The sequence below is a fragment of the Hyla sarda genome, chromosome 1 (genome assembly GCF_029499605.1).
Source record: "Hyla sarda isolate aHylSar1 chromosome 1, aHylSar1.hap1, whole genome shotgun sequence".
Lineage (NCBI taxonomy): Eukaryota > Metazoa > Chordata > Amphibia > Anura > Hylidae > Hyla > Hyla sarda.
In genome coordinates this window covers 493340262-493628619 of record NC_079189.1, presented here as the reverse complement: position 1 = coordinate 493628619, position 288358 = coordinate 493340262, and the positions used below count along the sequence as shown (strand labels likewise).

At 41.1% G+C, this 288358-nt stretch overlaps 1 protein-coding gene across 6 annotated transcripts; it reads right to left on the bottom strand.

The window, feature by feature from the left end:
* Window positions 1-51223: 51223 nt before the first annotated feature.
* On the bottom strand, window positions 51224-278298 carry SEMA6A (semaphorin 6A). Of its 6 annotated transcripts, none has more exons than XM_056537400.1 (20): window positions 277925-278298; window positions 195701-195837; window positions 190172-190289; window positions 183925-183985; window positions 180090-180152; window positions 177724-177825; window positions 170856-170946; window positions 159979-160098; window positions 158760-158848; window positions 154390-154607; window positions 152693-152824; window positions 151121-151276; window positions 149732-149908; window positions 147790-147930; window positions 146073-146153; window positions 139635-139693; window positions 139300-139320; window positions 139137-139184; window positions 132402-132542; window positions 51224-55060 (listed from the first exon to the last, which is right to left on the bottom strand). In XM_056537400.1, the coding sequence occupies exons 2-20, from the start codon at window positions 195798-195800 to the stop codon at window positions 54306-54308; spliced, it is 2673 nt and encodes an 890-aa protein (XP_056393375.1). In that variant the 5' UTR covers window positions 195801-195837; window positions 277925-278298; the 3' UTR covers window positions 51224-54305. The 6 variants fall into 6 exon arrangements, with proteins under 6 accessions (XP_056393375.1, XP_056393376.1, XP_056393371.1 ...); XM_056537396.1 differs by lacking the exon at window positions 51224-55060 and adding an exon at window positions 88832-94065 and having other exon boundaries at window positions 277925-278290; XM_056537397.1 differs by lacking the exons at window positions 51224-55060; window positions 277925-278298 and adding exons at window positions 88832-94065; window positions 233697-233952.
* Between the last annotated feature and the right edge of the window lie 10060 nt (window positions 278299-288358).

Below are 288358 nucleotides of genomic sequence, written 5' to 3'. Positions count from 1 at the left end.
CTCTGTTACAGCTTTAATTTAGAAAACATTGCCTCTGTCACTTAGTTGTCTTTGAAGCTTATTTTTGTTGTTGAAACACGTTATTTTCACTCGAGAACTTCCTGTAGGTTGGAATTATCGCACTGTTTCCTTGGAGATGGCTACTTTCTCATCATAAAAAATATGATAAAAATATGGTACAACTGTTGTGTTACTAATATGCCAATTGTCCCCCATCAGCTAGGCATCTGTCAAATATTAGGCTTTTTATGTTCACACTTATTTGCTTGATTACTTTTGCCATGAGTAATAGGGATGAGCAAATAAAATCTGAGGAATCCAAATTTGTTACGAATTTCGGGAAAAATTTGATTCATAACAAATGTGAATATCGACACGATTCGATCACGCAAATCGCTTCATTAAACTCCATTTAGTGCGGTCCAGGCTCCAGGGCCTCTAAAATGGCGGATCTACATGTGAGGACATGGGGCAAGGAATCCTGGGAAGGTAGGGACAAGGGTAGGCGGGATGACCCTGAATCACATGAAGCATGCAGCCTATCAGCAGCCAGTCACCCCTGTGATGTCACAGCCCTATATAATCAGCAACCATATTGCAGCCAGTCACTTCAGCTTTTCATTGTGGAGAGAAAGATAGTGACAGACAGACAGCGCTATGTGTTGGCCAGAAAAGCATTTTTCCCAGCAGCGATTCACCTCCAAGTCACATCATCGTTCTGTTGCACAGAGGGACAGAGAGCAATGTGTTGTACAGTGTGTTGTACAGAACAGCAGCGACTCAGCTGAAGCACAAATCCTGACTAGAAACACTAATAGGGAAGGGAGTGAGATTGAGCGAGAAAGTGCAAAATCTGGGTGTAGTACACAGCAACTGTGTTTTTTTTTAAAGTGTACTGTAGCGCATTGTCCTCCCCTCATAAGTGCATGCCATGTACGTACATCTCAGTGGAGTACTATTTTGTTCCTGTTAAAGTCTCAAAGGCCTAGATACTGTGAAAGGCCAGGCAAAAATACTCACCGGCTGGTGTTGTACACACATTCTTTTTTAAGTGTACTGTAGCGCATTGTCCTCCCCTCATAAGTAAATACCACTTGTGGTCATGACTCGAAGAGCCCTAAGCAAGACCTGAGGAAACTGTATAAACACTGAACATACTTACCGACCTGGAAACTGGAGACCGACCAGAGGACCTGAGAAGGAAGAAAGCTAGCGGATGAGGTGTGCCCAAAATACCGCGAGTGTGGGTACGCCTGATAGAGGGCATACCCCGGTGTGAGAGTGTGAAAATAAGGGAGGATTAGGCGGGAGACCCCAACGCAACACACGCCCCTAGCTGTGGGAGAGGGGTGGTTATATACCCCACACCACTCCCACAAATAAAGCCAATTAGGCTTAACACTTGTGGTCATGGCTCGAAGAGCCCTAAGCAAGACCTGAGGAAACTGTACAAACACTGACCGTACTTACCGACCTGGAAACTGGAGACCGACCAGAGGACCTGAGAAGGAAGAAAGCTAGCATATGAGGTGTGTCCAAAATACCGCTAGCGTGGGTACGCCTGATAGAGGGCAAATAGTCAGAAATAGGGTACAACTCTAATTTTATTAGAATTTTTCACAAAGCCAACACTTTGAATACACATGCCATCTCGGTGGATGGATCTGGGACGTAGCAATCGAAGCAGCCTGAGTTCCAACGACCCAGCTTCTTGATGATATGCACTGGAGCATTGTGTTTTGTAGCTGCTGAGGCTGCCCCGATCCTGAACGAGTGACCTGATATGCAAGTGGGATTGCGACCCAGGATACTGACTAAAGATCGCACGTGTTTAGTGAACTGAGAGGTGGAGAGTGCTAACCCATTGACTGGTAGGAGAGGGCGACCAGGAAAAGTGGAGAGGAGTTATGTGAGAGCAGAAACCGGACACCATTGATGGAAAGTAGGGAAATAGCGTATGGTAGCTGCCCATCTGCATTTTTTGGTGGAAGACAGAGAAAGAACAAAGCCTGACCCGTGTGGTGAAAGTTGGCTCAAGAGGAGACCTTGTGACCTTTGACCGCAGTGTATGAATTCCCCTGGCCTTAAGAACCCATAGAAAGCTAAGTAGATAGCCGCTTTGATGACAGTGCTAAGTTTGAAACCAAAAGGGTGAGTGTCTAGGAGTGAGGACATGGACCGGAAGAGATCACCAGTGACTGGTGCGCAAGTGGATGGCTTGGGACGTGACAGGACGAGAATGCCTTTGAGTGCAGCCTTGATAGGGTGAGTGGATAGTAGGGAAAGTGAGTCGGGATGTGAGAGGGACCTGTGGTGTTGTAGGCCTGCTAAGTGCAACTTAATGGTGTTATAGGAGAGGTGCAGAGAAGAGTGGCAGAAACCAACATAAGCTAGAGAGGTGTGCACCGAAATTGTGGCAGGAAGACCCTGTTTTTGCATGAAAGAGGAAAAAGAGGCTAGAGCTGCGTCACAGGCCTAATTAAGGAGTTGGCCACCGAGATGAAGTCGGCTAGTCCATCTGCAGGTACTGTATTGAGGGAACCGGGACCCCGACGTCGTCTGCCTCTGGGTGCGCCTGAAAGAACAGGTTCATGTTACCTCGTGATAAAGCATCTGCTGCTATGTTCTTTTTGCCTTCAATGTGCACAAAACAGAAGTGGAAGTTGTACTGGAGAGCAAGCAAGACAAACCTTCTTACAAACCGCATAATGTGCGGAGACCTGGAACGCCCTTTGTTTAAGATGTTCATGTTGTCGCACCTGAAGCAGACAGTGGAGTTGACCCAGGAACTGCCCCAAACAGCAGCGGCTGCCACTATCGGGTAGATCTCAAATAAGTAAATAGCTTTTCAGTGTTGTGTATCCAGCGTTGGTGATACAGTGTCAATATACGGTATGGCAGCCGTTAGTGGTACAGTGTTGCAAACTGTATCAAGAAATAAAGTCCGGTGCAGAGCACCACTCACCACCCTTTTACTCGCTGGTATCGCTGTCGGCACTGGAGAAGCTTGTTTGGTGATGCAGTGTGGGAGTATCAGTAGATTCAGGAGACAGAGACCGATACTGCCGGAGGTCTGATACTCCCACACTGCATCACCGAACAAGCTTCTCCAGTGCCGACAGTGATACCAGCGAGTAAAAGGGTGGTGAGTGGTGCTCTGCACCGGACTTTATTTCTTGATACAGTTTGCAACACTGTACCACTAACGGCTGCCATACCGTATATTGACACTGTATCACCAACACTGGATACACAACACTGAAAAGCTATTTACTGAGACTGTTTAAATACAGGATAATCCGTTGTCAGCATAGCATATCCAGCTATTGGATTCGCTCTATTTTACTTTCAAGAGACATTTGACCAACCGAGCAGTGAAAGCACATTTACAGTACCTCTTAATTTCATTATTATACTAAAATATAGATGCAAGTTTTTATTTGTATTTTTATTTTATTTTAAATACATTTTTAATATACTGTTTTATTATAATTCAATATTACGCTGTGTCTGTGTCCCATGCAAGGGTGCTGCATGGACATTTGATACCAGTGACCACCACATACTTCCTGATAAATATATTTAATTGATATCTGGATCACCTTCTATTCTTTACTATACTTTCACATATACCTTGAGGACTGGTATCTAGTTGTTTTATCAACTATATTTTTTCAGCATTTTTCTGCATTTGTGAGACCTTTGGGTGAAGGTAACACCAGTTTACCTCAGGTATATGTTCTCACTGAGTGAGCTACACTATCTTTTATAGTAGATCTCAAATAAGGCCGAGGTTTTGTGGAAGTCAGGGATTAGTAATATGTCTTGAGGCCAGGGACTAGCCAACCAGTGTGTACCATGGAGGGCAGCAAAACCGACAGCTGATGCGTCGGATACCACTGTGGGGGACATTTCCATGACTGAAGGAACAAAGAACGAGATCCCGTTCCAGTTCCCCAGGAAATTATCCCACATGGCTAAGTCTGACATAGTCTCACTGTCAATACGTATGACATGCCTCTGACTTGAAACGGAAGGGAGTAAATCCAGTAAATCCAGTCTTGATATAAAAGATCTGCCTTGCAGTATGATCCGCATTGCAAAGGCCATCATGCCTAAGAGGCTTTGGGGCTCAACCCTAGATACTGTGTGACACTTTGAAAATTTTCGGATGACCTCGCGGACCCTTACCAGTTTCTCCTGGGGAAGGCTGGCTTGCATTTTCTCAGTGTCTAGAACAATGCCTAAAAAGGTGAGTTGAGTTGACGGGCCTTCGGTTTTATGGGGTGAAATTGGGACCCTGACTTCCTCGAACAGAGACAGCAAGGACCTGAGATTGGAGGGGCTACGACCAGGGTGTTCTAGCAACAGGAAATCATCTACATAGTGAATGGTGTAGTGACAGTTTGAAATGTGCTGTAAGGCCCAATGGAGGGCCGTGGCTAACTGGTCAAAAAGCCGGGGGCGGATTTTTGCTTCCAAGGTGAATTTAGTGGTAAAGTAATATTTGCCTGCCCATTTCACCCCGTGCCACTGCCATAGGTCTTGCCTAATGGGGAAAAGCTTAAAAGCGTTGGTGACGTCCGCTTTGGAAAGCCACGTACGCTTGCCTAGCTGAAGTATGGCCTGTATGGCTTGATCGATGGTAGAATATTTCATGGTGAATTGATCAGAGGGGATCAGCGCATTGATGCTGGGGATGTTAGAAGAGTAAGGTGCGGAGAGGTCGTAGATCAGCCTTTTTTTTATTTGAAAATTTTCCAGTGGCTAGCCCCAGCGGACTAACCCTCCAACTAAGAAAGGGGGGTACTTCGAAGGGGCCGATCATGAAGCCTTTCATAAGTTCGGCCTGTAGCAACTCTGACACAACCGTGGGTTCAGCGAGAGCTGACTGCCGGTTGAGGCATTCGTGAGTGCTTTGAGGTAAGGCGACCAGCCCTGTGTGAAACCCCTCACGGAAACCATCCACTAGCCACCTGACCCAGCAAGGGTCAGGGTGACTGGCTAGGATGCGGGCAAGGACGCCATCTCGCACCACGCCTAGTCACGCTTGGGTACCCTTTTGAGAACAGATTGAGCTGGGGTGAGCTCGGTAACAGAGGAAACATATAAGGAGAAGCCTGCAATTACTGTACATACACGTGGATAGATTAAAGTTATTGCATATCTGGGTTTTGCCCAGATATCTGACCGGCCTGCCCAGCCTGTCCAGAGAGGGAGAGTTTCTCTGGCTGGGGGCAATGGAGGTGTTATGGCTCCTGCTGGTGTTGGGTTCAGCCTGGTCCTTGCTCTGGGGGCACCAGTTGGTGAGTTGTGTGTGGTGACCCCGCACCAGGTGCAGGAGGGGGCTTTCAGACCCGCAAAATTTTCACAGTAAAGCTCCGTGTCACCGGCTCCCCAATTGGTGACATAATTGAATTGAGCGAACGAAGCACCCGCTTTTGCCGCGAACGACTTGTGGTACTCAAAAAAAGTGGACCCGCCATATTTGTTTGCCATCTGGGCTATTTTATGGAGGTACAAGTCAAGTTCCTCCCTGTGGCTGGGATTGACTGAACATAGGGTGTCTCTGAAGAGCCCGAAGGATATGACAAATTCGTTGATGGACAATTTCCTGTTGAGCCTGGCATCTTTACTCTTGAAAGTAAGAGCTAGCTCGCTACAGGCAACAGTTTTGGTGTCATTCATGTCAGTGGTGGCTATTAACAAGAGGGCCAGGTTGACATCCTTCCCCTCCAGAATGTCTTTTTTAATTGCTGCAGGGATGAAGTGAGTGGGTGTGATATTAGGAGGAGGCTGAGACATACCTGTAGGCGGATATGTGAGGCAGAAGCCACAGGAATTGCCGGGACTGGGACTATGTCCGTGACCCTGGATAGTTCCATGTCCTCCAGTCTAGCCTGGAACCCGGATACAGACGTAAGGACCTCACTCCTCATGGTGTGGAGTTGAGATAATGAAGTACTGGACGCTTGTTCCAGCGCTGCTTCCTGACCTGCCAGGGGGGCCCGGTCTGCGTTTAGCAGATTGAACAACTCCCCCTTCCTGGTCGAGGCCGGAAAAGGGGTGCCCCTCCTTCTGTGTTCCTGCATCAGCCTGGGGACCATCCAGAATGGTAGGAGGGCATGCTGCCCCGGTCAGAAGCTCTGGCTGGGGTTTCAGGGACGGAGAGGACATTCTCAATGTCTGACGGTTGTGACATGCCGAGTCGAAACCTGTCTGGGCCAGGAATGGGTGCCGGTAAAACAAAGAATGACTGGTGAGAACAGTATTGGTACCAGAGCAGCCCTAGCTGATGGATTTGAACACTGACCTGCTGTATCCCGAGTTGTAGAAAGGACAGGGAGCCTGAATTGGTGCGACCCGACTCTCAGCTAAGGGATACATAGGGAGATGGACGAAATGAGCGGGAATGAATGGCAGCTGAGTGCCTGACATGATGTATGCATGGCGTAGTGAGACTAAGAGTAAGCTGTTGCGCTGAAGAAGAGTCAGAACAGCGTAAGCAGGGGCCCCCACTGAAGAACGTGTCAGTTAAACGGTTGACCCACTGCTTATGTGTGTCGAGTCGTGTTGCGCTGAAGCAGAGTCAGGAACAACAGACTCCGCCAGGGCCCCGACTGAAGTGAGTCAGACCTGAAGCAACCTGGTGGGTCAGAGGACGCACGAGGCTCTGAAGTCTTGTCAGTAGCAGTGTCAATGTGTGAGTGAAGTGACAGTGATGATCTGAACAAGAGTAGGGAAATATCATGGATCAGTGAGTACATGTGTGAAAAGCGTACATCTGTATATGCGGGTTTACATTTTTTTTTTTCCTATACCTTGAGCTGAAAGCTGAAAGGGGGAACCACTTGTGGGGATAGAAACCACGGAACCAAGAGCCACTACCTGAAGAATAAACACAGGTGCATTACTGAGCCGTCACTTTAACCCCTTAAGGACCACGGGTTTTTCCGTTTAAACACTTAAATTTTTTCCTCTTCACCTTTTAAAAATGATAACCCTTTAAATTTTGCACCTAAAAATCCATATGATGGCTTATTTTTTTCGCCACTTTGCAGGGACATCAGTCATTTTACCCAAAAATCTACGGCGAAACGAGGAAAAAAAATCATTGTGTGATGAAATTGAAGAAAAAATGCCATTTTGTAACTTTTGGGGGCTTCCGTTTCTACGCAGTACATTTTTCGGTAAAAAATGACACCTTCTCTTTATTCTGTAGGTCCATACGGTTAAAATGAAAGCCTACTTACCGTATTTATCGGCGTATACCGTATTTATCTGCGCTGCTTCAGGCCTCCGGTGTGCGTCCCCTGCGTCGTTGCTATGCGCTGCATGGCGCCGCGCATGACGTCAGTGCGCCGCGGCGTGCAGTGCATAGCAACGACGCAGGGGGCGCACACCGGAGGCCTGAAGCAGCGCGGACCCGACCCCGGCCATAGGTAATTATGCAACCGGGGATGGGGGGAGGCAACGGGGCAGCAGCGCCGGCAATGGGTGCCGCTGCCCCTTCTTTCCCCCCTGGCTGTCAGCGCCGCTTCTCTCCCCCTGGCTATCGGCGCCGGCACCGATAGTCAGGGGGACAGAACGGGCAGCGGTGCCGATAGCCAGGGGGAGAGAAGGGCCGGCAGCAGGGCTCTAGACCCCAGGGCAGGCAGGGGGAGAGAAGCCGGCAGCGACGGCCTCTTTCCCCCTGCCTTTCCTGGGGGTGTATCGGGGTATACACGCGCACACATGCACCCTCATTTTACCATGGATATTTGGGTAAAAAACTTTTTTTACCCAAATATCCTTGGTAAAATGAGGGTGCGTGTTATAGGCCGGTGCGTGGTATACCCCGATAAATACGGTGTATAGGTCTGATTTTGTCATACTTCTGGAAAAAATCATAACTACATGCAGGAAAATGTATATGTTTAAAATTGTCATCTTCTGACCCCTATAACTTTTTTATTTTTCTGCATATGGTGCGGTATGAGGGCTAATCTTTTGCGACGTGATCTGAAGTTTTTATCGGTACCATTTTTGTATTGATCGGACTTTATCGCTTTTTATAAATTTTTTCATGATATAAAAAGTGACCAAAAATACGCTATTTTGGACTTTGGAATTTTTTTGCGCATACGCCATTGACCGTGTGGTTTAATTAATTATATATTTTTATAGTTCGGACATTTACGCACGCGGCGATACCACATATGTTTATTTCTATTATGTTTCTATACTATTTATATGGAATTTGGGAAAAGGGGTTAATGTGTGTGTGTGTTAACCTTTTTTTTAGCTTGTTTTTTTTTTTTTTTTTTACACTTTTAGTTGCCTTAGGGGACTTTTAGGAGGAATCATTAGATTCCTCATACAGATCACTATGGTTGTATAGAACCATAGTGATCTGTGTGCTTTGCGCTCAAATGATAAAGCCTGGTCCTTCCAGGCTGTATCATTCAGAAAGCCTGAGCCAGCACAGGAGGAGAGTAAGCCCTCAGGCTACCTCGGTAGTGGATCTCCCCCCCGCGATTGCGCTGCGGGGGGGCGATCCACCCCACTGGACCACCAGGGACTGAATACAGGCACCTTTAGACGCCGCTGTCAACTTTGACAGCGGCGATCTAAAGGGTTAATAGCCACCCGTGGCGATCGGACCCCAGCGGGCCCCAGTTAATGCCGGCCCCCAGTGGCAGCAATCAGCTGGGGGCCGGCCGGTATGACGCAGGCTCGAGTCAGGAGCCCGCGCCATACCCGGTTAAGGGCCATTGGAGGTGTATACACGTCCATGATCCTTAAGAAGTTAAGGAGACTGGCATGTACCTAACCCGTAGAGCATGGTTTAGGAGACAAGGAGACCGACCCCTGCACCCCCTCCCCCGAAGGCCCCTGATGGCCATGGCAACCCCCCACCTAGCGCAATCAACCTTTGCGACCCCTCCCCTGCCCCTAAACCCAGGTCCCACCCCTACCTAATTGTTCCCATGGAAGTATGAACAGAATGTATAATGTGCCCAGAGAAGTACCCCCTTCTTTATTGACCCCCTCTTTTATTATTAGTATTTTTTTTTCATATTTCTTTTTTTTGGCCTGACATGTGCTGCCGGGCCCCCCGACTCCCCCATCCTCCGCTCTTTGCAGGAGTGGGGAGAGCCGGTGGGAGGGCTGGGGAGACGGACCCAGGGCGGCACCGGTGCCGCACGCCCTGATACAAAGGAGTGGCAGAGGCCTAAATTCATCAGGCAGAGGTTGCAGCAGACTAGGGGCGAGTGGCAGCAGGAGTCACAGTGAGAGGCCTGAGCTCCCGGTATCAGCTAGCGGTCGTGTCTCGACCAGCAACCCATCTGCCGTCATCGATTGGTTAACAAGGTCATCCACTTCATCACAAGTGACATCTGAAACCTCCAGGCAACAGTCGGTGGGTTCCTCAGTGTCCTCCCATTGCCTCTGTCTTATGCTGTTCCTTCCCCCACAGAAGTATCTTATGCTGTGGGTTCAGCTCCACTATTTATTGAGGACGATCTAGAGGACAGTCAGCTCCTGCTGCCCAGTCAAGAAGTGGAGGAGACATCCACCGCTTCCTATACTAGGCAGGCAAGTAGTGATGAGGAGAGTGGTATGGGAGGTGGTGTTGCGAGCCTTCAGGCTCCTGAAGCAGACACTGTTGAGGAACCTGAGGAGGACATCAGTGACACAACTCGATGATGATGAAGCCGATAGCACTTGGGAGCTGATTGCAGAATGGGCTTCATCATCATCAGGAGAAGAGGGTTGCAGGTTGCCCGTGAGGCAGTAGCTGAGCCAGCATGGTGGTAGTAGTGGAAAGTCTGAAGCCAAAAGTGTCGGGGGTAGACCACCTGCTTTGCGGAAGCCTACCTTCCCAGGAGGTAGTGGAACAGGGGTTCCAGGAGTGGCCTGGGAGAACTGTGGCTCCAGTGTGGTGGTCCAGCCTGTTGCATCACCCAGTGGCACCCCGCTCTCTGTTTCAGCCAGCCAAGGCTACACCACCTCAGCCGAAGGGAGCTGTCTGTCATACCCATCTTCTGTCACTCCAGATGCTCCTGCTCCTCCTACTTTGAGTCAGTCATTCTGCCAGCAATCCATCGGCGAAGCCATGTCCAAGAGAAAACAGTATGCACCCACTCATCCAATGGTGTAGAAGCTGAATGTGCTCCTGTCCAAGTTGCTGGTTCTGCAGTCCCTCCCTTTTCAAGTGGTGGATTCTGCACCTTTCAGAGAGCTGATGGCTTTTGCCAAGCCGAGGTGGAGAGTCCCAAGCCGTCATTTCTTTGCAAAGAAGGCAGTGCCAGCCCTGCACAATTTTGTGGAACAGAAGGTGTTCCAGTCCTTTAGCCTGTCGGTGTGTACCAAAGTGCACCCACTGGGTGGATGTAGTCCCTGCATTGCCACAACAGCAACTTAGACAGGTCACTCTGCTTCTGCCTCCACGCTCTCAGGCTGTTGGTCCTGTGACAGTGTGCGACTCCGCCTACTAATCCTCCACCGTGTCCTCAGCTTCCACTGCATGGACAAGTCTCAGTGCCCCTCCAGCATACCATGTGTGCAGGGCACGGCGGTGTCACACTGTTCTTCACATGGATTGCCTTGTTGAACTGAATCAAATGGGAGGAACTGCTAAGAGTCATTCATAAACAAATTGAATCATGGCTTACGCCATGAAAACTGAAAATGTGAACCATGATGACTGACAATGGAAAGAACAGCTTGTCTGCTCTGCGCCAAAGAAGCCTGAGCCATGCGCCCTGCATGGCACATGTGTTTAATCTGGTTGTCAAGCAGTTCCTGAAGTGTTCACCCCATCTGCAAGACATCCTAACAATGAGAAGGAAACTTTGCATGCACTTCAGCCACTTTTACACCACAAAGCACACCATTTTGAGCTGTAGCATCAGAACGGCATCCCCCAACATAGTCTGATTTACGATATTTCCACATGTTGGAATTCCACCGTCCATATGTTGGACCGCCTATACAAACAGAGAAGAGCCATCACCAATTTTTTTGATGATCCAAGCAGATAGGGGGACTCCCCTGTGTAACTTGAATGTCAACCAGCGCAGCTCATACGTGACACCTGCCGTTTTCTCAGGCCCATTGAGGAAGCCACATTATTAGTCAGCCACCAGGAAAACAGGATGAACGGCATCATTCCACTGCTTCATCTACTACCACACATGTAGGAAACGATGGCAGGTCAAGGCACTGGAGACGTGGCACATCAGCAGTGGAATGACTTCTGGCTCTTCCACTTATTGGACCCTCGCTACCGGCACAAAATGGGGGCCTTTTTCGCAGCCACTGAAAGGGAGGACAGGCTGACCTACTAAAGAGATATCCTACGTAGTCAGTTGGCCGATGCCTATCTGCACCATCGTCCATCCTCTCGCAGGTCTGACTCGGGAGGCCCTCTGCGCTCACCTTCCACTGTCATGAGTTTGCCCTGGAAAAGCTGTCCTGCCCTGCCAGTAGTGTGCCATCAGAGCGGGTGTTTTTTTTTGTGGCAGGGGCCATAGTAACCCCAAGGAGAACTCGTCTGTCGACCAAAAATTTGGAGAGACTGACCTTTGTGAAGATTACTCAAACATGGATCAGCCAGGATTTCCACCCACCAATGCCTGATGAATCAGAGTAGATTGACCATGGTGCCATACCAATACTTCACAAATATGGATAGGGCAAAACATGTTTAAGGTGCTGCACCCCAGTTACAGACATTCCTCCGCATCAGACCACAAGTAAGTATTGAGGATATGCATTAGCTAAAACTTAACTTTTCTTAGGATAAAATATATGTACTGAAATTTTTTTTTTATCAAACGAAAGGAAAGGTGTGCAAAAAAAAAATGCCATGTGCACCACCAAATATTGATGTAATAAAACAATCTCTAAAAGGTGGAAGGGAACAACGTATGGTCTATTGTAACCGGTGGGTGTAAAAACTTCCCTGTGAGGCCCTACTCTTGCATTATTAATTCCCTTCTTGACAAGTGTTACTCGCCCTAAAATGGGCGGCCCCACACAGGAACCTCTCCCTATTTTCCCCTACAAACATTGCTATTTCCCCGTGTTTTTAGGTGGAAATAGAGAGAGGTCCTGTGTGGGGCTGCCCTTTTTAGGGGGAGTAACACTTGCCAAGAAGGGAATTAATAGGCTCGAGAGTAGGGCCTTACAGGTGAAGTTTCTACCCCCACCGGTTACAATAGACCATTGTTCCCTTCCACCTTTTAGAGGTCTTTGCATCACATCAATACTTGGTGGTGTAGGTTAGTGTTGAGCGGCATAGGCCATATTCGAATATGTGGAAATGTGCATATGTGAAAATGTATGACCTTTATAGCAAGTATACCAGTGTAACTTGATAGAAGCAGTAGAAGTACAAGTCATACAAGTATCATCTATCAACATGGTTCACAGCCAATTTGTGAGGAAGGAAGAAAGAATTATCTTCAGTGTAAGTATTTTTGCATTACTTTTGTAGTTGTATCTTGTGAATTAATTTTTATATATATTTGCGCATGAGAAAAACTTGCAAAACTACAACTCCCAGCATGCCCAGACAGCAAACAGCTGTCTGGGCATGCTGGGAGTTGTAGTTTTTCAACATCTGGATGGCCACAGTTTGGAGACCACTGTGGTCTCTAAACTATAGGCCTCCAGCTGTTGCAAAACTGCAAATCCCAGCATGCCCAAACAGCAAACAGCTGTCCCGGCATGCTGGGAGTGGTAGTTGCGTACCTCCAGCTGTTGCATAACTACATCTCCCAGTACATGCTGGGAGTTGTAGTTTTGCAACAGCTGGAGGCACACTGGTTGGAAAAAACTGAGTCAGGTAACAGAACCTAACTGAAGGTTTTCCAACCAGTGTGCCTCCAGCTGTTCCAAAACTATAACTCCCAGAATGCACTGACAGACCATACATGCTGGGAGTTGTAGTTTTGCAACAGCTGTAGGCACATTGGTGGGAAACTACTGAGTTAGGAAACAAACTCTAGCTCATTGATTCCAACTTGTGTGCCTCCAGCTGTTGAAAAACTACAACTTTCAGCATGCACTGGTTGCCTGGGCATGCTGGGAATTGTAGTTGTGCAACATCTGGACGGCTACAGTTTGGAGACCACTGTCTAGTCGACCACGGTCTTAGGTCCGGTTGCAAAAGCGCATACGGGGCAAAAATGAGCGAACGTTTTACTCTGGTCGGCTCATTAAAATGAATTACCATACAGCGCATATGGCTGGGATACGGGAGCGCACGGTTTTAGCTCCCCCCAGCCATATGCGCTCCCATATGGGTAAAAACGTGGTGTGAACCCACCCATAGCGAAGGGGTGGGATACTTTCCTATTGGTTGCTGGGTATGTTGCTAATCTCCGACAACTGTATTTGCATCATTCTCATTGGCCCACAAGCTAAAAGAAGGGAGGGGTTTGCATAAGCGAATATTCGCCTGGTGGTCTCACACAGTAGTATAAGAGCCTTCTATACACCACACAAGCTGGAAGCAGAGAGGGATGATCACTGTGATGTGTAATGTGAAAAAAAAAAGCTAATATTCGTAATTTCGAATATACAGTGCTATATTCGCGAATATTTGCAAATTCACGAATATGTGATATTCGCGAATAAAATTCGAATTGCAAATATTCGCGAGCAACACTAGTGTAGATGGCACATCGTGTTTTTTGCACACCTTTCCTTTTGTTTGATTTAAAAAAAATTGCGTCCATATATTTTATCCTAAGCATATTATTAAAAGTTAAGTTTTATGTAATGCATATCCTCAATACTTACTTGTGCACACTAACACTTTTACAAAAGAGACCGTTTTCTTCTGCCTACCTGCCTCAGCTACTATTCTGATCCTGCCACCTGCCTGCTGCCACACATCTGATGTCAAGTTCTCCTTTTTTACCCACCTACATCACCGGGTACTGATAGTTTTTTCGTGACATTCGACTTTATGTTAGTGGTAAATTTTCGCCGATACTTGCTTCATATCTTGGTGAAAAATTCCAAAATGTGATGAAAAAAATGAAAATTTTTAACTTTTAAGCTCTCTGCTTATAAGGAAAATGGACATTCCAAATAAATTATGTATTGATTTACATATACGACATGTCTGCTTTACGATTGCATCATAAAGTTGACATGTTCTTACTTTTTTACTTTTGGAAGACATCAGAGGGCTTCAAAGTTTTTCAGCAATTTTCCAACTTTTCACAACATTTTCCAAATCGCAATTTTTCAGGGACCAGTTCAGTTTTGAAGTGAATTTGAAGGGCCTTCATATTAGAAATACCCCACAAATGACCCCATTATAAAAACTGCACCCTCAAAGTATTCAAAATGACCTTCAGTAAGTATGTTTACCCTTTAGTTGTTTCTAAGGAATAGCAGCAAAGTGAAGGGGAAAATTCAAAATCTTCATTTTTTACACTCTAATGTTCTTGTAGACCCAGTTTTTGAATTTTTACAAGTGGTAAAAGGAGAAAAATCCTCTTAAAATTATGAATCCAATTTCTCTCGAGTAAGAAAATACCTCATATGTGTATGTCAAGTGTTCGGGAGTGCAGTAGAGGGCTCAGAAGGGAAGGAGCGACAATGGGATTTTGGAGAGTGAGTTTTTCTGAAATGGTTTTTGGGGTGCCTGTCACATTTAGGAAGCCCCTATGGTGCCAGAACAGCAGTAAACCCCCACATGGCACACCATTTTGGAAACTACACCCCTCAAGGCACGGAACAAGGGGTCCAGTGAGCCTTAACACCCCACAGGTGTTTGACGACTTTTCGTTAAAGTCGGATGTGTAAATGAAAAAAAAAATGTTTTCACTAAAGTGCAGATTTTTTCCCAAATTTACCATTTTTACAAAGGGTAATGGGAGAAAAGGCCCCCCAAAATGTGTAACCCCTTCTCTTCTGAGTATGGAAATACCCCATGTTAGGACGTAAAATGCTCTGCGGGTGAACTGCAATGCTCAGAAGAGGAGTCACATTTGGCTTTTGGAAAGCAAATTATTCATTTTCACGGACCACTGTTCCAAAATTCAGACACCTGTGGGGTGTAAATGCTCACTGCACCTCTTATTACATTACATGGGGGGTTTAGTTTCCAAAATGGGGTCACATGTGGGGGGGGGTCAATTGTTCTGGCACTATGGGGGCTTTGTAAACACACGTGGCCTTCAATTCTCGACAAAGCCCAATGTCGCTCCTTCTCTTCTGAGCATTGTAGTTCGCCCGCAAAGCACTTTACATACACATATGGGGTATTCCCTTACTCCGAAGAAATGGGGTTACAAATTTTAGAGGTCTTTTTTCCTATTTTCGCTTGTGAAAATGAAAAATTTAGGATAACACCAGCATTTTAGTGAAAAAAAAAAAAGTTTTTTCTTCATTTTCCCATCCAAATGTAACGAAAATTCATCAAACATCTGTGTTAAGGCTCACTATACCCCTTGTTGCGTTCCTTGAGGGGTGTAGTTTCCACAATGGGGTCACATGTGGGAAATAATTTTTTAGCGTTTATGTCAGAACCGCTGTAAAATCAGCCCCCCCTGTGCAAATCACCAATTTAGGAATCAAATGCCCCCGCAGAGCATTTTATGCCCACATATGGGGTGTTTCCGAACTCAGGAGAAATTGCATTACAAATTTTGGGGGTCTTTTTTTCCTTTTACCGCTTGTGAAAATAAAAAGTATGGGGCAACACCAGCATGTTAGTGTAACATTTAAAAAAAATAATTTACACTGACAGGTTGGTGTAGCCCCCAACTTTTCCTTTTCATAAGGGGTAAAAGGAAAAAAAGCCCCCCAAAATGTGTAGTGCAATTTCTCCCAAGTACGGAAATACCCCATATGTGGCCCTAAACTGTTTCCTTGAAATACGACAGGGCTCCGAAGTGAGAGAGCGCCATGCGCATTTGACAACTAAATTAGGGATTGCATAGCGGTGGACATAGGGGTATTCTATGGCACTGATTCCCAAACAGGGTGCCTCCAGCTGTTGCTAAACTCCCAGCATGCCTGGGCAGTTAGTGGCTGTCCAGAAATGCTGGGAGTTGTTGTTTTGCAACAGCTGGAGGCTCCGTTTTGGAAACACTGCCGTACGATACGTTTTTCCTTTTTATCGGGGGGGGGGGGCATGTAACGGGGTGTATATGTAGTGTTTTACCCTTTATTTTGTGTTAGTGTAGTGTTTTTAGGGTACATTCACAAGGGAGGAGGTTTACAGTGAGTTTCCCGCTAGGAGTCTGCACTGCGCATACTTGAAGCTCATACTTGAAGAAGGAAACTCACTGTAAACTCACCCGTGTGAATGTACCATGTACATTCACATGGGGGGGGACAAACCTCCAGCTGTTTCAAAACTACAACTCCCAGCATGTACTGACAGACCGTGCATGCTGGGAGTTGTAGTTTTGCAACAGCTGGAGGCACACTGGTTGGATAACCTTCAGTTAGGTTCTGTTACCTAACTCAGTATTTTCCAACCAGTGTGCCTCCTGCTGTTGCAAAACTACAACTCCCAGCATGTACTGATCGCCGAAGGGCATGCTGGGAGATGTAGTTATGCAACAGCTGGAGGTACACAGCTACAACTCCCAGCATGCCGAGACAGCTGTTTGCTGTTTGGGCATGCTGGGATTTGCAGTTTTGCAACATCTGGAGGGCTACAGTTTAGAGATCATTGCACAGTGATCTCCAAACTGTAGCCCTCCAGCTGTTGCAAAACTTCAAATCCCAGCATGCCCACACAGCAAACAGCTGTCTGGGCATGCTGGAAGTTGTAGTTTTGCAACATCTGGAGAGCTACAGTCTAGAGACCAATGTATAGAGATCTCAAACTGTAGACCTCCAGCTGTTGCTAGGCAACTCACCGGCTTCCATAGGATCCTCTTCCGCCCGCCGATCCCCGCCCACTGCCGCCACCGATGGGTAAATGGACCTTTGGCGCTGGTTCTCTGTCGGTTTCCCCGTTCTGCCCTGCCTATTGTGGGTGGGCCGATTGGGGAAACTGAAAGTTAACCCCCCCACCCCTGATCTGCTATTGGTCGTCGCTTCTTGACGACCAGTAGCAGGGATAGGAGGGGTTGCACCCCTGCCACCTCACTCCTATCCCTTCAGGGGGATCATGGATGTCTTGGACAACCCCGATCCCCCTTATTTTCCGGGTCACTATAGACCCGTATGACCGAGGATCAGCACAAATCGCCAGTGTGAATTCACCGGCGATTTGCGGCAATTGCAGACATGGGGGGACTGATGGCCCCCTGGGCATTTGCACGGGGTGCCTTCTGATCAATATAAGCAGTCAACCTGGTCCGGTCCCCACCCGGCACGCGGCGGGGACCAAAATTCGCATGTGAGTCCAGGTATGCCCTTGGTCCTTAAGTACCAGCGACCAAGGGCGTATCCATACGCCCGTGGTCCTTAAGGGGTTAAAATTTGAAAATGTATCTTTAAATCTTAGGGATTCTGAGGCCCTATAGTCTCATCATGCTGCTGGGACATTACCTAAAAAATGTTATGGTAGCACCAGCTACCAAAAATCTTCAATTAAAATTAGAAAATGTATATTTTAATATTTATAATTGTGAAGCCCTATGGTTTCCTCATGCTGCTGCCACCAACAGGCTGTGTCATTCTGCCACCATATGGTCTCATTATACTGTTGGAACCTTAAATTAAACTTAAAAAATGTTCATGTATCTAAATTCTTCAATTTAAGTTTTACAAAATATCTTTTAGCTTTTCTATTGTGAGGCCCTATGGTTTCGTTGGGCTGCTGCCACCTCTATGCTCATTGTGCCGCCATGTGACTCCTTGTTAGATTGGGTTTTGTGGTCATACAATATTAGTTCAAAGTAAACACCGGGACTTTAAACTTGGGAATCTAATATAAATCTTAAATGAAAAAAAAATTGATTACATTTTTCAACACTGAGGCCCTATGGTCATCAACGTCATATATTCTAATAGATGTATCTATGTTTATATGTAAAATGTTCATTTAGGAGCACCCCTCCCCCTGATGCTATGTTGCTCCTTCTTGTCTCACCCCTCCCATTGTGTGGAGTCTCTGAACAAAGAAGCCCGCCAAACTTTTCAGGAAAGGCATAGTAAGGGGGGTGGGAACTTATGCTAATTACAGAGGTGATATATCCAAGGGAACCGTATAATAAAGTTCAGAAGTACTTTACCACTTACCATGTGTGTGTCTGTGTGAATTACTTACGGTGCATGCACGAGATTTAATCAAAGACATTATCAAATTTGGATGGGAGTAGGATACTTAACAGGCTATCTGATTAAATCCATATCAATATTACCTGTGGAATTACCACAAGAATACAATGAAACAGCTTGGAGCCATAACAATGAACCATAACTGATTAAATGAAACATTTGCACTTTCACAGTCAGGGGGGAACTGAGAGGCAGGGGATTGAACAGGTGGTATCTCGCCTGGCAGAGGACCATCAGCTGAATGCTCACCAGTATGGATACTCAAAAAATAATAAATTAAAATTAAATAAAATAAAAATAACATAAAATATCTCTTTAGTCTTTTCAATTTTGACACCATATGGTCTCCCTGCTGCCACATCCATACTCTCTGCGGCAGTGATTCTAATAGTGATGCCATGTCATACTGAATAACAGTATTATTTTACTAACACAGCACACTTCTTATGTGTATTAGGACAAGGCAAAAAGTTCTACACCCCTGTTGAGGCTATATGGTCTCCTCATGCTTCCACCACCTCCACGCTTTGTCATTCAGCCACTATATGGTCTCCTCATACTGATGTCCCCTCCAGGCTCTGTCATTGTGCTGCTCTGCGACAGTGATTCTAATAGCGACGCCTCTGATCTGCATGTCATACTGAATAACAGTATTATTTCACTAACCCAGCACACACCCTATGCATGTTACAGCAAGGCAATGTGTTCTACACCCCTATTGAGGCTCTTTGTAGGCCAGAAATAGCCGTTTTTGATAGCGATTCACTGCAAATCAATTCGGACCGAACCAAATTTTTGGGGGAAATTTGGCGAATCGGCCATATGGAATTTTTCAAAATTCACTTATCTCTAATGAGTAACCTTCTGTTGTTATTTTTTATTCTGTCAATATTTATTTTTGATAAATAGCATGTTGTGCTCATTCTTATCATCAAAAGATGAAAAATAATATGATTTAAGACTGAGCAACAATATTAGTAAAAAAATATTTCTACATACATACAAAAAGAATACTAAAAAGAGCAATGTAGCCCACAAGCCCAATATTAAAAATGTGGACGGAAGCCATATAGATACATATATTGTAAAACATACACTATATGGATGAAAGTATTTGGACACCAACACATGACACCTTTTAGGACATCTTATTCTTTAAAGCGGTCTCAAACTGTGGCCCTCTTGTTACGCCGAGCGCTCCAGGTCCCTGCTCCTCCCCAGAGCGCTCGTGGCGTTCTCCTCTCTGCAGCGCCCCGGTCAGACCCGCTGACCGGGAGCGCTGCACTGACACTGCTGGCGGGGATGCGATCCACATAGCGGGACGCGCCCGCTCGCGGGTCGCATCCCAATCTACTTACCTGTCCCGTTCCCCGGCTGTCACATCCTGGCGCACGCGGCTCCGCTCTCTAGGGTGCGCGCGCGCCAGCTCTCTAACATTTAAAGGGCCAGTGCACCACTAATTGGTGCCTGGCCCAGTCAGTGTAATTAGCTCCCATCTGCTCCATGCCTATAATACCTCACTTCCCCTTCCCAGCATTGCCAGATCTTGTTGCCTCAGTGCCAGTGAAAGCATTTTCTGTGTTTGCCTTATCAGTGTTACCAGACCTTCTGCCGTTGCCCTTGACTACGTACCTTGCCGCCTGCCCTGACCTTCTGCCACGTCTGACCTCGCCTCTGTCTAGTCCTCCTGTCCCACGCCACTCTCAGCAGTCAGTGAGGTTGAGCCGTTACCGGTGGACATGACCTGGTTGCTACTGCTGCAGCAAGACCATCCGCTTTGCGGCAGGCTCTGGTGAATACCAGTAGCAACTTAGATCCGGTCCACCGGTACGGTCCACGCCAATCCCTCTCTGACACAGAGGATACACCTCCAGCCTGCCAAATCCTAACACCTCTGGATGTTGCAAAACTTCAACTCCCAGCAGGCTTGGACAGCCGTTGGTTGTCTGGGCATGCTGGGAGTTGAAGTTTTGCAACATCTGGAGGGCCACAGTTGGAGAATAATATTATCAATCAATAGACATTAATATGGCATTGGCCACCTTTTATTCATAACAGCTTTCGGGATTCTGGGAGTGTGTCTCTTTTTAAGTGTGTGTAGATATGTCTTCCCGTTCATTAACCCCTTGGGGACGGAGCCCATTATGACCCTAAGGACGGGAGCATTTTTTGCAAATCTGACCACTGTGACTTTAAGCATTAATAACTCTGGAATGCTTTTACTTATAAATTTGATTCCGAGATTGTTTTTTCGTGACATATTCTACTTTATGTTAGTAGTAAATTTTTGGCGATACTTGCATCCTTTCTTGGTGAAAAATTTGAAAATTTCATGAAAAATTTGAAAATTTTGCATTTTTCTAACTTTGAAGCTCTCTGCTTATAAGGAATATGGATATTCCAAATAAATTATATATTGATTCACATATACAATATGTCTACTTTATGTTTGCATCATAAAATTGATGAGTTTTTACTTTTGGAAGACACCAGAGGGCTTCAAAGTTCAGCAACAATTTTCCAATTTTTCGCAAAATTTTCAAAATCGGAATTTTTCAGGGACCAGTTCAGGTTTGAAGTGGATTTGAAGGGTCTTCTGGTTAGAAATACCTGATAAATGACCCCATTATAAAAACTGCACCCCTCAAAGTATTCAAAATGACATTCAGTAAGTGTGTTAACCCTTTAGGTGTTTCACAGGAATAGCAGCAAAGTGAAGGAGAAAATTCAAAATCTTCATTTTTTACACTGGCATGTTCTTGTAGACCCAGTTTTTGAATTTTTACAAGGGGTAAAAGGAAAAAAATCCTCTCAAAATTTGTAACCCAATTTCTCTCGAGTAAGAAAATACCTCATATGTGTATGTCAAGTGTTCGGCGGGCGCAGTAGAGGACTCAGAAGGGAAGGAGCGACAATGGGATTTAGGAGAGTGAGTTTTTCTGAAATGGTTTTTGGGGGCATGTCCCATTTAGGAAGCCCCTATGGTGCCAGGACAGCAAAAAAAAAAAACATCGCACACTATTATGGAAACAACACCCCTAACAAGGGGTACGGTGAGCCTTAACACCCCACAGGTGTTTGACAACTTTTTGTTAAAAGCGGATGTGTAAATGAAAAAAAAAAAATTTTCCACTAAAATGCTGGTTTTTCCCCAAATTTAACTTTTTTACAAAGGGTAATAGGAGAAAATGCCCCCCAAAATTTGTAACCCCATTTCTTCTGAGTATGGAAATACCCCATGTTTGGACGTCAAGTGCACTGCGAGCGAACTACAATGATCAGAAGAGGAGGAGCGCCATTGAGCTTTTAGAGAGATAATTTGTTTGGAATGGAAGTCGGGGGCCATGTGCATTTACAAAGCCCCCCGTGGTGCCAGAACAGTGGACCCCCCACATGTGACCCCATTTTGGAAACTACACCCCTCACGGAATGTAATAAGGGGTACAGTGAGCATTTATACCCCACAGGGGTCTGACAGATCTTTGTAACAGTGGGCTGTGCAAACAAAAAAAATTAATTTTTCATTTTCACGTACCACTGTCCCAAAAATCTGTCAGACCCCTGTGGGGCGTAAATGCTCACTGTACCCCTTATTACATTCCGTGAGGGGTGTAGTTTCCAAAATGGGGTCACATGTGGGTATTTATTTTTTAGCATTTATGTCAGAACCGCTGTAAAATCAGCCACCCCTGTGCAAATCACCAATTTCGGCCTCAAATGTACATAGTGCGCTCTCACTCCTGAGCCTTGTTATGCGCCCCCAGAGCATTTTACGCCCACATATGGGGTATCTCCGTACTCAGGAGAAATTGCGTTACAAATTTTGGGGGTCTTTTTTTCCTTTTACCTCTTGTGAAAATAAAAAGTAAAGGGCAACACCAGCATGTTAGTGTAAAAATGTTTTTCTTTTTACACTAACAGGCTGGTGTAGACCCCAACTTTTCCTTTTCATAAGGGGTAAAAGGAGAAAAAGCCCCCCAAAATTTGTAGTGCAATTTCTCCCGAGTACGGCGATACCCCATATGTGGCCCTAAACTGTTTCCTTGAAATACGACAGGGCTCCAAAGTGAGAGAGCGCCATGCGCATTTGAGGACTAATTTAGGGATTGCATAGGGGTAGACATAGGGGTATTCTACGCCAGTGATTCCCAAACAGGGTGCCTCCAGCTGTTGCTAAACTCCCAGCATGCCTGGACAATCAGTGGCTGTCAGGAAATGCTGGGAGTTGTTGTTTTGCAACAGCTGGAGGCTCCGTTTTGGAAACACTGCCGTACAATACGTTTTTCATTTTTATTGGGGGGGGACAGTGTAAGGGGGTGTTTATGTAGTGTTTTACTCTTTATTAGGTGGTAGTGTAGTGTAGTGTAGTGTTTTTAGGGTACATTCACACTGGCGGGTTACGGTGAGTTTCCCGCTAGGAATTTGCGCTGCAGCGAAAAATTTGCCGCAGCTCATACTTGAAGCAGGAAACTTGCTGTAAACCCGCCCGTGTGAATGTACCCTGTACGTTCACATGGGGGGGGGGGCAAACCTCCAGCTGTTTCAAAACTACAACTCCCAGCATGCACGGTCTGTCAGTACATGCTGGGAGTTGTAGTTTTGCAACAGCTGGAGGCACACTGGTTGGAAAACCTTCAGTTAGGTTCTGTTAACTAACTCAGTATTTTCCAACCAGTGAGCCTCCAGCTGTTGCAAAACTACAACTCCCAGCATGCACGGTCTGTCAGTACATGCTGGGAGTTGTAGTTTTGCAACAGCTGGAGGCACACTGGTTGGAAAACCTTCAGTTAGGTTCTGTTACCAACTCAGTATTTTCCAACCAATGAGCCTCCAGCTGTTGCAAAACTACAACTCCCAGCATGCACGGTCTGTCAGTACATGCTGGGAGTTGTAGTTTTGAAACAGCTGGAGGCACACTGGTTGGAAAATACTGAGTTGGGTTCTGTTACCTAACTCAGTATTTTCCAACCAGTGTGCCTCCAGCTGTTGCAAAACTACAATTCCCAGCATGTCTGATCACAGAAGGGCATGCTGGGAGATGTAGTTATGCAACAGCTGGAGGTACGCAACTACAACTCCCAGCATGCCGAGACAGCTGTTTTCTGTGTGGGCATGCTGGAATTTGTAGTTTTGCAACATCTGGAGTGCTACAATTTAGAGACCACTGAACAGTGATCTCCAAACTGTGGACCTCCAGATGTTGCAAAACTACAACTCCCAGCATGCCCAGACAGCAAGCAGCTGTGTGGGCATGCTAGGAGTTGTAGTTTTGCAAGATCTAGAGGGCAGTATAGAGATCACTGTGCAGTGGTCTCTAAACTGCAGACCTCCAGCTGTTGCAAAACTACAAATTCCAGCATGCCCACAAAGCAAACAGCTGTCTGGGCATGCTGGGAGTTGTAGTTTTGCAACATCTGGAGGGCTACAGTCTAGAGACCACTATAGTGGTCTCAGACTGTAGCCCTCTAGATGTTGCTAGGCAACTACTCACCGGCTTCCGTCGCATCCGGGAGCCGTCCTCTTCTGCCGCATGCCGCCGCAGATCTCCGTCGCCGCCCGCAGATCGCCGTCGCTCCGCAGCCTCCGGAGGGGTAAGTGATCTCCGGCGCCGCTCCTCTTCGTTTTCCCCGTTCTGCCCCGCCTATTGTGGGAGGGCAGGACGGGGAAAACTAAAGTAAACCCCTCCGCCCCAGATCTGCTATTGGTGGTCGCGTCTAGACCACCAATAGCAGAGATAGGAGGGGTGGCAACTCTGCCACCTCACTCCAATCGCTTTAGGGGGATCGTGGGTGTCTTAGACACCCGCGATCCCCCTTCTATTCCGGGTGACCGGGTCACCATAGACCCGTAATGACCCGGAATCGGCGCAAATCGCAAGTGTGAATTCACTTGCGATTTGCGCCGATCGCCGACATGGGGGGGTCTAATGACCCCCCTGGGCATTTGCACGGGGTGCCTGCTGATAGATGATAGATGTATGGATACGCCCTTCGTCCTTAAGTACCAGGACGCAAGGGCGTATGCATACGCCCTTTGTCCCCAACAGGTTAAGAAAAGCTTTTGTGAGGCTGGACACTTATGAATGGGGTTCTGACTTGCGATTTTATAGCTCATCCCAACAGTGTTTGATGGGTTTGAGGTCAGGGCTTTGTGCAGTACAGTCAAGACCTCATGGACCTTGCTTTGTGCACTGGGGCAAAGTCATGCTGAAACACGAAAGGACCGAACCCAGACTGTTTTCACAAAGTTACAAGCATACAATTGTCTATAATGTCATTGTATGCTTAAGCATTAAGTTTTCCATTCACTGGATCCTAAGTCAAACCCTACAAACAACCACCAACTTTACAGTTGGCACCACTCTGGAGTCCACTGTTGGCATGCTTTACATCATTCCAACTAAAGCATTGACATTCTGCTTGATTATGCTAGGTTTGCAAGTAGTCACTATGCCATGGAAGCTTATGCCATGGGGCAAAGTTGTTGTGTGGATTTTAACCCCTTAAGGACTCAGCCCATTTGGGCCTTTAAGGACTCAGACAATTTTATTTTTATGTTTTCGTTTTTTCCTCCTCGCCTTCAAAAAATCATAACTCTTTTATATTTTCATCCACAGACTAGTTTGAGGGCTTTTTTTGTGCGAGACCAGTTGTCCGTTGTAATGCCATCACTCACTTTACCATAAAATCTATGGTACAATCAAAAAAATACTATGTGGGGAAATTAAAAAGAAAACCGCAATTTTGCTAATTTTGGAAGGTTTCGTTTTCACGCCGTACAATTTACGGTATAAATGACATGTGTTCTGTATTCTTTGGGTCAATACAATTAAAATGATACCCATGATACCCAAATAAGTAGGTTTAAAATCCCCCTATTTTGAAGACCTATAACTTTTTCATTTTTCCGTATAAGCGACAGTATGAGGGCACCGTGATCTGTACTTCTTATTGATACCATATTTGCTTATATAAAACTTTGAATACATTTTTTATCCATTTTTTGTAATAAAATGTTATTAAAAAAAGTAGCTATTTTGGACTTTTTTTTTTTTTACATTCACCGTATAATATCATTAACATTTTATTTTAATAGTTCGGATATTTACACATGCGGCGATACCAAATATGTATATAAAATATTTTTTTTACACTTTTTGGGGGTGAAATAGGGAAAATGGGACAATTTACTTTTATATTGGGGGAGGGGGTTTTTCACATTTTTTTTTTTTTAACTTTTTTTACTTTTAGGGGACAATTTATAGCAATGCATAGGACATAGCACTGATCAGTATTATCGCTCGATCGCAGAACAGAGCAGAAGACCCGTGGAAGGCAGTGGAGGCAGGTGAGGGGACCTCCGTCTGCCGTTCTGTGAGATCGGATCGCCGCAGCAGCACTGCGGACGATTCGATCATTCATTTTAGTGACCGCGATGCTGCAGATGCCGTGATCTGTATTGATCATGGCATCTGAGGGGTTAATGGTGGACATCCGCGCGATTGAGGATGTCCTCCCTTACCGGCGGGTCCCTGGCTCCTATCAGCAGCCAGGACCTGCCGCGCATGACCCGAGCATCGCTCCGATGCTCGCGGTTATTTATAGGACGTAAATGTATGTCCTGGTGCGTTATGTATCAGCTCACCAGGAGGTACATTTACGTCTGGTGTAGTTAAGGGGTTTAGCACCAGGGTGCCAGGGCGTACCCATATGCCCTGGGTCCTTAAGGGGTTAACCAAATGTTAGACACAAGTTTTAAAGAAATAAACTCACATATAGGACTACATTGAATTACAATATTATTCATAGTCTCTTTCCTATGCATACTAGAATTTGTGTTTAGGTTTTGAGTTGGCCAATGTGTAAAATCACCATATCTACATTTTTCCATGAACTAAGAATTACATGGCATATATCACCATGTGTAGCCTTGAACACTAGGGAAATAAGTGCTATACGTAGAGCTGAGCACCACTCACATGCTCCAGAGGGAAATACATGAACCTAAATATATCATTTTGTTATCATAAAAATTGAAGTCTGGAAACCAACTGCAGGCAAAGCGTGCAACACTTTCTGTTAGCTGTGAATTCAATCTATATCAGCTCGAAGCGTTGAGTTAGCCTCCAGTCTTAGAATACGGATAAGCCAGATGATACATTGTATATACTTAAATGAAAATGAAGACATTTTATAGCTTGAACTATTCTATGCTATGAAAGTTTATTATGTAACATTTACTATATAAACAATTACATGGATTCTGTGTATTACCATCTGTATTAAGAGAAAACTTAATACAGCAACATTGAAGGGCTCTTTTAAAATCTTTTATCAGAATGCCAAAGGATGGCACATTATTATGGTATGTTATGGCCCCATCCAGCTTAAAGAAGTCTTCTGGACAGAAATGATTGATGGCCAATACATACAGTTGAAGTAACTACAGTGCTGGGCCTGACTTTAAACACTAACAAATATATCATTACTGAGCTGATGAAAGAAAATGCATTTGCAGCACGCAAATGAGCTGCACATCGGCTATTGCTGCAAGTGTTCACTCCTGCCATCTACTATACCAGAATAACACTGCCCTAACAGTAAATAATTGTGTGCCTGTTAAAGGGAACATATCCTCACTTTTAGAGATGAGCGAATCGAAGCTGACAAACCAAATTCATTACGAAATTCAGGAACTATTTGATTCGCAACGAATGTGAATATCGCCACGATTCTATCGCGCAAATCCCTTCATTAAACTCCATTTACTGGGTGCTGGCTCCAAGGCATCTAAAATGGCATGTCCACATGTCAGTACATGGGGCAAGGAACGCTGGGAAGGCAGGAAAGCAAGACGGGAAGGGAAGTAGGCCGTATGACCCTGAATTGCATGCAGGATACAGCCTATCAGTAGCCAGTCACCCCTGTAATGTCACAGCCCTATATAATTGGCAGCCATATTGCTGCCAGCCACTTAATTCATTACACTGCAGAGAGATAGGACAGACAGCCTGTGTGTGTGTTACAGCAGAGAAAAGTGCATTCCAGAACCGTATAACATCCTCCACTATTAGGATGATCTGACAAAGGACAGTCAGCAGCTACTGCCCAACCAAGAAGTGAAGGAGGCATCCGCTGCTTCCTCCGCTAGGCAGAAAAGTAGTGATGAGGAGAGTGACGTGGGAGGCGGTGTTGCCAGGGTTCAGGGTCCCGAAGCAGACACTTTTGGGGAACCTGAGGAGGACATCAGTGACGTGCAGACACTTGTTGATGATCTTAAAGCCGATCGCAATTGTGAGCCGGGTGCAGAAGGGGCTTCATCATCATGAGGAGAAGAGGGTTGCAAGTTGCCCGTGAGGCAGCAGCTGAGCCAGCAAGGCGGTAGCATAGTTGGCAGCAAGCATAGTGGCAGAAGTGTAAACTCTGGAGCCAAACATGCCAGGGGGGAGACCACCTGCTTTGCGGCAGCCTACCTTCCCGGGAGGTAGTGGAAAAAGGGTTCCTAGAGACGGCGGCAGTAGCAGTCAATTAGTGCGGACTGTTGGTGGGAGAATCAGCTACTCGGTGGTGTGGCAGTTTTCCATCAAGCATCCGGAGGAGGTTCACATAGCCACATGCAAGATATGTTGGCAGAAGGTGAAGCGTGGCCAAGGATCCCAATGTTGGCACAACGGCCCTGCGTCAACATATGCTTCGCCCCCATAAAGCGGCCTGGGAGAACCATGGCTCCGATGTAGTGGTCCAGCCTGCTGCATCACCCAATGGCATGCCGCTCCCTCTTTCAGCCAGCCAATTCTCCACCACCTCAGCCGACAAGAGCTGTGTGTCATACCCTCCTTCCAGATGCTCCTGCTCTTCCTACTTTTAGTCAGCTATTCTGCCAACAACCCATCGGCGAAGCCATGTCCAAGAGACAACAGTATGCGCCCACTCATCCAACGGTGCAGAAGCTGAATGTGCTCCTGTCTAAGTTGGTGGTGCTGCAGTCCTTCCCTTTTCAAGAGGTGGACTCTGCACCTTTCAGAGAACTGATGGCTTGTGCCGAGCCGAGGTGGAGAGTGCCAAGCCGTCATTTCTTTGCGAAGAAGACAGTACCAGCCCTGCACAATTTTGTGGAAGAGAAGGTGGTCCAGTCCCTGAGCCTGTCTGTGTGTACCAAAGTGCACGGCAGCGCCAACGGCTGGAGCTGTAACTACTGTCAGGGACAATACATGTCCTTTATGGCTCACTGGGTGAATGTGGTTCCTGCACATCCACAACCTCAACTTGGACAGGTCACGCCGTTTCCTCCTCCATGCTCTCAGCCTGTTGATCCTGTGACAGTGTGCAACTCCGCCTCCTCAGCCTCCACTGCCCAGACAAGACTCAGTGGCCCTCCAGCATACCATGTGTGCAGGGCACGGCGGTGTCACGCTGTTCTTCACATGGTTTGCCTTGGCAAAAAGAGTCACACAGGGGAGGAACTGCAAAAAGTCATTCATAAAGAAATCGGAGCATGGCTTACTCCACGAAAACTGGAAATGGGAACCATGGTGACTGATAAGGGGAAGAACATCATAAATGCGCTGCGACTGGGAAGGCTGAGCTATGCGCCCTGCATGGCACACGTATTCAATCTGGTTGTGAAGCAGTTCCTGAAGTGTTCCCCCCATTTGCAAGACATCCTAACAATGGGAAGGAAACTTTGCATGCACTTCAGCCACTCGTACACTGCAAAGCACACCCTCCTTGAGCTACAGCGTCAGAACGGTATCCCACAACATAGTCTGATTTGTGACGTTGGACCGTCTGTAAGAACAGAGAAAAGCTATCACCGATTTCATGATGATCCAAGCAGATAGGGGAACTCCCCTGTGTAACTTCAATGTGAACCAGAGACAGCTCATACGTGACACCTGCCATTTGCTCAGGCCCTTTGGAGGAAGCCACATTATTAGTAAGTCGCCAAGATTACGGGATGAACGACATCATTCCACTGCTTAATTTCTTACAACACATGTTGGAAACGATGGCTGGTCAGTGCACTGGAGACGTGGTGCCTACATCTCATGGCCACATGAGCCCTGTGGGGGTTGAACTGGAGGAGGAGGGGGAGCGGCACAATGGAGCACAGTTTAGGTTTTGCCAAATGGGCGTTTTTTTCTAGTAATCTGACAGGAGAGGAGGAGCAGGAGCAGCCAGAGGAGCTAGAGGGTTATGAGGAAGGCGAGACAGAGGACCCAGACACACCGTGGCAGTATGGAGAGGACATGGAGGCAGGGAGTCTCTCCGAGTCACTTGCACAAATGGCACGATGCATGCTCACCTGCTTGTGTAGTAACAGACGAATTGCCACTGTGGTATCCCGGTACCGTATTGCATACCGTACCTTGTATGGTGGTCCCCAAAGTCAGAGTAACTATGCTCAGGTAGGGTCCCCGAGGTGGGACAGCCCCTAGTCGCCTCTCCTCTATGCTAATTTTGTAATGTTTATACATGTATATATTTAATAATAATGTATATTTAATATAATGTATAGTATGCTTACCTTGCTAGAGTCGCGGGGCCTTCGGTCATGTGACCATGTTAAATCCTCTATGGTATTGTTAGGATTTGGCAGGCTGGATGTGGATCCTCTGTGTCAGCGAGGGATTGGCGTGGACCGTACCGGTGGACCGGTTCTAAGCTGCTACTGGTATTCACCAGAGCCCGCCGCAAAACGGGATGGTTTTGCTGCGGCGGTAGCAACCAGGTCGTATCCACCGGTAACGGCTCAACCTCGCTGACTGCTGAGAAGGCGTGGGACAGAAGGACTAGACAGAGGCGAGGTCAGACGTAGCAGAAGGTCAGGGCAGGCGGCAAGGTTCGTGGTCAATGGTAAAGGCAGAAGGTCTGGAAACACTGGTATGGCAGTCACAGGAAACGCTTTCTCTAGGCACAAGGGCAACAAGATCCGGCAAAGCAGGGAAGGGGAAGTGAGGTTATAAAGGCGTGGAGCAGGTGGAAGCTAATACACTGATTGGGCCAGGCACCAATAGTGGTGCACTGGCCCTTTAAATCTTAGAGAGCTGGCGCACACCCTAGAGAGCGGAGCCACGCATGCCAGGACGTGACAGCCGGGGACCGGGACAAGTAAGTGGATTGGGATGCGATCCCGCTATGCGAATTGCATCCCCGTCGGCAGTGTCAGTGCAGCGCTCCCGGTCGGCGGGTCTGATCGGGGCGCTGCAGAGAGGAGAACGCCGTGAGCGCTCCGGGGAGGAGCAGGGACCCGGAGCGCTCGGCGTAACAGGTATGTTGGAGGACCTTTGGAGGTCCTTGGGTCACATCTTACCCATAATGCTATGTAAAGGTGATTGACAGCAGTATTGGACCAATTAGCTCTAGTCCAGCCCCTGCCCATATAAGGGAGCTGTAGCCAATTATTGCTCTTTTGGGTTGCTGCTCTAGTGGATGCCGGACTAGCAGGACGGATCTGCGCAACTTTCAAAGACACGCTAGGCCTGAAAACCTACCGGCCTCAGCCTAAACTAAACCATGAGTTCTAAACTAATCCCCGCTAAAGCTAACGTGACTACTACACCACAACTAAATCCCCTAAATCCAGTGAAACAGAGCATATCAGTTTAAAGACTCAAAACTGCTTAAGGTCCCAACCTTTGTCAATCTCCTAGAGAATTTGCCTTTGTAGAGACTGTTCCTGTTGTGAAGTTGCATAAAATCTTCAGTAAAAATTCCAACTGTTTTCAGTAAACTCTCCGGTTGTGGACATTCCATTATTCTATACCTCCCTATTGCTCTTGGGAAGGGTGGCGGTAGGACAAGCATTACAGAGGAGCCCTCACCCTGGTGTCACAAATAGCAAGGGTTAATCAGACACCCTTTAGTCACTGCACAGCTACACTCCCTACACCCAACTCCCCCAGGCTATCACACCATCATTTTGCTGCGGGATGACTTCTGGATCTTCACCTTATTGGACCCTCACTAGAGGCGCAAAATAGGAGCCTTTTTTACACCCACAGAGGGAGGACAAAATGACCTACTACAGAGGCATCCTATGTAGTCAGTTGGCCGATGCCTGTCTGTGCCATCGTCCATCCTCTTGCAGGTCTGAATCGGGGGGCCCCCTGCGTTCACCTTCCACTGCCATGGCTGCTGGGGAAGGGTGGGGTGGCAGAAGCAGTTCCAGCTCCATCAGCAGCAGCCTGAGTCTACAGTCGCTGATGAGTAGCTTTCTTCACCTGCATAGTGAAGCAACTCATCAGCAGCAGGTAGACCTGGAGCAGGACCTGAACCAGCAGGTGGTGGCATACCTTGACACGCCCAGGCCAACACACCTTGAATCGCACCTTGGTCGGAACACTGGGGCAGTAAACAGGCATACAGCCTCAAGCCATACACTTTATATGGCTGGAGGCTGTATGTCTGTGGGGGAACTGCAGAGGCGGTGTGAGGCCCTTCCATTAGGCCACCGCCTAAGGCCTCGCACTGGTGGGGGCCTCGCTCTGGCCCCCACCCATTCATTGGTGGTGATCGGCAGCAGGAGTAAGGAGGAAGAAGAACTGGGGGAGTAGATGGCCTCTGTGTAAGGTAACTAGGAATGGGGGGCATATAGTGGCACTGCCTACATTGTCAGTGCTTTTTGGCTGCCCGTCCTGGCACATAGATTGTAAGAATCACAGCATTACTTATCTTGTTAAGCTGCACATGCTCTACAAGCGCCGTCCTGCTGTCAGGTCCTAAAGGAGGGGAAATGATCCTCAGAGCACAGCAGCCTGCTGGCGTCAAACATGAGAGCAAAGTAGGAGGACAACTCTCTGTGCCCCCTCCTCCATATGACTTCATCCTGAGGTCAGAGGTCTTGACTCCTGACCCCCAGCACTGGAAGCCATATGAGGCATTTATAGTTAGGGCATGTGCATTTATGGTTAGTGTATGTACATTTATAGTTAGGGTATGTGCATTTATAGTTGGGGTATGTGCATTTATAGTTAGGGTATGTGCATTTATAGTTAGGGTATGTGCATTTATAGTTAGGGTATGTGCATTTATTGTTAGTGTATGTGCATTTATAGTTAGGGTGTGTGCATTTATAGTTGGGGTGTGTGCATTTATAGTTGGGGTGTGTGCATTTATAGTTGGGGTGTGTGCATTTATAGTTGGGGTGTGTGCATTTATAGTTAGTGTATGGGCATTTATAGTTAGGGTGTGTGCATTTATAGTTGGGGTGTGTGCATTTATAGTTGGGGTGTGTGCATTTATAGTTGGGGTGTGTGCATTTATAGTTAGGGTGTGTGCACTTATAGTTGGGGTGTGTGCACTTATAGTTGGGGTGTGTGCATTTATAGTTAGTGTGTGTGCATTTATAGTTGGGGTGTGTGCATTTATAGTTGGGGTGTGTGCATTTATAGTTGGCGTGTGTGCATTTATAGTTGGGGTGTGTGCATTTATAATTAGGGTGTGTGCATTTATAGTTAGGGTGTGTGCATTTATAGTTAGGGTGTGTGCATTTATAGTTAGGGTATGTGCATTTATAGTTAGGGTATGTGCATTTATAGTTAGGGTATGTGCATTTATAGTTAGGGTATGTGCATTTATAGTTAGGGTTTGTGCATTTATAGTTAGTGAATGTGCATTTATAGTTAGGGTGTGTGCATTTATAGTTAGGGTATGTGCATTTATAGTTAGGGTATGTGCATTTATAGTTGGGGTGTGTGCATTTATAGTTGGGGTGTGTGCATTTATAGTTGGGGTGTGTGCACTTATAGTTGGGGTGTGTGCACTTATAGCTGGGGTATGTGCATTTATAGTTAGTGTATGTGCATTTATAGTTGGGGTGTGTGCATTTATAGTTGGGGTGTGTGCATTTATAGTTGGGGTGTGTGCATTTATAGTTAGAGTATGTGCATTTATAGTTAGAGTATGTGCATTTATAGTTAGGGTATGTGCATTTATAGTTAGGGTATGTGCATTTATAGTTGGGGTATGTGCATGTATAGTTAGTGTATGGGCATTTATAGTTGGGGTATGTGCATTTATAGTTAGGGTATGTGCATTTATAGTTAGTGTATGTACATTTATAGTTAGGGTATGTGCATTTATAGTTAAGGTATGTGCATTTATAGTTAGGGTATGTGCATTTATAGTTGGGGTATGTGCATTTATAGTTAGTGTATGTGCATTTATAGTTAGGGTATGTGCATTTATAGTTAGTGTATGTGCATTTATAGTTAGGGTATGTGCATTTATAGTTAGGGTATGTGCATTTATAGTTAGGGTATGGGCATTTATAGTTGGGGTATGTGCATTTATAGTTAGGGTATGTGCATTTATAGTTGGGGTATGTGCATTTATAGTTAGGGTATGTGCATTTATAGTTAGGGTATGGGCATTTATAGTTGGGGTATGTGCATTTATAGTTGGGGTATGCGCATTTATAGTTGGGGTATGGGCATTTATAGTTGGGGTATGCGCATTTATAGTTGGGGTATGTGCATTTATAGTTGGGGTATGCGCATTTATAGTTAGGGTATGGGCATTTATAGTTGTGGTATGTGCATTTATAGTTAGGGTATGTGCATTTATAGTTAGTGTATGTACACTTGTGTATAGCTGTGTGTGTATCTATATACATATGGATGGAGGTGTGTATGTATTTGTCTTTTTAGGCATTCATGGTACTGTAATTGCCAGGCTGGGTTTACACTTGCATTGAGGCCTCCATCACTGCATAGAGGGCTATTTTGTCAAGTAATATTCCAGGCACCTTGCCAGAAACCTGCAGAGCCTGTGTAGACTTGGGGGTCACCATTATATGGACCAGTGTTTTCCAACCAGGGTGCCTCAAGCTGTTGCAAAACTACAACTTGCTGTCCGGGCATGCTGGGAGTTGTAGTTTTGCAACAGCTGGAGGCACCCTGCTTGGGAAACACTAATATGGGATCTACATGCGGGATATTGGTCTGTATTTAGTATTATCCTGTCACTATATAGTGGTAATTGGAGTGGTCATAGTGTGGCTCAAATATTTGTAATAGTGGTGATATTGGTGATCCTAATCTGTACAGTGGTTATTGTTATTTTTTTTTTTTTTTTTTTTTTACTGATGTAGTAATATGTCATCCTGATATAGAGGTGTTAATTTGCTAGTAAATCCTTGAGAAAATCCCTCTGCATCCTCCCTGGTGAATGAAGATACATACACTGTGTGTATCACTGTTGTCTTACATTCACCTTGGGGGTGGGGCGGGGGACTGCTGACCACCCATGCATCACCATAACAGTTCATCAGCAAGGGCCTTTTTTTGTTTTTTAGGGATTGTGATGCCCATGTGTCTACTCATGCTGCTGCCAACTCCAGGCTGTACCTTTAAATACTATATGTCACTATATGGTCTCCTCATGCTGCCAACACCTCCACGCTGTGTCATTCAGCCACTATATGTCTCCTCATGCTTCTACCTCATCCAAGCTGTGTCATTCAGCCACTATATGGGTCTCCTCATGCTGCCAACACCTCCACGCTGTGTCAGCCAGCCACTATATGGTCTCCTCATGCTGCCAACACTGATGCCTCATACTAATGCCACCTTCAGGCTCTGTCATTTTGCCGATCTTTGGCAGTGATTCTAAAAGTGGTGCCTGTAATCTGCATGTTATACTGAATAACAGTATTATTTAACTGTCCCAGCACACTCCATATGCGTGTTAGAACACAGCAAAGTGTTCTACACCCCTATTTAGGCTCTCTGTAAGCCAGAAATAGCTGTTTTTAATATAGATTTGCCACAAATAAATTTGAATCGAACCTAATTTTTTCGAAAAATTTGGCGAATCGGCCAAATCGAATATTTCAAAAGTTCGCTCATCTCTAATCACTTTTATGCTGCCCAAACCAAAAGTCATGAGAGTGGACCTGATGGCTTCTCCCCACTGAGTGTTGCCGTGATATATTGGGGGTTCAGGCAGCATGGAAGGGATGACAAGTTCTTTTTGAAGTTGCTATAGATATTGCTTTACAGCACAGCACCTACAAAATTCAATAAGAAACCCTTCATTCTCGGTATACTTACATGCAGAGAATATATTAGTAAAAAGAAGTGTTAGGTTCACTTTCTTAGCTTGCTGATGTCTTAGATTCTGTGCAGTGAACCATGAAGCCAGACTTGAGTATCCTGAAAGGCTACATTAGGCATATTACAGGGCTCTGATATATTCTCTTCAGCATTTTAAAATCCTTACTACAATATTTTCCATTAAAGCATTATGCTCTTTTTTCCCCCATTTACTTATTCACCTGCATACTTTGCCTCCAGGCGTCTCATGTTAAAATTAGATAAGCTTTTATAGTAACTTTCAGAAATTCATTTTCCAACAAGAAGAGTACTTTTAGCAGAAAAAATAAAATAAAAATAACCATACTTGTGAAACAGGAAATAATTGAAATCCTTGTCATGTCAAAGCGCTGGGGTACAGTGCAGACTTATTCTCTACTGTACAAGGCAAGGTTAAACCCTTACACTGAAAAGCACAGTAAGCACAATAGTGGTAACTTCATCCTTCCCATATAACATACAGTATCAAGGAGACTATATTTTTTAAACAGAAGAATGACCAGAGGTTACATTGTAAGTCATGTATTTTTCATGAAACTTTGTTATGTTATGCATTTTATTATGTTATCCATCATTGATTACTTGAAGTGTTACCAAGGTTAGCACTGAAGCATTGAATTATTTTATTACCCTATTTCTAGCCAGTGTTCTTTAGTTATTTCATGAAAAACAGCATTAAATCAGTTATCTCAGTAAGATACTACTTGTCCAAACACTTTAAGAGCATTTGAACAAAAGAAGGGGAGGACACATACTCAGGAGCCAGGAGTCTATGACCCTTATTGGAGAAACACTAACAAACTAAGCTTCTCACATTGGCACTTTTCCATGCCTTAACTGGATGGCCAATAATTTGACTTTCCAAATATATTACAAATTTTATAGCTGACAGCGCCTTCACCTGGAAGGAATCAGACATTTGCCCGGAGTTTCAGAATCCAGACAAACAGTTCCTATCTAAAAGTGGTCCTCTTTGTGAGACAGTAACAAAAGCCCTTATTAGGATTGTACACCTGTAGACATAGGCCTTTCTAGTTGGACAGTGCTCATAAATCTTAAAAGGAATTATAGGTTCATAGGATTTAAATATATAAGGCACACATAAATATTACCCTTGAATTGGATTGGAAATATATTTTTTTTATTATTTCCAGAATACTCAGGTAAGGTCCAAAGTCAAAGCAATGGTGAAAAGTCTAGTGTGCCAGAAAAGGAGTGAACTGGTGTCATCTTTAGATTATAGACAATGGGAAACCATGACAGCAGTGCCCGACCGATGGGCTGCATTTACTTATAATGCATTCTGTTGTGGTAATTGTGGTAAAAAAATAATTCTGCATGCTATACTTTCCTTCCTGTCAAATCTGACAGAACTACTGGAGGAATCTCTGAACGAAGCTTCTGGTAGTGGGAACACAGCCTTATATAAATGTCCTTTCAAATTGTGATCAACATGTAATAACAGTTTTATGTAAAACAATAATATACATTGTGGTCGTTGCTACATGACTGATATGCGTAAAACCCTAGTACTAACCTAACAACCAACTGTAACCAATAACCTATCAACCTCAACTAAGCAGTCTGAAGTGTGCCATAACTGCGGCGTAAAGAATATGCCTGGAAAAGAGGGCATACCCTGTGGTAAGTGTAATGAAATGAAAAGAAGGGGGGGCGGGTGGGAGCGAAGAACCCACGGCGTCATTGGAGGGGGGAGAGCCGTGGGTTCTTATGGTCATCCCGCTCCTCCCACAATTACAGGCCAGCTGCGCAGGCCTTACCATTTGTGGTCGTTGCTACATGACTGATATGCGTAAAACCCTAGTACTAACCTAACAACCAACTGTAACCAATAACCTATCAAGCTCAACTAAGCAGTCTGAAGTGTGCCATAACTGCGGCGTAAAGAATATGCCTGGAAAAGAGGGCAAAACCCGGATTTAAACAAACATTTGTTTATTCCAGATTACAACACAAGAGACTGGAATGCGCTAGCCATTTCTTTGCGAGGGTTAGGGATATACTGCATGTAGCATCCGGATTTCCAACGTCCTAATTTCATGATTACGTGGGCTGGGACCCCGTGCTTAGAAGCGGCTGTAGCTGCGCCAATACGGAAGGAGTGACCGGATAATGAAGTCGGGTCTCCTCCCAGCGACCTGACCAAAATGCGTAAATGTTTGATGAATTGAGAAGTAGTTAGCGGGTTGGATCTGAAACGGAGTAAAGGGTCGTCAGCTGATAGGTTAACACAGGCATTCAACAATTCACGGAGGACTGTGACAGGACACCATTTGTGCACGGTGGGGAAAACCGGACAATCACAGTTTGACCCGGAGACCAGGTCTTGGTCTGACTGAGGGACAGCTCGAAATGATCAGAGACATGTGACAGCTGACTGACCTTAAGAAAGGGCGCGTTAACGCTCCGAGCAGTACACTCACCCGGTCTGAGAAACCCATAATAGGCAAGGTACATGGCCGCTTTTAATGTGAGGCTATCACGAATACCCAATGGTGCGGAGTCTAACAAGTCGGACAACTGCCTGAACATGTTGCCTGTGATTGGTTGTCTGACTGGGCTGCGAGGGACTTCCTTCTTAAGGATGCCCTTCAGAGCAGACTTCACCAAGCGAGAAGAGAGTATAGAGTAACTACGGGTATTGGTCAAGGATAAATGGTGTTGGATACCGGCTAGATAACTCTTAATAGTATTGTGGGATAAATGCAGTGTGGTATGGCAAAACCCGACATATGCTAATAGGAAGGGAACTGAAATCTAGTCGCCCTCGGCGTGCTTGGATCTGAATTTGGAGAATGAGCTCCACGCCGTACCATAAATTTTTCGGGTATTTGCGGACAAGGAATCACTGACCAAACGTTTGGCTATCCGAAGGAGCTCGTTCAGTTCATGACTAGTGAATGGAATGGGGGAACTTGCGCCCCTATGGAATCGGCTTCTGGCATCACCTGAAAGAAATGTGACAGGTTGTTCCTAGATAAGGCATCTGCTGCAATATTCTGGACTCCTTCAATGTGAGCACATGTGAAAGTAAATGTATGTTGTAGGGACAGCCAAACTAACCGTCTAGCCAAGCTCATTTATCTATAACATAGCTGACCATCTAACACCAGGACAGAGAGAGAGTATCCCAAGACGTGTCGGATGAGAATTGTATACGTGACTGGACCTAGACAAGTTTGTGCCCGGTGACAAGTGCGAAACGTTATACAAGTACCTTAACAACCTAGAACACCCTGAAGAGCATCTTTAGGAACGAGACTACACAGAGAAAGGAGTGTACCGACAACGCAAGCAATCACAACCTGAAAACGTGTCAGGTTCATGAGGTGATTACTTGGAGAACAATGTACGACACTTAAACCAGGACAGAGGGAAAGTATCCGAAGACGTGTCGGACGAGAATCGTATGCGTAACCGGGTCTAGACGAGTATGCGCCCGGTGACAAGTGCGAAACGTTATACGAGTACCATATCAACCTATAACACCATGAAGTACATTTTTGGGACATGACTACACAGAGAAAGGAGCGCATCGACAACGCAAGCAATCACAACCTGAAAGCGTGTCAGGTTCATGAGGTGATTACTTGGACAACAATAAATAACTCTTTAAACCAGGAGAGAGGGAAAGTATCCGAAGACGTGTCGGACGAGAATTGTATGCGTAATTGAGTCTAGATAAGTGTGTGCCCAGTGGTAAGTGCGAAAGTTTATACGAGTACCATGACAACCCAAAACATCGTGAATTTCGTTTTTTGAGAACGTGACTATATCGTAAAAGAGGTGCACCGACAACACAAGTAAACACAACCTGAAGACCTGTCAGGTTCATGAGGTGATTACTTGGATAATAAAACAAATCTTATCACCTATGTGTGGTGTTATTGCTGTTCTGAAGGCGTGTCAGTAACAACCGTGCAACGTACCCCCTGCAGGCGTGGCAGGCATGATGGGTATACATCACCTATGTGTGGCGTTATTGCTGTTCTGACGGCGTGTCAGTAACAACCGTGCAACGTACCCCCTGCAGGCGTGGCAGGCATGATGGGTATACATCACCTATGTGTGGTGTTATTGCTGTTCTGAAGGCGTGTCAGTCATAACAATTATGCGACGTACCCTTTCTGCAACATGACAGGCTTAACAGGTAAATACCACCTATGCGTAATGTCAGTGTCATTCAGAAGGCATGTCAGTACCAACGATAATGAAACATACCCCGTCTGCAACGGTTTACTGGGTAAGCCCCGCCTGTGCGTCGTGTAATTGTGGTTCTGAATATGTGTCAGCAGCGACAACTGCTATGTATCACCCTGCCTATATAAAGATGCGTGCAGAACGACTACGTGTGAAACTGTCGTGAACCGCTATGCATGGCTGTACCACCAACTTGATGAACCTATACTCGGGCCAACCATATACGCGTATAGACCACCAGTGAACGCCTGAAGCTAACCACGACCGATGGCAGAGAATATGCCGGCAAGTAGTAACTATTATGACCACATACCTGCGTACGGGGCCACACCCCATGTGCTGTATGAGCATGTGCGCTGCACAACACTGCGGGCGTACGAACTTCACAAATAGCGCAAGTGCATGTACAGAACACATGCCACAAGTGCACACGCAGCCTGATTCCCGCGTGCACCCGAGTAATATAACCCTACAAACATGCGTGATACAAGTCCTGCGAGCGGGTGTGCAGCACAATCCTTATGAGTGCATATTCAGTAGTAATCCTACGAGCGTGGGGCCATGTAATACTATAAACGTGCGTACAGTGTGACTCGTATGAGCGTGTACAAAGTATGATTCCTATGAGTGTGTACAACATGACTCCTACAAGAGCGTGTGTAGTATGAACCCTGCAAGCGAGTACAAGCGTGTATACCACGTAAACCTACGAGCAAGTGTACAGTATGGATGCTACATTGGTATGCACCGCATGAACTTTATGAATTATGCGAGCGAGTGTACCGTATAAATGCTACCGGCGAATGTACTGCATAATCCTAACGCGTGTAAAGTAAGAATCCAACAAGCGTGTGTACAGGATATCCTACCAGTGTGTACTGTGTACGGCATGAATCTTATAAGTGTGTACGCAGCATAATGCTACAAGTATGTACAAGCGTGAGTGCAGTATGAATGCTACAAGCAAGCGTACAGCATGAATCCTAAGGGTGAATGTACAATACAATCCTACAAACGAGTGTACAGTATGAAACCTATAGGCAAGTAAACGGCATAAACTCTACAAGTGTTTACTGTATGAATCTTACAAGCGTGTGTGCAGTATAAACCTTACAAAGGGGGTGTACAGAATGACCCTAAAAGCGTGTGTACGGTATAAAACTACAAGCGCGTAGAGAACGAATGAACCCTATAAGCGTGTGTGGCGTAAAAATGTGTCCGGCATGAATCCTACCAACGTGCATGGGTGCCAGGATGTGTACAGCATGAATCCTACGGCATGATTCCTATAAGTGAGAATCGCAGCTCCACAACAGCTGGAGGCACACCGCCCGGAAACACAGAAATATAAATATAAAATAAATGAAAATAAAACTGTGAGGAAGTTAGTTAAGAGACAAAGGTTGGAAGTGAGCGCAGCTGTTGGTGTAGCGTGCCTCAGACTGACCAGATTGGCAGCTGTGGGGGTGAAGCATAAGCCCACAGGGTGGGGCGGAGCGGTGAGTCCGATTGAGTGTAAAGGTGTGCGAGTCTCAATATACTGGAGACACATATAGATCCTCCCAGCGGCACAGAACTACAAAATGTGATAATGATATATATGTGCAGGAGGCTGTTCACATAGAGCGGTAATGATATGCATGTGCAAGAAGCCTATCACATAGTGCGGTAATGATATGCATGTGCAGGAGACTGTTCACATTGTGCAGTAATCATATACATGTGCAAGAAGCCTAACACATAGTGCGGTAATGATATGCATGTGCAGGAGACTGTTCACATAATGCAGTAATCATATACATGCGCAGCAAGCCGTTCACATAGTGCGGTAATGATATGCATGTGCAGGAGACTGTTCACATAGTGCAGTAATGATATGCATGTGCAAGAAGCCTATCACATAGACTGTTCACATAATGCAGTAATCATATACATGTGCAAGAAGCCTAACATATAGTGCGGTAATGATATGCATGTGCAGGAGACTGTTCACATAATGCAGTAATCATATACATGCGCAGCAAGCCGTTCACATAGTGCGGTAATGATATGCATGTGCAGGAGGCTGTTCACATAGTACGGTAATGATATGCATGTGCAGGAGACTGTTCACATAGTACGGTAATGATATACATGTGCAGGAGACTGTTCACATAGTACGGTAATGATATATATGTGCAGGAGACTGTTCACATAGTGCAGTAATGATATACATGTGCAAGAAGCCTAACACATAGTGCGGTAATGATATGCATGTGCAGGAGACTGTTCACACAGTGCGGTAATCATATACATGCGCAGCAAGCCGTTCACATAGTGCGGTAATGATATGCATGTGCAAGAAGCCGAATGCCGATATGTAATACAATAACCTGGGGCCGGACTGACCAAGGGTTTCCCTGAACTCCGGCTTACCTCCGGAGTCCGGGAACAGCCAGCGTTACCCCCACTCAGCCACGGCCACTTACCACCACCATGCCGGCTGAAGCGACCTTCCAGTCAGCTGACTCGTGCAGTCAGCTGACCGGTGGGAACGTTACTCCACCTCCTGCCGACATCACGTGACAAACCCTCAACCGAAGAACCCACGGCGTCATTGGAGGGGGGAGAGCCGTGGGTTCTTATGGTCATCCCGCTCCTCCCACAATTACAGGCCAGCTGCGCAGGCCTTACCATTTATCTTGTGGCTTGCACCTAAAATCCACCAGTTATCGCTTTCATGATTACAGTCAATACATAGAAGTACAGTGGGGCAAAAAAGTATTTAGTCAGCCACCAATTGTGCTAGTTCTCCCACTTAAAAAGATGAGAGAGGCCTGTAATTTTTATCACAGGTATACCTCAACTATGAGAGACATAATGAGAAAAAAAAATCCATAAAATCACATTGTCTGATTTTTAAAGAATTTATTTGCAAATTATGGTGGAAAATAAGCATTTGGTCAATAACAAAAGTTCATCTCAATACTTTGTTATATACCCTTTGTTGGCAATGACAGAGGTCAAACGTTTTCACAAGGTTTTCACATACTGTTGCTGGTATTTTGGCCCATTCCTCCATGCAGATCTCCTCTAGAGCAGTGATGTTTTGGGGCTGTCGCTGGACAAGACAGACTTTTAACTCCCGCCAAAGATTTTCTATGGGGTTGAGATCCTGAGTCTGGCTAGGCCACTCTAGGACCTTGAAATACTTCTTACAAAGCCACTCTTTTGTTGCCTGGGCAGTGTGTTTGGGATCATTGCCATGCTGAAAGACCTATCCACGTTTCATCTTCAATGCCCATGATGATGGAAGGAGGTTTTCTCTCAAAATCTCACAATACATGGCCCCATTCATTCTTTCCTTTACATGCATCAGTCGTCCTGGTTCCTTAGCAAAAAAAACAGCCCCAAAGCTTGATGTTTCCACCCCCATGCTTCACAGTAGGTATGGTGTTCTTTGGATGCAACTCAGCAATCTTTCTCCTCCAAACACGGCAAGTTGAGTTTTTACCAAAAAGTTCTACTTTGGTTTCATCTGACCATATGATATTCTCCCAATACTCTACTGGATCATCCAAATGCTCTCTAGCAAACTTCAGATGGGCCCAGACATGTACTGGCTTAAGCAGGGGGACATGTCTGGCACTGCATGATTTGAGTCCCTGGCGGTGTAGTGTGTTACTGATGGTAGCCTTTGTTATTTTGGTCCCAGCTCTCTGCTGGTCATTCACTAGGTCCCATGTGGTTTTGGGATTTTTGCTCACTGTTCTTATGATCATTTTGACACCACGGAGTGAAATCTTGCGTGGAGCCCCAGATCGAGGGAGATTATCACTGGTCTTATATGTCTTCCAAATTCTAATAATTGCTCCCATAGTTGATTTCTTCACACCAAGCTCCTTGCCTATTACAGATTCAGTCTTCCCAGCGTAGTGCAGGTCTACAATTTTGTTTCTGGTGTCTTTCGACAGCTCCTTGGTCTTGGCCATAGTGGAGTTTGGAGTGTGACTGTTTGAGGTTGTGGATAGGTGTCTTTTTTATTGATAACAAGATCAAACAGGTGCCATTAATAAAGGTAACAAGTGGAGGACAGAGGAGACTCTTAACACCTTAACGACCATGGACGTGTTTACACGTCCAGGGGGGATGCACATTCCAGCACCAGCACGAGTATACACATCCATGGTTCTCATGAGTGCTGCCCAGTGCACCCACGAGATTGTGGCAGGGACTAAGCTGTAACACACAGACGGGACCCTGCCGTACTGTTGGGGCTGAAGTAATCTTCGGTCCCGGCAGTTTAACCCTTACAGCCGCGGCCGGAAGTGACCACGGGCTATAAGTGCTTTGACAGAGGGAGGGAGCTCCCTTGGTCTTCCCTGCAGCATCCCGCAGCACGATCGCGGGGTGCTGTGAGTAATCCCTGGCGGGCGGGGGCCTGCTGCACTGCCAGGACCGACAAAAACTTTGGCCCTGGCAGTTTAACCCTTACAGCCGCGGCAACCGCGAGCTGTAAGGAGTTCTCTCCTGTAGCACCCCGCAACAATCGCGGGGTGCTGCTGGTTACCTGGGCAGTAAGGTCCTTTACAAGGACACCCAGATCTGCCCTGGTTATTGCCTGTCAGGACATGCCAGAGGCGCATCCTGATATGCTGCCTGCCAGTGTAAAACTGGCAAACAGCATATAACTGCAATGCTTTGGAATACTAAGTATTCCAAAGCATTAAAAAAAAGTGTAAAAAAAAATATTAAATAAATAAAAGTTAAAAAAATGTTTAAAAAAAGTGTAAAAAAATACATTTATGAAATAAATATAATGAAAAATAAAAATACATAATGTGTAGGATCACACGGCGCACATCTGCAGCATATTACATGCTGCGGATGCCCACCAGCAGTCACAATAATGAGCTCCCTGCTGCGGCTGTGTAGCTTTGTGTGTCCACTCATGGCGGCGGATTTCCCGCCGGCAGTCATGAGCGGACACATTGAGCTACCCAGCAGCAGCAGTGATCTCGCCCTTGTGACTGCCGGGGGGCATCCATGGTGTGAAATAAGCCGGGGATGTGCTCTATGTGACCCTACACTGCGTCCTGTTCATACTGCGTTTCAGCAGTATGTTACAGCCACGTGTCACTGCTAGCCGACCAGGGACTGATCAGAGTGGTCCCTGATCCAGCCAATACACTTGTATGGGTGCGGTATTGTTCTGACAGCTCCAATCCTTGGCAGGCATGGGGTGGCGGTCTATAATTCCTATAATGATGCCCTGAAAGCCAAAGGGGGCCCCTCTCCTTCTTGGCCCTACCAGGCGGTCAGGCAACCAGATATGGCCTAAGAAGGGGTACTGCCCAGCCTGGGACAAACAGCGTGATAAAATATGAGTGCATTTCCTCCATTTCAAAAGCGACTTACCAAAATGATGCCCCACAAATGAAGAATTTGTGGGGAAAAAAAGCTAAATTTCTATTTTTTTCCACTGACTTTGAAATAATTCTAGCCACACAATAAGGGCTCAATGTACTTACTTTTGCCCGAGGTGAAAACTTTAGGAGGCGTAGTTTCGAAAATGGGGTCACTTCTGGGGGTGCAGTATTGTTCTGACATCTTGAATGCTTTGCAAGATGAAGTGCGGCCTATAATTTGTATAATGATATCTTGAAAGCCAAATGGTGCTCCTCTTGTTTGGGTCCCACCATGTGGCCATTCAACCAAATATGGCATAAGCGGGGGTATTACCGAACACAGGACAAACAGCGCAATAAAATATGGGGTGCATTTTCTACTTTTCAGGTGCAATGTACAAAAAATATGTCCCACAAATGATGCATTTGTAAAAAAAAAATGAAAATTTTTATTTTTCCACTGACTTTGTAACCATTCCAGCCACACAAAAAGGACTCAAAGTACCCACTTTTGGTCTAGGTGAATACTTTAGGGGGTGTAGTTTCCAAAATGGGGTCACTTGTGGGGGTTCTGTAACGTTTTGGCAGCTAAAACCCTTTGCAGGCATGAAGTGTGGCCTATAATCCATCCGGCCTAAAATGATGCCATGAAAGCCTAATGGCGCTCCTCTCCTTCTGGGTCCTACCACGCAGCCAAGGAACCAAATATGGCCTAAGCGGGGGTATTTCCAAACATGGGCCGAGCAGCTCAATAAAATATAGGGTGCATTTCTTTCAATATCAGAAGCTATGTACAAAAAATATGTCCCACAAATAATGCATTTGTGAAAAAAAAAGATAACTTAAAATTTTTAACACTAACTTTGTAATAATTCCTGCCAAAAAACAATGGTGTTAAAATACTCACTGTACCCCCTAGCGAATACCTTCAGGGGTCTAATTTTGTGACCAAAAAACTGTCAGAATTATATTAACATTGGCAAAACGTTACCAGAGTTATTCTCTAATGAAGTCAGACATCCCTGATTTAAAAAAAAAAAACAGGCCTGGTCTTTCAGGGGGGGTACATGTTTACTTGTGTTGTTCCTTGAGGGGTTAAAGAAGAAGTTACAGGTCTGTGAGAGACAGAAATCTTGCTTGTTTGTAGGTGACCAAATACTTATTTTCCCCCATAATTTGCAAATAAATTCTTTAAAAATCAGACAATGTGTTTTTATGGATTTTTTTTTCTCATCATGTCTCTTATAGTTGAGGTATACCTATGATGAAAATTACAGGCCTCTCATTTTTTTTAAGTGGGAGAACTTGTACAATTTGTGGCTGACTAAATACTTTTTTGCCCCACTGTATTATATCTGCAGTATGTAGAGAATATTCCATTTGGTATCATGTGCACACTAGTTTAACCTTTTCTTTTTTTTTTTTTTTAACCATCAATGTGATTTTAATTTTCTTTTCTTAATTTTAGCCATATAGTTGAAAAAATATATATTTCCCGTTTACATTATAGTTCACTTTTCTGGTAGTCCTATACTAGTACCTTAAAGAAAAACTGTCGCCCTGATCACCCACACTAAACCCAATACCCAAGGTTATAGTGTGGTTTCCTGGGAGTGCAAAGAGGGTCACTTACCAAATTCCATCCAGTGGCTCCTGTGATATTGCCCAACGAAAATCCCATTCTCAATTCGGTTACCTGCACATAGAAGGCAGGGCCCCGATAGCTGTCCGCCCCCTGAAACAATCTGCCTCTATTAGTATATTCAAATTCTGCACTGCACTGAGACAGGAGCGCAAGTGCAGTTAGTTTACAAACAGCAACAAAAAACGTGGTCTCAAATGGCTGGAGGTGCTCAACCCCAAATGCAGTTGTACATATATACTGGGGGAGCAGATCCTGCCCTTGTAGTCCATTGCTAGGGGCGATCCCCAGCATAAAAATGCATACAATGGAGGATGCCTGCAGCGGACTACAAGTGCCACAATAGAATCCTACACCAGATAAACGGTGTGGATGTGTAACAATTAGAATAATACAATACAGAAATTTAGGTTCACTACTGTGGTAGATGTATACAATGACATTGGCTAATCCCTCAACACTGATGTTAAAATTGAGACATTCGCCAGTGTATCCTTATATAAAGGACACACCAGAGCCCGCACACCAACGCCAAGGTTTCTCAGATGGCACGGGACCTAACGCTAAACTACCTGTGCGTATAAAGCAAAAACCAGGGGACAGTGGGCAATTACAGCAGCACTAGGTCGACATGCAGCCTACTCCCAGTTCCCTCCAGCGTGACTGGGCACACATACAATGGGAGGAGGGAGAGAGGCTATAAGCCCCACCCAAGTTGGCTGATATAGGTGCATGGCCTCACAGGTGCAACCCTAATGCTGTCTGGAAAATGTTTAAGGTGCATTAACATATGGAGTATGCACAACTGCATTTGGGGTTGAGCACCTCCAGCCATTTGAGACCACGTTTTTTGTTGTTGTTTAAAAATTTATACTTGGAGGTGTGTAAACTCCATATGTTAATGCACCTTGAACATTTTCCAGGCAGCATTAGGGTTGCACCTGTGAGGCCATGCACCTATATCAGCCAACTTGGGTGGGGCTTGTAGCCTCTCTCCCTCCTCCCATTGTATGTGTGCCCAGTCACGCTGGAGGGAACTGGGAGTAGGCTGCATGTCGACCTAGTGCTGCTGTAATTGCCCACTGGCCCCTGGTTTTTGCTTTATACGCACAGGTAGGTTAGCGTTAGGTCCCGTGCCATCTGAGAAACCTTGGCGTTGGTGTGCGGGCTCTGGTGTGTCCTTTATATAAGGATACACTGGCGAATGTCTCAATTTTAACATCAATGTTGAGGGATTAGCCAATGTCATTGTATACATCTACCACAGTAGTGCACCTAAATTTCTGTATTGCATTATTCTAATTGTTACACATCCACAACGTTTATCTGGTGTAGGATTCTATTGTGGCACTTGTAGTCAGCTGCAGGCATCCTCCATTGTATGCATTTTTATGCTGGGGATCGCCCCTAGCAACGGACTACAAGGGCAGGATCTGCTCCCCCAGTATATATGCACAACTACATTTGGGGTTGAGCACCTCCAGCCATTTGAGACCACGTTTTTTGTTGTTGTTTAAAAATTTAAACTTGGAGGTGTGTAAACTCTATATGTTAAAGGTCCTTGAACATTTTCCAGGCAGCATTAGGGTTGCACCTGTGAGGCCATGTACCTATATCAGCCAACTTGGGTGGGGCTTGTAGCCTCTCTCCCTCCTCCCATTGTATGTGTGCCCAGTCACGCTGGAGGGAACTGGGAGTAGGCTGCATGTCGACCTAGTGCTGCTGTAATTGCCCACTGGCCCCTGGTTTTTGCTTTATACGCACAGGTAGGTTAGCGTTAGGTCCCGTGCCATCTGAGAAACCTTGGCGTTGGTGTGCGGGCTCTGGTGTGTCCTTTATATAAGGATACACTGGCGAATGTCTCAATTTTAACATCAGTGTTGAGGTATTAGCCAATGTCATTGTATACATCTACCACAGTAGTGCACCTAAATTTCTGTTGTAGTTTACAAATAGCTCTCATGTCCTAGGGACATATGTGGCATGTCACGTGAGCGCTGCGCTCTGAGGAGACTCTCTGGCACAGTAGCAGAGCGCTCTGGCGAGAAGAGCTCTCGTGTTACTAGGACGTGAGAGCTGTTTGTAAACTAAATGCGTTGTGCATCTGCCTCAGAGCGCAGCGCAGAATTTGAATATACTAACAAAGGGAGATTGTTTCAGGAGGCCGATAGAAGCAGGGAGTGCACAGCTATCGGGGCCCTGCCTCCTGTACGCAGGTAACCGAACTGAGCACGGGACTGTCGTCTGATAATATCACAGGAGCCACTGGATGGAATTTGGAAAGTGACCCCTCTTTGAACTCCTGGTCACCCACACTATAACCCTGTGTATTGGGTTTAGTGTGGGTGAACAAAGTGACAGTTTTCCTTTAAGATAGTTATTTGTGATAAACATAGTCTACAAATAACATTGATTTATTACTTCTCTATTTTAGAGAAATTGGGCCATTTATGGTGTAATGGAAATAAATGGCGGGTGTGGTCTTTTTGATGGAGTTATTTTATGCATATTTCAAATTTTTTTGTAATAAATTAATTAACATAGGAAAAAAGGTGAAAAGCAAAAACAAATGATGGTGGAACTTTATTAGCTTCCTACTACCAATATTAAAGTGATCACAAACAGTCACATGATTACTAGGACCAATAAACGCAGCAACACTGTGTACGAGAAACAGAGAAGACAGAAGTGGTGAAAACCGCTTCTGTATTCTCCACAGATCTCTTGATATACATTATAGGAAGTAGGCAAGACAGTAAAGGCAGTGGGATGGAAACCTTGAGTCTTGGCATGTGTGTAAATATTACTTTAAAGGGGTTATTCAGGAAAAAATAAAAAAAGAGCTAATTCATTTCTTTCAAAAACTGCTCCCTGTTTATTTCCATGTCGGCTGTGGTTCTGCAGCTCAGTTCCATTGAAGTGAATGAAGCCAAGTTGTAGGATCACACACAACCTGGGTAGAGACATGGAGCTGTTTTTGAAAGAAATTAGCTGTTTTTCTATTCCTGGGTGACCCGTTTAAGAGGTGCCACCAAATAGACAACTTCATGGCAACCATAGTACATATACCGTAGATGAGAACCTAAAGAATTTTAAGGGGAGATACAATCAAAATGATATCAAAATGATTTTTTATGATGTCACTGCATTTCATGGTGTATAAAGGTAGTTCAGTGGTTAGCACTGTTGCCCTGTAGAAATGGAGCGTAGATACACATCTGTGTTCTTGCTGATCAGAAGACTACAATAGGGAACATTTGTTTAATATTTTTTTCCAGAGCTTTATAAAGAGGACAAAAGATTTCAGGCAGAACCATACAAGTGACACTACTCTTCTCACAACAAGTGCCCTACTGTTCCAGACTGTAAATATCGACCAGCTTGTAATTGTTCTACACAGAATGGTGTCATGCCATCAAGCACCCAAGAGATATGTGTATAAAGGTTTATTCAACAAATAATACAAACAAGTGGGAAAAAAAACATATTAGATATCTATCTAGGATAGCTTTGAAAATCTAATATCTACACATAAAAATAAAAAGGTTTCAGAAAAAAGGCACAGGCATAGCTTCAAATACATAAAATAGCTACAAAAATACATTTTTTTACTTTTAAATTATTCCTATGGCATATTACATTATAAACTTGCTACACAGTTACACATACATAATACAGAATACTGTATATAAGTTAGCTTTACTACAATGGCTTTTATGAACAGACATTTATCATATCTGTTATTTTCCATTCATGTACCGACCAATCACCTGTTTCTAACATTATTAACATTACCTTTAACCCATACATAGAATTACATGATGCCTACAAAAGAATGGCATCAGTTATCCAAAATGTTTCAAAAATCAAATTCATGAAAGACATTGGTCATTATTATGATATACATTTAGAAAAAGTCACTATTAGAGATGAGCAAACTGAACTTAACTTAATTTGGTAAAAGTTTGGTTTGTCATAAACTCGAAACTCTGACAGTTTGTTTTGGATTAACCTGCTAAAACAGCAGAAGTCACATGGCAACTTGCAAACAGCTCTTCCAGCCAATCAGTAGGCAGTATTGGGTGATGCCAGACCCACTATAAAAGCCTATGAACATAGCTTGCCTATGAACATAGCTTCAGCAGCCATTTTAGAGATAGTAGGCGGTTAGGTGAAGATCTCTGTGAGGGACAGTGATCACTGTACAACAGAGACAGGAGGACAACTACACAAACAAAATAATTGTAGCTAAGTTTACATTCACATGTAACTAATCCACTGTGGATTTTATTGCTACCCATTGACTTCAATGCGGATTAGTTGTATGTGAACGTACCATAAAGAAGCACTGCAGGCAGCATTCTGCATCTATTCTGTCTGTAGAAAACATGTTTTCTTTTTTAGCAATAAAAGAACGCAGTGCACAGAGGCTTTTGTGTAACTTTTATCAAATTGAAGCAAATCCTAGTGCTACTCCCCAAAATAATTTTTTTTTTGTAAAAAAGTAATTACCTGTTGCTACTCCCAAAAAAGGATAATTTTTTGACCGCTCAAAAAAGCCCATCGCTTTTTCCGGTACATTTGGATGCATCTGCCACCACAAAGGATACTTTATGGACCTTTTTTATAAAAAAAAAAAAATCTGCTAGTGCAATATAGTTTTAAACAAGCTTTTAGTTACCACTAAGTACCATTCCTTTAGTCATAGCCATACATGTTGCCATAACTTTGACAGTAACTTTCCCTTAAAAACAGCTCAACAAACGTACAAACGGTAGATACACTCCTAGGTGACGTAACAGTGTTCTACGGGGCTTTTAGACAGTGTTATACATGAGTTTTAGGGCTATTGGTAAAGTTTTGGTTCGGACTGAACTAGATCGCCCTTAAGCAAACTTTTTGACAAAGTTCAGCAAACTGCCAAGCCAAACTATTTAAAATGTTGCTCATCTGTAGTCTCTATGGTCACTAAGAAAACTGATAAACAAGTTTCTGTGATAGATAGATGTATGAAGGATCTAGGTCCCAATGCTAAATTGGTACCAAGCCCTCTGCCTCTCCCAAATGTCACATGGTGTTGATAGTAGTGCTGTCCTTATCTGTGGCAGGAGGGCACCCTCATACACTAGAGCCCAGGTATATTTAACCATTGAAGTCCCTACTGCATGAGACAAAAATCATGACATTTTTTAAAATACTTAAGCAAATAATGTAATAAAATACAAAATACATATAAACAGAAAAAACAGCATGTTAATAGAGTCCATACCTGTATTGCTTATTGTTGTTCTTTTTCTTTTCTTTTTTAACTACATATACTTCAATGGCATAGCTATGTAAACCATAATACTCTGTATAATTAAACAATAATAATAGCAAAACATAGAGGAGGTTTATAGGCATTACAACCAAGAGGAGGTTTATAGGCATATAGGCATAAAAGGGAATTGCATTCTACTGAATATAGATTCCTAATACTTTCATGAACAAAATAATTTCTGCTGCAAGTCACTGCAATCTGACAGAAAGGAATTATCATCTATCCCCATCAATGGCAGTATATGACTTTTCAATGAGAGCTCACTGTAGAAATTGTCTGCCTGCCTGCCTTTCAGCTTGCAGCAAAAGCCACCAGTAATAGTAGTGTGTTAGTCAATGATGGGCCATCCTTAGGATAAGCTATCAATATTAGATCAATGGGGTAATTTTCATAGTGGCTGTGCCAGGTACTACAGTTGTGCCCAGTAATTTTCATAGTGGCTGTGCTAGGTACTGCAGTTGTGCCCAGTAATGTTTACAGTGGCTGTGCTAGGTACTGAAATTGTGCCCAGTAATTTTCATAGTGGGTGTGCAGGGTACTACAGTTGTGTCCAGTAATTTTCATATTGGCTGTGCGTGATACTGCAGTTGTCCCCAGTTATTTCCATAGTGGCTGTGCTAGGTACTGCAGTTGTGCCCAATAAATTTCAAAGTGGCTGTGCGTGATACTGCAGTTGTGCCCAGTATTTTTCATAGTGGCTGTTCTAAGTACTGCAGTTGTGCCCAGCAATTTATATAATGGCTTTGCTAGATACTGCAGTTATACCCAGTATTTTTCATAGGGGCTGTGCTAGGGACTGCAGTTGTGCCCTTTCTTTTACACAGGACACAGCTGTGGTACCTAGAACAGCAAATATAAAATGTAAAACCACTGGCTGCCACAGCCTTTTACAACAGCTAACTGACAGGGGGTGTGAAGAGTTGGAACCTTACTTCACTAATAAAGACGCCTCTATTGAGAATAGGTCAACTTTTAATTCCCAGATAACCCCTTTAAGTCAAGGAATCTCCAAATCAGTGATGCCCTTAAAAGAAAAAATACAAATCCAGCATCTAAGGATTATTTTACTGACAGAAAAGACATAGCAGAATTGAACACTTATAGTACATAGCATAGTACAAGAAGACTGCACTGAAGGGATTTTACTTCAACTCTCCTGCTACTACTTTACAACTTGTCTGGGGGACCGGTTTATGGAGCTTTATTTATCGTCATGGCAATATAATAGCCTTGTCCCTAAATGACGTTAACAATATGTATCTGTTGTATTACTTCCCCCACACTATTTAGATTGTAAGCTCCGTTGGGCAAGAAGTCCTTTTGTCTTCATGAATTCATTTACATGACATGTCATTTTAACAAGTTGTTGGTGCTTTATAAAGAAATATTATAATGAATAAGTAAAGATAAGTGTCATTTCTAGTATGTCTCTATGGGTATATCTCAGCACTAATGGTATATTGAATGATACAAAAGTGCAATAACTGCAGCAAAAAAACATGTTTTTACTTCCTGTATTTGTAGTGGTTTTCCCATATGTTTTTGTCTTTTTAGTTTTTGATGTGTTTTTAGTATTTGTACATGGGGATATTGTTATTTATGTATTATATTCAAAACTATGTCTATAATTACAGAAAAACTTCAACAACAAAGTTACAAAATGCACATATATACCATTGCCGGCATTGCAGTGGTGTAATGGTGCAGTTTATTTATTTTTTTGCACTAACATGCAAAAGATGTTTACTAATGGAATGCAGAAGCCCAATGTATATCAAATATATATGTTGCTGCCCAACATGCAGCTTGTTTCTTTCTGGAATCTAACATAGGGACTGTAGTAGAGCTATATTTTAGTAACTGAATGAAGCTCCAGGGGCCATGTTTGTTAATGTACCTAAAAGTCCTTGGCCAGTTTTATACAAAATACATGAAAACTGTACTATTTTACCATGTGCTCTGGCAAACTACTGGATATAATTTACAACTGCTAAGGCATTTTTTGTAGGAATGTATTCAAATATTAAAACCCTTGTTGTATACTGCTGTGAATTTAAATTCAATATCTAGTAGAAAAATAGAGATATTTGAATATCTGCCTAAGACACTTAACACAAATGCATAGTGATTTAGAAAAATAGTTTGTGAAAAAATGCAATATTAATAAAAACATTAAAAAAACATACAATGTTTCTATTATAAAAATAGAATACCCTTAAAATTAGAAAAGATACTTCTACATAATGGAACTGTGCAAACTAGAAGAAGCCAAAGGAGACAGAAATCTCTTTGTTCATAATAAGAATACAATGATATGTTTTACAGTATATAGCAACCTAATGTCACCACTGGTACCACCTGCACACAATGATTTTGTGGCAAAGCTAGTCACTATTTTTTTCCATGCCCTAGTGCAGCAGATGGATCTAAAGGTTTAAGAGAACGGCTAGGCCTGTGTATTCTACCTCCATGAATTCGAGTATTGCTCTTAGGTTGACTTGGGCCTACAGTAACATGCTCATTCTTCAGAGATGAAGAGGTCTCAGTGGCGCCACCACCACAAGTCCTGCTAACGTAGGTTGCTTCTTTAGATGCACTTAACAGTTGTATCCCCTGTTGCATAACACTCACGAACATCTGTGCAGACTGCTGGTGATGTTGAGACATTAATAGTAGGTTTGAAGCAATTTTTTCCAAAATTGCGTTCTGTTGCACAATGAGTTCAGAACTGGACTTCTCTGACGCCATAATCTGCTTGAGGGATTTGCTAATATCCTTCACATGACCATTAAGAACATTCAACTTCCTGGACATTGTTTTGCGGAACTGGCTCTGCTCTGAGTATATAAGTGCTGTGTGCTCACTGATATCATTCCTTATTGCTGGTGGTACTTGATCACTGTTGAATGGAGCCATCATTGGCAGCTCATTGAACGTCTCATCGGATACGGCCTTCTGAAGGTTTGTGCTGCTACGTTGCTCTTCTTTCGCAGGTTGTATATCTTGTAACATGAAGTATTCTTTTTTGGTTTCAAAATGACTTGAAAGCGGAGCCATATAAATTTCCCCCTTCTCTTCTTCTTCCGTGTCACTGAATTCTGACTTGTCGTGAAGAACTTCAGTCAACGCCATGCTGGTTGATATTTCTAAATAAAAGGTGAAAGTAGTTATATTTCAACATTATAAGTTTCTCAAAACTTACTATAAAGTAATACTGTGTTATATGTTAAATTGTCTGACAGCATTTTTAACTTTAATTTCATATTTACAACATAAAGAACATCAAAGAAATATTAACCCTAAAATATGAATTATTTTCTGTGAAGAATAGGGGATAAGATGTCTGATTACTGGGGTCCTGCCGCTAGGACCCCGCAATCTACATGCAGCACAGCCGTCACACCCCCTCCCATAGACATGAATGGAGGGGGTGTTACGTGATGTCACAAGTGGGCATGGCCATGACATCACATCTTGGTTTCAGGAACAGCACAGAATGCTGAGTGCTGCACGGAGATGATGGGGGTCTCTGTGGCAAACCCCTGCATCTTATCCCCTATCCTTTGGACTACCCCTTTAACTGAACTTGTCAAATTAATCCTATGTTCTTAAAATGCGTCTGTCGCCTAAATTACCCTTGCTAAACTGTCGACATAGTTTAGCAAGGACCAATGTTCCCATTCAAGACATGTCTTCGTATGTGGATGTGGTAGCTTTATTCAGCATAAAAACGTTTTTTAGATGGTCCACAAATGCTATGCCCAGGGCCGCAAGCCTCTCTCATTTGAAATCACACCAGCTCCTACCGTTTATTAATATATAGAGCTCTCTTCCCATAGACAGCCCTGTGTAAATTGTCCATGCATTGCCTGAGAGTGCCATCAGACTAAACGTGCATGTGCCACAATACCCATTGATGGCACATGCTCAGGCAATCTACACAGGGTCACTGCTAGTAGAAGATCCCTGTGTGTCAATCTACAGGAGGAGTGGGTGTAACATCAGAAGAGAAAGGTGTTAAAACCCTGGGACATAGTAGACCCTGGGGCATGCCTCTCTGGCACACAGGGATCATTTATATGTGGATCATTGACCAGATTTGAGATGTGTAAGCGGAGCTGTGATTGTTTTAAATACAGGGCCATTTTTTATACATTTTATCAATTGGGTCATATTTTAGAATGATTTTATCCCTATGTAACATGCAAACTCCTATTTTTCATATAAAAAATAAAACTCTTTTGTAAAGTTTGCAATAAGATGAAAAAAATTTCAAGATTTGAAAATTCCACCTTTCTCGATATGAATTGGTAATACAATCCTCTTAAAAGGTTTGTGTATAAAAAAAATGCATAAGAGTGTTGGATGAAAAGCTCTGCAAATATGATATCAAGTGAACCGAAACACTGAGAAAACAGCATATCAGTACAAGGGCAAGAATGAAGCTTCATAAGATCCAAATACCATCTACAGAAATCCTTCATCAAATTGTATAATCTTGAGAGGAAAGTAGAATATTGATTTTTGTCACCTCTTAAAATAAACAATTGAATTTCTATTATGATAGGGGGAAAATGTGTTGCTGCTTTCTCTTAGGTAACATGTAACCAAACATAAAACCAGATTATTTTGTTATCATTTGCTTCAAAGTCTTGACAAGCAAGCGGTCAAGTGTTGATTTGTTACAAGCAAGAATCATCTCTTTTATGAACCAAGCGGAATGTATCATGTTCTGTGCAGAATTAAGGTTACAAGTGTTATCTCTCTGCCATTATCTCGCTATTCATTGCAATTCTATAAACATTCTTAACGCTGGAAGTTTGGGAAACAGCGTGAATCATAGAAAAAAAGAAAAATACAAGCACATACTTTAATCAATTGCTAAAGCACCCACTGAAGAATAGGAACGGACTGATAATATAAACTTGGCCAAAATCCAATCTCCCTGGGCTATTCCGAGTTGGGAAAATCAAGATATATTCTTGGCAGTGACAGAAAATGTAGGAATAGGCCGATAACTACCATAATACAATCCCACGGCCAGAGTCCAACAGGGTGATAAAAATTTAAGTGCCAGTGTTTATCTCTTCTAGAGTAGTCTTTTTTTTCCCCCCGGTAATGACTATACATTCAGATATTTTATGGCGGAAATGTTGATAGTTCTCCGTATACATATTTTCTATTATGCTCAAGGGCAATGACTCTCGATGCAGCTGGTAATAGATATTTTAGTTGTAATTGTTTTATTAGATCGCATAAAACGCCAAGCAAACTTTTTTTTTCACAGCTGTTGAACTTCCAACTGCAGCCGGAATGGGGAATCAGAACTCCCAGCTAATTCAATTAACCGTTCTGTTAAATAAAGTAAAACTTTATCATGAAATACTAAACAGATGGGTCGCTGATTTCTTCTCCAGCCCCAGAGCTCGACTATGTTGCTTTCAGGCCAAGGAGTTGATGTGGATGATTTGACATTACATTGATTTTTATATTTTCCAATTTCTCTGTTATTACCCTTCTGGATATGTTGACAGTCTACTCGGAGTAATGGGTATAAACAAACAAGAGATTGGTTGACAGAACAAAAGCCATGACCTGGATATTGATGGAATGTAATTAAATGCAGATGTGCTCCCCTGTCATACTTCACATTGCTGGCAGATTACGGCTTTTTCTGTGCAAAGTGGGAAGAAGCTGGTATTTATTATTAGAAAACATAGTGCGTACTTCATTAGGTTGTGATAGAGTCATCACTGATGTCTGAGGTTAGATTGGATCTGTTTTTAGATGCATCCTAAGTGCCAGAGCAGGTGGAAAGCTTGTGATCAACGTACCTCGGTGTCAAGCAGCTAGTAGAACATTTTTCACACTTACTTCACTCATTTGCCTTTTTTTATTTTCAGAATTTGTTAGGAAAATGTTTATATATTATATATATATATATTCTTTTTTTTTCCCGTTTCGGGGGCATTACAGAAAATAAGAGGTGTGGGGTGAGAAGAATACATCTTATAAAAAGGATCATCCTTCTGACAGCTATATTTAGTCGAGGACAGATGAGCACGCATTTGTGGAGTTTAGGATTTTGGGAAGATTTCAAGCAGCACCTCGGGCTATTCTTGAGCTTGCCAAAACAGATTATATTGATGGAAGTACAAGGTCACTTAAAATAATTTAATGTTCGCAGTTCTGGGAAAATGGTCTACAAGTAGTCAAAATCCTTATATTTTCCATTCTTCTTTCCCATGGCTATAGAGTGAAACAGACTGTTTTTAGCCTTCTATATTGATATATGCTATCAGACTAATAGACTGTTTCAATACTCTATCATTTACTTTCTATCTAGTTTCTTTCAATAATATATTGACTGTATCCATATTTACGAATGAGCTGTTGTTGACTAGGTAAATAAATCTATTCAGTAGAGGACATAAGCATGACCACACTGTATTTAGGATATAGTACAATTTGGCTTTAAAGCTCTTATCTTTGCTACTGCTATATCTTCACTTTATTTTAATATTTATACTATTTTTACAGTTGGTAGCATGTCCATAGAAGAGGCATATAGAGAGCTATGTATAGATTTATCAAGCCTGCTGCCTCTGTAAGTGTTATTGATTAAAAGGGGTATTCCAGGATTTTTTTTTATTTGACTGTGCTACAGGGGTTGTAAAGTTAGTGTTGTTCCTAATATACAGGGTGGGCCTTTTATATGGATACACCTTAAAGGGGTATTCCGCCCCTATACATCTTATCCCCTATCCAAAGGATAGGGGATGAGATGTCAGATCGCCGTGGTCCCGCTGCTGGGGACCCCTGGGATCCCCGCTGCAGCACCGCGCTATCATTACAGCACAGAGCGAGTTCGCTCTGTGTGTAATGACGGGTGATATGGGGGACGGAGCAGCGTGACGTCATGGCGTTGCCCCTCGTGACATCACGGCCCGTACCCTTAATGCAAGTCTATGGGAGGGGGCGTGTCGACCGCCACGCCCCCTCCCATAGACTTGTATTGAAAGGGACGGGCCATGACATCACGAGGGGCAGAGCCGTGACGTAACGATGCTCCGGCCCCTGTACCGCCCATCATTACGTGTAGAGCGAACTCGCTCTGTGATGTAATGATAGCGCGGTGCCGCAGCGGGGATCCCAGGGGTCCCCAGCAGGGGGACCGCGGCGATCTGACATCTTATCCCCTATTCTTTGGATAGGGGATAAGATGTCTAGGGGCGGAATACCCCTTAAATAAAATGGGAATGGTTGGTGATATTAACTTCCTGTTTGTGGCACATTAGTATATGTGAGGGGGGAAACTTTTCAAGATGGGTGGTGACCATGGCGGCCATTTTGAAGTCGGCCATTTTGAATCCAACTTTTCTTTTTCAATAGGAAGAGGGTCAAGTTTCAATAGGAAGAGGGTGATGCGACACAAACTTATTGGGAATTTCACAAGAAAAACAATGATGTGCTTGGTTTTAACGTAACTTTATTTTTTCATGAGTTATTTACAAGTTTCTGACTACTTATAAAATGTGTTCAATGTGCTGCCCATTGTGTTGGATTGTCAATGCAACCCTCTTCTCCCACTCTTCACACACTGATAGCAACACCGCAGAAGAAATGATAGCACAGGCTTCCAGTATCCGCAGTTTCAGGTGCTGCAGAATGGGCAAAACAAAAATTGGAACAGGACCCTCAGTTTAAGCAGAAGATTTTATTCAGTAATGAGGCAAACTATTATGTGAATGGTGAAGTTAAACAAAACCACCGCTATTGGTCTGACACTAACCCACATTGGATAGATCCCTCCAAGACTGTTGGAACACAAATATTGATGGTATGGAGTGGCATATGGGGTACAAAGATAGTGGAGCCAATCTTCATCAATGGAAGCTTGAAGGCCACTGGATATGTGAAATTGCTACATGATGATGTGTTTCCCTCTTTATGCACTGAAGTTGGCACGTTCCCCGAGTTTTTCCAGCAAGATGGTGCACCACCACATTATGGGTGTCAGGTCCGAGCATTCCTAGATGAACAGTTTCCTGGAAAGTGGATTGGTCGTCTTGGGCCAGTTGAATGGCCCCCAAGGTCTCCTGATCTGACCCCCTTAGACTTTTATCTTTGGGGTCATCTGAAGGCAATTGTCTATGCTGTGAAGATACGAGATGTGCAGCACCTGAAACTACGGATACTGGAAGCCTGTGCTAACATTTCTCCAGTGGTGGTGCTATCAGTGTGTGAAGAGTGGGAGAAGAGGGTTGCATTGACAATCCAACACAATGGGCAGCACATTGAACACATTTTATAAGTGGTCAGAAACTTGTAAATAACTCATGAAAGAATAAAGTTATGTTAAAACCCAAGCACATCATTGTTTTTCTTGTGAAATTCCCAATAAGTTTGATGTGTCACATGACCCTCTTCCTATTGAAAAAACAAAAGTTGGATTCAAAATGGCCGACTTCAAAATGGCCACCATGGTCACCACCCATCTTGAAAAGTCCCCCCCCCCCCCACCATATACTTATGTGCCACAAACAGAAAGTTCATATCACCAACCATTCCCATTTTATTAAGGTGTATCCATATAAATGGCCCACCCTGTAGTGCCTGTACCTGTGTGTGATGGTTTTCTCACAATTCTTCTGTGATTTTCACTCCAATATTTATTTTTAACAGCATAAAAAATCACTGTTGTCTCAGATTTTTTCCAGGTTGCAATGCGGCCGAGACCTGACTCACTAGTCAGCTGATGACAGGGAGCCTGTCTGCTTCAATGGGTGGAAGGATCACTTGGTGGGAGAGAGATCAATCTGCACCAGTGCAACAGCTGTAGGCACCCTGATTGAAAACCACAGGTCTTTTGAATGGATGCAGCTCATTTATGTTTCAATGGGTGGGGTGGCTGATGTGTGGGAGGGAGGTAAATGGAATTGTGGGATTTGTAGTCAAATAAAGAAAAGTCAAACAGGAAATACCAGTTCAAAAAAGCTAGCCACGGTGTTATGGTAATCTCACAACATAGCCATTTAGCCCCAAGACAAGCACAGATCCTTCCTAAGCATGTTCATTACTACCTGCCAGGTACATACTAAAATCCCCTTATAGTGGATAACTCCTTTAAAGGTTAAGGCCCCACAAAAGGTTGCGCCCTTTCTTGCAAAGAAAAAATTACCGGACATGCTAATTTGCATAGTTTATAATATATGTGTAACATCACAGGATACACATATGGGGGAGGGGGGGGAGAAATCAGCTGTGATTATGCATGAGAGCTAGTGAAGGCAGCAGCATCCTGAAACACAGACCTCACATCCAGCATGTATTACTGGGAAAGACAGGCATATCTTAGAAGGGTGGTAAACTAGGAACAGGTTGCAAACTGCATACATTTGACAAAGGCACATATAGCCCACATAGGCCCAGATTTACTAAAACTAGACTAGACAGTGTAAATACAGTCTACTTATGTACCTTTAATATCTACATGGTTTTCTTGAGTGTGTTAACCCAACACAGCAATGTGTTGTGTTGGGATATCCTAATGCACCAGGAATTTTAACACAGTGATCAAGATGAGGCTGGTTACATCAGTATCTTTCTTGATCACCCCATTCACATGGATGTGTATGTCCAAAGAGTGTAAAACATGTAAACGGTCCCTTATCATGCACGATGAGTGAATATAAAAACACAATTTTCTCACAACCTTGAGTGCTGCTTCATATTTGAGTGTATATATGAATTTGGAGTAAATAGGGGAGATTTATCAAAAACTGTGCAAAGGAAAGGGAGACCAGTTGCCCTTAGCTACCAAACAGATCACTTTTTTAATTATTAAAAAGACCTCTGAAAAATGAAAGAAGCAATCTGATTAGTTGCAATGAGAAACTAGTCAACTATTCCTTTGCACAGGTTTTGATAAAGCTCAATGTCTCATAAAATGTCATCGATTGTAATAAGTCCTGTTTAATACTTGGGAACTCCTTTATCCTTTATGGCCAAGGACTGTGTCAAATGTGTATGTTGGAGGATGTTAAAGGGGTACTCTGGTGGAAAACAATTTCTTTTTAAATCAACTGGTGCCAAAAAGTTAAACAGATTTCTAAGTTACTTTTATTTAAAAATCTTAACCCTTACAGTACTTATCCTAATCCTTCCAGTTCTTTTCTGCCTTACCACAGTGCTCTCTGCTGACACCTCTGTCAGCAGAGGTCACCTTCAGATAGGAGATACGTTATATTGCACTACAGTGGTTGCTGGAAAAAGGCATGGAATATAAAATGGATCAGGTAATTAAGAAGATTCATATTTAGCCACCACCAAATACAAATTTCAGTGGACAAGATCACAGACAATCCTAGTTGGCTGAGCTTATGTGTAAACCAGGCCTTGATGGCTGGCTATATATACATCCTGATGTAGGCCAATGTCAGGAGTTTCTGCAAGGCAGTGCCTAGAAGGTAAGAAAATTGGGACATCCCAAGAGACTGAGCACTTATCATTAAAAAGTCTGGTCTGAGGTCCTTTAGTTAAAGAGTCTAGCCTAAGGTCTAAAATAGCCCTTAAAATGATCAGACCCCTTATATGGGATCTGAGATCTTAGGGGTCTGAATTAATTTAAGGGTTTCGTCTGGGGTAACATATCAGGGCTTAAAGGGGTACTCCGGTGCCAAACATCTTATCCTGTAGATAGGGGATAAGAGTCTAATTGCAGGGAAGTCAGACCACTTGGACTCCCCATGATCTCCTGCCTCGCACCCCAGCTCTCTCCTTGCATGAAATTACCTCCTCTCCATGCACAGATTTCTGTTGACCACAGCACAAAGCGGTCAGACTCCCCCCCCCCCCCCCCCCCCGCGATCAGACACTTATGCCCTATCTTGTCAAATAATGTCAATATCATGTCCCAACGTATGTTTCTGTCCCACAGTATTATAAACCATCAACCGGGACGTCATCAGGGGAATAAACAGACTATATGAACAAGAATACCTGTGGGTTTATAAAGATATCACGAAAAACACTCAAGTTAAGGACTCACTTGGTCCAATGATCATGTTTTATGCAATGACGTCAAGTATCCAGAGCTATTAACACATTCACTGCATATTTATAAATGCATGACTTAGACCGATATTAGGTCTGCATATTAGGCATCAGTTATAAGAATAATATATATAACCCCTGGTTCACACTATAGAACGCGATTCAGGAGCGTTTCCACATATATAGGGGATGCTCATTAGCGTTCAGTGTGTAGGGGAAAGAACATGTCGCCTGGATCATAGTTTTCTAATAGACCTGCAGTGGCAGGTCAGCGGGTCCCGTTCACACATGTGGCGCCACTGCGGGACCCGCTGACCTGCCACTGCAGGTCTATTAGAAAACTATGATCCAGGCAACATGTTCTTTCCCCTACACACTGAACGCTAATGAGCATCCCCTATATATGTGGAAACGCTCCTGAATCGCGTTCTATAGTGTGAACCAGGGGTTATATATATTATTCTTATAACTGATGCCTAATATGCAGACCTAATATCGGTCTAAGTCATGCATTTATAAATATGCAGTGAATGTGTTAATAGATCTGGATACTTGACCTCATTGCATAAAACATGATCATTGGACCAAGAGAGTCCTTAACTTGAGTGTTTTTCGTGATATCTATATATACCCATAGGCATTCTTGTTCATATAGTCTGTTTGTTCCCCTGAGGACGTCCCCGGTTGATGGTTTATAATACTGTGGGACAGAAACGTACGTTGGGAAATGATATTGACATTATTTGGGTATATCTGAATTTATATGAATATTATATTATATCTGAACCCGTTGGATTTATCGAGTTGTATACGGGACTATTTCGTCCTGAGCTATACTATACTGCATGACTGATATATGTGACAGCAAATGGCCGCTTTGGTCTAGTTGCAACAACATTTAAAAGCATTTAAATAGCACCTTATTGTTTGGGTATTCACATTTATTATATGGTGTTTTTTTAATACATACCAATAAAATTTTGTTTTAGGCACTTCCCCCCCTTTTTTGGTCTAAGAGCAGACTTGGCAATCTAGTTGTATTTTTTTTTTATGCAACTAAGTGGGAAAGTATGTCCTTGTCTTTACTTTTACTTGTAGCTGGTCAATGTTCATACCTGGGCCGGAACATTCAATGGTTTGCTTTGAGGCCCAGTCTTTTCTAGTTACGCCCCTGAATGCAAAAGACAGATTGTATTTTTTAATACTAAAGTAAATGGAAGGCCATAGCAGAGAATGCTAAGGACCCATTTACACAGGACAATTATTGGCCACACAGGCCTATATCACCTGGTCATCCCATGTATTAGTGGATGTGCGGCCAACGGCTTATTGCAAGAAAGAGCCACACTAATAATTGAAACTCATTTACAGATGGGCTCGGGCCATCTTAGGGAACGTCTATGATGACAGTTCTTTCCACCATACATTTTTAAAACTCTGTTGCTGACATTTTCCCATTACACTTGTGGTCACTATTTCCATTAATATGGTCACCTTATTTATCTGCTTTTCTGCTTGAAGTAAAACAAGTTAATACCATTGTCTGATCCTACATAGATTAACCCCTTAAGGACCAGGCCATTTTACACCTTAGGACCAGAGCGTTTTTTGCACATCTGACCACTGTCACTTTAAACATTAATAACTCTGGAATGCTTTTAGTTATCAATCTGATTCCGAGACTGTTTTTTCGTGACATATTCTACTTTAACATAGTGGTAAAATTTTGTGGTAACTTGCATCCTTTCTTGGTGAAAAATCCCAAAATTTGATGAAAAATTTGAAAATTTAGCATTTTTCTAACTTTGAAGCTCTCTGCTTGTAAGGAAAATGGATATTCAAAATATTTTTTTATTTTATTCCCATTTCCAATATGTCTACTTTATGTTTGCATCATAAAATTGACGTGTTTTTACTTTTGGAAGACACCAGAGGGCTTCAAAGTTCAGCAGCAATTTTCCAATTTTTCACAAAATTTTGAACCTCGCTTTTTTTCAGAGACCAGTTCAGGTTTGAAGTGGATTTGAAGGGTCTTCCCATTAGAAATACCCCACAAATGACCCCATTATAAAAACTACACCCCCCAAAGTATTCAAAATGACATTCAGTAAGTGTTTTAACCCTTTAGGTGTTTCACAGGAATAGCAGCAAAGTGAAGGAGAAAATTCACAATCTTTATTTTTTACACTCACATGTTCTTGTAAACCCAATTTTTGAATTTTTACAAGGGGTAAAAGGAGAAAATGTATACTTATATTTGTAGCCCAATTTCTCTCGAGTAAGCACATACCTCATATGTCTATGTAAATTGTTCGGCGGGCGCAGTAGAGGGCTCAGAAGCGAAGGAGCGACAAGGGGATTTTGGAGAGTACGTTTTTCAGAAATGGTTTTTGGGGGGCATGTTGCATTTAGGAAGCCCCTATGGTGCCAGAACAGCAAAAATAACCCACATGGCATACCATTTTGGAAACTAGACCCCTTGGGGAACGTAACAAGGAATAAAGTGAGCCTTAATACCCCACAGGTGTTTCACGACTTTTGCATATGTAAAAAAAATATTTTTTTTTTCCACTAAAATGTGTGTTTCCCCCCAAATTTCACATTTTTGCAAGGGTTAATAGCAGAAAATACCCCCCAAAATTTGTAACCCCATCTCTTCTGAGTATGGAGGTACCCCATAAGTTGGCATGAAGTGCATTACGGGCGAACTACAATGCTCCGAAGAGAAGGAGTGATATTTGACTTTTTGAGAGCAAATTTTGCTCAGGGGGCATGTCGCATTTAGGAAGCCCCTATGGTGCCAGAACAGCAAAAAAAAAACACATGGCATACCATTTTGGAAACTAGACCCCTTGAGGAACGTAACAAGGAATAAAGTGAGCCTTAATACCCCACACGGGTTTCACAACTTTTGCATATGTAAAAAAATATATATTTTTTTTTCACTAAAATATGTGTTTCCCCCCAAATTTCAAATTTTTGCAAGGGTTAATAGCAGAAAATACCCCCCAAAATTTGTAACCCCATCTCTTCTGAGTATGGAGGTACCCCATAAGTGGACCTGAAGTGCACTACGTGCGAACTACAATGCTCAGAAGAGGAGGAGCACCATTGAGCTTTTGGAAAGAGAATTCGTTTGGAATGGTAGTCAGGGGCCATGTGCATTTACAAAGCCCCCCATGGTGCCAGAACAGTGGACCCCCCCCCACATGTGACCCCATTTTGGAAACTACACCCCTCACAGAATTTAATAAGTGGTGCAGTGAGCATTTACACCCCACTGGCGTTTGACAGATCTTTGGGACAGTGGGCTGTGCAAATGGAAAATTACATTTTTCATTTTCACGGATCACTGTTCCAAAAATCTGTCAGACACCTGTGGGGCGTAAATGCTCACTGCACCCCTTATTACATTACATGAGGGGTGTAGTTTCCAAAATGGGGTCACATATGGGGGGGTCCATTGTTCTGGTACCATGGGGGCTTTGTAAACACAAGTGGCCTTCAATTCCGGACAAATTTTCTCTTCAAAATCCCAATGGCGCTCCTTCTCTTCTGAGCATTGTAGTGCACCCATACAGCACTTTACATCCACATATGGGGTATGCTCTTACTCAGAAGAAATTGGGTTACAAATTTTGGGGGGCTTTTTTTTATTTTCCCTTGTGAAAATGAAAAATTTAGGGTGACACCAGCATTTTAGTGAAAAAAAAATTTTTTTTTTCACTTTCCCATCCAACTTTAATGAAAATTTGTGGGGTGTTCAGGCTCACTATACCCCTTGTTACGTTCCGTGAGGGGTGTCGTTTCCAAAATGGGGTCACATGTCTGTATTTATTGTTTTGTGTTTATGTCAAAACCACTGTAAAATCAGCCACCCCTGTGCAAATCACCAATTTAGGCCTCAAATGTACATGGTGCGCTCTCACTCCTGAGCCTTGTTGTGCGTCCGCAGAGCATTTTACGCCCACATATGTGGTATCTCCGTACTCAGGAGAAATTGCGTTACAAATTTTGGTGGTCTTTTTTTCCTTTTACCTCCCGTGAAAATAAAAAGTAAAGGACAACACCAGCATGTTAGTGTAAAAAAAAATTTTTTTTTTACACTAACAGGCTGGTGTAGACCCCAACTTTTCTTTTTCATAAGGGGTAAAAGGAAAAAAAGCCCCCAAAATTAGTAACGCAATTTCTCCCGAGTACGGCGATACCACATATGTGGCACTAAACTGTTTCCTTGAAATACGACAGGGCTCCGAAGTGAGAGAGCGCCATGCGCATTTGAGGACTAAATTAGGGATTGCACAGGGGTGGACATAGGGGTATTCTACGCCAGTGATTCCCAAACAGGGTGCCTCCAGCTGTTGCTAAACTCCCAGCATGCCTGGACAGTCAGTGGCTGTCCGGAAATGCTGGGAGTTGTTGTTTTGCAACAGCTGGAGGCTCTGTTTTGGAAACACTGCCATACAATACGTTTTTTATTTTTTATTAGGGGGACAGTGTAAGAGGGTGTATATGTTGTGTTTTACTCTTTATTATGTGTAGTGTAGTGTTTTTAGGGTACATTCACACTGGCGGGCGTTTACAGTGAATTTACGGCTAGGAGTTTGCGCTGCGGTGAAAAATTTGCCACAGCCCAAACTTGAAGCAGAAAACTTACTGTAAACCCGCCAGTGTGAATGTACCCTGTACGTTCACATGGGGGGGGGGGGGGGGGGCAAACCTCCAGCTGTTTCAAAACTACAACTCCCAGCATGTACTGACAGACCGTGCATGCTGGGAGTTGTACTTTTGCAACAGCTGGAGGTACACTGGTTGGAAAACCTTCAGTTAGGTTCTGTTACCTAACTCAGTATTTTCCAACCAGTGTGCCTCCAGCTGTTGCAAAACTTCAACTCCCAGCATGTACTGATCGCCGAAAGGCATGCTGGGAGATGTAGTTATGCAACAGCTGGAGGGATCGCAACTACAACTCCCAGCATGCAGAGACAGCTGTTTGCTGTTTAGGCTTGCTGGGAGTTGCAGTTTTGCAACATCTGTAGAGCTATAGTTTAGAGACCACTGCATAGTGGTCTCCAAACTGTGGACCTCCAGATGTTGCAAAACTACAACTCCCAGCATGCCCAGACAGCAAACTGCTGTCTGGGCATGCTGGGAGTTGTAGTTTTGCAAGATCTGGAGGTGCACAGTATAGAGATCACTTTGCAGTGGTCTCAGACTGTAGACCTCCAGCTGTTGCAAAACTGCAACTCCCAGCAATCCTAAACAGCTCTCTGGGCATGCTGGGAGTTGTAGTTTTGCCACATCTGGAGGGTTACAGTTTAGAGACCACTATAGTGGTCTCAGACTGTAGCCCTCCAGATGTTGCTAAGTAACTCACCGGCTTCTGTTGGATCCAGGGAGCTGCGTCGCGGTCCTCTTCTTCCGCCGATCGTCGCCCGCTGCCGCCGCTGATCGTCGCCGCTGCCGTCGCCGATGGGTAAGTGGATCTTCGGCGCCGGTCCCTGTCGGTTTCCCCGTTCTGCCCCGCCTATTGTGGGAGGGCAGGACGGGGAAACCGAAAGTAAACCCCTCCGCCCCCGATCTGCTATTGGTGGTCGCGTCTAGACCACCAATAGCAGAGATAGGAGGGGTGGCAACCCTGCCACCTCACTCCTATCGCTACAGGGGGATCGTGGGTGTCTAGGACACGCGCGATCCCCCTTCTATTCCGGGTCACCGGGTCACCATAGACCCGTATGACCCGGAATCGGCGCAAATCGCAAGTGTGAATTCACTTGCGATTTGCGCCGATCGCCGACATGGGGGGGTCTAATGACCACCGTGGGCATTTGCGCGGGGTGCCTGCTGATAGATATCAGCAGTCACCCCGGCGCGATCCCCGCCCGGCGCGCGGCGGGGACCGAAATTCCCACGGGCGTACAGGTACGCCCTTGGTCCTTAAGTACCAGGGAGCAAAGGCGTACCTGTACGCCCTTGGTCCTTAAGGGGTTAAACATCAAGTCAATGATATGTGTATATATTTTTTTCTAAAATTAGTGAGTCTGGCTGCTTTATTTATTATGTGGTTTATGGGAAAAGATTCAAAGCCAGATAATAATCAGAGCTTCAAGGTTCATGTTTTATTTAGTCATTTCTTTGTATCAGTGAAATAAATATTGCAAACAATTCTACAATTCAGCCAGTGAAAGTCATTCAGACTTCGGCAGGAAGAAGTTATTGGGCACCGGGAAACCATAGTGTAAAAATAATGACACACTGGAAGCGGAAAAGTAGAACATTGTGCTGATACTGTTGTCAGGAAAGTTCTTGGTGGGAAATCACAGTTCTGTGTTACTTGGCTCCTGTTTTACAGAATGTATTCTATACATATTAGACCCTGGACTGGTTTGTAGTAAATTATTAACAATTAGAAAAAGATTCCGACATTATTTCAGAACATGTAGTGTTGCTGTTTTTAGACCACTGTGTCACTGCAAGGCTAAGTTTCCACTTGGTTTTTTTTTCTGGCAGTTTTTGGATATCTGCCACTGCAGTTTTTGAGCCAAAGCCAGAAGTGTATTCAAAAGGAATAGGACATATAAAGAAAGGAATTATACTTATCCTCCCTTATGGATCCACTTCTGACTTTGAGTCAAAAACTGCAGACTCAGTGTTCCAAAAACTGCCAGAAAAAAAAAACAAGTGGAAACCTAGCCTTAAAATAACCAACACTCTTCTGTTTCTAACAATATGTATGTTTCCCTTTCTGGGGGTAGCAAAACTAGTAATAGATGTACTATGGGAGATAATCAACGCACTTAGCATAATTTTTTGCACCATTTTTCACCAAATTTGGTTAAAAAGTAGCACATGCTGTTATATCACATTTTGAAATAGATTTAATATAAATTTTGCATTGTAAAATGCACCATGCTCCCCAATCTTAAAAAGGGGCATAGCTTATGTTTGTGTGAATACTTCACCATATTTTGAAAGCTTGCTACTTTGACGCACAAAGGTTTATTCCCCAGTACCAAATTACAACAGAGGGCTTCTGATATGTCCAAGGTTAAGAATTGAAAAGACACTCTACCTTCTTCAAAGGATAGGGGGTAAGTGGCTGATTACGTGGGTGAGACTGCTGAGACGCCCCACAGTTTATTTTCCATGCGTACGGAGCGGCGGTTGCCACGTAACCTCCATGCATCTCTATGGGAGAGCCGGATATAAACGAGCTGATTTGCTCATGTATCTCTGGCTCTTCTATGGAGATTCAAGGAGGGTGTATGTGGAGTAGGTAGGTTAAAGGGGTACTCTGTCCATAGACATATTGCCCCCTATCCTAAGGATAGGGGATAAGATGTCTGATCGTGGGAGTCCCGCCGCTGGGAACTCCCACAATCTCTCCTGCAGCACCCCGTGTCATCTGCTGCACAGAGTGAACTTTGCTCTGTGCCTGATGATGGGCGATACAAGGGCCGGAGTATTGTGATGTCACAGCCACGCCCCCTCATGACATCATGTCCTGCCCCCTCAATTCAAGTCTATGGGAGAGGGTGTGATGGCAGCCAAAGTTTGTTCCATGCAGCAGATGACACGGGGTGCTGCATAGGGTATAAGGTGTCTGTGGGAGGAGTACCCCTTTAATTTGGGTTACTTCACTTGACTGCTCCATGTTGCTGCACGTCTCGGCTAAATGGGTGAAGTCTGACCTGTTTGGTGCCAAACAAGTAACTTGTTTTACACATGATTTGGTTGCTGCTCAGTAATTGCACCTGATTTTTTAAACAATGCGTGCCAAATTTGAAAATTTTACTTACGTTACTTACTTTCGAATACTCACTGGAGCCCACTAATATTTGCCAGTTTGTAATGATCTTGTTTACTGATTTTAGAGATGTGACTTATGTGTGAATATTCTTAATTTGTCAAACTTAATGGATATTCACTGTAGCACGACTCCGGGGCTGTGAGGTAGCGGGAGTCTGATGTATTCCTTAGAGCAGGCTTTTGATGCCCATTGCTTTATTGACAACTTTTTTTTTATGTATTACTGTGTATAAGAAGAATTGTGTTGTTCAGTCACCAATGGGTGGTCATGGGGAGCCTGCATCTCATTATTACATTGGACTGCTGCCGCACAGCCGGCATCAAACGTCTGCAATGAATAACCTGTACGTTCTATAACATTGAAACATTGACACTTCCACAATTAGCCTGTACTATAAACTAGAGAGGACAGCAAAATTGGTCTGTCTTGTACCTTTTAAATCATGTATGGTGTATAAACTAAGACCACAGCTGTATAGGGCTTCCCATACATACCTGTGTTGCATAACAAATGGCTTATATAACTAAGACTATAGTCAAATCTGGAGACAGATGCTGGATGACATCAAATATTCTTAAAGAGACAGATCATTTTTGGAATGGAAAGCTTACAAAATCTAAAATGGGATTTCTACTCTTTGTGAAAATATAAGAGACTGTAAGGAATTGTCACAGTTAATTACTATGGAACAGAAGAGACAGATCAAAGTACATTAAGATACATATTTAATTCATCCATTATGCTACAGAAAATCCACACAAGAGTGATTGGATCTGATGGCAAGCACATTCTAAGTGCTCTTAGTTCTAGTAAAGTATCAGCTGCTGTCTCCCTCGGTACCACTTGAGGTTGGAATTTGTTAAAAACTAGAACACCATCTTACGTGTCTGTTTCAATGATCTAGGAGACAAATATATTAAAGACAAGAGGCAATACTTAAGGAGATTTCAAAGATAAATTTTATGTAAACATTTTAGTTGTGTGGAAATGTTACGAAAAAAATAACAGGGAAAAGGAAAAACAAAGTTATCCATACATATCCAACCAAGATCAGTGTAGTAGACACATTGTTGTTTTTAGCTTGTTTACAATACTATTAAAGGGGTACTCTACTTCCCCAGTGTTCGAAATGCTGGGTGCAGGCTGCAGGGGTCATGATGTCATAGCCACTTCCCCTAGTGACATCACACACCCTCAATGCAAGTCTATGGGAGGGGGCGTGGCAGATGCCACGCCCCTCCCATAGACTTGCATTGATGGGGCGTGATGTCATAAGGGGGCGTAGCCATGACGACACGACCCCCGCAGCCAGCGTTCGGAACAAAATGTTCCGAATGCTGGTGCAGTAGAGTACCCCTTTAATAGTACTGTTAACAAGCTAAAAACAACAATGTCTCTACTACACTGATCTTGGTTGGATATGTGTGGATAACTTTGTTTTCCCTTTCCCCTGTTATTTTTTTGTAACATTTCCACGCAACTAAAATGTTTGCACTAAGTTTATCTGTGAGTCACATGTGCGGGCCCTTTCACACAGCAAAATATTCCATTCTGTGTCGATAGGCGTGACAAATCAGTCTGCGCTAGGACTGTTCAGAAATGTGCCATCTCTATAGACGCCAATGCATTTTTAAGAGGATTCTACTAAAATAATGAACATGTTCATTCTTCCTGCAGAGTCTGGAATTTGAATTTCCATGTCAGAGTTTTGGTAGGGGTTTAACCACTGGTACACTTACCCATCAGGAGAATGGTGGAAACATTTTCCCAAATTAATAAAGCACTCCATCATACTCTATGCGGCTACAGAAAACTAAGCTTGGCAACATTTAGAAGCTCCATAGAAAATGAATGGAGGTTCTGATCAAATATGAGTAGTTGGTTCCCACCATTCCCATTGGTTGGACTCCACCGATCTACTTGTCATCCCCTCTCCTGGGCAAAATCATGGGCAAAATTACAAATAGTTTCAATAGTTAAAAGTCCAAAAACCTTTGAGGAGGTGAGCAAAGATCCTTTCAGCTCTAGCTACAGTACAACTGAGGGAAATAGGGCAGCAAAGGGAGTTTGTGAGAAAGAGGGTAAGGGATATAGAGGCAAGTTTGAGTGCTGAGGGACTGAACAGCACTCTCTAAGTGAACCATGAACCATAAGAGGGAGGTCATGAGTGGAAGGTGGGCCATGAAAGGGGGCCACGAGTGTCATTTTATCTTGAGTCCATGCCCCGATGGTTCAGAGCAACCTAGGTGGCACAAGGGGGCCTACATAATATAGGTGGGTGGTTATAATGTAAGGCTGCTTGATGTATACATGCTGCACTCTCTGAAATGCTAGTTACCTTTATTAATTTCTTCAATGCTATTGTATCTTCTACAGCTTAAACACATGTTGGATTGCTTGCCTTAGATATTACATTTTTTTCCCTGTGGTAAATAAATTTGAGGAGTTGCAAGCCCCATCCTAATGGTTTACTCATATTACCCTTATGTTGTGCCTTTAATAAATGCAGCACAATAAACCACGCTGTGGGTATTATATAATTTATTACTTCATTTGGTTTGGGAAATGGCATAGACAAGGATTCTGCTTCATTTTTATGCCTGATGTTTTCAGTAGAGCCAACGCATTTTACTGGAATTTTAATGTTAAATTTGTTGGCCATTGTACTTTTCTAAAATTAAAAAAGTTCTAGATTTTAATCTAAAAACAGGCAGTTAATAGACCCAACTTCTATGAAATTGGTTAAAAAAAACAATAGGTTAAAAATACAAATAAACTTCATATCTATTTTCCTAATACATTGAAAGGAAATTAAACATCCTTGGCTCATAATCAAGAAAACAAACTTGTCAAGCAGATACCTAAGTGTCTCCTATGGAAATTGAGCAATACTAAAATGGGTGAAAATAGATAGGAAATTTATAGAATTGAGAATCATCCTCCTTATTACTTTATTCTCAGTTACAAAAAATACATAAATACGCATGGTTTCCTAACGCAATGGTGCACACATGAGAAAATTGGTATGATCAAATCTCAGCAAATATCAAGATTAGCAGTATAAGATCAGTTATGCATATTTTCCTATACTGTAATATACAAATGTGTAAGTACACACCAGGGCACGGAGCTTTACAAGTGCTGATCTGTCCTGTCCACAGGTCATTGAAATGGCAACCATTGCCTAGTTATACTTTGAGATACTAACATACACATTGCAAAATTTCATATTGATATATTACTAAATGTTACCACATAAACAGGTAAAAAAGGTTTCATAGCATTTTACTGAGCTTCATAAGTGATTCAGTCAAATGAAGCCACTGTAACAAGCAACAATAAACATTTCAACATACCCTTCATTTGACTGTCAAATATGATGTGTTAAAAGACACCTGTCACTGCTATGGCTGTATATACACCTCTTTCTAATATACTTTAACTAAACCTATAATATGTTCACCAACATATATTGTTAGAAGACACAGAAGATGTGTATACATTTATTTAATATAACTGGATTATAATAAATAGGGATTAGCGAATCAAATCTGACTAATCCGTATTCGTTACGAATTTTAGGAAAAATTTGATTTGCAACGAATGGGAATATCACCGCGATTTGATCGCGCAAATCACTTCATTAAACTCCATTTAGTGTGGTCCAGGCTCCAGGGCATCTAAAATAGCGGATCCACATGTGAGGACATGGGGCAAGGAATCCTGGAAAGGCGGGAACAAGGGTAGGCGGGATGACCCTGAATCACATGCAACTTATCAGCAGCCAGTCACCCCTGTGATGTCACAGCCCTATACAATGCACAGAAAAGCATTTTTATAGCAGTGATTCACCTCCCAGTCACTACAGCGTTCTATTACAGAGAGGGAAAGAGAGCAGTGTGTTGCACAGTGTGTTGCACAGAACAACAGCGATTCACCTCAAGCTCAAATCCTGCCTAGGAGCTGATAGGGAAGGGAATGAGAATGAGAGAGAAAGTGCAATTTTGGGTGAAGTACACAGTGAATGTGTGCTGCAGCACTAGTGTGTACTGCTGGTATTGTACACAAATACTGTTTTAAGTGTACTGGAGCGCATTGTCCTCCCCTCATAAGTAAATACAACATACATACATCTAAGTGGTGTACCATTTTGTTCCTGTTAAAGTCTTAAGGGACTAAATACTGCGAAAGGCCAGGCAAGTGGCAGCAGGAGTCGCAGAGAGAGGCCTGAGCTCCCGGTATCAGCTGGCAGTTGTGTCTCGACCAGCGACCCATCTGCTGTAATCTATTGGTTAACATGGTCATCCACAAGTGACATCTGACACTCCCAGTCAACAGTCGGTGGATTCCTCAGACACAACCCTCAGTTGGCATGGCCCGGGAGCAATCCCTGTCCTCCCATTGCCTGTGTCCTATGCTGTTCCCTTCCCCACAGAAGTATCTTATGCTGTGGGTTCAGCTGCACTATTTAGGGAGGACGATCTAGAGGACAGTCAGCAGCTACTGCCCAGCCAAGAAGTGGAGGAGACATCCACCGTTTCCTCCGCTAGGCAGGAAAGTTCTGAGTGGCGTGGGAGGTGGTTGTGAGCATTGAGAAACCTGAGGAGGACATCCGTGATGTGCAGACAAAACTCTATGATGATGAAGCCGATCGCACTTGGGAGCTGGGTGCAGAAGGGGCTTCATCATCATCAGGAGAAGAGGGTTGTAGGTTGCCTGTGAGGCAGCAGTTGAGCCAGCAAGGTGGAAGCATGGTTGGAAGTCAGCATGGTGGCAGAAGTGTGAAGTCTGGAGCCAAACGTGCCCGGGGTAGACCACCTGCTCTGCAGCAGCCTACCTTCCCGGGATGTAGTGAAACAGGGGTTCCTGGAGTTGGCAACAGCAGCAGTCAATCAGTGCGGACTGTTGGCTGAAAATCAGCTACTCGGCGGTGTGGCAGTTTTTCATCAAGCATCTGGAGGAGGTGAACATGGCCACATGCAAGATGTATCGGAAGAAGGTGAAGCATGGCCAGGGTCCCAATGTTGGCACCACGCCCCTGCGTAAACATATGCAGCGGCACCATAAAGCGGCCAGGGAGAACAGTTTTTCCGATGTGGTAGTCCAGCCTGCTGCATGACCCAGTGGCACGCCGCCTCCCCCCCCCCCCTTCAGCCAGCCAAGGCTCCACCACCTCAGCCAAAGGGAGCTGTATGTCATACCCACCTTCTGTCGCTCCAGATGCTCCTGCTCCTCCTATTTCGAGTCAGTCATTCTGCCAGCTACTGCCCTTGGCGAAGCCATGTCCAAGAGACAACAATATGTGCCAACTCATCCAACGACGCAGAAGCTGAATGTGCTCCTGTCCAAGTTGCTGGTGCTGCAGTCCCTCACTTTTCAAGTGGTGGACTCTGCACCTTTCAGAGAACATGATGGCTTGTGCTGAGCCGAGGTGGAGAGTCCCAATTCGTCATTTCTTTGCGAAGAAGGCATTACCAGCCATGCACAATTTTGTGGAACATAAGTAGGGCCAGTCCTTGAGCATGTTGGTGTGTACCAAAGTGAATGGCAGCACTGTGGTGTGGATCTGTAACTATGGTCAGGGACAGTACATGTCCTTTATGGCCCACTGGGTGAATGTGGTTTCTGCACAGCCACAACAGCAACTTGAACAGGTCACGCCGCTTCCAGCTCCATGTTCTCAGGCCATATGTCCTGTGACAGTGTGCGACTTCGCCTCCTCATCCTCCACATTGTCCTCAGCCTCCACTGTACGGCCAAGTCTCAGTGCCCCTCCTGCATACTATGTGTGCAGGGCACGACAGTGTCACACTGTTCTTCACATGGTTTGCCCTGGCGAACAGAATCACACAGGGGAGGAACTGCTAAAAGTCATTCATGAAGAAATTGAATCATGGCTTACTAAACGAAAACTGGAAATGGGAACCATGGTGACCGTCAACGGGAAGAACATCTTGTCTATGCTGCAACAAGGAAGCCTGAGACATGCGCCCTGCAAGGCACGTGTTCAATCTAGTTGTCAAGAGGTTTTTGAAGTTTTCCCCCTATATGCAAGAGATCCTAACAATGGGAAGGGAACTTTGCATGTACTTCAGCCACCGCAAAGCACATACTCCTTGAGCTGCAGCATCAGAACAGCATTTGCGATGTTTCCACACATTTTAAATCCACCCTCCATATGTTGCACCAACTATACAAACAGAGAAAAGCCATCACCGATTTCTTGATGATCTAAGCGGATAGGGGGACTCCCCTGTGTAACTTCAATATCAACCTGTGGCAGCTCATACGTAACACCTGCCGCTTTCTCAGGCCTTTTGAGGAAGCCACATTATTAGTCAGTCGCCAGGATTATGGGATGAACAAAATCCTCTCACTGCTTCATCTATTACAACACGTGTTGGAAACAATGGCTGGTCACGGCACTGGAAACATGGCGCCTACATCTCACGGCCACATGAGCCCTGTGGGGGCTGAACTTGAGGAGGAGGGGCACAGTGTAGCACAGTTTAGGGTTCACGATATGGGCGGTTTTTCTAGTCATCTGACAGGAAAGGAGTAGCAGCTAGAAGAGCTAGAGGGTTATGTGGAAGGCGAGACAGAGAACCTAGACACACCGTGGCAGTATGCAATGGAGATGGAGGCAGGGAGTCCCTCCGAGTCACAAAGCATGCTTACTTGCTTGTGTAGTTACCGCTGAATTGTCACCATTCGGCAGCAGGATGACTTCTGGCTCTCTACCTTATTGGACCCTCGCTACCGGCACAAAATGGGGCCCTTTTTTACACCTACTGAGAGGGAGGAAAAACTGATCTACTAAAGAGACATTCTACAACAGTCAGTTGGCAGATGCCTATCTGCGCCATCGTCCATCCTCTTGCAGGTCTGACTCAGGGGGCCCTCTGCGCTCACCTTCCACTGTCATGGCTGCTGGGGAGGGGTGGGGTGGCAGGAGCAGTACCAGCTCCATCAGCAGCAGCCTGAGTCTACAGTCGCTGATGAGTAGCTTTCTTCACCCGTATAGTGAAGCAACTCATCAGCAGCAGGTAGACCTGGAGCAGGACCTGAACCAGCAGGTGGTGGCATACCTTGACATGACCATGCCAACACACCTTGAAGATCCGCTGGACTTCTGGGCAGCCAAACTAGCAGAGTTTGCCTTGGAAAAGCTGTCCTGCTCGGCCAGTAGTGTGTCATCAGAGCGGGTGTTTAGCGCGGCGGGCGCCATATTAGCCTCAAGGAGAATTCGTCTGTCAACATAAAAAATGTGGAGAGATTGACCTTTGTGAAGATGAATCAGGCACTGATCAGCCAGGATTTCCACCCACCAATGCCTGATGCATCAGAGTAGATTGACCATGGTGAGTAGAGATGAGCGAACTTACAGTAAATTCGATTTGTCACGAACTTCTCGGCTCGGCAGTTGATGACTTATCCTGCGTAAATTTGTTCAGCCTTCAGGTGCTCCGGTGGGCTGGAAAAGGTGGATACATTCCTAGGAAAGAGTCTCCTAGGACTGTATCCACCTTTTCCAGCCCACGGGAGCACCTGAAAGCTGAACTAATTTATGCAGGAAAAGTAATCAACTGCCGAGCCGAGAAGTTCGTGACAAATCGAATTTACTGTAAGTTCGCTCATCTCTAATGGTGACACACCAACACTTCACAAATATGGATAGTGCTAAACATATTTAAGGTGCTGCTCCCCATTTACAGACATTTCTCCACATCAGACCACAAGTAAGTATTGAGGATATGCATTACGTAAAACGTAACTTTTAATAATATTCTTAGGATAAAATATATGTACCCCAATTTTTTTTTAAATCAAACTAAAGGAAAGGTGTGCAAAAAAAAAACATGTGCCACCTACACCACCAAGTATTGATGTGATGCAAGGACCTCTAAAAAGGTGGAAGGGAACAACATATGGTCCATTGTAACCGGTGGGGGTAAAAACTTCCCCTGTAAGGCCCTACTCTCGCATCATTAATTCCCTTCTTGGTAAGTGTTGCTCGCCCTAAAAAGGGCAGCCCCACACAGGAACCTCTCAATATTTCCCCCTACAAACACTGCCATTTCCCAGGGTTTTTAGGTGGAAATAAAGAGGTTCCTGTGTGGGGCTGCCCTTTTTAGGGTGAGTAACAAATGCCAAGAAGGGAATTAATAGGGAGAGAGTAGGGCCTTACAGGGGAAGTTTTTACCCCCACCTGCTACAATGTACAATAAGTTGTTCCCTTCCACCTTTTCGAGGAAAGTGTTAAGCGTCTTAAAAAGGGCAGCCCCACACAGGAACAAATTCCTATTTCCACCTAAAAACCCTGGGAAATGGCAGTGTTTGTAGGTGGAAATAGGGAGAGGTTCCAGTGTGGGGCTGCCCTTTTTAGGGCGAGTAGCACTTGCCAAGAAGGGAATTATTAATGCGAGAGTAGGGCCTTACAGGGGAAGTTTTTACCCCCACCCTTTACAATGGACCGTACGTTGGTCCCTTCCACCTTTTAGAGGTCTTTGCATCACATCAATATTTGGAGTTGGTGTAGATGGCACATGGTGGTTTTTGCACACCGTTCCTTTTGTTTGATTTAAAAAAACATTTTGGGTCCATATATTTTATCCTAAGCATATTATTAAAAGTTAAGTTTTATGTAATGCATATCCTCAATACTTACTTGTGCTCACTAACACTTTTATAAAAGAGACCATTTTCTTCTGCCTACCTGCCTCAACTACTATTCTGATCCTGCCACCAACCCGATACCACACATCTGATGCCAAGTTCTCCTTTTTTCACCCACCTTCGTCACTGGGTACTGGTATTGCCACCCACCGCACCACTCTGTTGCTGGGTCACTTTCAGCACTCCTGATGGTACTGCCACCATATGTTCTCCTCATGCTGATGCCACCTCCAGGCTGTGTCATTCAGCCACTATATGGTCTTCCCATGCTGCTGCCAACCCCAGGCTGTGTCAATCAGCAACTATATGGTCTCCTCATGATGCAGCCACCTCCACGCTGTATCATTCAGCCACTATTTGGTCTCCCCATGCTTCCGCAACACCCAGGCTGTGTCATGAAGCCACTATATGTTCTCCCCATGCTGCCTCAAACTGCAGACTGTGTCATTCAGCCACTATATGCTGCCGCCAACTCCAGGCTGTGTCATTCAGCCACTATGTGGTCTCCTCATGCTGCCTCCACCTCCACGCTGTGTCATTCAGCTACTATATGCTGCCACCAACTCCACACTGTGTCATTAAGCCCCCTTTATGACCCCATAAACTGATGCCACCTTCAGGCTCTGTCATTGTGCAGGTCTGTGACAGTGATACTAATATCGACGCCTCTGATCTGCATGTCATACTGAATAACAGTATTATTTCACTAACCCAGCACACACTCTATGCATGTTACAGCAAGGCAAAGTGCTCTACACCCCTATTGAGGCTCTCTGTAGGCCAGAAATAGCAGTTTTTAAAAGAGATTCACCGCGCATAAATTCGGACCGGAAAAATTTTGGGGGGAAATTCGGCAAATCGGCCAAATCAAATTTTTCTAAAATTCACTCATCTCTAATAATAGACCCTAGGAGCAGGCTTTAACTCTCAGAACGCAGTACTATGTTGTCTGAAAGAATAGTCTGTTTTATGAGCTCATTAGGAAAAATAAACCCATAGATATAAATTCACCATGTCAGTATTCTGGTACAAATTATCTGTATCATTGCTAGCATATAATAACTGTTCGGTCTTCTTTACATAGATTCCATTTACAGTGTAAGTCTCTACAGGTCAATGCAAAAATGCCAGAGGAAAACTCATCATGACAATCCCAAAGTTTTTGATTGGAACACTTGTGTGTCTGGTGGCATTTGTGATTCTGGATGTTTTCCTGTGCCACATGCACAGTCTTTCTGTCTGGCTATGGGATTCAGACTTGAGCACCACTTCAGTGTCAGCTGTGACTGGCTGAGACAGAAAACAACTGCTCAGACACAAGAGATATATGTGTAAACTAAATGACAGGTATTTAAAGTAGCACCAAATGCTATTAAAATAAACAACTGACCGATATTTTCAAAGTGGACCTCCCATGATAACATAACCTAAGTACAAAACCAATTCTGTGGATGTAACATATAATTATAAAAGAAAAAAAATAGAGAGAGAGAGAAAGAGAGAGAGAGAGAACGAGAGAAAGAAAGAGAGAAATCAACAATGTAACAATTTGTTGTTCAGGGTATGTTGTCTGATGCCATAATACTATGTACCTTTATAGCCAAGTTGTAATACTGTGTATAATACTGTGCACATCTAGGTTACAAAAAAAATAAACATACCTAGTATTTGTGAGAGCGTCTCCTCAACCTTCCTGCTCAGTGGCTCTATTGCTCACAGCTAGGGATAAGTGTATCGAATCTGATGAATCAGAATTCATTACAAATTTCAGGGAAAAATCGATTAGTAACGAATGCGAATATCGCCGCGATTCAATTGCGCAAATTGCTTCATTAAACTCCATTTAGTGCGGTCCAGGCTCCAGGGGCCGGGCATCTAAAATGGTGGATCCACATGTGAAGACATGGGGCAAGGAATCCTGAGAAGGCGGGAAAAAGGGTCAGCAGGATGACCCTGAATCACATGCAGCCTATCAGCAGCCAGCCACCCCTGTGATGTCACAGCCCTATATAAATCGGCAGCCATCTTGCAGCCACTCACATCAGCTTTCTATTGCAGAGAGAGAGGGACAGAGAGCAGTGTGTGTTGCACAGAAAAGCTTCTTTTACAGCAGTGATTCACCTCAAGCCCAAATCCAGCATAGAAGCACAGATAGGGAAGGGAGAGAGGTTGAGAGAGAAAGTGCAATTGTGGGTGTATTATAGCAGTGATTCACCTCAAGCCCAAATCCAGGCTAGAAGCACTGATAGGTAAGGGAGTGAGATTGAGAGAGAAAGTGCAATTTTGGGTGTAGTACACAGCAACGGTGAGCTGCAACACTGATGTGTACAACAACTGAAAAGCTAATAGTAGCCAGCCAGTTAGGGTGAGCAGAGCACTGAAAGCATATTGTCCTCTTAAATGTAACCGGTGTGTACATCTAAGTGGTGTAACATTTTGTTCCTGTTAAAGTCTTAAGGGCCTAGTTACTGTGAAAGGCCAGCCAAAAGTACACACCTGCTGGTGTTGTAGACAAATACTGTTTTAAGCGTAGTGGAGCGTATTGTACTCCCCTCATATATGCATTATACAGTATGTCAGGCAGAGAAGTGCCAGAACGTGCACAGAGGAGTGGCAGAGGCCTAAATTATTCAGGCAGAGGTTGCAGCAGACAAGGGGCGAGTGGCAGCAGGAGTCACAGAGTCGGGTCTCGACCAGTAACCCATCTGCCATCATCGATTGGTTAACACGATCATCCTCTTAATCACAAGAGACATCTGATACCCCCAGTCAACAGTCGGTGGGTTCCTCAGACACAACCCTCAGTTGGCATGGTCGGGGATCAGACCCTGTCCTACCTCTGTCCTATTCTGTTCCCTCCCCCACAGAAGTAGGGTGTGGGTTCAGCTCCACTATTTAGTGAGGACGATCTACTAGGGGACAGTCAGCAGCTACTGCCCAGGAGAGTAGTGGAGGACACATCCGCCGCTTCCTCCGCTAGGCGGGCAAGTAGCGAATGGCGTGGGAGGTGGTTGCAAGCATTGAGGCTCCTGAAGCAGACACTGTTGAGGAACCTAAGGAGGACATCAGTGATGTGCAGACACAACTCGATGATGATGAAGCCGATCACACTTGGGAGTAGGGCACAGAAGGGGCTTCATCATCATCATCATCAGGAGAAGAGGGTTGCAGGTTGCCCGTGAGTCAGCAGCTGAGCCAGAAAGGTGGTAGCATGGTTGGAAATCAGCATGGTGGCAGAAGTGGAAAGTCTGGAGCCAAAACTACCTGGGGTAGACCACCTGCTTCGTGGCAGCCTACCTTCCCGGGAGGTAGTGGAACAGGGGTTCCTGGATTCGACGTCAGTAGCAGTCAATCAGTGCGCACTGTTGGTGGGAAAATCAGCTACTCGGCACTGTGGCAGTTTTTCATCAAGTATCCGGAGAAGGTTAACATGGCCACAGGCAAGATGTGGTGGCAGAAGGTGAAGCGTGGCCAGGGTCCCAATGTTGGCACCATGGCCCTGCATTATTAAATGCAGCGTAACCATAAAGTGGCCTAGGAGAACCGTGGCTCCGATGTGATGGTCCAGCCTGCTGCATCACCCAGTGGCACGCCGCTCCCTGTTTCAGCCAGCCAAGGCTCCACCACCTCAGCTGAAGGGAGCTGTGTGTCATACACATCTTCTGTCACTTCAGATGCTCAAGCTCTTCCTACTTTGAGTCAGACCTTCCGTCAGCAATCCATCAGCGAAGCTATGTCCAAGAGACAACAGTATGCACCCACTCATCCAATGGTACAGTAGCTGAATGTGCTCCTGTCCAAGTTACTGGTGCTACAGTCCATCCCTTTTCAAGTGGTGGACTTTGCACCTTTCAGAGAATTGGTGGCTTGTGCCGAGCCGAGATGGAGAGTCCCAAACCGTCATTTCTTTGCGAAGAAGGCATTACCAACCCTGCACAATTTTGTGAAACAGAAGGTGGGCCAGTCCTTGGGCCTGTCATTGTGTACCAAGGTGCATGGCATTGCCAACGTGTGGAGCTGTAACTACGGTCAGGGACAATACAGGTCCTTTACGGCCCACTGGGTGAATGTGGTTCCTGCACAGCCACAACAGCAACTTGGACAGGTCAGGCTGCTTCTGCCTCCACGCTCTCAGGCCGTCGGTCCTGTGACAGTGTGTGACTCTGCCTCCTCCTCCACCGTGTCCTCAGCCTCCACTGCACGGACAAGTTTCAGTGCCCCTACTGCATACCATGTGTGTAGGGCATGGCGGTGTCATGCTGTTCTTGACATGGTTTGCCTTGGCGAACGGAGTCACACAGGGGAGGAACTGCTAAAAGTCATTCATTAAGAAATGGAATCATGGCTTGCTCCATGAAAACTGGAAATGAGAACCATGGTGACCGACATCGGGAAGAACATCTTCGAGGAAGCCTGAGCCATGCGCCCTGCATGGCACACGTGCTCAACCTGGTTTACAAGCGGTTCCTGAAGTGTTCCCCCATCTGCAAGACATCCTAACAATGGGAAGGAAACTTTGCATGCACTTCAGCCACTGCTACACCACAAAGCACACCCGCCATGAGCTGCAGCATCAGAACGGTATCCCCCCACAGTCTGATTTGCAACTTTTCCACACGTTGAAATTCCACCCTCCATTTGTTGGACCAACTATATGAACAGAGAAAAGCCATCACCGATTACTTGATGATCCAAAGGGGTAGGGGGACTCCTCTGTGTAACTTCAATGTCAACCAGTGACAACTCATACGTGACACGTGCCATTTGCTTAGGCCATTTGAGGAAACCACCTTATTAGTTAGTCGCCAGGATTTCGGGATGAAAAATTTCATTTCACTGCTTTCACTGGAAATGATGGCTGGTCAGGGGAATGGAGACGTGCCGCCTACATCTCACGGCCACATGAGCCCTGTGGTGACTGAACTGGAGGAGGAGGGGGAGGGGCACAGTGAAGCACAGTTTAGGTTCTGTGAGATGGGCGTTTTTTTTTTTTCATCTGACAGGAGAGGAAGAGCAGGAACAACCAGAGGATCTAGAGGGTTCCATGTAGAGAGTAGAGATGGAGGCAGGGAGTCCCTCTGAGTCACTTGCACAAATGGCACGATGCATGCTCACTTGCTTGCGTAGTGACTGCCGAATTGTCACCATTCAGCAGGGGATGACTTCTGGCTCTCCACTTTATTGGACCCTCACTACTGGCACAAAATGGGGGCTTTTTCTGCACCCACTGAGAGGGAGGACAAACTGACCTACTACAGAGACATCCTATGTAGTCAGTTTGCCGATGCCTATCTGCGCCATTGCTGCTGGGGAGGGGTGGGGTGGAAGGAGCAGTACCAGCTCCATCAGCAGCAGCCTGGTCTATTCGCTGATGAGTACCTTTCTTCAACCGCATAGTGAAGCAACTCAGCAGCAGTAGGTAGACCTGGAGCAGGACCTGAACCAGCAGGTGGTGGCATACCTTGACATGACCATGCCAACACACCTTGAAGATCTGCTGGACTTCTGGGCAGCCAAACTTGATTTGTGGCCGCAACTAACAGAGTTTGCCCTGGAAAAGCTGTCCTGCCAGGCCAGTAGTGTGCCATCAGAACGGGTGGTTAGTGCGGCGGGGGCCATAGTCACCCCAAGGAAATCTCGTCTGTCCGTGAAAAATATGGAGGGACTGACCTTTGTTAAGATGAATCAGGCATGGATCGGCCAGGATTTACACCCACCAATGCCTGATGCATCAGAGTAGATTGACCATGGTGCCACACCAACAGTTTACAAATATGGATAGTGTTAAATCTATTTATGGTGCTGCTCCCCTGTTACAAACATTCCTCCACATCAGACCACAAGTAAGTATTGAGGATATGCATTAGCTAAAACGTAACTTTTTTTAGGATAGAATATATATTTTTTTATATCTAAGAAAAGGAAAAGTGTGCAAAAAACACCCTGTGCCATCTACCCCACCAAGTATTAATGTGATGGAAAGACCTATAAAAGGTGGAAGGGAACAACATATGGTCCATTGTAACCTGTGGGGGTAAAAACTTCCCCTGTAAGGCCCTACTCTCGCATTATTAATTCCCTTCTTGGCAAGTGTTACTTGCATTAAAAAGGGCGGCCCCACACAGGAACCTCTCCCTATTTCCCCCTACAAACACTGCCATTTGCCAGGGTTTTTAGGTGGCAATAGAGAATTTCCTGTGTGGGGCCACCCTTTTTAGGGTGAGTAACTGGCCAAGAAGGGAATTAATAGGGTCAGAGTAGGGCCTTACAGGGGAATGTTTTACCCCCACCTGCTACAATGGACAATACGTTGTTCCCTTCCACCTTTTCAAGGAAAGTGTTATTAGTCTTAAAAAGGGCGGCCCCACACAGGAACCAATCCCTATTTCCACCTAAAAAACCTGGGAAATGGCAGTGTTTGTAGGTGGAAACAGGGAGAGGTTCCTGTGTGGGACCTCCTTTTTTAGGGCGAGTAGCCCTTGCCAAGAAGGGAATTAATTTTGAGAGAGTAGGGCCTTACAGGGGAAGTTTTTATCCCCACCGTTACAATGGACATACGTTGTTCCCTTCCACCTTTTAGAGGTCGTTGCATCACATCAATACTTCGTGGTATAGGTGGCATATGGTGTTTTTTTTCATACCTTTCCTTTTGTTTGATTTAAAAAAAAATTTGGGTACATATATTTTATCCTCAGAATATTAAAAGTTAAAGGGGTACTCCACCCCTAGACAGCTTATCCCCTATCTAAAGGATAGGGGATAACATGACTGAGTGGCGGGACCCCCGGGATCTCGGCTGCAGCACGCCTCTGTCATAACTGCACAGAGCAAACTCGCTCAGTGCGTAATGGCGGCAGTACAGGGCCCGGAGCAAAGTGATGTCATGGCTCCGCCCCTCATAATACCACGGCCCGCCCCCTCAATACAAGTCTATGGGATGGGGTGTGGGGACATGAGGGGCGGAGCCATGATGTCACAATGCTCTGGCCCGTGTAACGCCTTCATTACGCACAGAGCGAGTTTGCTCTGTGCAGTAATGACAGCGGGGTGCTGCAGCTGAGATCACGGGGGTCCCCAGCAGCGAGACCCCCGCGATCAGAAATCTTATACCCTATCCTTTGGATAGGGGATAAGATGTCTAGGGGCGGAGTACCCCTTTAAGTTTTAGGTAATGGATATCCTCAATACTTACTTGTGCACACTAACACTTTTACAAAAGAGACTGTCTTCTTCTGCCTACCTGCCTCAGCTACTATTTTGATCCTGCCACTGGCCTGATGCCACACATCTGATGCCAAGTTCTCCTTTTTTCACCCTCCGTCACCGATACTGGTATTGCCACCCACCGCCCCACTATGTCACCGGGTCACTTTCTGAACTCCTGATTCTGCTGCCAGCTCCAGGCTGTCTCATTCTGCCACCATATGTTCTCCTCATGCTGCTGCCAGCTCCAGGCTGCCTCATACTGATACCATATGTTCTCCTCATGCTGCTGCCAGCTCCAGGCTATCTCATGCTACCACCAAATGTTCTCATCATGCTGCTGCCACCTCTAGGCTGTCTCATTCAGCCACTATATGGTCTCCTCATGCTTCCGCCAACTCCAGGCTGCGCCATTCAGCCACTATATGGTCTCCCCATGCTGCTGCCAACTCAAGGCTGTCATTCAGCCACTATATGGTATCCTCATGCTTCCGCCAATTCCAGGCAGTGTCATTCAGCCACTATATGGTCTCCTCATACTGATGCCACCTCCAGGCCCTGTCATTGTGCCACTCTGCGACAGTGATTCTAATAGCGACACCTCTAATCTGCATGTCATAGTGACTGACAGTATTATTTCACTAAACCAGCACACACCCTATGAGCGTTACAGCAAGGCAAAGTGTTCTACACCCCCTATTGAGGTTCTCTGTAGGTCAAAAATAGCCGTTTTTTAATATTCGCCGCAAATAAAATCGGACTGAATCAAATTTTTGGGGAAAATTTGTCCGAATCAAATTTTTTAAAAATTTGCTCATCTCTATTCACAGCTCATCCAACTATGGTGCCCTGGCAGTTCGTTCTCTCTCAGACCCAATGGATCCACACAACCATGGTCTTTCTGCAGCATCCCTTCCAAGCTACATGCTGTGTCCCTTAAGCGGTCACAACCTTAGAACAAGAAAAACTGCATGTATCAGCATTGCTCACTTGTCAGCACCATTCCCCTTTTCAGCACATCAACACTGAGGTGGGAAATCCACCTGTTTCTTTTGACTTCAGGTCTCCAGCTCTTACATGAAGGTATGAATGTATTGCCTCGCACCTATATCTTCACCATAGGTCAAACCTCTTCTAGAGTCTAGCAGCATCATGTAGAAGAGAGGAATCTCCTCATTGCTATGCTAAAAAAAAACTGCCAACAAAAAAACTAAAGAATAACAAAACTGAAAAAAATTAGGGAAACCGAGATAGATAGATATAGAGCGAGCGAGTGTGTGTCCAAGATACAGTGAAACCTATCCCAAAGGCAAACTCTTTGAGAAGACCACGCACCCAGACCAGATTTTCTGTGGCAGATTTTCAGTTCCACAGTTAATAAGCAATCTTTAAGAAGACCACTGCCCTTGAACACTTTTTGTGCAATTTTGGGTGATTTCACTGTATGTTAAATTTTCCCTTGTCTGTTAGACATCTTCTAATTTGCTGCCACAGTGAACAACCTTCATTTACTAATTGACGTAGATTTTTTCCTTTTGTTGAATTAAAACAAATGTCGATTGCTCCCATATATTGGACTACAAATTCATCAGTCAACAGAACAGGAAAACAATGCCATAAAAGCATTAGAGATTGTGTAAAAACTGAGAGTGATGAAATTAAATGAATAGTGTGGCAAATGAACAAATGCACCACTTTTTTTAGTTATCTAATTTACCTCAATGGTAACATTGAGATTGTGATTGATGTTTTTTTTTTCCAGGACCACACGTTCAGAAAGAAGAAGCTTTTCGTTCCTGGATAAAGAAAATTATGATGTAAATTTATGACCCATTGGTTTGGATCCTACAGAAATAAAGGCTCATTGAGGATCATCATGATCCTTGTAATTTTTTTAAAATAATGAGGTTATGAAAAACCATAAATCAACCTAAGATGGACCTTTAATGCATTTTAAGGAGCTATCACCGAATAAGGTGAACTACAGATAAATGATAAAACTAAGCCAATTTCCTTTCTCTTCTGATAATCTACCATCTCTTACATATTCATCTAAATATTTTTAAGAAAAGTAATTTAACAGACTACACATAAAACACAACTGAATTTAGAACAGTCTTTTTTATTACCTTATGTAATAAAGTTTTTTTTTTTTTTTTTTCGTTTTTGTACAACATTACATTAATTTGTGTATCAGATGTTAAGGGATATGAAAATGGAGAAAAAATTTGGTGACATCACAATATCTTACAACAATACACAATTAGAAGCCTGAATTTGTTCACTCTCTCAGTGTATAGCAAGGGTGGATAGCAAAGGCACACATAGGTTTATGCGAAACAGAATAAAACCTGATTGAAATAAATACAGCAAGAAATAAAAAATAGCCACTTGTGTAAAAACTGTATGTTCAAATGTTTCCATCAGTGTAAACTTTACTTACTATAAGTACTCTAAAAAAAGTAGTTTCATCTTACATTTTTTTTTGGTAAATTCCATTATTTTGTGGTAAACAAAATAATTCAATTTAAGTATAAATTTTTGTTTACATGTACTTTTTCTTGCCTCTACAAACATACATGTAAATCTACAATTTCCTTTTAGTATACTTTTAGTGATCCTTAGCCTTAAATGCACTGTGGGCTAGATTATTTCTACAAATAGACAGGAAAATCATGTCAGTCCTCTAGACATTAAGGGGGTCACCCTTAAACACTATGTTGTTTTTAAAGCCCAACATTTTGTGCCGATAGATTGCCAGGAATTTTTTAAAAGAAATGTGAGTAAAATTTTCTGCTCCAAATCCTTTTCAAGACATAGTGAAAGGGGACTGGTCATCACTTTTATGCTGCCTGAACCAGGAGTCAAAGGGGCGGTACCTAATGACTTCTTTGTGCACCAGCAGCCTTGATTGATCGATTCCTCCCTGTTTGGGTATAGGGAGAGATCTGTCAAACAAGGCCAGTGGGGCAGGTAGAAGCCGGCAGGGACCAATATGATGACATGTTCAGACAGAATAAAAGTGACCCTTAAGGCTAGGTTCACACTGCGGAATCTCCAGGCAGAAAATTTCCACATGGAGATTCCGAGTGCTGCCAGTGCCGACTGAATCAGACACTGCAGCCTCCAATAGAATGCAATGTGTTTCCGCCAGTATTTCCGCCTGAAGAATGACCAAAGCCATTCTTCAAGCGGAAATTTCCAAGTGGATTTTTCGTTGACAAATTCCGCTTCACAAATTCCGAAGTGTGAATTTGTGAATGGAAAACCATTCACTACACTATACATTTTAGTAAGCAGAATTTCTGCCTGCAATTTCAAAGCAGAATAGCAGTCGGAAATTCCGTAGTGTGAACCTTGCCTTAAATTATAAAAATTCTGTCACCGGAGAAACATAGGAGCGGATTTCCTATGATTTATATATTGAACTATGCAGTGTATGTTGTAATCAGTAAGTACACAGTATACTTTTAATATTAAAGATCACCCTAGTGATGACTGTTTGATAATTTGTCTTGTAGCCTTTTTCATGATTTCGTAAGGGATCTTTACAACACTCTACAGGGAAATGAACATCTACTTTTCTTTATTTAACTATTCTTCGAGCAATGTATAACGTCTTCAACATGTACGGCTAACCTATCATATATACAAAAAGTATTATCACATTCTGATTCTTTAATAATTCATAAGAAACTATGATGTTATCCATTTATTACAGTAATCGTTACCTTTTTCTACATTATCACATTAATTTGGCTCTTCCGTGCTCATTATATGTCTTCCCTAATGCGCGTAACATGCAAAAAGATGAACCCCCTCCTAGTATAGCTGGGTAGATGAATTGCCTAGGAACAGAAATCTCTCTCTGACACACCGAGAATCATCAGTAACATTTTCCAGTAGTTAAACAGAAAAAAAAAAAAAAAGAAAATTAAATAATGTGCTGAAAACAATGGTAAATGCAAACAGAGTCAACATGATGAAGATAAAAGGGTTGAAAACCTCAGGAAACAAAGTAAACAAAAGTCAGTCAATAGATAGAAAATGGAATGATATGCTACCACCCTTGTTATACACAATGTTCTAAACCATCTTGATTTCCTAAAAAAAATAAAAAAAAATGGAGAAAAAAAAATCACACCCTAATGGGTCTTAAAAATAAAAATCTATAAAAACTAGTATAAAGGCCAACACAAAATAATGTTCTCTCAGGTTTACAAGAAAACAAACAAAAAAAAAACACAAGGTCTCAAAAGCATGATTATGTTAAATATACCCATACACTAAGCAAAGGGGGAAAAAATTCACCTATTGAGATTTTTTCCACATAACGTCCTTCAGGTTTTCTTTATTTTAGCAGTATTCAATTACAGCAGGAGCCAGCCCGCATTAAACTAACTTAATTTCAGACTGTACATATATACTGTGAGTGTGGTTAGGACGGTTCTTACGGAAGGCCGCTAGTCACATTCCGCATTACATCCAGTGTGCACACCAGACATGAAGACAGTACATTAGTTGATGCATATTCTCACCATACTGAAATGATATGAGTGTGTAGAAGGGAGAAGATAGGAAAGGAAAATGCCACCCACAATAGTGGACATACTGTCTGCATGACACAAGGGCGGACCAAGGACAAAATTGGCACATCTAGAATGATCACATAAAATTACCGGGTGCAGTGTTTGAGGGATGATTGAGTTTTGTATCACCGCTACATTCTTCTCCAAACTACCATGTTATAACCTCCAAAATTCCCAAAAGACACTGCAAGCACTGGTCAGGAAATGGGGGGTATGGGTAAATAAATATCTGCAACTATGTCAGGAGAAGGTTTAGGAACTATAACGCACAAGTACACAAAACTCAGGGTGTAAGGCACAAATTTACATGTGGAAGAGAAGGTTATTCACAGATAGAGTCTTCCCATAAACAACCTGTGAGATCAGTCTTTGTATGGTTTAAAAGCTGGCAGATTACTCTCGTTCACACCATTGGTGAATTTTAGTTGTTGACTTACATGCAACATGAAATAGGATGGCGCACCACAAAATAGTGCCTTCACAGAAACTGTCACTACTGACAAGGCAATGTTGACAGCAATGGTATATGCAGAGAAGTGCAAGATAAGTCACAAGGAGGAGTTTACAGTTCATACTTGAAGTCAAATTAAAATGAGATCCTGGCTTGTTAGAAAAAATAAAATAAAAAACAATAAAAAAAAAATAAAAATAAATCAAAGGCCCAGCCAGTGATTTCTTCCAATGAATGAAAAATAAATATTCCCCTTTTAATCCTGTCCAATCTGGTTGGTTCTGCAACATACTCAAGCAGTAAGTCACAAACCCCTTCCCAGATCTGCAAGAGTTAGTTTTTTTGTTTGTTTGATTATTATTATTATTATTTTATTTTTTTTAAGAATGGTGATGAAAAAGAAGGAATGAAAAATGGAGAGTAAAATATAATCCAAACACAAATGCCAGCTCAAAATTATTTCCTCTGACAGTTTATTGAAAAAAATAATAATAAAATAACTCAACTACTCCAGTTAGCAGTATCATGTTAAATAAGATCATAAGTTCATTGTCATTTATTTCTTTATTTTTGTCCACAAAGCTGCTCAGAAGGTGATTTGCAGGACAGTCATTTCCTTAGGAAAGACAAAATGAACAATAAATAATTGAAGTTACTATTGTTAACTGGTCACATGTTATTCAATAAAGAGAAAAGTAGCAGAGATCGAGAGTAGCCATGCCCAGTTCGTCGTCCATCTGCTATTCAAGCGGCTGTAACACTGATGGGCATTTCACAGTATCTGTCTGTAGTAAACGTCCGCCAATATTAAGTATGAGATCATCTGAAGTCATGCGTCGAGTTCTCCTTGTTGTCTGTTACTCTTCTACTCTCCACCTTGGAGTCCAGGAGGAATTTCAGGAGGTAACGTTCAACATTCAACTTTGTGCTTTTGGCTCATGAGATGTGATGTTCTGGGGTAATGTTAATAACAGTGAAAACTGTTTAGATTGTGTGCAAGTCCTGCAGTTGCAAACATAAACCATACATCACAGAATTTCATAAGAAAATATCTCACTTTCCTTTCCAAAGAGTCTTTAGGTTAACAATAGCCTTCTTGGAAACTGAAGTTTATCAATGAAGTTTGCAGTACACTGGCTCAAAATGGCAAATTCTTTTCAGCTGGTATCCCAACTTTCAGCTCCAATTATGTACATGCATCATTGGGCATAATAGATGATGAAAATGTAGGTTTCGGTGGTACATCTGGCTTTAAGGAGGGAGTACGTTTCACTCCTGACCTGGGCAGTGAGTTATAGGCATTGATACTAGGCTGCCTAGTAAGAGTCACTGTCTGCCCTTGAGCAGCATTGAAATGTATAGAGTCTACTCTTTGTGGAGCAGGAGGAGGGTTATCCCCTCTACCAAAACTCTGATGTCTGGAGAGATGAGAAGAATTTGATGAATTAGTATTGTTTCTTTTGAGGGTTGATGACTGGTGAGTTCTTGTAAGTGAGTTTGTAGGATAGTTTCTCTTGTATTCCACACTGTATGCTGAAGCATGCATGTCAATGCGCTTGCCCATTCCATTTTGTGACATTGAAGAACTTGGAGGACCTAAGGAAGCCTCCCTCTGTGGTACTTTTGGAGGTATGCTATCTAAACTGTCCACCAAGCTGACACTATGATTAGGACTTTTACCGGCGAGATGTTCTTTAATTGTTTTGTACTCTAGAGTGGAGTTCTGGTTTTCGATAGAGATCTGTGCCACTTCCGTAAGTTTTGGCTGGTCTACATAATCATGTTGGTAGCCTTGCTGTGTTATTGGCAGTACTACTACACTTGGAATGTGGCTGGGTGATGCACGAAGAGGCAAATCAGTGGGTATAACAGGTGATGGCATAGGTGGTATGTCTTTTGTACAGGCATTGATTATGTTTTGGTTTCTTTCCCAGTCTCTGCTACCCCTGCTAGGCTTTCTCTTCTGTTGCAAAGTTGGTGTAGACTCTGGAGTTGGCAATGCTGCCAAATCGAGGTGATGTTGTTCAGCTTTTATTAACATCTTAGCGGTTGTACTTGGTGTGGCAAGTTTTCCATTATGCATTAATGGTGTAAGGATAGCCTCTGGCTTAGGCTCTTTGCCCTGACCATCACCGAAGAGTCCACTTAGCTTGGTAACACTTGCCATTGATCCTCTACGTGAGTGACTTAGGTCTTTGTCTTTCCTCTGGACCACATCCACATCTCTCCTGCGATGGTCACAGATACAGTATACAATAATTCCAGAGAACACAGCACCCATGACAAAAGCTAGAATAACAGCGATTGCCAAGAGTGTGACAGGAACAAGTTGATCATGACCTTTCAGATAACTTTCTCGAATGATTCCTAGAAAAAATACAGAAAAAGGGTGAACTTAGTAAAATATGTTCATAGCATTGACCATTTATTATTTTGTTTTGCAAAGTGCTTACAATACAACTAATCAATACATGTTTAATCATTTCTAATCTAAAACAATATGACAAATGTGTCAATATAATCTTAATCCTACAATATTGTCACAACTCGTTTTAAATATAAGTCAACAATGATAAGGCCCATATTTAATTCACAATTCAACCTCTATTGGTAATCATGATAAATACTGTGCAACTACACATATGTATTCCGATCATCTAGACAGCAAAGAAAATTAATGTGTCATATTGTCATGTTTCATTAACTAACAAAAAAATAACATATACTATTCCAAGTGTCATAACATTGACCTGGGGAGAATTTCATGTAGCAAATTTAATCCTGACAGCATTGTAATTAATGTAATGAATTATGTGCAGTATACACACTGTCATAGATTGTCAAAATTATCATTTATGTCACAACTAGTGCACAGTTTATAGTGGGGTACATCTAAATGAATTATTTTGTACATGAATCAACAAAGCACTAATTGTAAGAAATAGCTGTATTGTTATTGTATATATCGTATAAATGTATAGCACGTATAAACTATAAACACCACTGACAAGCTATTACTTATAAAACTTTGATTTAATATACATAAAAGGGAACCTGTCACAGTCCTATGTGTGGGCATCATGTTGTAAAGCAAAAGTAGTTGAGCAGATTGAAATATAAGGTTTGTGGGACAATATTAAGTATAATTTGTATTGGTTGGACTTGATGGACGTATGTCTTTTTTCAACCATACTAACTATGTAACTATGTATAATATTGATCAAAATTCCAGCTCATTCTGGGCTTAGGGGTCCAGAGGGTGGTTCCACTTCCTACAAGAAGAAAGATGTCAATCACCAATAAGACAGCTCTCTGGATTCCTAAGCCTAGAAAGGAGTCTAAGAGACAGTCTTATCAATCGTTGACAGCTAAAAAAAAAATTCAGAGCAATATAGGAATGACTGTTGGACCACCCACTGGACTCCTAAGCATAGAAAGAGCAGAATATAAAATAAAATAAAAGTTCTACTGAATCTTTTTTTACAAAGTTATATAGCAACCTGCTCAGCTCCTCCTGCTCTAAAACTTGATGCCTGCAGATCAGACACCATCTTAAATGTGACAGGCTCCCAAAATAAATATCATAATGATTACTAAGCAACACTGGAAATAAAACTAAGGTCATGCACTTTTCCCTTCATATACACACCTCATTTGTATATTTCATTGGGTTATGTTAAATGTAATATTATGAAGAATAGCGAATGCTTGTATTACAATGTAAACCTGTATTTGTTGGGGTAAAATTATTGATATTTACTGTATTTTTATGACAATTTGTTATTATGGACTGCTGACAGCTGTCTGAATATCACAATGATATTTGCAGCTTTATACTTGCCAGTATAGGAGCATAGTTAAGATATATACAGTAACAAAAAAATGTAACAAATTACAAACTATACTATATTAGTAGAACAAATAATAATAATAATAATAATATTGCATGATGGGAATTACATGTGAAAATGAAGTATGAAAAAAGTGAGTATTTTGTGTATTATGGTGTTTCCTGGAACATTAGAATTTGTTGTTCAATTACCATTTCAGGGGCTTGGGTTACACAAATGGATAAAGTTGATGTTCTGGCAATTTGTAGCTAGAACAATGAATGTATATGTAGTTATATAAAGCTAGAATAATAAAAGGGAACCATTTGTTGCATGCAACTAGCATTGCAATGAAGCTCCACAGAATGGAAAACTTGTTGCATATTAGGTAATGATCAGGTCTGATGGACCCAAACAGTATGGATAAAATAAGACATTACCACTACCATCCAACATTCATGGTTGGATCATGACAATGGTCATGGCATACTGCAAGCCCAGACTAACATCGTGCATGTGGGTCTCCTGTGTGTCAAGCTTTTGCACAAGACTAAGATACTTGTCAGTAAAAGGCCATATCCAATGAAAAACAGATCTAGACATTTGGTTGATATCGAACTTTTGAGGTTGTCATTTACTTATTTCAGTGGAAGTTCTAATTGCCTAGTGTCTAAATAAAATATGAATTTTGGAATAGACTAAGCGGCTCCTGGGGCCTAACATATTGTGTTCATTAAGATCTAGATCAGGATTTTTGTTTCTCAATTGAAGAGGTCGACATTTTTGATGATCTTGTGGATGTATAGATCAAAAACTAAAATATTTGAACATCCTAGTTAAAATGGAAATGTATGTTTTCAATTGGAGTTGCCTTGATTATGATAAAAAAAAAATTATAGTTTAAAGAGGACCTGTAGATAAGTTTCATTGTACCTAAACAATGAGGAATCTGGGAGGACCCCAGTTGGTTCTCCCCAGTCCATCAGAGAGAGATCTATTAATGAAGGCTGGTGGGGTAGGGAGAAGCTACCAGTGACCACCCCAATGACTCTTGGTTAGGCAGAATGAAAGTGACAGGTTCCCTTTAAATATATATTACATATATTAAATTCTTCTAATTGTTATAGATAGATAGACCACCAATCATGAAAGATAATGACAAGAGCTGACAGTAAATCTATTCATGAGACACTAGATCTGGTAAAATATCTGCATAGTGAATAACCTATCATATCTTAATTTAGGTTACGGTACAGTATTTTATAGTAAAATATGTACATAAAACCTAAAGTACAAGTTTATTCATTAAAAAGTTACTTATGCCATTCACAAACATTGTTAATTTAATCCATTCAAATGATTGACCTTATAACCCAATGCACCTCCCCATAAGTTATAGACCCCTTTTGTTAGATCTTTATTGGTGTTCTCAGACCAACACAATCCTTAAAGCTCACAAATAAATATTTTCAATCATCAAAGACCTATGTTAACTTTAGGACTTTCTGTGTTTGTGAATGATATTAGTATTGGCTTTATATGAACAACTTGTAACCTAGATTTACAGAATTTACAATTGCTTAGATTCAAAAGATAGAAAATCATAAAAAACAAAAATAAAACATTTACAATAAAATAATTTTTTTTGCAGTACCCACCTAATGTTTCTGTGTTAGCGTTATTTGTGTGTACGGCCGTATCATCAGTCCCCCTTTTCTCTATGGAAAGTAGTAATGGAACAATGGAGCCACAAGAGTCTACAAGTCATATCCTGTAGACTCCTTTCACATTTGCGCTTAGAGCAATGCAAACGAACTGCATTTTTTAAAGAAACGGTTCACGCGGATGATACAAGCGAAAAAGTTTCACACCGTTGAAAATGTGCCAGTTAAAAAGAACACTTTTGACGGTAAAACGCACTGATGTATAAAAGGGAGCTGATGCCTTTAATGCACCAATTCGATTTAATTATGGAAAATCAAGGATGATAAAGTTGTAGCTAGTGATAGTTATAAAGATAGGAAAAAAGTAACAAAAAAGGAATGGAAGATTGAAAAAGTTGGGGAAACTAGAGAGGTTAAAACATGTACTTTCATTCAAGAGCAGTCGATCATTTTGAAATGTAAAACTAAGACACCCAAAAACACAAAATTCTAATTTTTATCATATAAAAAAGGAAAATAAAAAATATTTCCTTGTGATTTGGGAAAACATCTGAGCAGAGTGGGACGTGGTTTAAAATGTTTGAATTCTAAAAGTAATTGTAAAGTAATTATGCGATACATAGATAGGTTGATAGAAACTTGCCAATTTCTATTATTATTATTATTATTATTGCCCAAAAAAAAAAACAAGTAGAGAGAATTCTAAAAAGTATTTGTTAATCCAGATGCTCCAGGGAGTTCATTTGCTGAAGGATACAAAAACAAAAGCAAAAAAAAAAATTGCTGTATGTACAATTCAGGCCTAGCTTCTAAGGATATATGCAGCATAAAACTTTTATGTCTCCCTGTGCCCGGGCTGCAAAAAACAAATAAAACAAACCTTAACTCACCTTCGGGCGGGCTCCTTACATGACAGTGCACTCAGCCTATCACCGGATGAGGCAGGACATCGCTGTGGTCGGCAATACTCTGACCGCAGCGTGACATTTCAAGCCTAAGAAGCATAGAGCCCAGCATCAGCAGAGGAACGGGCCATCAAAACCGGAGCAACGGGGAAACGTAGGAAGGAGAGTTAATGCTTGTTTTATTTGTTTTCGCAGTCCAGGCACAGGGGTACATAAACCTTTTATGCTGCATATCTCCTTTAATGTCAGCGCAGTGCATTACATCAATCACCACTGCTGTTTTTTTGTCACAGATGAAGAACACAGCTGGTGAGTAAATAAAAAAAATTATCTAAATCTTATGCAATTTAAGGGTGTGCAGAGTTTGCAATTCGCAAGGAAGGCCTAAAAAACATTCCTCTGGCCCATAAACAACACCGATGGGTCCTAGACCTTCATGTTATCCTTATCAACCGTATAGTACTATACACATTCATGTAATATCTGTAATTAGTTTATTAGTCTTGTTATAATTCCTCTTTGCTTTACAACCTACTGTTAACCCCAGTAAGTAGAAACAAGACATCTATGCCATACTAATAATGCTTTGCTCTGAGCTAAGATATGAAAAAATCACAGCAAATGTGCCAGCTGAAAAAGAAATAATATATTCATTCAACCCAGAGAACAAAGAAAAACCCAAACACTTATACTGATTTGTGAATCTACTACTACTCTTAACCTATGACATGGTTTGCTGCTCCTTTGGACACCAGGTGAGGGCGGCTCCATGTTACTATTTTAGGACATAGTGTGTACTGTACAGGACCCTGAAGAAGCGCCTGTCCTCTACATAAACAGTGATTTACAGCTCCCAGCAGATCTTTCTTACTTTTATATGTAATGAATTGCTTTATCTGTATTAGTTATCTACTTATTTTTCTTTAATCCTGACTTTTTCCTATTTTTGGATGACATTTTGGTGGCTTCAGAACCCATTACCAGGTTTCCATAGCGTTATGGTTTCAACATACAATGGTCATCCTGGCACCAATTAATATTGTAACTTGAGGGACCACTGTATATGCTGTATTATTCATATTTCATGCAGAGAGCTGTGATTGGCTGGAACCATCTGGCCAATCACAGCTCTATGTGGTAAATATGAATAAGTGATGTGAATTCTATTCATACCACTGGCCGGCCAGAGTATAGTGCAGAGATGCGAGCGCAGGAGAAAGCCACTCCATCTCTGCAATAGAAAGGACGATCACAGCGGATGACAGGAGCGATACCCAGGGCAATCTGTCTATTAGTACAGGTATTACAGCTCCCACCATGACAGTCTGTTCCATGCTGGGAGTAGTAGTACTACGTACAAAATGTAAAAAATAGAGAGGAAAAAAAAGTGAAAAACACATACACAAACACACACACACACTTTATTAAACACAATATTAAAATACATTACTAATAAAATAAATATATTTTTACATTTAAATGGCCCCTTCTTTTTTTATTATTGTCGGCTACATATTTAGGTACATGCCCACCCACATAAATTGATCCCTGTTTAAAAATTAACATTTTTTTTTGTCTTTCAATTTTCAGGAGCAGGCAGGGACCAGAAAATTCAGCGCTCAATACTAAAAATGAGGAGTGCATTTCATAATTTTTTTTATTTTCACTTTACTTTTTTAGCCCCATTTATTTTATTAATTAATTTCAGGCATTTAGATGTGCTGCCATGCATAATTGCGGGGGGTCAGAGATGAGCCGAGGACAGGGACATCAGTAATATGTATAATACAGTAGGCATACCAAAAATCCATAAATTCACAGATAAATACAATGAAATTGTCCTTCACAATTACATTAAATACATACATACATTATTGTCCCGGCCATCAGCCACCGCAAATTACTATTTGAAGTATCATTGATTTCTGATTTGTGTTGCTCACGAATATTCGCAATTCGAATATTCGTCGCGAATATCGCATATTCGCGAATTCGGGAATATTACGAATTTCGCGATTAAAGTTCGCTATTATGAATATTTGTCTTTTTTTCAAACTGTTTTAAAAACTGAGCACATTGTCGGGATCTCCTTCGACTCATAAATGCAAAGCTTGTATCATTTCATTAAAGACCCAGTGATGAGACTGTGAGGCGAAAGGTTTATGCATGCGAATATTCGTGGAAATTCCACCCTAGTTATGCCTGTGAGCCAATGAGAGTTCTGCAAGCACAGTTGTCAGAGCTTAGCAACGTCCCTAGCAACGTCCCTAGCATGATGTTATAGCGCGCATGCGCAGACGAGCGAAGTTTCGCTATTAATTTTGCATTCGCAATAGCGAAATTTCACAATTCAAAAAAACTTCACAAATATAATGAATGTTTGAATTTTCCGAATATGGGACGAATATTCGTCCTCATATTCGCGAAATATCGCAAATTCGAATATGGCATATGCCGCTCATTACTATTTCTGATAGAAGACCTCTATAAATATATGGATTTTTGGTAAATTAAGGAAATTCAGCCTTTTTTTTGGCCACTCTATTATACATATTACTGATGTCCCTGTCCTTGGCTCATCTCTGACCACCACAATTATTCATGGCAGCACACCGTAATGCCCAAAAGAATTAAATAAATGGGGCTAAAAAAAGTCAATTGAAAAAAATAAATATGATTATGAACAAAAACTAGAAAAGAAAATATGAAATGCACTCCTCATTCATGTTTCATAGTGAGTGCTGAATTTGCTGGTCCCTGTCTGCTCCCGAAAATTGAAAGACAAAAAAACAAAACAAAAAACATTAATGTTAATTTTTAAACAGGGTTCTATTTATGTGTACAGGCAGGGACCTAAAAATGTAGCTGACAATAATAAAAATGTAGAAAGGGGCCATTTCAATGTAAAAATAATATATTTTTTATAATTAATTCTTTTTTTTATTAGTAATGTATTTTAATATTGTGTTTAATAAAGAATGTGTGTGTTTCACTTTTTTCTCTATTTTTTTTATTTTTTAGGTAGTAATACTACTCCCAGCATGGAACAGATTGGAACTGATCGCCCTGGGTGTCACTCCTGACACCCGATCCGATTGTCCTATCTATTGCAGAGATGGAGTGGCTTTCTCCTGCGCTCGCATCACTGCACTATACTCCGGCCGGCCAGTGATGTGAATAGAATTCACATCACTTATTCATATTTCCCACAGAGAGATGTGATTGGCCAGCCAATTACAGCTCTCTGCTGGAAATATGAATAATAGGTATAAATACGGCATATACTCATACTACAGTGGGACCAGAGAAGAGGGGCCGGCCGCCCACATCTATACATTATACAGGACGATCGCATTGGGTGTCAGAAATGACACCAACTGTGATCATTCTATTAATGAAGGTACTACAGTTCCCAGCATGGAGCAGAGTGTGCTCCATGTTGGGAGCATTAGTACCTGCAGTTAAGGAGAGATCACAGCAGGGGTCACTTCTGACACCCACTGCAATCGTCCTATCTATTGCAGAGATGCGAGTGCAGGAGAAAGCCGCTCACATCTATACATTATACAGGACTATTGCAGGGGAGTCGCTAATGAAGAAATTTGTTATTTCGAATAAAGTCGAAGTTCGGATTATGTCCAAATCAAATTTTTCATGAAATTCGGAATGAATTTGACTTCGTCCAATTCGATTCGCTCATCTCTAGTGATTAAACATGTGGCACATAAATATTAAAAGTTAAAATGAAGTGGGAAAAAGAACTGGGGGGGGGGTTGAAAAATGAAGATTGGTGGGAAATATTTAGAAATATAGATACATCATCTATCAGCACAAATCACAAAATATCACAAGTTAACCTGATACATAGACTTTGTTATACCCCAGATGGGCTGTTTAAAATGGGGAAAAGAGTTCACTAAAATTGTCCCCGTTGCAAGATGGAGAGAGCAGATCTTATACACATGATTTGGGGGTGTAAAGAAGTGCAAACACTATGGGAAAAGGGTTATAGAAAAATTGAAGAGAATTTTGGTGTTAAACTAAAGTGCAATATGGCCACTGGCATTTTGGGACTGGAAGTAGGGGAAGAGAAAAATCTAATAGTGGTTTGCGCCAAAAGCCCCACATGTTATCGAATGGATCAATTTAGTAGAAAAAGTTAAAAAGTATGAAGCTATATACTATTTAGGAAAAAAAAAGAAGTATTGCTCTCAATAAAGAATGGGATAACTGGAAGATATAGGATACTTGGAATACAGGCAACAGGCTGGCGGAGGTGGGCGTTGGGGGTGGACTGGATTGTGGATATCAAAGTATGAATCATTGTATCAAAAAGTTTGTATTTTTCATGTTAATTTTGTAAAAGTTCAATTTAAAAAAATCTTAATCCTTCAAGTACTTATCAGCTGCCGAATACTGATTTTTTTTAACCAACTGGTGCCAAAAAGTTAACCATTTGTAAATGACTTCTATTTAAATGTCTTAATCCTTCCAGTATTATCATCTGCTGTATACTACAGTGGAAGTTCTTTTCTTTTTCAACTTCTTTTCTGTCTGAGCACAGTGCTCTCTGCTGACACCTCTGTCCATGTCAGGAACTGTACAGAGCAGGAGAGGTATGCTATGGGGATTTGCTCCTGCTCTGGACAGTTTATGATATGGACAGATGTGTCAGCAGAGAGCACTGTGGTCAGACAGAAAATACATTAAAAAAGAAAAGAAAAGCAATTTACAAATCTGTTTAACTTTCTGGCACCAGCTGATTAAAAAAAAAATTGTTTTCCATCGGAGTACCCCTTTAAGGACTGTATGACTGGATACTTCCTGTATTACCATTGTGTAGATACTCTTCACAATGGTAATCTTTCTGCAAAACAAATATTAAATGCTGATTGGCTGACAGACGAATTGTGTGTAGTAGTAGTAACATACTTCATAAGGTTGAAAAGAGTCCATCAAGTTCAACCTATAACCCTAATGAGTCCCTACTGAGTTAATCCAGAGGAAGGCAAAAAACCCTCATACTAGAGGTTAAAATTCCTTCCCGACTCCAATATGGCATAAGAATAAATCCCTGGATCACCGTTCTGTCCCTATAAATCTAGTATCCATAACCAGCGGTTATTATTCTCCAAAAATGCATCCAGACCCCTTTTAAACTCTTTTACAGAGTTCACTATGACCACCTCCTCAGGCAGAGAATTCGTTGGGTATAATACATTTTGACCAAAAAGTTAAATTAGTAGTGGCCCCAATAAAATGTACTTTGTATTAGATGAATGTGCATATTGCCCTTTGGGTGCCCTAGTTACAATGGAAAACTATACATTAAAAAGATTTACCACAGAAATTTCTTTTGGCCTAAACTTTGGGCATATTTTATAAAAAAAATAAAAAATGTAATCATTGTAAAACCAATACATACATAAATAAACAATGGAACCCACAAACATCGTACTCGTGTGGACCCAAAACATATGTACAGCCCATCCCGATAATCTACTACATGAATATCAAGACAAAATGAGGAGCCCATTTTACCACTTTTTTAATTTGTGAAATTAGATTAAAGAAATATAAATGAATGTAAAACAAAGAATACTGTAAAACATATGTGCCATAACAAAATAAACCATTTTGTTGGTTTAGTGTAAAGGTACTTGATATCGTGCTTTATTGGCACAATAATTTTTTGGCCTTATACCATTAGCATCTTGCCTGAACCAATATTTAGCACTTGCATTGCGCTATGGTTTAACATAAACTGTACTGTTAAAATGATAAAGTATAAAAAAGAAAAACAAAATTGTAAGAAAAGGAAAACATGAAAAATTGTGGTAGTTCTCACAAAGAAACTGCTAAGAAATTAGAGGCCTTGATGCAGTCTAGAAGTGAAGGCTCTTCAAACACTCTATATAACACAATGATTAAATCTTTAGCTCATTTTAGAGACTGAAAATACTTAGATATAAATGCCATGGTATCAGATGAATATAAACCGTACATAACACATTGAAGGGAGGAGAACCCAGCCACCACTTTACTGAATTTACTGCTAAACCGCAGCATTGTACTGTAAAATTTCACTGCCCTGTGTTAATGATCTGAGGTTAAGTAGATATACATGCAGGAGAGGTTATTCAGGCTTCTAAGGATGCAGTGTTACATTCAAACACTTGGTAAGAAACTAGCTGACTTTATACCTTGTTTAACACTCTATGAGCCAAAGCATTCAGTCAAAAATGTGCTGAGCTAGCTAAAGCCCTAACAAAATCCATGCACTTCAGACCTGCTCACCGTGCACGGCTCAAATTCTAAACCTTGCGTGTGCATGTACACGGATATACCTCATAGCTGTGTGTGTGTGTGGTTTTTTTTATTTTTTGGGGGGGCGGGGGGTTTGGGGAGACTGTAAAAAAGCTCCAACATTATTAGAATTCTGAGCAAGAATTTATCATCTCCCTGATGCGAATGCTGAAAAACCCAGCAGTTCAGTGAAAGAATGCAGAAAACAGGTCAACTCCCTCATAGAAGCATTAATCATTAACAACAGGGGATGTCTACTTGGCGCTAACACAATGTTCTCATTGCACAAAGCCAAACCTTTCTAGCTATATAGATGGAACATTCTATATGAAAAAGAGATTGATAGGTGAACTAAGGATTGATCCTACATAAAGGAACTGCGTGTAATAGACCTAATCCGATGATACCAATATATTTTAGTGCACTTTACCAATGTATACTTTCAGAACTATTACGGTACCCATAGTTTGTATGCCCTGTACACATAAAAACTGCAATTTTGTGAACTGTACTGTAAGGAATTAGTCACAGTCTGATACTGAACTCTTAACATTGGTTATCAGAGCAGATTTAAGATAAATAGACAGGCAAGACTCAACCTGGTACGGGTTACAAGGGACAGTATGGAATTATGTAGGAATCAATATTAACAAAGGTGAAACGGACCTGTGAGTTACACCGATCATCTTGCAACATGGGATGGAGATAGGGATACAATCAGACCCCCGTATTCTAAAATTCTGCTGATGGGTGTGGTGTGCCATAAACCAGCATTAGGATAGGGTCCCCCTTCTTCTTATGAAGGCCCCTATCTTAGCCACTTTAGTTTAATTTTGGCATGCTAAGGCTTGATGACCAGAAACCTATCTATATTACTGTCAAAGAAGCCTAGACCACTAGAGGAACAAAAATGTGTACTGAAGCTACTGGAAAATGATCTTTGGTTTTCAACTTTATTACTGAAGAACTATAAAACATTTCCAAAATTATAATCCTCCTTACCCAGTGAATGGATTTTCTTCCAAGGCCTCACAGAAGCATCACCACTGCCTACAAATGGCACTTATAGATGCTGAGTGATAGGAGACAGTAGCTACTGGAAATTGCTATAAGCAGCATTCACAGGAGGTATCACCAATAATGATAACCTAGTCAGCCCGATAAATCAAGATAAATCTCGCTACCTTGTATTCACATTGCCAAATTTTCATTCATTATAATCATTTAGGAATAAGTGAATGGTGACAAATGAGTCTTAAAAGTTTTTTTTAGCAAAGGTAATAATTTATAATACATTTGAAGAGGAGGAGGGTGTGGCTTTAAAATAAAAATAAGACTGTATACTCACCTGCCTCAATCCCCTGCAGTTTGCATTCAGACAACTGCTGTCAGTTTCACTTGTGCAGGAAATTACTGTTCATCCAATTACTGGGCTGAGCGGATATTTCATGCACGAATGAAATGTCACCATAAGCAAAAAAGAAGCTGACAGCAGCAGTGATTGGGAGACGGAGGTATGACAGCTGCAGGGGATAGAGGGCACGTGAGTATGCAGCTTTTTTTATTTATGTTCTTTTAAGCCCCAACTCACCCCCAGCCCTCACGCACTGCATCATATATTAATTATTTTGCTCGGAAAACACCTTTTAAAGCAAAATCTATGACCCCTACTTAAATCTATGACCCCCTACTAAAGAAAAACTTTTCTGGATCCACTTCTGGCTTTTAAAGGGGTTATCCACCATAAGGTGATTTTAGTACGTACCTGCCAGACAGTAATGGACATGCTAAGAGGATCTGTGCTTTTCTTGGGGCTAAATGGCTATGTTGTGAGATTACCATAACACTGTGGCTATGCAATTTGTGAACTGGTAATTCCTGTTTGAGTTTTCTTTTTTGCCTCAAAAATCCCATAATTCCATTTCCCTCCCTCCCACACATCAGCCACCCCACCCATTGAAACATAAATGAGCTGCATCCATTCAATAGACCTGCCGTTTACAATCAGGGTGCCTACACCTGTTGCATTAGTTGCAGATTGATCTCTCTCCCACCAAGTGATCGCTCCATCCATTGAAGTAGACAGGCTCCCTGTCATCAGCTGACTAGTGAGTCAGGTCTCGGCCCCATTGCAAGCTGGGGAAAAATCTGAGACAACAGTCATTTTGTATGCTGGTAAAAATAAATATTGAGGTGAAAATCACATAAGAATTGTGAGAAATCCGTCACACACAGGTACAGACACTATATTATGAACTACACTAACTTTACAGCCCCTGTAGCATAGTCAAATAAAAAAAAATCCTGGAATACCCCTTTAACTAAAAAAACAAAACAAACAAAGAACTACATCACAAGCAGCAGTAGCATTTTCCAAAAAATGTGTGTATACTGCTACTTGAATTTTGGAGTCTCGAGGACCTCAAGAGATCCATCGGGAGATGCTAAACATGGATCTTGGCATCTCACTTGCAAATGCTGCCAATAGCTGACACTAAACTGACAGACAGATAAGAGGCACTCATGGTTCACCATGGTTCTCTGTGAGGAAATTACAAAAAAAAAAGTAATAACTCTCCGCAGAACACACAAATTGCATAAATGTAAATTTATAACTGCCAAATGACAGTACAATTTGTCTAGGAAAAAAAAGAAAAGTATAATTTACTTGGGTCTGAATAGTAAAGAGATATTATTCCCAGTGAAATCCATTTAGTGATCAAATGAGAAAATGGAAAAGGCCAAAAGGGTATGGTGATGAAAGTGTGGATCATCAGGTCTGTCTTTGTTTCAGTTAAAGGGGTACAACCGTGCTGACAACTTATCCCCTATCTTAAGGATAGGGGATAAGTTGCCTGATCATGCGGGGTCCCAACACTGGGGACCCCCGCGATCTCACACGCAGCACCCCGCTCTCATCAGGCCCCGGAGCGAACATCCGCTCCGGGTCTGATGACGGGGCCGGTGATCGTGACGTCACAGCTCCGCCCCCATGTGACATCACGCTCTGCCCCTCAATTCAAGTCTATGGCAGGGGGCGAGACAGCTGTCTCGGCCCCTGCCATAGACTTATATTGAGGGGACGGAGCGTAACGTCACGATACTCCGGCCCCTTGATCTGCAGTCATCAGACCCGGAGCGATGGGACCTGATGAGAGCGGGGTGCTGCATGCGAGATCACGGGGGTTCCCAGCGGCGGGACGATCAGGCAACTTATCCCCTATCCTTTAGATAGGGGATAAGTTGTCAGCACAGTAGTACCCCTTTAAGGAACTTTTAAAATATATTCACAGAATATTTGTTGCAGAAATTTCTGAACCTTGAAAATCTGTACCATAAATGTGAATGGGATCTAGTAGGCCATGTTCACACAACAGAATTTCCGAGCGGAAGTGGCGAAAAAATTCTGCTAGAAAATTGCATCCTGCTGCATCATGCACATAGTGGAATTTCCGCAGCGGAAACACAAAAACATGTCAATTTTTTCAGTGAAATCCTCTAAGAAATGTTCCGCCTTCTATGGAGATGGCACATTTCTGAGAAGTTCTAGCCACAGGCACGTTCTTACAGTGCCCGCTACCTGCAGAACATCTTCTTGTGTTTTCCGGGCAGACATTCTGCAAATATTCTGCTGTGTAAAAATAGCCTTAAAGTGGAAAACAAATGTTTCAAAACAACTGATGTAAGAAAGTTAAACAGATTTGTAAATTATTTTCTATTTAAAATTCGGAACCCTTCCAGTACTTAGCTGCTGTATACTACAGAGGAAGTTGTGAAGTTCTTTCTAGCCTGATCACATGATCACACTGCTCTCTGCTGACACCTCTGTACATGTCAGGAACTGTCCAGAGTAGAAGTAAATTCCCATAGCAAATCTCTCCTGCCCTGGACAGTATATGAGTATAGTGTAGCATACAGCAGATGATAAGTACTGGAAGGATTAAGATTTTTAAATAGAAGTTATTTACAAACCTGTTTTACTTTCTGGCATCAATTAATTTCCACTGGAGTACCCCTTTAATGTAGTCTTTGCACAGATTTCTGCTATTCCTATTTAGATAAATTGAACAGTGACAGAATTTTCTGTAACAAGCCTCCAATGTTGGAATCTTCCCTTACAGGACAGAAACACCATGTGAAGTATAACATGCTCTTAACAAGCAATAAGGAAAGCTTTTCACATTGGCATATTACGTAAAACCATAATTCCACAGAGCCAAACTGCTTTATTTGGAAGAATGACCCTATTGGAACCATACTCGAATTTCCAACACTTGTGGCTTCAACCTGTTCTGCTAATCGCTGGGCACAGTTAGTTAAATGCAAGACCAATTGGAACCATCTGAAAAAGTATTTAATGAAGCCATCTTCACTTTAGTGCTTAGACAGTAATGCAGAACAGATGGCATTGTATGAAACTTAAACATTGGCAAATGGACGCGGAATGCCATAAATTAAAGACAAGATTTTTTCGTGAAGCTTCTAATTAGTTGCAAACTTCCAATAATGGAGCGTGTTGCAGCCAGCAAGTTTTGCATGCGGTGGGTGTTAAAGCTATTTTGAGCTTTTAATCTTCAGGCAAAGCTTAACGCGGATGAATGTGATTCAGCCCACTTGCCTTCTTCCTACCACCTCTAGATATCATTTGCCTGTTGTGCCAATTAGAATCTGCACATCAGAGATATTTCAGTGAAATTGCGTTCAATTGCTTCCCGTTTCTATATTCTTCATTCATAAGACTCTCTGCTATTGTTAGCTCGGAGATGCCTGTTGTATTTTGATAGCCAAGCCGTCTTTATACCAGACTCATAATAAAGTTACAGGAAACATGTGGAGAATTAGCAAATATAGTCCCAGATGTATGTAGCCCGAGTCTTTGCCGAGATCTCTGATGAAATATGCATTAAGCTGGCTTCACACAAAGAATTTTTGTGGAAAGCGACATATTTTCTTTTTGCAAGATGTTAAATTTAAAGAGTAACTCTGATGATCATCCAGTGGCAGGATATCTGTTTATATCTCCTGGCAACTTCATAGCCTGAGACTATAGTGATCAGTATACGGATTTGATGGAAGTTCCATAGACTTGCATGTTTCTTCAGGCCTGATCGTTCCCGCAAAGTACTCGGGAGATATACTACAACATAGATATTCGGAAACCTCATCAGAGTTATGCTTTAAAGGGGTACTCCAGAGCTTAGACATCTTATCCTCTATCCAAAGGATAGGGGATAAGATGCCTGATCGCGGGGGTCCCGCTGCTCGGGACCCCCCGTGATCTTGCACGCCGCACCCCATTAAAATCAGTCCCCAGAGCGTGTTCGCTCCGGGTCTGATTACTGTCGAGTGTTGTGACGTCACGGCTCCACCCCTCAATGCAAACCTATGGGAGGGGGCGTGACAGCTATCACGCCCCCTCCCATAGGTTTGCATTGAGGGGCAGAGCCGTGACGTCACATGGGGCGGAGCAGTGATGTCACCATGCTCCGTCCCCGTGTAGTATATCACCAGCGGCGGGACCCCCGTGATCAGGCATCTTATCCCCTATCCTTTGGATAGGGGTTAAGAAGTTTAAGCGCCGGAGTACCCCTTTAAAATCTATATCGAAACACAAAATGTGTTACATACAAAGCACTTGGCTGTGTACCATTTTTGCAGTGTATTTTGAGTCAATGTTTTTTTTTTTTTTTTCAACATGGTCTGGGTATGGAGGATTTACACACACACACACACACACAACGATAATTATTATATATATATTACACACACACACAACGATTATTATTATATATATATTACACACACACATATATATATATATATATATATATATATATATATATATAAATATATATATATATTTTTTTACTCACTGCAGCTTTTTATCCAGTGGCGTGAATCCAACATGAATAATAACTATAAGACCGTCATTTTTATCTTCAATTCCTATATAATCTACTTGTGGCTAGGGCTCTAAATAAACACTGAATGAAAAATGCAGCGATCATCCATAAAAATGCTGTGATTATGAGACACAGACCAAAGTGTTTTATTATTATAAAATATCAGGCCACAGTGTTTTTGCGTATAAAAAAAGCAGAAAATCACCACAGAAAATGCCATGACAAACCTGCTGTTGTTTTCTTTTAACAAAATACTGTGTGTGAAAACAACCTTTAAAGAGGTTATCCTGGAATAGAAAAAGAGTTATTTTCTTCTAAAAACAGCACCACCCCTGTCTTTAGGGTGTGGTAATGAAACTTGGTTCCAATCACTTCAGTGGAACTGAGTTGCAATACCACAAACAACCTAAAGACAGCAGTGGTGCCGTTTTGGGAAGAAATCAGCTCTGTTTTTTCTAATCCTGGATAACCCCTTTAAGTGCAGCTGTCACTAGGAATTACCCCCTAAAACTATGCTCAGTATGGTTAAGCTCTTTAGTTGTGTAATACAGCCATTTCTTTGGCTTCTTAATCGTTGCCTTTATGGTGCTAAAACACCTTTGTCTGATGGGCATGGTCAGGAGCCTGCAATGCCTCTGGGCTGCTAATCCTATCCCATTTACTTTAGCGCTTTGTCAACTGTGTTACTGACATACAGGTTCTCCTTACATGCTGAGGAGGCATCAGGAACTAGCGTTCTCTGACACTCGCCATGCACTGTAGAAGAAATTGATGGTGTTACTTCTGTCTTTTGGCTGTATCTGGTTGTATAGTTTATCCCGGGCTCAAGTCCTGCAGGAACGCATGGGAACGGAGTTCCTTCACTTTTTCCATGGCAGGAACCCTTGGGGGCATATATCATTGTCTTTAGAGCTGTTTTTGTGTGTAGATTTGTCTCCATTTAGGCGAAGTGCTGCACCTAAGGCTATTTTTTGCACCTTTTCAATTTATACTTTTTTTTTTTTTTTTTAAATAGCGTACAGACCATCTGTAAAGGGTCAGTCTTGTGCAGTGGTAATGAATTTATCAACTGCGACTTTTGCAAAAAAGTCGCAAAACCTATCAAAAAGTCACAATTCTACACCAAGCATGCATCAAAAAAAAATAAAAAATAAAAGAACTAAAAAATGAACTGAATCACACACTTCTTAGTAAATGCCCCCCACTGTTCCCATTAACAGGAGTCCTGCAGGACCAGCCCTTAAGTGGAAAACTTGTGTGAGTTCCCACACTTTTTTTTCCCAGGACTTGACCCCCTAGTTAATTCCTATCCAATGAGACTACACTGCAATACAGGACACAGGGCATGGATTCCATTTAATCCTTTAGAGTGGTGTTTTCAAAACAGAATGTCTCTAGCTGTTGCAAAACTACAACTCTCAGCATGCCTGGACAGCCTTCGGCTATCCAGGCATGATGGGAGTTGTAGTTTTGCAATTACTGTGATCCCCTACTAATGTTTCCCTTTAAATCTTTAATCTTAAAACATGTGCCTTTGTAGTACTGAAGCATAGTATACTCCCTACAACTCATGTTAGTACAAAAATAAGCAATGTGGGGGAGATTTATCACAATCTCTGTTAAGGAAAAGTGGTGCCCAAAGCAACCAATTGGATTTATTCTTTCATTTTTCCTTTCATAAAAAAATGAAAAATTCAATCTTATTGTTGCTTTGGGCATCTGCACCACTCTTCCTCTAAACAGGTTTTGACCTCACCCTGTGTTCTTATTCAGGTGCTCCTACTTTCACCTAGACAGATCCAGCACACTAAAGGTTTAGATGAGGCTTCCTTCTAGCTTGGTCTACCAGACAGCAAGACAAATGAATCCGAGCAGAGTCCTCTGTGGATATATCTAAAAAATGCTAATGCATCTTGAAAGATACTAAAATCGTTGCTTGACAAGCCAGATATAGGTTTAGTGAATGCAGATGTGTAACAAAGGCATAAAGCAGATTAATGAAGAAAAATGGGACAAAAATCAGACTATAACAGGTCCAAGGTGCATAGTTGTCTAATATCTTAATGGTAAGAGTATGAAATTGGAACATTTCATTTTGTGTGTGCTGTAGATTATTTATCATACAGAACAATGTAACACTTTATGTTTCTTTCTTATATTAAAGTATTTTAAATAAATGCAATGTTAAATTTAGATTAAAGAAGAATTGTCTGGAACCAGGGCCGGCCTTAAGTGTTCAGGCGCCCTGTGCGAGCTAACCTTGTGGCACCCCCCTCCCCTATTACCCCATAAACATACACAAAGAGGAAAAAAATCTTTGTAACAAATATTTTTTTGTAATTTTTAATCATTCCCCTGCCCCCTTAATCAGTCCCATGTCCCCCTTAATCAGATGCAGTATAGTTCCCCCACATTAGGTGCAGTATAGCTCCCCACAGTAGGTGCAGTATAGTTCCCCACATTAGGTGCAGTATAGTTCCCCACATTAGGTGCAGTATAGTTCCCCCACATTAGGTGCTGTATAGTTTCCCCACATTAGGTGCAGTATAGTTCCCCCACATTAGGTGCAGTATAGCTCCCCACATTAGGTGCAGTATAGCTCCCCACATTAGGTGCAGTATAGTTCCCCACATTAGGTGCAGTATAGTTCCCCCACATTAGGTGCCATATAGTTCCCCACATTAGGTGCAGTATAGCTCCCCACATTAGGTGCAGTATAGTTCCCCACATTAGGTGCAGTATAGTTCCCAACATTAGGTGCAGTATAGCTCCCCACATTAGGTGCAGTATAGTTCCCCACATTAGGTGCAGTATAGTTCCCCACATTAGGTGCAGTATCGTTTTCCACATTAGGTGCAGTATAGTTCCCCACATTAGGTGCAGTATAGCTCCCCACATTAGGTGCAGTATAGCCCCACATTAGGAAGAAGCAGGTTCCCCACATTAGGTGCAGTATAGCTCCCCACATTAGGTTCAGTATAGCTCCCCACATTAGGTGCAGTATAGCCCCACATTAGGAAGAAGCAGGTTCCCCACATTAGGTGCAGTATAGCTCCCCACATTAGGTGCAGTATAGCCCCACATTAGGAAGAAGCAGTTTCCCCACATTAGGTAGCAGCAGGTTCCTGACATCCTGTGCGGGTCTGCGGAGGTACGTCACATGTGCGACGTCCCTCTTCAGACTCGGGCCGCCAGCGAACCGGAGACGCGGAGGAGGTCGGGGTAAGTGAAGCCTTCCGGTGTAATGAAGAAAACTGTGCCCTGAAGCGTAATGTGACCCTCCGCATAGGGACACAGTTGAGGGAGGGTAGTGGGAATGTAATGAGAGGGAGCGGCATGCAAAGCTTAAAACTTTGTCCCTGTGTGGAGGGTCACATTCCGCTACAGGGCACAGTTATCTTCATTACACCGGCATTTAGCACTGTTTGCACGAAGCAGGGCTAAATCCCGTGCGTCGGGAATACAAGTTATATATACTTGGTGCGAGCTGTGCGGCCGCCCGGCGCCCCTGTTGCTATGGCGCCCTGTGCGGCCGCACAGCTCGCACACCCCTAAGGCTGGCCCTGTCTGGAACACAAAGTCTTCTACTGTAGCTGTGTTGAGGTGGCCATGTATGTGCTCTTCCCTGCTTTGAATAGATAATACAGTAACATACAAAAGACACTTCTGATTTTTCTGAATCCTCATTTTGTTTTATCCAAAAGAGGACAAATGGAAACATGGCTACATTCCGCACAAACTGTGGATGGGACCCATTCATGAGATCACTGGAGGATCTATTAATCGTACTTTTATGAAATAGCTAAATGACATTTCCTTAAAGAAATGTGTAGTTCAACCATATGTACTCTGTGATGGAGTCCTACATTCAACAAAACAAAACAACAAAAACAACACCCTATATAATACGGTAAACACTTACACTAAGCATCAGTGGCTGCCATGGGATACGACTAGTTCATGCATTTAGCAGTTTACGTTAAAGGGAGCCTATCATTACTCTCATGCTGCTTGAACAACAAGACATTGGGGTTTATTTACTAAGAGTGGAGTGTAGGTTTCTTTGTGGGTTTTGATTTCCGACTGGTATTTTCTCAAGGTATTTACTAAGTTTCCCTACATTTTGCACTTTTCCCTACGTTTTGCTTTTTTTACAACTGTTCTGATCGGTCGGGTTTTCCTTAGCTCAAATCCACCACATTTTCTGTGGAAACCATGGTAAATATGTTGGGATTTTTCAAAACTTTCAGGACCACGCCCCTTTTGTCGGGACCACACCCACTTTGTCCCGTGGCCATGTCTCCTTTTCGGGTTTTTCTTGTAAAATGGAGGGTTTTGTTTTTTGGGGTCGCAAATTGTGTCGCAAAGGGACGTGCGACACAATTTGGGTGCAAAACCCGACTAAAAAAAGAGTCGGGATCACGTTAGCACATAAACCACATTGAGTCCCTGGCATCTTCTCCCTGCCCCACCAGCCTTGGTTGATTGATCTCTCCCTACACCCAAACAGGGAGAGAAGAATCTTTCAGTGACCGCCCAGAGGACTTGTGGTTCAGGCAGCCAAAAAGTGATGGAACAAGGATGATTGGCCCAAGAATGGTGTGAACCACGCTTTACTTATAGGTAAAGTATCCCTTATGCATAAAATGTAAGCATAAAAATATATTTTTATCAATCTTTTTGTGCATACCTTTTAGAGATGAGTGAACTTACAGTGATTCGATTCGTCATGAACTTCGCGGCTCGGCAATTGCTGACTTTAGCCTGAATAAATTTGTTCAGCTTTCATGTGCTCCGGTGGACTGGAAAAGGTAGATACAGTCCTAGGAGACTCACCTGAAAGCTGAACTAATTTATGCAGGCTTAAGTCAGCCACTGCCGAGCCGAGAAGTTTGTGACGAATTGAATCACTGTAACTTCGCACATCTCTAGTACCTTTGCACTACATACATTTTTTTCAGTATAGAATATTTTAGTCTGCTCTACGCTGTCCAGCATAAAATAAAAATAAAAAAATTTGACTTTGCAATAATTTATTATTATTATTAACCCCTTAAGGACTCAGCCCATTTTGGCCTTAAGGACTCAGACAATTTAATTTTTACGTTTTCATTTTTTCCTCCTCGCCTTCTAAAAATCATAACTCTTTTATATTTTCATCCACAGACTAGTATGAGGGCTTGTTTTTTGCGCGACCAGTTGTCCTTTGTAATGACATCACTCATTATATCATAAAATGTATGGCGCAACCAAAAAACACTATTTTTGTGGGGAAATTAAAACGAAAAACGCAATTTTGCTAATTTTGGAAGGTTTCGTTTTCACGCCGTACAATTTATGGTAAAAATGACGTGTGTTCTTTATTCTGAGGGTCAATACGATTAAAATGATACCCATTATTATATACTTTTATATTATTGTTGCGCTTAAAAAAAATCACAAACTTTTTAACCAAATTAGTACGTTTATAATCCCTTTATTTTGATGACCTATAACTTTTTTATTTTTCCGTATAAGCGGCGGTATGGGGGCTCATTTTTTGCGCCATGATCTGTACTTTTTTTTGATACCACATTTGCATATAAAAAACTTTTAATACATTTTTTATAATTTTTTTTTAATAAAATGCATTAAAAAAGTAGGAATTTTGGACTTAAAATTTTTTTCGTTCACGCCGTTCACCGTACGGGATCATTAACATTTTATTTTAATAGTTCGGACATTTACGCACGCGGCGATACCAAATATGTCTATAAAAAATGTTTTTTACGCTTTTTGGGGGTAAAATAGGAAAAAACGGACGTTTTACTTTTTTATTGGGGGAGGGGATTTTTCACTTTTTTTTTACTTTTACTTTTACATTTTTTTACATTTTTTTTTTTACACTTGAATAGTCCCCATAGGGGACTATTCATAGCAATACCATGATTGCTAATACTGATCTGTTCTATGTATAGGACATAGAACAGATCAGTATTATCGGTCATCTCCTGCTCTGGTCTGCTCGATCACAGACCAGAGCAGGAGACGCCGGGAGCCGCACGGAGGAAGGTGAGGGGACCTCCGTGCGCCGTTATGAATGATCGGATCCCCGCAGCAGCGCTGCGGGCGATCCGATCGTTCATTTTAATCGCGAACTGCCGCAGATGCCGGGATCTGTATTGATCCCGGCACCTGAGGGGTTAATGGCGGACGCCCGCGAGATCGCGGGCGTCGGCCATTGCCGGCGGGATCAGCCGCGCATGACACGGGCATCGCTCCGATGCCCGCGGTTATGCTTAGGACGTAAATGTACGTCCTGGTGCGTTAAGTACCACCTCACCAGGACGTACATTTACGTCCTGCGTCCTTAAGGGGTTAAAGGGGTACTCCGGTGGAATTTTTTTTTTTTTTTTTTTTTTTTTATGAACTGTTTCCAAAAAGTTAAACAGATTTATAAATTACTTCTATTAAAAATTCTTAATCCTTCCAGTACTTATTAGAGGCTGTATACTACAGAGGAAATTCTTTTCTTTTTGTATTTCTTTTTTGTCATGACCACAGTGCTCTCTTCTGACACCTCTGTCCATTTTAGGGACTGTCCAGAGCAGCATATGTTTGCTATGGGGATTTTCTCCTGCTCTGGACAGTTCCTGACATGGACAGAGGTGACAGCAGAGAGCACTGTGGTCCTGACAGAAAATAAAGCCAAAAAGAAAAGAATTTCCTCTGTAGTATACAGCTGCTAATAAGTACTGGAAGGATTAAGATTTTTTTAATAGAAGTAATTTACAAATCTGGCATCAGTTGATAAAAAATAAATAAATAAATAAATGTTTTCCACTGGAGTACTCCTTTAATAATAAACAATATTAATTATATTGTATAATAATATAAATAATACTAATCATATTAAAAGTGTATTCGTAATATACATTTATTTGAATCAGTTTTTAAAAACTGTTTAACACATTTTCTTAATTAGAATTTTCTTAAATTTTTTTTTTATATAAAACATATAAATTAAATGGAATCTGTAATCAGTTTCACCTGCACTAACCTGTCCGTACAAACAGGTAGTGCAGGTGACACTGATGACAATGATACTTACCTGATCCTGTTCTGTGCTGCGGTTCACCCCCTATCTTCTTCAGTATCTTCTGTTCCGGGGCCTACTTGGAGTATGGGCGGAGTTTGTGATGTCATCGCTCCTGCTTATCTGCTGGGTCCCGATGGTAGCAAACAGCAGCGGTGACGTCAGGATGCTCTGCCCATGCACCAAGTCGGCCCTGGAATGGAAGATACTGAAGATGATAGCAGGAGAACTAGAATACAAGATCAGGTAAGTATTGTTGTCATCAGGATCATCTGCACTACCTGTCTGTACCGACAGGTTAGTGCAGATGAAACTGATAACAGATTTCCTTTAAACATAAAAAAACCATAATACTATACCCAGTGAGAATGTTTCCTAATGTCACGTTGTGCTTTTACTAGCTTGCCAAAAATATACTGACCAGTTGCCATCTCTATCAGAGACAGCTGTGAATCGCAAGAGGAGTAATAATGACAGATCTTTGGCTTACCAGACAAGGAGAGACTTACAATATAAACAAGGCAACCCCAGAATGTGCTGACAGCAAAGCTTTCTTCAACACAAGTCCCTTAAAATATTATCTTGTCCATTAGAGACCAATGTAACAATAGAAATAGGTAATACCACCTCTATTTCAGATGAAATGCGCACTATGCAGAATGAGGGCACTCGCTCGTGTTAGAGAGTCCACAACAAGTTTTCTGCAAACAGCTTCTTATCAAACCCATCCGATCTCACAAGAGCTCTTGGACTGAATTCTCTCTGCTGATGTTGCAAACTGCTCTGTTTTGCATCTGGGAACTATAATAATATGGGCATATGCTAAGCACGTAACCCTTTTGGGGATAATGGATACAGTGTCCTTGTAGGAAAGTAGATCACAAAACTGCATACCTTTATAGATTAAAAGACTATCTGCCGAATTGGCATTGACAAGGAAACACTGTTTCTCAGCACATAATAAACTTTACCATCACAATACGGGCAAAACATGACAATAGTGACATTGTAATTTATCAAAGTGTAAAGCTTTCTGGGAAACAAAAAGTATATAAGTCTTTACACAGAACGCTAATGGAAAAACAAAAAGGTCTCATGTTAACTGAATATAGAGCTGGAGACTTTCCTGGTCACTGGTATCCGATTCAGGTTGGAGAGACATCTGCTTCCTGAAATATTTATCGGTATTATCACAGGTGCCTTGGCCGGGCATTTTATTGACAGATGAATGGGACACTGCAGCTGACTATGAGCATGTGTGAACGGCACCATTTGGCAGCCATTGTATTTTACTAACAATAACAATGGATTAAAACTTACCATATGGATGTTTGAAACATATTTCTAATAGAAAACATACACTTTACCTTTGAAGGGTCAATTCTAGACGTTAAGAAGGCCCTAAAGCTTTACCAAAATGTATCTATGGATAAGGACACAGTAGTGTGACCATTGGCTGTGCAGGTCTACATTGTCTATAAAATTGGTGTGCCCCTTTCATTGGGGTCTGCCGCAGTTGTTTCAGTTGCTAACTGTATATGGGATGCACATGGACATAATCTAATTTCTTCTATGTTACATATTTTATTTGTGGTGTTATTGGGGAAGAGGCCTTTTTCAGAGGCCTTTTTAAAAATTTAAGAAGCGATCTGATTGATTGCTATGGGCAACTGGTCAACTTTTCCTCTGTTCAAGTTTTGATAAATCTCCCCCATTGTCTTTGTGAACTGCCAAGGTGGAAATATCAAGTTACCCTGAAGATGTCACTACCAGAGTGAAATTATAATTTTTCTAGTTATATTCTTAAAGGGGTAATTATGTGTTGTGTCTTAAAGTTTACATCAAATTGAAATGTAATTTTAGAATGTGGCCGCCCACTGCCTGCAATATGGGGCAAAGCTTCCTGCTTTGTATCTATAGCAGACGTTTTTAGTCAGCGTGAGAACCAGCCCTGAAGAATGGCATTATGCTTCGACTCGCACTGGAGACAGCTGCTATGTAGACAGAGCGAGAACGGTGCCTGGTTCTGGCACCAAATTCAAAATACATGTAAATTTGAAAAATGTATACAGCATGGTTGTCAATTTTTAATTAGAAGAACACTTTAAAGAGAACTTGTCATGTTGAAAATGCAGCTCAGTCTGTAGGCAGCATGATATAGAGTAGGAAGGGCTGGGCAGATTGATAGACATTTTTGTGGGAAAAGATTCAGTAGAACTGATCATTTATTTGTCCCAACTTGTGCCAATTCTGGGCTTAGGAGTCCAGTGGGCGGTCCTTCCCTGTACAAATGTACATACAAGGATACCTGTCAATCATTGATTAGGACCACCCACTGGTATCCTAGCTCTAGAAGGATAAGAGGATTAGAATAATAAATTACAAGTTAAACTGAATGTTTTTCCATAGGGGTAGGGTCACACACGCCTCATTTTCTTTGGCTCATTTTGCTACCTATTGAATTCAATGGGTAGGAAAATAAACACAGCAGCAAATATGCAGCAAAATATGCCACATGTCATCCTACCCTAAATTTATATATCAGTCTGCTCAGCTCCTCCTGCTCTATAGTGTTGAGCGCGAATATTCGAAATGCTAATTTTTACCGCAAATATTGGCACTTCGCAATTCCATGAATATTTAGAATATTGTGATATATTCGTAATGGCGAACATTCTTGTTTTCTTTTTTTGTGAATATACAAATATTCGCATATTCACAAACATGTAAATATGCAAATATTCACAAATATGCACATATTAGCTAATATCGGCACTTCCAGTCAGAGGACACTGATCCCTCCTTTCTTTTTAGGTGAGATATAATCGCGTATGCAAATTTCATTACGAGTTTTCGCATGGAAAAAAAAAAGAACGAACATAGCGAATATGTGAATTTCACAAACATAGGATGAATATTCATCCATATATTCGCAAAATATTGCAAATTGGAATATGGCCCCTGCCACTCATCACTACTGCTCTATAACATGATATTCGCACATTGACACTCGTTTTCAATTGACATCCAAAAGGTCTTATTTGTTCATCACGGAGTCTAAATATTTTTGAAATGCTAAGACCTGTTTCTAAAAGATTGTTAATACATAAATTGAGGTAAATTAAATATCATCTGTGTGAACATGCCAATGTATTAATCTTATATATAACCAGCAAGGAAAATGGAACAAGTCAAAGCAACATAAAAATACACGAAATGTAAAATTAGGTGAGCTAAATATCTACATGTGAGGCTTCTCAGCACTACTGACTGTCAAGGATACAAACTAACAGATACATGTGAATTCCCTTTGAATTTTATTCTTTTTGGGTTGTCTGGTTTGGGAACTAAATTTTCCCTATTCAAGCCCCATCTATTAGGTTGAACATAGAGCAGCTGTATAGAGTATCCCAATGTTTTTGAGGATCCACATATGTGCTTTATATAGTCATTCTATAGATTTCAAAAGAAATAGATATAATGTAATGCTTGTATCTGTATATATTCTAATTTCATTTCCACCAGACAGGTGTTACAGATATATCGAGCAATTGTTGCCTAGTGCCCATAAAGACTACAGATAAGTACTGGGTCCAAGTAGTGTAAAAGTCAATGTAATTGTATATATGTTCGATCTTAAAATTATATCTAGATGTTAAAGGTGTTTTTGTACCCTTTTTCCAACATATATGTTTTTTCAGCCACGTATGGTTATGTATGTTGAATACATATATTCTATTTACCAATATCTCGACAAATATGCATACAGTATGTGTACGTGCATTAAACTGTTAAGAAACACATTGCAGTCTCCCTACCCTCCAGGATGGAAGTGTCAACTGAGCTAGAAAATATGCAAATGTACAAATTAGCATTTTCACATGTTATATCACAGTGCAAAAGCTAATTTATGTAAATACAGCACAACTCTGATATGCCAATTTATCAGTGCTGCACCTTCATGTTTACCCCTGATAAATATTCTTGGGCAAACATTGACTTAAACATGTGTCATTTTATATTGTGTAATGCTAATGTATGAATCGAAATTAGACGTCCTATTTTATTAGGGAAGCCAAGCACTTCAGAAGCAGGAGAGCGATTCTGTGTGTCACAACATTAGATGCATTAACTGTGTTGTCAACACAAAGAGCAGTTCATTCTTCCTACAGAACTGCTTACCCACCAAAAATAATGGGTTTGGGCTCATGTACTTACTGCTGTAGACATGAAATGCCTGAACAAAGATGTCAGCTTTAGTGCAGAGACTAGTGTGATGCGCATAGTTTCAGATCCTGCAGAGTAGAGTCTTATGGGTTTTGGAATATAGATATATCAGTATTCAATCATTTCCTTCAATTAAAGGAAACCTGTCATCACCATGCCAGACCATGGACAGTCGTGGTGGTCCCTGGTGTCCTCTCCCCACCTCACCAACCTTGATTGATAGAACTATCCCTATACCCAAATAGGGAGTGATGTATCAATCAAGGGCAGAGGAAAGCCACCAGGGACCACCCAGATGACTCGGAGCCCTGTTGCCAACCGGTTTTATAGCTATGATTACTCTGAAATGCTGCAGCATTTAACAATAAATCATACATCACTGTAATAAGGGAACCGGTCCCTGTTTCATGCCGCACATACTAGGTACAATGTGCAAACGAAGACAGGTTCCCTTTATCAAGCAGTTCCAGTAGACTACACAATAATTGGATCACAAGGTGGCACCATTCTGGTAATATTTAGGAGTAATAAAAATGTTACTGGAAATACAAACTGTAAAGTGACTTGTATTTATTCTAATTGATCCAAATGCACACAGTAGGTTATACCAAATGCACACAGCAGGTTATACCAAATGCACACAGCATTGGTTTATTCATCTCTTAGTGAACAAAGACAATTCCCTCAGCTATTATCGAGGGTGGAGGCTCTGTGTGGGCACTCACCCGGCAGCAGGTTATTTACTATTGTAATATTACATGGTGTCCTTTTTGTCGGGTTGTGCGCCAGAAATTCTGTCTGCGCCAGAATTTGCACCAGAATTGAAAAAAAAAAAAATTATAATAACAGACAAAGAAAACTAAGAAAACCCTACAAAGGGGCGTGTTCCTGACATTTTAACAAAAACCCAACATATTTACTAAGGTTTCTACAGAAAATGTGGTGGATTTAAGCTGAGGAAAACCAGACAAATCAAAACATGTGAAAAAAAAGCAAAATGTAGGGAAAGTGGAAAATGTAGGGAAACCCTAGTAAATAAAGTGGAAAATAAATTGTAGGGAATTAAAACCCACAAAAAAAAAATACACTCCACTTTTAGTAAATAAAGACCAATGTGTGTAGAGTGATGGTATATGGATAATTGTATTCCAGCTGGGAATGCAAAACCATAATTGTCAACTATCAACCCAAAACAACTCAATGCCTGTCTGACTACTCACATTTTTTACTTGATTCATTTCACTTATGATAACAAATAAAGGATTTTATTTTATTTATTGGGTGGGGGCACACACGAGTGTGACTGATGCTCCTAAGGACAGTTATTATGACTACCCGCCCATAAGGGCAGACACTGTGTTCACTTGAGGTCAGTCTCTTCTTGCATTCTTGACATCCAATACACTACAACTAATGATTTTGCCCCATCAACATTGTAAGGCTTGTAGTTTTCTTGAAGTGATGTAGCATTAGCACACATTAAGCATTAATCCGCCCTCACCATCCCTATAGATAAGATGTCATGAGGGCAAGCAGACTGGGAGAATGAAGTTTTAGAAAACAATGAATTAGTAATTGATGCCCTATCCTAAGATCAGTGGAGGTCCAACTCCCTGCAATCCTGTCGATCAGCTGTTTAAAAGGGGTACTCCTGGAAAACTTTTTTTTTAATTAAAAAGTTAAACAGATTTGTAAATTACTTCTATTAAAAAATCTTACTCCTTCCAGTACTTATTAGCTGCTGAATATGACAGAGGAAATTATTTTCTTTTTGGAACACAGTGCTCTCCGCTGACATCACAAGCACAGTGCTCTCTGCTGACATCTCTCTCCATTTTAGGAACTGTCCAGAGCAGCATATGTTTGCTATGGGGATTTTCTCCTACTCTGGACAGTTCCTAAAATGGACAGAGATGTCAGCAGAGAGCACTGTGCTCGTGATTCAGTAGAGAGCTCTGTGTTCCAAAAGAAAATAATTTCCTCTGTAGTATTCAGCAGCTAATAAGTACTGGAAGGATTAAGATTTTTTCATCTTTAATTTTTAATGCTTTCTGGCACCAGTTGATTAAAAAAAAAAAAGTTTTCCACCGGAGTACCCCTTTAAAGAGGCAGTGGCACTTGCGCAAGTGCTGCAGCACCTTCAGCAAGATAGTTCATAACTGCAACCATTCTACTATTTGTAGCAGCAGTGCTAAGTATTGCAGCATTGTCCCCTTCGCTTGAATAAGACAAGGCTGCAATACCTTGCAGTGCTGCTACAAAAAGGGCAAATTTTTGGAAATATCAGCTGCCATCCAGCTAATGTGCACCCTGAAGAGGCTGCAGCACTTACATGAGCATTAGGTGAGGTAGTTAGTCACCTAATGAGTCGGACCTCTTCCAATCTAAAATTAAGGGCCTATTCTAAGGATAGGACAACATTTAAAGGCTGGTTAACCCCTTAAATATTCTGTACCCTATGCTGATTTCAACATAAAAAATAAATAAAGCTCAAAAGTTTTGTTTTTTTTAAAGTTTTTTTTTAAAGCGCAGGTGCTATATATCACTTATATGCAGTGACCATCACATGCTGCGACCACCAAAATAAAAATTGTCCAAAATATCATAAAGATACTCTGTGTTGGCAGTCAGATCCCTTCCTTTCATCTCCACTGACACAAGTTGTGTGTGAAGAATAGAAAAGCCATTAGACTAACATTACTTGTCATCTCATCCCACTTGTTTACTCTAAGCTCTGACCTCTGTGTTCAGTAAGGAAAAGTCAGCTCCAGTAAACATCAATATAACCAACTTAGCCTAATGAAAGACAACTCCAGACAGAAAGCCCCAAGGAGACGGCAGCATTCAATCACTATTTTTACCACTCTAATGAACACATCTAGGGGTGGAATCTCAAAAGTTTAAACTCTGAATTTGAACTAGGGCAGAAAACCCATAAGCTCCATGAAAAATAGTCCATTACATCCATTAGCCTCAATGGAAAAAGAACACATAGTGGAAATGGAGCATGTCTTGAAAACTAACACCATGATGCATTTAGGCCGGGAATGGATAGGACTGTTCGTAAAATCTTAAGCCATTAGTGCCCTGTAATTCTATTATGGTTGAATTTTGCAATATGACCTAGGGGGGAGTATAATTCTCAAAGTTAAATGTTCTATTTAAAATCTTTATCCACATGTAATTCCAATGTACTAACCACTGAAGTTTAAGGAATATAAATGTATAATAATAAAAATATGTTGGCCTAATAAAAATGTTTGGATATATTCCTGCATACATTCTGTAAAAAGGTATTTTTCAAAGCCAATTTTTTTTGTGTTTCATTTTTTTTTATTCATTTTACATTACACTAGTAAAACCAACTTTTCTGTTCACTTAGGCAGCCCTCCAGACAGAGTTTTCCAATACATCTGCAGAGCATTATTCCTTATCATGTCATTGGACAGGAACAAATTTCCTTTTCTCAAGAACATTTCCATTTCCTCAGCAAGTGATCTCAGAACATTCATGATGTCTGTAAAGTGACTGACATCTACATATTTATAGGTTAATGTTGCTTATATGCAGTCTTGGCTCGGGATGTGATTCGTTTTAGCAAGTTTTGGACACTGTCATTTGCTTGACAAGGTGTTGACAGGTCGGTCTCTTGCATAAAGTCTTACAAAAAGAGTCAGGGTTGTCCGTAGAAACCAACAGGTCACACATTTCAAAACATGAGAAATGGAATGTGATTGCTATGGAGGACTATGGCAATATTTAGCCAAGAAAGTCAGTGATTTACAATAACAAAAATAAACACATGTAAAACTAACACTGTAGTAGACCAATGATGTTCACGTGGCAGCTGACTACATATATGGGAGTTATTTTGTTTTTACTTCTTTCTAAATTGTTCTTGACTAGCTGAACTATCTTTAGGTGAGTCATGTTCCACAGCACTCGGACATCGCTGCAGTAGGCCACGTTACAGATTTTTGGATTCTCCTTGGTAGAAAATAAACTTGCAGCTTTATGTTGTATAGTGTCAGAATGGAAGCTCCCAGTCCACCCAACCCTATAACATAAATTAAAGCCGCTCATACACCTTCAATAGCTGTCAGTCAACAACTATCTCTACCGTTTGCCTTGGCTGACTGTTATGGGGTACTGAATGGGAAAAGTTCTGGTAGTGTCTTGTTTTCCCACCCAAAAAATAAAGTGTCAGCCAGTTAAAATACAACATGTCTAACCATTTTTTCTCCTCAGATCATCTGTTGGAGTAGAATCAGGATTCTCCTGTATACCTAAGACCAGTGGTCTCCAACCCAATCTTCAAGGCCCATCAACATTCAGTTTTTTTTCCCAGTTGGAATAGAAGAGGGAAAAAATTTACAACCTGGACTGTTGTTGGGCTTTGAGGACTGGGTTAGGGATCTCTACTTAAGACATTCAGCCAGTCCAGATGAAATTAGTAGGGAATAATGTGCACCGGGGCCTTTAGTTACCAATACATGCAATAATATGCAGGCACTTAGCAAACAATATATACAATAACAGCAGCCTTTCCTTATCTCTTACTCTCGTTGCTTTTGATGTTTAACCAAATAATTCATAAGAAACCTAGATCTGTATCAACCAATTTTACAGGAAAAATGTGTTAGTTTGCATATCATACAATATGAAAGATAAATTTAAAAAATCTAATGTATAGATTCCCACAAAGGGTGGTTGCATATATTCAAAAGGGTTCTAGGCAACCTTTAAGCAGACCAAAGGGTTAAGTCCCATTTTCACTCGAGATATCATTAATCATAAGTTGTCAACTGTGAACAGGAATGTAAAGGTTCTACACGGAATCATTTTCCATGACAAGATATTAGAGAAGCAGGGCGACAAAAAGCAAAGTGTTAGCATTAACCTGGGGTTGACATGTAGGTTTTAATAAGGCAATTGTCCTATTACTTGAGACAAGGAAAGAAAAGAATGCCCCTCCAGCGGCTCACAACTGCCGCTAATTTATCAAGCTCATTAAATAAGCTGGGAACGGTCCAGACATCGGGATAAAACGGGAAGTTGGCAGCATTTACCTATAAGTTATAAACATCTCGAGAAAGGTGCAAAGAGAAAAGAAACCAAGACGAAGACCAACAGGAAAGGTCATGGGAAATACAGCTTAATGAATGAAGAAAAGGAGTTCATTTTCTCCTCACTGCATTTAAGAGCAGCTTCTGACACCTACAGGTTTGGTTAATATATCTATTACACATACACAAGCAGTATGTCAATACCAATAGGATAAAGCCTTGGAATAGGACACAGAGAGACTGGTTGTTTAATATTACTCTACTTAAAAAGACATTAACATCTTTAGATAAAATACACTCCATCATTCTCAGCTCATAGATGTAAAACGTTCTTCTTTTGCTTTAACATTCTCTTCCCGTGGATGTTTATGAGGATAATAAAGCTGGAGCTGGCCAGAGCTGTAAAGACGTGACCACAATTCAACAAATATTCCGATAAACATTTCTGATGGTTCTTCTTGTAGTAAATATTGTTCCTGTCAATTGCCTCAATGACAGTTGCTACAACCAGTAAGAACATTTTGAAGCAGACTATTTTGAACCTATTGTTTCTGCTCTAATAAAGGCAAAAAATAATCCTTAAAGGGGTACTCTGGTGCTAAGACATGTTATCCCATATCCAAAGGATAGGGGATAAGATGCCTGATCGCGGGGGTCCCTCCTCTGGGAACCCCCGTGATCTTGCACGCAGCACCCCACTAAAATCAGTCCCCGGAGCATGTTTGCTCCGGGTCTGATTATTGTCGATCACAGGGCCGGAGCATTGTGATGTCACAGCTGTCACGCCCCCTCCCACATGCTTGCATTGAGGGGGCAGAGCTGTGATGTGACAATGCTCCGGCCCCATGATCGACAGTAATCGGACCCAGAGCGAACATGCTCCGGAGACTGATTTTAGCGGGGTGCTGCGTGCAAGATCACGGGGGTCCTCAGCGGCGGGACCCCCGCGATCAGGCATCTTATCCCCTATCCTTTTGATAGGGGATAACATGTCTTAGTGCCGGAGTACCCCTTAAAATTATCCAAAAATTGTGTGTGAGGCATTTCTATGGTTGGCTTTACAGATCAACCCTTGTGCTTCCAAACATTTTCTTGGCTATAGTCCTTTTTTCTGGATCTATCATGGCATGTCATAGAGACAGAACAGACTGTGAGTTGTAGTATTGCCACAGCTAGAGGCGATCTGGTTGGGAAACACTTGACATTTAGTTCTTCACTTTCTACTGCAGTGGTCTCCAACTCCGTCATTAAGAACCACCAGCTTTCTGAGTTTTTTAATTTCCTCTATTGTAATAGAACAGCGAAAATTTTAATACTGGACTGTGTGCGGACTGGGCTGGGAACCTCTATATTAGAGAAATCTTTTCTATTAAGAATTGATGGTTTTCAGCCCTTACTGTACATCCCAAACATTATCCAGTTGTTAATTTTAATGAAACAATAGAGTTACAAGAAACAGATTGAGGTTATAAATGTTCAATAGCTGTCTCTTAAAGGGGTACTCCGGTGGGAAAAAAAATGTTTAAGCCCTTAACGACCACAAGGTTAAACTCCTGAACATGCTTCAAACCGGCAGGTCCCGGTTGCTATCAGGAGCCAGGACCCACGGCTAATACGGGACATCGCCGATCAGGCTGATGTCCGGTATTAACCCTTTAGATGCCACGATCAAAGTTGACCGCGGCATCTAAAACAGGAGAAAAGCGTTGAAGGTTAGCTCAGTGGGCTGTTCTGGACTGCCGCAGTGAAATCTAAGCATCCTGAACAGCTGAGAGGACAGCGGGAGGGTGCTTACCTCGTCTCGCGCCGTCCGATCGTCATTTTGCTGCTCCGTGCCTGAGATCCAGGCTGGAACATTAGAGCACCATTAAAACACTGATCAATGCAATGCTATGGCTTTGTATTGATCAGTGTGTCCAATCAAGATATCGCATGTTATAGTCCCCTATGGGGGCTATAACATTGCAAAAAAAAATAGTTTGAATCACCCCCCCCCCCTTTACCCATAAAAATAGACCTATGTGGAATCGCCACATGTGTAAATGTCCAAACTATGAAAATATAATGTTAATTAAACTGCACAGTTAATGGCGTACATGTAAAAAAAATTCCAAAATTCCAAAAGTCCAAAATTGCGTATTTTTAGTCACTTTGTATACCCTAAAAAAATTTTACTGTATAAAAGGCAATCAAAAAGACCCATCAAAACGAAAATGGTACCGATAATAACTTGGTATCGCTAAAAATGAACCCTCATATATCCCTGAATACACATACTAATTTTGGTGCATGTAGTTTTTTTTTTAAGTAGTAAAATAAAATAAAACCTATATAAATTAGGTATCCTTGTAACTGTATGGAGCTACAGAAAAAATATATGGGGTCATTTTTAACGAAAAGTGTACTGCATAGAATTGGAAGCCCCCAAAATTTACAAAGTGGCGTTTTTTTGTTTTGTTCAATTTTGCCCCACAAATATTTATTTTCTGGTTTTGCCGTAAATGTTGACGTGAAATGATTGATGTCATTATAAAGTACAATTTGTGGCGCAAAAAATAAGCCCTCTTACGGGTCTGTAGGTGCAAAATTGAAAGTGTTATGATTTTTAGAAGGTGATGAGAAAAAAACGAAAATGCAAAAACTGAAAAAGCCTTCATCCTTAAGGGGTTAAATCAACTGGTGCCAGAAAGTTAAACAGATTTATAAATTACTTCTATTAAAAAATCTTTACCCTTCCAGCAGCACCATGTGGATATTCTTTTCTTTTTGAATATTTTTTTTGTCTTGTCCACAGTGCTCTCTGCTGATACCTGATGCCCATATCAGGAACTGTCCAGAGCAGGAGAAAATCTCCATAGTAAACCTATGCTGCTCTGGACAATTCTTGACACGGACAGAGGTGTCAGCAGAGAGCACTGTGGACAAGACAAAAAAATAAATTAAAAAGGAAAAGAATTTCCTCTGTAGCGTACAGCTGCTAAAAAGTACTTGAAGGGCAAAGATTTTTTAACAGAGGTAATTTACAAATCTGTTTAGCTTTCTGGCACCAGTTCAGGATGGTTGAACACTTGTGTTTTCAATGGAGAAAGAAGCGGAAAGACACTGTCTAACGCTCTAGTAACAGATTATTTCTTCAAGAACAAATGGGTCGAAATTCAACATGCTACATCCTTCTCTCTCCTAACATCATCTGTCAGGGGAGAGTCAGGGGGGCCCCATATGCATTAGACAGTTAGCTGGTTGGTGGGGTTGGCCAACGTTTGCCTAAAGTGTAGCTGCAGCTCTTTAAGTACTGGTCCAGCTGGTGAAGGAGAGGTTCACACAGTCTCACAGCTATTTTCCCTCATATCATCCATCGGGAGAGAAAGTTTTATGCAACAGACTTTTAGCACCAAGAAGTAACTTTAACAAATAGTTGCTAGGAATGCATAGAGATAATTTTAGATGTTAATGTCACTTTAAGGGAAGGAACCAAGGAGGGAGGCCAAGTACAATGGTAGCAGGAGGAGGGAGAAGGGTTAGTGTAGAAAGTGATTTTAGTTAAACTTGCATATGTGAGAAACACACAAAAGTCTATGGAAAATAAAAAAACACTGCACAGAAATAAAACATACACTGGAGTTGTAACAATCACAATGGCTCCTGTTTGTTTTGAAGAGAAGAAAAGAACAGCACATTTACTTAACCTGCTAAAAGCAGGAAGGCAAGCTGTCAAGCAGCAAGTAAGCTGCACATATGTACATTATATACTTATAGATAGAGAGAATTATTTTTCCCTTTCATTTTACATGCATGGAAATGCATTCTGTATGGGCAACTCCAGAGTATATTTAGCTAATTAAGCAGTGGTGTACAAATGTCACATCCCAATGAGTCAAGCAATTTCAAGGGCCACCTAGCACATCCTAATCCTCCAGGTACCTGAGCTTGCACATATGTTGAACATATGGATGTGACATCATCAAACCACTAGTGTCGTTGCAAACCAAGCAGCAAGTGAATTAAGAATTAGTACATAGAAGAAATTCACTGTCAGCGTGAAAAAAAATAAATGAAAGAAAACACCTCCCAAAGGAATTACACTTAATAACACCACATAGCACTTTGCAAAACAAAAAGAAGTACAAACAAAAACTGTAGTTGACAAAATCAAAATCATCAGCAAAAAAGTGAAAATACAACAAAAAAAATTAAAAACAAAACATCAAGCATTTAACTGGATTTTGTGTAGAGAGCGGCTACTCATTGTCTTCCTGTTTAAGGTTGATGCTGTTTAATATCACTCGGGGATCAGTGCACAGACAGACAAGGAGTATTAAGCACACAAATGTGATAATGATAAAACACCCATGCGTAACCTCTGCCACCATTGTGTAAGTTCTCTTGTTCTTTACATGTTGACGTGTGGGATGCTTTCAGCTTAGTCAATATGATATACACAATACCATGGATGGAAGCACAACTCCCAATAGAGATTAAATACCCAAAATGAAGAATTGAATCATTATGTAATATTAGCACATAGATTACAGATACATGCGCAAAGGAATTGGCTCATTGACTCTTCTCTACATAAGCTTTTATCCAGACAGAAAACAATGACAAGAAAACCAACAGATTCTTAGCATGTCCCTGGGTTGCTTTTCTATTTGCAGTACAAGTTTTCTGGTTCAGCACCTCGTTCATTAATCATGTATTTCTTTAACACCCATGAGAAGCAGTGGAGCACAATGTGATATCTATTATTTGCTGTAATGACAGGAGAGAAGCATCAAGATAATGTTAAAATTAGTTCTTTGGATGATGCGGATGCGATAATGGGCCGCTTCACTGTGCCATTTCTTCATGAATAGGTCAGAAATCATAAAGAGGATCTGTTCCAAATGTTCTATCCTTTCACAGAAGACGACTGAATTACTCAATGCATAAGGCATTCCGCTTTCCTTCATGGGTTAATAATCTAAGGGCATTACTTTAATCAGTAAAGAAACTACATTAACCATTAGGTTCTGCTGTGTAGTCAATGACTGAGCACACCACCAGTTAGGGGTTGTTTCTTTGAGGTTACATGTCAACAGTTTTCATATTGCAGTCATTTCCTTACCATAATAAAGAACACCTCCCTTTTATCCTACCAAGTGCCCATTATAAGGTAATGTGCGTAGACAATAGGTCAGACATGCAGATGGCTTCAAAACAAATGCTCACAAACGGCAAAGAAATGGTAGCCATTATCTCCTTAAACTATCTCCTTTGATAGATTATAGAAAAGAGGGTGTATTAAATTAGTGTATGGTCACAAAACTATTTAGGTTTAATATTGTTAACATCGCAGGCAAATTGCTTCCAGATTTCCAGTCTGATATGGCTGTGTAGTGGAAGAGGTAAATATAAAACAATGGGAGTAGAAACAGTTCTTGGGACTTTTTTTGGACACCTACTATTGGTTACTTTCTGGTGATATTCAATTTTATAAAACATACCCTGGTAAACTCTACATAACGTATATTCACAAAAAAGTACAAAAAATAAAAAATTTTAAGAAACATTTAATTACAAAACAATTATTAACATATATTCATATGCATGTCAACTAATTTGAGGAACACCTGATTTGTCCATCATATTGACTAATCCAGCTGAAAGCATCCACACCATGTAAATCACCTCCCTCCCCGATTGACTTCTCATTATACAAAAAAAGGTTTTTATTTTCCAAGGCCTTACCCTTTTTGTCCGGGTGATTATGGAAAGAGTCAGCCACATGGGGGTCTGTGTTTTCAGAGGAGTCATAGGTGTCCTTCCAGTCCATTACAGTACCCCTATCGTAACTCTCGTGCCCTCTTGAGTGGGAGGTTGTACTGGGATCTAAGGAATTTGAGCGTTCAATTTTATCAGACATTGTTAGCAATAGATTTTCACATAAGTGTATGACTGATGCTTTAGAACAATGCCTACATGAAACAAACATATTTTCATTATTCTGTTGTTGTTTTATAAAGGGATTGATAAACCCATCATCACAAAAGGTTAATAGTCTTACACAAAACAGTAGCTTTTATTATCTATATATTGTACATGGCATAAACTTTATGAACCTTAATAAAGAAGAGATAGTGTCACAGTGACATTCACCATGTCATTGAGTTTACTTGTTGAACATTTCACGTTGATCAACTTTCTGTTCATTTACTTTTAAATATATCTTGTTCTGGGAAAGCTCGATGACAACTCTGACTAGGAAAGCATCTACCAACTTTTCCAGGAATTATATCTACAGCAGTGTGTGTGTGTGTGTGTATATATATATATATATATATATATATATATATATATATATCTTTCTCTCTCTCTCTCTCTCTCTCTCTCTCTCTCTCTCTCTCTCTCTCTCTCTCTCTCTATATATATATATATATATAACATATTTATGACTTTTAAACATCCTGCTGACTGCCCAGAAGTCACAGGCAATCTCTGAAGCCCCAATTAGAGATGAGCAAACTTACAGTAAATTCAATTCGTCACGAACTTCTCGGCTCGGCAGTTGATAACTTATCCTGCGTAAATGAGTTCAGCCTTCAGGTGCTCCGGTGGGCTGGAAAAGGTGGATACATTCCTAGGAAAGAGTCTCCTAGGACTGTATCCACCTTTTCCAGCCCACCGGAGCACCTGAAAGTTGAACTAATTTATGCAGGCAAAGTCATCAATTGCCGAGCCGAGAAGTTTGTGACAAATCGAATTTACTGTAAGTTCGCTCATCTCTAGCCCCAATGTAAGGCAATCATGTGATGTACCGGATGTCCATAGATGTCCATAGACTTGCATGGGACTTCAAGAGGACGGGGTATGAGGTTAGCATATGAGGATGGGATATTAAGGTGGCATATAAGGATAGGATATGAGGTCAGGGAATAAGGTCGGGACATGATATGAGGATAAAAGCATCATTGTTGCTTTTTCTCTCCCACAGATTTTAGGTAGGAAGACCAGGCAACACTAGCTACTCAGCTAGTGAGTCATAAATAACATATTCACCTATTTACATAGTATTATAAGAGTAAGGTTTGGCCATTGCAGTGGTCTTCAAACTGCAAAACTTCCAGTTCCAGCATGTCAGGACAGCCAATGGCTGGGAATTGTAATTTTGCAACATGAGGAGGTCCATAGCTTGGAGATTACTAGCCTTCTGTATCATTCAAGACTCTAGGAAACTGTAATAACAGTCTGCTAGATGCCATATTATTGACATCTAGCTTTTAGATGTAACAAAGAATTAGCCCAATTTATTATTTATTCAAAACTTTGCAAAAATGTATTTTATTTTACCGAAATTATCAGTCTTTTTGCTGAGGCCATATTTCCAGTTTTCGCTCCCTGAATTATACTGTATAGTGGTTTCACAGCAACTCTGTTGTTTTGTGTTAAACATTATTATTATTAAGATTTCTCATAAGGATTGTTGCTGTATGGGATGAATAATGTGTTTTTGCATCTATTAAACAAAAAGTGACAGCAGCAGTCTGGCCATATTTCGTGATTTAAATCATCGATGTATCATGTTAATTGGATCTTAGGAAATGGACGAAAAGGGTTTGGAGCTGTAAATACTTCATATGTTTTATGGTTTTAGTACAGCCTGTGAAATATTCTTGTTCAATGTCAACATTTGTACATTGCACAGCAATTCAGTAAAGCTTTTGTAATTTGAATATCAAGTTTGTAGCATTTCTAGTACATTTTACAATTACCCTAACATAAGCGATGTAAAGAAATAGCATATTCATGCTTAACAAAAGGGCCATTTGTGAATTTTATGGATTGTTAAGAGCACTTAGCTTTGGGTAGAGGATTATGTATGGAAAAAGAGTATTTGTTTCGAAAATAAACCACTTCAGGTGTCAGTGAATATAGAATTTGCAGCAGTGTGGGTTCATTGTGGTTAGTAAAGGGCAAGATTTAAAGGATGAAAGGTATATCATATTGTTTTGTATGACTAGTTTTTCTACAGATCCTTTTTTATTTTGGATGTGTTCAATTATTTGAAGAATTCCAGACAAAAAATATTTTCTGTCATAGTTGCCTGCCAGAAGATAAGTGGAGTCTGTAACCATGGATCATCAATTTCTGGATCAAAGAGTCTTCAACATCTTATAGAGCCTAGGTTTTTAGACTGCTATACATCTACCATATGGGATAAATACCACAGACCATATCTCCAGAGGATACTTATGATGTTCTCATGTTGCTCTTCTAATATGTAGCACAGAGTGTGATTTTGAGGTAATGTATTTCAAGAAAGGGTACTTACTCAAGCTGGCTAAATACATTAGATTTAGTAGTATTGCCCTAGTTGTATCTTTAGGTACGTATTGCCCTATTTGTGTCTTTAGGCAGTAGTGCATGGGTTGTATTTTAATGCAGTATTGCTTGGGTTGTTAAATAATCTATTTACTAGGAAATATTATTCTATGCTTACAATATTTCAATGGTTTAACAATTTTCATTCAAGTCCTTAGAAATCATCACTTAGAAATGACAAGCTTTCTACTTGGTTTCCCTTAAGCCATACATATAATTATTATTTGCTTTATCTTCATTATAGTATTTGAACTGAAGAAAATGCAGCATGCCATGTGCATCTTCCTTGGCAAAACAGTTTAAAATAAATGAATAAATCAATATATTGAGCAAACAATGCTACTGGTGTTTGCTTTGACTATTGTGCTTTCAAACATCTGTCAGTAATGTTCCATGTAGAGTCAATAAAATGGAAATCTTGCTACAATTAAACAATACATGTCTAAGACAAACACTACACTGTCTGACCCACTTGTAGTATAGTCTTTGCAGGTAACAAAGGGACACCCTTCTTTTTTAACAACAAAGAGCGCTTGTCACGAAACTGAACACAGAGTAAACAGTACCGCTTGAATCGGAGAAGAAAAACAATGGTGCTCAGTATAATACTGACTATGTGTTTGGTCATTTAAGGACAACACAAGAAAAGTAGCACCATCTTCTCCATGTTCTACTTTTGTTGTAAATTGTATAGAAACCACAATAATCCCTTGATATAATCAGTTGTTTATTATTAATGATTTATTTTTAATTCTGTAATTTGCTTATAAAACATCACTAAATGTGATAAAGTAAGGAAGAATTGTTCAAAGGGAATTATTTACCTTTCTATTGTTGCACTAACAAGGGGTTTCTTTCTTACAGTAAGAGATTAATTTAATAGAAGTAATACTTTCTCAGTTATAATTTCCTTGAGCTAATGGTTGATATCAGCCCCATAATAAATCAATGCCATAAATGAAAGATTAGGCTATTATGATAATTACATGAAATCATAATCTTTATCATGATTAGATTGATCATCCGAATTGCATCTAACTACACCTGTCTAGAATGATTAGTTGAGGAGAAGATATAATGAAATAATCTTAGATGGAATTACTTAAAGGGTACCTATAACTAAAAGATCTACCTACCCCCTGTGGACCCTTATTTAGGAACACATCTCTTCTCCATTTTTGGTTGATAGCTATAAGGAAGAATTATCAATACTGATAACTGTAAGGGAGATGTAGTGAACCTCCTCACAATGAGTAATAAGACTGGTGCTATAGGGAAATGAGAGCAATGTTTTTTTTGGAATACAGTACAATGTACATAAAATGCAACAACAAAGCCATTAAGAAAGTAATGTGATATAGGTAATTTCCTATTTAACTAGTTTTGTATGCATGTGTGTTAGTAGGAATTGAGTACATAAGCGTTCTATAGAATTTTATTTTAGTTTAATTCAGATTTTTTTTTTTGTGATATGGTTTTGGATTTTGGTGTGCAGACAGGCATATCTGACTGTTCAGTCCTGTGTTGTAAAAATACTTACCTGGTTCCCACTTCTGTCTGTGGACAGACAGGACCAGTGTTTTCTTATTCAGCTTCTAGTGACATGTGGCCATGTAGTAATCACTAGAGCACTGCAGGGTTTCCCTCTGCCTAAATCTACTGCCCACTAAATGGTCCTGTCATTTTGACAACAGACCCTGCTCATCTACAGTAAGCACTACAGTTCTTACAAGGAGGTAAGGGGTGATGCTATGCAGGATATGCCTCTGGTTCAGTACATAGTTTCCATGGTGCCTGTTAGTGTTTATCACATAGCCCATGGAAGTAATTGGAGATGGTCCAGGGAATGTAAGGCTGAATCTTAATTGGTGTTGAATCTAAAACAATTTTGATGGCCCATTTGAGGCAAATCCACCTAAAACAAATCTTGAGGTTTTCTCATCTGTAGTCTTATAACATATATTATTATAATTTAAAGGATGTATAAACATGCATGAACATCCTTGTAATGATATTGCTAAGCACAACTTGTATGTGTCTGGTTGTGTTCATTCTGTTCTACCACATGTAAGCTAAAACAAAATCTGGACTGTGTGATAAGCTGAAAATATGGATAACAAAAGGATTAAATTGCAAGTATAGGGCATAGATGGATATTCTCTCCTGTAGACTTTTTATAGGATTGTTGACTAGAGGCGTGCTGTACATGAAAGTATAGCAATAATTGTGTGCCTGATCTAAGAGTCCTTTACAATGTGTTTTAAATTGAAAAGAAAATAATGTATGCACTGTATATTTACTTGACATCTCTCCAGCTGTTAACTACACAAACCAGTAAGCACTGTCAAATTCTTATAATGGTAGCTTTCAAGGCTTGTTGGAAAGTGTTTATCAACAAGAGCTTGAAAGACGTATCTTAGATCAACAGTTGTGTTTAAGACTTAGAGCCTACACAATAATTATTATTTTGCTCTTTAATACAACTGAATAGTTACAGAAAGTCCTTAACATAAAATGGAAATGTAGTATGTAATTTAAAACAATTATTGAATTGGTTTACACCAGCTTTGTCGTATTTCTAAGATTTCGAATGTAGAAATTCCATCACTTAAAATGATCATCTTCAGTGCCCACCAACCCAATGTACAGTATTATAGAAAAACATTATTATAATAAAGGTGTCTTTGGAAAGTCATTAATGCAATATTGCTAGGATACACCATCAATGTCTGATCAGTAGGAGAGCGACAGCCCCATGCCACTTTGTCTCCTATCGGATTTGCTTGGCTTTCTCCTAGGTATATGACATCAATGTTTTACCAAGACAACCCTTTGTAATACTATGCATCTTATAGGCAGTGACATGTAAGCTTGTATGTTTCCAAAACATCAATGACTGGAACAAAACTGGTGGATCAATATTAACTTGAGGAACATCAACTATTCTATATGTACTCGTAGACTAAGAATAAGAATTTAATAAGAATAAATGTTCTACGCGTTATTTATTAGCAACTACAGAAATCATGTATGTTAGATGGAGAGATTGAAAGGATGGGTAGCACTAAAGGGAAAATGGAATGTTTAGTTTAAATAATAATGGTCCAATTCACCAAAATTGCCTCTTATTCAATATAAAGTCTTAGAAGAACGGAATTAAGTATGATCCCTTATTACTAATAGACTAGTAAATGTACACTGGTGGGAAAAGGGAAAACAAGACCTAGGCTAATGTTTGTTCTGCCTTTAAGAAATACAAGCTAGTAACTCAAACCACATTGTATTTAATTAGAGACTTTAAGTGAATATGTCTTTACATGCCAAAATAAACCCATCAGAAACAATAGGGAACTGTCTGAGAAGTACTGAAAGTTCCGTATAAATTTAGATATGCCATTTAACCACCTACATGCACAGTGGGAAGAAATATCATTTTTATTGTTAATTTGTATGAAAATACTGTCAGGGAAGAAATTTGGAAGGTCATTAGCAAGGCATTATCAGATTAAAGGAATGGAATATATTATTAATATAAAATCAATTTATTAGCCTTGTATATGGCAATTGATATCAGACTTCCACAACTGTTCCTGCTTTCACTTAAAATAAATATTTTTCCCTTGCCTGCAATGTTTCAAGTTTCATATCTTATATCCCCTTATCAGTGAAATATGAGTCTTCTACTGGGAGATAAGTAAATATTAATACACTTGCTACACGACAGTAATAGCTTAGGAGGTGCTAATGAAATTTCAGCCTTAAAGATCTTTGAAGGAGGAATACTCTCAATCTGGTCTATGGTATATTGATAATTTAGAATATCTATTTTCTGGTCAATTGAACATTTAGTCAGGAGTTTAGAATTTTCCATTATTTTTATTTGTTTCTTCTAAAAAAAAATATGGGGACATATTTTCATCTTCTATAAATAATAACCATAATACAACTGCAAGAACTGTATTTCTAAGGAGGTTTCGTCTTCTAAAAAAGCAATTTTGGTCAACTCCAAACCACAGATAGGAATGTACAAAAGTTCTAAAAGGAATAATACTGCTATGACTAAAGCTGCTTTAAGAATGGTTTACAAAACATGTATAAACTGACCATACACTGTGTAATATATTTCCTGATCTGGAGGAGCAGTTGAAAATTCTATGGAAAAATAGTGGAGGGTGAAATTTGTGACTGGTTCAGCTGCAAGAATTTTTTTTTTTTAAATAATAAAAACTAATTAAAAGCATTATTTAAATATCCATTTTTTTCTTACCATTTAATGCCACAAAAGAATCTGAAAAAGAAAAAGAAAGAAAATGTTACTTCTGCTACTTCTATACAATGTATAGTCTATGAAATCTAACACCTTCCTTATAGTCCACCTATTACTGTGACTTTTACCGCATCGGCTCAACACTATAAATACCCTCTCCATTTCCCCTTCTGCAAACATAGAGGTTCCTTTTCATGTTGGAGTCACAATGCTAGAATTCTTTCAGCTTGTTAATGCAAAGTGTCTTTGCTATTATTGTTGCAGGTAATGTTGACTCTGGGAATTTAGAAGGCTTATTTCACCCAAAGTAAACACAGGGTTGATTCTTTGCTTACTTTGGCAGTCGCCTAGGCCGTCTGTATTGCCATGCTCTACGTCTTGCTCAAATGACACTCTGTAAAGAAGGGGAAAAAAATAAAAGAAATACAAGATTAGGAACCCCCGCACATAGGCTACATACAGCTGGTGTTAAAACATCAAAGCTTCATGCGCACAGTTTGGATAAAAAAAACACAAGTTGAAAAAAAAGCAAAAGTATCAAGATGCATTGAGACACGGTGACCTTGACTGTATTCCATTGAAAATAAATGTAAGACACACTCCAGGCTATTATTTATGTGGCATCTGTTCTATTTGTCAAGTACAAAATAACCTAAGTTTGATGTCCTGCAAGAGAAGCATATTTTTGCCTGTTCTGTCATTTTTGAGTCTCAAAAGTAAACAAAGCCATTAAAGTTGGTTAACATGACAATTCTACAAGCATGCAGCCCAGTAGTGAGTAGATGTATAGTCCACGGTCTCTACACACCATGCAAATCAAGTTCTTGTTTGGAACACATCTCAAATGTCTATTTTAATGGGAAAATCATGTTGGCCATAATTTTATACTTAACTACCTACAATACTATTTTAAATGGTTACGCCATTCCCAGACATCATTCTTATCCCCTATCCAAAGGATAGAAGATAAAATGTCTGATCCTGGGGGTCCTGGCGATGGGACCCCCCCCAGTCTCTGTGCAGCACCCAGCATTCCAAACAGTATGTATAGAAAGCTGGGTTCCCTCGGCGGAAGACATGACATCATGACACGCCCCCTCAATTGTTGCCAGGTGTGTGTGACAGAGAGGAGTGGTCTACGACCCAGGGGCTTAAAGGGGTACTCCACTGGAAAACATTTTTTTTTTTTTAATCAACTGATGCCAGAAAGTTAAACAGATTCGTAAATTACTTCTATTTAAAAATCTTAATCCTTCCAGTACTTATCAGCTGCTGTATTCTCCACATGAAGTTCTTTTCTTTTTGAATTTCCTTTCTGTCTTACCACAGTGCTCTCGCTGACACCTCTGTCCATGTCAGGAACTGTCCAGAGCAGGATAGGTTTGCTATGGGAATTTGCTCCTACTCTGGACAGTTCCTAAAATGGACAGAGGTGTCAGCAGAGAACACTGTGGTCAGAAAGAAAGGAAATTCAAAAAGAAAAGTACTTTCTGCGGAGTATACACTACAACTACTACAACTTTGACCCTTTCTACATGGACAGTGTATGTGGTCAGTTAGAAAGCAACTAATAGTTGCTTTCTTTTATATATATATATATATATATATATACACATATATATATATATATATATATATATATATATATACACACACACACATATATATATATATATATATATATATATATTTTTTTTTTTTTTATTATTTATTTATTTTTAATTGAAATTACCCTTTTAAGTACCGTACATTACAAATAATACAATCCAACATTCCAACCTACACCTAATGGGTAGGTTGGAATGTTGGATTGTATTATTTGTAATGTACTTAAAGGAAAATTTCAATAAAATATATATAGAAAAAAAAGAAAAAAAAGAAAGTAACTATTAGTTCAGCACAGAAAACTGAAATGTGTTCATCCCGTAAATGTGGTCCATGCGTATTATAAGAGGGATGAGGTAATTTAGCTGCCATCTAAACAACTTTTGATGGTAACTTTGTTACACACTTTTCCTTTACGTTAACTATAGTTCACAGTTTGGTTTTATAGAGCTATGGCTTGGTTTTATATCCTTTTTAAACTAAAATTTTACTAGGTCTTATTGTTGGCTTGAACCCAATTCATCACAGGTCTGGTAATTAAAGATTACAGACTGCTATAAATATCATTGCTGGATTATACTCCTTCACCGACCGGGATCAGTATTCAATATTGTGCATTCTCTGCACTAAATATACAAATGAGGTTGTATAGAAACAAAAACACCAAATAACAAAACCTCAATTCCTATAAGTAACAGGCTAAAACTTAAACTTTATTATGTAAGGTAAAATAATAATGCAAACATTACAAAAATCACCTCCAAAAAACTATGTGCACACTACCATAACCACAGTTATGTAGTAGTAGTGGTTGTTTGGTGGGAGGGGAAACGCTGATAGAGATGTAACTGTAGAGCTGATAATACCCCTGAGATGTTGTTGCTTCAAAAATTAAGAAATGTATGGAAGCAGTAAAATGGGGGGAAGTGCACTCTAGTTCTAAACCTTCCTTCCCAGCTGTCCTTGCCTTTTGAGGGACCCACCTCCTTAACAGGGTGGCCTCTACCATGAAGATGTTCCCTCTCCTGATATAAAGTAAGGGAGAAAACAAACAAAAAGGGTGGAGATACACAGAGAGCTTATAGATAGTGTCACTTAGTCCCACAGTCACAACACCACTGAGGAAGTTGCAGACGGGCAACCGAATGCATGGGGTTCAGGGGGGCACCTGCATGTTTATCCTCCATCTGTAGTCCCTAGCCCTCCTCTCTCAGTCTGAATAAGGTTGTATGTATGATTATTGTTGTTTTCATAGGCTTAACATCATTGGTATTTGTGAGCTGAGTTAGGATTTATCTATGGCTTTGCACTTTATATCCACTGTAATCTTGATTAGGGCTATGAGATTGCATTGATTACTATTGACTGTGCAGGTGTCCCGGGAGTGGTTTCCCCCTCTTTGTTAGGAGGTCCCCCCTGTTGTGTAGTGGCCTTTGGGTCTTTTAAATGGTTTTAAATGTTTTTGTCTGCTTTAAATCATGTGTTACTAAACAATACAACCGTCTTTTACTGTATTTGAACAGTGGGTGTGCGCTTTTTTGATATATGATCTTTTCTTCTGTGGTCTAGTTGTGTGCTCTGTTTATTATGGTCAGATATTTTGGTCACACGTTCCAATGCGTTTCCCCCGTCCAATCAATCGTGGGTTCATCAGGGAACAAACAGACCAATAAATGCAAAATCATGTCTTATCTACGTGACCATACAAAACCGATAAACATAATTAAAATGATGTTTAAAAAATTTTAAAACATAGGGCTAAACTGCCTAAATGGTATCTCTTATACCCAGTGTATATGATAATACCCAGAACAGTCAAAACTGTATAAGTAGCACTAATGGAATAATACAACGACAACCAGTATCTCAAAAGCCATATCTCAAAGCAAAGGGTATAATGAGATTCATATACGTAGATAAGTATGTGGTTTTCGTATGTATGATGGCACTACTGTTAAATCATCCCCAAGTACCACAACTATGCATAAAACAGAACAATATAGTAAATGCACACAGATAAAAACCTTGGTTACTGCAAAGACAACAAAAAGGTCCAGGTGTGTAATGGCACACACATTGGATATACAGTACTTATCAGAAACACCAATCCACACCAGCGATCAGTAGAGGGTCCCCAAGTATCCCATAGTCCTGATGGTAGACTGATGAAAGGGAGCAGCGCTGACACTGTGCCACCAGTGTGACAGGACTAAGTGACATTATCTATAAGCTCTCTGTGTATCTCCACCCTTTTTATTGTTTTCTCCCCTCACTTTTTATCTAGAGAGGGAACATCATCTTGGTGGTTGAGGCCACCCTGTTAAGGAGGTGGGTCCCTCAAAAGGCAGGGACAGCTGGGAAGGGAGGCTTAGTACTAGAGTACACTTTCCCCCCATTTCACTGCTTCCATACATTTGTTAATCTTTGAAGCAACAACATCTCAGGGGTATTATCAGCTCTACAGTTACATCTCTATCAGCATTTCCCCTCCCAGGAAACAACCACTACTACCACCATCATTTACAAATGTCCCTGTCCCATCACCTAGTGGCTCATGTCTTTTATCAATTATTGTGGTTATTAGAGATGAGAGAATTTTAGAAAAATTTGATTTGGCTGATTCGCCGAATTAAAAAAATAAAAATCGATTTGATCCGAATAAATTCTTGGCAAAATTTTATTAGTAATATATTTTAAGAATGTGTTTAATAAAGTGTGTGTGTTTCACTTTTTTTCTAATTTTTTTAAAACATTTTTTAGGTAGTACTACTACTCCCAGCATGGAACAGACTGTTCCATGATGGGAGTAGTAGTACCTGTGCTAATAGCCAGATCGCCCGGGTGTCACTCCTGAAACCTGATGTGATAGTCCTGTATAATGTACTAAATAATATGGTCCCCTGCACTGCCGTATACAGTATATACACATGATTGGCCAGATGGTTCCAGTCAATCACAGCTCTCTGCGGGAAATATGAATAATAGGTATTTATACGGTATATACTCATACTACAGTGGGACCAGAGAAAAGCGTCCGGCAGCTTGCATCTGTACAGGATGATCGCATCGGGTGTCAGAAGTGACACTCACTGCGATCTGTCTATTAATGCAGGTACTACAGCTCCCAGCATGGAGCAGAGTGTGCTTCATGTTGGGAGCAGTAGTACCTGCGGCGGTCGTCCTATCTATTGCAGAGATGTGAGCGCAGGAGAAAGCCGCTTGCATCTATACATTATACAGGATGATCGCAGGGGTGTTGCTAATGAAGAAATTTGTTATTTAGAATCAAGTCGAAGTTCGGATTCAGTCCGAATCAAAATTTTTATGAAATTCGGAACAAATTCGACTTCGTCAGATTCGATTCGCTCATCGCTAGTGGTTATGGTAGTGTGCACACAGTTGTTTGTAGGTGACTTTTTGTAATTTTTGCATTATTATTTTACCTTACATAATAAAGGTTAAGTTTTAGCCCATTATTGATAGGAATTAAGGTTTTGTTATTCGGTGATTTTGTTTCTGGATTATTTATAGCAATAACAATTCTGTTACGACCTCAGACATAGTGTCATCGGAAATGTAGATCGGGAGACAACGATTGATGTAAGTAGTGACTATCTCTGTACAGCATTGCAGAACATATAATAAACATGAAATAAGTTTCATAAAGCAATGTTGTTTTATTGTTAATTAAAAAAAAGTTTCTCTATTTTATGAGTGGTATTTATATAATTAGATATGTAACCTAGTAACACAAAGTGGGTCCAAAAATCCCTCCCATTTTTAACAAGATGTCTTAAATCTTATTTTTATGAATTCTCATTCTTAACACCATTAAAAGGATAAGGCTTGAGTGTTGTAAAAAAAAAAAAATGCTATAGCGGTTAGGACAGAACAGCATGTGTCACCCAAACAACTCCTTACACAATAATCATATTGTGTCTATGCAGTAAGCTTCATCCTGTCAACTGTGGCTTGGAATGCCGCTCAGATTTCCTTATATTTTTAGAAAGTTACTCCATACGTTAGTCAGATGTGAGCTCTTTAACCAGAAGCTTTTGCCTCTAATTCAGCTTTGTTAATGAAAACAATATGGAACTTACATATTGTGGCTAAAGTGGCTTCTTATTTTTGTTTCCAGTAAACAAACTCGACTTGTATGCAACATTTCTTGTGATGGAGGTTGTGACTTACTACAACTATAAGCATCCAAATAAACCAAGCCCAAAATAAGGATTTACCTATGGAAGTCATTAAGCTTTCAGCAGCTTATGATGTAATAGACTGCAGTTATTAGAAGTATTCACATCTGCTTTCAATTTACGATGTTCTTACCATACTTTCTTAGATAAATCTAACACCACAGCATCTACGGCCTCTTGAAGTGCACATCAACATGTTATGCTAACCATTCATATTACCAAACTGGTAATACCAACAATATCTACTCTTAATGGAATAACTAAATGTGATCACACAGATGTTAAAATGCTGCCTGCCAATGACTATGACCTGTGGTGATCATGGTCAATGGTCAGCTTAGTTGAGCAGACCCCAGAGGATCCAGACATTTGGAAAATTTGAGAGCGTGTGTGGCCAAATGAATCAATCACACCATTCTCTGGAGGATAAGTTTTAATGGCAACAATATAGGGGAGGTATTGAATCATCTCCAATAACAACCAGACCCTCTACTGTGTCAGACACTAAACAAGATCCTTTACTGTAAATCCCCCATTGAGCCCAACAAAGCCCCTGTGTTGATATAGATATGCAAAAAGGAATTAAAATTGTTTTCTTTGCTTTAATTTTCAATTGCATATTCTTGCAGGGGCTTTGAGCAGCTCCATGAATTGAAAAGTCCTATTATATTTTTTCATAATTACAGCTAGCTGGCATGGAGGCACCTGCACGCCAAGGACAACTTAGTCTTGTTACAGAATTTGCACTGCTAAAATTCTTAGGCAAATCCTTATTTTGCGGAATGGAAACATTGTGTCATTGTGTCAGGCTGGCTGTACATTACACATTCTGTTTTTTTTTTCTTAATTATAATTACCACTGTTTCACAGCAGTCAGACCTACAAGACAAAGTCAATTGCTTATCCAATTAAAACATTCGCTGACATAATCTCCGGAATAGTTATATCTTGTGATTTGTGTCAACTTACTTAGTACCAGGTGACAGCTGTGAACATGTTCCCGCATCTCGCAACCAAACACAGTATGGGTCTCTGGAAGCAATACAAGTCCTAAGGGATAAAGAGAAAAGAATGAGGATTTCAACTCAGTTTAACCCAAACAATGACAAAAAGAAAACTTTGTCTACTCCAGGACCTTCAGCAAAATAATGTACAATACCTGGCAAAAATTATGGAATCACCACACTTTATAGCAAATACACAAACTCCACCTTAGACACAAAACAAGAGCTGGCTTAGTGAAACATACAGCAAACAAAGTAAGTCATTTTTTGTTAACAGCATTTGTTTTTCCTGATTAAGTATGGAATCACTCAGGAAAAAATGCTCAAGAGAAAAAAATTGCCTTAACAAGTCTTAAAAATTAAAATGAGTCTGCAGTTATAGGGAAATGCTTACAGACAAGACCAAATGAAAGACATGGCCCCAACAAGAAAGTCAATTACAACAATAAGAAATAATTATAAAATGTCTTCATAATGGTAATCCAATGCAGAGTGTGACAAAAGATAATAGTTGTTCCCAGTCAGTGCAAGTATAAACAAAATGGTACGACCAGGAAAAGAATCAAACAGGTAGACTAAGAAAGACGTTAAAGGGGTATTCCAGGCAAAAACATTTTATCCCCTATCCAAAGGATAGGGGATAAGATGTTTGATCGCGGGGGGCCCGCTGCTGAGACCCCCTGCGATCTCCATGCAGCACCCGCATTCTATGAGCGTGCTGAATCTCCAGTTTCGGAAACCTCCAGGTTTCCGGGACTGGGGACGTGACGTCACACCACGCACCCTCCATTCATGTCTATGGGAGGGGGCGTGACGGCCGTCACGCCCCCTCTCATAGACATGAATGGAGGGGACTTGGCGTGACGTCACATCCCACGTCCCGGAGGTTTCCGAAACTGGAGATTCAGCCCCCGCATAATATGTGGGTGCTGCAGGGAGATCGCGGGGGGTCTCAGCAGCGGGCCTCCCGCGATCAAACATCTTATTCCCTTTCCTTTGGATAGGTGATACATTTTTTTTGCCTGGAATACCCCTTTAAAGGGTCAGGATAGAAAACTAAAAGCATACAGGTAGCCCAAGAAAGACGTCAAAGTTTCAGAAGGATAGAAAACTAGTAAAAAAAAATAGCCAGAAAAGAAGCCAGAAAAATAGAAAGTGCACAAAAGAAATGGTTTAGAACATGAATAGAGAGGTACATTTATTTAGTAATACTGTGTAATTCTTAGGGATTTACAAATAGAAAATCCAAATAAAATATAGCAGTAACACCTAGAAGAAAACAAAATTATAGTTTGTTAAAAGAGAAAAGTCATGGTGCACAGATGTGATTTGCTGGAGCAGTAACATGGATATACTGTACTGGCACGTTATCTCTGAAGCCAAGTATATAAAGCCAAGTGAGAAGGAATGGTGTGGCATCACTCGCGCAGCAGGGGATCTATCATGTAAGTAATGCTTCTTATCTTATCTTTTGCCATTTTCTCAGTTTTATTTTGAAAAAAATGTATTTGTTCGAGGTATGTTTCACAAAACCAGACTGTTCGGCAAATAAACATTGATTTGTGTCCTATCTGGGATTTCTGTATTTGCTATGAATTATAGAAAGGGGAAAGAACATCGTGTGGTTATTCCATGTTTACTAGAGTTGTAAATTCTCCCATATGCATGAAAGAAACACATACTTTTTACACTTCATATGACGGTCACATCTTGCAAGAGGCACCCAGATGACACAGGTAGAAAATGAAACATATAGGACATTGTTCTGCTTGTCAAGCTGCATTCCAATAATCCTCTTGTCCTCGGTTCCTTCATAGTTACACCTATAAAGAGACAGGAGTAGATTAGTTGTGTTAGAGTTGTGTATTTTTGTAATAAATAAATATATATTAATTTTTTTTAATTTATTTACTTATTTTTTATTTAAATGGATACTCCGGTGAAAAACTTTATTTATTTATTTATTTTAAATGAACTGGTGCCAGAAAGTTCAACAGATTTGTAAATTACTTCTATTAAAAACATCTTAATCTTTCCAGTACTTATTGGCTGCTGAATACTACAGAGGAAATTCTTTTCTTTTTGGAACACAGAGCTCTCTGCTGACATCACAAGCACAGTGCTCTCTGCTGACATCTCTGTCCATTTAAAAAATTGTCCAGAGTAGGAGAAAATCCCCATAGCAAACATATGCTGCTCTGGACAGTTCCTAAAATGGACAGCGATGTCAGCAGAGAGCTCTATGTTCAAAAAAGAAAATAATTTCCTCTGTAGAATTCCTAATAAGCTAATAAGTACTGGAAGGATTAAGATTGTTTAATAGAAGTAATTTACAAATCTGTTTAACTCTCATACAAAGAATAGAGTCTGGAGATGTTTAGTGTGTCCGTGTCCATGGGGCTTGCTGTAAAGCATCTCTCTAAATGTTGTTAAAAACAGATCAGGCAAGATAACTGCCCCCATAATAATATACTATAAAAAAAAACATTAAAAACAAAGCCTACACAAACTTTAAGCTTGGTGTAGAAGCTGGCCATGTGCAAGATTTTGCCAATCAGAGGTTAAGTGTTACACAATTTTTGCAGCATGTTAAAAAAAAAAATCACCATTTTTAGGGGGGGTTACCATAAAATATATTTACAGTATATTCATAGGGTACACTGTAAAAGTCCAATACATAGATCTATAAGGAGAACAAAGACAGATTATTTTACTACCCAAGGGCCCTAACAGAAGTGGCAAACTGTCTTAGATCAGTGTGTCCCAACCAGGGTATGCAGGAAGCTGTACTTTTGCAACAGCTGGAGGCACCCTGGTTGTAAAACATTAGCTTAGAGAAATGGATGCAACTTGGACAAAAAGCACCTGTCTAAAATCCCTCAACTTTAATGACTTGTTCAATGAACTGGACAGAAATGTAATATATGTTTAGTATAAATAATACAATTTGGCAATATTTTTTTATGTTCTAAAAGATGGCATTAAAAATTAGATAAAAAAGGTTGCTACAAACACATATCAAGTATAAACATTTTATTCTTGGGATATCCAAGGAAGCAATAAGATTCACACATCACCCACATATCATGTATTAAGAGGCGGCTGTTGAAAGGTTTTCTCCCACATGATAGGGATAACAGATGAATTGCCTACATTCCTACACCACATGCAGAACATAGGGTATAGCAGCACCGAAATAAGCTTGCATGCTCATATATATATATATATATATATATATATATATATATATATATATTGCCCTTAGATATCAATGACTGTGACTTACAGATATAGGATAGATACAGCTATTAGGACTAACACCAAAAAGGGAACCAGTATATACTCGCCAACACCATAATATATATATATATATATATATATATATATATATATATATATATATATATATATATATATATATATACACACACACGAAAATCTTTATTGAAAACATTTTCACTAAAGTCTTCTCTATTAGGATTGAAACCTCTATAGGTTTTCACCCTATAGACAATATAAACATGCATTTGCATCAGTTTTTTCCTTTCTAACAGCGCTCCACTATCATAGTGCAAATAAGTAAAACATATATAAAAGAAAACAAAGAATGAGAAGAATACATACTTTTCTGGATTGTACACGTTCATCTCCTCCAAGAATAGAGAGTCGCTAAGGAAGCCACTATACCCAGTCCTTGCTAAAAACTTGAGTACAACCCCTCTCTCTGATCCCAGAAACACCACTGTGTGATTTTGGTACGGCCCCGCTGCAGAGTCAACTGCAATTTTTGTCAGACGATACCTGGAAAATATTGTTAGAAATGTCATGATTAGCAGGGATACTGTTTATTTATTTATGTATTTCTTATACTAGAACTTCAAAAACAATGTTCCTAAACTAGTAGAATTGAAGTTTAAAGGGGTACTCCAGTGGAAAACTTGTTTTTTAAATTAACTGGTGCCAGAAAGTTAAACAGATTTGTAAATCTTCTATTAAAAAAATCTTAATCCTTCCAGTACTTATTAGCTGCTGAATACTACATAAGAAATTATTTTCTTTTTGGAACACAGAGCTCTCTGCTGACATCATGACCACAGTGCTCTCTGTTGACATGTCTGTCCTTTTTAGGAACTGTCCAGAGCAGCATATGTTTGCTATTGGAATTTTCTCCTACTCTGGACAGTTCTTAAAATGGACATATATGTCAGCAGAGAGCACTGTGGTCATGATGTCAGCAGAGAGCACTGTGTTCCACAAAGAAAATAATTTCCTCTGTAGTTTTCAGCAGCTAATAAGTACTGGAAGGATTAAGATTTTTTTAATGGAAGTAATTTACAAATCTTTTTAACTTTCTTCCACCAGTTGATAAAAAAAAAAAAAAAAAAAAAGGTTTCCACCGGAGTACCCCTTTAAAATACCTGTTAATTCCTACGAACGTAGCAGAGCTGAATTGTAAACCATTTGTTCTCCTCATCTCAATCCCTGAGTGAAAATAAATCAAGGTCCCTTTCTATGCGAGTGTTAAACTATTTTAGAGCATTGTATATGTAAACCCATGGATACACATCCCGGCCATGGTGTCACTGTTTTTTTGTGCAGCTGTTTCACGAGTCTTGAAGGATTTATAGGAAACAGTGAATTAATTAAAATAATCTGGAAATCTCATCAAGAGACAGAGGGTAATGGCACAACAAGTAAATTGGCCAATATGCTAGTGTGATATTGAACGTTTCCTCCCCACCACCATCAAATCTCATGAGGCAAACTAATAACCAAGGACCTCCTGATCTCTATCTTCACCGACATCTGGTTTTAGCACAGCTGAAATGACATTTCATATCTTAAAAGCAGCCCTGGGACGATTGTGGCATCTGCCCTGAGATCTCATCACTTTATGTTGGAGAAACGCCAAGAACAGCAGATATGTTTACAGACCTTCAAAGTACCTGAAACGCATTTCCTAACATTAGTACATACACTGTGCTTTAGTGAAAGACACCAGAAACTGCTTACCTAACCATAGTCCGCAGGAACAATGGCTTGTTTACTATAGAGGGAACTGCCTCATCCATAAGGGGATGCGTTTTAATGAAATTAAGAGTGTCATCTGGCAGGTCGTTGGACGTGGCATATCTTTCTGTTGTCGCAGAGCCAGCACAGCAGCCTGGCCTGGAATAGGAAATGGAAAAAATAGGACACAAAGCACAAAATAAAGTATCACACAAACTCTGGTTTCCCGAGTCCGACCTCAACGAGTTGTTTACTAAACAAAGCAAATTACGCCTTAACCAAACGGAGCCGAAAGCTTCCATAAACAAGGCTGTAATTAAATCTGCTGGCTTCAAGGCCCATATAAAACGAAGAGAAGCAATTATTCTCTCCAGGTGACATATACTAATGTGGTCAAGTACTGACAGATCGCTTATTATCATATATTCCACAAACAGCCAATTAGACTTTAATTAGAAGAAAATGTCAAAAGAGACATTTTTATTGTTTTGTTTTATGGTTAAAGTAACAAACAATGTCTCCGCCTTTTTTAAAATAAAAGATACAGAACTTTTGATGGCCAAATTCTGCATTTCATATATTTCTCATTATTTATCCCCATTTTGTAGCAAACTTTGGCTAAACACCAACTAGTATGATGAACAGTGTTTAATGACTTTCCTATGTTATAATCATTTTCAGAATTTGAGACATGTAATTAAAGTGTAAAGTAAACCTATACTTTATTTTTCAGAAAGCTACACAAGCATCAATAGATGTCTTCCTTTGTAGCAGGGCATACCATGCAAGTAAAAGTAATTTGATAAAAATGTTCCTAGACTACAAAAAATTAAAGGGCCCATTCAGTTTGGGCAGTCACTTTAGTAAGACAGAGCCACTAAATGTCCCTACTATATAGCTTCACATGTCACTTATTTAACCGAGTATTGCGACATTGTATTTAGTCTATCACCCCCAAATAAATAACTTACTAATATAGTGTTATCACTACTGTCTTCAGCATGTTTTTGCATTTCACCCCTGACAGTTGTTTAGTCCTTTCATTGTCAGGGAGGTGTTGTCTCCAGCTCCCTGACTCCTCCCTCTCCCCCAAGACAATGCATAATCCTCTGCTGTCTCTGCTGTCTTGGCTGGATCTTATTTCAGAGCTCTTGCTGTTTGGGCAGTTCTTTAAAATATTTAAGGGCTTATCTGGCCCCACAAAATACTTGGATACCCACTTACCCTGACATTGAGTTGCCCAATACTAGCTGAACAGCACTTCTGCTTTTGTCTCAACGAGCAAGAAGTGCCCCTCAGCAAATTGCTGACCAAGGTGGGGCAGGTGAATATAAGTTTGTTACTTTTTTTTTTACCAGCCGGAGCCTATGGACAAACTTTTGTGGGGCCAGACAACCGCTTTAGGACCAGCCCACTAAAGATGGTATGAACTCGCATTGGTATTGGTGCCCTGTAGGGCTGACAATTTAACTTCTTAACAAAGACACATAGAACTATATCATAAAGCAACATTGTAAACTGCTTTTCTTTATCCAATAAGTAGAAAATACCAATAAAGGAATTGAGAGGCTTTACCTGGGCTTAGGAACACGTTCATCGGGAACTGGGGTCCAAGTGGAATCTGGTGACTTCTGCTCCTTGAATCTCCCAGTAAACACGCTGGCAATGTCAGCCATGTCGTAAGCGCAGACAGCAGATCCTGGGATGCTGCAATGTGACATTTCCCAGAATTTGTTACTCATTTCACAGTTATGCATACAATTTGTGCCTGAAACACATAGTACATAGAGGCCTTACTGTCATGGGAAGCTTAGCTCTGAACTCATGACCCTTATCTATTAACAACTGAGGGCAATCCCATGCAAAATAGACAAATGCAGCGCCAGCCGAGTTCCTGTTAGCAGTCTTTTTTTCTCTTAATGGTGTCTAAAAAAAGACCTAATTACAGGGAACTTAGAAAGAAAGACATCTCCTGAGAAAACATCTCTACCATGGGGTTTGCACAGCAGGTAATGGGCTGCTAGAATTATGGCCTATTATTTTGACGTCTTGGCCTGTAGACATTATCAACACATTTCTAGCATTAATTCACAAAAAAATCCTACTGTGCCACTGAAACCAATCAAGTCCTGCAGTGAATGCTCCCTAATACTAAAGCGTCCAATTAAGACTTGATCACAATGACATCATTGAGCATTTGTGTTTCCCAAGACTTCGGCTGAAAAAAATATAGGCCAGTGTATAGGCCATCTTTTTCAGAGAGAATGATACTTTTAAAAAGACTTCAATAGCTGTTGTACGCAACAGCTTGAAAACTACAGTTTGCATCAATAACTTGTCTCTGATTACACCATGAAGCATGTTGTGCCTCTGTGACACTACAAACTGTTTGTTACTGCTGTTTGTATGTATGCATTTGTAATTATTCTTTAGTGCTTCAGACTTTTTACTTCCTCACCTTTGCTTACGGTAGGTCAAGGGCAACATACTGGATCCCTTTTGTGGAGTTCCCTATTCAGTAAACAAGGCTGCAAAGAGAGGCAGACGCTCTACAATAGTGGATCATGGAAATCTCCATTAGCATATTTAATATTGACGTTTTGGATAGAACCAGGGGGAAAGGACCAACAGTGGGCTTAAATGAGTTTTCTTATGTCATTAAGTTATCCCCTATCCACAGGATAGAGGATAACAAGCAAATCAATGGAGGTACGACCACTGTCACCCCTGGACGATCTCAATAATGGGGATATAACTGTCCCCAGAATAAATGGGGTGGACTGCCTCTGTGGGGCCACCACTCCTTTCTCTTTGGCACCAAACATTTTCAAGCTCAGCGCTAAAAAAATGTTTGCAGCCCCAGAGACAATGAATATAGCATGGTCTGCAAAGGCACGGTCTAAATCATTCTGAGGACAATTATGTTTTTGTTCTTGGAATCGGGGAGGCTTCCAGTTGGTGGGATCCTACCAATGTGCTTGTTATACACAGGCAGGAAGAAACATATCACTCAGGCTGCACATGCAGAACCAAGTTGCCAAGACCTGTCCCATTACTTTCTAGCCAGGGCCAAGTAGCATTTTTAAACTATGACTGCTTTTAAACGCCAGAGTGCACTAGAGTAAATTATAGTGTCCTGACATTGTGGTGCCCGCAACCTGATGACATGTTCCATTTAAATATTGCTGCCCTTGTTCTTCTTTAACCATAATCTTAAAAAAACAGCCATTATGGAGGAAAAATTCAGAAGCTTAAAACAGCAGGCATTTTACCTGTTGTACGGTGTTGAGAATGTAGCAAGCACAACGTCGCGGCCATTAATATGGATGACATCAGTAACAGCTTGCAGTATGTTGAAGTAGAAATGGGAATCACCAGGAACAGAGCAATTCAATCGAGCTTTAAGGAATGAAGTCCACTGTTTCTCGAGCACCCTCTGAGATCCTCCCATGTCATTCTTGCAGACCTGGGCAACTCTTGGAAACACCACCTACAGAGCAAAATAATATTTCAGCAACAGTGTCAGAAAATGCCAGGACGGGTAATAGGATACAACAGCTATATAATCCTCTGGAGAAAAAAATAGCCACCAAAGGGAAAATTCAGTACTAGAACCATGTGTTGTAAAAGATAAGAATGTGCCATTTAAAGCAGTGCAATAAATCCCCTAAAAGATCAGATGTCTGCAATATATAAATTAATTTCTAGAAAGACTGCTTAGCTTTCCATTTCCACAGACAAAAGCACATTCTGCTTGTACAGAGCAGATTACTCAGAAAGCCGAATGCTTCTCCAAATCTCTACCCTCTAGAATGTTTAGATCTTCGGTGGCTTTTTTTTTCTCCATAACCCCAACAAATCTTTCTTCTTAGGCATTCAGCCTCTGCTGCCTCATTCTGTTTTAATAAGCGGAGTCTCTCAATGACATTTCAATCACTGAAGTCATCCGAATAGTATTATGTTTTGGTTTAATTAAAGATTATGCAGAATTAGCATTTGCGCTTATGAATTTAGAAGCTTGTTTTACTAATCGTTTCAAGCACTACATATTCCCCACAATGTGTGTCAGATGATCTATACAAATGTGCTGGTGTAGCGGTCTTCACTCTTTACATACTAACCCAACAAAAGCTGACTCAAGGCAATCTCTATTTTGACATTTTGGTTTTCTGTTTCATTTTTTGTTGTTGACTATTTGCATTGTTTGAGATCCTGGCTTAAAACATATAAGTTTAAAGAGGTACTCCGCCCTTAGACATCTTATCCCCTATACAAAGGTTAGGGGATCAGATGTCTGATGATGGGGGTCCCGTGATCTCCCTGCTGCACCCGATATTCGTTTAGAGCGGCGAGTGCAGTGCTGGAGGCTCATGACGTCACGACTACGCCCCTCAATGAAAGTCTATGGGAGGGGGCGTCACGCACGTCATGAGCCTCCGGCCCCGCATCGCCAGTCATTCAAAGTTCGCTTCGTGCACCGGATGACTGGGGTGCCGCAGCCTAGATCTCTTTGGATAGGTGATAAGATGTCTGGGGGCGGAGTAATCCTTTAAGTATGTTCACAGGGGAAATTTACTTAATTATATTATTATGGTTTGGTTTCACACAGGAGAGACTTATAATTGTTTAACTACTTCCCTTGCAGGAAAAAAGGATAGCTTGATGCCCCTTTACGTGAGAGCCCTATTAAAAAGGATGAGTATCGGCTGAATAGGCCAATAGTACCATATTAACTAGGCCCATTGATCACCTGACGATCATGTAAACACTTCCCTGTTTGTTGGTTGATCACACTGTTTTGGCAGGACAAAAAATCCTTGTTCATCTGCTGCACATCGCCCTGTGTGATAGGGGATGTGCCAGCAACCAATGATGAAAGTGAAGGTGCTGAACAAACTTTCCAGTGATTGTTCATGTGGCCCTGCCTGCATAATAGTTGAGCTTGTAAAAGCTCATTAAACAAATGGCAATCTAAAAGATTGGTGCTCGTATAGGTAGCCGTGCCGGCCTGTCTAAAGGAGCCCAAAGTCAGCATTGCAATCCCTGTAGATAGTGAGACCGCTATACAATTTCATATCACCTACAAGTACAGAAAGTAAGTACAAGGTGGACCTTCTGACTGTTGGGGACTTATACATCTTAAGTTAAACATTTAATTTCCATCAATACATTCTCAATTCTATGTTTTTTTGTAACGAGATTGACACAAATGAATAAACATTTGATAAACAAAGAATACAAATATTTTGACATTTTAAATATAATAATAAATAATAATAATAGCAATAATAACAACAACATGGTTTACATGTTTCTAAGCTTTCTTGAATAACTAGTGCAAAATATGAACTAATACTGCTGAGAACGGTAGTTCCGTACACAGTACCAACTTCAACAAGAGGGTCATAACTCTCATGGTAAGAGGCTCTAGGCTCTTCACCCTGCTGGGGGGTTGATGTGTTCTGGTCATACTATAAACTTAACTAACTGGAAAATGAATGCATGCACTGAAGCGACACACTTCTGATTTTGACACATCCATACGGCTTTAAACAAAAAGACAGTCTCCAGAACTTAAGACTAGAAAGTCATCCCAGATATCACATTTGCATCTGACATCATACCCTAAAAAAGCAAGTTTATTTTATGACTTTTTTTTTTTTTTTTTTTTAACGTCTGACTTTCAGTTTATTTCCAGCCCCTTCTTTGTTTGATGTCAGCACATGCTGAAAAGAAATACAGGCTGATATCTTAATGCACTGTAGACTGGAAATGTGAAATGACAAGAGATCAAATTCTCCTGCTCCTGCTGGTCAGTGTTCCTTAGTTATATAGTCTCGTCCCAAACAGCTCTTAAATAGAAATAACTCTGAATTTTCTTCGACTGTCTGCTGTATAATACCGAGCCCATCAAAATTATTTTATTGTAAATTTATTTTAAATTTTAAAGAGCATTTAAACTATAGCAGAATGTCAGCTAGTCAGCAGGTTATAATCTTCATTTGTACATTGTATAAAACGTATAATGGACAAGCAGAGGAGCACCACTAGCAGAACTCTGGGCATTTCCCGGTTACTAAAAAACTCAAACTGAAAAGCTTTTTTACTTGAATTTTGCATATCATCAGTGCTGTAGTTAAAGGGGTACTCTGTCACCCCAGCATTCGGAACATTTTGTTCTGAACGTTTGGAGCGAGCAGCGGGGGTCGTGATGCCATGGTCATGCCCCTCATGATGTCATACCATGCCCCCTCAATGCAAGTCTATGAGAGGGGGCGTGGTGGCTGCCACGCCCCTCACATAAACTTGCATTGAGGGGGCGTGGTATGACATTACGAGGGGCATGGCCATGATGTCACGACCCCCACCGCTGCCACCCAGCATTCTACATGAACACTGGGTGCTGCACAGAGATCGTGGAGTTCCCAGCTGCAGGACCGCCACGATCAGACATCTTTTCATTTAGCCTTTGGATAGGGGATAAGATGTCTAGGGGCAGAGTACCCCTTTAATACAGGTGGACTGTAACCACATATCCCAGTAGATGTAAGTAACCAGCCAAAGGAGATTTACATTGAAGTCAATTTGTAAAAAAGGATTACTATCGGTCAGTTCCTTGTGAAACTGGTCAGTGGACATTGTTAATACTAGTGTTCACAGAGACTTTCAGGAATAAAACTATATTGAGTAGATACATTTCTGGATTCCAGAGCCAAATCCCATTAAATAAAGCTGGAGTCAGTCTTTCTTCAGGCTGAAATGGCTAATAAAATAAACAATTGGACCCCTCATCTATAGCAGCGCTGTACAATCGATTGGTTACCTGTCCCCATTGGGGGCAGACCTCAGCACTGCAGGCTAATGGTGCTAACCACTTACCAAAGATGGTAAGCTCTTGTGAAAAGGGACCTCACTCCTAATATTTAAATTGTTCATTTGTCTGTTATAGTGTTATGTCCAAATTCATCTGTATACATGTTGGCGCTGTATAAAATTTGTGATTATTATTAGATTGAGTTCACCTGAAAATGTTGATATTATAGGCTTTAGGACTAGTTTATGGTATAAATTTCTCTGTTATACTAAAGATTTCTCTATTTATATAGTCTTCAAAATGTAAAAAAAAAATTATATATATGTATATAAGGAAACACTGTGAGATCTATGTAAGTAGCGTATCATGACCTCAATTCACATAAGAAATATTAAACTACTTCAGGTACTGTAAGGTCTGGATATCACAGGGTTAGCTAAATGATACAGATTTGATTTATAAATTATTCGATTAAGTCGCTGTCTTGAAAGTTAAAAAGATCCAGTGTAAATCGCCCTCTATATTACCATAATGGAATTTCTATACCACATGTAGATGCTATTATTTGCAAAGAACTGTAGTTTACCCACATATCTGTTCCTAGCCCTGCCGTACTCCAATACATGGGGCTGTATCTCCCTCAAGCAGTAATATCCTACATAAGAGAACTGCACTTGAAAGACATTATAAAGTTACAAGATCTGCAATGCAATCTTCCCAAAAGGTGGCCTTGTCATGGTGATTAATGGTTCTCATTGCAAGGCCTCTTATTGCTGGGATGACTTAAGAGCAGTTGCACAGGTAATTTACGTCCATTTCTTGCCCTACCTTTCCCATGCTGTTGTATTCCACTGCAATTTCGCGATAGAAAAAGTATATAAGGTCCCCATAATCTACAGCGTGTACGAAGTATGGCTCTGCAAACAGAAGAGGAGGATATAAGATGGGGAATGTAGATCACAAAATGTCATATTCAAAAATGGTCAGAAAGAATAAAAGTTAACTACCCAGGGCTTGAACTTATTGTTGGGAAAAGGATAACATGAGTAAAAACATGGCATTGGTTGAAAGATTATATCTGTATAGTAACATTGTACAATATGGTAACAGATACTATGTGCCCCTAACAAATGAAAGGAAGTACACTGTCTGTACAATTTTTGGGTTTTTTTTATGGCAAGAATACAATTGTATTTTAAGGCCCCCCATACACATTTATGGAAGTCGGACAAAGCTGCCTTTATGTGTGATGCCAGCTGGCCATCTAATGCAGGCATAGGCAACCTTCAGTACTGCAGATTTTGGCAGTGAGGGAATCTTGGGAGATGTGGTCCAAAACATTTGCACTGCCGAAGGTTGCCTATTACTTAATGTGTATGGAGACCTTCCTAGTCTTCGCCAACAGATTATCTGATTATCTTAGGCATGTTGTATATAAACTGCCCATCCCTTTTGGTTTTGAAGAAATAAACCTCTGCCAGAGCTGTCTACCAGCAGCTTACCCCTCCTATGTTCGGCCATGCCAAACATTTATGTGTTTGTTAATATCAGGTAAGATAGCTGGTTGGCTGATAGCTATTGAAGGTATATGGGCACTTTTAGTGTCTGCATTAAGCCCATAATACCTGGACCTCATGTGGTTCTACTAAAAAGAATGTAAAGCACTATAAAGTTTAATGATAATCCAATTTCAATTTAGTAGAAGTGTGAGGGTCCACATGTTGCAGCCATTACACAAAAACAGTCATATTATGCCAGGGTGGAACCAACCCTATAAAGATTCCAAGTGTCCTACAAAATCGGTTTAATTATTCTGAGTTCTATTTTATGCAAATGTATTATGGTAGGAAGAAATGCTCTTTACAGTTACCCAGAGATTGGCCACATTAAATGTAGGATTCCCTCAGACTGCAAACTATTGCATTGTTACATGTCAGTAGATTAGCATTTTGCAGTTTGTTGCTATAGGGCATCCAGAATTTTGAGTGGAAGTTTGATTTCAATTTTTCCATATTTCACAACTTACTAGTATGTAAAGCTTATTTACCTTTCAGCCATTTGGAATCATATTTGACTGTCCGCAAAGTCGGGCTGTCTCCCAGACTCCGATATATGACAGCGTCAATTGCAAGGAAGTCGGTCACCGTCGCAGAATAAAGTTTACCATCTTGAAAAGAAAAGATGAATTTAAATAGTTATGCCATAGACTGAATTATCTGATATAACAATTATCCATCTTATTATAGTAAAATGACAAATAAATCAATAGACAAATTATCTGTTGATAAAGGTTGTTTTTTTGTGTAGAGTTTAGAGTGTACGTTTATATACAGTAATTGTAAATACATTTTCAAATGATCTTGTATATCTATATATTGGTTCTACAGCGATTCATATAAATGGTGAAACTATACATGGAAATGTGTATGAAATGCTTAGAAACATTGAAAGGCTGCCAAGAACATGACCCAAAGATGCTACTATGAAAGTAAGGTCCTCCTTATAAAATAGAATAATACAGTTCTCTTGGTTATATGTTACTGTGTAACTGATGACATGATTTTAAGGGTATTTAATCATTTTGTGTTTGTGTGCTGTATATGTTTACTGACTACATTAGACACATTGGGGAAGATTTATCAAAGGATTTAGACTGGTTTTTCCTGTCTAAATTTGTCGCACACAAAGTCGCAGTCTAAATATGTGCGACTTTTCTGCGACTTTTGCTGTACAGGATTTTTAGAACATGATGCATGCAAGTCTATTTTAGCCGGAAATGCATTGGAAAATGCATTGGTGCTGAATTTATCAAGTGCGACTTTTGTGCGACAAGTCGCATCTGCCCAAAGTACGCTGAAATGTCAGACCATGTTGGAGCAGGTCTAAATGCAGTTTAAGCTGTAGACCCTGAAGTCTGAGCACAGAATTTATCAAGGGCTGTGAGACCTTTGATAAATTAGGAACACAATAGACAGGAGACTACCACATACGCTGGTCTATAAGCATACCCAGAAGAGACTAGATTAGTAAATGTCCCCCATTGATTTAGGGTCCTATTAGATGGTTTCACATGTGCTGTAAATGACCATCTTGTATATTGCTGCTTGTTTACTGAGCCTATTACAAAGCTAGACCATTGTGCCGATTCTTTACTGTCACCATTTGTCGGCCCCACATCCCCTATTCCATGGGAAAATGTGTGAGACTTTCAGCATATCCCTGGCCCTTGCTCAGCAGCTCCTATGGTTTGTCTATATTTTTTCATTGAGAGGACCAATTCCCATAAAAAAAAAATGCAATTTTACGTTGTCATCTCTAAAAGGTTTCACTGTAGGAGAAGTTGGTTTGTCAAATGAACCATAATAGCTGGCAAACCACAAACCATTGTAAGCGTTTTTTCAATAGATTTGTGTTTTTGCCAACTTGCCCATCTCTGATCCTGGGTAGGCTTAGGTCAAAAGTGGACACCATGCAACCAGGAATGAATACCGCCAAGTGGGCCATACACCTCTAGAAAGTGCAGGTGCCAGACATCCTTGTGCTTTGCAGGATATCTTTTTATACAGTGTTTGCTGAGAACCAGACATTACTGAGCAACTCATTGGACTTCAACAGTGACTGCCAACTGTATGTATACAGTCTTTCCAAGCCAAGAAGGTTCTGTTACGGAAATGGAAAAGCCTCGAACACAATTCCAGGTATGAACTGTGGTGTGAAGGTATCCAGAGGACTATGACCAACATCTCCCAACCAGTTTTTTCCTCTAATATCACTAATAACTGGTGCAGACTCAATGTTATAGTGTCTCCTCTGAGCTCAAATACATTACAATGAATACTCAAAAGTCATCTGTACTGAGCTAATGGACTAAATCCTCATATTAGCCAGGCTCCAATTTAAATTATACATGCTCATGAGTGCACATAAAGTTTTACATTACGTTTGCTTGTTTATGGAAGATTATAGGGTTGAAGTATTAGGAAAAAATGTATAGCTTCTCGTAGAACTAATGAGTGCTAGGCTTCCTATGGATTTGTGTCTATTGGATGATTGTTTCCAGAGGAGTACAGGATAAAGCAGATCCCTGTTCAAGCTGGCAATAATCAGAATACACCCCGACAAGCGTAATATTCCAGATTTCCACTGCTAATTTCAATTTAAAGCCAAGTATTATGTTTCATTTCACTCATACATGTCTTATGCTTTTTATATTACATAAAGTAGTTTTATAGGACTCAGTGGTGGGAGGCGGATGAAGTAAACAAAGACAAATAAGGTCCGCATATTTCTGTTTGGTTACTGCTGCTTAGTATGCTGAAGCTTACTCTATCTGACACAGCAATTGCTATGTTCCAAAAAAAGCAGAAAAAAAATACAAGGGAACAGTTTCGGAAAGTTTAATGTAATCACAAATCCGTTCCCGCTAACTGCTAATTCTTTGCATGTGAGGTTTGATATAAATCACCGGCTCCCGATCCTGCTGTCATAGCTCTAGGTAAAGCCGTTTAGAACGTGCCTTAAGTTAAAGAAGTCGATTTTTATAATAGGTCCATATTTTTTGAGTTTTAGCTAGAAGAATGGAATGTAGATGTGAAATCAATGCTGAGTTATTAACAGGATTTCTAGATGAATGTTCAATGATTATAGCAATATGTTGTATTTCTCTCATTTGCAAAATACTTTAGTAGTGGGGATAAAGCAATACACCCATATTTGTTCTTCAGTCTGAATGTAACCTTAGGGTGGCAAAGCAACATTGGGGGGAGATTTATCAAAACTTGTGCAGAGTAAAAGTTGGCCAGTTGCCTATAGGAACCAATCAGATTGCTTCTTTCATTTTTCAGAGGCCTTGGTAAAAATAAAAGAAGCAATCTGATTGGTTGCTATTGGCAACTGGTAAACTTTTCCTATGCACAGGTTTTGATAAATCTCCCCCTATTACTTTGCAATATTTACTGTTTTGTGCCTATTACGGACAAAAACGTGCACATAAAATATGTCCGTAAATTCTTTCGTTTTTTGGGCGATCTGTTTCCACTTTGCATTTGGTAATATATTACCTTAATTAACACCTTCTCATTTCAGCATTTTTATTTTAGTCTGGTCTTTTACTCTCCATGTAGTCCAGACAAATTTTCTCATACATTTACCATTCTTCAATATACTGTATTTAATTTGGATTTCTGGTTCTTATATTGTAAAGTGTACCTGTCGTCAACTAAAACTTTTGATATATTTGTAATATACATTGATTAAAAACGGTGTATATTTTTGGGTGAAAAAATGCTGTCTCTGCAGCTATTGTCTGTGTGTCTCTATGATGAGTCTAAATACAGGAAGTGAGGGTAGGACAAGCAGGGCTCTGTGCAGGCTCTTGACTTGTCAATCATCCTTATGTGTGAACCAGGAGCATGTTATAAAGCCTCAGTGCACACTGCCCTGCTTTTTTTTTTTTTTTTTACTGCACAGAGCCCTGCTTGTCCTCAGTGCACAGAGCCCTGCTTGTCCTCAGTGCACAGAGCCCTGCTTGTCCTCAGTGCACAGAGCCCTGCTTGTCCTCAGTGCACAGAGCCCTGCTTGTCCTCACTGCACAGAGCCCTGCTTGTCCTCACTGCACAGAGCCCTGCTTGTCCACCCACACTTCCTGTATTTGGACTCCTCAGAGACACACAGGCAATAGCTTCAGGGATAAATATATACATATTTTTTAACCAATGTATATTACAAATATATATAATGGTATTATCTACATTATATAAAAAGTTTTTGTTGACGACCAGTACACATTAATGATCTGAAAATCTCAAAATTGTCTACCATGTTAAAATGTATTTATTCAAAGGTACTTTTATTTAAATATATTGTCACGATGCCGGCTGGCAGGTAGTGGACCCTCTGTGCCAGAGAGGGATTGGCGTGGACCGTGCTAGTGGACCGGTTCTAAGCCACTACTGGTTTTCACCAGAGCCCGCCGCAAAGCGGGATGGTCTTGCTGCGGCGGTAGTGACCAGGTCGTATCCACTAGCAACGGCTCACCTCTCTGGCTGCTGAAGATAGGCGCGGTACAAGGGAGTAGGCAGAAGCAAGGTCGGACGTAGCAGAAGGTCGGGGCAGGCAGCAAGGATCGTAGTCAGGGGCAACGGCAGAAGGTCTGGAAACACAGGCAAGGAACACACAAGGAACGCTTTCACTGGCACTAAGGCAACAAGATCCGGCAAGGGAGTGCAAGGGAAGTGAGGTAATATAGGGAAGTGCACAGGTGAAAACCCTAATTGGAACCACTGCGCCAATCAGCGGCGCAGTGGCCCTTTAAATCGCAGAGACCCGGCGCGCGCGCGCCCTAGGGAGCGGGGCCGCGCGCGCCGGGACAGAACAGACGGGGAGCGAGTCAGGTAGGGGAGCCGGGGTGCGCATCGCGAGCGGGCGCTACCCGCATCGCGAATCGCATCCCGGCTGGCAGCAGGATCGCAGCGCCCCGGGTCAGAGGACGTGACCGGAGCGCTGCAGCGGAGGGAGTGAAGCGAGCGCTCCGGGGAGGAGCGGGGACCCGGAGCGCTCGGCGTAACAGTACCCCCCCCCTTGGGTCTCCCCCTCTTCTTGGAGCCTGAGAACCTGAGGAGCAGACTTTTGTCAAGGATGTTGTCCTCAGGTTCCCAGGATCTCTCTTCAGGACCACAACCCTCCCAGTCTACTAAAAAAAAATTTTTCCCTCTGACCTTTTTGGCAGCCAAAATTTCCTTGACCGAGAAGACGTCCGAGGAGCCGGAAACAGGAGTGGGAGGAACAGATTTGGGAGAAAAACGGTTGAGGATGAGTGGTTTGAGAAGAGAGACGTGAAAGGCATTAGGGATACGAAGAGAAGGAGGAAGAAGAAGTTTATAAGAGACAGGATTAATTTGACACAAAATTTTGAAAGGACCAAGATAGCGTGGTCCCAACTTGTAGCTAGGGACACGGAAGCGGACATATTTAGCGGAGAGCCATACCTTGTCTCCAGGGGAAAAAACGGGGGGAGCTCTTCTTTTCTTATCCGCGAACCTCTTCATGCGTGAAGAAGCCTGTAAGAGAGAATTTTGGGTCTCTCTCCATATAATGGAAAGGTCACGAGAAATTTCATCCACAGCGGGCAGACCAGAGGGCAAGGGGGTAGGGAGGGGGGGAAGAGGGTGACGGCCGTACACCACGAAAAATGGGGATTTGGAGGAAGATTCAGAGACCCTGAAGTTATACGAAAATTCGGCCCATGGAAGGAGATCTGCCCAGTCATCCTGGCGGGAGGAAACAAAATGTCGCAAATAATCACCCAGGATCTGGTTAATTCTTTCTACTTGTCCATTGGACTGGGGATGATATGCAGAGGAAAAATTTAATTTAATCTTGAGTTGTTTACAGAGAGCCCTCCAGAATTTAGACACGAATTGGACCCCTCTATCCGAGACAATCTGCGTAGGCAACCCGTGAAGACGAAAAATGTGTACAAAAAATTGTTTAGCCAACTGAGGCGCAGAAGGAAGACCAGGAAGAGGGATGAAATGTGCCATTTTGGAGAATCGATCAACGACCACCCAAATAACGGTGTTGCCACGGGAAGGGGGTAAATCAGTAATAAAATCCATACCAATCAGAGACCAAGGCTGTTCGGGGACAGGCAGAGGATGAAGAAAACCAGCGGGCTTCTGGCGAGGAGTCTTATCCCGGGCACAGATAGTGCAGGCTCGCACAAAGTCCCCAACATCCGTCTCCAGAGTCGGCCACCAATAGAAGCGGGAGATGAGTTGCACAGATTTCTTGATGCCCGCATGACCTGCGAGATGGGAGGAGTGACCCCATTTGAGGATTCCGAGGCGTTGGCGTGGAGAAACAAAGGTCTTTCCTGGAGGAGTCTGCCTGATGGAGGCAGGAGAAGTGGAGATCAGGCAGTCAGGTGGAATGATGTGTTGCGGAGGGAGATCAACTTCTGAGGCATCCGAGGAACGAGAGAGAGCATCGGCCCTAATGTTCTTATCGGCAGGACGAAAGTGAATCTCAAAATTAAATCGGGCAAAGAACAGAGACCACCGGGCCTGGCGAGGATTCAGCCGTTGGGCCGACTGGAGGTAGGAGAGGTTCTTGTGGTCGGTGTAGATAATAACAGGAAATCTTGATCCCTCCAGCAGATGCCTCCATTCCTCAAGTGCTAATTTAATGGCTAGAAGCTCTCGATCCCCGATGGAGTAGTTCCTCTCCGCTGGAGAGAAGGTCCTAGAGAAAAAACCACAAGTGACAGCATGCCCGGAAGGATTTTTTTGTAGAAGAACAGCTCCAGCTCCTACTGAGGAGGCATCAACCTCCAATAGGAAGGGTTTGGAAGGGTCAGGTCTGGAGAGCACGGGAGCCGAAGAAAAGGCAGACTTGAGTCGTTTAAAGGAGTCTTCTGCTTGAGGAGGCCAGGACTTGGGATCAGCATTTTTCTTGGTTAAAGCCACGATAGGAGCCACAATGGTAGAAAAATGTGGAATAAATTGCCTGTAATAATTGGCGAACCCCAAAAAGCGTTGGATAGCACGGAGTCCGGAGGGGCGTGGCCACTTTAAGACGGCAGAGAGTTTGTCTGGATCCATCTGTAGTCCCTGGCCAGAGACCAAATATCCTAGAAAAGGAAGAGATTGGCATTCAAACAGACATTTCTCAATTTTGGCATAGAGTTGGTTGTCACGAAGTCTCTGAAGAACCATACGGACATGCTGGCGGTGTTCTTCTAGATTGGCAGAAAAAATTAGGATATCGTCCAGATATACCACAACACAGGAGTATAACAGATCACGAAAAATTTCATTGACAAAGTCTTGGAAGACGGCAGGGGCATTGCACAGTCCAAAGGGCATGACCAGATACTCAAAGTGTCCATCTCTGGTGTTAAATGCCGTTTTCCACTCGTCCCCCTCTCTGATGCGGATGAGGTTATAGGCGCCTCTTAAGTCCAATTTAGTGAAGATGTGGGCACCTTGGAGGCGATCAAAGAGTTCAGAGATGAGGGGTAAGGGGTAGCGGTTCTTAACCGTGATTTTATTAAGACCGCGGTAGTCAATGCAAGGACGTAGGGAGCCATCTTTTTTGGACACAAAGAAAAATCCGGCTCCGGCAGGAGAGGAGGATTTACGGATAAAGCCCTTTTTTAGATTCTCCTGGACGTATTCGGACATGGCAAGAGTCTCTGGGGCAGAGAGAGGATAAATTCTGCCCCGGGGTGGAGTAGTACCCGGGAGGAGGTCGATAGGGCAATCATAAGGCCTGTGAGGAGGTAGAGTCTCAGCTTGTTTTTTGCAGAAAACATCCGCGAAGTCCATATAGGCCTTAGGGAGACCGGTTACTGGAGGAACCACAGAGTTACGGCAAGGGTTACTGGGAACCGGTTTTAGACAGTTCTTGGAACAAGAGGACCCCCAACTCTTGATCTCCCCAGTGGACCAATCCAGGGTTGGGGAATGAAGTTGAAGCCAGGGAAGTCCAAGGAGAATCTCCGAGGTGCAATTGGGGAGGACCAAAAGTTCAATCCTCTCATGATGAGATCCGATGCTCATAAGAAGGGGCTCCGTGCGGAAACGTATGGTACAGTCCAATCTTTCATTATTTACACAATTGATGTAGAGGGGTCTGGCGAGACTGGTCACTGGGATGTTGAACCTGTTGACGAGAGAGGCCAAAATAAAATTTCCTGCAGATCCAGAGTCCAAGAAGGCCACTGTAGAGAAGGAGAAGGCAGAGGCAGACATCCGCACAGGCACAGTAAGACGTGGAGAAGCAGAGTAGACATCAAGGACTGTCTCACCTTTGTGCGGAGTCAGCGTACGTCTTTCCAGGCGGGGAGGACGGATAGGACAATCCCTCAGGAAGTGTTCGGTACTAGCACAGTACAGGCAGAGGTTCTCCATACGGCGTCGTGTCCTCTCTTGAGGTGTCAGGCGAGACCGGTCGACCTGCATAGCCTCCACGGCGGGAGGCACAGGAACAGATTGCAGGGGACCAGAGGAGAGAGGAGCCGAGGAGACGAAACGCCTCGTGCGAACAGAGTCCATATCTTGGCGGAGTTCCTGACGCCTTTCAGAAAAACGCATGTCAATGCGAGTGGCTAGGTGAATAAGTTCATGTAGATTAGCAGGAATTTCTCGTGCGGCCAGAACATCTTTAATGTTGCTGGATAGGCCTTTTTTGAAGGTCGCGCAGAGGGCCTCATTATTCCAGGACAATTCTGAAGCAAGTGTACGGAATTGTACGGCATACTCGCCAACGGAAGAATTACCCTGGACCAGGTTCAACAGGGCAGTCTCAGCAGAAGAGGCTCGGGCAGGTTCCTCAAAGACACTTCGGATTTCCGAGAAGAAGGAGTGTACAGAGGCAGTGACGGGGTCATTGCGGTCCCAGAGCGGTGTGGCCCATGACAGGGCTTTTCCGGACAGAAGACTGACTACGAAAGCCACCTTAGACCTTTCAGTGGGAAACAGGTCCGACATCATCTCCAGATGCAGGGAACATTGGGAAAGAAAGCCACGGCAAAACTTAGAGTCCCCATCAAATTTATCCGGCAAGGATAAGCGTATCCCAGGAGCGGCCACTCGCTGCGGAGGAGGTGCAGGAGCTGGCGGAGGAGATGACTGCTGAAGCTGTGGTAGCAACTGTTGTAGCATAACGGTCAGTTGAGACAGCTGTTGGCCTTGTTGCGCTATCTGTTGTGACTGCTGGGCGACCACCGTGGTGAGGTCAGCGACAACTGGCAGAGGAACTTCAGCGGGATCCATGGCCGGATCTACTGTCACGATGCCGGCTGGCAGGTAGTGGACCCTCTGTGCCAGAGAGGGATTGGCGTGGACCGTGCTAGTGGACCGGTTCTAAGCCACTACTGGTTTTCACCAGAGCCCGCCGCAAAGCGGGATGGTCTTGCTGCGGCGGTAGTGACCAGGTCGTATCCACTAGCAACGGCTCACCTCTCTGGCTGCTGAAGATAGGCGCGGTACAAGGGAGTAGGCAGAAGCAAGGTCGGACGTAGCAGAAGGTCGGGGCAGGCAGCAAGGATCGTAGTCAGGGGCAACGGCAGAAGGTCTGGAAACACAGGCAAGGAACACACAAGGAACGCTTTCACTGGCACTAAGGCAACAAGATCCGGCAAGGGAGTGCAAGGGAAGTGAGGTAATATAGGGAAGTGCACAGGTGAAAACCCTAATTGGAACCACTGCGCCAATCAGCGGCGCAGTGGCCCTTTAAATCGCAGAGACCCGGCGCGCGCGCGCCCTAGGGAGCGGGGCCGCGCGCGCCGGGACAGAACAGACGGGGAGCGAGTCAGGTAGGGGAGCCGGGGTGCGCATCGCGAGCGGGCGCTACCCGCATCGCGAATCGCATCCCGGCTGGCAGCAGGATCGCAGCGCCCCGGGTCAGAGGACGTGACCGGAGCGCTGCAGCGGAGGGAGTGAAGCGAGCGCTCCGGGGAGGAGCGGGGACCCGGAGCGCTCGGCGTAACATATATACTTCATATAGACTCTACTAACAAAATCACTAAAATATTGCAGATGCATTAAATTAAGTTTTTATGTATGTTTGTTTACATGGTGATTTTGGACTATGCTAAACACTAGCAGAGTCATGGGAAATTATCCTTCTTTACTCTATCATTATCCCCTCTTTATTATTGTTCTTTTTCATTCATCATTTCATTGTATATGAAGTAATGAGAAACAGCTCATGACTTGGCTCTCCTCTACACTAGCCAGGGATATGTGTCCAACATACAATTGATTGATACCTCTGAGGCATATTTCAGTGGTGGTCGAGTATTATACAATACACATGCTAATAGAAAGAGGCATAAAATGGCATCTAAATCACCATAAAAAATATAAAGTTTCCACAAGGCCACTTGGGGTTAGTATTGAAACATCCACTGTATATAATATATAATGTGATAGACCGCCCTGGGGTCCAATGCAGTGATGAGTTCTTTCTATTTTACCAGCAATAAAATTTAATTCAGACACATCCATCTTGGCTTTGGAAAATAGATTTGTTTTATGTCTCAGTCGCTGGACTGAAATGAACAACATTGTAAGTGTGAGGTCATATGCTGAAAGTAGACCTACAAGAAAAATGGCCTCAGAAGCAGAAATAAAGAAGAAAATAGGTATTTGCTTGGAAATTTTTTTTTTAATTCGGACTCCTCTTTTATGCATTTATTTAAACAACCAAATGTTCATAAGGTTCATTGGTGGAATGGCCTTCTGCTTTAGAAGTGTAGGGTATTGTATTCCTTTATAGAATGTCTACTCATACTTTATTAGTCAGAAAGCCAATAAAATACCTGACCTTGAGATTTAGAATAGAAATTATGCATTGACCTTTCTGATCTTTCAAAGTAATATTTCCAATCACTCCTGACATTTCATTTAAACAATGAAGGTTTTATACTGTACATTCACAAAATTGCACTTCAAGGTCTAATAGAAATTCCACCCAAATGGCACAGATGTATGTCAGTAAGACAGGACAAAATTTCAATAGGCTCCACTAAAAATGTAAAGTACAACATAAAGCTGAAAATTGAGTTTAGCATTCATTAAAAATAAGGCAGTTGATTACCTCCTTACTTTTATTCTCCTCTTCTAATATACAACTTGGCAGATGTAACATATGTTGGAAAGCAATAATGAGTTACGGGAGGTAATATGTAAGTAAACAGTTGTTAATGACTATATCAAAATTCTACACAACCTCTCCTCACTTGCTGCATGCTGAGATATACTCTGCTGTGACACATGCCCCCAAAGGCTTCAAGCACATTCGGCAACCATAGTTTCTTCAAACTTTATAGTTATGTATACCACACACTGCGTAAACCAACTAACTATGAACAAACAATTTTAGATAAAAGTAATAAAAGTTACAAAAAGACAGTCATACCTGCAAAGAGAGCAACGTTGGCATGCTTGGCATCATATGGGCATCTGGCCATACCACTTATTTCTTCATCTAAAAACTCAAGTGTGTCCATCTGATGGATAAAATGATAAGAAGATATTATAAGACTAGAAGACATCAGTTTTGAAAGAATAAGATATTAAAACTGATAAACTTAATAATGTCCGAGCTAGAGAGACCATTCTACCAGTTGAACCCTGACATTTAAAGGGGTTATACCAAGATTTACTTTCTAAAAGTCTTAAAATGCAAGCATAAAAATATCCTTTTTAAGAATCCCTTGAATCAATCTTCTTCCCCTGCTGGCAGTATAGCCCTTTCTTATTTCCCCTGCAGGAGGAGTCTTCTCAGCTACAGTGCCATGCTACTGCAGGAATTCCGGTCCTCCATTGGCCAAAGAAAAGCTATTTCTAAAACTGGTTGTGAAGGAAGTGTCCTTCAGCACTTCTCTCACTTAGCTTACCAAGTGGATGTGAGCATTGCTTAACAGTTTGAAAGCCAGGTAGAGCTATATTATGTAAGTAAATGTCATAAATGTTCATTGAATCATTTTTATCAGCAGCATATAAATGACTCACATTGTTCACTTTTTACAATCTATACAACAAATATGATATTTAATGGTGGGAAAACCCTTTTAAATCCACCTAGATATTTTCTGCTACAAAATGACTATATGTGTTAGGGTACATAAGGGAGATTTTGCCTATAAAAACAGAATGACGCAGTTACTAACAAATCACCCTCACCCTGGGCAGTTATAAAATCACCTAACACGCTATAGTTGTATATTCGCCAATTGGAGTTCTCTCTTAAATGTTAGCGGATATTTTATCCCTTTATGGGATTTCTCTTGAACTGTGTCTGATTATGTGGTCTGCGGTGACTGGCACACTCTCAACATGTAAAGACATAATAAAGTCCCCTCTGTTCAGAAGAACAAACTTGGACTTTTACCAGCAAGAGTTTAAACTGTGATGGAGGCTTGTCAACGAGCCGGGCTGGTGATGTCATCGGGGTAATCCAATAAGCCCAAGAGCATTCATTAGGGGGTTTTACAAGTGTTATAGGCTTATTTTAGTCAAATTGCAAAAATGTTTTAAATTTTAAACCACAATAATAGTGATCTGAAAAGGTGTGATTTTTTTTCTATTAAAGGAGATAGAAAAACATATCCCCTATCCCAGCAGTCAGACCCCTGTGATCTCGCGCACGACGCCTCAGCTTTCCTTCTAAATGGAGCGTGTCGACCACCGCATGATGCAGAGGCTAACAGATCCCCTCCATTCAGCTTTATGGAGAGCAAGAGATTCTTGAGTGCAGCACTCCGGCTCTCCCATAGAGCTGCACGGAGGGGCATGTTGGCAACAACTTCGTGTGGTCGTCGACATGTCCCATTCAGGAGGAAAGTAAGGGTGCTGGGTGAGAGATCGCAGGGGTCCCGGCAGTCAGAGCCCCATGAGCTAATGCTTATTCCCTATCCTTTGCATAGGGGGAAAAGTTTTAGATTGCAGTGGGTCAAACCGCTGGGACCCCTTGCCATCTGATACTTATCTCCTATCCTTGGAATAGGGGAATAAGTTTTGATATCCCAGAGTACTCCTTTAACTCTTTTCCACTTTTTGGACACAGCTCATTGTAGAATGCTAGTTCTTGGTAGCATCACAACAACACCAAAGTTACTAGAGATAGAAAAGAATACAGTGGTAAAAATTACAGGAACTACATCATCCTCAGCTATTTTGGAAATTTGAATATCATCTATAGCACCAAAATATTCAAAGGATTGGTGTATTCGACATAAATCAGAAAAATGCTTACGCTTCTTGAGGACAACCTTGCTTGCTATACCGGCAGAAATTAACTTTTTTTTTTACTCATATGGTACAAAGCTTTCATCATTCAGCTGATGACCTGTCATCATTTGTTTCCTGTCATGAATCTCCGCTGTCCGGTCTTTCAGAAAGCAATTACTTTTCTAGGCAGCACAATTAGACTGGGGTTTGGAAGTGTCAGTACGGAGAAAATAAGCAGAGCTTCTACTAGATGGGAGGACTGCGATATCCGATGCCCATCTGCATTTTCACTTTCCAGCCCAAGAAGGGGCCCTGTCTGCTGTTCTTGAGTCAAAAGGTTGTTGAGTGCCATCTGCAAAGCTAGTAGAGCAGACAGGAAGAACACAGGTGCTCATGTTAACTTGTGTGAGTTCCCCTTGCACACACCACTTGTGTTTGGAATGACATGGGCAGCAGGTGAAGAAATCAGCAGGGGCAATAGATTATTGTAAGGAAACATCTGTACCAGACAATGAGATGGATGGCTTGTATTCCGGAAATTATCTTGCCGAAAAAAATCAAAACCAGTAGAACAGGAGCGCCTTCTCTGGATTTGTTATATGGCATTAATTGTAACGAAGGAGAAGGGAGCGGTGACAAGGGGAGTTAGAGTAGTCACTACTTGGCACGGCGATTGGAAAGCCAGCTGCATTCTGCTCCCTGCTACAAGCAGAGAATGGTGGAGGAGTCGAAGAAAATATGATTTTTTTCTAACATAGCACAGATAAACAAAGCACTGTAAAAGACTGAAGCACACACTGTATCTGTTTGTAAAATAACTAATCTATTCATTGCAGAAACAGGTGGCCATGCTTATTTTTGCTCTTCATAACAAATGACAATGTCAAACATGCAAATCAAATACTAGCCAAAAAAAAATCTCAACAAAATAATATTTGATTGATTTAAAGAAATGTTCAGAGAACACTGTTTATATGGGTTTGTAATAGAGTTACTTTATGAAGATTGAACCATTAGTCAATTTTAAACTTCGGATATGATCACATTAGAAAAGGGCTCTACATCTGTTGTGTACATTGGTATACTGGCAGGTAGGTTTGCCAATGTATTACATGGCAGGCCTATTTGCTTAAATAGACTGAACATAGTCTTCTAGTGATTATGTTTGGTCCATTTTCAGAGCACATACTTATTTTGGTCAAGAATACTGTGTAGTGCAACATAAAAATATACATTTGGAAACAGAACAAATATAGTCAATAGTAGCTTATGTTTGATCTAGAGCACTTTTTTCATGGGAATGTAGCTTGGGCACCCCTCTTCATTGATGGTCACATGAGCAGGTCATTCAATATGGTTACATGATGTGCCATGTTACTTACAAAAACCTCTTCAACACAAGACCACAAGGAGGCATGTGTAGAATCATTCTTGCAAATTGTAAGGCTGCTTTCACACTATACTTTGGCTCAGTTAAAAGATCAGCTATAAACTTCCGATAGAAAAACCTTAAAAATGGCCATTAAATGAGCGTAACAAAATTCCATTCATGTCTATGGGATTTTCTGAATATCCGTCATCACCCATTAGGCCTCTTAACACTAATGAATGCTCCGTTTTAAAGCTCCATTATAATGACCCGTTAACAAAACCATTAAAAACGGCCATTAAACGGCCATTACAAAATCCCATTATAGTGTATGGGATTTTTACATTACCTGTTTTAACCCATCATAGCCCGTTATTAATAACGGACGTTATTTTGTGATGGGAGAGGTAACGGGAGAAACGTCCGTTATTAATAACAGGCTATGATGGGTTAAACAGCCGTTTAACGTGTCATTATAACGGATCTTTAAAACGGAGCATTCAATAGTGTGAAAGTGGCCTTAGTGTTGAACAGTTATTGGCTGAAAGTATTGCATGTGCCAAATTTATAATTATTTACAATATTTTCTTCTTGCTGAATCAGTCACAATGGGATTTTACAGTGCACACTTATCTCACTTTGTGTTTGGGGTAGATCACAGTCTGGTATTGTGTATATGTTCTGTTTTATGTGAACATAACTTCATGATCACAAGAAAAAGCCAACACTGTTGGATGTTTGTGACCGTGAAATCGCTGGCACATGATGGAGCTTGCACGCATGTCATTTCATGTGCCCCCAGAGGGTGACATTAGCGGTGATAAGACATGGGGAAATTGGATAACCATAGCGTTTATAATATCTATAAAGCCCTCTCCTTAAAATGCATAGTGTGTCACATACACTTGACATAGACATTATTACAAGCAATTCTACATTTCTCCTGACTGCTTCTCTTACAATTCACATTCCACATAGAGTAAAGAAATTAGATTTGCTTTAATTAACTTGTATTTCTGGTACTTCTAATAAAGCAATTAAAACCAGCAAAACCCTCATAGCTAAAAGCAATAAAAAGCTCCGATTATCATTTTAAGATGTTCATTCAAACAGTGATAAGAAATCATTTTGATAGGTCTTCATGGCGCTGAAGAAGCTACAGAAATTCTCAGAGAGGTAGGAAACAATGAGATGCCGACCCCCACAGCTATGGATCATTATCAGTGAAGCAGACAGCCCCCCAAGCGCCAGTTTATTTTTTAAGGCCTGCAGTAGCCGAAGACAGATAAGAGGAGAGATAGGAAATTCCAGAACATACAGGTGTCCTTCCCCAGCAGCCTTTTCAGCAGGAGAAACAGTGCAGCTGATAAGCCTGTTACTTTGCTGAGAGATATCATACAGAAGCTGGTCATTTCTGGATAGGATTGCTACTTTTTGCAGCAAAAGATACAAGGAGAAATTTAATAAATGGATAATTTTACCACAGATGCAATACTAGCCATAGAGAGAAGACAATTTTCCCTTGTCAAGCTTATGTCTATGGGTTCATGTATTCCCCTCAGGTGAAGCCATGTGTGTCTGTCACTCATTTATTTTCTTCGGTGGTCTGTTTGGCCATAATTTATTACCGTATATACTCGAGTATAAGCCGACCCGAATATAAGCCGAGGCCCCTAATTTCACCCCAAAATCCCAGGAAAAGTTATTGACTCGAGTATAAGCCTAGGGTGGGAAATACATCATCCCCCCCTGTCATCATCCAGACCCTCATCATCATCACCCTGTCATAATCCCCTTGTCATCATCCCACACCCCCCCTTCATCATCCCCTTATCATCCCCTTGTCATCATCCCACACCCCCCCTTCATCATCCCCTTGTCATCATCCCCTTGTCATCATCCCACACCCCCCCTTCATCATCCCCTTGTCATCATCCCACACCCCCCCCCTTCATCATGCCCTTGTCATCATCCCCTTGTCATCATCCCACACCCCCCCCCCTTCATCATCCCCTTGTCATCATCCCCTTGTCATCATCCTCTTGTCATCATCCTCTTGTGAACTATCCGCCCTCAGTGGTCTTCAACCTGCGGACCTCCAGAGGTTTCAAAACTACAACTCCCAGCAAGCCCGGGCAGCCATCGGCTGTCCGGGCTTGCTGGGAGTTGTAGTTTTGAAACCTCTGGAGGTCCGCAGGTTGAAGACCACTGCGGCCTTCGACATCATCCAGCCCCCTCTCACCCCCTTTAGTTCTGTACTCACCTCCGCTCGGCGCTGGTCCGGTGCTGCAGGACTGTCCGGTGAGGAGGTTGTCCGGTGGGAAAGTGTTCCCGGGCTGCCATCTTCACCAGGGGCGCCTCTTCTCTGCGCTTCGGGCCCAGAATAGAGGCGTTGCCTTGACGATGACGCAGAAGGACGTTGGTAATGAACGTACCTCTGCGTTGTCGTCAAGGCAACGTGACTATTCTGGGGCCGGGCCCGAAGCGCTTAGAAGAGGCCTCCCCGGTGAAGATAGCAGCCCGGGAACACTTTCCCACCGGACAACCTCCTCACCGGACAGTCCTGCAGCACCGGACCAGCGCCGAGCGGAGGCGAGTATTGTACAGAACTAAAGGGGGTGAGAGGGGGCTGGATGATGTCGAAGGCCGCAGTGGTCTTCAACCTGCGGACCTCCAGAGGTTTCAAAACTACAACTCCCAGCAAGCCCGGACAGCCGATGGCTTCCCGGGCTTGCTGGGAGTTGTAGTTTTGAAACCTCTGGAGGTCCGCAGGTTGAAGACCACTGCGGGTGGAGAGTTCACTCGAGTATAAGCCGAGGGGGGTGTTTTCAGCACGAAAAATCGTGCTGAAAAACTCGGCTTATACTCGAGTATATACAGTACTATTTTAATAAAGCAGTTTATAAAACTGATAACGAAGGAGATTTATCAAGCTCCGTAGCAGATTTTTTACTTGCGCACGTACAACTTTTTGATTTTTGCTTATTCCAAAGCACATTTCTGAAATCTGCTCACGTAGTAATTTTTATTTTTACTTTGCAGTGGTCATGTATTTATCAAATGCGATAACCGCTATTTATGAAGAAAAAAAGTTGCATCTCCATCTAAAAGTGGCATATGTATTCCAGGTCCAACCTGGCTTACTGAAAGTGCTTATGTCTGCAGAAAAGGAAACTAACACCCACTTTAACAACTGTTCTTGTTCTGCATCATGAAACAAAGCTACTACATTATTGTTAATGTTAATTATAGAAAAAATTTATTATATAACTAATAACTATAAATTTTAAGGTTGAAAATACTCACTGCACACCTTGTTAATTTTAGGACACGTTGGCGTACCCACTCAATTTGAAAAGAATGATAAATCTCCTTCAATATGTCTAACAAGCTTGAAACGTGACAGCCCAATAACCACCAGGCCTATCAATTTTAAAATGGATTTAATAGATGTTTGTTGCTGAATTTAACCACAGTTTAAAGATTTTTCAGGTTGCCCTGTCCAAGATAACATCTATGCACTGCCATGTTAATGCAATCACGGTTAAGCTGTCTCTAAACCTTTGTTACGTAGCTCCTATTTTACATCCAACATTAAAATTGCTACCATCACATACATTGTGTAACACTGTATATCCATGTTTAACATTTAGAGGCGTAAAAAAAAAAAATTATTTGGACTTACCCTGTAATTTCTACAGGCAGGATTAAAAGCATTAGTTCCGCACACAAATAATGTTTCCTCGTCCTTTTTTAGTAAAACCTTTATAAAATTATGACATTCATCCTGTAGATAAAGGATTGAGATGTTAAACAACAGTATTAAGCCAAATGATTTATCACATGTATTCACTCTGTTATAATACCACTAAATCTACTCTAATAGGATTCTTTGCCTCCATAACACTAAGTGCACTCCCATCCTCACGAGTCCATAAACTTAGTCTACACAGACAGAACTACATAAGACTAGGCATTACTAAACCTTTATGAATATATAAAATATTGTATTGTTAATCTAAAGTGAAACATGTCAGAAAATAGTGCCAGTTGTAAGGAGGTAGCCTGTCCCAGTATTATGCTGCTCTTGGGCTAGGCAGCATTAAATCCTGACAGTCTTTAATAGCCAATCCTACTGGGATCCTATAAGCACATAGTAAAAAAAAAAAAAAGTCTGGGATTGTGTTCCCTCTTCCCTATGTTTGATCTGATAAGCAAAGGAAGACCGTCTGCTCACTCACTGGTGTTCTCCTATGAGAGTGTACTGGGAACTCAAGTAGAAATAGGTACAGGAAAAGAAGAAGTCCAGCTCTTAACCAGAGATCCCATATCTTTTATTCAGGATCAAATAAAACAGTACAGCGTAGTTGTTCTTGTATTATGACGTCTTCTGTACTGTTTTAAAGTACAGCTTTAAAGGAAAACTGTCACATGTTTTCTCCTGCACTAACCACAGGTACTGATGGATAGTGCGGGAGACGCTGATTCCCATGATCCCTACCTTGGCCGGATCCGTCCGGCCGTTCGCCCGCAATCTTATTTCCAATATCTGGAAATGTGGCTGTAACTGGCATGGGCGGGGTTTCTGTAGCTTAACTGGCACTGACATCAGCGCCGCCCATCCGCAGCACTGCCCGCTTATGAATATTCATCCCTCCAGCTCTCCCTCTCTTCGCCGCTCCTAACTGGACTTCACTGCGCATGTCAGGAAGTGGCGCATGCGTAGTGAATACCAGTTAGGAGTGGTGAAGAGAGGGAGAGCTGGAGGGAGGGGGGATGAATATTCATAAGCAGGTGGCACTGCCCCCACCATGCCAGTTACAGCCACATTTCCAGATATAATAAAACTAAGATTGCGGGCGAACGGCCAGACGGATCCGGCCAAGGTAGGGATCATAGGAATCGGTGTTTCCTGCACTATCCAGCAGTACCTGTGGTTAGTGCGGGAGTGAACATGTGACAGTTTTCCTTTACAGAGGACCTGTGGTCAACCCTTTGAAATTTAAGATTTTACAATCTTTAAATAGCATAGGGTGTCCTGATCAAACTTCTTTTTACAGTTTATTAATACGCCCTTCTGTTCCTGAGATATAAGGGTTTATAATTTGTCTAAAAATTCAGAGAATCTGTCAGATGGGCGGGACTAAATTTTGATAAAGGGAATGAATATCAGAGGATGGGAGAGATTTTACAGTCAGGGGGTGTGTATTTTGTACATTAAAGGGTGTGTATGTCTAATACACACCCCTTAATGCATAATCCCACCATCACCTAATAGCCAATCCTATTATTAAAACTAAGTCCTGCCCATCTGACTGATTCCCTAAATTGTCAAACTAACTATAAAACCACTCATACAGGGAATAGAAAGGAGTATCAATAAACTATAAAAAGATTAATACAAATACTTTGACTGAGTATTGGACTTCTTTTGTACATATTTAATCTGCTCTATTAGGAGTGTAGATTCAGTAGAACTAATAATTTATTCATTTTAATCCAAGCTCATTCTGGGTTTATGAGTCCAGCGGGTGGTCCTGCTCAGTGATTGACAGCCTTGCCTGTATTTATGTGTAGATTAAAAAATAACTGTCAATCACTAATAGAACCTCCTACTTGACTCCTAAGCCCAAAATATACAAGGTGAATAAATTTATTATTTATACTAAATCAATTCTGACAAAACTATATATCAATCTGCTCAGCTCCTCCTGCTCTATAACATTAAGATGGCAGATTGGACTACATCTTGTGACTGGTTCAATTCATAAATTTTTGTTTATTTAACAAAATGGTATCAATAGGAAATAATCGTCACATTTATCTACATGGCTAACACCCTTCCTAGACTCTAGTAAAGAATTCATTTTAACACGACATTTTTACAGTAAACAACTGGCTATTCTGCAAATGAAAGTCCCAGACTTAATTGAAACAGCAATTACCACCAGAGCGGTGTGTGCCGTGATCCATAGCACATTACAGGCGGCGACCACACATTACAGTGTAAAGGGTAACCCTTGGTGTGTGAGAGAAATAGAAACTGCCTACCTTATGCTTCCCTTTCATTCTGCAGGTGTCTACATCCGGCTGCTTAGATTTCCATGTCAGTTTCTGCAAAGATCAGGAAAAGAAATCAATTAGATCCCCTAAGGTGGCGATGTCTTTGATTTTTAATGTCAGGGTTGAAGTGAGGAAACAAGCGGCAGGATAGAAGTTTAGGTGTTGCATCTGTCTCCCTTATGATTAATTGTCATCTATGTAAAGTAGCTTAGAATGTGTTGTTGGAAATGTCCAAAGTGTCTTGTCTGACAGGTGCGTAGACACTGGGCTTGTCCTAAGGGACTTCTTTATTCTTATAAACACAAACCTCATCTTGTTCTATTCTTCCTTGTTTTACTAGGCTATGACACAATTACTGCTCAAGAAAAGGGTGTCCGTTTTAACACACTTTTGCAGATTCAAGATCTACACACGTCAGCACCGAAAAAAGAGGCCAAGAAGAACTGATGTATATCAAGGGGAAGGATTATTGAAGTTCTGCAGTTCACCAAAGGTATAACAATATGCAAATGATGCATACAGCTCGTAGAGGCCGTATAGAAGTCCCTGGATAGAGTTTCATGCCATCAGCATAATAAAATTGATAGAAGCATAAAGTTGAAAAAAAAAAGAGATGCTCAGCATTCTAAAAGCAGAATCCAAGTGCTTTGATGTAGGCTCTGGCAGTAAAGCAAGGAGTACAGCACCTATGCATATTCAAGAGATTTTAAAGGCTTCATAGTTGGCAACAAAACATGCAGTTAAGTACTGTATCTCCGGTGACAACAGAGAAGAAGTGGGTCACTTCATATGTGCACATCAGCACTTCAAAAACAATATGTAGCACACTATATTAGAGACCAGCAGGGTGTACACCAAGTGCTCTTGCTTCTGTCTGAAATTGATACTAACACATGTAACACTATGCTTGAAACAGAGAAGCCAGTATATATTATTGGAAGAGTTGTCTATATAATGGATAGTCTATATAGATAAAAAAAATACAAAAAGAAAGATAAAAAATACAATTGTGCACAAGACGCAATGCATGATTTGAGTGATATATTTTTTCCTTAGACTGGAGTTATGTAAGTGTAAGATACCAATAAAATTTACAGTGAATATGGTGCCATAGGAAAATACAGTGAATACGATACCATAGGGAAATACAGTGGATATAGTGTCATAGGGAAATAGAGTGAGTACAGGATAAAGTGTAGTAGGGATATACAGTGAATACAGTGCTTTAGGGAAATAGAGTAAATACAGTCCATTAGGGAAATAGTGGATAGAGTGCCATAGAGAAATATGGTGGATATAGTGCTATAGGTGAATACAGCGATTACACTGCCTTAGAGAAACACTATGAATGCAATGCCAGATGGAATTACAGTGATTACAGTGCCATGGTGAGGCACTGCTCCATAATATGGCACTGCAGGGACTGAGCATGGCACCATACAGGTTTTGTGCATGTGGCTTTGCTGTGGGCATGAGCCCCAGTGTGCTGTATGGCTGCTACATGGTAAGGTCATTAGTTGGGAATCTGAACCATAGCGTGATAGAACAGAACCAGAAAAGAAGTCCAGGCTAAGTGGAATAGTCTATGAAAGGGGTTAGTTAAATGCAATCGCTATAGGTGATGACATTTATTGATATTTTACATACAGTATAGACTCTTGCACATGGTTTGGCAGCATCCACTTAGCCAGTCTTCCTCTAGTTTTACAGTTCCAAGGAAAATGTCCCATATAAAAGCTTTTGTAGCATGACAGACCATACCAGGTAGAATCACATTGTGTCAGACTGTGGAACAAAAGCCTTATGCAAAGAATGGAAATATTTTCCAGCCCATCCTATGCAAATAATGGTAAAATGTACTCTACTAAAAACTTAGTATTGTCTTAAAACAGAATTAGGAAATATGTGGTGTGCTTGCCTTCTGGATCACGTACTGTCCTCTTTGTTTGGCTCAAAACACATTTTGACTAATCTATGCAACAATTAAACATATATTTCATATTAATTCATATTATTAATTTGATGATATGTCCTGCTTGGCTAAGCAGACATAGTTCTGTTATCCACTGTGTATATATATATATATATATATATATATATATATATATATATATACACACACACACACATACATACACACACACACACACACACACACACACACACACACACACACACACAAAAAAAGGGGGGAGAGAGCCGGCACTGTAAAGAAGACTTTAAGTCCTGGGTGGGTGCTCAGCCTCAACGGGTTCAGACTCCATCAACATAGTCCAAACAAAGAAGCGCCACTCCAAAATACAAGAAATTAGTGGCTTTATTCACCCATCGAGTAAATGCGACATTTCAGCCTCACCATGAGGCTTGAGAAAGGCCTCATGGTGAGGCTGAAACGTTGCATTTACTTGAATAAATAAATATATATATATATATATATACACACACACACACACACACACACACACACACTAGTGAGCAAGAAGAGCCACTTTTGAGGTTATTTCTGTCTCTGGGGACCCGGCACCTTTACACACATAACCCACTCATTGGTCATCTTGTAATGCTTTGTTCCCCCAGTAGAGGCAGTGCAGAGGAACTGAACATACACTGCCAGGCCCCCACATATTACAGCTGACCAATGGGGCCACCCATTGATCAGTTTACTTTGTCAGCGTTTTTTTCATCAGTGTTTTATTAATATTCTATGGACTCTTGTAGCAAAAGGATGTAATAACATTTTTTTTTACAAAAAAACATGACTGCTGTAAAACCATGAAAAATTGATTAATCCTGGGAAGTTAAAGTGCATCCTTGCACTCCTTCCCCATACGTTCTGGCTTTAAAGTGTTAGATATGAACCAGTAGACGAAGAGCCAATAGACATAACTTGACATTCTCCAATATGTGTCTCTGCATATACATTATTATTATCTGAATAACTAAAGTTGAAGGCAAATGAGTGAATAAAAGCTTAGCGCTTTCAATCACTTATTAACAGCAAGACAAAACACTGCTAAAATGGCTGTTTGTGTTTTAAACAAATGTTAAAGCATAATGCATCCGCATAACTCAGCTGGATGAAAGCCATTTGATGGATAATCCTGCAGGGATTCTGAGACATTTCCATAAAGAGAACATACAGCACAGGATAAAACCCTTCTCCACAAATGCATGTATTAAAAATATTATGGGGTTTTTCTATATTCAAAGGTGCTTTGTCATCCCAGAGTTTGATGGGTACAGACAGAATGAAAAGGCATCCTATGGGGAGTGAAATACTAAATATTAAATGACATGTCTTAGTTTAGAAACTATACATAAAGTCCCTTAAACCTTGCTGCAATTTGTTGCACATGGTGAAATGTAGAATTTAAAACCAGAAGCGAATTCGATATTACCCAAGTCCCTCTTGGTTTGTAAGTAGTAATCCATATAAAGGCATGTAATGTCATTTACTAATTGACTTATTGTTTAAAATGTTCAGCATTGTTGCCATTTTGTACTTTAAATATACATTTTAGTATTATTATACTTTTATGTTATGTTTACATAATGAAAGTCTTTGGAAAAAGTGCATACACTGTTTAAAAAAGTGGGCTTAATTTAATTGTTGAACTGTTAAAGGGGTTATCCAAAAACAGTTCCACGTCTGTCCACAGGTTGGGTGTGGTATTACAACTTGGCTCCATTCACTTCAATGGAACTGAGCTGGAGAACTATACACACCCTGGAGACTGATGGGGAGCGGTTTTTGAAAGAAATTAGCTCTGTTCTTCTATTCCTGGATCACCCCTTTAAAAACACATAAACACATAATACTCACTTTACTGAAATAAATTTCTTCTGAGTGCGATGTGTCCAGGTCTATTGTGTATATGTGGTCCCTGAAAATAAAAAAACATTTTTAAATATGATATATATTCATCACAGATCCACGAGAAACAGATAGGCTCATAAGCTTAAACACAAGGCTTGAATGCCCTTAATACCACCTGAGAATCGGACAGAACGATATAAGATGCTAAAATATGGACATTTGTTGGACCACAACCCCACAGATGAGAAATGGGGGTTATCAAACATACTTTTCCATGATTGAAGAGAATTCTATAATGAAGAGCTGCTGATCACCAACAACTTCCTATACTTGAGGCTGCAAGCACACCTCAATGTTGGGGTTTTGCTTAAAGGGGTATAGGGAATAAGATGTCTGATCGCGGGAGTCCTGCTGCTGGGGACCCCTGCAATCTCGGCTGCAGCAACCCAGACATCCGGTGCACCGAGCGAACTTCGCCACTCCTTGCCGGATGACTGGCGATGTGGAGCGGAGGCTTGTGACATCATGGTCACACCCCGCTCGTGACGCCATGGTCAAGCCCCCTCAATGCAAGTCTATGGGAGGGGGCATGATATCCGTCATGCCCCCTCCAATAGACTTGCATTGAGGGGGCGTGGCCGTGACATTGCTAGCGGGGTATGGCCATGATGTCACGAGCCTCCAGTGCTGCACCCGATGCTCTAAACAAATGTCAGGCACAGCAGGGAGATCGTGGGGGTCCCCAGCGGCGGGACCCCTGCTATGAGACATCTTATCCCCTATTCTTTGGAGACTAAAGCTGGCCATACAAATCAAATAATGGTCAGCCAAAAGGATACAGTCATCATTTGTAAATTACATACAATCATTTGCGATGGCCAACAGCAGTCTTATATCTGCCCAAAGTGTGATGTGCCATGATAGATTTTTTCTGTGTTTAACATGATCAACCAAAATCAGCCGATTATTTAACACTGTGCACAAGCTCACTGACGGCAGTGATCTGGAAGTTTACTCCAGCATGTTTTTGACATGATTGGTTTAATTAACACATACACACCAAAACATAAAAAAAAAAATAAATACATTAAATAATAAAAAAAAAAAAAAAAAAAAATACATAAAGTGCTTTGTATAAAATTTGTTTATGAGGCATGATATTAAAGGCACATATGTTAGGGCTAGCAAATCTACAAGTATACGATGGTGCTGCTTACTTTACCAAGTATGTGCATAGTGCATGAAGAAAATTTGGTTTCAGAACATATTAAAAAATATTTTCTAAGTCCTAGCACCGGATAAGATTATTAGAATTTAGGTAACATTGTGTAACATTCTCAGAGTGGTGATGTAGCCCTAGATCTGATAAAACATTTGCCCGCACATGTCCTCTTGTATCTGGAATGGTCATTAGCAGATGGAGTGTTTGATCTTAGCCTGAACAAATAATGACTCGGAACATTATTTTTTTCATCTTTCACTTAGTAATGTTGATTTAATAAGGCAGTGATATGACCCCATTGAGATCAATGAGAAGAGGTGGGCGATGGTCGTACATGCAGGCCAGGCAACTTCAAGCTAATTGATTTCAAATACAAGAGAAAACTTATTTCTCTAACAAGTGAGCCCTTCAGTACAATACTCCACAGTTTGAGATTGTTCCTGTAGTAACTTTTTCTGTATGGCTGCGGAAGAAATGACAGAACTGGCTTTAAACAGGTTAATAGGGAGCATCTGGGAGCAGACTGGTAAACCATTTACATTTTCAACCACGTGCCAAAATAACTAGAAATGAGTTGAGGATTTCCAACAACTACTTAACGCTTGTGGCTAAATTCTTTTGTAATTAGGTTCTGTTGTCTGCCAAATGTTGCAATATGGAGTGTTCTGGATTTGCTAAAGAAAAGAACTTCTGTTTGCTTCCTAGGAGCTGGACGCTGCACTTTATCATGCAGTTCACTTTAATGGCTAAACCACAGTCTGGGTCATTAAAGGAATAACATTAGCTTTCAGCTTAATTTGCTGTGCCCATTCTGTTCTTCTACAGAGCAATGCTGCACCACAACAGACCAAATAATCAGGCTGATGGTATTTTAGCTAAACGCTACAAAGTGAGCATTAAGCGCACACCCCCCATGTTGTCTGGGATGTGCCTTTCCAGTGTTAATTTACGGTTTTCATTTTTGTTCTTACATTGTGCTTGACTGAACCACATTAGAAAGCAGTCACAAAGCAGCAATATAGGTCTAGTCACTTGGAGACCTAAAAATTGCCAAGGAATCCTCATTAATATGGCTGCATTGAGAAGACCTGAAAACCTTTCTGCTTGGTTTGCTCTCTCACATATTGCTAAGTCCAGTCCATGACATAAGCAGTCCCGTCTCAATGAAACCTAATAACAGTATAATTGCACTTCCCACCTCTGTTTGCTTACACAGTGAGAAGCTTCCATTCCCTATGCAACCCAACTGGTTTACTAAATAGAGGCTTTTCCGTTCTAGACAAAAAGACTTTGTTTTGCCCAAACACGAAGTTCCATAAATCGTATATAATAAACCAGCTTTTCATTCCGCTGTTAAGCACAAACAGAAACAAAAATTCTCGTTCTCATACATCTGGTCCGCATTGCCAGATTTTGTTACCATGACATAGACTTGTTCAGGAAGACAATTTTGTGGTGCTACTGGCTGTTTGTGACCCATGACCACCCATATAATGTATGTCTACAGGAGTTGTGCTGCAACAGCTGCCGAATGAACAACCCTGTGGATTCCTGAAGGGTGTGAATCTTTTGACATGTGCTCCTGTGCACAGTGGGAAACTTTCAGGCTAACTAACTAAATGGACAGATGTGTCAGCAGAGAGCACTGTGGTCAGACAGAAAGGAAATTCAAAAAGAAAAGAACTGCCTGTGGAGCATATAGCAAGTGATAAGTACTGGAAGCATTAAGATTTTTTTATAGAAGTAATTTACCAATCTGATTAACTTTCTAGCACCAGTTGATAAAAAAAAAAAAATGTTTCCCAGGGGAGTACCCCTTTAAGCATATAGATATATAGATATATATATATATATATATATATATATATATATATATATATATATATATATATTACAATACAGCACATTCATTTATGACCCCATTTCAATTTTGGCGATAACCGCAGACTGTCTGAAGTGTAGGACCCCTCTTGTAAGTGTAAGAGGGACTTGTACCTCATATTGTTGTACAGTCAGAGCTATCTCTGGCCATCTTTATAACCCGTGGACTGGGTTCACACTATGGAATTTCCGAGTGGAATTACACTGCTTGGAAATTCCGGTACAGAAAAGTCCCATTGCTGTTTCCAAGGTGGAATTTTACCTGGCGGACCTATCCACAGCTGAAACTTCTGCGGCGAACGTATTCATCCCAAGGAATGCGGCATTCATTGAATACATTGTCCTCCATGGGACTGGCAATATCCGCGCGATCCTAGCGTCGACTGATTCAGGCGGCACCGTCTGCCCTCTGACTCTCTATCCAGACAGTAATACTCATATTATGCTACTGTGAGGAGGAGGGGAGAAGAGGGCTTAGGACTTTTCTCTGGATCTGGGTTTACTTAGCGTTAATAAGCTTTACCTTGCTTGGGGCAAAGCTTCACTGCGCTATACAAAGCGGAAAAAAAATATATCATCTTCAATGGCAGCTATGGGGTTGGTGGCATTATCCGGTCCCTTTTGTTATATTTTTTGTATACTTAGTTCTAGAGCCATGATGGCAACCCCTCTGTATGCCACTGAGGAGAACGGTAATGAAATCATCAGTAAATTACTAAACACCTAGAGAGATACAGTGGAACAGTATTAACTTTCTTTTCCATGCTCCGAGCTACATTGAAGACATGGATTTTCGCATTATTATTTTATCTCTCGCTAGAGTGCAGATTGTACTTTTTGTTCATAGAGAAGTCAATGAATGCATATGCATGATTGACGTGAACATTTCAGCTGGTAAATAATCATCTATAAATTACATTCAAAGACCGGTAATTAGAACAAACTCATATCTCTGTATTTATTCCAGTCTGCTAACACAAGGCGTGCAAATCTTATCGCCTCTATTGTCTGCTATGGTAATTACCCAGGTTCATTTTAACCGGTTCTGTATTAGACAATAGAAGTGGCAAGAGCGCCAAGATGAAACCGTACACTACGATAATGAGAAGAATATCCCGCCAGTCAAAGGTCTAAGGCTCGCCGTAATTAAAAGGAGACAGGTACTTCAGCGTAGATGCCACAGTGATGAGGATGATCTGTGTATTGCTCACTTACACCTTGGGATGGAAAATAAAAGAAATTGGGTCAAAAGCGGGAGCTTTGCGACAGCCAATCAAAAGGGATCTCCATGTCTACTAGGCCTGCAATGGTATTATGAGGGACCAGAAGCTGTATAAGGTCTTTCAGCTCCTATCCACTCATTCGGGACTCATGTTTGACCGGTGGTCTCAAACAGTGGCCCTCCCCATGTTGTAAAATTTCAACTCCCAGCATGCCCGGACAGCCAACGGCATCATTTGAGACAAACAATAGTCATTCTGTTAGGGCCAGATGAGATTTTTTAGGAACCAACTCTAGTGAGTGACTATAATAGGTAGCAGGAAAGTGTGTGTTTTCTTTTTCTTTAGGCCATGTTCACACGGCAGAATTTCCATGCTGGATTCCGCATTGGAATCTGGCACGGAGATTCCGCTGCAGCAGAGTCCTGTTAAATACAACGAGATTCTGCTGCACTGTGCACAAAGCGGAATTTCTGTACCAGATGTTTTCATTTTCCATGTCTGCACAACCAATGAACACTTTCATTCTTTATGCCGAGTCCGAACGGAATGCATAGCAGTTTATGAGATGGCGCATTCCGGTACGGTTCTAGTGCCACCATATAATGCCAGGGCCCACAGTTTCCAGAATGTGAACATAGCAGTTGTGTGAACATAGCCTTACAGATAAAACTTTTTGGCAGAGACACAGCATGGCCATTGTATCAATATTTATTTTTGACCCCTTAGGCCGGGTTCATATCAGCATTTTTCATTTGTATTACTCGGTTTCGTTGAAGAATTTGAGAAACTGAAGTGAACGGATTCCATTCATTTCAGTGGGTGATTTTTTCCCCTCCACTATCCTGCATTAACTATCCTCAGTTTTCATCAGTTTCAAATAATTTCTGTTATTTTAATGCAACAAAATGTATGAATAAAAAAAAAAATACCCGGCCATGCATTAATTTCTTTTTTCTCCGACAGAAATAGCAGACATTCTAACGTACTTTATTAAATGAATATCAAAGTCTATGGTGACGGAAGTAATCTCCATAATTTTAACATCCGATATTGCTACTGAGCATGCTCAGAAAAACTAAATAAACAAGGTAAAAAAAAACATGTTAGTGATGAACGGATGTTTTAACGCATAATAATGGATGTTAATGGTCCGATTTTTAATATTTAATTTTAACAAATATATATATATATATATATATATATATATATATATATATATATTGTAAATTACTTCTATTAAAAAATCTTAATCCTTCCTGTACCTATTAGCTGCTGAATACTACAGCGGAAATTATTTTCTTTTTGAAACACAGAACTGTCTGCTGACATCATGAGCACAGTGCTCTCTGCTGACATCTCTGTCCATTTTAGGAACTGTCCAGAACAGCATATGTTTGCTATGGGGGTTTACTTTTACCCTGGACAGTTCCTAAAATGGACAGAGATGTCAGCAGAGAGCACTGTGCTCATGATGTCAGCAGACAGCTCTGTGTTTCAAACGGAAAATAATTTCCACTGTAGTATTCAGCAGCTAATAAGTACAGGAAGGATTAAGCATTAAGCATTTTTTAATAGAAGTAATTTACAAATCTGTTTAATTTTCTGGCACCAGTTGATTTAAAAAAAAAAAAGTTTTTCACCAGAATCCCCCTTTAACATCAGTTTCAGATCCATTGCGAATGACCTCCGTTATGTAAGAATAATTATAGATTTGCCCAACACTAATGTGAACATAGCCTTACACTTTAAATATGATTTTAAGGCCTATTGCTGAAGGGCTACTTTGTAATAAGCTAGCTACTAAATGCATTTGAACGTTGGTGTTTATTGACTAGTATTCTATTGCATAGGACGATGAACCGATGTTAGAAGGTGTAGTATTTAAACGTAAAATGTGGCCAAAATATTCAACAACAGGTTTACTAACCTAGCAGCTATGTACAGCGTCCGATTCATTATCATGATCTGTTGTATGTCCATTTTGTGCCTCTGTGTGTTGTTTCTTCCTGGTTTGTGCCCCACAAATACCGGATACTGTTTTGTATCTGTGAAAAAAATATATATTATATATATATACATATACACACACACGTTGCTAAAAAACCTTGTAAAAGACAATGCAGAAGAAAAAAAAACTTCTTTCTTTAAAATGTTCTTGTACAGACTACAAAGGTCACGTGGTGTGCCCTTCCATAACACCGAACAAACCATTTTTCACGGTGATGTCCTTTGCGGCGCTAACAATTGAAAGGTGACACATTGGAAATTCAAGAAACTCAACTCAACAATACATTAAAAGGTTACAGCTCTCAAGTAGTAATTCACACTGGATTTCACAAAAATTTAAGGAGCTTACAGGTTTGATGGATCAGCTTTCTTGAACATCCCCCAACCGCCTAGCCCCCCTGATCACCCGCAACTAATAATTTGATGAATTACATATACTGAAAGATGGCATTTTAGGAACTCTATGTGCCTCTTATACTCATAATAGGAAAATTATATTATTAGAAATTATTTATACGTAGAGGTAAGGGATTTTCTTTACACTTTTATACACTTACACTTTAATATATATATTTATTAATTTAAGCATTTTCTAATACTGGTATATAATTGTTATTTATTTATCAGAATTTATATATATATATATATATATATATATATATATATATATATATATCATACAAATTTTTTTTTTTTTTTAGACAACTCCAATTTGTTTCTCCCGACCTCCAGTATGCCAGCACAAATGGTTTCTGAGTATTTTTAATAAAGGATTTCCTAATATACTATATTTTATATAGGTAGAGTATTCAGTTCTTTCTTCATTTTGTAGATACCATCTGTGGTTTTGGGTACTGATATATTAAGGAGATGCATAGAAGATTGACCTCTTCTAGAACTGATAAAGGTCATCTGTACATATGGCGTATAGCTCTATAACTGGTTCTCACCAGTATCAAAAACCTAGACATATTCAATTATTAAAAGGGTACTCCGGAGGAAAAAAATATCAAATCAACTGATGCAAGAAAGGTTTACAGATTTGTAAATTTCTTCTATTTAACCCCTTCCAGTACTTATTGCTGCTGTATACTACAAAGGAAGTACTGTAGTTCTTACCAGTCTGATCGCTGTGCTCTCTGCCGACACCTCTGTCCATGTCAGGAACTGGAGCAAATCCCCACAGCAAACCTCTACTGCTCCCGATAGTTCCTGACACGGACAGAGGTGTCAGAAGAGAGCACTGTAGTCAGACTGGAAAGTCTACATAACTTCCTCTAGTTCATATAGCAGCTGATAAGTACTGAAATGCCATATATTTTTAAATAAAGGTAATGTAAGTTTAATGTTTTCCCTCTAGAGTACCCCTTTAATAATGGAATATGTCTAGTTTTTTTTTATTCTGACCCCAGTCCTGTGAAAACCCTGTATAGATATTTTGACCCCTAATGTACAGATGACCTACAGACCTATAAGATGCCAGCCTTTGCTCTAGTGTACAGGAGTTCCCCTTTAAAATAATCCTTTATACATGACACAAACCTTAGTGGATATCTAACTAAAATAACATGTTTGCTCTTTGAATGTCAGTTTTGTTGAGTTTTTTTTTTTTTTAAGTTTATTTGTAGATAGATTAGCATTTAGCATTATCATATAAAATAAAAAATAAATTTTCTTCGGTCTTTACAGCAGTATGCTACCATTTTTTATCATAATGATGCTTATAAGTCATAATCGACTTAAATTACTTTATTTTTTTATCAATTAACATCTAATTCATGAAGCTATTTGCCAACCCTTTCTCTCTTAAGTACCATGTCTAATGACATAATGGGCCTCATTTACTAAGTGTCGTGTTTTTACTAGTGGGAAATGTTGTTTCTGACTTGTAGGATTCCAACTTATTTACTATGGGGATCACAGATTGACAAGTCATGAACAATTTCTGACCAGCTATTTCTAGGTGGAAATTTCCAGCCATTTATTCACAGGATTTTCTGTGAATTAATTTGTGAAACCACACCTATATATTTTTGAATTATTATTATTAATAAATAAATAATATATTAATAAGTAAATGAGAACAATTGCCTTAATTAGGGTTTCCAAAATAATTTGGGACAAAACAAGTAGAGAACACCTGCTTCATTCTATCCTTTAAAGTTACAAATTTGGACATCACCTATGACTTGTTTTAACATGTAAAGTCTCATTAGAAGCCAACAAGAGAGCTACACTGAGCATGTGCCAAAACTTGTGCATTTTTTATTTTGCTTTCAGAATTTCCTAAACATTTAGTACGTTATGTAATTTTTTTTCCCAGTCCCAGTAATTTTAATACATGTAATTCAATTTGTGTTTCTTAAAATCCCAATAATAGTTTAGTAGATGCATGAGAATGAGTTGGTAAATATCATAAGACGTCTTTTGGATTTCGCGCAGACTTAAATGATGCAGAGAAGTCATCTGCATACAAATCCGGGTTAAGCCAGTCGGAAGCGCACTTTTCAGTAACACTAAATCTATTCTGCAGGCAGATAATGCTCCAAAGTAGAGGACTGGTCATGTTCTTAAGAACCTACAGCTCTTAAGAAGGTTAGTTGAGGAGATTAACAGTAGATACGCCAAGAGTTTATCCGCTGTACAGACATAAGACTTTGGCTGGAGTCTGCAACTTAAAAGACTTTTCCAAGAAAGTTTCAAGCCTACCACAGGCATTATCTTAAATGAAATGGATAGAACACTATTTTCTTTGTTAGATAGATATATGCATACAGTAATATCATGGGAAGTGAGAGGTTCACCTTCAGACTCGAAAGAAACAGAACTGTGTCGGCAGGAATTCCTTTATATATAATAATTATTCCCTTAACACAGTGTTTTCTAAACAGTGTGCCTCCAGCTGCTGCAAAACTACAACTTCCAGCATGCCTGGACAGCCAACGAGTTGTAGTTTTGCAACAGCTGGAGGCACAATGTTTGGAAAACACCGCCTTGCCACATATTATTTTACCAGACAAATAGAGTAGAATTATGAAAGCTTCAATGATCTCGGTCTTAGTGCTGATATCAGGGGACCTTGACTTGCATTTCTTCCCCACCTTGAGGTCAGGTTCACGCTGCAAAAATCTCCAAACTCAATTTTCCCCGAAGATCATGTGGGCGGCGCTGGGGCTGGGTGGACTGTATTGCCGTCCCCACAGGCGACAATGCATTTCTGAGCAGAGCCGCTGAAGGATCCGCTCAGAAATGCATCGCCATCTACAGGGACGGCAATGCAATCCGCACAGTTGTGGCGCCGCCCATGGGTTCTCCGGCGGAGATTCTGTTTGGAGATTCCACAGTGTGAACCCGACCTTAGTGTTGGACCTGCTTACCATCTAATGTGTATGGGGACCTCCCAACTTTCCCCCAAAATATGGTGCCAGGGATGAGAAGGATTAGGCATGCATGTTTGACTGTACACAAACTAATGATTGGCAGACAGCTATTAAAGATGTATGGCCACCTTAAAGGGGAATTCCAGTACTGAAAAATGTATCCCCTTTCGACAGGATAGGGAATAAGTGTCTGATCGCTGGGGGTCTGACTGCTGGGACCCCTCACAATCTCCTGCACAGCGCCCCGGTTCTCCCCATGTACAGAACAGCCACCGATCTGTGCATGGAGCTGTGTCAACTACCGCACAAAGCACTGGTCAACAAGCCCCCTTCATGCATCTCTATGGGAAGCCCCCCAAGATCAGGCATTTATCCCTTATCCTGTGGAGAGAGGATACGTTGTTAAGTACCAGAGTTCCTCTTTAAGCCAGCCCTAATCTGTCAGCAAAGATGAAGAAGGGGCATGCTTAGCTAGTGAACTAAGGCTGGGTTCACACTATGTTTTGGCTATACGGGAACCAGATCGGGCTGGGGGGGGGGGGGGGGGAGTGAAAACTGGGCACATGCACTCCTATACATGCCTTACATTGCACGGTGCAACTATAACACGTCATCGAATGGTGCATGACACAGTTTTTTCCTTTCAGGTACAAGAGATCTTTGGAATTATTTTAAGGCTCTGTACAACTCAGAGGTTGAGATCTAATACTATATATTAGCATAGGTATTTTACTGGTTAACCTACTCTACATTAAGTTGAAGTGTAATTTCTATACTAAATGCCAACTGTGGATACTGAGTCATCAATTTACAAATCATAGGTTAGGAACCTTTTTAAATATTTCCTCCTAATAAAGTAATTGTTTAAATAGTTATGTAGAACATTTTATACAAGTGCAGTTAAAAGTGTCAATTTATTCAAGAGCCACTTACACGTTTATAGAAATATACCCTTTCAAAACTTCCTTTTTTTATTTGACATTAAAAGAAAGGCCATAATATAACTGATGGAAGTACCTGATACAGCCTTAAATGTCCCAGGAGTGGAGATAATACTGGCTGATGAATCATGCACTACATTATCTTCTATAAAATTATATTATACGTGTTTAAAAATATTTTCATAATGCCAGATTTCTTCATTGCCTCCAATGATTTCACTATGACTATAGTAGGTTACAATTTACACAGTAAAGGTAGAGTCACGCGTGCCGTATTTTGCTGTTTATTTGCTATTTTGCTACCTATTGAAGTCAATGGGTAGGAAAATATGCAGCACCAAATATGCAGTAAAATACGTCACGTGTGACCCTACCCTTAAGCTTGTATTATGATATAAAGATGTCCTTATTATAAAATTCAGGGGTCTAGACAGAAGAGTTGAGGATCTATCATGGCACATGCTCAAGGCATTGGGTGATGGGCGCCAACGAGCTGCTAACTTTGGCTATTGTATTTACATTCTGCTAGGGTTGAGAACTGAATTTATTCGTGAAGAAAACTAAAGATAAAATGCTGGTAACCTACTATAATTCTGAGCATATTTATCCATAATGCCTGTAGATTCAGTGGTTGGACATTTGCTTATTTGCTTTGAAACTTGAGAGAACACTCCTCCAGCCAAATGAATGTGTCTACAAAATATAGGTGATGATTGAAAGCCATTTATAAGACTAAAGATGGCTATACACTTTAGATAACTGTTGACATACAGCTATCTCCCCTGACCCTACCATAAAGATGTATGCAAGGTTCACTTGAGCATGCAGTTGTTTTTTAATGGGAAGAGTGGAGGTAAGCTGCTGCCAGACACCACTGCCTCTGGCTTATATTCCTTGAGATCAAAAGGATCAGGCATGTTGAAATCCATCTGTCTCTCCTCAAACAACATCTATTGGTAGAGAGTTAGAAGGCCCTAAAACACATTAGCTGCTTGGCCAGAACTGGTAAAATCGGCAGATTCGGCCAACAATAATCTGTATGGCTCTAGATTCAGTATAACGCTTCTGATTCCACATTGGAATCTATTAGTCATTGTGATAACAGTTGAACAAGGGTCTTTTACTTACAGTTGCCATGCGAAATACTGATTGGCTCAGAATCTTCTGGGAATCCAGCCCCAGCTACTTGCAGTACTGTGAAATATAGCAGCAAAGCTTCTGACCTCATAGTAGTTTAGCTCAAAGACTTTACTTTTCACTTCACCCTGTAAGACCGAAAGAAATAAAATATTAAATCTTATGACAAATTTTTTTTTTTTTTTGGGGGGGGGGGGGGGGGGGCTGAACAAGCAGAAACGATGTTTGACGTGTTACAGAATTAATTGCTTACATTAAATAAGGGCAAATGAATAATACATGTATTTTCACTTTATGTAAAGATAATACAAAAACTCATTTCTGATTCTCTTTCAACTATTTAATGCTGCAGGAAACAGCTCTATTAGATATCCACTAAACAGATGAACATATTAATATTAAAGCGATGGGAAATAAACCCGGTCCTAGGACATCCAAAACAAGTGATTAGAGAAGAAGTAAAGTCTCACCATGGTACAAATATATATATATATATATATATATATATATATATATATATATATATATATATATTTATTTATATTTATTAAGGTCTGTAAATATAAAAGCTTACAATCAAAATAGTAATAGCCTCTGAGCAACCAAAGGAAGGTAAAAAACCATTCAGGTCATTGTTTGCATCAAGATCATCATTCTAGTCTTCTAGTGTTCATTGGATCTTCCTGACACTTTCAAGCAGGGGATTATTTGGTTATACAATGAGATAGTTGCTGAGTCTGTCATGAATCACTTAACATTTAGTGCGCTTAACATTAATAGATCTATAAACTACTCTTTACACCACAAATATGCTGTTCTGATCTTTTCACGACTGTTCTACATGAGGTTCCCGAACATCATGATGAAATTTTCATTATTACAACTTGCAGCCTTCAAGCTGACAGTGACCAAACACCACTATATCACATCCAAGTATGTAACAAATAGACCCGCTCGTGTGTCACCTACTGTGAATCAGACATGTTGGATATGATGATAGTTATTCACCCTCATAGTCATCTGCCAACTACACTAACACAACCTTATTTAACCAGCAATTCCTTATTGAAGAGCCGAGGTACGTGCTCTCAAATGATCCAAGTGCAAATAAAAAGTGCAAGTGTTCACACAAAAAAAGATGGGTTGGGCTTCTCTGCCGGAGCAGGACAGGCACGGGGTATGGCGGGGAGGTGAAGAATCTAATAGCCTAGACCGGCAGGAGGGACACCCAGAAGGGTAAACACACCCTGACCAAATCCTAGTGGACAAACACAAAAAGTGGACACAGTGACATAAAAAATAAATAAGTAAGTGAATGTGTGCAGTGTAATACTGCCCGGATTATTTAACAAGCAATTCATTCAAGTTCTCAATATGCTACTGAGCGGTCTCCAATACCCACTGTGGAAAGCAGCCAAAGATTCACACCCCATTAAGATGGTGGTGAATGCTCCCTTGACAATCCGCAGACTGCAACAATGTTCATAGACATTACTACTCTTAAAGTGATGTGAACCTCAAGCTCTAAGCTACAGCCCCTTGCAGGACTGTATTCTTAATCCTACTCCTACCCACTCCTGTTGGATTTCTTACAATTACAATTTGCTCCCACAAGGTGTGTGTTCCACTCCCACCCGCTCCCAGTGGTTTTCTAACTATTACCGTCCACTTTCACAAGGTGTGTGTTCCACTTACGCCTGTTCCCACAACACGTGTGTCCAATCCCGCCCACACATTGAGAAATATCCCCCTGTGCAATTTAATTACCCACCATGCCATTTGATTACCTCCCATGGTATTTCATCCCCCCCCTTGCGCTATTTTATCCCCCACTTGTGCTATATTACCAGTCCTCTGTGGCATTTTAGAGGTTTGCAGGACTGCACTGGATTTTGCCAGACCCGCCGTATGCTCTGTGACCGCCCGCTCTCGTCTGGTTAATACTAAAACTGCCCTTTCTGGCAAGTTTTATATCAGGTCCTGCAGGACCCGCAGGATCCCAAACCCACTGCAGTCCTCTACTCTAAACCTTTTTGAAACTGAGCAGCAGTGGCCACCTAGTTGACAGCCAAGGCCTTCAATAGCATAATGGGTGCAAAGAAAAAAAAAAAGTGGGGCGAATGGGTGGAAAAAAAAAAAAAAAAAGAGAAAAGAAAAGAAAATAGGGTACCTCCATTTATGGAGCAGCAGCTCTACATGGATGATGATGGCAACATTATTATTATTATTATTATTAATAATTTATTTACTTTTTAAAGAGGCCAGAAGTTCTTCATGAAGACCATGTGAGATGTCTCATTACCTCTATGGTCATTGAGGCATCTTACATTGGAGAATAGGGTACTAACAAATAGTCTTTAACCCCTTAAGGACTCAGCCCATTTTGGCCTTAAGGACTCAGACAATTTAATTTTTACGTTTTCATTTTTTCCTCCTCGCCTTCTAAAAATCATAACTATTTTATATTTTCATCCACAGACTAGTATTAGGGCTTGTTTTTTGTGCGACCAGTTGTCCTTTGTAATGATATAACTCATTATATCATAAAATGTATGGCGCAACCAAAAAACACTTTTTGTGGGGAAATTAAAACGAAAAACGCAATTTTGCTAGTTTTGGAAGGTTTTGTTTTCACGCCGTACAATTTATGGTAAAAATGACATGTGTTCTTTATTCTGAGGGTCAATACGATTAAAATGATACCCATTATTATATACTTTTATATTATTGTTGCGCTTAAAAAAAATCACAAACTTTTTAACCAAATTAGTACGTTTATAATCCCTTTATTTTGATGACCTCTAACTTTTTTATTTTTCCGTATAAGTGGCGGTATGGGGGCTCATTTTTTGCGCCATGATCTGTACTTTTTTTTGATACCACATTTGCATATAAAAAACTTTTAATACATTTTTTATAATTTTTTTTTTATAAAATGTATTAAAAAAGTAGGAATTTGGGACTTTTTTTATTTTTTTTCGTTCACGCCGTTCACTGTATGGGATCATTAACATTTTATTTTAATAGTTCAGACATTTACGCATGCGGCGATACCAAATATGTCTATAAAAAAATGTTTTTTACTCTTTTTGGGGGTAAAATAGGAAAAAACGGACGTTTTACTTTTTTATTGGGGGAGGGGATTTTTCACTTTTTTTTTACTTTTACTTTTACATTTTTTTACATTTTTTTTTACACTTGAATAGTCCCCATAGGGGACTATTCATAGCAATACCATGATTGCTAATACTGATCTGTTCTATGTATAGGACATAGAACAGATCAGTATTATCGGTCATCTCCTGCTCTGGTCTGCTCGATCACAGACCAGAGCAGGAGATGCCGGGAGCCGGACGGAGGCAGGAGAGGGGACCTCCGTGCGGCGTTCTGAATGATCGGATCCCCGCAGAAGCGCTGCGGGCGATCCGATCGTTCATTTAAATCACGAACTACCGCAGATGCCGGGATCTGTATTGATCCCGGCACCTGAGGGGTTAATGGCGGACGCCCGCGACGCCGGCGGGTCCCTGGCTGCGATCAGCAGCCGGGATCAGCCGCGCATGACACGGGCATCGCTCCGATGCCCGCGGTAATGCTTAGGACGTAAATGTACATCCTGGTGCGTTAAGTACCACCTCACCAGGACGTACATTTACGTCCTGCGTCCTTAAGGGGTTAAAGGGGTATTCCAGAAAAAAACTTTTTTTTTTTATTATATCAACTGGCTCCAGAAAGTTATACAGATTTGTAAATTACTTCTAATAAAAAATCTTAATCCTTTCAATAATCATCAGCTGCTGAAGTTGAGTTGTTGTTTTCTGTCTGGCAACAGTGCTCTCTGTTGACATCTCTGCTTGTCTTGGGAACTGCACAGAGTAGAAGAGGATTGCTATGGAGATTTGCTTTTAAACTGGGCGGTTCCCGAGAAACGTGTCATCAGAGAGCACTTAGACAGAAAACAACAACTCAACTTCAGCAGCTTATAAGTACTGAAAGGATTAAGATTTTTTTTATAAAAGTAATTTACAAATCTGTTTTAACTTTCTGGAGCCAGTTGAGATATATATATATATATATATATATATATATATATATATATATATATATATATAGTCCACAGAAATCAATGGCGCAGCACTCCAACAAAGTTCCAATCAACAAGTGAATTTATTCAAAGCATGTCTCCAGTAGCAACGTTTCAGCTCTACACTAGAGCTTTTTTCAAGCATAGTGACAATCAATACTTCAGGAGTATATATACCCAAAACAGGTGACCTCATTTATCAAACAATAAATTAACTAATACAGTGCAAAAAGATGAAAAATCACAATACAAAATTACAATATTGACCCAAAACAGTGCATAGATAAGAGTACCGATAGGTACAGGCATAGTGAATATATTAAAATCATTAAGATGTACATAAAAAGGCTTGAAAATTAATGGATCGGGCCTTGGACGCTGGGCACCCGTGGTAGTATTATTGGATGTGCTGCATTTTCTTCATTTATATATATATATATATATATATATATATATATATATATATATATATATATTTTTTTTTTTTTATGGGCACTGTCATGAAATAAAAAAAATTGATATGTTGTAGTACTTAAGTACTACAACATATCTCTAATATAGTTTAATTAAAAAAAGTGAATGCATTCGGCAGTGACATCACTACAGAATTTCGTCTCATTTGAGCCTGGCAAATGAGTCGAAATTCCAGTCACTGCGGTGCTCGCTACCGCCTGTCAATCAAACAGGCGAGAGCGAGCACAGTGAAATCCAGGGCTGCGCATTGGCTCCCTGGACTCACACACTGGCTGCCTCCCTGCTGCATATTCTCTCTGCTGCAGGGAGGCACGTGGCGATATTGGTCGGGGGCTGGGTGTCTTCCAACACAGGGTGCCTCCAGTTGTTTCACCACTACAACTCCCAGCATGCCCTGACAGCAAATAGATGTCAGGGCATGCTGGGAGTTGTAGTGGTGAAACAGCTGGAGGCACCCTGTCAGGAGAACTAAGGGCGGAAGTTGGCCCCCAGCAGGCATCAGTGACGTGGTGCCTGCTGGGGAAGTCTGCCTGGTAGTGAGCACACTACCAGGCAGACAAAATGCCATTTTTAAGATAATAAAAAAAAAATAAAGGCAGGGAGGGGGTTAGGGATAGATGGGCAAAAGGCAGGGACAGAAGAAAAAAAAAAAAAAAAAGAGGATGGTGGGAGCTACCCTTTAAAGTTTTTTCCTGGATAACCCCATTATCTTGTCTCTCATTGAGCAGTTTACATCTTTAGAACTGTTCTGTATCACAACATACATGGTCTATGGATGTCATTCACATCCGGGCATGCTGGAAATTGTAGTTTTTCAAAAGGTGGAGGCACACTGGTTGGAAAACATTGCTTTAGTCAGTTTTTGATATGTGGCAGTTTTTTTTCCGTTACAATACAGGGTGTTTCTATATACATTGGAAACAATATATGCTTCAAAGTGACAGTAGTTGAATTACCACATAAATAAGCTTATTCTTTACTGCTTTGAACCACTGGATCTATAGTTAAGAACATATTTGGCAGAAGTTTGGCCTTTTCTCCTTTCTGTTAATTCTTCTTTTGCCAAGGAAAGGGTAATCTTTTAAGCTCAGTAAAACATGGCCTGGGGGGGACTTCAAAGAAGGCCAACGTAATTAACTGTAGATTTCCATCAACCCTCTTTGACCGGACTCATACCAATGACCTGCTGTTCAATCACGTATTAGGTAGGGGGGCAACAAAAACAATAGGAACACCAGAAAGGTATGCACAGCTGAAGGGTATCTTTTAAGAGGTCTTTTTCTTTAATGCTAGTGAAATGTTAAATGCAATGTCTCTATTTGTGTACTGCATTAATCTAAACAGCCAACAGAGCCGTCCCCCGAGGGCTCCGCTTACTCTTGTATGTCAATACACTAATGCTATCAACAAGTTAAGAGCAGACATATTGGGGACCAGACAGCCTTACTGACACCAGCACACACAGATCTTTTTGTTCTAAATCCTAGGCGGCATACATTCGCTCGTTTCATTGTCTCATGTAGTGGATAGGGCATAGTCAGCTTGCACTGTTTTCTTTTATCAATTTTCCCTATACTCATACTATTATTAAAGAGGTACTCCGGTGGAAAACTTTTTTTTTTTTTTAATGAACTGGTGCCAGAAAGTTAAACAGATTTGTAAATTACTTCAATTAAAAAATCTTAATCCTTTCAGTACTTTTTAGCAGCTGTTTGCTACAGGGGAAAATCTTAATTTTTTGAATTTCGTCCAACACTTTTTTGTGTTGTCCATAGTGCTCTCTGCTGACACCTGATGCCCGTATCAGGAACTGTCCAAAGCCGGAGAACATCCCCATAGCAAACTTATGCTACTCTGGACAGTTCCTGACACGGACAGAGGTGTCAGCAGAAAGAACTGTGGACAACACAAAAAATTAATTCTAAAAGTAAATAATTTCCTCTGTAGCATACAGCTGCTATAAAAGTACTAAAAGGATTAAGATTTTTTTATAGAAGTAATATACAAATCTGTTTAACTTTCTGGCACCAGTTCATTAAAAAAAAAAAAGTTTTCCACCAGAGTACCCCTTTAAGATCAGGACTAGTATGGTTAGGACTCTCTTTAAACATATCACTAGCTCCTAGTATAAAGAGATATCCTGCTGGGGAATGTACACACTGGGGAAGGACTGGAGCAGAATTGAAGAGGAAAAATTTCGGTCAGGAAAATCTTGATTTTTGCCATTCTCTCCCTCCTGTAGAATTCCTGCAGAATTTCTGCATAAAATTTTGCCTGAAGAATGAGCATGTTCAATTGTGCAGAAATTCCTCAGTGTAGGCAGGGCAGCAGAAAGTCATTTGAAGTCCTTTGGGACTTTCATTTAGGGATAAATTAGAGCAGAATAGCCGAGTAAATTCCTCTTCAGTTCCTCAGTGTGAACATACCCTAAAGGTAATGTAGCAACAGTCATAAGATCAATGTCAGCTAAAGGGTGTTTACTGCTCATGTTCAATCATCATATAGACCATCTATAGACAGACAATTGGGCCAAAAAGTTCATCTGCTGGTTAGAATTTTCTTTTAAAGGGGTATTCCAGGCAAAAACTTTTTTTTATATATCAACTGGCTCCTGAAAGTTAAACAGATTTGTAAATTACTTCTATTAAAAAATCAATCCTTCCAATAGTTATTAGCTTCTGAAGTTTTCTGTCTAACTGCTCAATTATGATGTCACGTCCCGGGAGCTGTGCATGATGGGAGAATATCCCCATAGGAGCTGCACAGCTCCCGGGACGTGAGTCATCAGAAAGCAGTTGGACAGAAAACAGCAACTCAACTTCAGAAGCTAATAACTATTTGAAGGGTTAAGATTTTTTAATAGAAGTAATTTACAAATCTGTTTAACTTTCCGGAGCCAGTTGATATATATATATAAAAAAAAAAGTTTTGGCCTGGAATACCCCTTTAACATTTAAGTTTATGCCAATGTATGGCCAAGACATTAAAAAAAGTGCACTCAAAGGGAGGGTTTCATTTTTTTCTCTCTTTTTGTTGCCCCAAAATGTTTCATGACGTTTCATTGATCAGAACAATGTGGTTTTGTCGGGCCAGTTGCAAAAAATTGCTAACAAAGCTGCTAAAAGGGCTTTTCCATTAAAAAATTATTCCCTTTTCACAGGATAGGGGTTATCAATTGTTGGACCTCTGATCACACATATGGAGGAAAACTGTACCTAGATTGAAAGGAGTGCTGGTCATGCATGCTACACTTCATTCATCCCTATTTTTCCCCCTGATCGGACCCCCACAGATACGTTCTTTTTATCCTTTATTCATTCATCCCCTTTGGTTAGACCCCCACAGATTAGTTTTTTTTTATCCTTTATTCATTCATCCCTTTTGGTTGGACGCTCACATATGAGTTTGTTATCCTCTATCCTTTCACCCCCTCGGTTGGACCCCCACCAATAAGTTTATCATCCTCTATCCTGTAGATAAGGATAAGGGAAAACCCATCTACTGATCTTGTTTCCATACAATTGTAATACTAGTCCATACCCTGTCTACAGCTAACATTTGGTAAACCTCTTAGTAACTGCCCATACATGTTATTACAGTGATCAGTAAGGAGCCTTAGGCTAGGTTGACTTTTTTTATGTTGGTAGCCTAGGCACCTGGCAAGGGTCCATAACGAACCAAACTAAGAATTTGTCAATATTTTTCTCACATGGTGTATGCTTTAAAAAAAAAAATTTAAATAAAAAGCGAAAATGGCAGTATTTAGTTAATTTACTCCCCTACCCCCCCCCCCCCCCAAAAAAAAATAGCCATCAAAAAGTGTATACATTTTGTTTTCTATAAAAAGTGTTTCTATTGTGCCAAACAACTTGAAAAAAAGTCAATATAAATGTAGTATTGCTGTAATCATACTGACCAAGAGAATACATTTGTAGTGCGTTTTTTTCCGCCTGGTGAATATCTAAAATTTAAAGCACACACACACAAAAAAAAGACAAAATCACATTAACCCCATATTGACTAGGTCCTAAGGCTGTGTTCACATGTCCAGGTTTTGAAATTAATAAATAGAAAGCCAGGAATGAATTTTAAAAAAGGGGATGAATCAATTATCCCTTTATACATGTCCTCCATTTCTGATCTGGTCCTGGCTTTGGTTACAAAAATATCTTGTATGAAGTCTAAGGGGTTGATGTAATTTATGGACAAATGATTTATTTTTTTATTATTTATTGCTTTATTATTTCCTAACTACAAACCCCCACCAGTTAATTGCTTGCCAAATTGCTAGTGCTAGAAAGTATAGAATAAAAAAAAAAAAAAAAACTGAAAAAACACATATATCAGTAAGCAGGCTGCATCTTGGCTTCCTAACAGAGACAGGAACCTTAATAAATGCAGCTCTAATGAGTTGCTGCCACTTTGGGCCGAGAAGACAAACAGCCCACACTGAAATTGAAAGTGGCTCAAGGCGATCGATTCTGGTTGTAACCTTTACTGTAAACAGTCTCTGGGGATCCCATGAGCCACCTGTTCAGTGATATTTGCATTGATATACAGCAGAAATAGAAATGAGAAAGAGTCTTCCAGTTTTTGATAAAGCATTTGTTCCTCTCCGCTTCTCGTGTTTTCTTTCAGAGATGTTTTTCAACAAAAAAAAGGGGGAAGTAGAGTCGGGTGAAAATCCCAAGGACTTATAACTCATGCACAGCAATGAGAAAACCTGCTTATTCTAGGATGACACACATAACAAGAAATAAAACCCTTGTGTGAGGTTGCAAAGCCCTTTGTTACTGTTGCAAACACTGAATTTCTAAGTGTGACCCTGCTCACCTTTAACACCTTAGAAGCACGTCATTGGAACCATTTTAGAAGATGTTCTTCCATACTTCAAACACTTCCCATTCTGAATTGCAATACAAAAGATAAAGGGACGCTACATGTAATAGAGAACCAAGCTTACCTCAAACACGAACATGGTATACAGTGTCACCTGACAATAAGAATAGAGACTATTTACTATGGTTACACTGATGTTGGTGACGTGTGGAATCGGATGAGATCTTTTTCGATGTGGGACAGAATTCTGACAATAATATAAGATCTGCTTGAATTTTGTTTTGTCTATACCCACCTACTCTATGGTTTGGCTAAAAGAATATAGTATTTTTTTGAAATAATTCATTTGCATACCCTTTTCTCATGGAGCATTGCCTTTACCAAGAATGTGTCACTATGAAAATGCTTTCTAACTATCTAAATGGTATCATGTTATAAAGAAGAAAGAGCTGATCAAATTGATATAAATTATTGTGAGAAAAGGTTTAGGATAATTTGCTTACAATCTCTGCTCTCTCTATACTTAGAAGTCCAGTGGAAAGTGTCACTCCATGAAAGGACCGCCCATCGGACTCCTTATAATGGAGAGATCAGAAATTTGAATCAATAAATGACAAATACATATTTTTTTTTATAACAAAGATATTTATTAATCTGCTTCGCATGTCCTGCTCTATATCATTATGCCAAGAGACAACTAGCATTTTCCGGGAGACAGGTTCCCTTTTTTTAAAGCAAGACACCATACATCACTTGGAGCTCTTCATTAAGAACCAGCTCTTCTATCCGGTAGTGGTATCTAAAACCTAAATAGCTAATCTATTTAAAGAGGGAAGATTTAAAGGGGAACTCCTCTACATAAGTCCTGATCCCCTTTCCACAGGCTCCCGTGGATAGGGGATACATTTCTAATCGCAGGAGGGGGGGTGTCCAGTCGAACCCCCCAATCCTCTGCACGGCACCCCAACTCTCCCCATGCACACAGCAACCTCCACTCCATACACAGATTACTCTCAACCGTGGCACAAAGTGGTGGTCAATACGCCCCTCCATTTATCTCTAACTGGAGATACAGCGCTTGGGTATCCTCAGCTTACCTGTAGAGAAACATGAAGGGGGAGTGTCAGCCACTGCTTCTTGCCATGGTTGATAGTAATCTGTGAAGGGAGCAGAGGTCACTCCATGCATTTGAAGAGCTGGAGGCACCATCGGTTGGACACCCTGCGATCAGACAGACACTTATCCCCTATTCATTCCCTATCAGGTGATGGGTGGGATTATACAATCAAGGGGTGTGAATATTGTGCACTGAGGAACATTTATGTCTAATACATACCCCCTGATTATATAATCCCTCCCATCATCTGTTATTGCTCCCCTTAATAAAGTTAAGTTCACATCCATCTGACTGTATAATCCCACCCATCAATAATAAAATTAAGTCCACTCCCATCTGACTAATTCCCTGATTTGTCAGACAAATTATAAACCAACATATCTCAATTATAAACCCACATATATCAAGAAACTGTAAAAAGGTGTTTGACCAGGGCACCCTAAGCTATGTAATAATGCAATCTCATTTTGGGGGGTTGGCCATAGGTCCTCCTTAACCCCCATTACCCATCAGCTGTACCACCAACAGTAATAGAAATAAAGATTAGAAGAGGAAACGTTGCAGGGTTTATAATTTCGCAACATTCTTCCTGTGTGTTGTCCTTCTATGTGAATTATTCTTCACTTTTTGTTCCTTATTAACAATTGTTGAGAAAACATAAATTCACCCCGGGAGCGAGACATTAATTCACGACTAAAAATCGAAGTCGAAGTGTTGGGGTAAACATTGCATATGTTTGTGTGTGTATCTGTGCATTTTTTACTGACATTTACGCCCTCAACCAGGCAATTGTGTTGGAAATTTCTTCTAAAAATAGTGGAACTAAAACAACATGTTATAATGAAACCAACATGAGCGTGAAGAAGAATCTGGGAAATTCATAGACTACAGCTCGTATTTCATCTCTTATCTGTAATATAGCGCATGCCATAAAAAACAACACAAGCCAGCCCGAGCAAATCTGCATAACACCACTTGTATATACTATGTTGACAGAGTTCAGATCTGCTTTACAGCTTTACAGATTATAGTAAGGAATTGCCCCTGGACGTCTGTTTTCTCTCAAGGTACTGCAAACCAAAACATGTAATGTTCTGCAAAGTTTTACATTAACCTGCATCGGTCCATTAAAGGGGTACTCCGGTGGAAAACAATTTTTTTCTAATCAACTGGTGGCAGAAAGTTGAACAGATTTGTAATTACTTCTATGTAAAAAAATCTTAATCCTTCCTGTACTTATCAGCTGCAGTATGCGCCAGAGGAAGTTGTACAGTTATTTTCTATCTGACCTCAGTGCTCTCTGCTGCCACCTCTGTCCGTGTCAGGAACTGTCAAGAGTAAAAGAGGTTTGCTACAGGGATTTGTTCCTACTCTGGACAGTTCCTGATATGGACAGAGGTGGCAGCAGAGAGCACTGTGGTCAGACAGAAAAGAACTATACAACTTCCTCTGGAGCATACGGCAGCTGGTAAGTACAGGAAGGGTTAGGATTTTTACATAGAAGTAATTTACAAATCTGTTTAACTTCCTGTAGAGCACACATCAGCTGATAAGTACCGGAAGGATTAAGATTTTTATATAGAAGTAATTTACAAATCTCTTGGCACCAGTTGATTTAAAAAAAAATGGTCTATCCTTTAAAATAATAAATAAAAAAAAGAAAACAAAAAACACTCCAAGATGACTCACTTTTTTTTTTTTTTTGAATTGTGGAACTTTTTAAACACTAGGGCAGCACCCAGATGTTATTTATTTGGTTGAGCCCCCCACATTTTTTCTAGTTTGGACTGACATAAAAAGAATAAAAGGCTAGCATGGGATTATGTATTGAGCTAAAGCAATGGTTTCCAAAGTGTGGATCTCAAGCTGTTGCAAAACTACAACTCCCAACATGCCCGGGCATGTTGGGAGTTGTAGTTTTGCAACAGCGGGAAGTTCACAATTTGTAGACCACTAAACTAACGGTTTCAGTTGGTCATGTGGATAGGATTCAAATTGCTTACCCTTGTAAAGGAGTCAAATCTGACATAATATTATAATCATTATTATATTATTAGAATATTATAGTATGGCTAGTGATAATTCCCTGAAGGCTACCATACACAATCAAAAATTGGCTGAGCCTGGCTGACTGATAGGTCTCCCGAATCTCTCCTGATATCATTTGTTTGATTTTAAATATTCAACTTTTTTTGCTTTTTTTTGGGAGATAAGCCACTGCCAGATGTCTGGCAGTGGCTTACCTCCCTTTTCTTATTCACAACAAACAAATGTATACATGGAAGGTTCATGTATACACGGAATTGAGTGATAAAAGACAGCAGCTATGGGAGGTGTATAGGCCCCTTTTTTTAATTTTTTTTTAATTTCAGGTGGTCCAAATAGAAGCTTCATCCTAAGGGTTCATTCCAGCTATGCATTTTACAGGCAGAATTTCTGATGCAGCAGCCTCCCATTGTTTTCAATGAGATTCTACTGTACCATTCACACTATGGAATTTTTCGCAATGTTTCCGCCGCAGAAATTCAGATACCTGACTCCCCTGAAAGAACAAACATGTTCACTCTTTTGTTGGAATCTGCACAGAAATGCATTGCCGTCTATGGAGACGGCGCATTTTCGAACGGTCCTAGAGCCGACTGATTCAGTGTTAGGAACCCAAAACATTGCACCAAAAAGTCCTTAAAATATAGAATATGAAAAGTAAATCATTCCATTTTATTAGGTCACAGATTTTCTGAACAATTGTGTAGAGATGAACATCTTCCACTATACCTGAATATTCAGGAGTCTTTGTCTTTCTAAGGGTATGTTCACATTGCGGAATGTCTGTGCGGAATTCCTCCGGAATATTCCACATGGACATTCTGCTACAGCAGAGTTGCATTGATTTCAATGGGATTCTGCTTCACTGTGCACACTGTGGAATTTCCGTGGCAAGGAAATTCTGCCAAGGAAATTCCAATGCCGGTATCCACATACATGTCTATTCTTCCTGTGGATATCAGAAATGCATCGCCACCATCCTAGCACCTGCCGGAAATCATATGCGGACATTCCGCACATTTTTCAACCATGTGAACATACCCCGATACTCATGTGACACCGGTAGCAAATAAACATGCAAAGGTCACAATAGAGAAGACAACTGAATAAATAATTTAATACTTAATACAACATCCTTAAGAAGATTTTATCAATCAAAATATTTAGTTAAACATTCCAATATAATGTTCCTTTAATGCAGAGCAGCCATAGAGTGGGTGATAATAACTATGTGACCTGCCAGTCCTCCCATTACTGCATACATAATAAATGTGCCAAGCTGCATAGGGCTCGAAATATTGCCTGAGGGAAGGGGAACAAGCAGATGAAAGTGACCTACATTACTGCCATTTACAATACTATGAGAAGAAATATAATATTAAAACTTTGGCCGGCATTTATCATCGTAGTTGTAAGTGAAGATTTTTCTACACTTTTTTTGTGTGCTGGTAATGTGTAGGAGAACCAGATTTATTAAATAGTCACATTTGATAAATTTTGTGCAGGTCACATTTTCTGAAATCTCTCTCTTCACATACACCAAAAATCTAAGCTAAGCCTGGGCCGGTGTACTTTTAGAGACTTTTCAGTGGCTTTGAGCATTTTTTGCGCCTTTTCACAAAAAGGCGCAGTTTGTAAAACCCTTCCATATAATGGCCAAAATTTATCATTGTCTTTAAACAGTTTTTTGTGTAAAAAAAAGGCCCAATCAGGGTTTATTTGCGCCTTTTGGTTAACACATTTCTGCTGATTTTGAGTTACAATCCACTGATTTTGGCAATACACATGATATATACTTTATGAAAAGGTGCAAAAAAGGCACAAAGCCGCTGAAAAGTCTCTAAAACTACACCAGCCCAGAGGTAGCTTAGCTTTTTGGTGTATGTGAAGAGAGAAATTTCAGAAAATGTGACCTGCACAAAATTTAATCAAATGCTCTGCTATCATTTAATAAATCTGGTGCTCTTACACATTACCAGCACACAAAAAAAGTGTAGAAAAATGCTTCACTTACAACTACAATGATAAATGCTTCACTTACACCTACAATGATAAATGCTTCACTTACACCTACAATGATAAATGTATCATTTTTTATAACAAATGTTTTATTAATTTTTAAACAGGTGTCAATTTGTGTGGGCGGGCAGGGCACTAAAAATATAGTGTGTGTGTTTGTAGTGTGTGTGTTTCACTTTCTTTATTTTATTTTTTACATTTTTAAAAGGTAGTACTACTCCCAGCATGGAACATACTGTTCCATGATGGGAGTAGTAGTACCTGTACTAATTGACAGATTGCCGGGGTTCGTTGCGATCCTCCTGTATAATGTATAGACGCGGCCGGCTGCTCTTCTATGGTCCCCTGCACTGCCGTATGTATATATATATATATATATATATATATATATATATACACACATACAAACACACCTATTCATATTTCCAGTAGAGAGCTGTGATTGGCCAGATGGTTCCAGCCAATCACAACTCTCTGTGATATATATGAATACGTGTATTTATACGTCAGTGAAGGGGACCATAGAAGAGCGCCGGCCACATCTATACATTATACAAGATGATCACAACGGGTGTAAGGAGTGACATCTGCTGTGATCTTTCCTTAACGGCAGGTACTACTACTCCCAACACGGAGCACACTCTGCTCCATGCTGGGAGCTGTAGTACCTGCATTAATAGACAGATCGCAACAGGTGTCAGAAGTTACACTCGCTGCGATATGTCTATTAATGCAGGTACTACAGCTCCCAGCATGGAGAAGAGTGTGCTCCATGTTGGGAGTAGTAGTACCTGAGGGAAAGAACAGATCACAGTGGGTATCACTACTGACACCCAATGTGATCATCCTGTCTATTGCAGAGATGGAGCAGCTTTCTCCTGCGCTCGCATCTCTGCACTATACTCCGGCCAGCCACTCACTCATTCATATTTCCCTCAGAGCGGTGATTGGCTGCAACCATCCGACCAATCACCACTCTGGGTGGAAAATATGAATGAGTGATGTTCTATTCACATCACTGGCTGGAGTATAGTGCAGATATGCGAGTGCTGTATAGAGCCGCATCTCTACTATATTATGGACGATCGTATCGGGTGTCAGACTGATACCCGGGGCCATATGTCTATTAGTACAGGTTCTACTATTCCCATCATGGAACAGTCTGTTCCATGCTGGGAGTAGTAGTACTACCTAAAAAATTTCAAAAAATAGAGAAAAAAGTGAAACACACACACACACACACACACTTTATTAAATGGTCCCTTGCTTCTAAATTAAAAACAAATTTTGTTTTAACAAAAATAAAATTAGTTTTTCACAATTTCGTAGGCATGTACAATTTGTTTTGCTACGATTTCGGATTCATTCGGATGTAAATATTTTGTACATTCGGATCAATCTGAATGTATGAAATATGAACAATTCGGACAAAAACGAATTACGTCCGAAACAAATTGCACAAGCCTAATTGCAACTCAATATCAGCAGAAATGTGTAAACCAAAAGGCGCACATAAACCCTGCATGCACCTTTTTTGAACCTTTTGTATACATACAAAACTGTCTAAAGACAATGATAAGTGTCGGCATTTGTATCCAATTTTAGAAAAGTTATCCATTGTCCAAGAAGTATCCACTGTTAATGCGGGTTCCATTATTTTATAAGGCAATTCTCTCCTCCATTGACAGACTACGTACATGGAACCTTAACAAAAAACAAGAAAGTTGACATTTCGGATATATATTCCATCTCCAACTTTTTTTTGCCTCTGATAAGGGCTCTGTCTCACAGTGTTCTCTTCTGGAATTCTATTATGTTTAAAAATGCATTTACGCATTTTTAATACATAATTTTAGGGCTTTTAGTGGTATTTTATAGGTGTTTGTTATTTCATACTCTACGCTTTTTGACAACATTTTCTATACAGCGGCCTATGGGCAAAAAAGGCTCCTAAAAACACACCCAGAGCATTCTAAAAAAAAAAAAAATTTTATAAATATATATATATATATATATATATATATATATATATATATCAAAAAGAAAAAAAAATATAAAAAAATTTAAAGTAGCTCAACCAAAAAAACTTGTAGTAAGTGTCTTTTATATTACTTTTTAGCACTGTTTTCGAACCAAAACAACAACCTGCCTTCATGCTAAGAGCCATATGTTAGGGAACACTGAACTAAAGCAGTTTATTCCAACCAGTGTGCCTCCAGTTGTTGCAAAACTACAACTTCCAGCATGCCCGGACAGCCTTTGGCTGTCTGGGCATGCTGGAAGTTGTAGTTTTGCAACATCTGGAGGCAAACTGGTTGGGAAACACTGATCTACAGACTTTAACGTAACATCTGGCCACAATAATAAGGCAACAAAAATGGCGTTAAAACACCATGAAAAATGCAACAAAAACCAGTCTAAATAAATGGTTTTAGATAATCTGAAAGATCACGATTATCTTGTTCCTTACTGTCAAATTAATCATCCTCAACACGTTACCAAGTACAAACAGCACATGGTATAATCTGGACCATGCACTGTAAAGCCTGAAATAATAAAAGACACAATAAAGAATTATTTATACGAACGGGCCGCCACAGACCAAACTAAAGATAACCATAAAATCACGCAGCTGTATAAACCAAATACCTCATTCTTAATGTGGCAATCATTTATGGCTCAGCGCTCGTGCTCACTACAAATATTATTCCTTTTCTTGAAAAAAAAACAAAAAAAAAAACTTGATATGGCACTGTACTTAGAAGTGAAATGTATTCTTTATTGTACCTATTTTATCCGAGTTTTATGAAAGTGTTCTTAAACTTTCCTTTAAAACCCATAGTCTAGGACAGTGGTCTCAACTGAGGTCAGCAAACTGCTAAATGTGATGGTACAGGTGGAGGCATTAAAGAGGTACTCCGGTGGAAAACCTTTTATTTTATTTTTTTTTAAATCCACTGGTGCCAGAAAGTTGAACAGATTTGTAAACTACTTCTATAAAAAAAAAATCTTTACCCTTCCAGTACTTTTTAGCAGCTGTATGCTACAGAGGAAATTCTTTTCTTTTTGAATTTCTTTTTTGTTTTGTCCACAGTGCTCTCTGCTGACACCTGATGCCTGTATCATGAACTGTCCAGAGCAGGAGAAAATCCCCATTGCAAACCTATGCTGCTCTGGACAGTTCCTGACATGGACAGAAGTGTCAGCAGAGAGGACTGTGGACAAGACAAAAAAGAAATTCAAAAAGAAAATATTTTCCTTTGTAGCATAAAGCTGCTAAAAAGTACTGGAAGGGTAAAGATTTTTTTTAAATAAAAGTCATTTACAAATCTGTTTAACTTTCTGGCACCAGTTGATGTAACTGGAGTACCCCTTTAAACAACCTGTACAGAATCTACCAAATCACCAGTCTAGGCTCCAGTTCAGACAGATGAAACTGCAATACATCCACAGGTGGTGCTCACTTCTAAGTGAGAAGAAGACAGAAAATATATTCTTAGCACTCACCAATACTATGCAGGTTAGTGGTAAAAAGGATGCATTTTGCCACTCTGGCCTTCCTCAGCTAGTCACTAGCTGAGGAAGGCCAGAGCTCCAAAACACTTCCTTTGTACCATATGATGCCTTGTGAATATAGACACAAACTTGCATATGATGTGGACCTCCAGATGTTGCCAAAACTACAACTCCCACCATGTCCAGATAGCATTGGGTATCTGAGCATGCTGGAAGTTGTAGTTTTGCAACACATTGAGGTCCACAGTTTGGAGACCACTGGCCAAGGAGATTGCCAAAGATTTTCTATTTATCTCACCCAAAGGGAAGAGTTCCTGTCTGTCATGTGTGAAGCTCTAATCTGTTTCGGAGAATACACTATGTGCAAAAAGGCATATCAGGGCAGGATTTAGCATTTCGCCACTCTAGTCACTAGCTGAGGAAGGCCAGAGCTCCAAAACACGTCCTGATGCCATGATGCCTTGTGAATATAGACATATATATATGACTTGATGAGTGCTGGGAATATAAGGGGAGATTTATCAAAACCTGTCCAGAGGAAAATTTGCCAAGTTGCCCATAGCAACCAATCTGTTCGCTTCTTTCATTTTTAACAACGACTCTGCAAAATGAAAGAAGCAATCTGGTTGCTATGGGTAACTTTTCCTTTGCACAGGTTTTGATAAATCTCCTCCATAATTTCTGTCTCCAAACTGTAGACCTCCAGATGTTGCAAAACTACAACTTCCACCATATCCGGACAGCATTAGCTATCTGAGCATGCTGGGAGTTGTAGTTCTGCTATGTCTTGAGGTCCACAGTTTGGAGACCATTGAGGTAGGACCATAGCCAAAATATTGTCTTTTGTATCCTACCCATAGGGAAGACTTCCTGCCAGTCAGGAGTGAAGATCTAAGCTGTTTCGGAGAATACCCTACTTGCAAAAAGGCATCTCAGGGCAGGATTAGGAACAGATAAGCACAACTTTCTTTAGTCTGTTTGTAGCTTTAACACATTAAATAAAGGTTGTTAAATAGAACTAGGCTAAAAGAGACCAATGCAGAAAAAGGCGACCAACATAAACGAGAGAATCGCTCCCTAATGATCTACACCAAAGTGATCTATTCATTTTTGTCTACATACAGAACTTCATCTCACAAACGTTCCTACATTCACTACATAATATGTACATTAGGATATGTTTGTCAATATCAGGTTGGAGATGTTTACCAACAAAGCATTGTAATTAATTTTGTAAAAAGAAATAATAATTAAAAAAAAAAAAAAAAAAAAGAGTGGTTTGATAAGTAAAATTTTGCAAGGTTCCTTTTTTCCCTGATGTTTATGAAAAAAAAAATCATAAATTTTAGGAACTTTTATACACACTTTTTTTAGGGTGTTTTCATCCTCATAAATATCTGTTGTTTGCAAATCACATAACAGCATTTGCTGTAGCTACAAAACGACTTAAAAACTTTTTTGTTTTTAATAAAAAATGGTTGTTTTTAGAAGGCTGAAAATACGGACCAAAAACTACATGTACACACAGCCTAAAGCCGAATAAAAGCCTTATTATTTAGGTTATTTTGGTCAATAATGGCTGCCATTACTCTAATGCTCACAATTATATGCTCTATTTTCCGTATAGATCTGTAATTCTCATTAGGCAGAATAATAAGAATGTATACTGCTATAGGACTCACCGTGATAGTAAAGTGCAGTAATGCATGGAATTGTAGATACCGTATATACTCGAGTATAAGCTGACCCGAATATAAGCCGAGGCCCCTAATTTCACCCCAAAAACCCAGGAAAGGTTATTGACTCGACTATAAGCCTATGGTGGGAAATACATCATCCCCCCCATGTCATCATCCCCCTGTCATCATCCAGACCCCCGTCATCATCACCCTGGCATCATCCCTCCCTGTCATCATCCAGACCACTGTTATCATTCCCCCCCTTCATCATCACTGCCTGTCAATCCCTTCATCAGTGGTCTTCAACCTGCGGACCTCCAGATGTTGCAAAACTACAACTCCCAACATGCCTGGACAGCCATCAGCTGTTCGGGCACACTGGGAGTTGTAGTTTTGCAACATCTGGGAGGTCCGCAGGTTGAAGACCACTGCGGCCTTCATCATCATGCAGACCCCCCTTTAAGTTTTCTACTCCCCTCGGTGGGAAGGAAGGGTGAGCTGGTCCGGGCCATCTATGCTGCAGGGACCGTCCAGTGGGGAGGGTTAGTCGTTCCGGGCTGTCCATTTTCACCGGGAGGCCCTTTTCTCCGCTCCGGGTCAACACCGGACTAGTGACGTTGCCTTGACGACGACACACAGGGACGTTGATGCGCAGTTACGTCTGCTGCGTACGGACGTCCCTGTGCGTCGTCGTCAAGGCAACGTCACTAGGCCGGAGCCGGCCTGGAGCGGAGTAGAGGGCCTCCCGGTGAAAATGGACAGCCCGGAAAAACTAACCCTCCCCACCGGACGGTCCCTGCAGCATAGGTGGCCCGGACCAGCTCACCCTTCCTTCCCCCCGAGTGGAGGTGAGTACAAAACTTAAAGGGGGGTCTGGATGATGATGAAGGCCGCAGTGGTCTTCAACCTGTGGACCTCCAGATGTTTCAAAACTACAACTCCCAGCATGCCCGGACAGCCGATGGCAACAATTTTGGCCGGACAGCCGATGGTAACAATTTCATGTTACCATATATACTCGAGTATAAGCCAAGTTTTTCAGCACGATTTTTTGCGCTGAAAATGCCTCCCTCGGCTGTCCAGGTATGCTGGGAGTTGTAGTTTTGAAACATCTGGAGGTCCGCAGGTTGAAGACCACTGAGAAGGGATTGACAGGCGGAGAGTTCACTCGAGTATAAGCCGAGGGGGGCGTTTTCAGCGCGAAAAATCGTGCTGATAAACTCGGCTTATACTCTAGTATATAAGGTAACATGAAATTGTGAATAATAAAATCAATATATTTGTATACAACCTTATAATCTCTGGATTCCTCCTGGAATGGTTCTGTTACCCAGTTTCCTAAAGTTAATTTTCAATCAAGCAACATTCTGAAACCATTCCAGTATGAAATCATATCCAAGGATCACAAATGGTAAGTTCTATATGCTGAGCGCAGACAGGAGCTGAGCAGAAGGGCTATGTAAATCTTCAACTTTACCTCCATTGTTCTGTCACCAAAGGTCACTATCTTCCTTCTTTCAAATTTCTATGTATCTACTATGTGACATTATGCAAGTCTCCTATGAAAATGGCTCATTAATTGAATCAGCGATATCAAGCTCCGCAAACTGAATTATTTCCATAGCAACAATGGATGGCTGGCTGAGAAGCTTGTGTCTGTTTCACTGTAATTGTTACAAGTAAAAACAAAAAGGTTCCTTCTGGGATCAAAAAAATAACATACCTTTGATATAAAGTGTTGATTAACCACAACACTATGGCCATGCTTTACGCTTAACTCTATAACCAGTTTCATGCAAGTGTATATTAGGCACATCGCTTTGCCCATATCATGATAGCAAATCTTGGAAATAACACCATTGGGATCTAGGATGCTGTCACTTCATGTCATTAGGCCTCTGGCCAGTTTAGGACACGTGACTGTAATAGGGGAAGAGAACTTGGCCTATGTTATGCTCATGTGGCACTGGACCTGAAACCGAGTAAGTGCCTTTTTACATGGGGTGATCCTCATTGACCAAATAGGCTGATAGTTGCCCTGTGTAAATAGGACCATCGATTTGCCAATAAACAAGCAAATTCTATACACATGGAGGACTGGTTTTAGCGCCTTCCCTTACATTGCATAGAACCCAAATGAATGGACACCTGATCCACACAGTGCCTGGAAACCAGTATATTCAACCTCTTCAGTGCTACCATGCCAAGCAACAACAGCAAATGTTATCAAGCGAAAAGAGTATAGCGGAGCACTCACCAGGTCAGTAAAAGGCTTCTTTATTGATCATATCGACCAGTCGGGATATATGCAGGGGAGGATGGAAAAGATGCCGGGGTACACAAGATGGCGACGGACCGTTACAATGGTCCGTCGCCGTCTTGTGTACCTCCGCATCTTTTACATCCTTCTCTGCATGTATCCTGACTGGTCGATATGATCAATAAAGAAGCCTTTTACTGACCTGGTGAGTGCTCCGCTATCCTCTTTTCGCTTGAAAACAAGCAAATTCTGTTTTGCCACCCCATTGTGGGTTTTGACAGGTATTAAAATTGTTGTTTGTTGGCCAGGTGGGTATCAACAGAAATACTAAGGACAGATCAAAGGATTGTATCAATTGGGGTCTATGTGTTTGGTCTCTAACTTATCAGGAGAGCGAGCAGAGAGAAGTGGACTTCTGCATGCTTCTCTCCCCTCTCTGTGTCTATGAGAACTAGATGGACCCCATAGACTTACATTATGAGTCTGTCCAGGTCACGTGACACAGACAGAAGAAAACACGCATACCTAACCGATCAAAACGCTTAAAATGTCTCTACAACACTATCCAAACTTTTTTTGACAGTACACATTTAAGCTGATGTGTAGAGTAGAGCTTTGTTCTAAACAAACATTATAGGGAAATAATATGAATTTTATTGTAGATTTATATTAATTTATCATAGATTTATTTCCCAGGTGTCAAGATCTGCAAGATACCCCATGGTTAATATTAAACGTGCATAGTAATTAGCGGGAAATTATATTCTGAAGTATTATTTACCGAGAGAGTAGTGGATGCATGGAATAGCCTTCCTGCAGAAGTGCTCGCTGCAAATACAGTGAAGGAGTTTAAACATGCATGGGATAAGCATAAGGCTATCCTTCATATAAGATAGGGCCAGGGACTATTCATAGTATTTAGGATATTGAGAAGATTAGATGGGCCAAATGGTTTTTATCTGCCGACACATTCTATGCTTCTATATTGGATTTTATAGGATTCTACTTCTAAAAAACTGCATGAAAGAACTACATCAAAACACATGTAAAACAACCTTCATCCTGGAAACACACATGGGGGGGAGATTTATCAAAACCTGTCCAGAGGAAAACTTGCCCAGTTGCCCATAGCAACCAATCAGATCACTTCTTTCATTTTGCAGAGGCCTTGTTAAAAATGAAAGAAGCGAGCTGATTGGTTGCTATGGGCAACTGGGCAACTTTTCCTCTGGACAGGTTTTGATAAATCTCCCCCATGGAGTTTTTCATGCAGTCTAAGGTACAGTTTTCGAGACATAAGTCGATCCAGCAGGAAGAAGAAGTATATTATCCATTCCTGCCGATGTAATTCCTGGCTTTGGCTAAAAAAAAATGCATCAAAAGCTCTAGAAAATTGCACATAAACTGTTTAATGTGATTCTGTATCAAGTAAAGTACAACATATCAATACACCAAGATCCAATAAATAGCAGTTTATGTTTCAATCTACCTGGCTGTGCTTCACTGCAGAAGACCTGAAAGCCTGGAGGTGCCACCAAATCCGGGGCTGTGTGTAGCAATGATACTCTCTACAGCACTAACCCCACAGAACAGCTCCCATGAATCATCACTAATCCTTTTTCATAAAAAAAGATTTGATATGCCTAATCCAGCAAATGCAGGTAGACCGCATGGATGGAGTCATAGAAGCTGAGGAATCGGGTTTGTAAAATAAATAAACAAATACACATACACATCATTCAGCAAAAGCTGGAACAATCCTTTCAGTAAAACCTGTCCCACAGACTCTTCACAACTCTACATCCTGTTTATAAGGAAACACAAAGAACATCAATCTTTAGAAGAACTGAGGAAGCTGCCGGCTTTCAAAATATATATCATACCAAGCCCAGGGCTATGCTAAAAACTTTGTTTTAGGTGACAGTGGAAAAAGTGAGAATTTATTACTGGAAACCATTCATATGGACTCGCCCTTTGGCAAAATAGAGGCAGATGTGTGAGAGGAACCAATGCTTAGCATTTCAATTGAAAAGAATACAATGAAAACAATGCTTTATGTCTCAATGTCACCACTCTTTCCTCCATTGAAATGAATATTTCCATGGTCCACACATTTTTTAGAATAATCTATGATACAATAATTGTTCCTTTCTGTGCACTGTCCGGTTGGCAAAGCAGCACAGGAAGTGTATGCAGGGAAGGGGTGGGGGGGTATTTATCATTCACTGCACCAGAGAAGCAAAATTGCAAAATTTTTGCACAATTTTCATTTATTTTTTTGCAAAGTGGTAGTTTCGCAACTTTTTTCTACAAAGAAGGAGATTGTGCATAAAAAAGGTGCAATTTTGCCACCGTGCTGGTACAGTGAATGTCATCTTCAGACATTATTTATAGATATCCAAGGAAAGCAGCACACCATATACCACAAGTTGTGATGAACTCGGAATGCACACTACATCAGGGTCCCGATCCCAAATCCTCCACAATGCAGAAAACGAATAGGCAGTAACACTCCCATTAGTGAAAAAAATGTCTTTTATTCACACAAATGTGCAAGGCAAAATTTCAGCTGGCTCCCACAGCCATTTTCAAGCCTTGTCTATTCATTTTCAGACATTATATATGTTAGTTTTAGTATCCTATGTCATCAAGCGTGGAGCTGTGGAGACAACACCACCGTGAAAAAATTAAAGGACTACACAACTTCCCATCAAGTGTAATTCAAGCAAAAAGACGCTGAAGCCAGTACATTTGGTGATAACATTATATTAGAAGGATAAATATCTTTGAGTAATAGATTTATTTAAATACAATTTTCTGATACTGGAAAATTGATATAAGCTACAAATGTCGGCAATGGATTACACAAGAGATTTAAGCCGTACATTGTCAAAGCCCTATTCAGGTCCATGGAGCTGCGGCTATTGCTTAAAAATGGAAGCCAATATAGATTAAAGGGGTATTCCAGGCAAAAACTTTTTATATATATCAACTGGCTCCGGAAAGTTAAACAGATTTGTAAATTACTTCTATTAAAAAATCTTAATCCTTCCAATAGTTATTAGCTTCTGAAGTTTTCTGTCTAACTGCTCAATGATGATGTCACGTCCCGGGAGCTGTGCATGATGGGAGAATATCCCTTGCATGATGGGAGAATATCCCCATAGGAGCTGGACAGCTCCCGGGACGTGAGTCATCAGAAAGCAGTTAGACAGAAAACAGCAACTCAACTTCAGAAGCTGATAACTATTGGAAGGATTAAGATTCTTTAACAGAAGTAATTTACAAATCTGTTTAACTTTCCAGAGCCAGTTGATATATAAAAAAAAGTTTTAGCCTGGAATACCCCTTTAAGATAACTTTATGTTCCCTTACACAACACTATACCTGGTCTAGGTATTCTTCTCTTTGCTATTATATGATTCTCTCATTGTCCAAACTTGTTTATTGAATGTTGAACTTTTCTTACTTTTCTTCCATCTCATTTGCCCCTTGATCTGCACTGAATCTCACTTTATTACTATAATTTTATTGTCCCCAGGTTCTTCCCTTTTATTTATTTTCTAAAACCTTCGCTTTATCATTATCATGGCGAAGCTTCCACAGGTCGTCCTCTACAATATCTAGCAATATGTAATTTATCTGTACCAGCAGACATTTAAACACTGCTTCATTGCAAAGGAAATGAGGAACCAGAATGCCATGCTTGATAGACTTATTTAATAATAGTGTGCTTGCCTCCCACACTGTATGAACCCTATGTGTAATTACAGGTCTGTGCACATCATGGTTTCTAATGAAGCCCATGCTGTGTCAGGGAAGTCAGCACACCACTGCAATAAGGTCTACATAGCCATTTTCCCCTGATTAGTTTCCTGTAGCGTATGCTATGGCATTCATTTAGATACTTGGATCATACACGTAACAGCACATTTTATTCTTCTAATGCATTGATAAGTCGAAAAACAGTAGGAGGTCTTCTAGAGCATATCTGCCATATTACCCAAGCATTTCATTGCTTAGTATCAAATATCTGCCACATGAGGGTATACACGGCTAATCACTGCTATTGACACAATGTTTAATGACTGTTTGGATATCACAGGTAAATTAAAATTCTCCCTAAAGCTATTGTGCAATTTCTGGATTTCGCTTGATTCCCAAGTTTATGGCCACAGATGGTACCTAATCCTGACCATGTACATCTCATTTTTATGCCTTTAACACCTATATTTGTTATAAAATACCTCTTTTTATTTGCTCACAGTGTTAGAAATCCTCTCAGGGGAAGGGGGCGTGTCCCTCCTTCTGGTGGATGGAGGTGATTGGTGTGTCTGCTCATGCAGCCTTGTCCATGAATCAAGGACAAGCCTGATGCTGCTACAGGACTGATTAGTGTCCCAGTATGTATGGGGACCCCTAGTGGTGTGATTTTTGGGACCGTTTATTAAATCTAACAAATACTTTAAAAAACCATATTACAAAAGGTCTAACATTTTTATCAGTAAAAACATATCAAAAGTTTTTGTACCAAGCAGTGCCCATTTAAACTTACATTAGGCACAAAAATCCAGTGTCTGCTCATGCAGCCTTGTCCATGAATCAAGGACAAGCCTGATGCTGCTACAGGACTGATTAGTGTCCCAGTATGTATGGGGACCCCTAGTGGTGTGATTTTTGGGACCGTTTATTAAATCTAACAAATACTTTAAAAAACCATATTACAAAAGGTCTAACATTTTTATCAGTAAAAACATATCAAAAGTTTTTGTACCAAGCAGTGCCCATTTAAACTTACATTAGGCACAAAAATCCAGTGTCTGCTCATGCAGCCTTGTCCATGAATCAAGGACAAGCCTGATGCTGCTACAGGACTGATTAGTGTCCCAGTATGTATGGGGACCCCTAGTGGTGTGATTTTTGGGACCGTTTTTTAAATCTAACAAATACTTTAAAAAACCATATTACAAAAGGTCTAACATTTTTATCAGTAAAAACATATCAAAAGTTTTTGTACCAAGCAGTGCCCATTTAAACTTACATTAGGCACAAAAATCCAGTTACATAAGCATAGCTTCAGTTACAGAATCCCACTGAATATCATATGGACAACTAACCTTTACAGGTACCCAAAACATTACCTGACTTGTAGAATCCAGTAGAGGCAAGGCTAGGTTTAAATCACATTTTTTTCATCCTTTGTTATTTAAATTATTTTACAGAAAGATCAACTGTCAGTTTTTAATCTGTTGTATCACTTTGCATCAGCTTGAATTCCTTTTAAAACGGATACTTTTTTCTATTTTTTTCTTTTTTTCCTTTTTTAAAGATGTAAAGTAATTTTCAAGTTTTATTAAGTAATAACGGATGCCAAATAGGATGATGGATTAGGGTTCCTATTGCATTGTATGAAGAACTGATCCACCAGGTTTCTGTTTTCTGACAGGATGAAAAAAATAAAAAAAATAAAATAAAAAACACACACACACAGGCCCTCATTTACTATTGTAAACCCGACATGTTTTGTTGGGTTGTGCGCCACATTCTGGCGCATTGCGCCAGATTTTGCGCCAGAATTGAAAAAAACAGACTCTCGCTCCATTTTGCTAAGAAAACCCGAAAAGGGGGCGTGGCCGCTGGGAAAATGGCGTGTTCCCGACATTTTCACAAAAAACCAACATATTTACTGAGGTTTCCACATAAATGAGGTGTATTTGAGCTGAGGAAAACCCGACAGATCAGAGGATGTGTAAAAAAAGCAAAGTGTAGGGAAATTGTAGGGAAACCTTAGTAAATACCATGGAAAAAAAATGTTGTAGGGAATTAAAACCCTACACTTTACCCTACAAGAACCCTAAAAGAAACCTACACTCCACTCTTAGTAAATCAGGGCCACAGTCTCCATTTGGCTAGAAATAGGGATAATGGTAGAAACTTGGCAAATGGACACAGACACTTTTAACCATGGTGAACCTCTTTATAGCCAAATGGATCAGTCGTGAAAAGAAACCAAAAGCAAGTGGATGTTTCTGTAAGATAACCAAACATGATGTGAATAGGCTCTAAGGCTATGTTCACATCTGCATTGAAGGCTCTGTGTTTTTTTTTTTTTTTTCTCTCATTGGAGCAGAAGAATATAAAAAAATGGTAGTGGTAGAACCCTTCACGATGGACACCAACAGAGCCCAATAGATTCTGTTATTTACTGAACTTTATCAGACCGAAAAATACTGCTTGCTTTATATTTTGTCCAGTATTTTAAACAGAATCTGTGACAGAGGCCACCAATAGAGAACAACATTAGTCAGTGTAAAGTGTAACAGAATAGAGACAGCATAAGTTATTGAAGGAAATTGTTTATGAAACCCTTTTCAAAGTGGGGGGAAAAAAACACAAAAAGACGCAAATGTCAATAGACCCAATGAACAAAAGAGAGCGACTTCCTGACTAGCAGAGGCGTTTCTGGGTCCTTACAAAACATTCTATCAATCAAGGTGATTATTGTCTAAACATTGGCATAAATAAAGGAGTGCCAGCCTAGACGTTTTCACTGCTTTGATTCTCATTTTCATGTATCCAGTCAAACCAGTTAATTCTAATTAGGCCTAATTATTAGTCTCCTGACAGCTGCTTCCAACAATAGCACACCTGTTGTTATCGGGAATAGGAATGAAATAACAAATCTTGGTATAACAATGTCTTATATCATGTCCCACTGGATTTACATGAGGCATACACTACATTCTCGTTTGTACATTTGTACATTTGTGTTTTTTTGTTTTTTTTTATGCTGTAGGGGGAAAGCATCTGTGAATGCATTATGGAGGCCATTTATCACAGTAGTGCCACGCGATGAAGCAGAAAATGTCTGCATTTTCTGTCGCCATGTCTGAATCGAGACATTATGCTTGGACAATGTGCCAAGTGGTACATTTGATATAAGAGAATTAATGTATTCCATTAGTTGGAAAATTTACAGGGCACAAGGTCATTTGTTATTGTGGCATTAAAGGGGTACTCCGCTGCTCAGAGTTTGAAACAAACTGTTCCGAATGCTGGAGACGGTGCCAGGAGTAAGTGATGTAATAGCCGGGCCCCTTAATACGTCACGTCCCGCCCCCTCAATGCAAGTCTATGGGAGGGGGTGTGACAGCCGTCACGCCCCCTCCCATAGACTTGCATTGAGGGGGCGGGATGTGATATCAGAGGGGGTGGAGCTATGACATCACAAGCTCCCGCCTCCAGCATTCGGAACAGTTTGTTCCAAATGCTGAGCAACGAAGTACCCCTTTAACCTGACTGCAATGAATCCCCATTGTTGGGTAGTAAAGCAGTGAATGACCACCGGATAACTGACAAAATCTAATCAGGTCTGTTTGACCCCGGCCTAAGCATAAAGATGTCAAACCAACCGCTAACCGACTGTGTACAATACATTCTAGTGTTCCTATCATATAGCCATGCATATTTACCTGAACCTACAGTACTATGAAAAGGAACTGCATGCACATTTTTCTAGTATGTCTAGCATAAGTATATAAGTTTTTTTTTTTTTTTTTGCTAACTAGGCATGTTTTACCTTTCAAAATTTCTTGTTTAGTTAGATTGTGACATACATTATTATTTAGGTATTTAGTTATGTGCTGTCACCATATTTTGCCATATGGTACAGAGCTGGTCGGCACTCCCATTGGTCCCTACCATTATTAGTGCCCATTATCGAAATTCCAGATTAACCTATCGGTATGCTTTTTGAGTGTGGGCGGAAACTGGTGAACCTGGAGGAAACAAACCCAAACCAGAAAAGAACATGTAAATTCCATGCAGGGGTTGACTTAGGTGATATTCAACCCCTAGACTCCAGTCCTGCAAGGCAATAGTTCTATTTATTATGCTGCTCATCTCGAGAAACATGGGGTTTAAGGGGTATTCTGGTTTCTTTAAAATAAATAAATACATAAATCAATGTTCTACTTGCTAGGGCCAAATAATAAATTACACTGTTCTTACCTCCCCTGCTACAGGGCTGGGTTTCTATTCCACCTTAACCCCTCTGTTTACTTCCCCTAATAATATGTTCCCGATGTTCTGAACAGACTGCAACCTTGGTAATTGGGTGCAGTGTATTTAGAACATTATCAGGAAAGCTCCTTTTTTAAACAAATTAGGAATACTTCTTTAAGAATTCCAAAAAGGCTCTCTGATCTTCTCTTATGACTCTGCCTAGGTGACGGCCCCTGTAATGTAAGCCATAAAAGAAACTTTCTCTTTTTAAAAAACAACAAAAGATGATAACTCTTGTATTATACATGGAAATAGGCTTTAAATAACTGGGATGCACAAACGTTACTGATAATGTGAACAAATGAAAAGCTAACAAAACCACGATGGGATATTTCCCCTTCAAGTGAGACTCTTCTATGTAACTACCAGGATATGCAAACTCAACTTTTACAAGTGCTTTCATGTCCCAGACTGATGCCAATAACAATCCAATCCACAGACAACAAAGTGGATGATTAAGGGGAAAAATCACCGGCTAAAAATAAAGGAGACTTAATTGTCTCTGAGAAAGCCTAGCATTTACTGTGAACTTCAGTATTTGTCTGTACGTACAATGGTATGGCTCATGTCATCCAAAATTTAGCTGCTTTTATTCTCGCACCCATGTAACGTCATCGTCTATTAAAGTAAATTATCAGGAAGCAGCAGCTTGTGCATCATGATGCATTAAATTGCTTAAAAATACTTTGACATAATGTATAATAATATATGTGACTTACTAATAATTGTACTAATCATTGTACAGTATGTATAATTACTACACCTTACACTGGTCAAAAAGATTTCAAAAACTGATCACCACTTACAATGTTATGTAGAAAGTCTATGGTGTTGGGTTAGTCCTTTAAAGTAGTACTCCGCCCCTAGATATTTTATCCCCTATCCAAAGGGGATTGTGGGGGTCCCACCGCTGGGGACCACCATGGCACCCCAGACATCCGAGGCACGGAGCAAACTTGGCTCCGTGCCGGATGACTGGCGTAATGCGGTAGACATCATGGCATGACATTGTGACATCATGGCAATGCCCCCTTATGGCCGTCACACCCCCTCCCATAGACTTACAATAAGGGGCTTGGCCGTGACATCATGAGCCTCCAGTGCTGCACCCGATGCTCTAAAGAAATGCCTGGTGCAGCAGGGAGATTGCGGAGGTCCCCAGCGGTGGTACCCCTGCAATCAGACATCTTATTCCCTATCCATTGAATAAGGGATATGATGTCTAGGGGCGGAGTACCCCTTTAAGTACTTTATTGCATGTACAGATTACAACATTTCAGCCATTTGCAAGCATTGCAGTAATTTATAGTCAAATAGGACGCTTTGAGGCTGAAATGTTAGTAAAGTCAAGCACAGGCCCCTAAGGTAAACGAGTGGAGAATTCAGAGACTTATATATTTTCATTTTTGGGGGAACAGTTGACGGAACTATGAAACTCAATGCTACGGTTTCATAACTAACTATATAATCTCTCCAAACTGTTTACTGGCAGCGAACAATTGGTAAATAATACACAGTCGAAGCAGTGATTTACTATATCAGACTTCTTAGGAAAATGACTATACTGAGGTTTTAACAGGATATATAGAAGTTCAGGGAAATCTTGTCTCCTGTGTTCCCAGCAAACTTCATAAACAGAAAACAGATCAGCAGACGGTCATTTTGTTTGGAATTAGCAGTGCATTGGGTAAAGGGGTGACTCCTTGGGACAAGCAAATCACAGCTGTGTTTTCCTACATACACAACTATTTTAGTAAAATAATAGAAGAAGAGGAAGAGATTTTTTCCATGTATAATATGTTTATAAAGATCCCATTGGAAAATCATTAGCACTCAGGATATCCCCAAGACACTTAAGATAAACACTGCAGAGGCCGTCAAACTGTTCACATGACCTGAATAAAGTAGTATGCAAAAAGCAGAAATATTAAACCCATAAATTACATTAATACCCCTACAAAGTTAGAAAATTATATATATAAAAAAAAATACTAATTATGCGCTAAAATCACTTTACCAAGACCAAAAAAAAAAAAAAAAACCATAAAGGAATACTGAAGCCCAATACATTGCTAGTTCAAGCGACTTCTAAAACACTAAATCAAGACTTCATCTGATGCATTAGACATTCCGCACAGTGATGGGTGTGTGCTGTATTTGCTCTTCCTTGGGTAATAGGTCCAATGAAAAACACTCATTCGTTTTATAAAGGTTAAAAAAAACAAAGCGAAAGAAACTTTGATGGTTGCACATTTTCCGGTGTAATAAGGGATGTGCGGATAATGAATGATGGAAATAAAGGTAAGCACAAAGCTTCAGTGATGATTCGTGTGGTCTTACTTACATGATATTTGAGCTCTGTAATAGGAACACTAGAGTTGAGCGAACTAACAGTAAACTGACTGGTAGCGAACCTCGTGGTCTGCTTAAATTAGTTCAGCTTTCCAAGGGCTCCAATTGCCTGGAAATTGTCTTAGGTCCTCTAGGATTGTAGCCACCTTTTCCAGGCAACTGGAGCCCTTGGAAAGCTGAACTAACTTATGTAGACTAAAGTAATCAAGAGCCGAGCTGCGAGGTTCCCTACGAGCCAATTTACTGTAAGTTCGCTCAACTCTAAGGAACACCCTAAGAGAGTCCCAAAACCCAGCACAGTAATGGTTCCCTCAATGTTTGAAATGCCCCTCAGAAAATCCTCTGGTAGTCCCCACTGGCCTATGTGGTCCATGTGGGCAATCCTCTTTTAAAGCGGTCAGCAGTATGGGTGGACCTACTGGATGATGTAAAGGTGCTTCAACTAAGTAAAGAGTCTGAATACTTATGTCAGTGCCATATTTTACTATTCAGTAAAATAGACTAAGGGGGAGATGTATCAAAACTTGTGTAGAGGAAGAGTACTGCAGTTGCCCATAGCAACCAGACAGACAAGCCATTGGTAGTGGGTCCTCATAATCATTTAGGGTCTATTCCCACGTACAGTATCCTGCGCAGATTTGATGCACAGGATTTGTAACTGCCGATTAGAAGCTGTGCATTTAGTTTACACTGAAATCTGCAGCAGAAAATCCTGTGCATAAAATCTGCGCAGGATACTGTACGTGTGAACACACCCTTATACTGGAAGGATCCAAGGTTGTACATTGTCCTATTGTCAGTTGTTAAGTACTAGTTTTCTTCAATATTCAGTGAGGAATGATGTATAAATTATCATGATCTAGATATAGAGACACACTAGCAGCTACTATTATGGCTGAGGAAAAAGTCATCACTATATTTCCTTTTAAAACAAGATATCATTTATTGGAGACAATCAGACCAGAGATACATCCTAGATATTGTGAACAGTCCAAGTTCCTTCCATGTATGCCCTTAAGTCACCAGCCATCATCCAAGGTCAGCAGTGCTATGTGGAGAACTGGATTGACACTTAAAAGTAAAGCCCTGGAAATTAGCTTAATGAAAGGGAACACTGGGTCTCCTCTTGCTTTATGCCGGGTATTCTCAAATAACCACTCAGCTAATGAGTGCAGACAGCGGCATGACAGCGCCCGTCTTCCTGCACCTTCCTAGTGCGAGAGACACAGCTTACAACACTATATAGTCAGAGATATTTCTGCACAAGTAAATGTACCAAAAAATGAAGCAGATTTACTAATGTAATTACCTAAAAAGGTTCAGCAGTCTGTACACTATTCCCCATCATGCAAGCTCCTTGTTGGGGGGATTACATTGCCTCGTAAATTGCTCAGTTGTACGAGAAGATGATCCTAGATTCTATGCATTTTTTTTAATATGGCTTTCTATTTTTTTTTCACTGTAGATTAGTGGTCTCCAAATGGTGCAGAAACTACAACTCTCAGCATGCCTCTTCAACTACCCTAAATACATGATATTTGGGTCATGAAATAGGAACACTTTAAAAAAAAGAGTCCTAAAACCCAGCACATTACTTGTCCCTGTGTATCACCAACTAGCCCACGTGGTACAGTAAAAGATATTACTATTCTATTATTGTAGATCAGTGGTCTCCAAACTGTGGCCAAATTACAGCTCTCAGCATGCCCAGGCATGTTGGGAGTTGTTGTTTTGCCACAGCTGGAGGGCCACTGTTTTTGAAGACCACTGATATAAATCATCAATACTTACAAAATACTGTAAATCTGAATGACTGTACAACAATGCTGTGTGAACAAACCCCGTAGAGGTGACACATACAGTGGCCACGGTTTCTATAAAGAATTGTAAACGTTATGTTGCCTCCATATTCCCCCATTAGCCATGATTCTGAAATGTATATATGTATGCTTCTGTATAACATCACAGCAGGCTATGGACGCCATATTGGAAAGCCATATGGTTGTCATATATGGGTTCCATACAGAAACCTATAAAGTATTTTTATTCCAATAATTTATGCTCCAGAGCTGTTGTTCCATGTGTCACATTGATCTATGTCTTACATGAATGGTTAAGGAACTATATAGTTAAAAGCAAGTTTCATCAGAAGAAAAACATGACTGTGTAGGTAGCACGAGATCAAAACAAAATAAACAGAAGCTAATGGCTCAGATGAATCCACGGCAGGTTGCACCTACATTGGTTCACTCAGGTCCCAGCTGGCAAGGCTCCTTTAAATAGACTGCACAACTCCCCTCATTAAAGTCAGCTGTATGGCTCGACGCCACCGGTTCTCAGACGACTTAATCACACATTGCCCTACTATAGCAAAATAACCCACTTTAAGTGTCACTTGGGAGCGGGTGTGTCAGCGAAGAGGCTTTTCTACTTGTTATCAGCATTTTATGGCATGATAAGCAATATATAAGACCCAATGAATGAATGACTATATGCACGTGTTTAGGTGAATTTTACACACTTGGAAAAACTATCAAATTTATTAAGTAAAAAAAATCCCTCCGCTGTGAGACCACCAACTTTGAAACATAGGGAAAATGTTTGTAGTAAATGCATGGAATAGTGTTCCTGCAGAAGTAATTGCTGCAAATACATTGAAGGAGTTTAAAGGGGTATTCAGACAGAAAACCTCTTCTCCCCTATCCAAAGGATAGCGAATAAGATGTCTGATCGCTGGCGACTTCAACGATCTCCGCAGCAGCGGCATCCGGAACACGGAAGCTTGGAGCTTCAGTTATTAGGGACGTCACACCATGCTCCCTCCATTCATGTCTATGGGAGGGGGCATGACAACTAGTATGTAGCCATCACACCTCCTTCCATAGACATGAATTGAGTGGGCGTGGCGGTTGCAGTCACTCATCTGGCACGGAGCGGAGGGCAGGCCAGATGAGCCAAATGATTCTTATCTGCTGACATATTCTGTTTCTGAGAATAACACATATGTAATAGCAACATCTACATACAACCATATTTTTATAGTGAATCTGCCACATTGAAAATGCAGTCTTCATGTTATAGAGCAGGGGGAGCTGAGTAGATTGATATATAGGTTTTATAGGAAACATTTCAGGAGAACTTGTCATTTCTTCACATAAATTTCTACTTATTCTGGGCTAATGAGTCATGTAGGCGGTCCTACTAAGTAATTAAATGGGGAGATTCATCAATATTTGTGCAGAGGAAAATGTGACCAGTTGCCCATAGCAACCAATCAGATTGCTTCTTTCATTTTTGAAAAAGTCTCTGAAAAATGAATGAAGCAAACTGAGTGGCTGTTACGGGCAGCTGGTCAACTTTCCTCAGCGCAGGTCTTGATGAGTCTCCCCAGGTTTGTATAAGGTTGCATATCGGGAAAGCTGCCAATCACTGAGTAGGACTGCCCACATGACTACTTAGCCCAGAATGAGCAGACAATTACCTTTTAAAGAAGATGTCCAGCAAAAAAAAAAAAAAAAATGATAAACATTTTTCCACTGGACATCTTTAATAAATAAACAAACATTTTGTGTGATCTAATTGTGTAATGTAATATTTATTAATAAGGAAGCCATTTAAATACTGAATTTTGGAATACCATCTTTTTGGATTATGGGTTCCCTTGGTATTGCTGCTGTGATTACAAGATCAGCCATTATCTACTCTGGTGCAGAAAAAATAAAGCAATACGTCCATTGTATCCGGTGGATACCCCGTGGTGGTCCACAGCTGACAGCAGATCTGGGTGCGGCTCTTGGACTCAAATAACAGAGCAGGATTTGCAGCGAGGGACCTGTGCACCTCTATTATTAGCTCAACCTGCCTTAGTAGGGCGTATATCAATGGGTTGTCTGCTTTTATGAGAGCATCGCTTCTCCAGTCCACTGACACAAATGTGTTTGACAGCGTATAGTTTTATATATAGAAGCAAAGCTCCATTTGTGTTAGAAGCAGTCTGTTTTTGCAGGTGTCTCTGGCCCCAGTTAAGCTTGAATTATCCAAACAGACAAGTCCACACTGGGAGCCGAGCTGCTGTGGTTACACTATCTTCTATCTGGACAAAAGACATGTGAATATAAGTAGCCATATGCTGACAGGTGTTTATATAGTGAAAGTTAGATCCAAGCTGATGGCTTTTATTACATCCGAGGCTTCATATATTACGGGTTAGAAAGCACAGTAATGAGTCAATCTCTGAGGCTTCCAGTACAATTAACTAGGGATTTTTGTTACAAACCACCAGTGTGACAGTCTAGGCGTTCTCATTTATAGAAGTATAAAAATTGCATCCAATTCCTTGGTGATAGGTTGTAAACTAGGTCACAATACAGAACGCCTTAAAATAACATCATTTACATTACTACCATAAGGCACATAACAAGCACAACATAATAGATAAAATGCGTAATAATATAAACAAAGGTAGAAAGCCAATTAGTTATTTTCACTAGCAAATGCCACTAATGTCAGATCAGCAGGGTTTTAACCACCATGATGATCACTAGAATAAAGTGACGGTTGTTTGACTACTGTGAGTCCTGGCAGCAGTACTAGCAAAGTGCCCTGCCTTGTCTTCTCTGTTGGCTGTGCTTTAGTTACCTGGAAAAACCACATGGCCGGGACAATAAACTCAATGGCTGATCTGCGGCCATCCAGAAAAAGGAAAGCAAAGCCAACACTTGAGGAAGCACCATGGTGCTTTCCCAGTGACCAGTGGGGGTTACAATGGTTGGTAGCTTTTTATAATGATAAAAATCACTTTCTTTAGTAAAATCATTTAGTTGAAGATATGGATAAATGACTTTGTATCCAAATGCAGTAAAAGAAAAAGAAGTCTGAACGGGAGTATCTAGTCTAAAATCACCATACATGTGATCACCAAGAGGGATATATATGTGGGGGGAGATTTATCAAAACTTGTCCAAAGGAAAAGTTGCCCATAGCAACCAATCAGCTCCCTTCTTTCATTTTTAACAAGATCTCTGCAAAATGAAAGAAGCAAGCTGACTGGTTGCTATGGGCAACTGGTCCTTTGTACAGGTTTAGATAATTCTCCCCCCATGGTGTTTTTTGAAAATTGCTCAAGTGCTTCTTTACCTTGTCGAACACTAAAAGGGTCTGTCCCATCAACAACATGCCCCCTATAAGAGGATAGGAGATAAGTGTATCATGCGGTATGGGGCTATACCTGCTGAGAAAAATGGTCACAAGTCTCCTGTCACAAAGAATTAGCAATAATACATGCACACTGATGCTCTATTCACGGTCTATGGACGTGCCAAAGATAGAGGAGTAGAGTGCTTGGCTTTTTCTGGCAGTCTCAGAGTGGTGAATTAAAAAACAAAATGTATCACCTGCAAAGAACATGCAACCAATAAACACCAATAATCTAAGGTGTGAACCCAGCTTAAATAGTCATAGTTAACTCAAGAAAAAATTATAGCCTTAAAAGTATATAGGATATGTTTTACAGAACGAGAGTAGGAAGGGATTGTCACCTGCAGATCTTGGCAATGTATTATGCAGGCTGATAGGAAGTGGAGATTAACATCATAATCATTACCAGAACCTGGAAGGAAGTGACTTTTTCTGACAATGAATTGAATCATTGGCATGAAACCTTAAATAAAGATAAGTTACTGCCTTCCTGTCATAATGGATTATGGTGGGAGTTTCACCACTTATCAGGAGCTCTTCAATCCAGAACTCTGCCAGCTGGAGGACTTCATAGTGGGTGGCAGAAGTCTACTTTGCCAGCTTTGTGAAACACTAGCTCCGCTCATTGGTGCCCTGCCAAACACATCTGATTAATAGCCAGTTTAACTGTCATTTACTGCTAGTCTTGTCACTTAATAGGAAGCTTTGAAGAGCGGACTTTAGAAGTAGATGAGACCTGAACTTGTATAATTCAAACCTTAAAGGGGTACTCCGCCCCTAGATATCTTATCCAAAGGATAGGGGATAAGATGTCTGATCACTGGGGACCCCTGCGATCATGGCTGCAGCACCCCATACATCTGTGCCGGATGACTGGCGCTGTGCGGCAGAGGCTCGTGACGTCATGGTCATGCCCCCCTCAATGCAAGTCTATGAGAGGGGGCGTGACGGACGTCATGCCCCCTCTCATAGACTTGCATTGAGGGGGGGCATGACCGTGAGGTCACGAGCCTCTGCCGCTGCACCCAACGCTCTAAACGAACATCGGGTGCCGCAGGGAGATCGTGGAGGTCCACAGCGGCAGGACCCCCTGTAACCTTTGGATAGGGGATAAGATGTCTAGGGGCGGAGTACCCCTTTAAGGGGTTCTTCATGAGTACAAGAAGTTCATACAGGATGTGTTCCAAAATTGAAATAAAGTTTTTTTTTATGCGGTCCCATAATGCCGGCCTCAGGGCTATGGTAACAAGTGCATGTTTACATTTAGCACATGCATGGACTACGTGTAGGAATACAGACCCTACCCTAGAAGCTTGTTAGTAGATAAAAAGGTGAGCCTCCACAAACTATTTTAACACATGAAATAGTTAAAAACAACATACAGCCACAGTTTGCTCAGCATGTATCACTTTCTGTAAGAACGGACAATGGAAAAAGTTTCAATATTACAAGGATTTCTTAGGAAAGGTCAAACACGCCATGGAGCAAGCTGGCAAAACCCCAGTTTTCAACTTCTCTGAAAAGCTCACACTGTTAGCGTTCCCTGTGGGTTCTATACTGTCAACAACAAGATGTTCTTAGTCAGCACTAAAATGCCGCCTGCCTAATACAAGAAACAAATGAATGCTTGGCCAGCTTTTTTTTTTTTTTTCAAGCAACATAGTGTGACAAAGCTGGTGTTCTTTTGTTCGAAGCAAAAAACTGTGTACTCTGGATTATAGTGACTGCAGAGCCTCATGGTGGAGCAAATATATACAAGAGAATAAGAAATGCAAATATTTAGCATTGATACCTCATTTACAAATCCTTAAATTATGTAACACCATTACATCACAGCAAAAAAAGAAAAAGTTCCTGTCACATGAGCAAATATACAAAGTAGGAATTAATTACTTGAGGATCTATATTATATATATATTGCAAAGAAAAGATTACATTTAGGATTAAAAGTAATCTCCACCCACAATACTTTGTAACTTTATCCTTAATTTACCTGTGTAGTGATTTTATATTAAAATTATAAGATTCATAAAAGTATAATGCTCATTTATCTACTGAACGTTACAACTCGTTCATAAGTGGCTGGATTGTAGGCAGTGTATCCCTACTGACCAGACACAGCTTAAAGCTTGATTGACATTGTAATAAATAGCAAAAGAGGGGGGGGAGCGGGGAAGCTTGATTGACATTGTAATAAATAGAAAGAGAGGGGGGAGGGGGGAATAGAGATGGCTAAATTCCCAGCTAGAGTGTACAGCAAGAACAGGAAGTCTATTACAGGATGAAAACTCCTTTAAGGTTTTAAACTATAATACTATTCGTGCAATGAACAAATTTGATTCTACATTTTCTTTATATAGATGATGGATTGCTGTAGACCCTAAGGTATGACACATCGGGAGGACAACATTAATTGCTTTTAAGGGAGATTACTTTAGTAATAATATACCCGGCTGAACACAGCATTTATATGGAATCTGACAGAAAACAAAAACCTGTGTGTAGATATTTTATTTTTTTTATATTGGAGACAAACAGAAGTACACTAAGGTCACAGGTTACACAGAGCCTTTATTTTCTAGTGTCCATAAGCTGTGCAGACGGTCAAGGCAGGTTCGAGTGAGGAACTATAATTTACAAAACATATCATTTAAATAAAAAGTGGATTCAAACCATGTTTTATGATGTACACACAAACCATGTTTTATAATGATGTAAGTGAAATTGTTGTGTATGCTCTTATGTGCTGTACTTTACATTGTAATTAAAATAGCAATAATTATAATAGCATAATAATATTAAGCTTTATATAAGTAAATACCATTCAGCCATAACACAAACTGCCTAATATTGAGTGGGTCCTATTCATGAAACCATTACAGGTCTGATGTATCTAAGGATGGGCTCTTCAAGACCTCAGATTGTGTTCCTTGGTTTCTGCCACCAACTAGGGGTGCATTTCATCTGCAACAATGTTTAGGTAGGTAGTACTTCTAAAATATCCAAATGAATGTCAAGAGTCTAGATTCTTTTTATCCAGAACACTCGCCAGAGCCTTACACAGCATTTGCTGCTTTACATTTGTTTGCCGTTGCTCCCCGTTATGAGAATGGCCGTTAAAAGTGTTTATCCAGGAAAAACTATTTTTTTATATAGCAACTGGCTCCAGAAAATTAAACAGATTTAACTTAAGAGCTGCTGAAGTTGAGTTGTTCTCTTCTGTCTAAGTGCTCTCTGATGACACGTGTCTCGGGAACTTTTCAGAGTAGAAAAACAAATCCCCAAAGCAAACCTCTTCTACTCTGTGCAATTCCTAAGACAAGCAGAGATGTCAGCAGAGAGCACTTTTGCCAGACAGAAAAGAACAACTCAACTTCAGCAGCTGATAATTATTGGAAGGATTAAGATTTTTTATAAACGTAATTTACAAATTATATATTTTATATATATATATATATATATATATATATATGTGTGTGTGTGTGTGTGTGTGTGTGTGTGTGTGTGTTTTTCCTGGAACACCCCTTTAAAGTCAGGAACAAATAAATAAAAAAAAGACTGACGGCCGTTCTCGACGGGGAGCATCAGCAGTGTGAAAGTAGCCTAAACAATGTATATGCCCCCCACTGACCAAATTATGTTAAAGAAATATATGATTCCTTAGACCAGGCCACCTTCTTTTTCTCAATAGTCCATTTCTGTGCACTGTGGGCACCTGCAGCTATGCAGCCACCATACATGAAAAGCTGAGACGCACTGTTTATACTTACATTACCTAATTCAGCAATCTCGTCTTTAGGATCAGACCAGATGGGCTAATCATTGTTATGCTCATGCATCAATAAGGCCATGACCTTGTCGTTGGTTCATTGATTGTCCCTCCCTGGACCACTTCTGGTTGACACTAACCACTGCATTTTAGGAAGCACACCAAAGACCTGCCATTTTAGAGATGCTCTGACCCAGCCATCTAGCAATCACTATTTGGCTCATGTCACCTGTGCTTAGATCTTAATGCTTGCCCTTTTTTACTCCTTCCACGACAACAACAGCAAGAACTTCCTAATTCATCCCAACCCTTTAAAGGGTACTCTACCTGCAGACATCTGATCCAATGGATAGGGGATAAGATGTTTGATCATGGGGGTCCCACTGCTGGGGACCCCCGTGATCACCCTGCTGCACCCAGCATTCGTTTAGAGCATCTGGTGCAGCGCCGGAGGCTCATGACCTCATGGCCACTCCCATAGACTTGCATTGAGGGGGCATGGCTGTGACGTCATGAGCGGGACAAGGCTGTGATGCCATGAGTGGGACGAGACTGTGACGTCACGAGTGACATTATAACACAATTAATACTATTTATTTTAGTTGTCAGTTGTTATATTGCTATGGCTAATCTGTGTATTAAAAAAAAAATCTTGATAAATCATTTTTAATACTTTTATATATTATATAGTATTCTGTTGTGTTTCCAGCGAGCAGCTCAGCAAGGACAGAGTTAAGAGCAAAGCAAGAATATCCTGAGCTATTTATAAGCAGCTAATTGCTTTGAAGTGAATATTGCCATCAGCTGTGACATGGGCCTCGGAGAGGTCAATAAATGCTGCTTCAACAATATGGCCGAGAAGCATTTTATGGCTACATCATAATATGTTATGGGGAATGCAGTGATTGCTTGATGGCTTTTTCTAGAGCCTAAATGTGAGGAGATGAATCTACAGTATTTATGTTGTGGAGCTGAATAGAATATTATTAGAACTAGTGAATGCCTAGAAGGTGGCACTGTCCGCAAACAACCAACACAGGTCTGGACTGTCAGCGGTGATTTGCTGACGTCTTGTTATTGTCTGATAGGATAATGCTGCCTATAGTTCCTACTGTAACTAAAGCGACTATAAAATAATAACCATAGAAACATAATACAGAGCAGAAGAGGAACCTAAACCTGCAACTCTATACTGTAAGCTTTTCTATGTTGTACTGTAGGTTGATGCTGATGCATGGTGTAGTCAGGACGGGCTACATATCTTGGGGATTGAGCTTGGACCTTGGTACAGACAAGTACAAATATGTTTTCAGGGATCTCAGAAGAGCTGAGATTTACTGGAAATGACCACATATGTTTAATGGACTAGAAGCGGAATGGAATGATTAAGAGTAAAGCAAGTCATACACATGACATACAGAAGGCATTCACCGCACATTAATAGATGTATTCTATTAGATGGATGGCCATATAATATTAATGCTATGATACTTGGGGATGGGGGTAATAACATTCACCACAGGCAATTCAATTGCATTGAGAGGGACTGGCAGCTATCCCATGAACTATATTATATCAGAGTCATCAATGCAAGTATATGGGGGGGGGGGGGGGGGGGGGCTACAATCTACATAACTACCAGGGTAGCAGCTGCTATGGGGCCCATTTTCACTTAGATATAAAGGGGGAGAGTCATCAAAACTTGTGCAGAGGAAAAGTTGACCAGTTGCCCATAGCCACCAATCAGATCGCTTCTTTCCTTTTTGAAAAGGCCTCTGAACAATGAAAGAAGCGATCTGATTGGTTGCCATGGGCAACCTGGTCGGCTTTTCTTCAGCACAATTGTTGATGAATCTCCCCAAAAATGTGAAAGCAGCCTATTAAAATTTTTATCAATTTGTAAAGGGGTACTCCGGCGCTTAGACATCTTATCCCCTATCCAAAGGATAGGGGATAAGATGCCTGATCGTGGGGGTCCTGCCGCTGGGGACCCCCGTGATCTTGCACACCGCACCCTGTTAAAATCAGTCCCCGGAGCGTATTCGCTCCGGGTCTGATTATTGTCGATCACGGGGCCGGAGCATTGTGACATCACGCTCCGCCCCCTCAATGCAAGACTATGGGAGGGGGCGGAGCCCCCTCCCATAGTCTTGCATTGAGGGGGCGGATTGTGACGCCACACGGGGGCAGAGCCGTGACATCACAATGCTCCGACCCCGTGATCGACAGTAATCAGACCCAGAGCGAACACGCTCTGGGGACGGATTTTAACGGGGTGCAAGATCACGGGGGTCCTCAGCATCGGGATCCCGTGATCAGGCATCTTATCCCCTATGCTTTGGATGGGGGATAAGATGTCTAAGCGTGGAGTACCCCTTTAAAGAGTAATTCCTAGGACATCATGTGGCAGCACTATTTGTTGTTATTTCTATGTGGTGAATACATAATGCGTGTGAATCCTGTCATTACTATGTGAATTATTTCTGAGACCCAACTTTCCAACTACTGTGACAGCATTATGTTCATTATCCATGTATTGTGTATTCAATTTGTTCTAAAGATGGTATAGTAAAATGGGGCCCAATCCCAAGCTTTGCTATGGGACCCAAGTGTTATTTGTTATGCCCCTGCTTACCATTCTGTTCTTGTGGTCCAGTGCTGGTTAAATAAGTCCCTTACAATTACAACAGAATACAAATATAATATTCATATCTAAAGTCAGTAATATAAGAATGTCTACATAAATCAGAAGCCCTAACTCCCAATTTTACAATATCAGAAGCTATTTACATATGATCTTAAAGGGGTATTCCAGGCAAAAACTTTTTTTTATATATATCAACTGGCTCCGGAAAGTTAAACAGATTTGTAAATTACTTCTATTAAAAAATCTTAATTCTTCCAATAGTTATTAGCTTCTGAAGTTGAGTTGCTGTTTTCTGTCTAACTGCTTTCTGATGACTCACGTCCCAGGAGCTGTGCAGTTCCTATGGGGATATTTTCCCATCATGCAAGGGATATTCTCCCATCATGCACAGCTCCCGGGACGTGACATTATCATTGAGCAGTGAGACAGAAAACTTCAGAAGCTAATAACTATTGGAAGGATTAAGATTTTTTAATAGAAGTAATTTACAAATCTGTTTAACTTTCCGGAGCCAGTTTATATATATAAAAAAAAGCCTTTAAACATTGTGTATCTGAGATTAGTTGATACTCTAATGTCATAAGAGTTTTATGGTATTGGACAACACTGTGAAATCATTGACCTTCAGGAACACTACACTGTTTTGCTTGACACCTACTAAGCACTTTGTTAACCATTTGATGTCTGGAATATGTCATTCCTAATGGGATATGTAGCAGTGAGAACAGCTAAATACCACAGAACAGGATGAATGGTTCACAAATTTGAGTGTAAATAGAAAGTTAAAAAAGGAAAAAAAGGAAACTCTTGGCAAGGAAAAACAATTTACCTTCTCTGAAACAACGTAATGTTATTGTGGCGTCTGAACGTCAATACTTCAATGGCAAAATAAATTAGCGCAGCATCCTGAACATTTTACTGCCATTGTTTTTCCTCATTCACTAATGTAGGGTAATTAAAATAAGAGGCCCCTCTTCACGAGAGCGGTCCTGCCACGCACATAGATTATTGGTACAGACCCGTCTACTACATCTTAGCTGAGCTTTAGATTCACTAAGAAAAGACATATTCATTAAGCTAATGTCAGGGATCCCATTCAATATAAAGGAAATTATAGCTAAATGTGTAATTTGTTAATAAAATTTGTCCGTCCATTCATCTATATTTACATGCACATTCCTTATGACATTTGGACCTCAAAGATCCACATTTAGTTTTGAGAAAAGGTTGGAAGCAACATTAAAAGGCGGTATTTACAGTCACGACAACGATCTGCTGGGACCATTGCTGATCTTGGTAAAGGAAGAACAAAAATCAATGGAGTATACTACGTAGGCAACACTCTCAATGGGTCTTCCAAACATTGCTGAGTTCTCAGTTTAGCAATGTCCAAAAGCCTTTAGATAATGAATGAAGTGCTGTCCGTTACATTCGGTGTGCTATATTTATTCTTGGGGCAATTTTGCCTCGTTCTCAGGATTGGTGAAGGGTACAGTAGTCGGACTCCAACTGCCAGCTTGTTATCCCTTATCAAGATTATAAGGGATACATTTTGGCAATAGGTATTCCCCTTTAAACTGAGATATATATTGAATTTAGATTTAACCCCTTAAGGACCAGGGGTTTTATCGTTTTTGCACTTTCATTTTTTCCTCCTTACCTTTAAAAAAGCATAACTCTTTCAATTTTGAACCTAAAAATCCATATGATGGCTTATTTTTTGTGCCACCAATTCTACTTTGTAATGACATCAGTTATTTTACCCAAAAATCTATGATGAAATGAAAAAAAAGAAATCATTGTGTGACAAAATTGAAGAAAAAACACAATTTTGTAACTTTTGGGGGCTTCCGTTTCTTCACAGTAAAATTTTTGGTAAAAATGACACCTTATCTTTATTCTGTATGTCCGTATGATTAAAATGATACCCAGCTCACATAGGTTTGATTTTGTATTACTTCTGGAAAAAATCATAATTACATGCAGGAAAATGTATATGTTTAAAATTGTTATCTTCTGACCCCTATAACTTTATTTTTACACGTACGGAGTGGTATGAGGGCTCATTTTTTGCACCGTGATCTGAAGTTTTTAGCGGTGCCCTTTTTGTATTGATCGGACTTTTTGATAGTTTTTTCTTTATTTTTTCAAGATATAAAAAGTGACCAAAAATACACTATTTTGGAATTTGGACTTTTTTTTACGTGTGCGTTATTGACCGTGCGGTTTAATTAACAATATATTTTTATAATTTGGATATTTCCACGTGGCGATACCACATGCTTATTTTTATTTACATTTAAATGGGAAAAGGTGGGTGATTCAAACTTTTATTAAGGGCGGAGTTAAATGATTATTAACTTTTTTTCCCATTTTTTTTGCAATGTTAAAGCCCTCATAGAGGGCTATAACACTGCACTAACTGATCTTTTACATTGATCAATGGTTTCTCATAGGAAACCATTGATCGATGATTCTGCCGCTTGACTGCTCATGCCTGGATCTCAGGCACTGAGCAGTCAAACGGCGATCGGACACCAGGAGGCAGGTAAGGGGACCCTCCCTGTGTTCTACAGCTGTTTGGGATGCCGCAATTTCACTGTGGCCCCGCGTTATAGAAAGGGAACGGACTCAGTGCATACAGGTATGCCCTTGGTCTTTAAGAGGTTAAAAAAATGTAAATATTAAATTGCAAACATAATTGAAACTTGGCATTAGTATTAGTATTAGTATTAGTATAAAATGCTATAGCTCAGGACTCCTGTGTTGAGCCAATGGGTTGCTAGCCACATGTGGCTCTTAAGCCACTGACATAGATAAAGATTTTACAATTCTGACCATACAATAATATTTGCAACAATGGAATTAATTATCTGAATAATTCTGTGTTGATATGCCATTACTGAAGAATTTTTTTTTAATAATAATCTTTTCACTACCATATATATATATATATATATATATATATATATATATATATATATAGATATATATATAATCTTACCACTACCAATCCTAATAACATTCATTTATAGACTGTGTGCTCAGAATATTAACCTTCTGCTGACACAAATTCTAAAAACATGTCTGATCAATTTCCCAACAGACTGACCAGATTTCCATTGGTATCAATTGGTTGTTTTGATGTCATTGTAGCAGATCATTTACAATGTAGTCTACAGTATATCACTTTGGCACATTTTACCGTGTATCTCAATTAAAATTAAATTCAAAAGTCAACAAACAATCATTGTGTTCATTGTACCGCCCTCCAATCCATCCCCAGCCATAATACAGTCTAAACACATTCAGGTCATAGTGTGAAATTTGTGTTGGTGACATCACTTTGACCTTAAGTTGTTTAAGAAGAATAATTTACTATGTTGTTGAGGGAAAAAAAAAAAGGCTCCTTTTCCGGATCAGGTGCAGCCAGCAATAAGTTACAGAAGCCCTCATCTCCCATCCTGGCACTGGTCACCTTGAACCTGCCAGCAATGATTTATACAATGGCAACTCTACGGTCACCCATATCTCTGCTACCTCTGATAACCTTAACTGGAGGAACATATAAAGCAGCTACAGTTCTCAGCATCTGAACTTCAAAGTTTCAAAGTAAACGTATTTGATGTTGTACTCAGTAGAACAAACAGAAAACAGACTGCCATTATGTCTGCCGTAATAGGATTTCCTTGTTTGATACAGTTATTCAGCACTTCAGTCAGTCTCTGTTTGCCCAGATAGGATATGGCACCAGTCATACCACTTATCATTATTGTACCTCAAACGTCAGAATCGGCAGACATCAATGCCAGGTAGATTACATTGTCACACAGAACTGCAACATTTGTTTACTGGTGGTGAACATCTGAATGCCGACAAAGTCAACAACCTATTAGCTAGTAGGAAAATGAAGAATTGAGTGCAGAGCAAAATACTAACAGTCTTTTTATCAGACAGATGTCTAAACGGCTCAATTAGTTTTCCAGAAGAGGTCTGTTTTCCAATTGCTTGTGAAATGTCATTAGCATGATATTATACTTGATGTATCGTAGACACAGTTCTGCTATTATATTGTCATTTTAACTGGGCAATCATTTCAATAAAGCTGACTCAATTGGTGTGTGCCTGCCTACAGAAGAGACTCAGCAGCCAAGGTCCTACAGGCTTCGTCAAGAGAACGTCTTGCTTAAAAGATGGCCTTTTTGTAACAAAATTTAAGAATTGAGAATTGTTTACATTTTGAGAATTTGAGAATTCAATCAATTCATTATCTTAATTGATACGTAGAAAGACCATGAGGGAGATTTATCAAAACCTGTGTAGAGGAAAAGTTGACCAGTTGCTCATAGCAACCAATCAGATCGCTTCTTTAAATTTTTCAGAGGCCTTTTAAGAAACAAAAGAAGCAATCTGATTGGTTGCTATGGGCAACTAGTCGACATTCTCTCTTTGAGAAAGGTAGTTGGATAAAGATGGAAGGGTCAGGTCGCTGGTTGGTCCGCTAGGTCCCAAATCAAGGGTTGATTTTAAGGAATAGCTAACGTATGATATGTTTTAAATATGTAAAAAATAGTTCTGATGAAAATGGATTTGTTTACTTTTTATTGTAATAAGTTTTTCATACTTATATAGTAATATAGTAAAGGTGGGGGGGGGAAATTTCTCTTTGATTAATATCCCCCCATGAGTAATGTTATCCTTTAAAGAGGACCTGTGGTCAGGCCACAAAAAAATTTAAAATTAAAAATACAATTTATTCTTACTACTCAAATTCCTATTCTTGAGATATAGGGGTTTTACTATTTGGCTTACTATTTGTACTTTTCCCTGAAAAAAAATCAGATGGTGGGGAACTTTACAGCAAAATGAAGAGTGAATGTAGGCAAATGTAGTGTGATCAGGAGCCTGAGGGTAATACAAAAGAGCGAGACTAATGGCTGGAGGGCAAAATATACAATAATTACTGATAGATCGCCAAAGGCAATCCAATAAAGGCCCTGAGGGTCCCAACCAAATATTAACTAAATACAGGACTTTAATTTGCGGGTCCAAAAATATAATAGTGAAAAAAGAAGGAAAAATCACACATTTAAAAACACTATGTGCTCCTAACTAATAGCTGAATTAGGGCTTATTGGGCTCGACTAGCTCCACTATTTTCTTTAATTCGTAGGAGATACATTGTGTTTTGTATCCCAGAACTACTGATTGTTAGGGTACATAGCAGTTAAAACCATAACACTGCCCCCCTCAACGTTTCGCCACCAAGTGGCTTTGTCAAGAGGCAAATGGGAGCCTGAGGGGGCATAAATCATTGGAGGGAAAACTCCTATTTACTCCCCCCACCACCAAGTAGTCCCACCCTTTATTTCAGTACAGTTCCCACCCATCTGATTATTCAGGGAAAACTCAACCAAACAGTAAAATCTAGTCTAATTTTAAGATTGGTGGGAGCATAGTAAGAATTTGAACAGTGTATGTTCTTTGCTAGACACCTAAAAAACGTTTCTTAACTTTTTCCTAAAACGGTTTGGCAGATTAGAAGTAAAAAAGAATGCTCCTAATTTTGGCTCATCGCAGGCATATATTCGTTTTTCATATATCTGTCCCATAGTGAAACACTATTTGTTATAAGAAAAAAAAAGCCAAATCCAAGCTGGATATGATTATGATCAGATATGAAGGATTTTCAGGTAGACAGAAACAACATTTAACACAAATTTTTAAGGATTAAGTCAACTGAAACTAAAACGTATAAATGGGTCCTTTGCTAATAGCCTTTATTTATACTATGATCCTGTTTTCAATGTAATAATGCCCATATGGACAACATGAAGCTACTCTTCCAGGTTGCCATAGAGCAGTGGTCTCAAACTGTGGCCCTCTAGATGTTGCAAAACGTCAACTCCCAGCATGCCCGGACAGCCATTGGCTGTACGGGCATGCTGGGAGTTGAAGTTTTGCCACATTTGGAGGGCCACAGTGTGAGACCACTGCCTTAGGGTATATAATTTACACACTAATCTAATTATAGGGGTCGACTGATGACTGTTAGGGATCGGAAGATGAATTTGTCACATTTCCTCCTACATATTGACATCAGTAGACTAAATTTGAGAAACACATAGCTACTTTATGAAAGAGAGCCAGAAAAAAATACTTACAATTTTGCAATACCATAATTAGACAAATAATTCTATCAGACGCGTTCACATTCTGTATTACAGTGTTGAGCACTTGAACACTCTGTAGTTTTCGGAGACAGCGTTGAAATATTGTTCAATTTGCACAAACTAAAAGTCTGATATCATTGGAAAAGGTTAGCTGTCAAAGTGCACCGAGACGCTTGCTTTCAAGGAACTGATTTAACAATGAGGGTTGATCACATATTTCTCAATGTCAGCAATGTTTACATGACTCTGTAAAAGGTTAGACAGAGAAATATTAACTACAATCTCTTATTATACTGCATCTACTCGGGATGACAATGACTACAAATTTCAAGATCATGTCTTAAGGAGTTTGTTTATTCAGGAGTTGAGTGCGCTTTAGTTGCCGCAGGTGACTTGAAATCACAAAGCTTTAAAAGGGGTAACCCAACACAACGTATCTAAAGTACCAAGAAACCTCCATCTGCACATGGCGATAATGCCCATGCACAGTGGGGTTTGCTCACTTCCTAGAAAAATTATTAAAAAGTACCTGTCACCAAATAAACTTTTCTAAATTAACTCAGTCTATGTTCCCTAAATACTCCTAACACTCCTACCACCCTTACAAAAAAAAAAAAAAAAAAAAATCAGAGCTTTAAAAAGCTGTATATCATACCTTTATTCTTGCTCACATAGTGCAATCTCCCAGCAGTAAAAAGTGGGCGTTTCCTAGCAGGCATTACATCACTGAAGCCTGCTGGGGGACCACTTCTGCAGTGCTGTGATGAATAGAAGACCTCAGGCTCTGTGCATGTTTCAGTGACTCTGCATGCAGCTTTCAGTGAGGCTCTGTGCATGTTTCAGTAAGACTGTATGCAGCTATCAGTGAAGCTCTGTGCAGCTTTCAGTGATGCTCTGTGCAGCCGTCAATCAAGCTCCGTGCAGAGAAACACTTTCTGAGTTTAGTGTCCAGCCAGGCCGGGAGGAGACAAAACTCACTGTATTAATTGTGGCAGGGAACAGAACAGAGCCACCTAGTGGCCATTTTTTCTATTACATTTTAAACATATCTATGTTGATAATTTTAAAAGCAAATAAATGGGAAAGTGTCTGCTAATTACACAAGGAACAATATATTAAAATTTTTATAAGGAGAATATTTATAACATACCTACCGTTGTGGGTGTACAGGTTACATAAGTGAGAAAGATGTATTTTAGTGTGCCGGACATCACTAATGCAAGTGCCTAGGAGGTGGGCCCTTCTTGCTAAATGAGAAAAGTTTCCAGGAACTACCTCTCAGCTCTGAGTGACAGCTCTAGTATCCAATCCAAATGAGGGGAGGTGCCAGTGAAGTGCTCAGGGCACTTAACATAAAGGTTCCGCCTTCTGGACCCTTGTGATAGGAGTGCACGGGACAATTAAAGATATTTGCAGACTGCATGACCACAATCCTAGGTGTGTTTTTACTCCTTGGCCCTTTCTCTATATATGGCACAATACCGCTGACAAACTCCAATTTAAAGGGGTACTCTGTTGTTCCAAAGGATAAGGGATAAGATGACTGATCGCGGGGGGCCGGCCGGTGGGACCCCGGCGATCTTGATGCAGACACCTGCCGTTCTGAACATTATGTGTAGAACGCTGGGTTCGGGAGGCTGCAGTAATCACGCCACGCCTGCCTGTGACGTCATGCCACACCCTTTCCATTCATGTCTATAGGAGAGCGGCATGGGGTGATTGGTGACCTCACGGAGAACGCAGGGGTCCCAGCAGCTGGACCGCGTGATCAAACATCTTATCCCCTATCCTTTAGACAAGGGGATAAGATTTATAGCAACGGAGTACCCCCATTAAGGTGTCAATTTTATTGGGCCAGAAATAATCCAAACATTTTAGTTGCATAGTAAACCTGACAAAGTATTTTCAGCCCTGCCAATAGTATTGCAGCCTTTAGATTTTGCCCTTATAGCGGTATTTAACATAAACCTCTAAATGCACAATATCTGTCATTTAAAGATTATATAGGAAATGTTCTCATGGATGCGCACATCTTTCCTAAATAAACAGGTCCCCTTTTTTGAAATTCTTCCTTCGTTCACCTTGCGTTTGTGACTTACGGGAAGTTACATAATAGCATAAATAAATAGATAAATAGGCAATGATCATTTCTAAATGCGACCAGATAATCGTCTATGATTATACTATTCATCAGAATCAATAATAAACCAGACAAATGTTAATCTCTTAAATCTTTCACAGTTGGGTCAAAAAAAAAAAAAAAATCAAAACAGAAACCTCTCATTTGCTTCAAATCCCAAAAGCTCTCAACCCATTAGCAAAGTGTAGTCAGAGGACAAGATATTGGAGACATTGCGAGCTTTGTCTGCTCGGCTCATTAGTATGGCAGTCATACATTATTCCGTGTCCCATTCCATGAAAGAGCAGAATATCTGAGATGAGAGTTATGATTGTACATGTAACTGCAGTGATAAAAGACAAGAATAGAGAGACAAGAAAGCGTGTTGTCTTATTGAAGTAAACAATTCTACCAGATATTGTGCTATAAATGAGATATGGGTTCTCAATTGAAACAGTAAGACAATGGATTCAATAGCACCGAGCATCGCCAATTCAGCTTGTCCCAGCTCTTTTAATCAGGACTGTTTTCATGCAAGTCGTAGTAGAAGGGAAACAATCGGAGCTCTTACATTCTGAATGCTATCACGTTCCAAGGAGCACTGCACCATGAATAAGCCAATTCAGACATGGGTCATAAACAAACACTAACACAGGGTTTCATAAATATAAGCAATGATAGAATATGTGCTCATGCCTTTGCTTTTATTAATGTTCTTTTTTCATGTTTGCAATATAATCATTGTGAATAACGCTGTGTTTACTGACAACAGAAACCTTTTTTTAGTTATTTTTTTCGACAATTTGAAGAAATTTCCTGTAGCGGGAGTGTTGACCCATTACGCTATCATTATATCATGTATAATAAACTGAATTCAGCCTTTTCTATTATGCTGCTCAGCAATCCAGTGGTTTTTTCCCCTTCTATTTTTAATTAAAAAGTATCAGGACTGAGTCTCCTTTTAGGTGCCATATACACACAGCAATTCTCCCTATAGAACCAAAACCCCTTAAAAGGGGCACTCCGCCTCTAGACATCTTATCCTCTATCCAAAGGATAGGGGATAAGATGTCTAAACGCAAGGGATCTAGCAGCTGAGACCCCCCGCAATCTCCAGGCCGGCTGAATGGAGTGATTATGGGCGACCACAGCCGGAGATCGTGGGGGGGTCCCACCGGTCGGAATCCTTCGATCAGACATCTGATCCCCTATCCTTTGAATAAGGGATTATATGTCTAGAGGTGGGGAACCCCTTTAAAGCCCATGTTAACCTGTAAATACTACTTTACCCATAGAATGAATCAATATATTGTATAAACTTTGCAGATACTTCTATATTATACTATTATATCCAGAGTTAGAGCCTGAATTGTAGTCCAGAGCTTAATTGGCAAATAAATCTACCAGCATTCTTTGCTGGCTTGATGTCTGCACAGCACTTTCTGCAATGATTTGCATTAAGGAAAGTGTAGTCTTTATAGAGGGCAATGTACATTAATCTGATGTAAGAAAACCAGCTGTCTCACAGCATTAAAGGAATTCGGCTAAGTTGTTTAGAGAGTATTTGTTGCCAATCACATTGATACTCTCTAATGAACAGCAGAATTGTGAATTCATCTTTGGACTAGGAGACAGGCTGAAACTCAAGATAGGTACAAGATAAGTAATTCAATGTTTTTACAAGGAAACTTGATTTTTATGAAGACTGTAAAGTATTTTTAACATTTCCTCCCAAAAATTCTACATTACTTTAATCCCAACGCAGTGTAGTAGTATCAGTTATCAGTTCAGAAGGTCATCCATATTCATGCCAAGTACACACCATGCTGATGCACAAGTTCTCAGGTGTGTATGACATGATTTTACTGTTTCACATGCAAACCGATCTAACTCGTTTTGAACTTGGCTCTCATATACCCTTGTGTAGGAATTTTTCTTTTTATGATATTAAAACAGCCTTTGGCTTCAGTCTTCATTCAACCTAGACATTTTAATGGTAACCGGCAACATAATACTGCCAAAACTGTCAGCCAAAAGTCAGTGAAATAAGTTGTGCCTATTCTCATCCCGCCCAATATACATAGCAATATACATTTCCGCGCTAGAGTTCTCCAACATTACCGAAAGTGACTCATTTGGATCTGAAATCATTGCATGCGCATATTAACATGAAACTAGATATAAACAGGGAATTTCTGAAACTGTACATGAATGCATCCATACGTTTGGACTTGTTCCACATTCTTGACCGGTAAGAAAATCTGGCTCAGCAATGGTAAATCAGTAATAATTCAGGATTTACACATTTTATTAAGACATGAAAGATTAAAGCAAAAAACAAATTATTACATTGAAAGGGCTCCTTCTTGCAGAAGCTCGTGTGTCTTATTTTCAGGGCAGGAATCATCAGATATTAAAGGGGTACGCCACCCCTAGACATCTTATCCCCTCTCCAAAGAATAAGGGATAAGATGTCTGATCATGGGGTCCCGCCGCTGGGGACCCCCGCAATCTCAGCTGCAGCACCCCAGACATCCAATGCATGGAGCGAACATCGCTCCATGCTGGAAGACTGGCAATGCGGGGTGGAGGCTTGTGACATCACGGTCACGCCGCACTCATGACGTCACGGCCATTCCCCCTCAATGCAAGTCTATGGGAGGGGACATGATGACCGTCACGCCCCCTCCCATAGACTTGCATAGAGGGGGCGTGGTGCGACATCATGAACGGGGTATAGCCATGATGCCACGAGCCTCCACCGATGCACCCGACGCTTTAAACGAATGCCGGGTGCAGCCGGGAGATGGCGTGGGTCCCCAGCAGCGGGACCCCCGCGATCAGACATCTTATCCTCTATCCAAGGGCTGCAATCCATATCACAACCATTGGGTAGCCACATCTATACAAATATACCATAAACATCTCTAAACAGAGTATGGCCAAGGGGCTTATTACATGGAGCGATTATCAGCTGGACAGGCCAATAATCTCCCTTGTGTAATAGGGCCAGTGATCAGCTGACAAACACACAAATGCTCATTTGTCGGCTGATTGTAGGATTTTCACAAGTCTAAATATTGTTGTTTTTTGGGTGCACATCACATTGTGTAATGGGGCATGTAAGGCTGCACAAATGATCCAGTGCCTGTTCGATAAAGAGCAATTGAATAGGCTCAGTAAGCAAATGTCCATCTAGGAGTTCAACACTCATATTGGGTGGGAGTTGAGCTATGTAATAAACCCTAATTTATTTTTCAATGCTGTCGTCTCATGTCAGTCATGTTAAGTCAAGAAAGGTAGGGAAGGACATATTTCTAATTTAAGGATCAATATCTATTTATTACCTTGGGTAGTGAATGCATTACATGTAGCCAAGGTTTTCACCCAATGAATTCTAAACATAAATAATTGAAATGTGTTCCTAAATAGTTTTTCAAATGTGGGTTACATGTAATGTAAGTGTTGTATAAATGGTATGCAGATGTATTTGTGGAAAACAAATAAATATATACATATGCGAAAAGCTCTAAACCTCAACGATACCTTGAGCCACATCCATGAAATTTTAAAGGGGTACTTCGGCGCTAGGACATCTTATCCCCTATCCAAGGATAGGGGATAAGATGCCCGATTGCGGGGGTTCCGCCGCTGGGGACCCCCGTGATCTTGCACGCAGCACCCCGTTACAATCAGTCCCCGGAGCATGTTCGCTCCGGGTCTGATTACTGGTGATCATGGGGCCGGAGCATTGTGACGTCACACTCCGCCCCCTCAATGCAAGCCTATGGGAGGCCGCGGCGGCGGGACCCCCGCGATCAGGCATCTAATCCCCAATCCTTTGGATAGGGGATAAGATGTCTTAGCGCCGGAGTACCCCTTTAAAAAGGTATTCTCCTAATAAGTAATCGGTCTGTACAATGCCACAAGTCAAGGCATGTTTCTTGGCTAACATTTCAATTCGACCACTAAGCACCATTCAAAGGCTTAGACACTTATTATGAGTTGTCTGACAAGAGTATATAATTTCACTCGTGTTAAGCCGAGATGCAAATCAATACACTCCATTCTGCAAATACCCTGTGCCTTTTTACACATACTGGTCATCCATTCACTACTTCTTATAATCCCCTAAAAATGACTAGTTCAACAATGCACTTTAGACCTCCAGATATGCCCGAATACCATATCATGCCAATCGTCAGGCAGCATGACAACAGTGAATGACAAGTGTTTGACAAGTCTGAATTTCAATTCATTAAAATTTTTTACTTCATATTGAAATCAGAGACTTTAATTAAACACAATATCTTAAAATATGTAACTTGTGCCTGGGTGAACACGCATTTTCACTCAACTTGGCAATACGCTTATGCATTAATAGCAGGCTGTCGGGCACATCAGCATAAATACATTGCACCAGGAAGCCGGTTAAATGGACTCTATCAATTAATTTAAATAATAAACCAAATTCAACTAACTGTGAAATCTCATGCCTGGAGCTTAAAACACACACAAGCATTGCCTTTTACGGATGCCCTTTCCAGTAACCTGCAGCACTCAATGTTTTTTAAAGGTCCCTTAAAGTGAATGTGTCACCTAGATTTTTTTCCTGATTAGAGACAGTTACTGAAACATGTTCTATGTTTTATCTAATGTGTTTCTATTTTCCAATTGTCATTTTTTGTTTTATTCCAGGGGCAGCCATCTGTTTTTAACATAATTTAGAGATATGCTTTACGGCTAGCCCCATGAACATAGACACTATGAACTTCTCCAGGCCCTATTCTTTGTATGGGATGGTTTGTAAGCATGCTATGTGACCTATGTGACCTGCACAGAGGTCATTCTTCTGGGGAGGGGAGGCTGAGTTCCTATTGTCTTCTATATCTAAATCTTTCACTGTAATGCTGTAATGGGAGCCCAATGGTAGGCTAGTACAATGGGAGCCCAATAGAAGGAGAAGGTTGTAGATTATATAGATTTGCTGCTCACCTCGAGCGTATGGTATATGGTATAACCTCCTATAGAGGTGCAGCTGGTAGGTGGGGGACCTATGCAAGCCTAATGGTCCCAGGAGACAACCAGTGGAGATTCTGTATAGATACTTGATGAAGGGAAGAGGAAAATTACCTTTTAGGGTGCTTTCCCACCTGGCATATACGCAGCGTATTTCACACTGCGCAAAATTTGTGGCAGCAGCGGGAAATACGCTGAGTATTCTTCGCTCACTATACACACAGGGCTTTCCGGCAGCAGTCCTATGTGTGTAGAGTGTTTTGGAGGCGGGGCCCTGTGCCAGCATGACTGATGCACGGCTCCGCCTCCAAAACTCACTGCACACACAGGGCTGCTGCAGGAAAGCCCTGTGTGTATAGTGAGCGAGGAATATGCAGCGAATTTCCCGCTGCTGCTGCAAATTTTGCGCAGCGTGAAATGCGCTGTGTACACGCCAGGTGGGAACACACCCTAAAACAGGCACTTGGACGTCCAGGAAGTAGCACAACCAGATCAACGATGTGAAGAAAAGTTTCAGTTTTATTGTATACAGCAATATCCGTGATCTGGTTGTGCTACTTTCTGGACATCCAAGCTCCTGTTTAAAAGGTCATTTTCCTCTTCCCTTTATCAATGTAATTTAACTGGCTCCTGAAGAAAAAATAAATAAACAAAAAAATATGCACCAGGGGCAAACATGTGTGCCCATTGCCACCTGCTAGGGCATACATATTTCCCCTGGTGCATACTTTTTGCTTATTTATTTATTTTTTACTTATTATAGAGGTCTAAAGAAATTATCTATGCAATACTACCAATGATTTTGAAGTGGTCAAACTTTCTCTACGGTAATAATAATAATTTGTCAGCTCCTGGTTTAGGGTCCGTGCTCTATTTTAATGTCCTCTAAGGCTTATAAACAAAAGCCGATCCTGAGTATAATTCACTATTATTTTAGAATGTACATAATGCAATGTAAAATACAAGAAGCACTATTAACAGGTTTCTGTTTCTGAACTATACATCTCAGTTTCCAAGTCATTCTAGTATTTGGATTAAGCGTAAAAATAGAACGAAGATTGCTTAAAGGGGCACTCTGTGGAAAACTTTTTTTTCTTTTCCCCAATCAACTGGTGCCAGAAAGTTAAACAAATTTGTAAATTTCTTCTATTAAAAAATCTTAATCCTTACAGTACTTATTAGCTGCTGAATACTACAGAGGAAATTATTTTCTTTTTGGAACACAGAGCTCTCTGCTGACATCACGAGCACAGTGCTCTCTTCTGACATCTCTGTCCATTTTAGGAACTGTCCAGAGCAGCATATGTTTGCTCTGGGGATTTTCTCCTACTCTGGACAGTTCTTAAAATGGTCAGAGATGTCAGCAGAGAGCACTGTGCTTGTGATGTCAGCAGAGAGCTCTGTGTTCCAAAAAAGAAAATCCTTTCCTCTGTAGTATTTTTTAATAGAAGTAATTTACAAATCTGTTTAACTTTCTGCCACCAGTTGATTTAAAAAAATAAAAGTTTTTCCACCGGAGAACAACTTAAAAAAAAAAAAAAATAGATTAAAAAAAAAAAAGGTTTTCAAATCTGTTCCTAAACCAAAAGAAATAATAAAAAAAAGAGGGGAAAAAAAAGACATGTGGAATTGCTTATTGCATTTCTCTGCTTCATTTTTTCCAACCAGACAATTGGAACACAAAAGGCATCCAAACAAAACAATCTTCTACAATCTACTGTAACAATAAGCTACGGAAATGTGTACACTGCAGACATGATAACGCTTTTCAGTTAAATGCGAAAGAATATGGACATGTGAATTATCTCTTTATATATCAGAGGCAGGCATTGCGCTAATACAATACCTCTTGACACCGCCACCCAAAACACCAAGGTAAGCAATAATTACATATTCAGAACAACAATACCTATCTAAATGGTTGTTCAAGAAATTGTATCCAGAGTTAAAAGCTGATGCATCTCATTGCATAACACTATAGCTGCAATTCCAGCACTTTTTCATAAAGTTAACGAAAGGTGAACATTTTATTGTGTTGCTATAAACTCCACTGTTCTAAATTCCAAAAACTGTATTAACTGTAAGGAACACCAAGATACCAATTTAACCTAAAAAGTTAATAGTTATAGGTTCTTTTAAGTAAGAAAATAAGGTAAGAATGCATGCACACCATGGATCGGGCATATGGTATATGGGCATATGACATGTGAATTTTTTCCCCCCCGAAATTCTACCACCAGATCAGGCTGCTGTATGCCCTACCGTATTGTGCATGCACTCTAATAAAAACCATAGAACATGTGAAAAATTGTAAAATATAACGAACCCCCCCCAAAAAAACTATCACGTTTCATTCACATTACCGTCTATAGTACACTGTTGTAGCATTTGCTGAGATAATCTCCTGACGATATGCTAGACTTTAATGACCTATTGAAAGCTAAAAGGGCATACTATTCACACAATTGGCGAGTATATATCAGAGCTGTGGCCCCAACTGTTTTGAAAAGACACAGATGACTGATCATTTTGGTCCAGTTATAAAAAAAAAAATAAAAAAAAAATAAAACTTTAAACAGATGGTATGTTTTTTACATTATAATCAATGGCAGACATATGCAAATAGAGGTCAAAAGTAAACATCAAAATGTAGGAGTTTAGTACAAGCCATCATTGTCATAAGAAGATACATAAAGTCCGCGGAGTGCTAATGGCCTTTTTGAAGGCACCGGAACTGGTAATACCCTATATTATATATATATATATATATATATATATATATATGGTATTACCAGTTCCGGTGCCTTCAAAAAGGGCATTAGCACTCTGCGGACTTTATGGGTAAGGAATATGCAAAGCAGCTCATCACACCCCCTTCTCAGGTAGCATGCCCAAAGATCAGCTCTGGCTCCAGTTACAAAGTCTCAGAAACTGATTGGGATTTATGCAAAGCCAGAATTCTCCCCAAAGGGAAGAGGACCCATCTGCAGATAATTGTTTCGAGGTTATCCCGAAACAGCTGTCTACAGATGGGTCCTCTTCCCTTCTGGGGAGAATTCTGGCTTTGCATAGATCCCAATCAGTTTCTGAGACTTTGTAACTGGAGCCAGAGCTGATCTTTGGGCATGCTACCTGAGAAGGGGGTGTGATGAGCTGCTTTGCATAGATTATATATATATACACACACACACACACACACACACACACTAAGTATCTTTCAGTAATCAATATTGACATTATAATTAAAAATTTTAATTGTTTTCCCATTTTTGCATTTATTGCTGGAAAACTAAATATACAAAATGATTTTCAACAAAATGTATACTCCACCAAAGCAGCTCACAATGACATGACTTAAGAGCTATGATCCTGATGCATTCTGGTGCTAAAGAAAACAAAAAACACACACACAGTCTGCTCAAACAATTATTGTGCGTGCCTTAGCATTCTAAATTAATCTAAGTGTAAAAAGCTACATTGCTGACTAAAAGCAACATGCATCAGCAGAAGCAGTGAAGGCACGAGCAGGGCATAAGAAACAGGACATCGACTTTGTCAAAGGGTAGCTGCTTGGCTCTCCTTAATGATAGTCAGAATATATATTAATTCCACTATCTGGGTCAACTTGCAAGGTAGGCAGAAAAGTCAGTCGCTTTAGGCAAAACTAAACATAAAAGTACAAATCATGGACTAAACAGAACATTAATTCATGCCCTAAACATCAGGAGATGTACGGTATATTGTCATCTGTGTGAACTCAGTGAGAACTGATTTCTATTAGAAATACATACCACCATGAACAAGCAAATGGAAAATAAACTTTAAGGGTACGATCACACATGCTTATTTTTGCTGCGGATCTGCTGCAGATTTGGTTGCCCATTGACTTAAATGGTAGCAAAATCTACTACGGCAAATCTGCAGCAGAAAATGCACACGTTTTAACGTACCTTTAGGGTAGGGTCACACATACCGGACCTGCAGCATATTTTACGATGCCGATCCGCCGGTGGCCAGTCCCATAGTGTGCTTCTATCTGGTCCCAACCCCCGTGTGCTGCTCGCAGCGGCCATCCCAATCACAGTGACCAGCGAGTAGCCGTCACACTCGCAGTGTACTCACAAACATCTTGGAGCAGCCATAATGTCCGAGAACACTGTGCATGCGCCTGGCGACTCACTTGTCCCCGTGTGGCTGCTTGTAGTGGGGAATTGCTGCTGTGAGCAGAACACGTGGGATGGGAACAGCTGGAGGCACACTGTAGGATCGGGTCACCGGTGGATCCGCAGCATAAAATCAGCTGCAGATCTGTTGCGTGTGACCCTACCCTAGGGATATAGTCACAAGGGTGGATTACCTGCGAAATGTCTGCAGAATGTTTGCAGCAGGAAATTTCCTGCAGCACATTTTGCTAACATTGACTTCAATGGGTCAGCAGGAAATTCACAATAGAGGCAGATTTGCAGATTTTCCTTTGGATCACTTGAAGTCAATGGTAGCAAAATCCCCTGTGAATTTTTTTGCAGCAAATCCACCTGTGTGAATGATCCCTAAAGCGGTTTTTAATTTAAAGGGGTTGAATATGATTAGAAAAAAAAGTCTGCTTGTTTTGAGAAAGAACATACATAATGCTTGCCTACAGGCTGTGTCTAGTATTGCTGCATAGCCCCTTTGAAGAGAATGGGGCTGAGGTGCAATACAAGACATAATGTTAAGCGTAGCACTGTTTCTAGAGATAGAGTGACCCTCTTCTAATCCCATCCAAACCATTTAACGGCATTAAAACTTCCAAGGATGTCATTGACAACTAGGCTTCGACTCTACTGTCATTACCCTTTATCTTAATATATTCCTCATACCGCTATGATCGAGGAACAAATTAAGCCATTACAAGAACATATATTGAAACATAAGGCAAAAGGTCATCGGTGTTCTTGCTGAATAATATTACTTTCCTTCTGCCGTGGAAACGAGGACATGCATCATTCATTTGCCAATCCTTGAGTTTGCTCCAGACAAAAAGCACCCAAGGCTGTAGTGAATACATTTTATTCTACTATCCTAGTAAGTCAACACATTTTCCATGCAGGACCCTCACCCCCCGAGAAGTCCCTCAGTGTCAACAGCTTCATAATACACAATAAGACATCCCTCTGGGAATCTCAATGTATCTGCTTATATGTTAGGCATAGCCATTAGCTACAGAGACAAAAAAAAAAATACAAATATTATCCTTGTATATGTAGTGCTACAGATTACCTCCCTATTTCAGTTCTCTCACCTTCACAATTTTGTAATGGCATACTTGGTAATTGTCAGCAAAGGTAAAATATGGGTTATGGCCGATAATTTGTTACATGAGAACATGTCCACTGACCAGAAATAACTCCTCTTGCAGGGTCAATAAGCAGAGGCTTTGAGAAGTTGCTAAAATCTCTAACACTTATAACTCAGCCTCGCCGCTGTTCCCAGGGAGAGGGGTGGGAGGATTTCCAAATATTTCATCATAAAATGTATCTGATAATTCACATATGTTCGTAAACCAAATTTTAACCATAGACATTTGTTTGTCCAGGGTTAAATATTCAGTCCTAGATGGAGATCTGGAGGACCACTACCTATTTAGACAAAAACAATCCATATGGTGATGGTCCATGAAGTTCAGCTCGAGCCATATTGATTCAGCTCAGGCCATATTGATGGGTTAAAGTGCAACTGTCATGGAAATGATACCCCCCAGACTAATACCATGATTGTATAGATGATGATACGTGTAATGCAGCTGTACTTTTAGCTGCTCTTTATCACACTTTATCAGCAGGAAAATAGTTTTATCGTGCGGTCAGCAACAGTCGGATAGCCGTGGCTGGGGATCGTAATGCCCCACCTACACCACGCCTAGCCCCCGTAAGTGAGCGCTGGGACCACTGTGTGATTGACACACAGGTCCCAACCCCCGATGTCCATGATGTGCGGGCCGGCGTGACTCCACTGAGCCTATACATATTATGTGCACCTTTATGATATACAGTGCCCGTACTCCTCTTCTCCTGGTGCCGGAGACGCGCTGCTTCTGCTTTCACTAGAGGCAGAGAGAAAGCGCTCACTCCCGTTGTCTGACACCAGCTCAGTGCCCATGTGCAGTGCTAGAGGCATGGAGCGAGCTCTCTAGTGGAAGCAGAAGCAGCACGTCTCAGGCACCCGGAGAAGAAAGGAGTACGGGCACTGTATATCATAAAAGGTGCACAATATGTAAAGGCTAAGTGGAGGCACGCCGGACCGCACATCATGGACATCGGGGGTATCCATGGCAGTTGCGCTTTAAAGTTGTTCTGTAGTGAAAGATGACTTATCCCCTATCCTCGTGATCTCCTGAACGGGGCCCCGGCAGTCTGCTGGAAGGGAGCATGCTGACCTCCACACGAAGCCGCGGCCGACACGCCCCATCCATGTATCCCATAGAAATACACAGAGGGGGTGTGTCGGACACAGCCGCCTGTGGGGGTCGGAACAGCCGCTTCCGGCAGACTGAAGGGGCATCGTTCAGTGCACTACTCATTTAAATGAGCCTAAAGATGGCTATACACATTAGATAAGTATCAACCAAACCCGAAGATGTGGCCCCCCTCTCCACCTATTCAAAGTACATGCAAGATTGGCTGAGCATGCACGTGTACAGGAGGATGGGTAGAGAAAGCTGGAGGCTGAGAAGCTTTCAGCCAACAGCTATCTTATGCAGGGGTCAAGTCCTGGGGGGAAAAAAAGTGTGGGAACTCACCCAAAATTTCCACTCAAGGATTGGTCCTGCAGAACCCCTGCTAATGGGAACATTGTTCCTGCTGTGGAAAAAGTGCAGGTACTCAGTTCCCATGCGTTCCTGCAGGACTTGAGCCCTGATCTTATGCCTATGGTCAGTTTTAGGCCTCATGCATATGGACTTATTGGGGTTCACATGGAGTGCCTGCTAACCCATACAACATGGCTACCATGTGCATGTGACCGTATTATATAAATGTGTTCTCCCTAAACTCTTGACTGTTGTGGCACGGTGGGATTTTTATTTTTATACATAGCAGATCCTCTAAAGCACCACCACTGGCCTTCCTTGGAGCGATCCTCTACCAAATATACAGAGGAATCTAGAAGGTTAAAGTTTAAGACACCAGGTAAGGTGAAAAAACCTTAATTTTATTCCTCATCTCTATAAGATCACCAGCATGGTAGCCATAAAACAGCAACATTTGACCTTACCTGGTGCCTTAGACTTTGACCCATGGGTAGTTTTGCAACCATTAGAGAGCCACAGGTTGGGGAACGGGGCTCTAAAGGCCAATTGATCTCGATTTAGAAGTGAGCAGTCCATGTCCCAGTCTAACGGAATAGGTGTTAAAAGACTGATATGTCAAAAACAATGGGATCTTGAGATTTCTTGGTAGCATTAGAAGAATATTTGGAACATGAAAGGCTGGCCCCAAATACTGTAAGCAATATTATATTATTTAATATTGGCTATATTGCCAAATGTGTCTAAGCGATTGCTTCCAGCTGTTGCAAAGCTACGGCTGTCCGGGCATGCTGAGAGTTGGAGTTTTGCAACAGCTGGAGGCACACTGTTTGGGAAACACTGGTCTAAATAGTTCAGATGCTTACTCTCGCCTTTGGCTGTCTGAGAATGCTGGAAGTTGTAGTTTTGCAACAGCTGAAGTCCCACTGTTTGGGAAGCATTGGTCTAAGTAGTTCAGATGCTTTGCTGAGTCTGTGTTTTCTGACCAGTGTGTCTCCAGCTGTCGCAAAACTACAATTCTATGCTGGGAGTTGTAGTTTAGCTGTCCTGGCATGCTTGGAGTTGTAGTTTTGCAACAGCTGGAGGCACACTAGTTGGGAAACACTGGTCTGAGTAGCCTTTGGCTGTCCGGGCATGGTGGGAGTTGCAGTTTTGCAACAGCTGGAGGCACACTGGTTGGGAAACACCAGTCTCCATGGGAAACACCAATTCCATGCATGCTGGGAGTTGTAGTTTGGCTGTCAGGCATGCTGGGAGTTGCAGCTTTGGAACAGCTGGAGGCACACTGGCTGGGAAACACCAGTCTAAAGCAGTTTAGATGCTCTAAAGAAAGAAATACCCCATTGGACGAGGTAAGAATGACTTATTGGAATATAACCCGGTTGTGGCCTGTATCTTACCACATTACATCATCAGTAAAACCTCTCTACTAGGAGGCTGACCTGTCTATCAGACCTACCCAAATATAGAACCAAGATATATAAAGACTACATACGAATAGATATTCTGGAAGCCTAGACTATGAAGCCGCACTCTTTATATACTCTGCCATGCTTTATTCTGAAATCTGGTGATGTAAGGGAGCGGAGTAAACGCATCTGTCACCGCGCTTAGAGGACAACATGATCTAATTAGAAAGTGCAGATAATTTGCAAGTTTGCGGTTAGAACCTACAACGTTTGTAAGCTTTAAGATGTGTTATTCACACATCGGGATTAAATTCAGATGCTAGCACATGATATGTGCTTTTTTTTTCATCCCTATTCAGAATAGGCGTCCGCAAAGCTTTTATAAATGTCGAATATTCTGTCTGCAAATTTCATGCCAGGAGCGTCTGAGACGCACACGGTATGCAGAGTAAGGTGTTGCTCGCAAGATATGATGTGGCCGAGACAGTGCGCCAACAATTTCATACTCCAACTCCCTTAAAACAAGGGAGTGCTTTGTTAGACCTGCTCTGCAACAACCAGATCATCGCCGCTCTATTGTCTTAAGGTTCAGTAAGCTTTCTGCACTGTAATAACCATTGTCAGCAGATTTGAAAATGTATTTGTTTCTCTGAGAAACATATTTCTGCCTGGGTGTTCTTTAATAAAGAAGAAGATGCGGCCATATTATGCTAGAAAGGAAAAGCCGCATGCATCCTTACCATGCTGAATTAAAGGAGATTAGAATTATCACAAACTGTTTGCTACCAATGGAAGTAAATTAAAAATCACAAATTATGTTACGTAAACTACCATATTTTTCGCCATATAAGACGCACTTTTTCTTCCCCAAAACTGGGGGGAAAAAGTCGGTGCGTCTTATACAGCGAATACACCCCTATCGCGGCGGTCGCTGCGGCCATCAACGGCCGGGACCCGCGGCTAATACAGGACATCACCGATCGCGGTGATGCCCTGTATTAAGCCTTCAGACGTGGCGATCAAAGCTGACCGCCGCGTCTGAAGGGAAAGTGACACTAACCCGGCTGTTCAGTTGGGCTGTTCGGGACCGCCGCGATTACACCACGGCGGTCCCGAACAGCCCGACTGAATAGCCGGGTTAGTGCTTACAGGACACCGGGAGGGACCTTACCTGCCTCCTCGATGTCTTCTCCGTTCAGGGATCCCCTGTATGGCCGGCGCTCTCCTTCCTCATCATCACGTCGTCGCATACGTGCGTCGGTGTGCGTAACGACGTGATGGCGGTGACGGAGAGCAAGGATACCCGGCCGACAGCAGAGACGTTCTGGAGTGACGGGGACACAGCGACAGCAATGGAGCGACATCCAGGGCAGCGGTGACGGGTCCGGAGCGGCAGGGACACGTGAGTATTACCTCCTATGCAGTGGTCTTCAATCTGCGGACCTCCAGATGTTGCAAAACTACAACTCCCAGCATGCCCGGACAGCCAACGGTTGTCCGGGCATGCTGGGAGTTATAGTTTTGCAACATCTGGAGGTCCGCAGGTTGACGACCACTATTGGGTTCAAAATCTTTATTTTTTTAGATTTTGCACCTATAAATTGGGTGTGTCTTATACGCCGGTGCGTCCTATAGGGCGAAAAATACGGTACATCTCTAAGGCTAGGTTTCCACTTTTTTTTTTTCCTGGCAGTTTTTGGATATCTGCCACTGCAGTTTTTGAGCCAAAGCCAGAAGTGTATTCAAAAGAAATAGGACATATATAGGAAGGACTTACACTTCTCCTCCCTTATGGATTCACTTCTGGCTTTGGCTCAAAAACTGCCAGAAAAAAAACAAGTGGAAACTTAGCCTAATCTGGCGGGTTAGGGACTAAGGGATGGAAGTCAAAACTACGGTATGCCCTATACCAATCAATTGCTCCATTAGCGTCTGCATAAGGCAGATTGTTGACCATTGACTGTATAGATTACATTGATTTTTACTAAAAAAAATTAAAAAATCATCAGGTTAAATGGGTTAAAGGGGTACTCAGGTGGAAAACTTTTTTTTTTTTATCACCTGGTGCCAGAAAGTTAAACAGATTTGTAAATTACTTCTATTAAAAAATCTTAATCCTTCCACTTCAAGTACTTATTAGCTGCTGAATACTACAGAGGAAATTATTTTCTTTTTGGAACACAGTGATCTCTGCTGACATCACGAACACAGTGCTCTCTGCTGACACCTCTGTCCATGTCAGGAACTGTACAGAGCATGAGCAAATAGAATAGAAAACCTCTACTGCTCTGGACAGTTCCCGACATGGACAGAGGTGTCAGCAGAGAGCACTGTGGTCAGACTGGAAAGAACTTCACAACTTCCTCTGCAGTATACAGCAGATGATAAGTACTGGAAGGATTAAGATTTTTAAATAAAAGTAATTTTCAAATCTGTTTAACTTTCTGGCACCAGTTGATTTGAAGACATTTTTTTTTCTTTAACCAAAATGCTCTTCAAATGTATAGGCAGAAGAGTGCCCGACAAAAAATGGCACCAGAGAACAAATACCTTTGAGGGTGTCTGAGTTGTTCACACGCTATTTGTTCTTGTGGGTTTTCCGCTGCATATTTGAAAGTGGGTGGGCTCTTCTCGGCTGTCCGTAGCAGATTTTCCGCAGCGGAATTTACGCTGCGGAAAATCCGCCGAAGTCCCTACTGTCTTCAATGGGGCTTGCGGCAGATTTTCCGCAGCTTAAATTCCTCCTTTGGAAAATCTGCTGCGGACCGCCAAGAAGAGCCCACCCCCTTTCAAATACTCAGCGAAAAACCCGCAAAAACAAATAGCGTGTGAACGCACCCTTAAGCAATGTATTTGAAATAAACAGTGGCAACTTTCTAGAATACATCCTTTGCTGGTGGAGTGAAACCTCCCCCAAAGACCACTCGTTTATCTCGATTTTCTACAATAGATTTTCAGTTCCATCATATACTTTGTATCTTTACCAAGTTCTTCGTAAGGACCATTCCTTTATACGATATACAGGGTGGGCCATTTATATGGATACACCTTAATAAAATGGGAATGGTTGGTGATATTAACTTCCTGTTTGTGGCACATTAGTATATGTGAGGGGGGGAAACTTTTCAAGATGGGTGGTGACCATGGCGGCCATTTTGAAGTCAGCCATTTTGAATCCAACTTTTGTTTTTTCAATAGGAAGAGGGTCATGTGACACATCAAACTTATTGGGAATTTCACAAGAAAAACAATGATGTGCTTGGTTTTAACGTAACTGTATTCTTTCATGAGTTATTTACAAGTTTCTGATCACTTATAAAATGTGTTCAATGTGCTGCCCATTGTGTTGGATTGTCAATGCAACCCTCTTCTCCCACTCTTCACACACTGATAGCAACACCGCAGGAGAAATGCTAGCACAGACTTCCAGTATCCGTAGTTTCAGGTGCTGCAGAATGGGCAAAACAAAAATTGGAACAGGACCCTCAGTTTACGCAGAAGATTTTGTTTCGTGATGAGGCAAACTTTTATGTGAATGGTGAAGTTAAACAAAACCACCGCTATTGGTCTGACACTAACCCACATTGGATAGATCCCTCCAAGACTGTTGGAACACAAAATTTGATGGTACGGTGTGGTATATGGGGTACAAAGATAGTGGGGCCATTCTTCATCAATGGAAACCTCAAGGCCACTGGATATGTGAAATTGCTACATGATGATGTGTTTGCCTCTTTATGCACTGAAGCTGGCACATTCCCTGAGTTTTTCCAGCAAGATGGTGCACCATCACATTATGGGTGTCAGGTCCGAGCATTCCTAGATGAACAGTTTCCTGGAAAGTGGATTGGTCGTCTTGGGCCAGTTGAATGGCCCCCAAGGTCTCCCGATCTGACCCCTTAGACTTTTATCTTTGGGGTCATCTGAAGGCAATTGTCTATGCTGTGAAGATACTACATGTGCAGCACCTGAAACTATGGATACTGGAAGCCGGTGCTAGCATTTCTCCTGCGGTGTTGCTATCAGTGTGTGAAGAGTGGGAGAAGAGGGTTGCATTGACAATCCAACACAATGGGCAGCACATTGAACACATTTTATAAGTGGTCAGAATCTTGTAAATAACTCATGAAAGAGTAAAGTTACGTTAAAACCAAGCACATCATTGTTTTTCTTGTGAAATTCCCAATAAGTTTGATGTGTCACATGACCCTCTTCCTATTGAAAAAACAAAAGTTGGATACAAAATGTCTGACTTCAAAATGGCCGCCATGGTCACCACCCATCTTGAAACGTTCCCCCCCTCACATATACTAATGTGCCACAAACAGGAAGTTAATAACACCAACCATTCCCATTTTATTAAGGTGTATCCATATAAATGGCCCACCCTGTACTATAAATGGAACTAAAGAAACGTAACTACATATCGTGCTTGTTTAGGGAACTTCTACATCACTTCACCATACCTGTGGTGGTAAAACCAAAAATTGCATTGGCAAAGAACCTATAAACATTAGGGGGGAGATTTATCAAAACCTGTGCAGAGGAAAAGTTGCCCAGTTGCCCATAGCAACCAATCAGATCACTTCTTTCATTTTTAACAAGGCCTCTGCAAAATGAAAGAAGCAATCTGATTGGTTGCTATGGGCAACTGGGCAAGTTTTCCTCTGCACAGGTTTTGATAAATCTCCCCCTAGGATTGCTATGACAATTTTGATTCTCTAAGCCAGTGTTTCCCAACCAGTGTTCCTTCAGCTGTTGCAAAACTACAACTTCCAGCATGCCCGGACAGCCAAAGGCATGCTGGAAGTTGTAGTTTTGCAACAGCTGGAGGCACACTGGTTGGGAAACACTTAGCTTTCCATGACCATACTTGGACCACCCAATGGGTAAAGGTTAAAGAGAAAGGTCTGCACCGCTCTCCGCTCAACCACAGATGAATGAGAAGCTTCCCTTTAGGTTTAATGTCTGTAAGGGGGCGGGTACTGCGGGACAAGGGGGGTCTCACGTGAAGTTGAGCTGCCAAGACTATGGTTTAGGCAGATAGGCTATATATGTAATAGGACCAAGACAGATCTATTTTCCAAGGTTAGTTCATTCATATGTCGCCCAGTGAACAGGATAAGTCGGCACATGTGTTCCCGTCATAGTAGCTGGGGTTTGGGTGCTAATTGTAGGCTATGGTAAAGGCAGACGGCGAGATCAAACGTCGCTGTGGTGTTTAAAAGCGTCAGACTACTCCCCAAAGGATTTCGGCGTCTGGGATTCTAGAGTAGCAAGTCACAATAAAAGCCACATTATCCGCTTTTATTGCCTTTAAAATATTGCACTTTCTTTGGAAGCCTTTAGATTTGCAAGGAAGGAGGGAGGAGGAAGGGAAAGCAAATATGTATTTACATTGACCAATGTTACAAATGACACTTGTACAACAATATTATATCAATTAACGGAATACAATAACATTACTGTAATACACTTACTGCAAAGGGAACACAAACTCTATTCTAGTCAACATTCCAATATTCTAGGGACATAAGCATGGATACGTGTGACACAATTCAGGACTAGAAACCACTTTAAACAAAAAAAAAAAAAACTAAGAGAATGAATACTTCTAACAGCTAGTTGGCCATAAATGAGTCTTCAGATGTCATTCAAGTCAGGTGTCTTTGGGCATCTAGCAATGGAAAGCCCCAATGATCTAGAGATTTTTTGAGTCCTATTCAATGGACAGGTGGCTTTACTTGAGGGCTATATTGAAATACCATTAAAGGGGTACTCCCGTGGAAAACTTTTTATTTTCAAATCAATTGGGGCCAGAAAGTTAAACAGATTTGTAAATCACTTCTATTAAAAAATCTTAATCCTTCCAGTACTTTTTAGAAGCTGTATACTAAAGAGAAATCCAAAAAAGAAATGCATTTCCTCTGATGTCATGACCACATTGCTCTCTGCTGACCTCTGCTGTCCATTTTAGGAACTGTCCAGAGCAGCATATGTTTGCTATTGGGATTTTCCTCTGCTCTGGACAGTTCCTAAAATGGACAGCAGAAGTCAGCAAAGAGCACTGTGGTCATGACATCAGAGGAAATGCACTTCTTTTTTGGATTTGTCTTTAGTATACAGCTTCTAAAAAGTACTGGAAGGATTAAGATTTTTTAATAGAAGTGATTTACAAATCTGTTTAACTTTCTGGCACCAGTTGATTTAAAAAAAAAAAGTTTTCCACGGGAGTACATGTTGTAAAATAATTTTGTTACAAAACCACTTTAATGTCACCAACAAAATAGATGGAAAAAAGGATTATCAATTTCCCTCCAGGAAACGACACCCAGGGTGCCTTTCAAATAGATTTTGTCCAACAGCATAATGTAAATGGAATTTAAAAGGTGCGCATATACTTCAGTCAAAAGCTTGATATACCAGCTGACTGACCAATGCATATGGAGACGCCAACCAACCCCCTCACCCAAGGCAGAAGATGTTGGAGAAGGGTCAGACATGTTAGATTTCAACTCCCCAACCCTTTTGTGCAAAAAAAGATAAGCTGCTTCCTGAGGAGTCTGACAACAGCTTACCCCTCCTCCCTACATTGAGAACACAACGACATCCAGTTGAAGCCGAACATTCAAGTGAATGAAGGGATCTGGATTTAGAGCAGTCCACCAAGCCAACATTCAGAGAGGAGCTACTGAAGATATATTGCCATCCTAATACAATTGGAGTAGCCTACAGGCATCATATAGGCTATAGGAATAGTTTGCTACATCCACCAGATGCTATACTTAACCATACTCATATAGTCAGCCAATTCCCCTCTTTTTCCAACCATACAAGCAATTAAAAAAAAAAAAATCTTATTCAAACATCTATTATTCTATGTAAGCAACCATTTTAATCTGCCATGAACAACTATAGCCAGACCAACTAGAAAGTCCAGAAAAAAAGGCTCAGTTTCCATGTTTACTACTTTGACATATCTCCAGTAGCATTTACATACATATTTGAGAACCTATCACTGGCTCAGTTTAAAGGTTGTGTACTTACAAAGTGATAAAAATGGAATAATTTATTTTACATTCGTGTTTCCAAGAATTTCCATCTTTGGCCTGTCCTATTATATGTTCTTCCCATTCAAGCTGTTACTAAGTCAGAATATGTCATTTCCCAATCGATCACTTGCTTTCTTCCTATAGAGTTCTGACTGCTAACTCAATAGTTATCGACACGCTTACTGGGGAGCGCTGTGATAACATTCCAAATCCACAAATCAAAGCATATGATTTTTTTGCAATTAAAATCCACCGCTACAATGAAAAGGCCGTGTTATGTGTGTTAATACCAGTCTAAAAGTAACGTACAGTACACTGTCACAATAAAATGTAGAAGGCAAAAATAAGATTCCAACAACTTGTAAATGATCGCTTAGGTGAAAAATACAACATAAGTAATTCAGCATGGGGTATGGATAGTGTTTCCTGTTTTGTTCTTAGAACAGTCTACTCCATAACAACTCACTTCCACCTATCACTCCAATCACCATTTTGCTTAATTAACTGGTAAGTAAAACCCTGAACACTTTATGAGAACTACACAGATAGATGCCTTTTATCTGACACTCCATTGTTTAGAATTTTAATATTCCTTACTGCGTGAATCTGGAATCCTCCATGTATTGTAGCATAAAGTAGACCAGAAACATTAGATTAAAGGGAACCTGTGGTCACTTTCATGCTGCCTTGACTACAAGTTTCTTCCCACCCCACCAGCCTTGATTGCTAGATGGGAAGAGATCGACCAGGCAGAAGCACCCATCAGGCTCTATGCATGCTTACTTAGATAGCTGTCAGTCAAATAAACATTTATCCAACAACTATCTGAAATGTATGGGCAGCTAAAAGGGGTCTGACTGCTGACTACCTCCCCTCCACAATCTCCTGAATGGAGGCGGACTCCTTTTGTTTTGAATGAAGCAACAGGTTGGAAGACACAATGCTGTTCCATTCATTGTCTATGGAGCCGCCCGTGAGCTGCCATTCTATAGTACTTCAAAATAAAAGGAATTTGATGCCATTCAAAAGATAACAGGGAGCCCAATGGTTGGACCCTTATGATCTCACACTCGAGGACAGGTGATAACATAAGTCAGAATTGGCACTCATGACAATAGGGGATGCAAAGTTCACTGCACAACAGTTATCACAAATGAAACACCAATACAGTAAATGGCATATGGTACATGGGCATGGGAGCTGGTACAGATTGGGCCCCAGCTCCTTTCCTGGAAGATCTCTAACCTAAATAGTATGTGCTAATATAACATCCTTTTAATAATCTCCCATATGTTGAGCCCTGTTCGTTCAGAAGCTCATGAGAACTGGATGTAATTCTGTTTCCATTGATCCCATTGAAGACTGTTCTTATCTTTTCTCAGGCTGGTATTACAACAACAATAGATTGCATTCAGTTATAACAAAAACACGCTTTAAGAAATGGTTGACAGGAGCTGACTCTTGAAAAATCACAGCTTCTCAGGATTTACACCACTTTGACAACCATGAACTTGAGTGATCCAACACTTGGCCTGGGACTTCCATTAGTTTCGAAAAGCCTTACACTAAAGACCTATAAAAATGCATTCAATGCTCAACATTTCCCTGTGTAGGAAGTGTTTTTATGCCAAAAGACTTGGAAGAGAACACATATTACCAGTCCTATATAAGGGCAAGATAATTTAAAGAGACATGGTACAAGAATAATGTAAAACTACAGAAACAAACACTGAAAATAGACTAGTTAAATGCAGTTCATGGGTTATATATCTATGGGAATAAAGGCATATTCTGCAACAGAGGTAGAATTACAGCCTTCATGTTTTACCTCTATAATGGCACTAAACCCTATCCCTTCATAATGAGATTGCCTAAGCAGTTATTGAATGAATGAGCAATAGGCTTCTACCCTATGTAATTTCATCCCTCTGGCAGATAAGGCCAGTTACTTAAAGGAACATCCTAAAGAGAAAAAAAATAAATAAAATAACAACAATAGGATCCATACTAAATAGACCTGGAGTGATTGACACTATCCATTTAAGTAAAGGTCTCTGAAAACGGGAGCAGATGGCAAGCTGCACGCAGCAGGGGTTGAATTCATGAATATCTCTCTACACACACATAAGGCAAGACAGACCAAAATACAGGAAAACCATGTGTCCCAAATATATCCCCACTGTCAAGAAAACTGCAAAGGCAAAGTATTTATTTTGCAGAGAAAAATATGGTATGTGAAGATTGTAATAACTAAACTAACCGGTAGGGTTGTAATCCATATGAAATACTGGATAACATCTCTCCAAGGTTAATTTACCTATTTCTATCCCGTTGTCATCCCTCAGTCTACAGACAGAACTAAGGAAAATAATTCATTTTTTGGAATCTTCAACTGTACACAGAGAAGAGAAATAGCAGAGCTTATGTCAAGGCTTGGACTGCGAATTGTTTACCCAACAAAATTGGTTGGATTTCCTTGTGGTGCCTAAATTCTGTCATTAGCCTGGACATTTATCTCTGGGAGTGATAAAAACGCATTCTCTGTTCTCGCTGATAGATTAAAGTCACCTCTACTCTCTGAACTGTGTTTCCTTTTTCATTTCGCAAGAACAAAGAGAGAAAAAAAATATTCCATAAAAATACATATCAGCTGGATGTTCACATAACAAGGTCTACAGAGACACATCTAGGAGTTGCCTCTTTTAATCCAATACTGAATAATGTTGGATATTGCTCTCTGTTCTTTTCAAGCTCTTCTACTGCCAAAATAACTGCAAGGCTTGCAAGTCCTGTTATACAGAGAGCCTTCCCCAAGGCACCCCAACACTATCTGAGGCACGGCCGCTATGGCAACCGCATAAGAAAGCAGCTTCCATGATTAATAGATGAAGATCAGGCGTACGGTCTAGATAGCTCGCTAGGCCATCATTTGTAAATGCTAAAGGAATTAACTAAAAAAGCCCGGCATGTGAACCAATGTCAGCTACAATCCGAAACATACCCAGAATATGGATACCATCAGGATTGCATAAAGTTTATGGTCTACAAAAGTCAATAAATAGCCCCTTTGTTCTCATAAAAAAAAGTCTGCCTGGTAATTGCAGGTATGACGACAAGGCAGGAGTAGTTCTGAATGGAGTTCTCCTGCCGCCCAATGATCTCACTAATGCCACTCAATACAAATCCATGGCTGGCTGTCTTAGCAGAAGAGACATGCCGTGCTTCATGCCAGGGCTTCATCGCTGGAGGGTCTTTTAAGTCTTATTTAAAATTAATGAAGAGCGAAGCTTTTCTTGGATTAATGCAAATCTACTGGAAGATATTTTATAGAGTAAATCATACAATGCAAATTTGAGAAAGATTAAAACTCTATCTCCTTGGAGCTATTGGATGTATAGAATTATTTAAAATAAATGATATTTGATCTCACTGTCTGTTGCTCTAGAATGACACATACTCTATTTGATGCTGCTTGCTTTGGTTTATTATAGAAAGCCACTATTTGTGGGAATCATTGAATTACACATTTAACAGTTCATATGTTTATATAATTTGTTTGTAAATATTTTCTAAAGTCTGAAAGCACCACAGTGACTGCACAGTGCCTCTAGTGGCCAGCACTGATATAACACTTTGGAAAAATACTGTTTATAGATGGCAAACAAAACTTGTTATAACCAACAATGTTGGTATAACAAAAACGTATTGAGGGTCAAAAATACAATTATGAACATACACAACTACTAAGCCTGCCGAGAGTGTGTTCACACATTCAGGTTTTTAATTGGAATTATTGAATACAAAGCCAGGAACAGATCATAAATGGCGGGCACATATAAAGGAAAGACTGAGACCTCTCATCTCTTCTAATCCATTCCTGGCTTTGTATTCAATAACTGCAATTAAAAACCTGAACATGTGAATAGATTCTAATAGCACGACAGCAGCATGTATGAACTAATCTTCCAGCCACAAATGGATTAGCTCAGCCAAGACCATTAGTCTGGCCTCATACTTCTAGGGGTCATATATATGGTCACCAAATAAATCCTCTCCCATAACCTTTGTATATGACCATCTTAAAAGGAAATCAATGTATCCATATAACACTGTCTAGATTAAAAGAATAACTCCCTATTATATGTGACTACAATCATACACACCAAAAATAAAAGCCAAAAATTAGATACAAGCCAAATATTAGAAAAGGGAACAAGAATTCTTTTATGGAAGCCAGGATGTAAAATTATGTCCATATTAGAACAACCAGTACTAAAAACCAAACATCTCCAAGAGGTTCTGTTACATCTCATCTGAGGCAGCAACACAGAGCTAAACTATATTTATCTGGATTCTGCCTATTAATCCACAAGAACTGGTGACATCACTGAGGTTAGTCAATTGGAAGACAGTATCCATCTACTGCGTCACTGTTCACATAAATGTTTCAGGTCATGAGAGATATTTGATTGTCTTTATATACCACAAACTAAATATAAAGAAAATGTAAATAAAACATATATCAATATGTACTCTATAGGTCAGCACCCAGAATGTCTGCAAACGCTTAATGCTCCCGAATTTGCATTAAAGTTGTTTTAATCGAATCCCTATTTACAGCAGTCAATCCAAATGATGTGATAGACAGAAGATGGTGTCACAATAGCATGTCGTATAATATATCAGGAAACCAACAAGGGTTATTAAATGAAGCGACCTCTATTTAAGATGAACACCACCAAGCTCATCCGTTTAACCAATTCAATAGTAGAGCTAGTAACATAGCAAACCATGTCCTGGACTCCATCAAGGATAAAGACCACATCAACCATTTCTTTATTCATGGACTAGACAGGATAAAGGATTCACACTTAACACTGAAATAATGAAACAACTTGTCAACCATTAACATCATTGTTTAACTAAAGGTGTAAAAACTTTGCACAAAAGGAATAGTGTGGAGAAACAGCTTGATGAATTGAAGTGAAGAGTAATCCATCATTGCAAATCACTGTGTCTCCACCAGGGGAGCCATAGACAACTCATTGAATAAACCCTACACTTCTTTCTCTATGCTTTGTTAGCCATTGAACAATGCTGAAACACAAGTGAAATCCTCTGTATACATTGCTGCTGTATAAATATACTTCCACTTTATATATTAGGTGTCATTGAAAGTGAAATTATATCCAATTTATAGAGGCTATGACCCATGCTGTATATTTTAAAGACCAGAACAGGGACAATAAAAGCAGGTTGGGTGTTGTATCTTCTCATCTGTTTCCAACATGGGTTCTTTCCAGTAAAGAGTTAACATGCAATAAATTAATTATCTTTTTAATATAATAATGAATGACAGATGAACAAAGGGCAGGGAAACAGGATTGCAGTCACCTTATCTGTCAGCGCTGCCCTCATTTCAGCATCATTTTCAGGGGCTAGCCTTGAAATTAAAGTTCCTCTTTGTAATTTAAGTCAAACAAACAAATCTCCTGCCATGTATACAAATACACCATTGGATTCATCCCAGGATATCCATACTGACAGCGTTAGCAATAAAGGCACCTAATAACCCTTAAAGACCCCATTCACTAGATGCATTTAGCAGACAAGTCTCCCACACATCAATTACCAGCTCAGGAAACAGACGGAATCTGCTTTTATCTTAAAGTAGCAATGTATGACAAATCCATGTGTATTAAAACAATACATATACACAGATATACATTTCATCTCTCCTCCATTTAAAGAGCTTGCTTCAGCTTATCACTGATCAAAACTAAACAACCTTAGAAGACTGAAGGGCAGGAGGCATGTGACTGGCAGACTGTGGTCAGGACTGGAAGGGTTCCTTGGGTGTGCAATGCTTATCATTTGCTTAGACACAGCTATTCCTGCATATTAACCCTTCTCTTGAAGCATGTAGTACTCTTGGGTGATCATTTTAACAGAAATCTATTCAATGAAGCATTTCTAGCAGATCATCAGTAGAATTCACACATTTTAGCTATACAAGGGACAGCAATAACACTAAATGTTATATGAGGCTTTAAAACAAACTAGTGAACTATTAGACCAAACAAAGTTATCTGTCTTACATTCATGGGTCTATACTACGTTGACCTGATAAGTCAACATATATTGATTAGGTTACAATAAAATTAGGTTAATCAATGCTGGAGTCAGATTGTCTTGGCACCAGTTAAATATAATAAGTGTCAATGGTTTTCATTGCGGACCTGATAAACAATGTAGAAATAAACTATATGCAGCGTATTAAAGGGCTAATACACAACAGGCCAACATTTACACAACATGGTTTCCATTCCCACAATGTAAACATTGTCTACCCTAAAAGTTCTTGGAAGCCGGACAAGACCACAACTTCCAGATAAACGTTACTCAATGGCATCCATCCACCTCTGAAGATTGGAGACACAGTTCTGTCTGCTTACAGTTACTTATTAACTTTTATGGCACTTGAGCAGGGACAAAATAGAAGTCAGCACAGGGCAAGCAGCAAGGGGTAAGGGCAAGCAGCAGGCGGTTGGAATAGTATGCCCTTTCTATTTTAGCTGACCGGCCTATAATAAACAAACAGTAAACACTTTCTGCCTGCACTCTACATGCTATTAATATTTTATCATTGGTGCGTGGGCTTTGCCTTATAGAAACAACACAGCAGAATGTGCTTTCAATCCGAGTTCAATAAAAGAAGAGGACTGAAATGGCCACATGGGTATTAAGTGCAAAGCATTGATCCAGATGAGATTTAAACAGAGCCTTCGCTACTTTACATGCTTCATAGTTTAGAAATGGGAAAGACAAATCAAACCTTCCCAAAGCAATAAAGAAATGACTCCTGAAAGAGCGGTTAAAAACAGAAGCACACTTAAGGGAAATAAGCTATTTTCTATTGTATTGCCATTAAGAGATTCACTGCTGTGGGCACAATTGACTTCCTAGGAGCAGGGAAAAGCACTGGGTGTCCAGATTACAAGGTACCGGAGACACACAGCAGACTCATAGGTTTTGCACAATTAACCTTTGTTGTATCTTCCAGGCACCACGTGAGTTTTCTACTTTACCAAGTGACTAAAAGGAAAATCCATCTTTATACAATCAATAAAACGTGAATGTCCCTATGCGTTTTTCTGCAGGCACCAGAGCAAAGTCATTTGTTCTGCACGGTCTAGATTCCTTCATTAAGCATCACTATTTGGTTTGTCACAATTTCACTGTCCAGCAGTACTATTCTACTGTATAATAGCTTTTCCTAGGTTATATTGAAGCTGCACTATTAGCTGTAGGGTACACTACAGAATCCCACATATGAGGCATTCTGGATTTAGCATGGCATTGGGTGCTTAGCACCAAGGCATGATAGGTGTATGCCTACAGAAATGCATGAAACAGAGCTACCCATTCTTTCCCCAAAGCCATCCCAAGCATTTGGTTGTAATGATCTCATTTTGCTTTAGGGCTCCAATGGGAGGGAAGCAGCCCACCAGCTCCCTGACTTTCTGCTCCATTTCCCCAAATATACCAGGCAGAACCATGCTCCAGAAGGCAGCTGGGAAAACAACACATATAGGGGGTGGGGGTCTTGGATTTGCAGCCAGGATCCCAAAGCTCCCACTATATTTCCTACAAATTCACAGCCAGAGCACTTAGAGAGCATTACTCTCAGCTGACTGCCTCTCATACACATGGGAAAGCAGAACATCAGGCACCCTGCACTTCAACACCAAGCGTCCAGACCAGTGTTTTCCCAACCAGTGTGCCTCCAGCTGTTGCACAACGATAACTCCCAGTATGCCCGGACAGCCAAAGGCTGTCCGGGCATACTGGGAGTTGTCGTTTTGCAACAGCTGGAGGCACACTGGTTGGGAAACACTGATCCAGATTCAGGATGGATTTGATAACCTGGGCTGAATGGATCTACTTTATGGATAATTCAATAGTCCCTGAGTGCACGTAATTTGATATGTGTTCTAATAAAAAAAAAATTTGCACTTATGAATATATTTTATGGTGGCGTACGCTTCTTTCCAGTGAATACTTTGGTCTAGAGGTTGTTGTGTGTTTTTTTTCCACTGGAGCAGCACCCCCTAGTTCTATAATACACACAAAGTTGAGCCCCCCCCCTTATTTAATTGTTGCTGTAATTTATATATAACACGCTCCCATCATTGTCATCAAAATCTAAATTCTACTCTTCAACCACTAACACTGACCATTTAATAGATTTCATAGGACAATAAATTAGGGCATGTTTTGGAGTGTGGTAAGAAACGTGAGTAACCCATGGAAAGCCACAAGAACACTGTGAGAACAAACTTCATGCCAACATTACTCTGGTCATAGTCTGACCAATGCCCCATGTTATCATTTCATTGCACCTCTACTAAGTGCACAACACAAACTTGCTGGATGACCTCATTTTACTACAGTACCAGGATGCCCACAATATGCATTAATTTATGCAATATTCAGATGTCCCTAGCAGTCCAGATGACTAGATTATCTCTGGACCATGATGCCCACAATATAAATTATTTTATGCACTATAATGGTCCAGAGATAATTTAGTCATCTGGACTACTAGGGACATATGAATATTGCATAATATAATGCATATTGTGGGCATCCTGGTCCAGAGATAATCTAGTCATCTGGACTACTATGTACCTAGTAGTCCAGATGACTAGATTATCTCTGTACCAGGATGCCCACAATATGCATTATATTATGCAATATTCAGGTGTCCCTAGTAGTCCAGATGACTAGATTATCTCTGGACCAGGATGCCCACAATATGCATTATATTATGCAATATTCAGATGTCTCTAGTAGTCCAGATGACTAGATTATCTCCGGACCAGGATGCCCACAATATGCATTATATTATGCAATATTCATATGTCCCTAGTAGTCCAGATGACTAGATTACCTCTGCTTGGCACAGTGGTGCCCTGTAATTGTGGTGTACCATAGGATGAAATGTACTAGAATGAGGCAGATGCATAGGTGGGTGTGCCAGGGCTGAACACTCATTCAGCTTCTTATTCCCTTCTATTTAAATTCCCTACACAGAGGATAAAGCCTGGAATTGGGAAGATTAGAGGTTAAATGCTATGCCATCCACAGTGGCAAGAACAGGGATGGGAAGGAAATGTGCCCCCTGTGATGTGCAGGTTCCTACCGACCCCATTAGGACCCCTTCCTTTCTGCTAAGCCTATAAGTGTTGCAGGGGTCTCCACCACCCCTTACCCTCAGACAGGGGGGCACAGGCAGCAATTAGCTACCCCTAAGCCACTCACAAGTTTCTTTAACACTCGCATTTCCACGCTTGGTTCCAAGCCATTCACTCACAATAGAAGAGGAAGAAGATCCAGCCAGACCATCCCTGCCTTTGTATCCTTGGAAGCAGCCAGGCTGCTGCCAACCAGGGTGGGAGAAAGAGAGAGCTATGCCTGTGCCCCCCTTACTGTGGTATGTGCCCTCATCACTACACGTGAAATCATGGGCATGACCACCATCTCCATTCATTCCTAGAAACATGCCATAGCCATAGAAAGGGCAGAAGAGCGTACCTTGGGAACATGTAGAAGCAGTGCAGAATCAAGGCTAGCTCATGTAGAGTCCCATTAGTAATCCACTGAGAGGGATCTCTCCAATCCACTGGGTTCTCCTGTGCAATCCTTAGTCATTACTACACATGTGACACGATGTTACTGCAAAGGCTGCACTTTCTTCTCTCTGCTATTCCTTCTAGTACAATCCAAATCCCACAATGACTCCACTGTTCCTTCAATGGCATGCAGGGGAACAAGTCATATCAGGGCTGTGATGAGTGGGGGACAGGGTGCACCCAAACTCCTGTGATCTCCTCTGCTTCCCAGCAGGAACACACACACTGCTGCTGCTGCTTCTGCTGCTCATTGAACTGGATTTGGAGAAGAGTTGGGCTCAGCCTCTCTGCTCACAAGCCCAGCCTACTCCCTACTGATGTCTCCCAACTCCTCTGCTACTGGCACTGGCATCTAGTGCAGCAGAAAAAACCTGGACTGGATCAAGAAGACCCATTGTAGCCTTGTGTTCCTCCACAGTTACAATAAACATGTCCAAGCATTGGAAGAACCCCTACTATTTACATATAGTTATAACTGAGAACAACAAAGTCATTCCTGAGATCACATTAACTCTTAGGTGGGTGACTCATTTCCCAAGTGTTGCCTTAAATCAGTGTTTTCCAGCCAGTGTGCCTCCAGCTGTTGCAAAACTACAACTCCCTGCATGCAGGGAGTTGTAGTTTTTCAACAGCTGGAGACACACTGGTTGGGAAACCCTGGCTCCTTTCACACTATAAATTCATCCGTTTTAAAGTTCCGTTATAATGTTCCATTATGAAAACCCGTTAAACGGCCGTTACAACATCCCATTATAGTGCTGGGCTCGAATATTCGCACTTCAAATTTTTATCGCGAATATAACGAATTCGCGAAAATTGCGAATATATTCGCAATATATTTGAAATTGCGAATATTCTCTTTTTTCCACATGTGCGCATATTCGCATATGTGATTATTCACATATGTGAATATTCACGTATGCGAACATGCACACATGTGGAAAAAAGTGAATATTCGGCCGTTAAAAAATCTCATATGGCTGTTACAAAATCCCATTATAGTCTATGGGATTTTTACATTATCCCGTCATCCGGCGTGCGTAGCGACGTGATGATGGCGATAAGAAATTACGATCCCGGTCAGCGGAGATGATCTGGAGCGGCGGGGACACCACGGGGGCGCAGCGACAGTGATGGACGGCGATATCCAGGGAATCGGTGACGGTCCGGAGCGGCGGAGACAGGTGAGCATACCTTCCTATATTTAACATTGCACGGATCCCTCAACATACGATGGTTTCAACAAACGATGGTTCATTTTGGATCGAATTACCATCGTATGTTGAGGGACCACTGTATATTCGCGAAATATCGCAAATTTGAATATGGGCAATGCCACTCATCACTAGTTATTGCTAATGGATGTTATTTTGTGATAGGAGAAATAATGCATGCACTATTTCTTCTGTATCTTTCTCCTGTCACAAAATAACGTCCGTTATTAATAATGGGCTATGACGGGTTAAAAGGGATAATGTAAAAATCCCATAGACTATAATGTGATTTTGTAACAGCCGTATGAGATTTTGTAACGGCCGATCTTCAGAGGTTTCATAACGTTACATTATAACGGATCTTTTAAAACGGATAAATATATAGTGTGAAAGGGGCCTTAAAGGGGTAATCCGTTGGAAAACTATTTTTTTTTTTTTCATATCAACAGGCACCAGAAAGTTAAACCGATTTGTAAATTACCTATATTAAAAAAAAATATTAATCCTTCCAGTACTTATCAGCTGCTGTATTCTCCAGAAGAAATTGTGTAGTTCTTTTTTGTCTGACCACAGTGCTCTCTGCTGACACCTCTGTCCATGTCAGGAACTGTCCAGAGTAGGAGCAAATCCCCATAGCAAACCTATCCTGCTCTGGACAGTTCCTGACATGGACAGAGGTGTCAGCAGAGAGCACTGTGGTCAGACAGAAAAGAACAACTCAACTTCCTCTGTAGTATACAGAAGCTGATGAGTACTTGAAGGATTACAATTTTTTAATAGAAGTCATTTACAAATCTGTTTAACTTTCTGGAGCCACTTGATATAAAAAAAAAAAAATTTTCCACCGGAGTACCCCTTTAAATGAATATATTCAGCAAGTGCCCCCAAATAGAGGTCACATTTATTCCTAAAAACCTGATTCCTGGAATGGATACTATGATTGAGTAATGTTGTGCTTATTGTACACAGAGATAAGCCAATTCTTATACAGGAAGAAAGCAGCAGTGATATGATATATGAAAGAGTATTTACTGGTTGTAATGTAAATATTTTCCACTTGTTCTTATCTGCTGTAAACACATGCCGAGGCAGAAGATTTTTTTTCCCATTAACTGAGTTTTTTTTCCACATTAATGGTGACAAATATTTACAAAACAGACAAGATTACACTACACTAGTGTTTTCCAAACAGTGTGCCTTCAGCTGTTGCAAAACTACAACTCCCGTCATGTCTGGAAGTTTTGTTTTTCCATTAACTGATTCAATTATTTTCCACAATAATGGACAAAACTATAGTCTAATGCAGACAATGCTGACAGGATTACAATACACCAGTGTTTTCCTAACAGTGTGCCCCCAGCTGTTGCAAAATTACATGCCTGGGATTTTAGTTTTTCCATCAGCTGACTGAAATCTTTTCCCCAGTAATGGTGACGAATATTGACATAACTATAGCCTAATGCTGGCAGGATTACAATACACCAGTGTTTCCCTAGCAGTGTGCCTCCAGCTGTTGCAAAACTACAACTCCCAGCATGCCTGGGAGTTTTGTTTTTCCATCAGCTGACTGAATTCTTATCCACAGTAATGGTGACAAATATTTATAAAAACTACAGCCTCATGCAGACAGGATTACACTACGCCAGTGTTTTCCTAACAGTGTGCCCCCAGCTGTTGCAAAACTACAACTCCCTACATGCCTGGGAGTTTTGTTTTTCCATCAGCTGACTGAATTATTTTCCACAGTAATGTTGACAAATATTCATAAAATTACAGCCTCATGCAGACAGGATTACACTGCGCCAGTGTTTTTCTAACAGTGTGACTCCAGCTGTTGCAAAACTACAACTCCCAGCATGCCTGGGAGTTTTGTTTTTCCATCAGCTGACTGAATTATTTTCCACAGTAATGTTGACAAATATTTATAAAACTACAGCCACATGCAGGCTGGATTGCACCACACCAGTGTTTTCCAAATAGTGTGCCTCCAGCTGTTGCAAAACTACAACTCCCAGCATGCCTGGACAGCCGAAGGTTGTCCAGGCATGCTGGGAGTTGTAGTTTTGCAACAGCTGGAGGCACACTCTTTAATAAACACTGCACTACACACTATTTATTTGTGCTACTGCATGCACATGCAAGTGTATGCACAGTACTGCCTCCAAGGATAGTTGTCATTTTCACCGTTGGCCTGAAGGTGTCGCCAGTCTAGTTGAACAGAACAGATCTGCTCAGGCTTTTGCTGATCATGGCTCATTGCACACAGAGCCCTGTGCAGCCAGCAGCAGGTGCCAGACAAGACCAGCTGTATGAAAGCAGCTCTTCTCCCATTGGCATACAACTGTCTTTTGGGGCTGACTGTGTGTACTGGTTGATCAAGCCTCATTTGTAAAAAAAAAAAATACTATACATAAGTAGTACTACAGTAAACATGCACAGGGGGAACGATGCAAATCCCAATGCTAAAGAGAAAATTCTAAATTCCCTTTCTCTTTGGCTGTAGCTGATTCAGTCTTAGAGAGTGACAGTATTTTTGCATATAAATAATCTGATAATCTGCCATTGCCTCCGATTTCCATCAGGGAGTTTGACTTTCGTGTTTCCTCCGCCCTTTATCGTAATATAATTAGTTATAAAGAGAGTTGGAATCAGATTAGTCCTATTCCCCGCAGGCATAGAGAGAGAAGCCAGGAAAGTGCAGGGTCAGGAGAACTGCAATCTCAGGAGCATTGGATGCACTGTATTCCCATTGTTTGTCTGCTCATAGTTATCTTCTGATGACAGATCTGGGGATTATGTTTCCTTTACAATATGTATGTGCGAGTGCTTAAGTCCTAATGTTCTCTTTCTCAACTAATGGGAAGTATATTTAGATAAGCGAATCGTCTACACATTACATTGTTGTTGTTATTGATTGAAAGAGTTACTATGTGTCTATGAAAAGACTGTAACTATTTACATAATTCTCTCGACAGGCTTTTTATGTCTGTCATCGTTGGTGTTTGGACAGTGCTGGCTTCATTTGTGACAGCAGGATCAGATGAGATTGTCTATACCATGTGCATGTGTGGTACCACGGGTGGTGTAGGGAAATACCTTATCACTTTGTGACGCCAGGGCACTGTTAGCCTATACACAGTCCCAGGTCTGAGACAGCTTCCCCTGGGCTAGACACGGGGAGTAAAGGAACACACCAACGTCAAATTATGGATAACTGTCTTTACTGCGCAAGGGGTAGATGGTATTACACAGACAGTATGGTGTAGAGAAAGAGGATGCAGTGCAACCTCTTGGGAGCCCCCTTGCCTTGCTGGGACTTGTGGTGCTTTCACCCAATAAATTGATGCTGACTTGAGAGACTTGAAGATTGATCCTGGTAGCTAGGGTTCTGTCAAGGTCTTGTTGCTTCCTCCGCCAGGGCATGAACTTTCACCGTGCGGATGATTCTTGCCAAATGACTGGATAAAGTAGATATAATCTGGGCCTTTCCTTAGAGCTCTTCACACACAACACACCTTTACCACACTGATGCTCAGGAACACACTCGAGCTCGACTGGGGCAATTCTTTGCCCACTGCCCTATATGGAATAGAATTTAGGGGTTCCCATTGGCAGGCAGGGTCACATGGGATACATTGCTCCTCTGTTTAAAGTTACAATAACACATTGAAATAACACATATAAAAATAACATAGCAGAATAAGTATAAAAATATATTAACTCCCAGCAAAGGGCTGGGACATGATAAACACAACAACACGTCTTTCAGTGGGCCCAACACCTGGGCTGCCCGAAGCAGTCTGAAGTCACAGGACAGCCTTTGGTGCTGGGACACCACACATGCTTTTGTGTATAAGTGGCCATATACCTTCAATAGCTGTTGGCGGAAAGTTAGTTCGGCTGACAACTATCACCCTTGATCCCTTCTTTAGCCTGGCTGAACATGCATGAATTCTCAGTGAAGAAAGGAGGGATACGCTGCTGCCAGACTCCTCTGCAGTATATCTCTAAGCTCCGGCATCTAAAATTGGCAGATTTGGTGGACTGACTTATGTATATGGCAGCCTCCTGACTCTCCTCTGAGAGATGATGTTGGGGAGAGAAAGGTTGGACATGTTGGATTTCAACAGCTCAAACCTATATGTCAGTGGCTTATCCTTCCTCACTCTACTGGGAGCACATGGAAATTTGGTCATACTGAATGGCAAAAGAGGGATAAGGTTATGTTCACACTATGGAATTACCACACACGGAATTCCGTTGTTTGAACCTTAACATTGGTGTGTATGGGTCTTCCTTGGACCTGTTCACACTGTGGAATTTTCTCCGAATTACGCTCGCACTGTATTGTCATCAATGGTGACGGCCCCAGTCTGCATGGTCCTATTGCTGATGGATTTCGGTGGTGACCTCCAGAGGAATCTCCTAGCAGAATTTCAGGTCGAAATTTTGCGACATGAGATTCCTCAGTGTGTACATAGCCTAATTAAAGAAAACTGTCAGCCAGAGGCATAGCTTCTGGGTCCTGATGCAAAATCTGCAACAGGGCCCCATATGCCAATTGAAATACTGGGGCAGATGTGTTTTGGGGCCCCCTTAGGCACCAGGGCTCTGATGCAACTGCTACTTCTATAGCTACACCCCTGGTGTCAGCCAAATGAGTGTAGAAAAAATGTTGTTATTGGGTGGCACTAACAGAATTAAAATAATTGTAAGACAAATTTGCATCTATATATTGACGTATGTTTCTTGTATTTAACAAACAGGAGCACTATATGGTTTCTGATTATCAACATTTACAGAATATTTGATACAATATAAAGAGAAGCCAAGACAAGTTATTCTCTACTGTTTCATGACCTGATATATAGGAGCACATTGTTCATTTATCAACAGTGAATCACTGACGTGACAAAGGGGTCTTGTGTTATACCTGTGTCTTCTCTGTCAGTTAAGATATTTCAGTTTTTGTTTTCTTACCCTTGGGGCATGCAGGTCTTCATTTCACTATATAGATCTAAAAAAATCTTTTCATGTGGGATTGCGGTGTGCTCACTTCCTTAAAGTTGTCCCCAGGTTTAGGTTAATAAGGAGACAGGCTGGGGTTATAGAGTTGGTCATGCAACATACAGTCTTTGGATCCACGCACACCACAGTTTTTCTACTTGCAGTAGAATCCCATTGATCTTAAAGCACCTGAAAATAGAAAACAAGAGACCAAAGGGGGGCGCCTCGTGTGTTACCACTAAAACAAATGGCAATAATGTGACGGGCACCGTCACTAGGCGAGAGTCGCCCTTAGGTACTGGGCGCTTACCAGGAGCGAATAGGAAATTCGCATATCAACTCAACCAATGGGTTACCAAGAAGAAGAGAGCCAGCTGCTGAGCCCGGGTTCCAGGAGAAGGAGTGATCCAATCCTGATGGAAGTCAATGTAGAGAGGGAAAAAAATGACCCTTACAAGTAAAAAGTGAAATACAAGCCAGGAGTATTTTCAGTGGGAGTGGTTTATTGAACATAAAATAATAAAAAGTACGGGGATGACGCATTTCTTCCCAGCTTTCTAATATACTTTTCATTTCAGTTCTTCACCAATTCAAGATCCTTGTTTGCTATCTGTGAATAGGAGTCTAGTGCAGTGTTTCCCAACCAGGGTGCCTCCAGCAACTCCCAGCATTCTGCTGTGTGAACATGGTCTAATGTGTGCCTGTATTAAACATGTGTGCATGTTGCCTTACAATGATACATTATAGGAAACTATACAGCATACGTCAAGCATACAGACATGAGCAACGGGCTGTTTCATGCTACAAGAGCACTTAATCGTGACCTAAGAGATCCTGGGCCTGACTGTTATGCAATACATTTTTACCTGCAATATGGTGAGTGCCATCAGTCTGATTCCCTTCAAATCAACTCGTAGGGTCTATATTTCCAGATATAGCACCGCCATAGGAATTGTTTTATGGACATTAACTGCAAGTGCACTTTCCTTAAAATGATATAGAAGCAGTGCCGACTTAACGTTTTTTTTTGTTTTTTTTTCTATTTCATTGTAAGAAAATCTTCTTACAGGAAAGGCATGCATTAGTTTTGCAGAAGGTTGTTTAGACAGGATACAAACTACTAGGACCCCAACCAATTCACTAAATGCAGGGGCCAAAGGCAAAGCATAGATGCCTTCTCTTAGGGGCCATAGGGGCCAAAGGCAAAGCATAGATGCCTTCTGCAGTATCTAGTCCCCCAACAGGTATCTTCTCATGTGGCCCTCAGGCATCAGAAGCAATTGCTGAGCCCTGTCAGGCAAGCCAGTATGAAATTCCTGAAGGATGAAGATGCATTTTTAGCACATAGACAACAGTACCTGTATTAATCAGCTTTGTATATGTCAACTGCAAATAGTGACTGTGGAGCTGGCAGTGTTCAGACATGCACTGACTCATAGGAGTTATTGTAGCAGCACTGATTGTTGAGCACTTGTCAGTCACCGGCCAGCATACTGACAGACTGGGAAGGAAAGCACTGAATCCAGACAGCTGTGTCCATAATGCTCCACGTTTATACTGTACCTTTTTATAGCAGAATAGCCATATTTAACTAGATCAGTTATCGCAAGTCTAGACCTTAGTATATCTATAAGGATAAAAGATAAGTGAATGACATGTGAGTAACATACAAATATTTTAACCAAGAATTAATTGATTCTGAATCCCTATCAATGTAAGAACTGATCAAATTATCTTTTTTTGATTAGTTCAAGTCTAATCATCCAGTATTCTCATAACCTATAGGTTCAAAGCCCTGAATACTGCCATAGACTGTACCCCCTGAATATAATACTGCTAGACACTGTGCTCAATATAATATTGTCACACTGTACCTCTGGATATAATGCTGCCACACGCTGTGCCCAATTATGATGCTGCCAGAAACTGTGCACCTGATACCACATTGGTACATCTAAGTGGTGTACCATTTTTTTCCTGTTAAAGTCTTAAGGGCCTAGATACTGTGAAAGGCCAGGCAAAAGTACACACCTTCTGGTGTTCTAGACAAATACTGTTTTTAACGTAGTGGAGCATATTGTACTACCTTCATATACGCTCTAAGTATGTCAGGCAGAGAGGTGCCAGGACGTGCACAGAGGAGTGGCAGAGGCCTAAATTCATCAGGCAGAGGTCGCAGCAGACTAGGGGCGAGTGGCATTAGGAGTTGCAGCGAGAGTCCTGAGCTCTCGGTATCAGCTAGTGGTCATGTCTCGACCAGCAAGTCATCTGCCGTCATTGATTGGTTAACACGGTCATAAAAAGTGACATCTGACACCCCCAGTCAACAGTCGATGGGTTCCTCAGATACAACCCTCAGTTAGCATGGCCAGGGAGAAGTCCCTGTCTTCCCATTGCCTTGGTCATATGCGGCTTCCCTGCCACAGAAGTATCGTATGCTGTGGGTTCAGCTCCGCTATTTAGTGAGGACATTCTACTAGAGGACAGTCAGCAGCTACTGTCCAGCCAAGAAGTGGAGGAGGCATCCGCCACTTCTTCCGGAGACAGGCAAGTAGTGATGAGGAGAGTGGTGTGGGAGGTGGTGTTGCGAGCGTTCAGGCTCCTGAAGCAGACGCTGTTGAGGAACCTGAGGAGGACGTCAGTGGCGGGCAGACACAACTCGATGATAATGAAGCCGATCGCACTTGGGAGCCGGGTGCAGAAGGGTATTTATCATCATCAGAAGAGAAGAGGGTTGCAGGTTGTCCGTGAGGCAGCAGCTGAGCCAGCAAGGTAGTAACATGGTTGGCAGTCAGCATGGTGGCAGAAGTGGAAAGTCTGGAGCCAAATGTGCCTGGGGTAGACCACCTGCATTGCGGCAGCCTACCTGCGGTAGTAGAATAGGGGTTCCTGGAGTCGGCGGCAGTAGCAGTCAATCAGTGTGGACTGTTGGTGGGAAAATCAGCTACTTGGCGGTTTTGCAGTTTCTCACCAAGCATCCGGAGGATGTTAACCTGAGAAACAAGATGCAAGATGTGTCTGCAGAAGGTAAGGCGTGGCCAGGGTCCCAATGTTGGCACCATGGCCCTGCGGCAATATATGCAGCATCACCATAAAGTGGCCTGGGAGATCCGTGGCTCTGATGTTGTGGTCCAGCCTGCTGCATCACCCAGTGGCGTGCCACTCCCTATTTCAGCCATCCAAAGCTCCACCACCTCAGCCGAAGGGATCTGTGTGTCATACAAATCTTTTGTTGCTCCATATGCTCCCGCTCCTCCTACCATTCTGCCTGCAATCCATTGGTGAAGCCATGTCCAGGAGACAACAGTATGTGCCATTTCGTCCAACTGCGCAGAAGCTGAACATGCTCCTGTCCAAGTTGCTGGTGCTGCAGTCCCTCCCTTTTCAAGTGGTGGACTCTGCACCTTTCAGAGAACTGATGGATTGTGCCGAACCGAGGTGGAGAGTCCCAAGCCATCATTTCTTTGTGAAGAAGGCAGTATCAGCCCTGCACAATTTTGTGGAAGAGAAGGTGGGCCAGTCCTTGAGCCTGTCGGTGTGTACCAAAGTGCATGTCAGGGCCGACGTCTGGATCTGAAACTACGATCAGGGATAATACATGTCCTTTACGGCCCAATGGGTGAATGGTACTGCACAGCCACAACAACAGGTCACGCTGCATCATCCTCCACGCTCTCCACTGCACGGACAAGTCTCCGTGCCCCTCCATCATACCATGTGTGCTGGGCACGGCGGTGTCACACTGTTCTTTACATGGTTTGCCTTGGCGAACGGAGTCACACAGGGGAGGAGCTGCTAAAAGTCATTTGTAAAGAAATCAAATCATACTCCATGAAAACTGGAAATGGGAACCATGGTGACCGACAACGGGAAGAACATCTTGTCTGCACTGCATCAAGGAAACATGAGCCATGCGCCCTGCATGGATCACAAGCAATACCTGAAGTGTTCCCCCATCTGCAAGACATTCTAATAATGAGAAGGAAATTTTGCATGCAGTTCAGCCACTCGTACACCGCAAAGCACACCCTCCTTGAGCACACCCTCTGCATCAGAACAGCATCCCCCAACATAGTCTGATTTGCGATGTTTCCACACGTTGGAATTCCACCCTT

What these genes read in the sequence shown, in the direction of transcription:
- SEMA6A (XM_056537396.1), bottom strand. Translation starts at nt 195,800, where the DNA reads ATGAGGTCAGAAGCTTTGCTGCTATATTTCACAGTACTGCAAGTAGCT. An exon ending in CAGTATTTCGCATGGCAACT is followed by an intron (nt 190,290 to 195,700) that starts GTAAGTAAAAGA and finishes TTTTTTTCACAG; the next exon opens with ATACAAAACAGTATCCGGTA. An exon ending in AATACAACAGCATGGGAAAG is followed by an intron (nt 154,608 to 158,759) that starts GTAGGGCAAGAA and finishes TTTGCTCTGTAG; the next exon opens with GTGGTGTTTCCAAGAGTTGC.